This window comes from Cololabis saira, chromosome 6 (assembly GCF_033807715.1).
Source record: "Cololabis saira isolate AMF1-May2022 chromosome 6, fColSai1.1, whole genome shotgun sequence".
Lineage (NCBI taxonomy): Eukaryota > Metazoa > Chordata > Actinopteri > Beloniformes > Belonidae > Cololabis > Cololabis saira.
The window spans coordinates 8,069,932-8,358,289 of NC_084592.1; the positions used below are offsets into that span (position 1 = coordinate 8,069,932).

The following is a 288,358-nucleotide window of genomic DNA, read 5'->3' on the forward strand; positions in this document are numbered from 1 at the left end:
TGTAAAGAACATCTTCGAGAGTGCTTGCATGGTATGTATGTGACGCCCAATCTGAGGTCTAAATGGTCTGAAGAATATGAGTCATCATCCATGTACCTGAGCATTGCCACAAAATCAATTTCCATAGAGAAGACACGTCAACTCAATGATGTGGTCGGGAATCAGCCTCGAGCTGAATTCAAGTGCAAAGTTGAGGTTGAAAATGAAGGAAAACAAAATAATTTAAATGACAAGGTTCCATCCACCCATTAACTACACCCACTTCTTCCTAATCATGGTCACGGAGGTCTGCTGGAGTCTTCGCAGCTGTGTTCAGGTGACGTAAATAACGAAAATAAGGCTAGACGCTGGATACGGTTGCGTTATGGGGCTGTGAAGGTACCATCTTTCTTTCAATAATCATTTTTCTTTAACTCTGAATGGCCCTTTTTTTTTTTTTTAAATTGCCAACAAATCCAAATTATAGTTGACAAGTCTGTACTAAAATCACATCTTTCTAAAATTCTTAAGTATGGCCAACACTTCAAACCTACTTTCAACCAAAGAACGTTTACAAGACTATACTACATTTGCAATGTCATATTAGTATGTATTGCACAACTGCTCCAGCGGATGTTGTTAGTAAATTAGTTTTCCACTATATTAATTCTACATCATAAACAGAAGCAGATCAAATCAGCTCCTTGAAGTGAGGAATTATGTAAAGTAGACATGTCAGATGCATACGAGAAACGATCCCAGGTGTTATCCAGGTACGTCTTGCATACCATCTACTGCATTCTGGCACCGCGAGTCTGCACTAATAAACTCCAGTTGGAGCAGGCTGGGCTTTTGATCCAAACATAATGATGATTTGAAATGCAGAGTATATTCTGGTTTTGTCAATGGTGACATTTGTTTTATGAGGTTCATATGAAGTTCCAGATTAAAACACGCCACAGCCGAGGGTCAGATTATTCACATTTACTGACGAATACAATCCAAACGAACGCCTGCACGCAGAACTTTTCCCAAACTGAAAACACATTTTCTTTAAAATGTAAGAAACGGTAGGTTTGCCTCCTGTGAACGTATTTTTATGATCAAACAAACAAACATGTCTCGCTCCCCTTCTTTATGAAAACAACAACTTAAGAGGTCGTTCTGCCCGTCTAACAAATCAATTGGAACAACTAAAACTCTAAGGGGGCGAGTCTTCCTGCTGAAGTCTCGGCGGTGGCGGCCGGTCTGGTCAGCAGCTCCGATGTCATGTCCCTGACGGTCTTGAGCGGGAGGCTGCTGAGCACCCCCGGGTGCAGGGCCCTCAGCTCCATGAGGGCGTCGGCGATCCTCTTCCTGCCCATGTTCGGGTGGCGCCGCATCAGCTCATCGGTCAGGGTGTTGATGCTGCCCATGGTGCCGAAGTGCTGGGGGACGCAGGTTTCCTTGGCCGTGGGCGAGATGCAGACCACCTTCCTGGTCCTGGAGCTCAGCGGCGAAGTCAGTGGCTGAACAGAACAGGAAAGAAATCCACATCAAAGTATAAAAACTGTGCAGCTTTCTATCCTTCAGGCGTCTAAATGTTTTACCAAATAAAAAAAACTCCAACATAAAAACCCTGTCGGTGTATTTGGACGTTCTCACCTTTTTCTCGGCCTGTGGCGCATCGCCGTCCTGGGGGGACCTGGACTGACTACCGAGGACCTCCTCGTGTGAACGTCGGCATTGGTGGCCGGTCGTCCCCGCCGCTGCTCCCTCTTCAGACTTGAGGTCAGTCTCTTTCCCCGTGGGAACCCTAGAGAACGCAGCCAGAGAGACGGGCAGCTGCAAATGCTGGGATTCATGTGCCAAATCACTGTTCGTTATGAGAGCAGAAGGGCCTGCAGCAACCGCTGCACAGAAACATCTGAGCAGACATTATGAAGTTAATAGCTAAAGCCCGGAGGTGCATGTAACGGGTTAACCTCTGCGACGGCGGCTCACCTCGGGTCAGTATCGGAAGCAGAGACGGTGACCTCAGGAGGATGGAACTCCTCAAACAAGGGCAAGGCCTCACCCTGACAGAGAAAGTCTGAGTTAAAGCCTCTACTGCCCTCTGCTGGCAACACCGGCATGGTGCAGGGCAGAGCTTTAAAGGATTATTAGTCTTTTTTAATTAATCCCGAAAAGGGAAATTATATAAATATAGAAAAACACAAAATCAGAAAAAAGTTGGAACAATATGGAGAATGAGCAAATGGATACATAAAACACACACAATGAAATATGCTTTGACTTATTTCTTAGCAGACAGTTTTAACCAAAGATCAATTTTCGTCTCGTCAATTTTGTTTTATGTATCAATATACTTTGCATTTCAGGTCTGCAAAACATTCTAAAACAATTGGTAAATTAGAACCTGTTTAGCATTTAGCACCCGTAGTGAGGCGGAAGAAAGATCTTATTTCAGACGTGTGACGATAAATTATGTGCACTTAGAGAAGGCTTCTTCAATTTATCTGGATTCTGCAAGGTGCTTTTTGATTTGTTTTAAACACTACAAGTTCTGTTATATAAAAAGTCAGTGTACAGAAGTGCTTTCAGATGGTGCTCCAACAACCATCTCAACATCATACAAGCCAAAGAGCTAGTGGTGGACTTCCGGAGGAACAGAAGCTCACCTGTCCTCGTTTGTATCCAAGGAGAGGAGGTGGAGGGGGTGGGGGTTGTAGATGTACCTTGGGGTACATATTAACATCAAACTGGACGTGAAACACTGACGTTTCTATGTGAAGAGACTCAGATGTGCACCAAACTGCTGAGAGCGCACCCCTCTCACTCTCCTCGCTGAGCTGTGGCACTTAAGCAGCCCAGACTCCTCCTACCCAGGAGCAAGGCTGAGCAACTCCAGCATGCATGGTTGAACTTCTGCAGATGGTCCAGAACGAGACCGATGCGCCTTAACTGGGGGGAGCTGATGTCGCACCGTGACTTGCTGAACTCCACTGACTTGCCTCAGCTGAGCAAGTCATGTTCAAGTCACCAATACTTGCCTACAGAGAGACTTCTGGGTCTGCAGCCAGTTATTTAAACTCTGGTCGTCAGGTTTGTGCTCCTGCCAGACAGAGGACGCCCGGAGACATTTACCACTACAACCCCATACTGTTGCACAGCTCTAGACATGTTTACAGAAACTCTTATCGCTCTTTCATCTTTTTCCATTGCTCTTTCTTCCTGTATTGCTCCAAATTTTTCTGAGTTCAGTAACGTAGTCTGTTAAATCTGAGCAGTGGGTGTGCACAAGCTTACCTGGGTCACATGACTGGAGAGCACCGACTGGTTGGCCTCGTTGCTGCATGATCCTGCATTTAGATGAAATTCATGATGAATGAAAGTCCAGGTCAGCGGCTACGATGGACACTGAGGACGTACCGTAAGTCGAGTCGCGGTCCTGTTTGGCCTCAGCATCTGCTTCACGGTGCAGCTCCTCTACGGCGTCGTACCACGACTCACTGCTGCAGGCCTCTCCACACGCCGCTGCTGGTATGATTTCATCAACGACTTCTGATGTGGGAACAATTAGAGATGGCTTTTGCTCACTCATCTGCTTCTCTTGCTTCTGGCTGTGGTGAAACCCCCCACCACAGGGAGCAACCTGAGAAAGAAAAGGTCTTTGTTGAGGTATAAACGCAGACCCGGAGTAAAAAAGCTGCAACCAGGTGACACCAAGCCGTTTCTTCTTCTGGTGTCTGAGGCTGTAGACGGACCTGGCTGCTGGAGCTGCTTGCATCATCTCGACTTCCACTGACTTCAGCCGCTTCACGTTCCAGCGGCTCCTGGGAAGTCCTTCGGATTAGAGAGAGATCAACATTACGGCCTGCGGAGTCCAAGAACTCGTCTATTTGAAGAGGTTGTCTTGTCTTGTCTCTTCTCTTCTGCAGAGCTACAAATCCCAACAAAAGACATTCAGTCCTGAAAACAACTCTTTCATGTTTTAAATTATTAAAACATGAAAAAAAATTTATATAAATAATATTGCTCCTATTAATTTCAACAGGCTGCAGTGTGTAATTAATTTCAGTCTAAAACATTAGATCAAACATTATTTAATATATAGCATATTCGACGACGACAACCCCCCCAAAAAAAAATCTTTTTTTTTTTTTTTTTTTAAATAGCCAATCAGTCGAATTTTAGTCTAAATTTGAGAGCTTCAGTTGACCAAGAATTTCTTGGGTCGATTACAGCCCTATGAAAGACATTTGAAAAGTTTGTTTGCAGGGTGTGAGGGGTCTACAGAAATGTTCCTTGCTCAATTCCTGACCCTGGACCGGTACAGGTTCTGGATCCACTTCAGATCCCGGGAAGTTGTGGATCCCATAAACCAGGAAGAGTCCACAGTGGACACTGTTATTGAGGATGGTGATGACGATGAGTGGTGGGGGTGTTTCCTCCTCAAGTCCACTGTAATTTCAGACGAAAGCCCTGGATCCGTCCAATGACCGTAATGTCATCTGCATAGAGCAGTCGTGGCTGTGCGACAGAAGAGCAGGAGAGGACACATCCCTGGAGGATGCCAGTACTTGTCTTCGGTACAACTTTCTGATGCACAGATCTCGCAGGTTTCCACCACAACACTTCAGCCAGGCTGAGCTCTGGACTTTGATGTCCTTAACCTCGATTCTTTAAAGTTTTTCGTCAATCTGATGCAGATTTGCTGCCACACGACTCAGTTTTGAACGAGCTGAAGGACTCATATCGTCCTCTTCAATACGTCCTGTGGATGCAGAACATCCCAAACTCTCACAACGCCCCAGATGTGCTTTACAGTTGGTATGAGTTCTTTCTACTAACTCCACTTTGGTCTCCTTTGACCACAGGACATCGTTCCAGAAGTCTTGAAAAGGAGATGTTTTTTCTCTGGTCAACCCTTCCTTACAAACTTGTTTAGTCTTCTAATTGTGATATAATTAATTTTACCTTTTTACATCCTTATTTAGGTCTGTAAGGACAGAGATGTAGCACGCGTTTTGTTTTTTTTAAATGTCCCTGAGCAGTGCCGGCATTTCCACTTCCACACACGAGTGGCCTTCTTGAATGTTTTCCACTTGTGAGTAACCTCTCACACTTGCTGAACACCATTTCATAACCATTTCCAGACAGATGTGCAGCAACAACTGCTTCTTTCCAACAACTGCTTGTGTCTTTCCCTCTTGGCATTTTCTTAACACACTTTAATTCAAACCATTTAGTTTTATAAAAGGATACACAACTTCCGATGATCAGTTCAAGAGCTAGTGATTAGAATATCTGGTTGCAAGGGAGTACTTAGTATTGCCCACATTATTTTTTTCCTCCCCCTTTTAGCTTCAGATTTGTGTCATGCTATTACTGGCATAGTTGAAGTTCAATTAGACTAATATCATGATCTGACTTTGATGACAGTTTTTATAACAAGAACAAAGGACTGACTGTATGCCAGACATGTGGATGTGGGTGTTGACATACCAAGAAGAAACATCTCCGAGCAGATCAGCGATGGCCTGAGCAGAGACAACAGACGATTAAATGTTATTTTGGACGGATGAACGGTATCAACCGTTAGTTGGGGTGGTTGGCTGCATCTCACCTTTGCAGGGATGTAAAGCGCACCTGCGGTCATCTTCTCAGAGTCAACAGACAGAGGCCTCAGCTGCTCCGGAGGAACCCCCATCAGGATCAGACGCCTCAACTCATTATAGTCAGACTCTAGTTCCTTCAAAAGGCCAACCATGTTTGCAGGGGGGTGCTGTGGCCTGCAGGCAGAGTGCAGATACTTGTAATCAACCGTCCCTCTGCACAAAAGAAAGTCACCCATACTGTCTCGGTGGACGTTAAACCTGCAGAAACGTACAAGGCGTTGAGCTGGTTTGCGTGGAACAGCCTCCAGATGTGCTGCCTGCACATGCTGTACTGCAGGGTGAGCAGACGCAGCTCTGCCCGCTGCGCTCGGCGCATGCCGTCACAGTCCGCCGTCTTACAAGCCAAACTGGAAAAGAAAAAGAGGGACTTAACACGGGAGGACGTTTTAGGGCAGAAACATCAAACACGTCACTGGGGTCAATAGAAAACTGAAAATACTGAGGTGTGAGTGATAAAAGTCAGATTAACCTTCTCAGATTAATGTCTGTGGATTTGTTTGGGATATAAAAAAAAAAAAAAGTCATAGCTATTTTAACTTTTTCTTTTACATTTCATTCTTCACTTGAGATCCCATGTTGGCTCTCTGGCCATGTTGTGGACCTGTGGGCTTCACCGAGTGTTGGCCTGCAGGCCATTGGTTCATTTAGCAGCTGAGTGAAGCAGCACCCCCAAACCTGAGAGGGTCCTCGGTGGGAACATGCTGGACCGCCCACTGCTGCTTCAGGTGGGAGGGTTCAAAGAGCTAGTGGGGGTGGGATCAAGTTGGTGCACTGGGGAAGCAGCAATGCTGCACCCACAGGTAGTATAAGAAGAACTGGACAACTGTGCCCGTAGGTTTAACTGGAGAATCCTTTTCATCTTAATGCAGCTTAAAAAAAAAAAAAAGACTATTTCAATAAAAGTCGTTCAGAGACCGTTTAAGTCTGTTAACAGTTGGCACAAAGATCTACTTTTATTTTATGCAAATACACTTAAAACTGTCTTTGAACAAGTCGACGCATGAAGACGACGGATCGGCATGTAAATTTATCTGGAAAACATTTTACGAGCTTTTCCTTCTTTCCACATCAATGATGTGCTTCCTCGGTCCACCGACATCCAACTACAGTCCAACCCGCTGCCTGTGTGGCATCTTTAAAATAAGGGAAACATTAAGGATAGTTCTAAAAAAAACAAAACAACAAACAAACAACAAGCAGGTTGAACTGGTTCAGATGTTCTGTATTTTGAGATGGTGGAAGAGTTCAGCCGGTTCTCGGTGACCCTTGCTGGTCCAACACGTCGCCCGAGTGCAGCACTACAACATTTCTGACGCCAGTGAAAACTGACCCGACATCTTACCTTTCCGGTCTCTCCGCCAGTGTCAGCTTGACCTTGAAGTCCTGAAATGCCAAAGAGAAGGTTGCCGTCTCATTGGAGCAGTAATTAACGGCAGGTGATCTGGTTTTATGTCTCACCTCAGCGAGGCTGTAACTGTCCCCCTCGTGGATGTGACCGGTGGGACGCCCAGCCGTTTCAGCCACTTCGGTTTGGGTATGAACTGACGGCTTGGTGATGGGAGACGGGTAAACCCGACGATCCTCTGTCATGATAAATCACAACCTACTGGATTATCAAAGTGAAGATGATTTTTGTTTTCACGTGAACGCACCTTAACAACACTATAAATAAATCTGACTGTTGCCTCGTTTCATCACTAAAATCAAAAGATGTGCTAGATTACTGCATCCGGGGGGCGCTGGCGAGCAGGTCGTGGGGTGGGTGCACTTTGCAGAAAATATGATTTAACTTCTTTTTTTGGCGCCCTACACCAACAATAAGATACAGGAAACACATCTAAAGCACCACCTAAAGTTTTCAGCAGGTTTGTACTGTTTCCCTGTAAATGGCGAGCAGTGGTGGACAGTAACGGAGTAAATTTACTTGAGTACTGTACTTAAGTACATATCCAGAGGATTTGTACTTTACTTGAGTATTAGATTTCTTTGGTACTTATTACTCTTACTTGAATACATTTCCAAGACAAATATTTTTACTTTTACTCGAGTACATTTCTAGGAAGGCTGAAAAGTACTCGTTACTTTCAGGTCTGCTCTTTTTTCTTCTTCCCTAAAATCCTATTGGACACAAGCTGTTTTTGTTAAAGGAGGAGACCTATCACAGTGCACGCTCTCCACTGGGATGTACGTAAAGCGGAAATACGTCAAGCCTCCTCAAAACGTTACCGCCAAAGTAGCCTGCGTTTGTCAAGACAGAGCCGCAACAAGTCAAGACAGAGCCGCAACAACGGCTACGCCTGCGTCAGGAGAAGAAAGACAATCCACTGAGTCGTCTGAGTCTGATAATGAGCCGGACTCGGAGCAGGGACTTTCACAAAATCCTTGGCCGTATCTTAACTCAATGTTTGAGTTCGACCGAGTAAAAAACGAGGGCACAGAAAAACCACAGACAAAATTAAAAAATGTAATTAAATTAAAATTAAATTAAAATTAAAAAATATAGTAATTTACTGATGTGGAAAATAAGAAATTTACTCTTACTCTTACTTAAAGTAAATTTAAAAACATTTACTTTTGGATACTTAAGTACCTTTAAAAGCAAGTACTTTTCTACTCTTACTCGAGTAATATTTTGACTGAGCTACTTTTACTTGTAACAGAGTAAATTTTGACCAGTAGTATTTGTACTCTTACTCAAGTACTGGGGTCGAGTACTCTGTCCACCTCTGATGGCGAGTAACCAGCATAAGTACGGTACACGAGGAAGGAAGCTGCTAGTAAGACAGGCACTGATGCACCGAGCAACATGTCCGAGCCGGATGAGCAGACTTGACATGGACATGAAAACGGAGATACTTTCCTCACTCAAAATGGAAATAGCTGGTCTTTTCCAAACAGAGTTGAAGAGTGCGCTGGCTCCTGAGTTTGGTGTGATTAAGTCGGAGTGGTACTATTTTACTTTTCTTCTCTGTCATGGATCTGCCCTACATTATGCAGTTGGGTCTGGTGGGGTGTACAAAGCATCTTGTTGCCAGTTGTTGGATTGAGGGATAAGCACTGCTCCCGTACCACTTCTTCCTTATGGGATACATTCAGTGTTGGTTTTCTTGGAGTTGACCCTTTGTGATGTGTACATTTGTAATGTTTTCTTTGCTGAATAGTGTATTTGGAGATCAATTTTGATAAAATTCAGGGAGGTGGATGTAACAGAGTTGGAAAATGCACTTTAATAATTTTTGTCTTCAAATTGTATTAGGGGATTGTATTTATCATTTATTCATTTTGTTGAATATTTGTGAATTTTATCTTGGTTGTTTTATTTTATTGTTATTTTTATTTGCGTCTCCTGAGGAAACTACCTTTTTGGCTGTCACCTCTTTCTGTACCTCCTGGGGTTCCACAGGTCATTACATCAGTTACTCACAGTGCTGTGTTGCATTGATGAGGGTCCAGAAGACTGCTAAATGTGTTTTTATGTCTTCTGCAGAAGCAATAAAATGCAGGAAAACAACCCCGACTCATCATTATTCACACCTGACCCAAACCGGTTACACAAACACCACCACGGCGTTGTGCGCCAACATGGAAAAAGTTAAAATGATAGTGTCAGATATGGGACGAGGCCTCTCCGCCTGTTCAGACGATATAACATCACTATAGAACACTGTGCAAAAGCTTGAGAGAAATGTGGAGAGCCTACAGGAAAAGTGTTTGGACATGGAGGACAGAATGAGGAGGTCAAATATTCACATCCTGAATGTGGCTGAAGAAACTGGCTTAAGCTCCCCGGCCTCTGTCTCGAAGTTAACCAAAGAGACCTTGAAAATGGATAAAGAAGTACTGATTGACAGATCTCATCGGACTCTCCACAAGAGGTCAGGCCGCAAAACCCGAGCCATAATCACAAAGCTGCATTACTGCCAGGACTGCGTTGAGATCCTCCGCCGGGCCAGAGAAGCCGGTCCCCTGCAGTACAACGGAGCCATTATCTTCATTATCTTGCCGTCCCACGCGCCTCGTCTGTTTAGGGTTTTTTCGGTGGCTACCACCGGGCCTGAAAAAAATTCTAGGGGAAACACTGATAGCAGTATTTGGTGTCGTACTGCAGGACTTCTGCCCCATTCATCATGGCAAAAACATGATAGCCTTTGCCAGGTTACTGGCTAGAAGGCTCATATTGCTCCTACAACTTTCAGTCAATGGATCAGAGATCTTCTGCACCATCTGACTTTAGAAAAGATCCGATGTGTTACAAAAGGCTGTGCCCTCAACTTCTATTCTATATGGCAACCAGTTCTAGATCAGGTTGAAAAGATACATGCCTCAGACATTTCCAATGTATAGATGTAACCCCTCCTTCTCTTTCCTTTCCCTTTTTCTTCTTATTTTTGTTTGTTTTGTTAACTTCATTTGTTAACACATTTACTGCTGAACCTGTGATGTAATGTGGACGTGTGGTGGTGCAATGGGGTGGGATTGTGTTGAAATGTATGTCAAATTGTATTTTGTACAATTAAAAAAATAAAAATAGTTTGAACAAGATTACCGCAACTCTCTGTCCCATATGTCAGGGACCCGTCCATCTGTGCTCCGTCCATCGGTGACCTGTCCATCGGTGACCTGTCCATCGGTGACCTGTCCATCGGTGACCTGTCCATCGGTGCTCCGTACGTCGGTGACCCGTACGTCGGTGACCCATATGTCGGTGACCCATGTGACCTGGACATTTCAGATCTAAGGGCAAAACAAAACCAAAACAATAAAACCGTGGCTCATTTCAGGTGTAAATCCATCGTCTGACGTACGTTTGCTGGCAGGATGCCACGCCTGCCAGGGAATATCCATATCTGTCTGTAAATAAATGAGAATAAATGTAAATGATGAGTGGCCTTTTTTTTTTTTTAACGAATGATCTGTATTTAGGACGGCTGCAGTGGCACCACAGACTTACATCTCAGAGAAACGTGATCCTGAGACACCTCCAAGGCGGGATGTCTTTGCAGGAAGTTGTAGAAACTTCCACCTTCTGAAAAAGAAGAATCAGGAGCAACTTAAACGGATGAAAACCGGCCACATCGACCCAAAACCACACACCTGTGCCCAGTTCTGCACAACGCTGAGGAAAATCCTCTTGCAAAAGTGCCTGGTGCCCTTCTCAGTCGCAGCCATTTCCATCGGTACAAAACGTACCGAACCAAGGGCTTTATGTGCCAACTCAAAAGGCGCTTTTTCACTAGTACCTACTCAGCCCGACTCGACTCTCCTTGGTTTGCTGCTTTCCCACTAGGGGGTTCAACCGTGCCAAGTAGATACTTTTCTGTAACTATTCTGTCGAGGTTCTAAGCGGTTGACTCGGCTGTATCTGACATCATCACACTACAGACCACCGATTGGTCGGGGGGTTGGAGTCAGACGTCTGAGTCACGATGTGACATTAGCGAAAGAGCGACTCTGACGGCGGATTCTTGTTAATTTTATTCGACAGGCAATGGCAGCATAAAAGTCTGTTTTGTGATCCAACTCTGAGGTGCAGATGTTCATAAACCTGGTGCTGAGGAGAGAATTAAAAAAGGGATCTAGACGGGCGATAAGGAAGGACAAGATCCACCAGAAGCTCTGTCACTTCATAGCTGCTCACGGCTCCCAGCTGACTATTTAGCAACGCCGGGACAAGCTAAAAAAATAAAAAAGCGCTGCCGCTTGAAGCTTCTCTCACTCTCATTTTTTAACTTGATATCGAACACAAGTCACAGACCCAGCAGCACATCTATCATCTCCTCCAGGTTCTACATCTTTAGTGTTGTTGTCTTCTTCGTTTAGATCACACAATCAAATATGTCACAGCAGCTTCGCTCCAACCCTCCTACTTCTGCTCCAGGTGATGAATTGTTATGGAAAAGAAACCAGGCCAAGTTGAGTCGAGCCGAGCTTAGATGAGTAGAGCTGAGTAGGTACTAGTGGAAAAGTGCCATTAGATAAACTTACTGTCTTTTAAATTTAAAGAAAAAGAAATGAGTGAAGTGTGCATGGGGAAGCCCGTACCCATGATGATGTCCCTGTCCTCCTGACACAAGCACAGGTACCACTGCAGCAGCCTGTAGTCCGTTAAAGCCATTTCATGAACAGCTTCCACCAACTCAAACACGGACCTGTAACAAAGCAAGGATCGTTTGTTTCTCCTCAAACGTCATTCAAACATGGATGCATGTAGGAGCCATTTCATAGTTTAATTGTTGTGTATGTGTTTAGTTTAGGTTCTATTTATTTGTTTTACCACTTGAGGAGTTCTCACTCTGATGCTGTCAGTCACACAGGTAATCAGCAGCTCATTGGTAGTAGTGTTGTCCCGATCGATCGGCCGCCCGATCACGGCATTTTCAAAACATCGGTATCGGCCAAAAAAGTATCGGGACATACCTACTTATTAATGTTTTTAATATATATTAAATCGTTTTATATATCGTTGCAGTGAAGTGACGAAGTAAGCGAAACTAAGGCCACGTTTACACATAGCCGGGTATTTACAAAAACGGATATTTCCCCCTCTACGTTTTGAAAAATATCCTCGTTTACACGAACCCGGATAAATCCGCTGTAAGGTGCTATGAGCAGCCAAACCTACAGGGGGCAGTGTAACGAGAAGAAAAGTCATGCTAGCCAATTGGAATCCTGGAAAAAAACGTCAACAAATGACGTGTGAAGCCTGAATAATATGGTTCCGCGTTAAATCGACGGCGTAGCCTACGTACGGTGCGCGTCGCTGCATACCCTACACCGTAGGCTCTGTGTTGGTGTAACGCGGAACCATAAATCAGCCTTGACTGCCAGTTACTTCCAAGACGGAACGAGAGTCTTTCGTTTGGAGAGACAGAGAAGTGGAGTTACTTTTAAGTTTGATTTTAGAATATAAAACAGGTAAAATACAAGAAAATATTGACGGTGGCCAAACAAATTGTGAACACAGGTTGCACACATGACGCTGGTGACGTTTCTGTTGCATAATGTGACGTTCTGAAGCCTAAATATCCGTTTACAAGCAAACGTGAAAACTGAGTTTTTTAAAATCTCCACTTTGGCCGGAGTTTTCAGAAATGATCGTTTTTGGTGACTGAGCTTCGTTTTCGTGTAAACGAACAGCCAAAACGCATGAAAACGCCACTGTTTTTGCTCCGTGTGAACAGGGCCTAACATGGTTTACATGTTTGAATTGTGAAATTGTTCATGTTCATTAAGCTGCTGCTATTCATTTCATGCCATTCAGAATGTTGCACTAAGGTTAAGCCAAAAAGTATTTTAATTTTCTTGTGTTTGTGAGTTTGACTGGATGTCATTCAACTACCTCTTTTGAAGTTAAATTTATTTATTTTTGTTATTGCACTATTCTGCACTTTTTGTTTTAGTTTACAAGTTCATGTTTTTACATTTTGTGGCACCAGAGCTGATAAGCTTTGTTGAAATATATGTCCATGTTGTTCTCCAATGGACAATAAAAGACATTTAGTTTTAGTCCTCTTTTTTTTTCTTTTTTTTTTTTTAATTCATTGCCAAAATGTATCTGATCAGGAAAAAGTATCGGAAATGTATCGGGAGCCAAAAAAAGTGATCGGATTGGGAGAACTCGGGATCGGCAGATACTCAAACTCAAGTGATCAGGAATCATCAGTATGATCAGTATGTTAGAGTTCAGTACATGTTATTGATTGGACGCTGCTTTTTTTTGGACACTGCAGCTGAACGGACTGTCACAGCATCACTGCAGTTTCATGACGGAGTGAAGACAGATTACAGATTAAACTCATGTTTCACTCTCAGGTTTCATATTTGATTTATTTTCTGTTTCAACATTAAAACAAATCTAAAACTGTTAATTTTCAATCTGATGAACAAAAGAACCAGAAACAACTTTCTTCATTTATTACTGCGCATGTGCAATCCCCCTATTTGTCCAATTCTTGTTTTACCGCGGTTGAATTGGTTTGATATTGGATATTATGAATCAACACCCATAAAACTTGTGATACATACCACTGATTTTGGTCATATTGCTTGTGATGTGTTCATGGTCATCTAGACTATATATCACAAGAGAGTAATTATTATAAAATCATATTATGGGCTGATTTAATGAGGTTTAATGAAAACAATCAGTGGTATGTATCACAAGAACATGCGTCAATGCATGAGCGTCAGTTTGATTTCAGAAGTGCTGGGGACATTTACCATAAACCTGAGTAAGGTTTGAAAAGTGCTGGGTACGAGCTAGGCCCATTACTTCCGAATTGAGATTTCATGATAAATAATAGGCATTGCATTAGATGATGCGTATTGACGCGATATTGTCCCCATATTAAAAGCCATCTGCGCGGTCTTATTTAGGTCGTCGGAAACATCATATACATATTGCAAGCCTTTTATTATTTTAATATTGCTGATCATGGCTTACAGTTTAAGAAAACTCAAATATCCTATCTCAAAATATTAGAATATTCTGGGAATCTTAATCTTAAACTGTAAGCCATAATCAGCAATATTAAAATAATAAAAGGCTTGCAATATTTCAGTTGATTTGTAATGAATCCAGAATGTATGACATTTTTGGACTGCAGAAAAATAAAGGACTTTATCACAATATTCTAATTTTCTGAGACAGTCCTGTAAACTTGTTTATGTCGTTGTGCTGAACCACTTGCGAATATCCATCGTTACTTTGTGTTAACGGAGCAGCAGAGAGCAGCGTCTTGCTGGTGAAACTGCGCGCTGGAAGCAGATGAGTGACGGACACTGGCTGATTTATGGTTCCGCGTTGCACCAACGCAAAGCGTACGGCGTAGGATACGCAGGGATGCGCGGAACCATAAATCAGGCGCATTTGTCAGTTTTTTCAGACTTTTCGTCTTTTCAACTGAGCATGAAGACACATAAAATGAGGGTGCAATGCATGCTTATGCACCCTCGTAGAACCGGGCCTGCAGAACGCAACTTTTAATTCCCAATTCCCAACTCCTACCTGGAGGTGAAGCCCGAGCCCCGAGTCCTCCCCGCAGCGCTGTCTGGCACACACATGTACAGATCTGGGCACAGACGCAGCAGGTCCTGTTGTCCCGCCACTAAGATTTTGCTGGCCTTAATGTTTCCTGTGTTTTATTTTGTTCATTATTGATACATTTAGTGTTGATGTGTGTGTGTGTGTGTGTGACGTGTGTATGGGGCGTTAATGAAAATACGGGACAAATCGCGTCTTACTTAATTTTTTTTTTTTTTTTTTTTTTTAAGTGGTGGGGACAAATCTGCTCGTCAGACAAAGTGGTGGGGACGCGTCCCCACCGTCCCCGGCGTAAATGACGCGCCTGCGTCAATGACATTCCTGCAGGTGACTAATTAAGTGTTTGTTTTGAGTAGTCACCACCATGCAGATGGAGGTGCAGCTCACCTTTCCAGGAAGTTCTTCCTTCTGTCATCTGTTGAAGCAAAGACACTGGTTAGTTAGTTATTATCATTAATTCTGAACACGTGTGGGCCGGTGTGGGGCTACTTTGGTCTCTGGTCCGGGGCGGGTACACCGGGGCCGCGGCGGGCTCCACCCGCGGGAAGCTGAACACGGGCGTGAAGGGCGGCGGAACCCGCACGGTGCGGTCCGCGGCCAGGGCCGGCCACGGCACCCCGGCCTCGGCCAAGGGGAAGCCGGGGCCACCGGGGTAGAAGGAGGCCATGAGGCGGGCCCGCGGGGAGAGGAGAAGTCCTGCTGGGAAACACGGAGAAGCGTCGTCCGGGTGCAGGACGCAGGACATGACGGGAGGGCTGTGCGCATGCGCACGCTCTGCGCGGACTCCCGCCTTTTTATCGAAAATTTTAAGAAATAAAATGAAATGAAATAAATAAGTACGGAAGCGTATTGCATTCACTTGAGAAAAAAAACCTAGTTAAATATCTCAGAATTCCGAGAAAAGTTTTAATGAAAAAAAATAATTCTGCTCTGTTTTTCTGAATTAACAAGATAATTATGTCAGAATTCTGAGAAAAGTTGCTTTCGGTTTGAAACATTGGGAGATACTCTTGTCTTTAAGTTATATAGATGGTATTGTTATTAGTTTGTCGACTTTGCGCAGGCACCTCAGGACTTTGCGGTTGTTCAGACGGAAAGCAATTTTTTTTTCATTAAAATTATCTCGTTAATTCAGGAAAACAGAGCAGATTTTTTTTGTCTCAAGTGAATGCAATACGCTTCTGTAAATAAGGAACAGGGGTGCCTCCAAAAATGTTTCATAGGGGTGGACGGAAGGGGCCACTTAAATTCTTGGGGTGGAGTGGACACCAAAACTAAAAGCCATCATTACAGAATTTTATTATACTGTATGTATATATATATATATATATATATATATATATATATATATATATATATATATATATATATATATATATATATATATATATATGCATTTTTAATATATAATATAGATCATATATATTTATTTATTTTGTTAATATATTTATTTGTTTTTTATATATACATATTTTTTTTTTATATTCATTTATTTATTGTTATTATTAGGTTCAGAAATACTTAAAGAAACGCAGACTGATATGCATTTGGCCCAAATTATTTGGGATGAAACGCATAACTGACAATAGAATCTATGTTTTTTTTTTTTATTGAGGCAAGTGGGGTGGCCAGTGGGGTGGCCAGTGGGGTGGCCAGCAAATTTGTAGGGGGGCATGGCCAACCCTGGCCACCCCCTGGTGGCACTACTGATAAGGAATCTGACCAGTCTACACACAGCCAGTCAGAAAATACACAAATAGACATAACATTGTGTTTAGTTAAAGCAAGAAGATATATATTTTTTTTAATGATAGATAAAACTTTATTTGAATATGTTGATCATTTTATTCTCCGGAAACAAATCCAAGAGAAATTAATGCAGTTTTGGCTTCCTTTGCTACGCTGTGCTGTTATAACTTAATTTCAGCTACAAGAATGAAACTGATCGCAGATAGGAGACAGGCCGACTCTTATCAGCGGCACAGAGAAGTTAAGGCTGTGGGCCCCTCAGGGGTGTGGGCCTCTGAGCTGGCCCTTAACCCTAAGTGCAAATGGCCTGGCAAAATGGTGTGTTTGTTGTCTCAGATGTAAGTCGCTTTGGATAAAAGCATCTGCTAAATGACAGTAGTAGTAGAATTATTCAACCTGTTGAAAACTGAGCAAGCAGCTCTGAGTCAAACAATGACACAGTTAGGAGACAGGCCGACTCTTATCAGCAGCAGCTCCACAGAGAAATTCAGGCTCACGTGCAAACGGTGAGCCTGAACGCAGAATTATTGAACCAGATGAAAGCTGAGCAAGCAGCTCTGAGTCAAACAATGACTCAGGAAATGACTTGTTTCACACAAACTTCCACCAGAACAGAGAGAGTTTTTCAGGCAGAGGTGGAGCATCTAAAAACACAGCTCAAGAGGCAAATCTCCCGAACCGATGAGCTCACGTCTGAACTTCAGAGCAGAGATGAGTTCAGTCCTCCCAAAAGAAAAAGAGCCAGACGTCAGGAGCCGAACCAGGAACAAGTGTTGGTCCCAGCGTTCTTCCCTGAGCCTGAACCCATCAGGAAGATTCAGCTGTCTGCAGAACCGGTCCCACAAGCAAACCATGAACCCCGACCCATGGATGTGACTCAGATGTCTGAAGACCTCAACCCAGAAGACAGTAACTTTGAACCTGAACCCATGAACACAGCTGAAGTCTCCAAAGACACCGTCCCACAGATGAGGGCCAAGTCTCCTTCAGTCTGGAAAAAGGCGCGTCATTTTCTGGGCTTGAGGAAACGGGACACATGAGAGACAAAGAAGAGCACATCCAAGGAAAGCACCGTAGGTCATCTTCTTTCCCACTAACGTCACAGAAAATAACATTTTAATGTAAATTCTGGATTCAAAATGGATCAATTTTCAGTACCTACATCATCTTTATCAAGACTGCTGGGATTTGGGGTCCAACTTAGGTTGTCCTGGGTGAGAGGTGGCACGTCCTGGACAAGTCACCAGCCCGTCACAGTTACAGAAGGATAACAGGGGGAAAACCTCCAAAAACCACTTAAATCTCCAAACTGAACTAAACTGAATCCCATCAGATCAGGTGATGGACTGGTGCCGTCAGATTGGATCCAACTCTCCCCCGATGGAGACTGGAGCTCCAACCACCATCACTCTTGAAAGGATGAAGTGGGTATTTAGATAAAATCAGTTAAACTGCATTAAATCAAATTAAAGTATTGGATTGTACTGAATGTTAAATAAAATGTCAGTATAAATGTCATTATTGTGTCCTGAAATGTTCTGTAACATGAGTTTACAACCATTAATGAAATTTAAACAGGTAAAATGTTTACTTTTGTTTTTGTTTGAACTGTCTATAATTTGGAGAAAAAAATACAATTATTTTGTCTTTTAAAGCACATTTCTGATTATTCAGGTGTCTTCGGCAGCTGAGGACCTCACACACCACACACCGGGTAGTAGCGAATTTGGTCATATTATTTAAATTGTGTTTTGTGATTTATAAGCACAGTTTTTAATGATCAGTTACGTGTTTCACATGAGCAGAGATCAGGTAAATACGGCAGTCAAATCAGCAAAAATGTCAGCTTGTTAGATAAGACATATTAATTCCGAATCAAATAAGTTTGTGTGCACAGCTATGTGCATGCATGTGAATGAATGTAGGTTTGTTCACATTAGTAAGATAAATGCCTTGATGATGAATGAAATCAATATATTCTCATTCAACAGATACCTTGCAACTGGGGATTAGTTTCACATCATAGCATGCAGCTACCGTGTGGGACTTTCCACAGTGTGCAGTATTGTGGCAGAAATATCTGGCAGAGCAATATGGGATTGCCTGGTGGAAGACTACATGCCTGGTCCATCCGCTGAAGATTGGAGGGCCATTTCAGCTGACTTCTTCCACCGCTGGACCTTTCCAAACTGTCTGGGGTCGATAGACAGAAAGCATGTAGTGATCCAGGCTCCAAATAACTCTGGGTCACTCTTCCACAGCTACAAGGGGACATTCTCTATTGTCCTCTTGGCAGTTGTGGATGCTAAATACTGCTTCCGCGTGATTGATGGTGGTGGTTATGGGAGGGCCAGCGATGGAGGGACCCTGGCCAACTCCACCTTTGGTCAGGCACTGATCGATGGAACGCTTCAAATCCCTGAAGACGCCCTGCTTTCAGAAGCAACACTTGGGAACACTTGGGACCACAACCCCATGTGTTTAAGCTTTTCCCCTCCACAGGGACCTTATGAGGCCTTTTCCAGGAGCCACACTCTGTCCTTGGAAAAGGGTTTTCAACTACAGGCTGTCTCGAGCAAGGATGATTGTGGAGAATACCTTTGGTATTCTGTCCTCTCAGTGGCGCATGTACCAGCAGGTCATTAATGTGAGCCCTGCCAATGTAGAGGCATGGGTTAGGGCTACCTGTATGCTTCATAATTTCATCAGGAGAAACCGCAGGACCAGGAGGGAGCCAGTGTCAGAGGGGGAGGTCTCAGTGCTGCAGGGCTTGAGAAGAGCAGGGAGCAACAATACTGCGCGGGAGGCCATCCGTGTGAGGGAGATCTACCTTTCCTACTTTTCAGCTGAGGGTGCAGTAGCGTGGAAACCGAGGAAATGATCTTCCACCAAAGGTTCTTTTGAGAACCAACCACATTAAACTAAGCAGCATATTTTCCTTTGTGTTTCCTTTAATTTGTTTTGTTCCTCATGGTCTGGTTCAGAAATAATATTGTTCACACCATATATAGTTTAGCATTGTTAATATTAACAAAGACAGAATCTAATTACAAGTATCAAAATGTATAATCCCAAATATTGATCTGCTGATTGTAGTAACTAAAGTTTATATGCAGTGCAGTCACATTTTCAATGCACTCTGCTGTACTAGTTAATATAGTGTTTAACATGAATACAAGATTATTACCACAGCTTTGTAGGGAACATTTTGTCTTCTACATGCTTATACTGTCTCATTAATTAATTTACTCACTCTTCCATTACTCAGGTGCCGTATTGACTAAACTAAATTACATTTGCTGTTACCATATTCATGAAAAAAGGAAGCATTCAATGTTGAACAAGGAACTATTTATTTAAACATTTTATAAAATTGATGAACTTGTTTAAAAAAAAGAAACGTGGGAGAACAATTTTCTTAAACAACAAAAAGTTAGCCCTGCTGATCTTCTGCCTGTTGGCAGGTTGCCTCAAATATCATGCGGTCCAGTTAAAATGTTATTTTGTTCTTATTTTGACTCCCACCCCATGAAGGACACCTTCAGAGCGCTGGAGAGCTCTTTCAGCGACAGGCTCCTTCACCCTAAATGTGTGAAGGAGCGCTACAGAACTTCTGTAGCGCTCCTTCACACATTTCTGTAACAGAAGGTCCTTCCTCCCTGCAGCTGTGAGACTACACAACCAGCACTGCTCACAGTAGACCACATACAACCTGACAATAAATATACAAACCGGAAAATAATGTGCAATATCATTCTCTGCAACGTGCAATTATGTAAATATTATCTGCAAATATCCATCTGTTATTCTTTTTATATACTAGTATTTCTTATTACTATTTTTCTTCTTCTTCTTCTTCTTCTTCTTCTTCTTCTTCTTCTTCTTCTTCTTCTTCTTCTTCTTCTTCTTCTTCTTCTTCTTCTTCTTCTTCTTCTTCTTCTTCTTCTTCTTCTTCTTCTATATACTGTTTATAGTGTCTTTATTATTATTGTGTGATATTGATGCCTCTTGTGTTTTGCACTATCCCCTTTGCTGCTGTAATCTGGAAATTTCCCCTCTGTGGGACTATTAAAGGATTTCTTATTCTTATTCGTATTCTTATTCTCTCATCAAATAAGGCCTTGAAGGAGAAGGCCTTCAAAAAAAGAGCTTATCATCCCTTCCATCTGTCTTGTCTAGCAGTCAGGTGAAAGGGCTACTGGAGAGACTGAACCAGAACAAAGCTGCAGGTCTAGATGGGTCAGCCCCAGAGTCCTGAAAGCCTGTCAGATTACTAAAAAAAAAAAAAAAATTGACTTGAAAAGGACGTGAAATGATTAGAACTTAATCTGCTGGTAAAGACATCGGCGTTTATGTGCGCTGACATCGCGGATTTCAGCTGGTTGCAGTTTGAAGCTTCCACCACTAGATGTCGCCACAACCTCAAGTGATAAACTACAGTAAGTTCTAGTTTTTAAGTCTCGTCATTAAGATGAATTTCACTGATCTCTGACACGTCAAACTGGTGCTTCGCCTTTGATTTCAAAACACGTAGTGCAAACAGTCTCTCCTTACTTGCAGCACAAATGCAAAGCAACACCAGCTCATTACCAGAAAACATCCATTAGTGTTGCTGAGCAGCGCTAATGAGGCACTTTACCGTCACCGTCGAGTCTTTTCAGTCAGATGCTAATTAGCTCAGAAAGCTCTGAAAAGGTTCATTATGGTATAAATTATACCATAAATTATACCAAAGTATTATACCGTATAATACTTTGTTTGCATTCAATTCATACTGGACTCTGAGAAACAGCGAACACTATTATTAAAACTTTCTCACTTCGTGTAGAGTCAGTTATGTAGTATTGAATAGTCAAATGTATGTAAGCAGTGACGTGCACAGACATTTTGGGGGGCAGGTGCTCAGTGCAAAATAAGGGCACACACGCAGCGTGTGGAACTGCTGGCTGCCTTATAGCAGTTATATATTTGGAAGAAAAAAAAAAAAAACATAGCATATGGCATGGCATATTTATTTCAATATCTTTATAACATTGTAATAAAACAAATAACTCTGGACGCTGACATTTCTGACACTCTGCTATCTGTATGTCCCTCATCTTCCATGCTGGTAGATGGCCTATTGCAGGACAGCAGAGACAATAGAATATGTTTATTTGAGTAAGACTGCTTGGTGACAGGAGTCAATGCAATACAACGCTAAGACTCACCACACCAGGCTGTAACTGCCATGGCCTAACTTCAATTTCCTACTACAGAGCTGTGTTCTGCAGACACATTTTAATAGGGTATTTATTTATCATTGTCAAAGTTTTAATAATAGCCTATTAATGTAAATACAAGATTACTGCAAGCGTTGTAACGTAGAAATAACTTATGGTTGGTACAAAATAGTATATTTTGGTAATACAGCTTCATGCCTGATTTAGTTCCACCAAACCACTTTGTGTTGACAAAATAAATCAGGGACAGCTTTTAAGATATCTCAATAAAATTAGCTAGCTCTCTGTAGATCAGAGACGATCAAGATGGAAGAAAGAATGATCTTGGCTGTGAGTCTAGGGAATTGTGGGATGCGAAACTGCAGGGGCATCAATAAAAAGGGACAAAAGTGGAGAGAAATCTCCCAGAATTTGGACATACCTGGTGTGTTTAAAAGTGGTAGAAATATGATATTCTTTTGCTCTTTTAACAATAAAATGTTAATTTAAAAAAAGCAACTTGCAACAACGCGATGCACGCAAGGGCGCCCTGCTCTGCTCTGACTCTGCGCCGAGTCTGCGCCCACCCCGGCGGTGTGCGTGGCGCAACCGCGTTCTAGGTGAGAGCCGCTTTGCCCCGTCTTGCGCTCTTTGCCGCTGCGCAAACTCGGCGGCGTGCGCCCTGTTGCGCACCACCGAGCCCGGCGCAGAGCCCGGCGCAAAGCCCTGCGCCCTTGCGCCCTTACGCGGGAGCAGCACATACACAATGAATGGGAAAGCCGGCTGTGCGCCCTCTATGTGAAAACCGCTTTACGTTGAGGAGGGCACCTGCTTGGTCCACAGGGCAACGGGCAAGTGCTCTAGCACCACCTGGTGTCTATCTGTGCACGCCACTGTATGTAAGTGTAAGTATGACCATTAATCATAATAACCTAAAAACTGTGGTCGCACTTTTTTTTTGGCACATGACAAAAGTGTCCACTAGAGGGCGTCGATGTTCGCTGGTGGACACGACCGTCCTCTTACTCTGAAATATGTAATGACATGTGGGTGGGGAGTGAAAACCCAGTTATGCAACGAAGTTGGAGGCCAAACCATGGTCCTTAACATTATGCAAACACAGCATGTTGGATTCATACGGAGAAAGATTACCAGTGTCCTCTTCCCAGTAGCCAGCCATATTTCTCAACAGCCAGAGCAGAGCGGCTGACTCTGAAACTGCAGCACAGTCATCTGTATTATTCGGTTTCCAAGGTTTCAAGGACACGTGACATATTGCACCATGTTATTACTTATTCACTGCAAAGTGAGACAAAATTGTGAAGCAGAAAAACTAACTACGTCCTAACTGCCTCCATATTAGCGGAGCAGGAAAGTAGCAGCCAGCTCCTGACTGCATGCACTTGATTAACTGATTGTGATCATTGATGAATCTATAAAACCAGGTATTTAGTAAGTTTTTTTGGCCTGGAGATTCCAGGGGCGAGTTAGCTCAGAGCCAAGGAGGAAAGAGATCAGCAATTATCATAGAGAAGCAACTGTTGCTGCCCATCAAATGACATGCAAACCCATGTTGGTCATTTGGTTCATCTTACTGTAGCTGGGGCACATGGGTAAACAGGCAGCAGGCACTCGCCAAAATGCCCCTCCAACAGCGCGGTTAACCCTAGTCCATCAGTCCACCCTGAGAGAAATCATTCACAAGACATTTAAGACAGTAGCCAATGTTCCCAGAAGTGGACATCACAGCAAGTTTAACCCAAGGTCTCAACCAGCAATGATTAGAGAAGCTGTCAAAAGCCTACAAGCCTCAAGTATTTTTTCGCAGCTGCAGGGACAAATGTGAGGCCATCTGTCTGACATTCAAATTGGGTTTGCTGTAATGGGACAGGGATCCCAAATACCCCAGCGGATCTGTGAGGGGGGGGCAGTCAGAGAGCTGCGAATGATGCAAATGATAGCGAGCCTCAATAACCGGAGGCAGCGTTATGAGGAAAAACGAGCTCAAAAGTTCCTCCTCCATGCTCCAAATGAGAGAGGCTGATGGCCTCAAACAGAAAAATGATCATTTCAACTTATTGCTGTTGAAAAGAAGCAGCTGAATTATTGGATGTTGTTAGTTTTTAGTTAAAGGACGGTTATATGTCGCTACTCTTCAGAGGTTTTACTCATCTTAAGATATGCAGCTGGTTCATGGTTAGGGGATGCTTCTTTATCAGAAGAATGCATGTGCTTTGTGTGTGTCCTTCCATACTGGGCGCTGGCGGTTCGGTGTTGAAACAATATTATAATCGAGCTGTCTTGTCCTGCATGTGGATCAATAATTTACTCGTTAGCAGCTGGTGGTCATGTGGTGTCTTACAGGCTGATGGATGATGGTTTGAAGTATCATGTTGATTGAATTTGTTTTATACGTGTGCAGACTTAAATCTCCAACATAAACAGATTCTGCTCGTAACTCACCGATCGGCTTCTAAGGGACGGGAGCTAGACACAGAGGAGGTCTGCGGCGATGGAGAGTTTCCAGGGTGACGAGCTGTTTCTACAGCCTCAGCATCATTACCCTGGACTCGGTCCGAGCAGTTTCTAGTTGGGGGAAGGGGTGGGACAGTAGGTGTTTTTATTTAGCGGTCAGACAGAAATGAATAAAAAGCTAACTGTTGGATTTCCAAGACAACATTGAAAGGCTTCCATGAGGTCTGAAATGTGGTTGGCCTTGTATCTTTAAAACCAGACCCTGACAGGGCCGGCCCCAGGATTTTGGTGACCCTAAACAACATTTTAAGTGTAAAGTGTAAAACATTCCAAGTGCAAATGCCAGATCACACAGTGAACAGACGGATGGTCGAGTGAATTATGAACAAATCTCTCACTTAATTTGGACATTTTTATTAAAATATTTGAGTTAACCTTCATAAGGAAATTTTTATGTGTCAAACTGAACTGAACCCCAGTTGGGACCCTTTTATGATCATGTGATAATCTTGAAGGCTTCAAACTAGTCAAATAGATTTCCTTTTCTTTTTTCTCTTGAAGACGTCTCACTTTCCATCCTGAAGACTCGGTTCAAAGCGATGGCGAAACATTATGACGTTCACTTGAAGCCAGCGCAGAAGTAAGAAACGCTGTTGTTCCTCCACTGACCACTGGGGGTTGGCTCCAAAAGCGAGTCGATCTCCATTGACCCCTGTTAAAACCTTACAACAATAATAAATGTATCTTACAGCCCGGTTGGAATAAAATCACAGCCAGCTTTCCCTCCTACTGATACTGATCCAGAATTTCCTGATTTACTTAGGTACAATGAGTGCAGTATGATGTGAAGTCTGGGATATTGTGCTCTTTCTGAGATCTAAGAAATGGAACATTGTTTTATTTATGTACGTGCATGTTAGGATGGCCGTGTAACGGCTGGACTGAAGACAATAGGAGGCTTGAGGCAGAGGTCGGTGTTTATTTCACCAAAAAAACACATTCTCTCAAAAATGGCTGCAGACCCACAGCAGCACGTGGTCCTGGCAGCAACCGGGATTGATGGAAACTGGCAGCCTTATATACCCTGCCACTGACAATGACCACAACAAAAGGGAGAACTCACCCTCACCATACATTTAAATATGTACCCCAAAACACAAATACATGAAAATATATTTACAACTAAACCTCAAATACTCTAACTAAGGTTAATGATAAACTACACAAATCAATTAGCAATCAAAACAAAAGCTGAAGAGTCAATCAAAGAATCTAACACCCCTCCACTAATTGTTGACTTAGTTTCTCCTGAGCCTTTAAATTGGTGCTCAGCCCTTGCAGACACTTTTAGCCTGAACACCCTGCAGAGGAGAAACAGAGGTGAGTAAACCAATCACATAACAAGCACATGTGAACTATCCAAACCAAATGTTTGTCTCTTTGTTTTATAGGCTGGCTTTCAATTCCTCCCAGCAACAAAATCTACAAAAACACAACAAAATCAACAAACAACTTCAATAAAAATATTAAATGTTTTGTGTCTTAATTTACTGATGACCACCATAAATACTATAAAACACAATAGCAACAAGTAATGAAGAGGGCCTTCATTACAGTGCATTATGTACATGTAGTGTAAGTTATATAAGCAGATAGGCATCTGTTAATGTGTGTATATGTACTATGCAAATGTGTACATTCAAGTGTTTGTGTATTCATTCATCCATCCCATAATACGTCACCTTTAACTGAGACGTGCCAGGATCCTCTTGTAGCTAAACATTTTTTTATTTTCAGGCTCAAATTTACATCTCTAATGATTTAACCATAAAAACACCCCCCACACGCCCCAGCTGAAATCGCAGGCAACACCATTCACTCCGTGATCGCTGGCTTTCAAGCCCAGCACCCAGAGGCCTGCTGTGCATTTTCGGGGGACTTTAAACATGTGACACTGGACTCAACTCTGCCTGCTTTCCATCAGTGTGTCCTGCACAACAAGAAAAAACTATTGATCTCATGTATGCCAACGTGAGTGAAGCATATACAGCCATTCCACTTCCTCCAGTGGGTGAGATCAGATCACAATCTGGTTCTTACAACCAAAATACACGCCAAAAGTGCGCAGGCAACCATCCACCACACGCTCCTCCAGGCAGGGGAGTCCGGAGGCAGAAGAGGCCATCAGAGACTGCTTCGAGTCAACAGAGTGGAGCGTTCTGCAGGACTCTTTTGGGGGTGACAATGATGGGGTCACCCACTGTACTACGGACTATCTGAACTTTTGGACATTGTTGCGCCCACAAAGATTGTGAGCTGCTTCCCCAACAATAAACCTTGGATTACCAGCAGTGTTAAACATGTATTTAACATGAAAAAGAGGGCAATCAAAGCGGGGGACCAAGCAAAGCTGAGGCGTGTGCAGGTTGAGTTGAAGACCAGCCTGAAGGGGGCAAAGGAGGGTTACAGACTGAAAGTGGAAAAGCTGCAGGAGAACAACATGAGGGAAGTCTGGGATGGCATGAAAACCATCACAGGCTGCACGAAGAGCAGCAGAACTGTAGAGGGTGTGTGGTGAGAGCAAACCAGCTTAACCTATTTTACAATAGGTTTGATTGCCCTGCTTCAGGTGCTAATGGCTGCTCATCACCTTCTCCTGCACTTCCCCCACCAGCTCTGGCTACCTACAAACTGCTAGCCTCAACCCCCACACCCTCACTACCCACAGCTATACCCTGCAGATGGGGATGCATGTCCACTTGGTGTCTTGGATCAGTGACTACCTGACGGAGAGACCACAGTACGTCAGGCCTAAGGACTGCCTGTCCGAGACCCTGGTCTGCAGCACTGGCGTTCCACAGGGGACTGTGCTCTCACCCGCCCTTTTCACCCTGTACGCCTCTGACTTCCAGTACAACACGGAGTCTTGTCATATCCAGAAGTTCTCTGATGATTCTGCGATTGTGGCGTGTATCAGAGTATATACGCCTATTGGATAGCTTTGTACAGTGGTGCAGGCTAAACCATCTGCAGCTGAATGCCACCAAGACCAAGGAGTTGGTGGTGGACTACAGGAGGCCTCAGCTTGCACTGCCACCAGTCACCGGCTGTTGTGGAGGTAGTCAACACCTACCGGTACAAGTACCTGGGTGTAGTCCTGGACAATAAACTGGACTGGTCAGCCAACATCAACCCACTCTACAAAAAGGGTCAGAGCCGGCTCTACTTCCTCAGGAGGCTGCTGACCATCCTGGAGAATAAACACCGTCCACTGCACAGTCCTTTCAATAAACGGAGAAGCATATTTAGTGGCAGACTCCTGTCACTGTCTTGCTCATCAAACAGGCTGAAGAACTATTTTGTTCCTAGGGCCATTAAGCTCTACAACGCCTCACAGGAGGGGGGGGGGTTGGACGTCTCTGCATAAGTTTTCCTAATCCTGCCCCATCACCCACCCACAGACTCATTTTTGTAATTTATTTGTCATTTATTTATTTATCTCTTGTACTTTGCACTATTCACCCAAGCGACGCTGTCTCTACTCCCCCTGAACATTATCTATCTATCTATCTATCTATCTATCTATCTATCTATCTATCTATCTATCTATCTATCTATCTATCTACCACCAATACCCAGCGACCATTAAATTGTCCCCCCCAGTGACGTTGACCCCATTCCTTTACAAAAAACACAAAACAAACCAACGTTCGTGTGTCAATGCCTCATTAATCTAAATGCCAGTGAAAGACGCCTGGTGCTTCCACCACCACGTGGCGTGAAATCAGTAGCCAGACTCCTTTTCCTCTGTTGTTCCCCGATGGTGGAACGACCTACCAAACTCTGTCCGATCTGCAGGGTCTGTACCTACTTTTAAGAGAAAGATAAAGACCTAGCTCTTTAAGGAGCACTTCGGCATCTAGTAAGATATATGCACTTACGTCAAGATGGTGTCTTCTTAGACGTAGCTTTCTTATTTAAAAAAAAGATATTCTAGCACTGGCGTGGCAGCACCTGTGTCCAACTGGACTCTCAGCAGTCTGACTAGCACTTATCCAGCTGGACCCTCCTATGTGATTTTTGTGCTTGTGTTGTTCTTTCATTTGTAAGTCGCTTTGGATAAAAGCGTCTGCTAAATGACAGTAGTAGTAGTAGTAGTATGTAGACGAAGAGTTAAACCACGTGATTAAAAAATGGGGCATGGCTCTTCCTTCGTTGGAGGACAGGCTGGACTCTCTTCATCTTCTGCGCTTGGTCCAGTCTCCGGGGACAACATCCTGAGAGAAAACTCACCTAATCTGCTTCCCTTATTCCTCCTCCGACTCCCTTCTTTGTAACTTCCCACGGTTCGACCTCGACCTTGGGCGCGAGGCAGCTGTGCTCGCATTGTGGGTGTGTGTGTGTGTGTCCTGTAAATGGGATGAAAGACAATACATGATAATATTCCAACAACAGTCTTCTGTACGAGTGTGACTATGATCCCTGTCAGAGTAGCAGGTCTTACTTCTGTGGAAACTATGTCTGAACTACAGTCTTGTGCCAGTAACTGATCAGCCTGCAGAGCCTGTTATGCTGGTATCCAAGTCCTGTTGGAGACCTGCAGGAACTTTTCGTTCTGATGGCTCTGAGTTGTTAGCATCTCACTAATTTCTCTAATGTAAACTGATTTGACTTTAATCTCCCTGTAACATGATGAAGGACACCTCTTTGTCATGTTACAGGCGATTCACACACGTCCTTGCTAAAAGAAGAAGACATTTCAACATGCAGATCCTAAAAGAAAGGGACACTCATGCATATTTCAAAGCTTTTCATAGTTTTTTGATATTCTTTTAATTCACTCATCCTTCAGGCTTTTATCTGTGAGAGACCTGCGTTCAAAGAGGAGCGCTTCTCCATTTCACTTCCATCCAGACACGTCCATCATCATCTCTGAGGGCGAGGAGGCATGGAGCAGAAATAAAGCTCTGCTCTCTCCATCACTGCTGTACACCCGGGCTTTCATGCTCTTCAGCTCGAGAAGACTGTGACTCACCAGCTGGCAAAGTGCTGCTGGCCGTCACCGCGGTCTGCGGCTGAGGCTTCGCGGCTTTATCGCTTATTAGATATCACCACGCTGCAGCTTTTAGTTCAAGAGCAACTTAACCCGACAGGGCTTTTACATACCCGATGCTGCAGGATGGGTGGCTGCAGGACGCATGGTGAGATCACAGCCTGAGATCCTGGGAAAGAAACATCACAAGATGGCTGTGAAACCCCACACAAGTCACAAGTTCTCAGGTGGTGTTCACACACGTCCGACCTGATGCATCAGCTCCTTTGTGCTGCTGAATCCTGCCCCCCCAACCCCTCAAGCTACATGTCTAAAAAAGTGTCAGGTCAGAAAACTCAGAGCAATATGCCTTAAACAAAGAAAACACAAACCAACAACAACAAACAGGAAGAAACAAGAATAAAATCATTATTAGGGCCCAAGCACTTACAGTGCGAAAGCCCTATTGTATCTGTAGGAATTCTTTTTCTTTCTTTCTTTCTTCTGACGAAAGGAGGGCCTTTTTGCCCCCCTAAACGTGACCCAAAAGTCACCAAATTTTGCACGCAAGCCAGGCCTGGTGAAAAATTTGATATTTAATGGTTTGCATTAATGGGCGTGGCGAAATGGCTCAACAGCGCCCCCTAGAAAACTTTTTGCCTCAAGCCCCATAATACGGTTTGACGTACATGCACGAAAATTGGTACACACCTGTATCATGTTGCAACTTAAAGAAAAGTCTCTTGGCGCCATGGCCGAAACCGAACAGGAAGTCGGCCATTCTGAATTAATCGTGTAAATTTGGCGCAATTTATTCCATTCCTTCGGCAGCTAATACGGTCCGAACCGTAACGTGCACCAAGGTATGTTATACATCAAAATTTGCGTCTCCATCTTGCGACAACGCAAATGACTTTTCTCAGTCAAAAGCGTTACCGTGGCGATGCTAGACGCCAAAAAGGGCTCCCCCCCTTCATCTTATCGGTCCATGCAGCAAAAACTTCTGATTGGTCCATATGTGATAGTTCCTACTTCACATACAGAGTCATGGGTGGTGTCATCGGACTCGGTTTTGAGTCCTTGAGCATAATTGGTGAAAATTAGCCCTGCCCCTTCATCTGATTGGCAGATATCTGATAGTTCCTACTTTCTGCCATAACTTTTGAACGGGTTGTGATAAAGACATGTGGGTGGTGTCATCGGACTTGGTATTGAGTACTTGACCTTCATTGGCCTGAATTAGCCCCGCCCCTTCTTCTGATTGGTCGATATCTGATAGTTCCTACCTTCTGCCATAACTTTTGAATGGTTTGATATAGAGAGTCGTGGCTGGTGTCATCCGCTAAATGTCCAGGCCTGAAGAATCACAAGGGTGCGAGGGCCCGTTCATCGCTGCTTGCAGCTTTAATTTTTGACTTGTTGTCACACACATCAGGAAACAAAGACATGTCAGGGTCGGAGGTGTTACTTGGAAGAAAGTTTTAGTCAATAAGTCGCCCAGAAACAGGAAGTTCTACCTTCACAAACAGACCTGCAGCAGAGAGAAGCATCATTTCATCCAGCAGAGACAGAATGAACCACGACTGCAGCTCTTCATCACTTTACTGCTTCACTTTGAAGGTAAAGATCAACTCTGACTCGTGTTTTAGGGTTTAATTTGATTTAAAAAGACCGTAAAAACCACTCTGAAGTTGTCGTGTACCGTTGAACATTGCTGTTTCACTAAATGTGTCTTTAAAATAAAACTCACCTCTGTTACAATCAGACCACTTAAAAACAACGTTACATAACTCTGAATGTTTCACCAGAGATGATTTGTGTTGAAGTCTCTTCTCTGTGCTGACAAACCTAAATATGTAGGTTAAATATGTTTCTAGCGTCAGGTTGATGTGTGAAGTGTAAAACTTTTCTCAGAGTTTTTTTCTCTGCAGCAGGAATCAGTGATGGACGAATAGTTCTCAATCACAGAGCTGGAGATGACGTTGTTTTACCGTCTAACGTTGATTCTTCGTCCGACCCATGTTCTGACGCTCACTGGTTTTACAGCAACATTCAAAATGCAAACACAGTAAATGAGATTAATAATGGAAATACTGTGAAGACGTCACCTGGAGCTGACAGGATGAGTTTGAGCAGTAACTGCTCTCTGATCATCAACAACATCACTGCTGAAGATGCTGGTCGTTACATCTGTAGGATTAGATTTACTGATGGTCACTATGACACATATGTGTATCTGAATATATTAACAGGTGAGTGTTTTGACTTAATAACATCCAGACTGTCAGTTTGAATCGTCCTCATGAACTCTGAGTGAAACGCTGTTAAAAGCTTGTGTGGATTTGTCAGCGACATGAACGTCTGGTCTGTTTGGGATCCTCCTCAACACGATGGATCCTCTCAGAGGAACTGGACCACAAACACCTGACGTTTATTTACACGTGCAGAAGAGATGACAGAAACCTTTACCTTTGTTTAGTAAAACATCATCTCACCAATATCATTCAATATCATAATTGATGGTAATTGATGGTATCATCATTGATGTTAGTTCACATTTGTGATGTTTACATGAGACAATCAGTTAAACCAAGATAGTAAATGAAAGACATTCTCACATTTTATCACATTTAATCAGCTTGTTTGACATTTTTTTATTGTGTAACAGCAGTTATTTGTTTTTCTTCCAGTTTCCCTATCTCCTACCAGATGTTGATCCAAGAAGGGATGGAGATGTGACATTACACTGTTCTCTGATGAGACGGTTTTTTGGTCCCTGTGAGCAGAACAGCATCATGTGGGTGGATGAGACAGGAACTGTGCTGCTTGGTGAAGGGGATGGCTTTGTGTCTGGAGGACAGAACAACTGTGTTTCTGATCTGATGGTGAAACATCAGAGAGGCTCCAAGAGAAGATTCACCTGCCAGGTTGTTGAAGGAGACAGAGTGAAGATAGATGCTGAATACACGCTGGACTTTACAGGAAAGACACCCTGAAATCATGAAGACAAGGAAATAAAGGAGAGAAGTATAAAACATCATCTAAACTGTTTATTATCACAATAAACCTCATCCATGCATAATTAATTCAGAGGATTGTTCATATTTCCTTTGCAATCATTTAGTTGAATCCTTTGATTCCAGATTCCTCTCTGATCGACACCAGCGTGATCATCAGATCAGCAGTCGGGGGGGTGATGGTGGTTCTGGCTGCTGTTGTCGTTATTTTCATCATATGCAGGAGGAAAACCAAAGAAACAGAAGATAAGCAGAATGAATCAAGTATGAATCTCATCAGAAAACAGCACATGTGCAGAACTGAACCAGCTTATATCTGAAGTCTCTGTCTCAGATTCCACTTCTGGAAACTCCAGGAACCTCCAATAACTGCAGAGGTCAAATCCTCTGTTGTGATGAAACACAACTCTGAGGTATTCATCGTCCAGTATGGAAGAGTATCAGGGCCATGCAGGAGAAACAATAATTGAGAGGGGAAGATTTTTTTTTATTGTGCACTTCCAGAAAAAAGTCCAAATGTCGAGATTAATGTTGAAATACAATTTCAAGAATAAAGTGGAAATGTCTCTTCTGGCCCATCAAATCCAGTTAGGAGAGCGACTGACAGCTCTGTAGCAACAGCCGTAACTAACTAACTAACTAACTAACTTACATCCTTGGAAAGTCTATAGGCCTACGAGGCATTTTGGAAAGACAGTCACATGCGCTGTTTTCTATAGTCTCAGAAGGTTGACTTTATCCTCGAAATTTTGACTTTTTGCTCAACATTTCAACATTATTCTTGACATTTTGACTTTTTTTCTCAACATCCCGACTTTTTTCTCGAAATTGTACATCCACATTAATCTCAACATTTCAACTTTTTTCTTGACATTTCCACTTTTTTCTCGAAGTGAATGAAAATGAAAAAAGAATCTTCCTCCTCTAAAATATTATTAAAATTTTTCTCCTGCTTGGCCCTAATACTCTTCCGTACTCCAGAGATTTGTTCCTGGTGTCTTTATATACAACTACATTTATTCTTCTTTGAAGAATAAGACATTTAAAAAATGCTCAAGTTGAATCTGAATGTTCACATAAAAGTGTTTGTGTTTTGGATCAGCTGGATATTTCTTTGTTGAGACGTCCTGATAATACCTTTAATGCAGAGCAGAGGTTTATTAGTAGAAACATTATGTACTGAATTAACCTGATGGACATGTAATGATGTTGACTAACTCTTGAAATGTGACCTTTGTTTCAGATGTTCAGCAGCTGATGCTCCACAATGTGAGAATCAGAGGGCCGTTTCTTCCCTTGTTGTCAAACATGGAACTGCAGCAACGTTGATGTTCAGAGGTCGATTCCTCTCTGGAACAGTGAAATCAAGTTGTGCTTTAAAACAAATGTTCGTGTAACAGAGCTTGAGAAAAAATTCTGCATTTGTGTTTGTCTCCAGAATGATCCAGAGACCAATGTTAGCTATGCTGCTGTTGGTGGTTTCAATCCAAATACTTCCACTCAGATGTGGTTTTGCTTCTTCTTAATGTTTCCATCTTAAATGTGGGAGGATTATTATAGGATTACGGAGAGTAATGCAGAGTTTAGCTGAGAATCTGTGAGCAGATACTTTTACCTCCAGGTGAAGACAGATAGATGGAGGACAGCAAGTCCTTCTATTCTAACGGGTCACTGCACAGTACAAAGAATCAGAGTCTTCAAAAACCTGTGGGTGACGTCACCGAGAGCTTGTCCAGTTCTTATAACATTTATGATCTGATCTCCTTCTCGTCTCTTGTGGCTGAAAACAACTTACATTCATCGTGACGGCGAATGAAACTTGTGGTTTCAAACAGCAACACAGATCTTAAAGACACTTCCTGAGTATTTCTTGTTTTTTTTCTTCCAGGGTGAGTCAGAGAACAACGTGACCTACGCCTCTATTGATCACTCTGGAAAGACTTTTGCTAAGAAAAAGGTGAGTAAATATAGAAGAACAGGTGATTACATTGGCTGATAAGCAGGATTTCTGATGAATCGTGACGTTTCTGGTTTGTTCATTTCAGGTCAAGGAGGAAGAAGATGTGGTGACTTATTCTGCTGTGAGGATCAAAACCAACTAACAGTGACCCCAGCAGTCTCTGCAGCTTGTCTCCAAACCCAAATAGAGGATAAAATACCTGGAGGACGTCCGGTTGTCCAGCTGCTGACAGGAAGTGGACAGTTGGACTCATGTTCAGTCGCATTAGACGTAGTTGTTCAGCAGGAACACTTGTTGATCACTTTTCTTCTTTCTCTGCTCTACCCTTCATTTCTACTCTGATGGTAGAATCTGGTCTTTTATATCTGGAACTGTTGATTGCATTTTAGGTTGAGTTTTTTAATAAGTCTTAATTTTGTCTCACTGTCTTATCAACAGTTATTTCTGTTTTACAAGCTTCATTTATTCAGTATCAATAAACTGGACTAAACAAGTGTCTCACTCTAATATTTATTTGGACTAGCTTTAGTTGTCATGTGACCGTGTCCTTGTTTCAGTCAGATCAATCATGTATCTAAACATTCATTTCCATCCAGAGCTGCATTTATATTTCCACCAAATGTTGTGTTGATGATGGGGGAGTGGGACTGATGTGAAAAAGTCTTCTTCAGCCCGTCCTGAAGATCCTCACTGGGTGAAGGTCTCGATTTAGATTTGATCAAAGCAGCAGCGCAAGTGCTGACAGGAACCAGTAGGAGACCATCTCTCTTGTGTTGGCCTCCCTTCATGGGTTCTCCAGAACATCTACAATCAAAGTCAAAACTTGATTGTTATTTGCGTATAAAGTCCTAAACCAGGAGTGTCCAAACCTGGTCCTTGATAGCTACTGTCCTGCATGTGGACACCGAGGACGGGGCTGGTGTTGCGCCACAAAGGGAGTGCTGGTTCAGTTATTAGAAAGTTATTAATAATTTTCTTACCATAGTTATTAATAACTAATAAAGACGATGACTTATCAAAATGAATCAATTAAAATGGGGCAACACCTGACTTATCAGGAAATAATAACTAAACAGCAAAATGGGTCTGAAAGTAGCTGTTATTCCCTCCGTGCCAGCCTGTTGCCCGGGGGGGCGTTACAGAATAACAGTGAAGGAAGGAGTCTGAGCACAGACCTTTGCAACCAGCAGCTGTGACAAATATGGATAAAATAAACACAAACAACTTATCTCATTCAAATTAAGCACAATTTATTTACTAAATTAAACTACACATAAACAACAACTAACTAAACACAAACACAAACTTCTTTCAAACTAAATTAACTAAACTAAATTGGTGTATTTTAACAGAACTTTAAAAATAACAGATATCAGTACTGGTCACAGATGTACACTTTTTATCCAGTGTGAATACTTTCATGTCGCCTTAGATTACTGGATGTGGTAAAACCTGCTCCAGACTGCTCACATCTGTAAGGCTTGTCTCCAGAGTGAATAAGCTGGTGTTGCTTTAGGACACCTTGTCGTGCAAAAGCCGCTCCACACTGATCACATCTGTAAGGCTTGTCTCCAGAGTGAATAAGCTGGTGTCGCTTTAGGACACCTTGTCGTGCAAAAGCCGCTCCACACTGATCACATCTGTACGGTTTATCACCAGAGTGAGTTTTCTTATGGATCTTCAGGTTTGCTGAAGTAGTGAAGACTTCCTTGCAATCATCACACCAGTGTCTTTTGGGTCTTCCTTTATGATTCTGTAACAGAGAGGATGACTTACATTATCTTGGCTACATTATCAAAAGCCTTTTCAGTCTCAATCAAGTGCTGCCTCTCAGGTTGTTTCCTGTGAGACAAATAAGTTTATCTTCTGAAGACTAATTTTAAACATATTTTGTTACAACTAGTTCTTAACAGTACGACTCCTTCAGATGAGACTTCTTATACATCTACGTAATAAGTGTAAAATTTGAGAGCTGCTGAAATACACACTCAAAACCCATTCATGAACTATTTATATTAAACATAATATTGAACATGAACTATTGTGTTTAATATATATATATATATATATATATATATATATATATATATATATATATATAAAGTGTTTGTCCCCCTTCCTGATTTCTTAATTTTTTGCATGTTTGTCACACATGAATGTTTAAGGTTCTCAAACAAATTTAAATATTAGACAAAAGATAACACTAGTAAACGCAAAATGCAGTTTTTAAATGGAGATTTTTATTATTAAGGGAAAAAAATCCAAACCTACATGGCCCTGTGTGAAAAAGTGATTGCCCTCCCCTTTTAAAACATAAATTAAGTGTGGTTTATCACATCTTTGGAAAGCTGAGTTCAATTTCTCCAGCCACATTACTGCCACACCTGTTCTCAATCAAGAAATCACTTAAATAGGACCTGCCTGACAAAGTGAAGTAGACCAAATATCCTCAAAAGCTAGACATCATGCTGCGATCCAAAGACATTCAGGAACAAATGAGAAACAAAGTAATTGAGATCTATCAGTCTGGAAAAGGTTCCAAAGCCATTTCTAAAGCTTTGGGACTCCAGCGAACCACAGTGAGAGCCATTATCCACAAATGGAGAAAACATGGAAGAGTGGTGAACCTTCCCAGGAGGAACCGACCAAAATTAGCAGCAACGACTCATCCAAGAGTCACAAAAGACCCCAGAACAACATCCAAAGACCTGCAGGCCTCACTTGCCTTAAGGTCGGTGTTCATGACTCCACCATAAGAAAGAGACGGGGCAGAAATGGCTGCAGTGTTCCAAGACCAAAACCACTGCTGAGTAAAAAGAACATCAAGGCTCGTCTCAGTTTTACCATAAAACATCTTGATGATCCCCAAGACTTTTGGGAAAATACTTTGTGGACTGAAAAGACAAAAGTTGAACTTTTTGGAAAGTGTAAGTCCCCATTACATCTGGCATAAAAGTAACATGGCATTTCAGAAAAGGAACATCATAGCAACAGTAAAACATGGTGGTGGTAGTGTGATGGTCTGGGTCTGTTCTGCTGCTTCAGGACCTGGAAGACTTGCTGTGGTAAATGGAAACAGGAATTCTGCTGTCTACCAAAACATTCTGAAGGAGAATGTCGGGCCATCTGTTGGTGACCTCAAGCTGAAGCCACTTGGGTTCTGCAGCAGGACAATGATCCAAAACACACCAACTAGTCCATCTCTGAATGGCTTCAGAAAACTAAATAATAAAGACTTTGGAGTGGCCTAGTCAAAGTCCAGACCGGAATCCCAGTGGGATGCTGTGGCATGAACTTAAAAAGGAGGTTCATGCTCAAAAACCCTCCAATGTGGCTGAATTACAACAATTCTGCAAAGATGATTGGACCAAAATTCCTCCACAGCTGGAAAAGACTTATCGCCAGTTATGGCAAACGCTTGATTGCAGTTGTTGCTGGTAAGGGTGGCCCAACCAGTTATTAGGTTTAGGGGGCAATCACTTTTTCACACAAGGCCATGTAGGTTTGGATTTTCCTTTCCCCTTAATAATAAAAACCTTCATTTAAAAACTGCATTTTATGTTTACCTGTGTTATCTTTGTCTAATATTTAAATTTGTTGATGATCTGAAACATTTAAGTGCGAAAAACATGCAAAAATATTGTACATACATATGTACAAATATACACACACACACACACACACACACACACACACACACACACACACACACACACACACACACACACACACACACACACACACACACACACACACACACACACACACACACACACACACACACAAAACTAGTTAAATGCATTAACTAAGTTTCTTTGCCCAGACACAAAAACTATCTCTTTCGGGGATGGCTTTGTCAGTAGGGGCTGCAACGATTCGTCAACGTTGTCGTCAAAAATCGATAATCAAAATTGTCGATAATGAATTCCATTGTAATGAATTCCATTGTCGACAATTGTCGCCAGACGTGTTTTTCCAATGGAGTGAGGTGTCTCACTTCAATACAATCTCTGCCAAGAGTCGTGCACGCACGATAGCGTCTCAGCAGCTGCAGGTAATACAACTTCAAAAGTTTGGGAGCATTTTAACCTTGATACGGCGAATAAAAAGATGACTTGCAAGGTTTGCAAAGCCGACCGTGCTTTTCACGGGAGCACATCATCATGTCGCAACTTAAAGAAAAGTCTCTTGGCGCCATGGCCGAAACCCAACAGGAAGTCGGCCATTTTGAACATTTTGAATTTATGGTGTAATTTTGGCGCAATTTATGCCATTCCTTCGGCAGTTAATACGGCCCGAACCGTAACGTGCACCCAGGTGTGTTATACATCAAAATGTGCATCTCCATCCTGCGACAACGCGCATTACTTTTCTCAGTCAAAAGCGTTACCGTGGCGACGCTAGACGCCAAAAAGCGCGCCCCCCCTTCATCTGATTGGTCCATATTTGATAGTTCCCCAAAAGTCTCCAAATTTTGCATGAAAGCCAGGCCTGGCGAAAAATTTGATATTTCATGGTTTGCATTAATGGGCGTGGCGTAACGGCTCAACAGCCCCCCCTATAAAACGTTTCTCTGCCATAACTTTTGAACGGGTTGTGATAAAGACATGTGGGTGGTGTCATGGGACTCGGTATTGAGTACTTGACCTTCCTTGGCATGAATTAGCACCGCCCCTTCTTCTGATTGGTCGATATTTCATAGTTCCTATTTTCTGGCATAACTTTTGAATGGTTTTACATAAAGAGTCGTGGGTGCTGTCATCGGACTCGGTATTGAGTACTTAACCTTCATTGGCATGAATTAGCCCCACCCCTTCTTCTGATTGGTCGATATTTCATAGTTCCTATTTTCTGCCAATAACTTTTGAATGGTTTGAATGGTCGTGGGTGGTGTCATTTCTGATATGCTAATGGGGGGCGGTGGCCATGAGTGCGAGGGCCCGTTCATCGCTGCTTGCAGCTTTAATTTGCTTTTGAATCTTCCGAAATCCGCTGAGAAAAACACGTCCTAAAAAGCCAAATATGAACCATCATCAACGCGTAAACAGAAGAAGACGAGGTTACAGGCGTTTAAAGGGAAGCAGTGACGTCTTGATGATGATTGGATAAAAGACATCCAGCTCATTCAGATCAAACATGACTCTGCGTTGTACAAAGCAGGTAGACATGAGAGTCTGGAGAAAAAGTGATGCAGCGTTGCAGGTGGAGGACCCTGGGAGACGGTGGCCTACAGCACAAGAGCGGGTCTGATGATTAATGAGGAGAATCTGACATCAAGGAGTGTCAAAGATGACAGTCCAGATCTTCTGCAGAGTTGACCTTGCAACCGTTGAAGTTGGACTCTGATTGATGAAGAAAAAGGTTTTTTATTTTATTTGTGAAAGTCCATTTGTTGGAGAATTAGAGCCAGATGTTTCTTTTAAGCGGCTGTTTATCCAAAGTACAAGTCAAAGTGTACTTTGTCAATTCACTAAGTAACACGCATTTCACAGTAGATTGAAATTGCATGTTACCAGACGCCAAATGTAAAACACACATGCGCGAGAGCACACACCAACCACACTCATCAGCTAAATACAATGAAAATACAGACATAGCTTCTTTTTGGTAGCTGGCGAAGTAGGTGAGGTGAAATACGGTGCAGTAAGGCGGAAGTGCAATATGCACGCATGCTGTGGTAGCGTTTTCCAGATGGTAGGAAGGAGAAGGTGGTGTCCTTGATGCTCTCATGGAACAGTGTGTATAGGTGTACTTTACGGCTGGTTGGGGTGGTCCGATGATCTTTTCTGCAGCCCTCACCAGCGTCTGGGGAGGTCAGCTCTCCTCATCCTGCACAGGAAGTACCTTCTGGCAGATTTTCACCGTAGTTCACAGTAAAGGGATTCATGAAGAATATGACCATTTTTATTAAAAGCAGCCTTTTTAAAATGGAAAGAAAGATTATTATTACAATTGTTTTATTTTTTATGAACTCATGTCACCTCTCATCTTTATTTTATCTGTCAAAGATCCAATTTTACATGCATGCAGGTTTGAAATGTGGTTTTTTCTCACAACTCTGAAAATGATAAAGCTCCTTCTGTCACTCAGGACACGGTGGACGATCCTTCATCCAAAGAGAGAGAGGTCTCCCAGTCCAGGGATGCTGATGCTGCATCTGGATGCACTTAGTACGAGGTTTCATCTTTACACAGCGATGTTTTGTGGCATTTGCTCTGTGTTTTAGAGCTTGCCAATGGTTTCCCACAGTAATCTGTTGCCATGTGATTTTATTACGCTCTGATGAAAGACGGTTACCAGAGATGACAGCTGACCGACTTGTGCTCTCCCCGTTTGTGCATTACTCCCCGTCCTCTCTTTACCGGTGCCACATCACCCCTGTGCCAACTAATTTTGGTCTGAAAGTTAAAAAAAAAAAAGTAACTTTGATTCACACCGTCTGCAAATGCAAGTCAAAAGTAAACGTGATGTTTTAAGAGATATTTTTGAAGAAAAGCCCCGACCTTGTGTTCTGGAGCATATCTGAATCATTTATGACCCAGAGAACAAGACTCCACTGAGCTTACGTGCAGAGTAAAGTCATGAACGTTGTGTTTAAGCTCCATCCTCACCGAACAGGAAGGCCGCTGGTAGACGCTCCAACATTCATGACCTACTCTATGTGCGAGCCTCATTCTGCAGCTCATGACTAATTCATATCAGCTTGAAAACGGAGTCAGAAATGCCTCCATGTGGAAGATTTTGTAGCTTGTTGTTGGTTTTATCGCATTGAAGCAACATGAACCTGAAAGTAATCCGCATCTCATACTATGTTTGTTAGTTTTACTTTATGAAGCCAGTCAAGTTATGATAACGCTCACTTCAGCTGATAGCCCCTCCCTCTTCTTCTCCCAGTAAATTGCCAAACAAAGTTGCTCAACATTTGCCTCAGGTTAAGAGTAATCATTTACCCGAAAGTGTACCAGAAGCAGTCAGGAGAGGCATGTGACTCAGAAATGAGCCGGGGCCCAGCCGCCAGTCAGCTGACTGGCTGCAAGCAGGAGCAGGAGGGTGAGGAGGAGGAGGGGAGAGAACATGATGAAACACAGCAGGACTGCAGGCAGTGAAGCATTCAGGACTGTTTATTGTACCCAGTTCAGGTTATCATAAAATCAGCAGTGTAAGAAACACATTGTGAGGAACTGAAGCCTGTACAAATGCAGACCACGTTAGCGTCCAGGCTGGAGGTCTTCTTCACGCACAGGCACACAAACACACAAACACACACACACACACACACACACACACACACCCTCACACACTCGTACACACACTCCAACCTGGAGCAGACCCTCGGAGAGAGCCGGCCTGCAGTGGTCGCATCACGAGGACATGAGAGCGTTTTCAAAAAAGGAACGTGAACCACACAGCATATACATTAAATTTAAAACAAAACGCAGCCTTATAGCAAAAATATATACTTTTATACGAGTCTGTTTGCCCCCATTCAGAAGTATAATGAACACAGGAGAAAACAAAAAGATGCAGAGAACAACATCTTTGTCCATAAGACAGTAAAGCGATATGTCTGATGATTACAGCATGCAGAGAGGCGGAGGTCTGCGGCCGACGGCTCGTGATTGACGGGTTTCCACGGCGAACCCGCTTCACCTCTTGGCTTGTGTTTGCATGCAGCACATCCCGATGCTCCTGCCATACTGGTGCGTCAGGGACGAGCACACTGTCTAGGACACGTCAAGCACCAAGACCCAATACAAAACTAAACAAAATAAAACAAAAAGTGACCGTTTCTCAAACGCGACGACTCGTCGGGCTTCTGGAGCAGCAGCCGCCGCCGCCGTGTTCGGAGGAGCTGGAGCGCCTCGACGACGCTCGCGGGGAGCGCACAAATCTCTCACTCGGGATTAAAACGACATTCTCACAAGGAAGGAGCCTGAAATACAGCAACGGCCCTCAAACCCGAGGGTTCCAGGAAAAAAAACTAACAAAACAAAAATAAGAAAACCGCTGGCATGTGTAATAAAAAACAAACAAAACATGTCGTCCTATCTACAGAAACGAACTCATCTGTGTGTTGCTAGTAAGTTGCATGTTTTTGTGAATCCGCTTTGATGCAAATTAAAGCCCTTTCACGGATCTTGTGGGTCAGATGTGGCGGCGTGAACATGGGGAGACCCGAGAAGGCAACTCTAGACAGAATAGTGCCGCGTTTCAAATATCTCACTCGACTTTAAAGGTGTTTCTGAACTGATTGTTTCTGAGAAAAAGGAGATTGTCACAAAATCGGACACGTCACAACTCTTGCAGTCTTGTACATTTGAGGGCGGCGGTGGGGGGGGGGGTCTTTCAGTCTGTTTCTGTCGGTCTCCACAGCAGCGGCAGGACCGCCTCCTTGCTTGGGGAACCTCTGGAGATGCAGAGTCCAGCCCATCGTCTCGTGTTCCCCGACCCCGTCCTCGCAGTGCAGCCACCGCCGCCGCGGGTTTCGTCCCTCCTTCGGCGGGTTTTCTGGGGGGATTTCCGGGGAGCGGCAGAGGAAACCGTGAAGGAGCGGAGGTCGGCTCCTCTGCCGGGAAGCCCGGCGATTCCAGCTCTGGACTTTACGAGTGGGCATCGGGAGAGACTTTGGGATTGATTGCATGTTAAGTGTGTGTTGTGCATCCAGGACATTGGCGGCGCGTTTAGTAGCCGTAGCCGTCGGGGAAGGGCAGGCCCGCCGCGCCCTGCTCCACGGCGTCCAGCAGGTAGGGGCCGCCGTCGTCGTAGTGGGTGAGGGGCACCGTGTCGTCGTCCAGGCCGGGCAGGCCGTCCGGGTCGGCCTTCAGGTTGGGCCGCTGGTTGTCGGGGAACGCCATGGAAAACAGGGCTTCGGGGTCGCACACAAACTTGTACACGTACCTCTCACCTGCCACCTGGGAAACGGGGAAGATTGTTTCAGATCAGAGGTTGAATTTAAAGGTCATGCGACTTCTTCAGCCCATCAGTGTAGTTTATGGGGGGGGGGCAGGATATGGCGAAGGTGCCCTTACCTTTTGCATGATGCCCTTCTCGTAGTAGTAGCGCAGCGAGCGGCTCAGCTTGTCGTAGTTCATGGCCGGTCGGTTCTTCTGGATGCCCCAACGACGGGCCACCTGACGACGCACAAGACAAACAAATCTTTAGTCTCAAACGGTCAAACGCCTACTCGGGGATACCAATGGCACTTTTCCACTAGAACCTACTCAGCCCGACTTGGCTCGCTTCCACTCGGTTTGGTTCTTTCCCACTAGGGGTCTAACGTGCCGAGTAGATACTTTTTCTGTATGTATTCTGCCGAGGTTCTAAGCGGTTGAGTCGGGCTGAATCTGACGTCATCATCACACTACAGGCCACCGATTGGTCCGGGGGCTGGACTCAGACGTCTGAGTCAGGATGTGACATCAGAGAAAGAGCGACTCGCAGCTTCTTGTTCATTTTATTCGACAGGCAATGGCAGCACAAAAGTCTGTTTAATGATCCAACTCTGAGGTGCAGATGTTCATAAACCTGGTGGCTGAGGAGAGAATTAAAAAGGAATCTAGACGGGCGATAAAGGACGACCAGATCTACCAGGAGCTCCCAGCTGACTTTTCAGCAGCGCCGAGACGAACTAAGAAAATTAAAAAGCATTGCTGCTTGAAGCTTCTCTCACTGTCATTTTTTATGGAAAAGAAACCAGGCCGAGTGGAGCAGAGATGAGTAGAGCCGAGTAGGTACTAGTGGAAAAATGCCACAAGGTACGACGAGCAAACCGACCTCCTCGGGCTCGATGAGTTTGAACTCCATCCCGCGGCCGGTCCAGGCGATGAAGTGGCCGTTGGCGGGGTCGTCCAGCAGCGTGACCAGGAACTGCCAGAGCTGCAGCGAGCCCCGGCGCTGGTACGGAGGCCCGTCGCGGTACACAGAGGGTTCCTGTTTGATTTTACCTGTGTGGGACAGAGCGACAGCAGCGTGAGGAGACATTCCCGCCAGCGGGGGGGGGGGGAAGAAAAGGACGAGCGCTCGGCCGTTTCAGCTCACCTTCTAATCGTTCAGGAACCACGCAGGTGTCGTCGAAATACAGCTGAGGGTCTCGGTCGAAGGAGAAGCCTGGAGTCAGACAGAAGCAGAGAAATCCAGCATTAACTGGGTCCACGTGGATTCAATTCAGCACGCATGAATCCATCAACACTCAAGATCATAGGGACGATTCAAACTTCTGATGCACAAAAAATAAAACCCAGCACCTCTGAACTTACTTTCATGGTTATTTTGGTAGAAGCTCCCCGCTCTCCCGAACGATGACTGACAGTTAGGCACTTCTGCAACAAAGAAGACGGGTGGATAAAATTAGACCAGAAGCTTTCTCAGTGTCATATCAGATGTGTTATGCACGAAAATCCGCTGCACAGCTGATGGATACGTTTGGAGCGGTGCCACCGCGAGCAAAAATAAACGGCTTTGATACCGGATCTGCGGGTCCCGCGGGCTGCTGAGCAATAAAGCCTCAAACATCACTAATTATCGGGACATTCAAATTAAAAATGCTCAGATAAAGCTCCGACTTGGGTTGAGTTTCTCTCCGACCACCTACAGCTCCAGCAGCTGGCTGGAAAAGGGGGCGGCCCTCGGATCAGAGGACGCAGCACACAACTTCCATCCGATGTCCTCCAAGCCTTTAAATAGGATTAGCGCCCTGGCTGCTGCGTTAAATCTCAATGACAATCAAGAAGCGCCAGTCCTCTCCTCCCCGAGGGGGTCGGTGCCCACTCGACTTCCGTTTGCAGCTTCTCTCTCGCCCCGACAATCTTTCTGCTTCCTGTCCGGACAGAAATCTTAAACCGAGTGTTTCCTGAACGTTCTCCATTGTTTTGTTTGTTTTTTTCCACCTCCTTAAACTTTAAACCAAAACTGTCTGCAGACAGTTGGGAGGAAGCCAGTTTTCCACGAGGGACTCGACGTGCACATCTTTCCCTCAAACCGGAGAGGCGAGGCTGCGGTGACGTGGGTATTTAAAGGCTATAAGAGCCTTAGAGGATTTGTTATTATGTCACTACGCAACCATCCGCTCACATATACGTGCACAAAAACAGTCAGAGTGGGTGTGTTTGTTGTTTCCGTATATTCACACATACACACAAGACTGCGTGCATCCAAAAAAAAAAAAAAAACAAGAGTCAGAATCTGGAGAAAGAGCGATGTTAATGCATCAGAGCCGGGCAACAGCTGGACGCGTGGGCGTCCGGGTCAAACAACGCACCAACAGTCACTCTGGTTTGTTTCATTTATTCTATGCGAACAAACGGCGTCTCTGTTTGTCAAGGCTTTTTTTTTTTTTTTTTTTTTAAAGAAGGAGGAGGACGGCCGCCATTTGGTCCCTCATGTGTTCTGTTAACACGAGTAACGCAAGTGTTTCCACGCTGCAGGTCACCAGCTCCTCTGAGGACGGCGACCCAGATCTATTCCAGGTAGGAGAAGCTTCTGTGCACCTGGCTATCAAGACTCATTTACGTCTTCTTCTTTTTCTTTTTTGTTAACCCCTCCCTCGGAGGTTTACTTTGAGCCAGGGAGCCCTACTTTTAAGAGCATGACTGTGGAGGGATGATGCAGATCGTGTGAAAACAGACATCTGCGTCTCGTGTCAAAACTCACGGGCGTGTGTTAGCGCAGAGAACAAACACGGCCTGCACATTCCTCACCCTGCGCCTGCTCAACCGCTCCCACAAGACCCCGCTGTAAACACTAACGCACTCACCGGAGTCGAAACAGAAGTCGCGAGGCTCCTGCTTGATGGCCAGGGGGTGGAAGGCGGCCTGCCGCGGGGGGCCCGGCGGGGGGCAGAGGGGCCCCATGGCGGGGACGCCCTGCTCGCTGTACCGCGGGTCGATGAGCTCCTGTTTGAAGCCCTGGGGAGGCGCGGCCACCAGCGGCTCCGACATCTGCCTCTGGTACGGGGGCCGGCCATCGCGGGGCAGGCTGCTGGGGGGCTGCGGCAGGAACTGGGGGCGGCCTTGACTCTCAGAGGGGGGGAACGGTAGACACGGCTCCGACATCTGTCTCTGGAACCTAGAAACGGAGGAAGATGTCTAGTTAGGGCTGGGCGATATGGACCAAAAGTCATATCTCGATTTTTTCTAGCTGAATGGCGATACTCGATATATATATCGATATTTTTTCTGTGCCTTAATTGGAGTTTCCCCCAAAGCATTATAGCATAGCATCTCTGTTAGCTTAATTTTTTTCTGAGGCAAACCCTTAAAAAAAAAAAAGTCAGTTTTAATACAAAGCTTCGTGCCAAATGTCACACAGGTTCCTTTATTAACAGAGGTCTGCACAATGTCAAAATGTATAAAACAAATGAAATAAAAATAAACTGCCTGCATATATAGAATAAAAATGCTTCTTGAATAAAATAAAACAAATATCCCTTTCCTACATAACAATTAAATTAAAATACACTGTGCAATTAATACAATGTAGACAGTAACAGGCAGACTTTTCCACTGAGGTTGACAGTTGTGCAAATAACAAAACATTTGTGCAAATCTCAAATAAAACATTCAAGTCAATTGGTCACAAAATAAGCTATATCAAAATCATAATTTTTTTTTCTTTTTAAATCGATATTGTCTCGTACCATATCGCGTTTGAAAATATATCGATATATATTAAAATCTCGATATATCGCCCAGCCCTATGTCTCGTTTACAAGAAGAAAGACAAGGTGAAAGGGGAAGAGGCTCCGCTGCGGTTGCTCACCTGTGCTCAGGTGAGAAGCCGTTCGCATCCTGGCTGAGGGGGGCGCCGGGCACGGCGAAGGGGGGGCTGTGGACCGGGACTCCCCGCTGTTTGGGAGGCTGCTGAACTGAACGTGGGCCTGCGCTGGCTACATGGGGCGGCGGGGGGGACGCCTGCCCGTTGAGCGTGTGCGTTGCTGCTGTGCTGGCGGGGCCGCAGGGGGAGACCGGCGTGGAGGGGGGGGTTAATGGCTTGAACCCGGGGGCGGGCTTCCTGTCACAGGCACTGTGGAGAACAGGAGAGGTCAGTGATGGACAACAATCTAAAGTCATGCTGCTCCAGGCGCGAGCACATACCTGTAGCTGTAAAGGCACTTCTCCCCGTAGGACATGGGACTCCTGTCCTGGCGACAGGGGGACAGCTCTTTGGGGGGGGTCAGCTCTCGTTTGATCTTGGTCGGCGGCGGGCCATGAAACATCACTATACAGGGGAGACAGGATCACAGCGCATCAGTTGAAGTCCAGATATCAGCTAATTGAAGCCATAAACAGAAGCGCAACATTTGGCTCTGATGGATAAATGGATGCATGGACAACGTCAGCACCCCCCCACCCCCTCCTGACTGACAGATCCACTTAGCAGCTATTCATCATCATCATCTGCCTTCACGAGGACCGGCTCTGCTCTGAAAACAACCACGGCTGCTGCGTCTTAGCGCCATGCACTGAACTCACAGAAGCTATCAGACCTCTCATCTGATTCCCATTAGGGGCCGGCCGATCCCAATACCCATGAATCAGTGCGGCTGTAATCTAATGGCAATGAGTGATTTTCTCCTCCTGCGCTGTAACCATTAGACAAGCTCTTGTATCAGCTGCAGCTTCCGGGGCGCCACATAATAGCTGAGTAGAAACTAGATCCCCGAGCCCAATAAATCAGCCGGTGCGCTGATGGAGCCGAGCGAAGCTAACAGCGCGCACGTGAGTGAGTGACGGGGGAGATTAACAACCGCTTCTTCCTCTGGTGGATTAGCAAACTTGGAAATTGGGGCGTACGTAGGCAGTGTGACGCGCGCGCTCCACCACGTGACACCCTGCCGGTCGAGGCTTTTGCCGGAGTGGCGGCGTGTGGCACGAACCCTCGACCCTCTGCAGAAACACGCTGCAGGCTGGAGGTCAGTCTGCAGCGCTTTCAGAGACAGAACCACACCCTGTCTCCATCTCCCACGCATTGGACCAAAACATACACTGTGAAGGATGGGGGGGTGTGGGTTGTTAAAAAAAAAAAAAAAACGGGCACGGTTCAAAAACAAGCAAATGTGAGAGAGCCCCGTCCACTGGAATCTGGCCCACTCCGGCAGCAGCAGCCGGGCCCGAGTGCGGGAAAGTGTGAAATCAGATTAGGAGCTTGGCTCATGTGACGCCCCATGCCAATCGGCTGATTAAACTCAAAATGGAGGAGAGGAGAGAGGAGGAGGAGGAGAGCAGAGTACTCAGGCACCGGGAGTCAAGGAGGAGAAAATAGATAAATAACTTGCTCGCGAGCGTCAGAGACGACAAGAAATCAGGTACTCACAGCTGTCCGACTGGAAATCCGGGACAAACTGCTCGTCATCAGGCACCTGGGCTGTGGAGAGAAGGGGGAAATGTAAACACACCACTTACAGCTCAAACTCTTCTGTGATGGTAAAACAGCACGTAAACACATAAAGGAACATGTTCAGCACTTGGTGAAGTAAAGGACTTTGCTCTCCGTGCTGTCACCACATGCTAAAAAAAACTGCAATATTTCACATTCTCGTCAAGTTAATCTTTAATTTCAAGTTTCAAGAGTTCACAACCCAGTTCAGAAATGGGACCAGGCTTCAGTTCTTCCTTTTTAAAAAGGATTCGTCACATCCATAAAATTCAAAACTCACCTTCTGCGATCCAGATCTCTTGTAGCTGACTGAGGTCTTGGAAGAGTTCTGGAAATAAAAGCAACAAAACAACAGATGTTAGTTGTAAAGCCGCCCAGCTGTGAGCGGTGGATGTGGCTCAGCATCACTGGTGGTACCTTCTGTGTCCTGGGCGAGCTCTGTGTCCACAAACTTCCTCTTCCTATCGCTCAGAGGCCTGCTGTGAGATGGTTCCTCCACGTGCGACTTGTGCTGCTGCGGATGAAAACACGAAGACACGTCAGACCACCAGCGCCGCTGCTCACATGACATATACGGCGAGCACGAGGACGTCCATCCATAACGTGAAGATCTGACGATGTGTCCACTTACGCTGGGTGGGACCATAAATGGGACTTGCTGGTCATAGAATCCATCCATGATATCCGGCTGGTCGTCAGGGGTGGGGGTGCTTTAGTGTTTGGGGTGGGGGGGAAGGGGAGGCGTTCGCTTTAAAGCGACAGCTCGTAGGTCGCTTTCCGGGTCACTAGGGGGACAACAAAAACATGAGGTGTCAGAAAACTGCTCAGATTGGTCACTTCACATCAGAGAGGCTGTAGTGAGATGCTCGTCCCCCCCTGGGTGCGCTCGGCCTTGTTACGCAGGAATGTGTGCATGCCACTGCATCGTGTTCTGATGCTACAACAAGGCCACCAGCCCCTCTCAGCTCCTCATTTAACCAACAAACAAGCGCTTTAAAGCGAGCTGAGTTGACCCGTAAACATGCAGTCATTAAGGAACACATGTAATGCAGTTATATAAGTCACACTCTCTGGCCATCTGGGAGAACTACTTTTCCCCACTATAAGCAGCTTGTGGATCTCGAGTAAAGGGCTTGGAAAGATGCTTCTCACTCGGCAGAATCCGTGGCATGCCCTGCACCGCAAAGCCGTCCAAAAGGGGGCCGGTCAAAGAGCCGATTAGTGTCTCCAAGAGGCTTGAAGCTATTGTTGGGTGACAATGCTGGTGTTACAGTTGGCAGGAGCAGAACTGCTCGCTCCCGCCCCTCCTCTCTAAACCAGTGAGCTCCTTTTAAAACAATGATACGAGGCTCTAACGCTCTCTCCTCTCACAACAGAGTGATATGACTCACTCCTGTATCTGCTCTTAATGGATGATGAATAAAAGGATAGCTGCTGGGCAATAATTACAGGCGCCGAGCACACTTGTAACACCAGAGCTCCCTGTACTTCATACACAACTACAACCTGCACCAGGGTGTGAGTTTAACACTTTTGCCTGATTTTTAACTCACATATACCATGGCAACAAATGTAAAAATGTTGTAAATATGAAGTAAATATTAATGAATTGCACCTTTGCGTTTAATTGTCATTGCTGACTTACTATTTGCTTTCACTTTAGACATAAAAGTTTATTAAAGAAAACAAAAAAGAAAGAATCGTAATTAAAAAGGCACAGGTTAGGGAAAAACAAATACTTGGCGCAGAGCCCAAACGCACCAAACACATTAAACCGAAGCTCTGAGACCTTCACGGTCGACATAAAACTCATAAGAGTGTTGTGAACATCAAGTATCTCCAGTTAAAGTTGCTGGTTGGGGCTGGGGGGTGAAGTTCACCCGACACCCTCCTCTGGCTGCCCTTCCCCCCACCGCTGCTGCCCTCCCTTGTTTTTCTCAATGAAGTGAAACTCGATCCGTGTGGAAACACGGAGAGAAGAAAAAAAAATGGTCCCGGCCATTCATAAAAAAAGAAAAAAAAAATCACAAACAGTCGTTTGATAAAGCAAAGCCAACATCAAGGCAGATAAAGAAGGAGCCAAAAATAACACACGCAGGAGTAAAGATACCTCCTAATTCATGCACGTACAAGTTTATATAAAATGGCTTTCAAAGTAATTATCTTTAATTAAGATGGCGTTGTCTAAAAAAAAAAGGAAGAAAAAAACAAAACAAACAAACACGTAACCACATAAAAGGACTTCATAAAGCAGATAAACGCCAAAATAAACACTGTATCTTACCTTGTTCGTATCCTCCGTGTCGGAAGAATGTGGTAGAAATGTCCAGATTTAAAAAAAGAAGAAATATTACAGCGTGTCGAGAGCCGCTCGTGGTAAACAGAAGCGTCTCCTTCGACTTCCAAAAGTTGACTGAGCTGTTCGTTAATGGCCCGTCGCTTTTCCCCTGGGCGCCAGCGCTGGCGGAGCCGCGCTCCCATTGGCTGATCCAGCCTGTCCGTCAAGTAAGCAGCCAATAGCGGCTCCGGGGCTCATGTCATATGCATGAGGTGAGAACGGGCCAATCACGGCGCAGCAGCAGGCTTTATTTTTATGAATGGCTGGATTTCATTCACATTTTTTTAGGACGTGTTTGTTAAAGGGCCAGCAGCAGTGGAAATGAGGATCAAGCTCGACGTCAGTGTTATTCTGCGCTATGATGATAGGTCATTAAACTGTCAGAAAATTATGGATATTCACTTGAACTCGTTGACATCCTGCATTTTATTGAGCATTCAAAGCTAAATGTAACAACAAAGTAGATTTGTTTTTCAAGTGAATGACGCAAATGACTGAGGATTAATTTGGATAATATATATGAAAATGTATTGAGGGAAAGTCTGTTGCCATGTGTTTCTTCTAAATATATATTGTACAAGTGGTGTTCTTTAATTTCAATACAAAATACTTTCTGCATGTAATTAATAAAACACAATCTAACTGATTTAATCAAATAACTCCTCTGCAGTGCAACTCATTGCTGCTCCAATAGCATAAACATGGTGGCCCAGAAGGTAGTAATTAACTTTGTTTACTGGTGCACCTTTTATATACTGGTGTACTATCCCCTATTCATTGTAAAAGCACTTGTGTAACTTGTAATTTTATTTAATTGGGGTTTGATGATTTTCTGTGGCAACCCCTAAAAAGCTGAAGAAAACAAGCTTGTCTTTTTTTTTATATATATAATTCGTGAAACTTGGTGTTAATATTAACTTTTCCAAAACAATGGCCATAACCACACCCCTTGTTCCACCACCATCAAAATTATTTATTTTGCAATGCTCAAGCATACCAAATACATTTTTTTTTTCATGTTGGCTGGATATTTCCCCTTCGAAAAACATTCACCATTTCTGTTTAAGGCACTCTGGAGCCGGCACAGGCCAACATTCATGTCGCACCAAGGAAAAAAGCTTTTTAACTTAAAAAAAGAAGCTTTATAGATAAAAAAAAATATGACCTCAGACTATGATGAAACCCAAGGGGCAACAATATGTTTACAGAGCATTGCAAAGGGAAGAAAAACTGCAGTTCATTGAATGACCACTAAGGACTTCAAATCCATGTTTAAATGCAGTCACAGCAGAAATTAGCCTATTTCAAGCCTGGTACAAATAAAGGCTTTAGTTTAGATTTAACATCCACCTAATGACGGCGTTCATGGGTAACATTCATCGCTTTAGCTTCTTAACGTTCACTGTGTGTTCTGAGACTTTGACATTTGAGCTCTGAATTAAAAGCCAAGAGACCACGATCACTCTTATTTTAAAGATATAGCTTCTTGTGGTATTCATTGGCCTTCAAATAATTGGCTGTTGACCAGCCTTTGCCTTTGGATGGCTAACCACTGTTGGCAAGGACTAACAGAAGAACATTCAGTGTCTTGGCTCCTGCAGCACCTGGACCAGCAAACCCCCCAGACCATTCCTGGACCGTTCCAGGTTGACTAAAGTGGGCACACTTAGACCTGTCCCAGATGTGACAAGAGGGCTTGTCTGGCCTATAGGTAGCTGATCGCCCTCCTCTGCTGCGCCAGTCCTCGCCTCAGCTCAGGCAGCACTCATTTTGGATGTCTTTTGGTCAGGAAACCTAAAATAAGGTGTTGTTCTTTCCCCTTTTCTAATCTCTGCATTTGGGTGGAATCCCAAAAAAGGATTTCCAACTGCAGTGAAATCCTACTGATGACGTCACAGTGGGTTTGCTCGTCCATCTCAGTCAGTCTACGGTGCATCCTGGACCAGGTTAAACCCTCTTCTTCAGCCACCCTTAGTCTTTAGGGCAAATATATGTCCATGAAACCTTTCCAAGTTTCCAGTATCGATGTGATATTTTTAGGTTTGCTTGTAAAGGAGTGGCTGCTGAACCCAAGGGGTCGTGAAAATATAACCTTTGTCACTATCACTTCCGTCACTAAATTAGAATCCCTGTGTATTAACTCTGGCTGCCGACGTCATCCCGTGTTGTATGTGAACTCCAGCAGCTGGTATGAAATCTTTAATCCCTGACAAATCCCTGCAGCCACGATGCAGAGATTACGAGGCTGCTGCACAGGCAATAATAGCGAGAGGAGACCAATGCACATGTGGTCGTCATGTAGACCTTCCACGATCGCCGCAAACGTGCGGGGTAAAGGGGCAAACGGGTTGTCTTTCCTGGCGAGCTGAGAATATCCCCCTCGCAAACTCAATTATGTGTGTGAGGAGCGTTAAATAGCAGCGGGGCCATCTCAGTGAGACTATTTGAAGAGCAACAGCCTGCAGGTCCAGCATTTGCTTCTGCGGATGTGGTGGGTGGTCACTTGGAGGCGTTTGGAGCGCGAGCACATTGAGTTACTGTTCTTACTCCTTCCTGAAATAAATGCACATATGCAAAGGGTGGCACAGTGCCCGTGTGCATGCATCTTTCTCTCTGGGCGACACTGATAGTAGGTGTTGTGAAGACGGGGGAAGAGTTAAGGCCCTGACTTACTGTTCCCTCCAGGAGCTCCACTGTGGGTCAGTGTGACAGTGACATAACGGCCCCCGTCAGCAGCCTTGGAGCCATGTGGGTTAATCCTGATCTTTCATGAGAAAGGTGGTGACACCACAGACCTGCCAGGCTTTGACCCTTTGAGCTAAATGGCCGCTTGGACAATCAGCAGCAGTTTTTGAAATTCACAGCTAACATTTGACCAGTGGAGGAAGCAGCAGCCATGTGGAGCTTTGGATCATAACACAGAATGAGCTGGCACAGCTGGGTCTGAATTGTACAGTAAATGTCCTGTTTAGTATTTCTGGAGCGCAGCAGCGGAGTCTCAGTGTTTAATAGAGAGGGGAAACGTTCACTCTCGGGACTCGTGGTTGCCAAGGGGAAGCTTGTGGAGCTCTACCCCGAACAAACCGCTACGATGAAGTCCATAAAAGCCTTGAAGCGTTCAACGCAGTGACCCTCTTGTCTGCCCAGCATAGGACCACAGATTTCCGGTTTATCACTTGAAAACACGTTTTATGTGTTTTCTTCTATAATTCCATTCATCCATCCATCAACGCCTGCCTAGTTTGAGTAATGCGCCCAGCAGCTCGCCTCTTCCCTGCCGCCTCCTTCAACTCTGCCTAGAGGCTTCATTCCTCCAGCGCTGATGGGTCTGCCTCGGGCCTGGTCCTGGTCGACACGCCCAACCCCCCAGAGAGAGAGGAATGAGGAAGCACCTCAGCCACCTGTCCATGTGGAAGGGCAGCCACTCGTCTCCAGGTTCTTCTTAGGGCGAGTGCAGCCAACCCTACGGAGGAAGGTCATTTCATCCCTTTCTCATCGGCAGTCCTGATCTTGTGGTCACTCCATAATTCCAGAGGTGTCAAAAGTATTCACATTCATTACTCAGGTAGAAGTACAGATACTAGAGTTTAAAAATACTCCTGTAGAAGTTGAAGTATCAACTCAAGTTTTTTACTCAAGTAAAAGTATAAAAGTACTGGTTTCAAAACTACTTAAAGTATAAAAGTAAAAGTAATGTAAGGGGGAAAAAAGCCATTAAGGACAAAAGCCATTGAAAATGAATGCATCTTAGTATAATGCAAATATATTAAAGAACCATATATGTGTACTATTGAGCATTAACATGTGTTTCAGAGAGCAGCAGATATGATGACTAGTTGCCTATAAGTATTGTAATGGTGCAAAAAGTCAAACTTCAGAGGCATGTTATCATTTATCCTAACCTTTATTGGAATGTACATCCAAGTTTAGTTGCAGGAATCTGAGGGAACGGATGTAAGAACAAAACTGGACAAGAACATCTGAAACAACCACAACCAAATTCACTCTATCCAGATGGAGCAATTTAACTGGATAGTTTTTTTTAAAGGCCGAAATGAAATAGAGTAACGAGGCTGTTTTTAAAATGTAAGGAGTAAAAAGTACAGATAATTGCGTGAAAATGTAAGGAGTAAAAGTAAAAAGTCGTCTGAAAAATAATTACTCCAGTGAAGTATAGATAACCAAAATTTCTACTTAAGTAAGGTCACAAAGTATTTGTACTTCGTTACTTGAGACCTCTGCATAATTCATGCCCAAATGTGAGAGCAGGAACAAAGATCTGATCGTCATCTCCTCTCCTACAAACTTCCCCAGAGAGGAAGGTGAACAGGACCACGAGACACAAGCCTGACACTATTATTATTGTTATTTGACAATCTCTCTCACATACGTATTTATTTTTTAATATAAACTTTACTGTTAACGTGGTCAAATAACTGAATAAAGTATTTCAGATCGTATTTTTCTAACTTCCTTTAACTGCTGTCTCCCCTAAAATCCCAACAAAGGTTAACAATACCCGAGGGAAAATCTGGTAGGGAAAATTATGGAGATAACGTTTGATGTGGTTTTTCATGTTTTCAAGTGACGTGGGTAGAAACAAGGCACAAGACCTATATACGTATGTTGAATATGCAGTTCTTGAATATGAACAAGTCTCTTTCCAGGCTGAGGTGCAAAAACAACCATCCAAGTTGCGTTTTCTACGTCTGAAAAAAGAGAAAAAGAGATCTCCTCGCCACTGACGTGAAGATAGCCACAAAATCTTTCCTCTCTTTATTCCCACCTGGCACGTTGCTTGAAGCGGTTCATCGGTTTTTCCATTTTCCACACTGCGAGACTTCACAGCAACTGTAAGCAAACTTCTAAGCACAGATTCAGCGGAGTTTCCCTTTAAACGACGAGGCTGAACCGCCATTGATGTGACTGGAAGCTCCAGAAGAACAAGAGAGTCGGCCGACTGGAGGAGATTATCTACTTAAGTGTCTTTTTATGAGGTCAGAGGGGGAAAAAAAAGAAAAATCATGACATCTGGACAAAAATTGCTTTTACGATGCAAACGTTATCCACAGAAGTCAGGCAGCTACACATATCTGGTCTTCCTTTGAACCTGCTCTTTTATCATCATTACAGCCTTAATGATGAAGCACAAGTGGATAAAAGTACGATAAGAGGCGGTCCTGGAAATCTGTCCCAGCCTGCAAATGTCTGTCAGAATGCACATTTCAGAAAGAGTCAAATTGAGAACGTAAGCCTCCGGGCGCAGGATGCTCTCACTGAGGGACAAGATGTGACTTGCCTTCTATTAATAGCAGTTTGGGAGATAATTCCTGCCTTGTTATCTTTGTAGCTGCAGTCAAGAAGAGAAGCCTTGCCAAAGGCAGACTCTTGTGAGGCTGGGAGTTGTATAACCATCCTTTCTTTTATCATCTCCCTTTTGTCTCTGTCCCAGCCTTAATTCAATGCCTCCTCCGTCGCTTTTTTAGTCTCTCTGCTTCTGCAGGAAGCTACCGAGCCAGAGACCGGGGCCAAAGGGCAGCGCTGTGAAACCACCGACAACGATGAGAGGCTAATAAAACACTTTCTTTGCTCAGATCTAATTAGTTTAGTACGCACATTCAGTAGTTGTTTGTTTGCTTTTGGCCTCTAAATCCAATAATGTGCTTGGGCATGCTAACGAGCTCACTGTGATGATGCAAATGTGGATTATCAGGTTGTGAGGTTAAACATGTTCACTTTCAGCTCAGAAAACAACAAAACAGTGATAAGCTCTGCTGAGGACGCACGTTTCTGTCAGGCTGTCATTTTAATTTATAATTCACTCCGGACCATAAATGTCAGGACGTGGTAAAGATGAGGATGATCAAAGTCTGAGTCTCCATCCATCATCATCATCATCATTATAATCCTCATTATCATCATCATGAGTAGCTGGACAATAACTTGCTTTTCAGACATTTCTTTACAGTGCTGATAAAAGCAGCTGATTTCAGGAGGTAAAAATAAACTCTAAGCTCAACTCTCTTTATGTCATTGTTACAACTTTGTCCCATTCACTTCTGAGACTCAACCAATCCAGCAGGACTTGAAAGTGGCACCAGATGAAGGAGAAAAGGCCTGATACTCTCAACCTATGTGGGTTTTTTAAACATAATCTGAACATACAGAATCTTAGTCCTGGGCAAACACTTTCAAAGATAAGAACACAACACATGAGTATTGTCACCGCGCTATTAAGAAAAGGTGTGGGCAATAAGTACCCCATCCTGCAGCAGCTAGATCCACCTTCAGCGGCAGTAACTTGAAGCACCATTGTGCACAACTCGGTTTCAACCACTGAAAGATCCTGGTACCAGATGAGCATGCGGTTGACTCAAAGACTCGGACGTGCTCAAGTCCTGGGGATGTGGAACGGTTCAATTCAGATTCATTGATACATCGTTTTTCTCCGGGTGCTTTTGACAGACCTAGAGCACGACCCTCAAGCAATCATCAAAAGAAGTCTTCAACCCTCCACCAGGGAGCTTTAAACTGAACTGTAGATGCTTCTGCGGAAATACCACAATTTTTTAGGATTTCTGCCAAACGTAGAGCTGCTATAGCTCCACTCAGTACTCTACTGGGCCTGGACAACATTACCTCTTTTCTTTTTCGTCAAAGCTGGGCTCGGCTAATGTTGCTATCCATCTCAGGTAGCGGCTGCCTAACAGTTAAACCACCACCATCAAAAAAACATCAAAATACAACAACCCCGGATCGAAAGAGGGGGTATTAATTCTCCAAAGGGGGGAACAAAAAATTTTAAAAGAAATGATGCTGGTGTCTGACATCAGAGACGTCAGGTATCTAAACTGCCGCTCAATAAATGAAAAACTAAAACAAAGCCAGAAGGTTTTGGAGGTTTTAATGACTTCAGACACAAAAGGAGATTCGTATCATCTATCTTAGCTAGTTTTACTTCTTTTTCTTGTTTTAATTTATGTTATGCTACTAGTTACAGTACTGTCTAGTCGGGTTTTATTCATATCATGTTAGTTGAAATATTTATTTAACCAATTTTTCCATTTTTTGTACCACGTTTTGGGTATTTTTCTACTTTTGGAGTTTCGTTTAGCTGATGGGTGAGGAGTTGTGTGTTTTAGGACTCCCCTGGATGTTTTTAACACTGATGCTGCATCCAGTAATATGAAAAGTGCTTCTGAAAGAAGTCTGGTTTAGTAGACGTGCTGTGCAGCCGTTTCTGTTGTTTGTTAGCTTATTTTATTTTTTCATTTAAAAAGAAATAAAGAAACATCAAAAAAGCCTCCAAAATGCCGCTTGTGCTTTAAAGTCCAGAAACACAAGATCAAGTTTGCTGCGCATGTAAAAGTCTGACTGTGCCAGAAAGTCCGCTTTAAAGTCCAGAACTTCGGCGACTTTGATTCATTACGTCATGTTGATTGATCTGCTGTCACCAGTTTCCCCCTCAGTCTGAATCTGTTTAGTTTAACTTCATCAGACACTCACATAGGCTGTCAGCGCTGTTTGTGTACAAAACAAGATTAAAAAGAGCTTTTATCTGTCCTCGCCGATCCTCTGATCAGATCACACATCAGTAATTGAACAGGCGCCAACAGCTGCGGTACCGTTTTGCTAGTTACCGCAACCGAGACGAGACAAAAGAACTGAACGCTAAGATTCTCAAACGTACTTGTATTTGGATTTGTCTTGCAGATGAGGGGAACCCAGAATATTTCCTGTATTTGGTTATAAGGTGGTAAAACAAACAAACAACAAACAAACAATCGAAGAATGACGTCATTTCACAGAGCTGACTCAGCAGCTGATCGTAATGCTGATTTGGCCTAAAAGCCACATCCATGAAAGGTAGCGTCAACATCTGAATGGGAGAATGAACCCTGAACTCGACACCGTGATCTCCGATGTCCCTTCAAACGTTAGTTCCCAGCAGGAGACGCCTCCTTTCAACCTTGTGTCGTGTTGGCGTCGACATCTCTGGGCTCGGAGCTATCTGTAACGGACGTCACAGAGAAATGCTGTTTCCTGGAAGAAAATCACTTTTCCAGAGTTTGCTTTAGTTTTTTTTGCTCTTTTGAAGGTGCACTGGACCGAAGAAGAAAAAACGTAATCAGCAACCTTAACAAAGTTCATTTACACGCTTAGCGTTGCAGCGTTAACGCACAAAACTACCAGGAGATTCAAGAGTTTAAGATCGTTTTCCAGAAACATACATATATTCTGTTCAGAACACGTTACAAAGACGTGGCTGAGGAAGAGGAGGGTCCAGATGACGCAGGCTCCAACATGTAAGAATAAAACATTTAAAAATATGACAAGGACCCTGTACTCCTGCACTGGTTAAGGTGTGTTTGCGGTTAATACCCAACAAAATAATTTTGTTGTCCTAAAAGAAAAAAACAACTTATACATGTTTAAAGGAATACATTTTGTAAAGTGCAAACATGTGTTTATAACCTGTTGCAGACATGAACAGAAAAAAAATTTGATAAAATAATTGAAATTAAATTGTCAATTTAAAAAAAGGAATGGTATGATGGTTCATACCGTGTGCAAAGTTAAACCATCTTCAGATAAGATGTTATTGTAATATTATAAATAATACAGAAGCTGCCAGGTTACAAATAGTTCATCCAAACAAATGTTTTATTAAACCAAGTTAATGTAATAAACAGATGTGATGTGACTCAGGAGCTAAATGGATCTGTCTAAGGTAATTAAAATATACTACTATATTTGACATGAACGGGAAATGCTGAACGTCCCACTGCAACTTATTTAGACATTAAAAAGGGAGAAAGAAAAGTTGCTCAGAGAAGTCTGTCATAAGCAACAGTAACAGGAGCTAAAAGGACACTTAGAGACCTATTATCAAAAGTTGACGTCTTCTTTCATGGTCCCATTTTTGGCAAAAACCAGCAAGAGTAACTTTGGACTTCCATCCGGTAGAAACCGTCAGCCATGACCAAAGGCTGCTACTAGCTGAACTAGCTAAATTGTAGTGACTGAGTTTTGGAGGAAACGTTTCAGCCAGGGGCCTGGGTATTTGTTGGATTCACAAAAGTAAAGAATAGCAGAGTAAAAAACAAAAAAACAACCAAAAACCTCAGAAAACCTATAGATAACGTCATTCAGAGTTGTCCAATTCTTTTTGTACACTTGTTGCTTTGACCAGTAAACGTTTATAAAGTCATACCTTAATGTTAAAGTGAGTGTGCAGATCGAATCAGCACTAAAATATGAACTCAAGAGGGTCTTCACACACGAGCTGAACGATCCTGACAGAACTCAGCTGAAATTGAAAACGGTGAAACTTTGTGTTCGTTTATGTGATTGTTGGAGAAAAGACAACAACACAACTGCGTTGTCAGCTTCTTGGCTTTATTTGGTCGACCATTTTCCAACAAGATGCCAACCGTGAGACTGGCACGTTGTAGAGACAGACAGAGGCTGCAGAGGCAGCAAATATTGATCCCTAAGAGTTTATTCATTTCAATCAGGTCCTGGATAATTATGCCCTCCATTTACTGGTGGACCAGAGGCTTTTGACGACTTTAAAAACCTCAGATACGAGTCTCATTCCCATGTTTTGATGATCTCGCTTGCACAGAGCGTCAAGCTGTGATTTTCTGAGAAAGTAAGAAACAGCCGACGCAACTCTGCTCACAAGCCGGAACAGATGGAGACAGACGAGTGTGGTAAATGAAGGATGGTTTATTAGAAAATGTGACGAGGGATACAGGAGCAAGAAATCAAGAGAAGTACAGTCATCTGAATAAACCATATAAAGCATGACTTCGTGTTTGCCAAAAAAACCCAGAACAGAGCAAATGGGTGTGCAGGCCTCAACTGTTGAAAATGGCAGCGGGAGCATCGTGATCTGGGCTTATTTCACAGCCAGAAGAAACCAGGAGGTGCAGCCGTCGAGTCCAATCCTCCGTTGACCAAAGCCCCCCTGGGTCAAATGTGAGGTCAACCATCTGATGGATGAAACTGAAGTTTGACGATTCAAGAATAAAAATTCCTGCACAATAATATGTCAAATGGAAAACACTGACTTTCAGTTATTGCTGCTAAATGTGGCCCCACAAGCCAACGGACCACACCCACACACCGCTATCACACCGCTATCAGGCCGCTATCACGCCGCTATCAGGCCTCTATCAGGCCTCTATCAAGCCGCTTCCTAATGGCATTTTAGTTCTTGATATAAAATACGCCTGCTGTTGTAGACGGAGGGTTCACTTCCTTTTTCTCACGTGACAGTAAAACCTTGAGAAATCAACATATTTGTCACGACATGAGGCAGGTTAGCTTGATTTATTTGAACGCAGTAAAAGTAACAAATAAGCCAGGACGTCACCAGTGTGCAGAACTGCAAGCTCGGGTTGCCTGAGTTTGAGACGCTACCACAGGAAGAATGTTTTCTACGTGTACAGATTTGTTTTTAAGATTACCTGTGAATCAAAAACAAAAGCTTCTAAATAAAGAAGAAACAACAGCAGCAACTGTGAAGAACAGTTTTCCTCTCCTGTTTGTCCTTTATTTCTTAGATCTTTCCAAGTCAACGCAATCAAATGCTAAAACCTGAAATCTATAGCTTTGTTAGTCTCTCTAGTCTTTGTTAGGTGTACGCTGTGACCGTCGGTGTGTCCTGGTGTCTGGTATGTGTTCTGGATGGGTGCAGGAGTTATGCAGGAATCCTTTGTTGTACGCCAATCCTACGGCGCCCCGACGCAGTTTCTTGTTCATCTGCTGGTGACTGGAAATCCAGTCCAACAGAACCACAGTCATTGCTTGTATTAAAGAGGAGAAGAATGGTGGGGCACACTCTCCAGCTGCCAGGTAGCGGCCCTGCACACGGCTACACGTCATCCAGTAATACATCATACTACTCAGCTAAGATATTAGCTAATGTGAAGCTGCAGTTGGGTCGCTGTGCTCCAACAAAAACATCATGTTTCACAACAACAACTCTTCAGCCTGCAGGTTGGGTTTAGTTTGTAACCTCTGAAGCCGCGGCGGCGCTCCAGCCCATTATAGTTCACGTCATTGTAACGTGAGCACACGTTTGGTGCTTCTCAGTACTCCTTTAGACCTGACACTGTTTATTACTGGATGGACTCTGCGCTGCCGCCCCCCCGGGTTTTCTGAAGAACGGTTTTACGACATCTGTTCGGAACAAACCCGTTTCCGTTAATCTGCTCAATCCAGAGGTTGTGGTTTTCTCAATCGATTATCCCCAACGTTGAATTTTGTTGATAGCTGGACCCGATGCCGATCCTGCGTGATTCCTTAGTGGTCAAGTTGAAAACAGAGAACAATAGTTATTGGGAGAAGTTGTTTTCCCACACATGTTGTGCAGAGATACCGGGGCGATAACGGTGACTCGTGGCGGGCGTCTGCGGCCCGGCCAGCCTATGTGCCACGTTACATTACACTGAGAAGCTTTCATCCAAAGTGACTTACGACTGAGAAAAAACAACCAAGCCACAGTAACGTAGTTTAAAAGCTTAAGATACCAGGTGCTCTAGGAAAAAGAGGGTTTTCGAAGAGCTCCTAGACTTTAGAAACGTCGTAACTCTGCTTCGATACCAAGAATTGGCTAGGTTCTTCTGGCAGAGACTTATTTCCAGGGGCTATGCCCAGCTTACGAAGAAGAAACTGCCTTTGCGTGCCATTGGACAGGCATACTGTCAACTAGAGAACTGGTGACATGACCAGACTAGTATCAACAGAAACAGACCCAAAACAGCGTGCTGTGGAGCAGGAACACCAGGGGATGGCGACTCTCGAGCTGAGCTGTTTTGGGTTGGTTTCCGTGCCGGTGGGTCGGGCTGTGAATGGGAGGCCTACCAAGGCTGACAGCAGGACATGCATCGTCTTGTTTGTCCAATGAGAAAACAAGGAGACAAAGACTGCTCCTTATAGTGTGCACGTTAATATGCACGTGGATAACAGACGCTACAACAGACGCTTCCCGACAAACCTAGCTGCTCCGGCTGTCTTTGCTCGGTCTGAAACAGAAATTTGACACAGCTTCATGTTGAATCTCTGCAGGTAGAAAGCACGCTTTGTTGTTCCCACCGCACACGTCATGTGTCACTTGCATCCATCCAGAGCACCCTGATGCAGAGGAAGTCACTTTATTTCTGTCCAAAATCAACATGCATTTCATGCTTTAACTAGAAGGAACTTGTGTATTTTTGAATCCCCGTTCTGCCATTGGATGTATCAACCAAGCACAAAACACAGTCTGACAAATTTACTAGTTCCTCCCCTTTGAATGTTTGGTGATAATGACTGCACCCAAGTGCGGTACTTCAGATGACAGATATTACTCCTAAATTAGGAGTGCACGCTTGAAACAAGGCAGGAGTCATGGTGATGCTTCTCTGCATTTGGGGGCCTATCTCTGAGGGTAACACACACAGATATCAGCTCTCTTGTCAGCTTATCAAAAACACACGTTACATCACGGCGCTGAACAGCTTCTGCTGCCGAACGAGGGTCAGGAGGAACCGAAACGACCCCCGCAGGTCATCAGGTGCTGATAAAACGGCAGCAGATGAAGCAGATTTCAGATATCCTCCTGAAACAAATCTTCATCCTATCTGTGTAATTCCATCATGCAAAGCCCAGCGTTCGTACAGAGTGAGTCCGTTTATTGTTAAGGCAATCGATTGCTACAAAGGACAGGAAAAGACATGACTTGTGACATGGATTGGAAAATCATTGAGACCGGCTCTGAACAGGTGTCGGCATCGCACGCCCTTTGATCCGGTGTTGAAACTCGTCCTCCTCATAATCTAACTGGTCTCTGCTGACTTTTCTGTAACATGCTACCAAAAAAAAAAGAAAGAGAAATAGAAAACAACCACAACAAATAAATATATCAGATAAATGAGTTTGATTCTGATTCACACTCTGTTTTGTTCACTCTTCTTTTGTTTCAGCAGGCATGCGGTGATTAGGTAACGTTTGATAAAATATTATAAACAAAATATGTACACTTGGTAATATAGTTGTCTAAAACCATTCTCTCAATAAGTGTGGAGTTACTGTAAACATGCACTCATTTACCACCGAGTTGTCTTGGCCCCAGGCTCCAAACCTGCACGAGGGATCCGTGATATTGACCCGGGACGTTCCAGCCTCACATTTAAACTTAAACAACAGAGATGGATTATAACGACAGGTGAGCTCCATCCCAGTGACCTGAATGAAGCCGATACATGCTTCACATAGTCTGTTTTTGTGGTGCCTGGATGCCAAGGTGACGACTCGGTGTGTTTTAAAGGGAATCAGGGTGTAAAGGTGCCGATGCCGCCAACGAACCCCAACTAGAGCTCAGTTTGCACCGCAAGACAGTTTTCCACAAACATCCGGCTCATATCACATGCCAACGATTTCCCTTCAGAGTATCTGTGTTTAGTTGTTGCTAATTTCAGCGCGGACCGGCTCTATTGCGACGATGAAGACACTCGTCGGAGGAAGATGCTAGGGGACGGGCCGAGACAGAAAGGATCCACTATTGTGACCCATAAAGGGAAAAGCGGAAGGAAGGAAGGAAGTGAAATGCAGAAATACATTAAGAAATGAGCTGAAGCTTTTATTTTTGGTTGCTAAATAACCAGCTTTGGGCCGTCCAGTCTCGTAAAACCGGGTTCTGCCATGTGTGGCAGTAGCGAGCAACACAATGACCTCAGTACAACCTGATGGCATGAATAAGTCGTGCGGTTTGTGGGCGTACTCATGCAGGTAGCAAGGGTGGATTGAAGTCTCAGGATGATGACAATGACACCACGGGAAATAAAGTTAAGTTATCACGGCGTCATTTCAACCGATCTGGACTATGTCCCGCCCACTCAACTGTTGCGCCGCTGATTTGACTTGTTTTAGAATTGCAACCGCAAAAAAAAAAAGAAAAAAAAGCTGAACATTAAAGGACAGCTCAGAAATGGAGATGATTTTATATATAATGGTGACAAAAGAAAAACGATTGCACTCCCCGTTTTGATTTCGTGGTTACAGATTCTGCGTTCTGATTCTCAGATTTTGGGTTTTGATTCACAACACATTCACCGTAGGACTGAGGAGGAGGGACTGTGTGTGTTCTCGTTTTCTGTGCGAGGGTAGACCAACTCACCTTACGCAGCTATACTGACCCCATTTCGCCTGAAGTGTGGAGCATGAAGCTCATTTTTGGCTTCACATGACACGTTGCTCCTTTAAAACAGAGACGGATATGTCCTGAGTCGGGCGCTGCACTGGCTCTGACCTCTTTAAGGCAGAGAAACTTTCTGAATTGAAGTCCTATCCTGTTTGATTTAAGATGATGCGTCATCTTTGGCAGCGTTTTGAAGGTCAGATGAGTTAACCAATGAGCGAACGAAGTGTTCTCCTCTTGTCGCCCAGACCTAAGCTTTACTTGTCACTTCTGGCTCCAAAAAGACGAAGACGACGACGGCTGAATGCTGAATTGGACGCTTCGGACTGCAGGTCACAACCGGTCGCTGATGCCGGAACGGCTTTAACTGTCTCTTCTGTAAAGTCTGGGTCTGTAACATTATGACCTAAAACACAATGAGCTCCAAAACATCAGTCAGAGTCTGGACGTCTGAGGATGTCTTAACCCGGTTGTCTGGTACTGGGATGCTACTGGGGTGTATGGATTGGGCTTGCCCCTACAGACATCCCGAGACCTTGTAGGACTGGTCTCTTGGCAGTTTAGACTCAGGATGAACGTCTCTTCCATGCGTTCTTGGAGAATGTCTTGAACATTTCTTGCAAGGGCCATTGACTGGCTAAACCTGCCACTGTACGGGAGTCTGCAGGAACATTTAGGTGTGTTTGTGGATGACAAAGGGAACTGCGTTGCCAATGCTAACGCTTTGCTCTCACTTGCATCCGTGCACTCATGTGATAGTTAGTCGACTCTGAACCTCTGAAATCTCTGATGGTGTTAGGGTTAGGGGGAGAGGAAAGTGGATTTCCGAGAGGACGTATGCGCCGTGGAGAGGAAGCGCCGCTGTGCGGTGATTTTACTCGGTCTTCTTGACCGGACTTCAGATCCTGCTTGAAGCGTTTGAGACGAGACCTAATGTTTCGAGATCACATGACAATCTCTATGTCGGAGGAGATTGGATGTCTAAGGATGTCTAAACTGAATCTCTCCTTGCATTTGGTTTAAATCTCCCCTGAATTGTTTCTCCAAAGCTTCTACGCTGTAACGGAATGTCGACGCATTAACCGGAGCCCGCCCATGGCGTTTTATGTTGAAAATAAGAAGGAAAAGTATATGGTCGAGCGCTAAAATGGACTTGATGTGCATCTTGTGGGAGGCTTCAAAACGGCGCTGCGGCACCGGAGTGTCCGGGATTCACCTGAGGTTTTACGGTCGTGGCGGATTGATGTTCATGATTCGATATGTAGCCTGCAAGATTATTCTGCCTCTGATTTCATGTCTTCAACAGCTAAGCCAAGCCGAGGGATGAAAGGAACTAGAAATATAAGGGAAATCGAGTTGGATATGATATAATTAGACAAAGTGGAAAACTGCCTTCAGAGAGCGACTGCAGCACCAGTGAAGGACACCGATCTGAACCTAATATTCTACATTATTAACAACCATATATTAAAAACACATTCATGTGTACAGTATATGAGAGCTACACCTACTTTCCAGAAATATACATATACTCTGTCTGCACATACTCAAGATTATAGTTTGTGGGGACTGTAATATGCATACATTCTTCATGAATACTGAACTGAGCTCCACTGCATCTATTCTTCTACTTTTCTGACCATCCCGTTTTATTTGGGATCATTAAACAGCTGATGATGCACCTTGCAAGAGGGTGGTGTTTTTTCTTTTCTTCCTCCCGTCTCTTCAGTAGCACATCTGACATAGTGAGTCAATGTTTGACACAGTAAATGAGGGTTGGGCTTCAGTGACGGAGTGATGGTTCCTCCCTGAAATAGACGGATAAATTTGGTTCCCCCGTCGTGGCCGAGGTAAATAAAGAACTTTGCTCTTGTACCCTCGAAGGGATGCGTTTCGATCCTTGAGTTCGCCGTGTTGTGCTGATCTCTCCACAGGAGCCGTTTCTGATCACATCTGGATGTTGGAGCTGAAACGCCGCAGAAGAGTCTCTTCAGGAAGCAAAGAGGAACAAATGGCCATCTAATCTTTACTCTCCATCTAGACTTCAGTCAGTTTAGAAAGCGAGAGCCGGACATACACTTCCTTTGCCTGAAGCCTGCCGCCGGATCATCTGCACAGTCTGGAAATGCAGTTCAAATTATGTCTTTATCTTTGCAGGCCAGAGACGCTACGGGGCTCAAATGCCTGCGTGTTTCCACCCATTCCAGGCCAGTGTTGTACCCTGATGCTATCAACCCGCAAACGCGCTCAGTTAATAATGCAACATGCCTCTCGTCTGCTGGCGTGTCGCGAGTCTGCGGAGACGCCCAGCAGCAAGTGCTCTTACAAGCGGCAGCCGTTTCATTATTCATACAGGTGTTTGAAGTCAAGAGGAGGATCTCCGTCCGTTTACTCACCAGCCCTCCAACCCGTACCGTGTTTCTGAGTGTAACGGCTCCCGCTACAATAGGTCCATCCTCACAACATCGCCACTCCCGAGGAGCACTTAGCTGGCAGTGCGGTACTGGTTTCAGGGGGTGGTCTCTGAGTTTCCCATGTCAGGGCTGGGGACGGGTGGGCGGCTTGAACTGAGGAAGTTTGGCGACTTGGGGATGACGGTTACCAAGCAACCGCAGCAGCCTCCTTTGGGATTGATTTGTCTGTAGGCATCAAAACTCCAGGAATGTGAATGAACTCCTCGCAGCGCACCGGCCGTCTGATGGAGCCGCTGGCAACGGCGGGAGGTTTGTCTGTGTGTGTGTCTGTGTGTGTGTGTGTTTGCGTGTGTGTGCGTGCGTGTAGTGGTACTAAATAAGTGTGTGTTCCTGTGTTTTGTGCGCTCGAGTCCTAGTCGCAGCTGCGGTTGCGTTTCTTGAAGAAGAAGAAGGGAGTCTTCTGAGGAGGGCCCAGTAAGATGGGGACCTGGTTCTTGTGAGTGATCCTCACCTGGAAAAAAAGAAAAGAAAATCACAGACGCGGAAATCACGACTTCTACGAGAATAAATGGGTCTGATCATCTGAGAGGTTTTACAAAGCTGACAGCCATCACTTCCTGGCTTTTCATGGCTAAATCATTTATTGAATCCCTGCAACTCACTGAAAACAGACAGCTTTCTCGAAGAAAGCGATCTGACTTCATTCAGAGAGATGAATAATGTTGTCGAGCTGAAATGGTTGGAGTTCAAGGTTGAGGATGTGCAGAGGAGGTGGCTGAATGAAAAGCATCAGGAAATGAGACGGGACACGACAAAAGCAGAGGAACATTCAGTTTAGTGAGGCTCACAGCCAATGTTATTATCCTGGAAGAATGAGAGCCTGCCCACCACCTCCCAGACGATGCTTAGAGGCCCCAAAAACTGCTTCCTTGGTAAGTCCAGCTACCTGGACCTTGACTACACACTACTTGATGGCTCCTAGTCTGAACAATCCACAAACCATTCGTGCATTTATTTTATTTTATTTGCTTGTCTAAACAGTAAAAATGTGAATACTTTAGTTCTTTCATTATTTGGCTGTTGGCTCTTTTAAAGGTGCCGTGGGTTATGCAGCCAAAGCTTCAGGATCCACATCGCCAACCTTTCCCTGATGACGATGTTAAGTAAGCTTAAATTATGAGCTTTGTTTATAAACACATGTTAAATGAGGTCAAAAAGCTTAAAAAGGTTAAACATGGGTAGTGCTGAGCAGGATCATCATCGTCATCATCATGCTTATCATCTTTTCTGTTCTTCTGTTTGGTCATACATGCCAAACCGCTGTTGCCTCCTGATTCATTGCCTCCCTCAGGTCCTCCTGCTCCATTCACCTCATCCTCTCAGGGCTATATTGGCACGCAACTGGTACAACATCAAATTGGAGGAGGTGATGCTGACGCTGGAGGACTGCTGGGACCCATTCTCCTTGAGTCTTGAGGTGAATACTGACGGGTTCCTCCTCTGAACCTTATTATCATATATAAATTCCCCAAAACGCTGCCAAATTGCAATCATCATCATATGCAGTAGTTAGCAGTGAGTAGCAAACTTACTGGTAGCAGTAAGTTTGAAACAAGCTAACCTAATTTCCATGGTCGCCTGGAACACGTTGAATACGTCTATACATGCCAATATGCGTTGGAGATAAGTTCCATATAAATTACACACAGGCTTATCGCCTTTACTCTGGGGTTGGAAGTACATTCTGGCAGAGGTGGGTAGTAACGAGTTACATTTACTCCGTTACATTTACTTGAGTAAGTTTTGGGAAATGTTGTACTTTTAGGAGTAGTTTTGAATCACTATACTTTTTACTTTTACTTGAGTAGATTTGTGAAGAAGAAACTGTTACTCTTACTCCGCTACATTAGGCTACGTTGAGCTGTTCCTTTTCTTTTATCCCTTTTATCCGCATACGCATCAATCTCATGACATCACTGAGTGATTCTTTGGGAAAAATGTTTGTTTTTGCATGTTTTGTCACATTTACACAGACTCAAACACACACAGAGTTTCTATGAGTTCATGTTTGTTCTAGTTCTGCCTGGTTAAAAAAGAAAAGTACAAAGGCTTGAAATTTTGTGCTACTTGTGCTTAATTTATTTTTTTATTCTGTTATTATTTTATTTATTAAAGTACTTGAATTTACTTTAAGATTATTTTAATTTAAGCTATTTTTTATTATTTTTAATTTATTTTATTATTTTATTGATTTAATTTGCCTGAAGATGATTATTTTGTACTTTTGTCTGTTTGTAGTAGTTTTTTCACCAAGTACTTTTTTACTTTTACTCAAGTAATTATTTGGATGACTACTTTTTACTTCTACTTGAGTCATATTATTCTGAAGTAACAGTACTTTTACTTGAGTACAATTTTTGGTTTATCTACCCACCTCTGCATTCTGGGTACATTAGACATTATCTTGATGTATTCTGACTCATGATCTTGCTTGAAACACGTGTATTATGAATGAAAAATGGCACTTGGTTCTAGAAAACAGTGTGAAGAGTCTCTGGTGGAGGAAATATGTTTGAGACTGTTGTGAGGAAAGATGCTGCAGAGGCGGCTGCGACTCTCACCGTGCAGGGGGGCTGCATCCAGGGCTCCCCGTCTATCTGCATGGGCAGCCGCCGGGAGGTCCTGGAAAGAGACAGCAGAGAGATAAAGGATGAGAAGTTGGGGGCGGGGAGCAGATGTTGGGCGAGGGGGCAGGAGGTTGCGAAGGTTAGATCTCACACACCTCTGAGCCACGAGAGGTCTGGTAACACAGTCCCAGGACTGGGTCAGACACTGCTGCCTTTGTTCCCATGAGACCAGTTCCCAGACAGGCCCCCCACTCTTTAAACTCACAGAACCACAGTGCACACACACACATGCTCACACACACAGAGCCAAAGTTGGTTTAAGACTTTCATGCTTGCCCCTGCGGCTGCAAAAACACAGTATGGGAGAATGACCGTGATGAATGCTCCTTTAATTCTGTTTGAGGAAAATATTAGGGGCAAGTTTCTTTACAAGTGAGAGGGCAGCTTGTAAATGTCACCTCTTTGCTTTGGTAACTGACACAGAGGAGCTTTAATGGTCTGAGTCCGACAAGAGCAGCAAACAGCTGAAGTAATGCTACTTTCTTTTAGAAAGATGAATAGCTTCCCTTTTTGCAGACCTTTAACAGAATCTCAAACACGGTTGTTATATCTGAGTCATTGTGTAGCTGTTTTGGTCAATATTTGGCTTTTGGACATTTCTAAGTAAGTTATGAGTTTTTTAGATACAGCCACAGGGATGAAGGCTTCATCATCTTCAATTTAAACTGCCTCAAACTGAACTATTGATCATTCCAGCCAACCAGTGCATGCATCATAATGTCGCTGCGTTTGTGTGGCATTTCCTGACTGATAACTACTTGACCTTCACAGCATCTTCTTTTTCGTTTATGTGTCTTTGTGATTTCCAAACAGCAAACAAAAATTATATTTTTCAGAATGTCACCCGACTCTGAGGCTGGAAATTATCACCGACCAAACATCTTATTGTGTTAATTTGTATAGTCACAGTTCAGTTTGCTCGATGTATCAGCATCTGTGGAGGATGGATTCAGTAAAAGATGAAATAAAAAATAACCCTGACATTTTTGACATTCCAATAACTGACAGCTTCACAGCGACATTTTATGTCAGACAAATTAGGTTACCATGGCAACGTGTTACATCTACATTGCATCTTCTTTTGCACCATTAACTAACAACAACAACAAAACAAAAAACACACCACCCAAGAGCTGTCACTGTCTTTCTCTTAACATAAAAATTAGTTGATTCACACCAGCAGTTAAAAGACGTACGGGACCGCAGGAAAACCCAGGCGAATTAAAACTTGGATGGTATATAGGACGAGCACGGTGCCACTATGATTCAGAATCAAATAAAGTTAATCACTTTTGTTTGGACAAATAAACTGTAACTGGAAACAATTAAAGCCTAAAAGTCCTCCAATGCCCACATTCATGCTGATGATGTCCAGGGAAACTCAGCGCTTTGGGAAATATCTGCCATGGAGGCGGTTAGATGATGAGGAGGATAACCCAGACATCATGAAGAACGTACAGCCCTTTTGAGATGATTGTGCAAGTTAAGATGGCTTTTTCATTACTGTTTTATAAAAAAAGTAAGCACAAATTATCAAATTAAATGATTTAATTTGGCCATACAACTTTATTAGCAGTTATATGATGCAAGTGGCTGGTAAATATGTCACTGGAAAATGGAAATTAATCATTTTCAACTCTTGGTATTGACCATGGTAATCTCTCACACGCCTCACTACTGCCTGAATTAAATTCTAGTCACAAATGTTGCCTACAAAGTGGCTTCTGGGTAAGGCATACAGTTATTCTGGAATACTGTGGTCCTTTCAAGAACATCACTTGGTACCACTAACCCTACGCACATGGCAGTCTCATCTCACAATGGCTCGGGATGGCTGTGACGTAAGTTCAAAATGGTTTGTTGGGCTGCCGCAAGTCTGGATTTATGGCCCAATTTCACGCATATGCTGTCCATGGTCCTGAAAGAACTACAAACTCTGAAGCTCAACAATATTTTTTTTTCATTTTTTTGTCAGAGGACAGTGATGTGAGCTGAATATAAGGCTACATAATTAATGATAGTCTTTAGCAAAGGATAAGAACTTAACTTGCGTCTCAGTTTTGCATATCTGGTCACTAGAACTGGTCATCTAGAACTGGGAACCAAATCCAAATGTTTCTCAGCCTGCAAGTCAGTTCAAAGCTCCAACATTTCCCTTAGTAAACCATACAGCCGAGTTAAATAATTTATTAGCAACAGGCAAGTTATTGTTTGGGTTCTGCAGGGATTTTCTAATGCAAAAAAACACTCGACAGGGATACATTTTTTATCCTGCATGTACAGGAGATGGATGCATTCTGTGCCCAACTGCAGCTTTCGGTTGGTTTAACCAGTGGAAAGATAAAGGAGGAGAGGGTGGTGTCACGAAACAGACGAAAGGAAGGGCAGAGGACTGAGATCAGAAGGTGACAGGTTGGAGGAGGAGGGTTTTGTTCAGAGGGGAAAAGATGGAGGAATCAGCTGACCTGATGGTGACACTGGCGCACTGAGCCAGCCGGCGTCCTGCACTCTTCAGCCCCGTGTAGATCTGCCCCATCTCTATTGCCCCTTCCAGGCCAACCACCTCCAACAGCTGGTCACTGAAGTCTGCATGGTGACACACATAGACAAATGCACAAGTTATCACTGTTTGGGACATAAATGTCTCCCTGTTAAGCCCACATCCATATGAATTAAGTCAGTGAAGAGTGAAAAACACTTCAGAGAGTCTGAATATTACTTGGAAAGACCAGGGGGTCATACATACGATCTGTAATAATACCCTGAATGGCAAGGTTGGGTACCTGATACTGCATTATAGACACTTCATAAATCTGACTGAACTTTCTAAGTGATAGGTACCAATTCTGCTCAGCTTGAAGGTGGGAACATCAAAATATATAACAGATCATAAAGATTGAACCGAACATGAGAGACCCACCATAACTGCAATTTATCCAAATACCATTTTTCTTTATTTTTTGTGCATTTTATACCCACCTGATTTTCCTTTTCTGGTACCTAAACCATCTGTGGGACGTAAACTTATTTGTAATGTGATTCTGCTCAAGGATAAAACACAATCCATGACAAAAAAGTGGATTGCATGCTAAGATCCCCCTAAAATCTACAGTTCTATATTTGGTAAGCGTGGTACAAAAACAACTGACCAGAGATCTGTACTATGAATGAAATTCAACATATCCAGGATAGCATTTGTTCATCTGGCCTGGTTAAACCCAGCACCTGAGATCGAGTCTGATGCCAGGTCATCTCTGTAAAGGAACGTTCACACCGCAAACCTTTATGCCCAAAGGTTAATGTTAAATGTTAGTCAGCAAATGTCCACTGACTTCCACTTGGAAAGGTCTAGAAATGATCCAGTTCGGTACCAGCTGCTTCAGCTTAACCACAGGGGAGTTGCAGAGCTGCCGGTGAACATTTGCAGCAGTTTCTTTGCTATGTCGTTTGCAGCTTGTTCAGAATGCTGCTGCTCGTCTGCTGACAAGAACGTGGAAGCGCGACCACATCACACCTGTCCTGTATTCCTTACACCCCAGTTGAATTTAGAATCCATTTTAAGCTCTAGTTTGTTTTTAGTGCAATAAACAGCCTTGCGCCCTCACGTCATGTTTTAAATTTACATTAACCCAGTAGAACCAGCGCTTGTCAGGTTCACGGATGAGGGTGAAAAGCCGGGTGATCGATCTTTTGCAGAAGCTGGTTTGAAATGGCTTGTCCACTGAGTCACGGACCAAAATCTGTTCAAATCCATTGCATTTGGCACATACGAGCACTTTAAAAAAAAGTGTTTTGTGATTATTTTTGATGTATTTTTGATTGTGAAGTACTTTGCTTAACCCTGTTTTTTTTTTTAAACCTGCTATGCAAATAAAGATTGATTGATTGAAGCATACGTAACCCCCTCGAGCCACCTGGGTACGACCTGAAACACCCTCCTGAACCTGTGAAGGTGAACTGGAAGTCAAGCTGCGCTGCTAAATCATTTGCCATACTGAATCGGCAGACAGGTGCTTCTGTTGTGTGGACTACAGAACACACTCAGCTGCTATTTGCTCTGAAAGAAGAAGCAGAATCTCATCCGTGAAGGCTGGTGGGTGGATTTGAGGCACAGTGGTGTAAGACTGCCTCGCCCTGAACTTCACTTCCTTTCTCTTTGTCTTTCTAAGACATGAGACATGTCATGACAAGCTCAGTCTGACTTCCACCTGCTGAAATAAAGACTCAGCAGAGCGGGTTGAAGTGCCCACTGTTGTTCTGAGGCTTTACACTGAGTTTCTCCTTTGTGTTTCCACTTTGTTTGGCAGGTGTGATGTCTGCCTGTCAACATGCGAAACCCTCTCAAAGGTCACAGATGATGTCATCTGACATTTCACTTTCAGTGCTTTTTAAGCTTATGAATTACCTCACAGTCCGAGTGACCCCCAACAACCTTTACGAATTCTTTCTGAAATTAATGATTAGCGGGGACTCTGATTGCTGCTTCTTCATCACAGCCAGCGTGATAATTTGCGAGGTGAGACAGCGAAACGTGTCGGCGGCATCTCGTCCACAGTAATCAACCGCGGCGGCAAGCAGACCTAGCATTACAGAAACCAAACCGGAGGATTTTAACTCTTATTTATTCACATTTGTTTCTTTAACTTGTCTTTATTTGCATTTCTTCTCCTTCAATGTCTGATTATTCATATCAGTCTGTTGGATCTGATGACTGGGGGATGTGGTGCGGTGCCAGACACAAAAACAGACTCTGAATTGAGTGACGTCTCAGTGCATGTAAACCAATTTTCCATGGCTGATCATGCACATTTAAGCGTTACTCTGAGAGCTGATTAACTTCATCCTGGCGACTGAACAGACACCTAAACGCATCCCAGTCATTTCTGTCTTTGTGTTAAACCTCAAACAGCTCAGCTAATAGCCATGGGTGCGAGTTCCCTGAGAGGTCACATCCATCATGCCCTGCATGCAGCCCAGACAAGCTGTGACCGGCAGCGCCGCCGGTTGTGACTGGATCCACGGCCTCCGTGTGCGTCTGTTACAGAGTAAACAGTGGTAACTCTTTCCCGACCTCATCAGAGCGCGCTCGGCCTGCTGGCTTTGTTTCAAAGCACAAACAGGAAGCAGTTCGTGTGTCTTTGCTTTGCTCCTGAGAGGATGTGCGCCACACACTCAGGACGAGGCTGAGTCATGTCACTTCTTCACGTGAGAAAGAACGCATGTACCGAAACGGAAACGGTATAAACACGAGGAGAATGTGCATCTTGACAGGTTGCATGACACATATGAAACCCTGGCTTTATCTTCTGTCAACTCATAAAGCTGTTTAGTGAAATCCCTGTGGACTGTGGCATGCCTCGCGGTAATGAGTGGAAGCTGTGTAAATGATGCTGCATGGAGCTGAGGCGGTGTTTTCATGCAGGTTTGTGTTACGGGGCTTCATGCAACCTCTCTGGGAGAAGGTTTTCTGCCGCTGAGTCACTGCTGCTCTTTAAATATTTCAGATGACAATCCAGAGTATGGAGAAAACATTTCAAATCACTCACTGACAATATCTTAAGTTCACTCTTCCATAACATGCATTAGTACTGAAATACGGTTTCAAATGTCGTTCATTCTCTGCATGCTGAGATATAAATGTGTAAGAATTCCAGCTTAATTGTAGTTTTGAAGTTGTTTTACATTTAAACAAATAACTGATTACTTTGGCGTTGGGTGGTGGCGTCTGGTTTCTCAGGGTTTTACTTTGATTTTCTAGTTGGCAGGACCTGTGAATGTGTTACAGCCCTTCGGAAGAGCTGGGTAGAGTCGTGACAAAAGTGGTCAAAAGTGGTCCAGTGGACTTGATGTGCTTGATTTATTCTAAACTTTAAACCTCAGTTTAAATACTGAAGACTCAGGGCTGAAATAATCTTTTGGGTCCTGGAAAAAAAATTCCCTTTGAGTTAAAGAAGTGGGTGCTTTTGAGTTTAAGTGGGCCTCATAATTCATATCAGTTTGTGACTGAGGTCGTGCACCGATTCCTCAGTTTTAACTAGTTCGTAATGTTGCAACAGCTTTACACCTGACTCTGCAGCAGGAAAACCTCCATGCACGTGAACACCAACTCTCTACAGGCCTGGATCAAGTCGAAAGCATCCAGCTTTCCTCTTTGAAGCAAATCAGAAAATGGAGTTACTGTAAGCTTAGCAAAGCAGCCTGATGCAGCCATATAGACTCCTGGTTGAAGGCTGCTGGCCAAGGTTACCTGGATGACAGCCAGCTGGACAGCTTTAAGCTCATCAGCTCCTACTTCTTGCAGCAGCCTGGTCCTCGTCCAGGTTGACTAACCACACCCAAACTAACACCAACAGGTAGCCAAGCTTGGTGGAAAATCAACTACCCAACACTGCTCAGTCCCCTACGCCGCTAAACCCAGATATACTTATAGGCAATGTTTTCATCTTGTAGGGGGGAGGATGGAGATTGTTGTTTTCAAAACTCTCAAATGATTTTCCTCCAGAGCAGTCTGGGAGGGCTGACTGACTGCGTGTAGCGATGGCTGGGCTGGACTGTCATAGATGCTCTGCAGGATGAAACAGGAGCTTGGCAGCGTCAGCAGGGGAAGCAGGTAAAGGTGCTGCCTGTGTGAACACGCAAACCCGAGCAACGGGAACATAATGAGAGAGTTTGTGCTGGGGAGCTCCCAAGGGAATGGTGGGAAATTAAAACAAATTAAACCAAAACACCCACCTGAACGATGCTAAAATGCTCTAAAAATAGTTGCTGAGCTGCTTAATGAGTCTCGATGAGCTCAGCATCAAGGTCGAAAAGGCGTCCGGCCATTATTTATTACCACCATAGTCAGTACAACCCGTACGATCAGGCCACCAAACTTCTTGAATATGACTAAATCCTTGTGTAAACCTCCTGAAAACTTTTGACACCCCAGAAAAAGTACCCAGGCCAAAGCCGGACTGTCTCGAAGTCGCGACTAAGTGTTCATCGTCCATCGTCATGGTGCGACTGCAAGCTGCTGCAACTCGCATCATTCTGTCTCTGCACAGCTTTCTGAGAAATAATCGTAATAGGATTGGACATCCATTAAGAAAAAGTGGACAGTTGGGAACTAGGGGATTGGGGGAGGGGATTTAGATACATAGTGGACACAAGCAGCAGATGGGATGTGAGGACTGACGCCGTCAGACATGTTTTAAATCTGTGAAAGTCTGAAGGTTTGAAAAAGAGACGAGGCAAAAACGGTGAGTGTGACATGACCTATTTTAGGATTTTAAAACCCCACTATTTATACATTCCTTTCCTGTTGTACTATGAAACATAAATCCCCCGCCCTCGCACACCCACATAGACACCTCTACTTCCTTCAAACGCCATACATGGACATGACGTCCCGGCCGTGTCCCTGTGTGAGAGCCTGATGGCAGAACTGCTCTGGTTCCCAACTCATCAGATCTCTGCGCTTTGGACTCTGAAGCAGCCACCGCTGTTACTTTCTCAGTGAGGTAGAGCTAAGAATAGATCAGAACAGCCTCTTACATAACGCTGCCACAGTGCATTCTGGGATGGGATGGCACTGCCAAGCAGCGAGCAGCGAGAATCGTTACTGCTGTGCTGCATTATTTCCTTTGCTGTGCAGGAAGCTGAAGTCACTGAGAATCCCTTCAGTCTCCTTAAACAACATTATGTTTTATACTGGGAAAATTCTTATCAAACTCAAACAACAAGACCCAAAAACTGCCAAACTTATAAACTATTAGAACATGGCACCACTTTAAGGGAGAAGCCTCCCCCAGCGATGCAGTGAACAAGCGTTCCTCAGGAGCTGCAAGAAGAACACAACAATGAGTCAAGTTGTGGACCGGTACTTCCAGAAAAAAAGAAGGAATTTTGGCTCTTAGACTGAGCAGCTGAACACCCATGCATCCACCCATGCATCCACCCATGCATCCACCCATGCATCCATCCTCTGCTGCTTATCTGGGACGGGGTCATGGGGAGAAAGATCTCCAGCCCCTCTGCTACTGCAAGAGTGAACCAAGGTGTTTGCAACTCCAGATGTCCAGACCACCTTAACTGGTTTCATTGATGTGGAGGAACAGCAGCTCCACTCTGAGCCCATCCCCGTCCACTCAGCTCCTCCACCTTATCCCTAAAGTTGAGCCCAGCCACCGCTGGAAGTAAGATAACTTCAGCTAACATTGGATTCTCACCTCCTCATCACGTTCACACCCACTATTCTCTTTGGTCACCACCCACAGCTAATGATCACAAGTGAATGTTGGAACATGTAAATTGACTAATTTGCCCTTTGGCTCAGCTGTAAATTTCCCCATGCTAGACCAGCAACCAAAAAACCCAGATAGACCAACCATACCCATTCAATTCTCAAATATTCTCTCTTGTGAGATGGGTAACTGACCCATCGCCATTTCCTCAGCTACATAACTTAATTGTACTGAGGTGGAGGCAGGTTTTACGTGACGACTAAGACAGGAGGTCCAAGAGCAACTAGCCAAAACAACTAAGACAGCTTCAGTGCTCCCAGCACCTTGGATCAACATGGATCAAGTTTTTACGGTAAAACACATCACATGCTTCTAAGATTTGTTCCCAAGATTGGTTGTGTTATCCAGAGGCAGTTTCTCCTGCATCAGTTGGCTCCACCCCCCTAGAAATCAAAGCCAACTTCAGAGGAACCAGACTAAATCTTTGTATTGAAGAAAGAAAATAAGTAGGATGGCTGGCCAGGCCAACCCCCGGGGGCCAGGTTACTTTAAATACTGAAAAAAACAAATAAAAGAAGCCAGAATGCTTTATTGTATTAAAAAGGTTAAATGGGTCACAGCAAGAAGGTCCCTGCTTTAAATCCTAGCAGGGGTCTTTCTGTGGAGTCTGGATGTTGAGCCTGTGCCTGCATGAGTTTTCTCCACAACCTCCGACTTCCTCCCGCAGCCCAGCAGTAGTACAGCCCAGCCCGTGTATGTCCGGCAGAGGTGTCAAAAGTATTCACATTCATTACTCAGGTAGAAGTATAGATACTAGAGTTTAAAAATACTCCTGTAGAAGTTGAAGTATCAACTCAAGTTTTTTACTCAAGTAAAAGTATAAAAGTACTGGTTTCAAAACTACTTAAAGTATAAAAGTAAAAGTAATGTAAGGGGGAAAAAAGCCATTAAGGACAAAAGCCATTGAAAATGAATGCATCTTAGTATAATGCAAATATATTAAAGAACCATATATGTGTACTATTGAGCATTAACATGTGTTTCAGAGAGCAGGAGATATGATGACTAGTTGTCTATAAGTATTGTAATGGTGCAAAAAGTCAAACTTCAGAGGCATGTTATCATTTATCCTAACCTTTATTGGAATGAACATCCAAGTTTAGTTGCAGGAATCTGAGGGAACGGATGTAAGAACAAAACTGGACAAGAACATCTGAAACAACCACAACCAAATTCACTCTATCCGGATGGAGCAATTTAACTGGATAGTTTTTTTTTTAAGGCCGAAATGAAATACAGTAACAAGGCTATTTTTAAATAATAATAATAATACATTTTATTTATATAGCGCTAAAAATGTAAGGAGTAAAAAGTACAGATAATTGCGTGAAAATACAAGGAGTAAAAGTAAAAAGTCGTCTGAAAAATAATTACTCCAGTGAAGTATGGATAACCAAAATTTCTACTTAAGTAAGGTAACGAAGTATTTGTACTTCGTTACTTGACGCCTCTGATGTCAGGTCACTTGCCTGTAGGAGTGTGTGTGTGGTTGTTGGACTAGTGACCTGCCTTTCACCTGTAGAGACCTGGGACAGACTTCAGCAGATCTCAAAACAGGAATAGACACGTACGCAGTACGCAGTACGCAGGTGACGCATGGATGGATGGACGGAAAAGGAACAAATATTTTTTTTTCCAGGAAAGACGCGCTTGATACAGTCATTGTACATTCAAGCAGAACTGAAACTGTAACACGCCGTGCAGGTTTTCTGATGTGCATGAGACTGATGAGGCTCGGCAAAACGTAATGGGGCTCCAGTTTAAACGCAGGGTCACAGGGGTCTGCTGGAGCTTATCCCAGCTCACTACGGGGGCAAGGCAGGGGTCCACCCCGGACAGGTCGCCAGTCCCTCCTATAATCTGTGTCAGAAATTGTGAAAGTATCCCTCCTCACGTGACAAGGATGCAGCACCCTAAATAGTAAAATCTGTAAATTCAACCATGTAATCCTTCATTTCGGGTCTAATGAAACTCTCTCCTTCTTATAATCAAGTTCTTGTGGTCCAATCAATCAGTCAAATATCTACATTATCATCTTGCTGATTCAAAGAACTGGCGTTTCTGATGTCTTCCTAAAAAAATCATTTTAACATAAAATGATTATGACGTGAAGACAAGCTTGCAGGATGTTACCTGCTTCAGTGAAAGTTTACCAAACATGACAACTGAGAAAATGATCCAAAACTTATGCTGCATATTTTTCATCATCTATAAAACTATAAAACCAGCCAGCCAAAAAAAAACAAAAAAACAACATAATTTTTAGACTCATCCTTTCAGCTTGCAGCTGAGTGATGAACTATTAATAATACGCCTTTAATTAGAAAGTGACAGATGAATTACAGTCTGAAGTAACTTCAGCTTTCATTGAGCATCAGTTTGAGGTGCTGGGCTATAATTATGAGCAGATATATTTGTGTATCCTTCCTCCACCTACTCGCCCTCCTACCTCGCTCATCCACCCGTCTGTTTATTGTCTCAGAGTCGGGCCAGATGGTCAAGAAGAAGAGCACCTCACCTTGCCAGACCCCAGCATAGGGAAAGATACAGGGGAGAGCACTTGGCCGCTTGACAAAGAACACTACGCTGCCTCCATCCAGGACCGAAATACACCCAACGCGCAGCACGCTGCTGAATCTTTGCCGGCTTTGTGAGAACCCAGATGGTGGAGGTTCACTATTTTACTTCTGTTCAGCAGAAAAAACATTTCCACGACGGAGAAATACTTTTTTTGTTGTTGAGGGGCTTTAAGAGAGCGAAAGCAAGCGATTGGCCTCATTCAGGAGTTGTCATTCATTAACTTTGAGCCAATGTAGCCTTTTTTCCCACAATCCACTGAGCAGCTTCACACAGAACTATTTCTAGCCACACAGACCGGCGGGGGTGATTTAAAGTAATTATAGACTGTTGTGTGAGAAGAAAACAATACACAGCCTCTGGATACGATTGGCTTAAAATAGCCTCCTTCATGGTGTGCGACAGCACGCCTGCTTGCTGAGGAAGGTGGGCGGAGATTTATGGGCCCGGGGGGGGGGGGCAAGGAGGGTAGAGCAAGCCAAGGTAAGGTGAGCGGGGGAGGACGGACGCAATGTCGGATGAAAAGGGAGAGAAAATGAATGAGTCACGGAGAGGTGACGGAGTGTACCAGAGCCGCCGTAGCAGGAGCACCAGCAGCACCGGTTAGGTGAAAAATGCAATCGAAAAATCCGTACCTGAGGACTGAAAGCACTAATGTGATTACTCAGAGGGCGTAATAAGTCACGGTGCTTTCCAACAACCTGTTGCACGCACATGACATGCTCCTAGTCATGTACAGGACTGTCTCAGAAAATTTGAATATTGTGATAAAGTTCTTTATTTTCTGTAATGCAATTAAAAAAACAAAAATATCATACATTCTGGATTCATTACAAATCAACTGAAATATTGCAAACCTTTTATTATTTTAATATTGCTGATTATGGCTTACAGTTTAAGATTAAGATTCCAAGAATATTCTATTTTTTTGAGATAGGATATTTGAGTTTTCTTAAGCTGTAAGCCATGATCAGCAATATTAAAATAATAAAATGCTTGCAATATTTCAGTTGATTTGTAATGAATCCAGAATGTATGACAATTTTGCATTACAGAAAATAAAGGACTTTATCACAATATTCTAATTTTCTGAGACAGTCCTGTATATGTGTAGGCTTTGCAGGGCTCTGAGCAGACATGATGCAACTCCAGTGATACCAGAATTACTTTTTATATATTTTACAGTCCCGTGATGGAAGTCGGACGTTTCTTTTCAACTATTAATTCAGTCACTTTCTGTCACATTGATTCTCTTTGACATAACTGTGTCTGGCTTGTTTAAAACGCAGTAAAAAAGATTAACTGCGGATGACTTAAAAGCCAGCGGAGGCTGTATCCTCACTGATCAGACCCAAGATAAGGCCGCCAGCGGGAAACGAGAAGGGGGGGGGGCTCGTTTGGCGAGACCCACCGCATCACGCGAGCTGGTGACCACACAGATCATCTCACATAATCTGGTGGAAATTCATAAACATATCAGCCATGAGAGCTCGTCATCATTAAAAATGCCTCCAATCAGTGGCTCATGTTTATTGTGATAACCATCACTTTTGTGGTTAAAGCCTTTTTGAAAGTGTGTTTTTCTATTAGGGACATTTTCAGTCATAAGTAGAATCAACACTTGCATGCGAGGGTTGGAGCAATATTGTCTACAACAGGCCAATGAATAAAAAGAACAAATAATTGATCAGTTCTTGGGGGTCTATTGTTTTTACCCATCGTAAAGGAGATTTCGAAAATGGCAATTGATGTTTGTAATGGTGATTTGGCTCTGTTCAAAATGATACTGATGGAGGAGGAGACTAGGAGGCAGAAGCTGGAAAAGCCCCACAGGATGTCCAGAGGACTGGAACTGGAACTGGAAGTACGAGGAAACGCATACATTGAGAGCAAAGAAATCAGGAAAAACACCAAGACTAGCTCGGACTAGCCCAAATCCAGAACTCATTACAGGTCAAAAGGTTTTCGAGGAACAAAGACAGGTGGAGGAGCTCCACTCTGTCGATAAATGAAAGAAAATAGTTTGAAAACTATATTCATGAAGACTCCAAGTTCCTTTTGTTCCTTTCATTTGCAATTGAGAATCAAAAATTAAAAAATGAAACAATTTGACTGGTTATTTGTTTTTGGTCCTGTGGCCCATTTTTCTATTTTGTATTTTTGGTCTGAGCCTAAAATAGAAAGTATCTAAAATAAGGCTCTTTTTTGTTTTTTGAGGTTTCTGATTCGAGTCACTCTGTCCATTTTTAATTGTGAATTTAAGACGGAAATGACGAATTCTACACAAATTATCAAGGAAAGACTGGAAGGGATGAGGAATTTTTCTCTTTCTGGATATAGGTGACGTGTTGGGACTGTGTTGAGAACTGATTTCATCAGTGGCTGTTAAAACTTTGTGGTTTATGATGTTAAGAACTACATAATAGAGTTGCGTTCAAAGATGCGACTTTAGACTACTGTTTTTTTTTTTTTTAAACCTTGTTCTGGAAGCAATGTCGGGTCAGCATCTGGGATAAGATAAGACGCACACGTCAGATGCGTTCTTGGAAGAAGTGGGCGCCGGCTGCTTTGGACCCGAAACAAAAAGGAGCATCCAGACTTAACAGTGACAGGTCCAGAGACCGGGTTCTGTGTCTGTGCTCTTGGGCTCATACGATGAGACTTTGGAGCAACATCTACGTCTTTTCACCAGCATGCAGCGTCGGACGTGGCCGAGGAAGCAGACGGTGCGGGTTCTGGTGGCCTCCCTCAAGTCCTGGCCTGTTCCCAACAGACAAAGTGTGGAGGGTTTTGAAGCCTGTGCTGCCGAATACCTTAGGAAGTGTTTGCAGAAAGAGCGGCACAAAAACAACAATTGAAGGAATGGATATTACCAACCGAAAATAACCATAAACAATCTTAGGTTCATACTTGTTTTTGTTTTTTTACAAGGAAATATAAGTGAAATTAAATGCAAGCGTCTCTGGATTTCTTTATTTCTTAACTTAGACTGTCTGTGTTTGTCTTCCTGTGTCGTTCAGGCAGAACAAAGACCAGGAGTTTCATCACTGAGGTCAGAAGCGCCCGCAGCTTCTTTCACTCTCGATATACGATGCTGGCTGATTGCATTATCTGCAGCAAATGGATTTAAAAGCTTTAGTTTATTGTGCCAGAGAAGGCAGCTGCCATAAACTGTTAGTGGTATGATAAACATGCAGGCACGCGGACACATAGGGATGGGAAGTGCATCCGAAGCGCAGGCAAACGCACAGTTTCTCTGTGAAACTGGAGCGCCGGTCTCTGACCGGCGTTTTCAAACACCATTAGCAGGAAAGTCATCCTTAATGAGGGTCAATTCTTGAGGGACGACTCTGCAAGCAAAGAGTCTAACGCAGGAGGCACTTTCGTGCTCAGTGGGAATAAAATATCATTAAAAAATAGGTTTTCATTGTTCTTTTTTTAAATAGAGGGAAACAAGCTTTATCCTGGTAATTTTTTTTCAAACTTGTTTTAAATCTATCTCACTTCATAATTTCTAGATCAGTGTTACGCAGTGCAGTTCAGTCAGAGTTGATAGTCTTTTTCTGGTAAGTGCGTTTAATGAGATCTAGAAAGGTGACGGTGGCTTGGGTCGTCCTCCGTAAGAGGCTTCTCCCATGGATTCGGGTCAGAACTATAAACCCAGCAGGAGATTTTCTAAGTCGATGGCAGCAGAAACTCTGACATCCACACCAAAACAAACCCCGTTTGTGTGTTTTGTGTTCCAAATGCCGACATATACCTAGGTACAAATACCTACAAGCGAGGCGTGACTGATCCTGCAGAGGCGGAGCATTGAGACTGAACTATGAGACGAAGAGAAGGCAAAAGAGACGCGGCGGCCCATGTGGACGAGTCTTCAAAAGGCTGTCTGGGTGCAGTTTTGTTGAGTTTGACGACCCACATGGAACAAATATCAGAAAATATAGTCAAAAGTGAGGTACTAACAAATGCAGCAGGGTGGGTTTTCATCGCTAACCTGGGGTTAGATGGATTATTGATGGAGAGTCTTTGACTCAGATAAAACATAGTAAAAGTAAAATCAAAATGACAAAAGTTGAATGTAAATAATTGCTATACATCCAATAAAATAGAATGAAATAAAAATGTGAAAGAGATTAACTTCCAGTGAGCTGTCCTTCGTGTAACATTGCACCGTTTTGGTGATTGATGGGGAGCTTTTCCATTATTTCTTCCACTATTTGATCCAAATGGTTTCTAAACAAGAGCAGGACACACTCCTGGTATAATGATAAAAATCATTAAGCCTCTGAGTGAACAATTATAAAATGTTCCTGTCTCTGTGGCGGGCTGCCGATCTGTGGTCCCAATGACAGCTGGGAAAGGCCCCGCCCCCCCCACGGTCCAGAATATGACTGAGGTCGGTGCAGATGAACGAATTAATGTTCCCAGATTTTTGCTTAAAGTCCAGATGCGAGCAGTATTTATAAACCCCTTGGTCTTCCTCGCGCTGAGATCGCCATGGAAACAAGATTCTGTTCAGTCAGCAGAGATGTAGGATGAAGGATTGTGGGAACTGAACCAACACAGACTGGCCAGCATTCAGCTGTCCAATGACACATTAAAAAAAATGTTCTCTCAGTTTCAACCAGAACGCAGGCGAACACAATACTTTAATGAAAAAAGAAAGCAGTTTAGTTCAGGAAAAATCGTATTTTGACTGATTTTAAAGACGATTCTGGACCATTTTGACACCTTAGAAGACTATTACAGTTACCTTTTCCTTATCTGAGGTGACTGAAAAGCAGCATGAATCCAAAAAAGAACAAAAGAAACAGAAAAAGATAAGCCCTTGGTTACTGGAGCCCCCTGTACGGGGCTCATGTGATTGGAGACCAGAGGCCTGAGAACAGGCTGGTGAGTAAAGGCATTTATTTAGGAACTAAAGCTAAAGATTAGAATTTTTTCCGGTGGAAAATGTGTATTTCCATAGTTAAAAAGTTTTTTTTTTGTCGTTTCTTATCATCCCAGAGGAGCCAATCTTCACTTGTGTTGTTGTCAAACATCTTGTGTTAAATCCTGAATCCTCTTTAGAAATGCTTCAGAACAGACAACCATTACATCTGCGTTACTTTTGGCACGTACAGCTCAGTTACAGTGTTGGTGACAGGCAGCTACGAGAGCGAGTGTTACGTCTTGAGCTGATGTGGTAAATGTGTTTTATGTGGCCCAGATGTCAGTAGCTGGCATTAACATGGGTCACAGCAACTGCAGCACGGGCCAGATGTGGCCTAAAAGTCCACAGGAAATGCCAATTCAGCCTGTCCGGTTGACACCACGTCTGGTTGAGCTAAAGTGTCCGACTTATCCTGCGGAAAAGCATTCATGGCAAAGGAATCAGTGGATTTGGGTCATGTTTGTGTTAGAGGTTCTGTACCATCCGGGGACGATACATCGTCACCTTCTCACCTTGCATGCAGAACTTGAGCTCTTTAACATCTGTGACGGTGCTGGCTGGCATCTTGTCTGCAACCTTCTTGCTCATGCGGTTATAGTTCCTCCTCTTCTTCGTCTCTCCCCACAGGTTGGAGCCGCCGTGCATGCTGGGAATGTTGAGCACAGCGATGCCCTCCAAGGAGGTGTTGCTGAGGTCCAGGATGATCCCGTCACACTGAGGAGAAAGACCAGCAGTTTTGTTCTGAACTCTGGGTCTCAGGCTGTAAACATGAAGCTCTTTTATTGGGATCAGTTTTGCAGGATTTATATTTAATTTATTTAGAGAACAAGCTCCAGCGTTAAACACAGATTTGCTTCAACGACAAGATTAATTTGGTCGTGATGCATTTCTTGGGCAGCGGCCAAAATAAACAGCCAAAAAACTCTTAACATCTACATGCACTGTGTGAAATTAACAGATATAAATACATTTCATTCGCCACTCAGGGGCCTGACTGATTTATTTAATGCTCCAAATCTGGGATCAACAAATAATTCAAACACTCTGAACGCTGTCAACAACACGCGGCCATGACTCAGCACGCGGCCGTGACTCAGCGTGTTCAGCTGAATCGAAGCGGCTGCACAAGTGGTGCCCAGCAAAGTATTAAAAAGCATCTTGTGTGTGTCTGCGTGTGAAGAAGACACATTTAAGTGGGTACAAGAAGCACTCTCAGTTGTTAGTGATGTTATGAGAGAGATTTGAAAGCCATAAACGCCTGTGAAATGATGTCATCACAGAATGAGATTACAACAAATGCAAATTCCAGTTCCACAGCAAATGTCCACAGATTAATCAACTAAATAATCTGGAGTGGACCAAAAATATCCATGTTACCTCAAGTCCTTTAGTAAAGAACAATTCAAGGTGCTTTACTTTTACGCTACTGATTTTCTGCACTGATGTCCTTTTTACGACAACAAGTTTAGACTCTGTGGCTTCCTGTGTTTGGCTCCTTCTCCTCAAACCTGACTCTTATCAATAAACGTGGATCGTCTTGAATCACAGCCTCAATCCAAAAGGGAAACATCAATGGAAGGTGATGCTTTTCTAAAACAGGTTTACTGTCAGAGTAAAGTTTCTTAGCTCTCACTGTTTGGCAGCTTGTGTTTTAGGCTCCTGAGAGCCTGAGAGCATTAATCTGGTGTGCTAAATAACTTGCGTCTGTGATAAATGGAGGTGAAAGCACAGATCACCTCTCTTCTGTCTCCTCTCACCTGGGTCTGGACGACGAGAGCAACTCACCTCGACTTCTATGCATTCGTTCAGTTTCTTGCAGGTGGCGGATATGGTCTCAGTGGTGCCAAACTCAAAGTACCAGAGTTTATTCTTCATTCTGCGAGAGAGAAAAGAAACAGAAGATGTAAGAAAAGAAAAGAAAAAAAAAATAACCAGCTCCGACTCAGCTTACATGAACAGTTTTATACACAGGGTGTAAAACTGAGTGCAGGACGGCAGTCATGTGACCTGGGAGGTCGTGGCTGCAGGGACAAGCGGGTTCAGTGGCAGCGACATTCCACAGCAGGTCAACCCAGCAAACCATCAGACTTCTGCTTCTGGCCCTCATTCCCAATAATAATGATGACAGTAAATGTTATAGTGATCCCCATCATTCAGAGCACAGTTTGCTTCTGACTCGCAGACAAATAACGTCAGACGAGACCCGACGGACGCCGTCTTGGTTGTGTTTGGATGTCCCTCTCTAACGGACAGGGGCTGTAAACACCACAGTCCAAGAGAGGTTTCTGGTTTCTGACTCACCTCAAAGGTGAGGGTTTCACCCGTCTTTTAAAGTGAACCTTGTTCAGTACTTTTTGATGGGTCTACATATTCAGAACAATAAACTGTTCACCAGAACCATCTTTACAGTGTATACAGTATCGGCAGAACAAGATGTGCTGAATGCAGGGGTGTCAAGTAACGAAGTACAAATACTTTGTTACCTTACTTAAGTAGAAATTTTGGTTATCTATACTTCACTGGAGTAATTATTTTTCAGACGGCTTTTTACTTTTACTCCTTACATTTTCACGCAATTATCTGTACTTTTTACTCCTTACATTTTAAAAACAGCCTGGTTACTCTATTTCATTTCGGACAAAAACTATCCAGTTAAATTGTTCCATCCGGATAGAGTGAATTTGGTTGTGGTTGTTTCAGATGTTCTTGTCCAGTTTTGTTCTTACATCCGTTGCCTCAGATTCCTGCAACTAAACTTGGATTTAACTTGGATAAATGATAACATGCCTCTGAAGTTTGACTTTTTGCACCATTACAATACTTATAGGCAACTAGTCATCATATCTCCTGCTCTCTGAAACACATGTTAATGCTCAATAGTACACATATATGGTTTTTTAATATATTTGCATTATACTAAGATGCATTCATTTTCAATGGCTTTTGTCCTTAATGGCTTTTTCCCCCCTTACATTACTTTTACTTTTATACTTTAAGTAGTTTTGAAACCAGTACTTTTATACTTTTACTTGAGTAAAAAACTTGAGTTGATACTTCAACTTCTACAGGAGTATTTTGAAACTTTAGTATCTATACTTCTACCTGAGTAATGAATGTGAATACTTTTGACACCTCTGGCTGCATGAAACCAATTTTTTTTTAAAAGAAGCAATATGTAAGATTGTAGGTTAAACTATCCCCCAAATAACCCAGGAAGTTATCTTACAAAAATGATGACTATGTATTTGGCTGCTGAAATATTTACTGAGTTAGCGTGCTAAATAACGAGCTTCAATCTGTTTAGTCTCGTAATACCAGTTCCAGCCATGTGTGGCGGTAGCAAGCAACATAGCGGGCACACAGCATAGGTGAACAGAGACAGCAAGGTTGAAGGTCTCGGGAAGAGAACTTTGACACCCCCAACTGCCAACCATCTCGTTTCCGGATTGAGTCTCCTGCAGAACTAAGATCCGTTTCAGTTCCTCGACTGACCGCTAGAGGCTGGCCCCCAAAAGTGAGGCAATCTCTATTGACCTCCATGTTAAAATGTCCAGCTTTAGAGCAGAAATAAACATATTTAAAGCCTGGTTCAAAAACAGTTCTGGTCTATATTGTTTGATTTCACAACCATGACAACCATGGGGGGGGTGGATCTTTTTGAACCACACCCAGAGAATTTTTATAAAGCAATACATTTCTTTCTAATATGGTTGATTGAGAGTTGGCACAGCCAATGGCGAGTTGGTATCACTTCCTCATCCATTCATCATGCTACCGCGGTTAGCGAGGCAACAACCTGTTTGAATTAACTCAGTGCCAGCTAAACCCGACTGTCATTTTGGTTTCAACATTTTAAATGGTATATCCTGCTGGAAACGTCCTACGGCACCTCAGCAATATTTCAACTGGGTTCAGCTGAAGGAGCTGGGAACCAATGCTAACTTTGATTGACAAGCAGTGGCCGTGTTCCCATCACCTCGAGCAACATGACTGCACCCTGTCCGAAGCGATGGCAAGAAAAGAAGAGTCTAACTGAGAAATCTGATTGCCTTCTCGCGTTGAGGTTTAGATTTCTTGGCTACAGATTCTCTGTTTTGGTTCTCAGATTTTGGGTTTTGAGTCGCATTACAAAGACGCAATGTAATAATTGATAAGGAGGAGCTGTGCACGTTTTCGTTTCTCACACCAAGGAATACCAACTCACTTTGCACAGCTATATCGCCCCCATTGGGACTGGAGTGTGGAGTATGAATTTGATTTTTGGTTTCACATCACACATTGCGCCTCTAAAGGGGCTCTGTTAAATTAAACAAGGTTAAAGTCTACTACAGACTGGAGTTGCTTTTGGAGGCTCTGGAAGCCACTCTAGGGTTGGCCGTGTAGTATTGGAGTTAGTGGCCCTCCAATGACTTGAAAAGGTTGTCAGAATGATCCACAGCCCCGTCACATGTCCCTAGGCGGGACACTGAACCCCATGCAGCCCCCACTGCCCCACTTACTCATAGTGATGGTCCCAAACTCAGATAAACAGGAAAGGTATTGTGAGAAAGGGCCTCCGACGTTAGTAAAACCTATAACCTACCAATATTCTGAACATGACCCACAATGAGGATCAACGTACAAAGTATTCTGATTTAAAATAATCTGGTTTATGGGGCTGTTTACACCAGACAGCCTACAAACTTTCCACAGCAGTGGACACCCATCCATCTGTCCATCAGCAATAGCAACTTGCTCCTAATCAGGGTCGTAGAGGAACCTCTCTCAACCCGATTTGGACAAAAAGCAGGAGTACACCCTAGATAGGTCACCAGTCCATTGCAGGGCCACATACTGTGAGAGGAAGCTGGGGTAACCAGAGAAAAGCCATGCAGACACGGGGACAATGTACCACCTCCACACAGAGAGGAACAACCAGGTGACACGTTCATTTTTTACTAGAACTTATTCAGAAGACTTGTACGGACTTCTGGCACATTGAGGAGCACAAAAAGGAGAAAGGGAGGGAACAATGCGCCTTCATGGGATCAAAGCGAATGCACAGCCGAAGAGTGGAGGTGGAGTTAAGAGGGGATCTCCAGTACTTGTGACAAATATGTCAGGATTTTATGATTTTATAATGTGTTTTTAAGCTCTGAGTAAGTTTTGATTTCAGTGTGGCTTTTCCAGACCAAATACAAGTTGCTGACAGATCAACCTAAGCAGGTGACCTCGAGGATTTTCATCAAAGATGCTGTTTGTAAGCTAAACAGGAAAAAAAAGATTTTTTTTCCCATTTTGTTTGTTTTCTCTTTGAAGAATATGGCGACAAATTGCTGTAGCTGCGACTACGGTTTATTGGCATGTGAATGCACTGCTGTCACTATCAATAAAGCTGTTGACACAACAGCTGTGCACAATGTGGGCGTACCAGCACCAAAGTTAGGTGCGACCTAGTGTTAACAAGAAGCGACGCCATTCAAAGAAGCGATCAAAGACTTTCAAAGGTGTTGCATAATAAAGTCACAGTGGAGAAATAGCGTCACAAACTGAAACACAAGCTTATAAACCATTGGTGTGGTTTATTTTATCCAAAATGTAAGTGAAATGTCTTCTTTCAACACTCTTGTTCACATGTTTTTTCCTGCTGCTAATTGGTTTTCTGTCTGTTTCACCTTAATGCCTCCCCAGAAACCTTGGCTGCTGTCAAATCAGGGGATTATGAGTGTATTTGAGATCACAATTAGGAGCAGTTGTGATGCTCCACCAGCCGAGCTGCCTAACCTCGTTAAGCCCCTTCCACTTGAGACGGCCTGTAAAAAATGCAATTAACTCATGTCTTTTTCCTCCGTCTCTTATGAACATAGGGTGCAACAGGGAGGTTTCGCTAAGCCTTTCCGCCATTATTCCCATGTTTCGGCACAAAAAAAAAAAAAATAATGCAGCCCTGAAACAATCTAAAAGATACAGTGTTGAGAAAGGATGCTTTAATCTCCCCTTTAATAGTCCCCTGTCTGGAGGCCTTGGACTGTGGTCCACAGCAGAGTTTAAAGCCCCAACACCAGATTCCCATAAAGGGGAAGTACTTAAAAATCTCAGCTCTGCAGATTACAGTTGCTTCTGAGGAAAATATATTTCTTTCAAAAACCTGGTGGAGATCACAGAACTGCACAGCAGTGATGCTGCGAATGCTGTGAAAGTGGAACTATGTTGTGAAAACACAGCTGAAGGACCTCACCCCTGCACCGGGGCTCGCTCTGTGGTGCCCCTCCCCCTCGGAACAGATAAGCATCCCCGCTGTGAGCGCTGACCCGATGACCCCAACAGCTCCTTTAACCCCATCCTCTCCTCGTGCTATGAAATGGGGACATTAGTCAGTAACATTAATCACAACAACCAGTTAACCATTAGTTAGAGGTCAGAGGTTTCTCTGGTCCCCAGGGCATCTATCTGGGTGTCTGAAATGCCTCCCAACTCACATCAGAGACCCAGATCAGAGTAGATTCATCAAGCCACCCAGCTTTACATCGTCATCGCTGCATTTGTGTTGCGTGATTTACAAATACATTTTGCCTGAAACAACTTCCTTTAGTGTTTGTGTCCGTCAGGTCACCTCTGACATATTCATCCCTTTGGAAAAGTTCGGTTGCATTTTGGTCAGGAACAAAATGCTCTCTCATTGGCTGTAGCTCAAACAGGGGTTCCCCTGATAGCGCCAGATGTGACGCATCGGAAAAAGACAAGAGACCTACAACTGTTCACACAAAAGCTATACAGGACTGTCTCAGAAAATTAGAATATTGTGATAAAGTTCTTTATTTCTGTAATGCAATTAAAAAAACAAAAATGTCATACATTCTGGATTCATTAAAAATCAACTGAAATATTGCAAGCCTTTTATTATTTTAATATTGCTGATTATGGTTTACAGTTTAAGATTAAGATTCCCAAAATATTCAAATATTTTTAGATAGGATATTTGAGTTTTCTTAAACCATGATCAGCAATATTAAAATAATAAAAGGCTTGCAATATTTCAGTTGATTTGTAATGAATCCAGAATGTATGACATTTTTGCATTACAGAAAATAAAGGACTTTATCACAATATTCTAATTTTCTGAGACAGTCCTGTATATGTAAAAAACATCCTGGCTCAAGCGCAAAACCGCACAGAACCCTCAAGCTCCCAGAGCTTCGGTGGACGACCCGAGCTTGAACAAGGGCTTGAGGGTTCTGTGCGGTTTTGGCAGTTCCTAGGACTGCGCTCATCTGGACCAAGATCTCTGATGTTGTTTCTGGGATCTGCTGGAGCCCCCCCCCCCCAGTTTGGAGGACGCAGCTTCACCTTCTCCATCTCTTCATCCAGCCATGGGTATTTCTCCAATATATCTTGTGTTGCCTCTTGACACAACGGTGACTCCCAAAGAACCAGATTGTATTTCTGCCCCGCGAGAGGAAACTAAAGATTTTGACCTGAAGAATCCAATGACATGTTTGTGTCTTTTCTGGGGCTGAAATGATGAAGCATTTTGAATTTGAAAAAGCTATTTTCCTGACTCCCACCAAGGTTTTCACCATGGCAACCTGGCAAGTCGTTTGATTTAATGTTAATATGAAACACTGATTAGTCTCAAGGTAACAGTGTCACTACACAAAGTGTCTTTTCATGTGACCCTGAAAAGTCATTTTTACATTCTTTGTCACGACCAAATGTTAATTGGTTCTTTAGGGAAAAACATAACCTTTATCTTTGCACGGACTATACCCAAACAAGACTACTTTTCTGTTCATCCATTAGGGTCATGACGGTGCTGATATCTGATCCCCGCTAATCAACTTGATCAATGACCCACAGTGTTGACGATTTGTTCTTTTAAAGACTGACAAAGCAACTTAAAAAAGAGCTCATGGTGACTAAATGTATCAACAAAAATGAGTTTTGCCCTATTCTGAACATTTAAAAGGTAATACTGTCATTCTCAATTCTCTTAATATGAGCACAATTACTATCACTGAAATCTCTCTGTTGTTAGTTTTCTGTAGAGAGGAAGGCCTTAAGTCGGATTATGTATCAGAGTTTTTAGTCTTAATATCTTCATGGTCATTCAAAGGCAAGACCTGTTTCTAGAAATCGCTCCGTCTTGGTTGAATTATGATTGGTTCAGTTTGTTCAACAGCAGCACGAATGGCTGTGAACGGGAGGGGCACTGGACCATTTCATGAAACAGAATATTATTGAAAGCGTATTTACTGTAGTCTCTGTACGTGCCATGTAGTTTGAAAACCTTGTGCCCTGCTTGGACACACTTTTTCACAAATTCCTAAGGTCTTAAATAAAACGTCATGACGTTTTCTCTCCAGATTTCCACAACCCAGTTCAGAGGAACAGTCAATACAGCAGTAAATGATGTGAACTCGGGTGTTGAGGACAAGATAGGGAGGTTGGATAAATCTTTTCAGAGATGGGTCTGTGATGTCACAGAACCCTGCAAGTCTCAAATGGCACAACATTATTATTTCTACTGCTGTATTAGAGTTTTATGATTTGTCATACATGCACTTTATTGCACCCTTTATCTTTAGGCAGTTTAACTACATACACTCACTGGTTCATCCCTCGTGTATCTGGATTGCTGAGATTCTCGTTTCACTGAGTCGCGTGTGCCTTCTTCCATTTTGCAATAAAGACGCAACTTCTGAGCTTTGTTTTTTATTTTGCCCCAGGATGTTAAAACGCCGACTGACCCAACCATTTCACCAGAAACCATAATGAGAGTTGTCAGCCAATACCAAAATATATTTAGTAGTATGTGTCATTTGTGCTATTCACTGACATTTTCCGTCTGGATTTGAACGGCCCGAGGATAAAACCAGAGAGGAGCAGACCTTCATAATCCTCTCATCATGACCTTGGGGGGACATTCCTGCAAAAGTGGGTCGTTTTCCATGAAACCGCTCATATAGCTGGCTCTGTGAGTGCACGCTAATAGAGCACGATGCAGAGAGATGGTGAACCTGTGTCTGCGTCTACCCACCCCTGCCCCCTCCAAGTATTATTCTTGAGTTAGTCATCTGGTTGGTTCCAAAAACGATGCCGCGTTCAGGTCCCTCGGTCACGCTAAACGTCAGCGCGAGTCTGAGTGAAATGCTGCAGCATGTACGAGGTTAAACGCACCAAGAGAAGAAGAAACCTTCCAAGATCACTTCCTTAAACAGCTCAAAGATCAAATGACAACATGAACAGACGTTACATCCAGTCAAGCTAGATCGCCATCCTCCTACCATTCTGCGGGGAAAAATTGTAGACTTTATAAGAACTGAACAAACCGTTAGGGACATCCCCAAAAGGTTTTGGGACAATGGGAAAATGAGCGTAACAAACATTACCACCCAACCTGACACACTAGCTAATTAGCCGGAGACTATGCAAGGCTTGAATCAAGCCTACTGGAGTTTTTTTTTCTTCTGTGCTGGAAGTTCTTTTACCGTTGATCCTGAAGACTTCGTCATTTCAAATGTAGCATCACTTCAGCTGCGTCTTGACTGAATCTGTCCATGCATCCTCATTTCTGATGTAGATGCTGAAATGACCTTTGAAACGAGTACTGTCGGAGCTGAAACAAAGGCCTTCGCCCCTGGACCACCTGAAACTAACCGAGAGCCGGTGGCTTCAGTCTGGTACAATTAACAGCACAACCAGCAGTATTACATTACAGCTCAGGTGCTAAGTGCTAAGTAGCTACAATGATGACTTTAATATGTCAAATGTGCACTGGCGACATGTCCGGACTGCACCCTGCCTCCTGCCCGACTGACAGTCGGGGTAACCTCCACCCCACACCTGACACCCACCTTGCAGGTAGAGAGAGAAGCTATAAAAATGTTGTGAAATGAATGCTGGGCAGCATTTTAGCATTTCAAGAAAAAACAAACAGCTGATTTTAGATTTGATTGCAAAAGCAAGCTGATAAAGTAAGTACTAATGAAAAGAAAAAAACACCTGGATGTTACATCTTGCTATGTATCAATGTTCTCCGGTTCTTGGGTTCCCCATAGTGGCAACAGGTCGGTGACCGGAGTGTTCTTATAAGAATAGCATCTCAGTGAGGCAGAATTTCTCAGAGGTGAAGATGGGCAGAGGTTTATAAATGAGGTCAAGATGTCTGTAGAGGTGATGATACAATCTTCCGCAATGTAAAATTGTAAGGCCTTTGAATATCGGATCATCTGGAGCAGGGCTATTCAATTGGCGGCCCGCGGGCCACATGCGGCCCACCAGGAGCTTTTATGTGGCCCCTGGTCATATTTCAAAAAAGGGGGTGTTCGTTGAAAAAAAAAAAAAAAAAATTTTTTTTTTTTTTTTTAAATAATGTTTTTATAACTGGCTACTATGGACTAAAATGGTTGTGCTCAATGCTTAATATAATATTCAAATAAGGAAATCTTGGTGGAAACTGGTGCTTTGTCATTATGGCGTGTTTTATTAAAAGTAGGTCAATATCAATTTCATTAAGTTTGCTCAATGCATGGTTTCAAAATAAACTTGCATTCAAAATAATATTTCTTTATCTGAATATTATATTTAACATTCACAATTACTAAATCTGGAGACAATTAATACATAATTCATATGTAAACTAGATATATTCAAATGTATAATACAAATGTATTATATTTACATAAGTCTTCGTCTTTGAGTGCAAAATACATTTTGAAAACCCCCACATTTTCAAATTGTGCGGCCCTCTCCATACAGTCCTTTTGCAGATGTGGCCCCCGGCCGAATCTAGTTGAATACCCCTGATCTAGAGAGCATATCTAGAGAAATCTCTTGGGTTTATGACATTCGCAGATCCGTGCATTCAGTTTTCATTCTGTTATCCACCGCCTCCCAGCTTTTTATAAACTGGGGATGTGATAAGTTTGATTTGTTTCGGTAAGACTTCCCATCGTAGTGGCTTACAGAACAGCAGCAGGGTGCTCACGACATGAAGGTGACACCTTCAGTTGCCGTCTGCTCAATGGAAAGCGACGCTTTCTTGAAGTAATTAAACTCGCTCGCGGAAAGTCGGCATGTTTTCCAGGGTGAGATGTCATTAGCTCCGGGTCTCCTGGAGGTCTGCCACCATTAGAAGCTGGTGAGGCATCAGATCCACAGGGATGGGTGTCAGGAATCTCACCCATCTGTCTCAACAGGCCCGGGATGGGGCGGAGGAGGTGTATCTATATGCAGACAATGTGGGACTGTGAGTGGCAGGAGGACAATAAAGCTAAGTGCTAAATGAAGCTGAGCGCCTCTTTCACAGGTCAAAGGTGATTCGTCATCTGCCCCTTTCTGCACACTGAATCCTTTCAGATGTAATTGCTGTGAAAACGGAGGGATATGTTCTCTGCCAAAACATCAGTCAGACCACAATAAAACAGTTGCAGTTGTCCGTCAGCTGTCTCTCTGTTCAGGGAGGGAAACTCACAGAACAATCTCCCAGTGTTGTCTTAATGTAAACACTGTACTGCAGGCCGCTGGCTTTATTTACGCCACGCTGCATATGTACACGCTCTCTGTTTTGTTAGCATTCGAGTTCAGAGCTACAGCGTTCTCACCGATGGAGCACAGGGGGACGTAAACAGCTGGAGATGAGAAACTGAGTTTAACCTCTGGGCTTATATGAGCCAGACGTGTCAAACGCTCTGTGTAACTGCTTCAGATGTTTTCACAGCGACCCGTCTCTGATGGATCAAAGCAAAGGCCCTCAGAACTGATTTATATTTCTTTTATCACCCTCTTGCTGCAGCTGGTGAATCTGGAAACAGATTCTGGACCTCAGACGGAAGCTTCTGCATTTATTATTGAAATTCAGATGGTAAACAACCCATTTTTCTTGCGTTATTATTTTCCTCTGTGGGAACGTAATTACCTGTGGAGAGAAGCAGTGAGAGGTATGCTGTTACCATATTTGAGCGCAGAGTAAATGTACACATTTTGAGCAAAGCTACTTAATCTGAGGGGCTGGAAAAAAAACGTGAAAAAGGAGCTCCTTAGAGCCAGCACACCAAACTAACCCATCCTTGTTAAAACACCACCAAGGGTTTTAGACCGCGTTAACCTAAACACTGTCCAAAACAAAGTCCCCCACTCTAATATTTCAACTTTAGCTCCGATCAGGGCACGTGTCTGCTCTGGCATCGTCCCGATAAACAATGCCACAACATTTATGTCCATCCTGAGTTGCAAGATCTTGTATTGCAGATGGGAGAGTCGGACCGGTGCGTGAAGTCTTCTCCGGTTGGAGGCCTGTGGAGGCCAGTCCACGTGTGAAGTCTCATGCTCCCTGAACCACTCTTTCACTATTTGTGCCTGATGAATCCTGGTATTGCCAACTTGGACTACGCCTGCGCCCTCAGGGAAGAAAACATCTGCCTGTGGAGTAACCTGGTCATCCAGTACCTTCAGTACCTTCAGCTGACATTGTAACGCTGCTGAAACTGGACCTCACCAACTGCAGCAACCCCAAGATCATAACCCCAAAAGGCTACACAGCTGTTTAGTCCCTTGAGTTCCCTCCATGTTGTGCATGTGGAAATGCTCTTACTTTCACTATTAAACATTCAGCAGTTTTTTTGAAGTGATCACAATCATGCAAGATATTTTTCAGAACAAATGTCTTCCTCTAGGATGATGGTTCCCCACTATCCCTCCAACTTTAACAATGCGTCTGACAGGTCCTTAACCCAACTTTAGTGGTTTCAGGAATCTGCTTAGATGTTTTCTGTGCTTGATAACAATAATTTGACCCTCAACATCTTTTCCACGACCACAGGATGTGTCCTCCAACATGGTTGATTAAGAAATGAGAAGCTACTCACTGCATCATCCATCCATCAATTTTATATACCCGATTAATCCTTTGCAGGGTGATGGGGGGGGGGGGGGTCTATCACAGGCTCACCGCATCAGTTAGGGTTAAATAACTTGTTGCCACCTGAAAAGTCATAATCCAGGCAGTAATCAACCAATCAGAGCCTTTTAAATATTTTCCTGGTTAAATCTGATTTCAATTTTACTTACTTTTATGAGGATCATCTAAATATGAAACCAGCCCCCCTCAGGGCTACATGGGCAAGGTGTATCTATGTGAGTTGGGGCTGATAAATGCTGCACAACAGGATATATCTCTATGGTTTACAAACAGAGTAAATACATAGTAGATGTAAATAGAAAGAAGGAATGCAACGAGTGTGCCAGTGATACTTGTTGTGGTCTGCGTCGACGTAACGTTTATATTTCTGTCTCTATATCTCTGCAGCAGGAGTTGGTGTTAGGTCCCAGGTTTGTTACTACAGGACGCAGGTAGATAAATCATGCATTAGCCTCATCCCAAGTGCTCCTGGTATTTCCACGGTAAACTACAATTTCTGACAAAATTTAGTCAGACAGCGGGGATGTCGACGAGGAGCAAAAAAGGAGAGAGAAGAGGACATTTAAACCATTTCTTCCGTCGATTATCATTGAAAAAGCCATTTGGTAGATTAAATAATAAGAAGCCCCCCCCGCCCATATCTGCAGACAGAGATGTTAGAGCAAAGGAGGAGGGACTGCAGAGCAACAGAGGCTGTAATCCTGAACACGTTACTGCAAAGAAGTGCCTCTGTACACCTTTACCTGAGGCCCCTGGTAAGGTGGTACATCGTCAGCTTAATTGTTGCCAGGCAACAAACCTTTGGAGCCCCTATCTCTCTCACAGCTACAGTCCATCTTTATTAAGCTGCTTAGCTGCTCATGTTTTATCTTTGATCTATTTTTCTTCAATAATTAAAGCTAGGGTCTACGATCTTGAGTTTAAAAAAAAAAAAGACACCTACTCCCCACACAAACTCCCTCCCCCCTGTGCTCTGCCTTACATGAAGCTCCCGCTTCCAAAACCCTCTGGTACGGGAGCCAGCAGGACCAAAAACAAGCGCTGCTTCGGCAAATACTCTCTCTAAATATGTCGTGTTGCCGTACTTTGGGAGGTGGGGAGTAGGGCGAGGACTGTCCAATCACTGACATTCAAGCAGATTGACCAATAGGTGCCGTTCGGGCCGAATGGCACCTATTGGTTGACTTCTTTGCAGGATTACAGCAGATAGAAGAAATATTTTCTTTTGGTTCTTTTTGCTAATCATATTTCATACGTAACACTATTGGGCCATAACAACCTTATAAATGATTTTGATAAAAATGTACAATATGTAAAATCGTAGACCCTAGCTTTAATGTCCCAATAATATAAACTCATTCAATTCAGTTAAGGCAGATTAAAAAAAAAAAGATAAAGAAAAGTATTTAAAACTTTGTAGTAATATACGGCTTGTGTTTGTCTGATGCAAAACATTCTTGAAGGTCGGCTGCACCTTCTTACGCTGAGGACAAGTACGATGCATTACTGCCGAGACATTTCTCTTCACCATCCGTGTGAACTGCCGTGAGCCTCTGATGACCTCGCTGACTTGTTATTCTCAGACTCCGGCAGCTTCCTTCATTATACCAGTAATAATTATACTGCTGTGCACTTGTTCTCGTGGCCCTGCCATCTACATGTACCTTTGCTGCTATTAGAATGACGCAAACCTTCATTTACGTCAGATCTGCCTCCATGGGTCCTTATTTAGCTCTTCTGATGTACTTTTGAGACACTTCCAAACCAGAACTAACCGTTTAATCACTAGTTCAGAACTTTAACTTAAATCCAGGGAAGAAAAGATGGTTAAGTTAAGGAACAGATTACTTTTGAAACATCCTCAAATGTGCAAAAATTAGTTTAAAGAAGCCATCTTCATTCTTAAGTCAAAGCTCTCACAAAAGACAAAAAACAAGACCAATGCTGCCAATATATTGATCATGCTGTGCAGGCTGGGTTTTCCCTGGTATTGATCGCTGACAGCTGTGACTCAGCGTGAAATTGGGATTCTAGATTTGAATGCCAGGTCGTCACTTGGCTGTCAGCTTGCTTATTTGCTAATGGCTTTCCTTTAGGGGTGGAATAATGTTTTGCCAAATCTCATCGGTTATCCAGTACCAGTGTCAGCCACTCCTGGAGGACATTTTCAAAATATCTCATCCACCAACCTGCTGTTGAACTTCTCCGGGTGCTTTTCCCGCATCAGATGAAAGCGGTGGGCGATGGAGGCATCCTGCACAGGAGGACAGAGGAGACAACACTGACGTCAGCCCGGTGTAGGACAAAGGCTACAGCAATGAAAACACTTGTTACACCTCATCAGTGCTAAGCAACGCCTTTACTTTCTTAAGACACGCCACAACACGAAGTTGTGTCGCGTTTTAAGGGCTTCCAGTGTTCAGGAGCACCTAAGACAGCGTCGGCCCACAACCACCCCGTCATGACTTCACAGGTCCAGTTAGGACAGGGGAATACAAATGTGTGAGAAAACCATTGAGATCTAATAGAAACCTTTCATAAGGAGAAAGTATAATTTGCATGTTTCTCCGACATTGCACAAAATCATAATCCCTTCTAGGAATCTGGAAGGATGAGGGTTCGGCACTCGAGACCTGCTCTGGGAACCGAAGACGTTTCTAAGGAAAACTGTCAGAATCAGAATTATTTCTGGGGATAAACCTCAGAACCAAGGTTTGTTTCTGAGGATAAAGGTCAGAACCAGAGTAGTTTCTGGGTATGAAAGTCAGACATCAGAACCAGAATCGTTTCTGAGGATGAACATCAGAACCAGAGAATTTTAAAACAAAAAACTATGATGACAGTTTTGTTCAGTTTCACACCACAGAACAAAACAGAACCACAGGAAGAAAGGGACAGAATAAGAAGTGAAATACTTCATCCCTTCTTCAGCACCAGAACGTCTAATGAGTGTTCTGAGTAGAAAAGTTGGTAAAACTTCACGGTCCCTACTGAGGTTTGGATTAGATTCAGGACATATGTTTTTAGAGAACATGAAAGATCATGTGTTCATACTATCTGCAATGAAAATAAATTTAAATATCGCAGACATTTCTTTTTAAATTTGCACCTTCCCAATATCAATTATAACAGACATCTTAGAAAACTGCGTCCCGAGGACACTCGGGACGCAGTTTTCAGAGAAAACACTTGGTTGGTATTGTAGGAGGGAGAACTGTTTCTGTGCTGTAAATGTGCCCGGAGGCTCAGGAACACATGATCTTGACCAGGAAACTGCCCATAAAAAGCCTTTTTCTTATGTTGTTTGCTTGATCTTTTTTTAACTTGTTGCTGTGACATTTGTAACTCTAGAAATATGAAGCAGAATAAACCGCCTGCAGTAACCTAGCCTTGAGGACAAAGATGAGGACAGAGCTCTAACTCGCAGCAGTGAATAAAAGGTCACAAGTTGATCTGAGCGGGGTTGAGATCAGACCCCCCCTTCCCCCGGTGTGTGTTTGACCCCTGACCTCCGGGGCAAAGGTGAACGTAAGCCTGATCAGTCACAAGAACAGTGCAGACAAACACCGGCAGCCGTTACCACGGTGACCACAGTCCTCTGAATCTGAAACCATGAAGAAATCATTCTCCTGCGACTCATTTATTCCACGAACGCTTGACAGTCACAGGATTCACGTTTGAGCAGTGATTATCAGCGTACAGAACACGCTTCTATCTGCCAGTGAAGCACCGAAACACAGAGGCTACAGCAGCACTTAACGTGCAGTGAAATGCTTTATGCACACACACACGCACTCGCACTCACACTCACACACGCACATGTGCTCTGAGTGGATGTGATCAGTTACAGCCTTGATTTGACCTCGGGGTGAGCTTGACCAGAGCTGCCTCTGCTGTCCTCCAGCCCGAGGACGTAGTCTGCGTTTCACAGATAAATAGCCGCTGCGCATACCAAATACGTTCAAGATCGACTAAATGTCAGAAGAAGTCATATGGTTAGTGTAGATTTAACTCCTGCGTGCAGCTCGTGTGAAGGAGACGGTATACAGCAGCAGTGCGCGGCGGGTGGAGGGCGTTCCGTATGATGGAGGAGTCGGGAGTCAAAGATATCTTCTTTTAATCCGTAATAACATCTGGTAAACAAAAACAAGCGCAGATGATTCTGTGAGGCATCCAGGGTTTCAAACTTAGTTATGTTTAGTGAGTTAAGGAGTTGACTGATATTTAGTTATATTTAGTGACTTTTCAGAGCTCTCTTGCAACTTTTTAGAAAAAAAAAGGCAACTTTTTTTTTCAAATCTAGCGACTTTTTCAGATCTTACTGGAGACTTGTAGTGTAAACGCACGTGTTTTTTTTTTTTTTTTACGCTGGTGCATCCGCAGGCCCCTCTAACGAAATATGCAAAGTTGCTGAGTGAGAAGAGTTGCAGGGACATCATCAATATGATTGTAAAGACAAGCATAAATTCATTAAGAACAGATTATTAATGTCTCATCATAATTCATGTAATTATTCAATTCAATACTATTCAATGTCACTACAGGATAAAGGAAGAGGGATAGAACTGTGACATAAAAAAAACAAGAAACCAACAAAGACAAAGTTCATTTGAAGTTTTAAGCATTTACCTTCCATTTTACCTCTCTCACCACTTTATTCCTTTCTCTTGCAGCATCCATTACAATCATATACAAATGCGCAAATTAGGTGATGATGTCATTTATCGATTTACTTGCTGAGGAGTTGGCAACACTGGAGGGATCATAAAGCCGCAACTTTTAATAGTCTTGGATTAGAATTACAACACACACACACACACATATATATATATATATATATATATATATATATATATATATATATATATATATATATATATATATATATATATATATATATATATATATATATAGATAAGTATGCACTCCGTGTTGAAGCCAAACCGGAAATAAGGAACACTGCTGTTCCTCGGCTGACCACTTGGCAGATGATGTGACAGGCTGTGGATTGGCCCGCATCGGTCCAAGGGCAAAGCTTTGCTGAAAGCGGGCAGCTTGTGCTTTTAAATGCAGCCGTCATGTCTAATTTGGACACTGGAGGGATACTTGGAATAAGGAAGTATCCTGTTGCAAATGTTCACCAGCAGCTCTGCAGCTTTACAGCATGTGGATTGGCTGAAGGTGCCTGGAGATAAGGCGGCTCATTTCAGGATCCCTTCAGCAAAGCATGCTGGGATGTGTAGTCAATCCACGTGTGACATCGCAGGGCTTACCCGACTGCAACAGGTCAGACCCAGCCAAGCAACCGCACTTTTTCTCATGTCGTTTCGGGAGCAACAGTTCACAACAAGTTTGACAAAAACGAACTTAAAGTGATATGAATTAGACTTCCTCCACATACATATGTATACTGTAGTTTGCACAGTCTGGTAAGTCGACCTTTATTCACAATAACTCTGAATATTGTTCAGTTGTAACTAATATAGAAAAATACTTTCACATTTTAAATCATTCGTCTTCCATGAATCCAGAAATAAAAAGTGGAGGTGGTTAGCGTCGTACTATGTCTTGTTCTCGGATTGGTTCATCGTTGCCAGCGATACTGGACACCTCAAGTTAGTGTGAAGTTGGAATAACATTTGATTATAACTGGATTATGATACAGATTTGAAAACTGGGTTTATGCTAAAAATCTGACATTGGTTTGACGTCTAATTATAGTAAGAGTAGATGTTGGATGTTGGTTGCTTCCAGCGCTATATAATTAGTTATCTAACGTTGTCTGGTTGTGCAACTCGTAACCAACCAAGGACTGACTTTAAAGGGGAACCTATTATGGCATCTAATACCTATTTTAAACAGGCCTTGAATGTCTTAAAAACAAGCTTTTTAGAGAGCCATGTCTTTATCATCCCAGTCTCTAACCTCATTATCTATGCGGATTCTGAGTGGGCGGAGCTATGATAATGAGGCTCTGTGCTGATTGGCTGCCTGAATGACGCGATACACCGCTATGAAAAAATGGCAGAAGCTCCGGCCGGCGGAGTTAGTTGTGGGCGTGGTTTCACGCATCGGAGGCCAACCTATGTAAATCGCGCCCGTCGTTACGTAACGACAGGAGCAGAATCTGAACGGCTCGTAGATCCACATCACACCGGACGGCTCATCCGGGCGGCTGTACAGACACTGCAGAATTTGGTTGCTTTCCTCCTTCTCTGAGTTGGCAGGCTGAGGGGAGACCACTTTATAGATGTTAAAGCAAGAAAAAACGTGTTTTTCATAATAGGTCCCCTTTAATGTGTCAGCTGGACGGTCCGACCATCAATCAAGCTGAGCGGCTTCGTGGCTACCAAAGTCACACTGAAACTGCACTATTTTTGAGTGCACTGTACCACATAAAACTAGTTTGAGGTCAGTAAGCACATTGAAATTCATACATAAGACGCACCTACTTATGGGGCGCACTGCCGGTTTTTGAGACAATTTAAAGATCTTAAATGTGTCTTATAGTGTATATATATATATATATATATATATATATATATATATATATATATATATATATATATATATATATATATATATATATATATATATATATATATATATATATATATATATATACACACACACACACACACACACACACACACACACACACACACACACACACACACACACACACACACACACACAGACACACACATACACACACACACACACACACACACACACACACACACTGTCCTTCTTTTAGCAAGAAGGACAATGAGAGTCGGACAGGTGCGATGACACACATCCTTCACTCATCACTCTCAGAACCATGAAACCGTCCTCCCGGAGCACCGTGGTCCGAAGCCAAAGGCTAAAGCAAAGTCCCAAGACCTCAGAGCATCAGCAGATATCAGATCTTAAAATAGAGATGCATCTGCTGCTTTAAATGGCTCCGAACTTGATACTGGAGGCTGCAGAGAGATACATCGCAACCAACTTTAGCCACAGACCTGCAACTGAACACCTCACTATTATAATTCTCATGGCAGGGTTACTCATCAGCCCAGAAATGCGTGTAAAAACATGCATTTGGAGAGGGAGGCTTGTTTACAATCTGGTGCAGGAGCGAAACATGGAGTTGTGCTTTTTTCCTTCCATCTCTGAGTTTGGTACACTGAGCAGCACAGCACATGCGGATCAGAGCCAGTGCATGACACATAGTTGTTGGAAGGCTTTCCAAAACATGACATACTGTTTTATGTAACCAAATCTTGTCTCATACTGCTGCTGGCTGCGAAGAAGAAGACAAAGAAGAAGAATTAAAAAAAGCCAGCAACAACATGTGACCTTTGCCTATAGTTGAGAAGAATGTTTTGATTTTTTTATTTGAAGCTTTGCATGTGGTCTGTGGGGGCAAGAGGAGGTGCAAATGGATTAAAATGGGGGAGGGAAAGTATGGAGGCAATAAAAAAAAAAACAAAAAAAAAAAACACTGGGCTGGAAAATGTCACCTCAGCGGGACCCTCCGCACCCGGCAAAGGAGGAGATTGTCAGTTCAGCCCTTTTCCTGTTAAACTGCCCTGTGGTAAGGTTTAGTCAGTTTAATGTCAGTCAAAAATGTCTGAGAGGGCTTCAAATCTGTCCTGTGATGTAAAACTACATCACTGGAAAACTTTAGTTCCTGCAAAGAGTTCAAATCACCAACCAGACTTGAAACCTCACTTTGAAGCAAGCATTTCTTACAGTTTAGGAACCGTTTCATGCAGCAGCGCTCCTGATACCAGAGCTGGTTAGAGTCTAAAACAGCAGCCTGAGGTGATTTTTGTGTGGTTTTATATATATATATATATATATATAAATATAATATATTTATATTCTGCCTTTATCTGCCAGCCTGTGGCGTGAAAGTTGTTCTCTCGTTGATCTTTGTGAGATCTTTCTGTAACTTTCATTTACAAGCATTCAACAATGCTGATGAGTCATCCTGCACTTTTGGGCACATTAGGCAATAACTTTGTATAAAATAAAACACTTCCATGTGTTTATTTACTCCCATTTTCATGCCCTTTGCATTTGGGTCCTACTCTTGGGTCCTATCCTCAGAATAAAAATAGTTTTTTACCTGCAGCCTCTTCCTACATTACAACACGTCACTGAGTCTGCTGCATCTGATGGCTACTTTAAGAATTTAATTATTTTCACGTTCCTTTCTAATTTTTTACTTGCAATTCTATTCCCTTATGTTTCTTGGCTATTACAAACTAACGGTCATCAAATAAAGGTATGCAGTCAGGATTAGTAAGAAAGTAAACGGTAAGGGTTTCGTGGTTAGAGAACAGAGTTAGGGCTAGAAGCTACATCAGCTACTTTGCCACTATCAAGTGAAAGCCAAATGTACTGAGACTGGCCAGGCCAGTTACGTTCCCTCCTCATTTCTGGTCCTTAATAGATCAAATCAGGCCTGGTCCGCCATTTCTGGCCACACTTTTCTGAGGAGCCAATTAGGATTGATGGGGCAGTCGGCGGTATCGTGGTAGAAGTTCATCAATTCCGGGATTCGTTCAAAAGCTTTATTTAAAGAACCGTTCAGCACTTGATCTGAGCTCATTCAGAATCACCGAACTGGAGCAGGACTGAGCGGTACATGATACAGCTCACGAGTCCTGCCAGTGCTGTTGCTTTGACAAACAAACCAGATTCCTCTTAAAACTCTCAATCTTTTATACATTTTTACGCTGAATATTGCATGATGACTGTTGGTTTTATATGATTTTTTTAATTCTTTATAACTGGTCTACAGTTTGTCATTGCTCTTAGACTTGTTGAGTCAGATTCTGGCCGTTTTCAGCTGCTGATCGTCTCCCGGGTCTCAGCTTCACCATTGGCTGTTAGGATGTTCATACACGTGTTGTTTTATCACCGTTGCTGACAATGATCCTGAAACAGCTGCACCAGAGAAACTCTTCGCTTCTTTGCATCCCTCCCAATAGCACCACCACAACGCACCGTTCTGGGCAGATCAGAGGGGCAGCAGTGGACGGTGGGAGCAGGAATGATATTATGCATGACAAATGAGGTGTTAGCCTCGCCTCACCTGGCAGTAGTGGAAATGGGTTTTGTTACAAGGGTTGCAATTCCTGTCATGTGTTGTTGATATTTCGTCACCCAAAATGCACCGCATACCTATACACTACCTTATCAAAAACCTATCATGCATTTTCAGTTGAGCCTGAATCAAATGCTGAACCAGAATCAGGTTTCTTTCAGTAACCATCTATCCAGTCCAAATGATGCTAATCAAACATCTATAGGTATTATATCACGTTATTCTCTCCGGAAACACATTTAAGATCTGAAATCATCTGTTTAGGCTTCGTAAGGACTTGCGTGATGTGAATGAGTGTGTTTGTGAGTCCGGTCCTGCTGTCTTTAAGACCAGCCAGGTGTCACTCAGCACGGTCATTCATTACTGCGGTAACCTGGCCTGAACCTGGCACGCGCTGACTTCCTGTCACCGATACTTCCCCTGACCTTCAGTCCGTGCCAGGACCACTCCATCTACAGTAACACAAACACACATGCATCTTTCTATGTGCACACTCTGCCCTGCTTGTGTAAGTGATGTCTAAAGAAAAAAAAATAAAATACCAGACTTGCTTCGTTAAGAAGTTGAATCTTTGTGCCGTTATGATGTGAGATGAAGGTCAGTGCGCCTTACAGCTTTACTGAGGTATAAAACCTTTAAAAGACTCATGTCTAACACACGTGATTAAAATACATGTAACATACCCTGAAGCAGATCAGCAGCCTCCTAAATGTGTCTGCAGTACGATGAATCAAACAACACAATATGTTTAATTAACTTGTTTTTTAAATTGAAAAATTCCCACTTAGGGTTTCTGAAAAATGTTGAGGAGTAGGTTGAAGTTTTCCAGCGGCGCAATCTTTGACTTTTGGGGTAAAATTAACCTCTTGCAGGGATGCAAAGTCAAGAGGCCGCCATTCTCTTTATAAAAAGACACTCGTCTAAAACCTCCGACGACTTCTTGGCTTTGCTTTTAGAAAGAAGGATAAAAAGGCTGAAATTGCATTTTCAATTTTGGACATTTTGACCAGCTGGGCACAAGTCGACACTTCAGCGAGGCCTGAGCCGGAGCTTCATCTGCTGGCTGGCGAACAGATCAAAAAGAGTTGCAAAGACATGCAAAGCAGTTACGGGGTATTTCAAAAGGACCAGGAAGAAATGGAAAGATACAAGGAGACACAAGGCAGTTACAAAAGAATGGAAAAGAACAAACCAACCCAAAACAAAGCAGTGTCTTTGATCCCGGTCTAGGCTCTGGCTGCAAAAGGGGCTCATTTGCATATCAGTGATCAGGAGCTTGTTGCCCCAAAATCAACGTCTTTGGTCTTAATAGATCTATTTATGAATTCAAGGAGTTTTCAACTGTATAAAAACCACTTCTTCCAGAGATGTCGATTATTCAGCCTTTTGTTTCCAATGTCATGAAGGAACTTTAAATCACAACGTTTGAGCTAACGCAGAGGAAGATTCTCCAGGGAAACTTGGGTGAACAAACATCTTTGCGTGACGTCACTAAAAGTTTCACAAGGACAAAGACTTCTGACCTCATACGACCCAGGAAAGCTGCATCAAACCCCCTTTTTCTCCCTCCCGTTGGCCTGAAGAAGCAGCAGACTTATAAGTCCATCAGAGGAGGCACGCGACAGTCTACACCCCACTGGACGATGGAGGAGTCAAGGAATGTTGTAGGAACTAGCCATGAATACTGGGAATCGTGTAACATTGCACACCCAGCAAGCAGCCATGTGCACCGGGATGCATGCACATACATGAGCATTTACACCTGACGTGTGCTGCAGCAGGGTCAACTTCCTCACTGAAACATGAGGCGGCGTCTTTCACAGCTGCTGACATGGTGTGATTTCCTTCTCTTAAATTCCTCCCTTGAGATTCTTTCCAGGCTGCAGGGTCAAGCGAAGGAACACGGACCTGCCTGAGTGTGCACCCGGTTCCTCTGCTGGCTCTGTGTCTGAATAACGTTGATATTGAGCCCTCTTTTGAAGCTGAATGAGGAGGCGTTTGCTTCACAGGCAGCCATCCCCACGTGCTTAAGTCAAACCGTCAGCCCGGGTGACCAGATCACTACTCAGTTCCCCTTTGAACAGTGACGTAATGCTGCTCAACGGGACAGTGACTGAATCCTATGAACACAAACCTCACAGATGTTTAAAGCTTCTTACCAAACATAAATACCTGCTTGAATAACACTGAGGCTGAAAAACCTAGATATACAGGACTGTCTCAGAAAATTTGAATATTGTGATAAAGTTCTTTATTTTCTGTAATGCAATTAAAAAAACAAAAATGTCATACATTCTGGATTCATTACAAATCAACTGAAATATTGCAAGCCTTTTATTATTTTAATATTGCTGATTACGATTTACAGTTTAAGATTAAGATTCCCAGAATATTCTAATTTTTTGAGATAGGATATTTGAGTTTTCTTAAGCTGTAAGTCATGATCAGCAATATTAAAATAATACAAGGCTTGCAATATTTCAGTTGATTTGTAATGAATCCAGACTGTATGACATTTTTGCATTACAGAAAATAAAGGACTTTATCACAATATTCAAATTTTCTGAGACAGTCCTGTATATCTTCGTTATCAGAGTAAATCAGAGTGAACCCTGACTTACAGCTCAGCTGAGCCAACCAACAGGTGAAGACAAAAATATCAAGCCTTAAACCTTGTTAACATTCTTACAAGGTGTTTTATGTGTTACAAGATATGTCATGAGCAAAATTAGCCATCACCACCATTGATCTATGAACCTGCAGAGCATCTACACTCTCACAGGCATTCAAGCTGTAGCATACCGTAGCATCTGCACCATAGCTGGCACAGTCTCCAGATATGAAACTTGGCATTTCAGAGGACTCTGACTACTTATCAGCTGCAACCCACGCACGATCTGCTCTGTTTTGGTTGTCAAGTTTGAGGTGCATGAAGAAATTAAACAAAAGGAAGCTCTGCACCACAGGCTACAGTGCTGCATGAAAAAGCTGGTGTTTGGTTGTTTAATACATATGTGCAAGTGAAAAGCACAACAATTGATGGACTCTACTAGGGCTGGGTATCGATTCAAATGTCAAGAATCGATTCGATTCCGATTCTTAATATTTAGAATCGATTATCATGATTCGATTCGATCCGATTCAATATTGATTTGGCTTAGTGTTATTTAAAATGTTTTTTGAGCTGTTGCCTGAATTATATGACTGTAAAATAACTAGTGAAATAATAATTTCACAATAATTATTGTGAAATAAATTACTCACACAGACCTTTCAATATCCATTTAAAGTGCAAAAAAGAAAGAAATTGCAACAGTTCATGCAGTAAACAAATCATTTTAGCTTATCTAATTTATTCTGTCACCACGCACATCTATTGCCATGAAGCACCTGGCATTTTTCAGAAGTGTCATGACAAACTGTATGTCCGACTGCTGGGATTAAAGTTCACCTGGCGAAAATGATGAAATTAAAAAAAAAAAAAAAAAAAAAAAAAAAAAAATCATTAGACATAAGAATCGATTTTTAAGAATTAATATGAGAATCGATTTAGAATCGGAAAATCTATTTTTTCAACACAGGCCTAGACTCTACCAGCTCTGTATGGAAGTGACACATCAGTCAAACGTTACATAGTATGTAAAAGACTTGACGATCATGTTCATTTACAAGGTCAGGGCTTTACAGCTGCTCTATGAGGAGCACGTCATGATAAGCTGGGGCCATATACGAGGGGAGGACCTCGGAAACAAGGAGGAGAAGCTACTTAATGTGTATCATGCTTCGTCTGTGAAGATGACAGATGTGAAATGTTCAGTTTATGGCTGCCACGTCACCCAGTCAGATACTGCAACGTGGTTTCCTCAGCCTTGAGGAACTCCTCGTCTCGCTATCATTAAACCCCACACAGGTCCAGCGAACAGGTGTCAACCTCGTTACTTCAGACCAGGCCCGTGTTTAAATGTACCTCCAGAGGCGGGTTATTGCCAGCTCCATACCCGACCCCATGTCAGTTAATGTGAAAAAGACTAGTGAAATGCTAACTTTGCAATCTAAAAGAGACTGAGGAGAGATGGGATAGATCCACGTTACCCGGAGTATGGATAAGTGGATATAGATAATGGATGGATGGATGGATGGATGGATGGATGATGGATGGATGGGTAATTAAACGGTCAGAAAGGTAGAGGTGTAAAATCCACCCAAAGTGTCTCTATGGTTTAGCGATCTGACACATTTCATACAGTTGGAGAAGATCAAATATACTCTCGGGGGGTCCAAGGACACATTTTTTTCTGTCTGGGATCCGGTGTTACTGTACATCAGCAAACTTAGAACTGTGTCCACTTAGATATAGCATGGCAGCCACCTGTATGTGTGTGTATATGTGCTTATGTGCATGTTGACTTGCTATATTCATAATTGGTCTGTTTTATTTGTTTTTGTTTTTTATTTTTCATTCAATTTTACAATTCTGTTGGTTAGGTGTCCAACCTGTTCAGGGGATGGGAGGGCAGGGGTGTTAAAATATAAAAATGAGCATATCCATGTGCTGTGCTATTAATGCTCAATAAATAAAATTATCACAAAAAAAAAGGTAGAGGTGTAGCAGAAAGAGAGCAGGACAGCTGAAATCGGCAGAGATCGCCATCACCACTGAAGTGTTATTTGTGCGGCCTGGAAATAATTAAGCTGATGATGTTACATGCAGCATCAGGTGAAAACACGTAAAAACATAGATTCAAATTCACTGCCAGCAGTTTAACATCTGGAGTGCAGAGATGCTCCTTCACTGTAACTGCTATAAACAACCAATCCAATCCCACCTCCTGCTGGTAGTCTTGCACCTGTTTAATGGAAGAACCGGATATTAAGAGATTTGGGCGGAAACAGATCTACCGTTACTGACTAAGGAGGATGACGTAGAGTCATGCGCAATATAAAGTCTTTTTTTATGGCAAAAATGTAGAAAGGTACAATTATGAACAACACAAATGAGTTTTTTAGGGGATGGAGAGATGAAGGAGAGATGGTTGTTGAAGTGTTCATCTTCGGCCTTGCCAGCCTCCCTTCACCATAGCAACCAATCCCTGAGTGGGCAAGGTTTGTGTTGGGGTGGCAGGAAACGCAGACCTTGTATGGTTGGTAGACCTGATTTAAGGTCTTAGTACTGGCGACATCACTGCTGTGAGTCAGAGTCAGGTTTACTCAGGTGTCGTGTGCTCTCTGCCATCTGTCACCGAGGCTCCCGGAGGTTCGGCGATCTGTCGAGAGCTGTCGGAGCTGGAGAGCAGCCTCACACGCACAACCTTTACGTTCAAATTAAAACACTTTATTCATCCGTTCCCCTCCAAAAGATCAAAACGAGCGACGTGCTGGCCCTTTACCCTCCTTTTCGTCACCACCTCTAATCTCTTTATTCCTCCTGGACATGTTTGAGAAAGAGAAACAAATAAAAAGCTCAATTTCTTTAAGGCTACAACTGCAATGGACTGTTTTTAGCAGCAGGATGTCGCAGAGGGAATATGCTCATGAAATCTACTTAAAATAACCCAGACTGGAAGCATGCGCTTGAGGTGCTTTGAAAGAAAAAGAACGTCACCAGGACGCGGTGGAGCAGGAAAGACTTTGATTATTGCTTCATCAGCTAGTTTTCCTTCCAGTTGAATCACAATGTCATGATAAGCGACCACGTCAGAAAACGCATCCTGTGCTCGTGTGAAATACTCATCTGCATCATCCCAAACCACTAGGGAGACTTCTGAAACTATAAATTGGGTTAAAAACGGTCTAACACGATATTAAAACCTAAAAAAAAGGACCATCATCTTCCAGGAATAAACATAATCAGATAAAAACCCATTTAGTGACTGTGATGGGAGATCACTTCAGTGTTTGTTCCAATCTAATCAGAGAAATTCAACAGTGTGTAATAATGAGTGGTACTCGCAGATGAATCACAACGAGGTATTTCGACTAAACTGGTATGTAGCCTCAAGAAAACCACAAATCAGTGAGACTAATAAAGAAAAGACTTCAGTATGCATGCAGATTTGAGCCTGGAGTGAACATCAGAGGTACTGTGGCCTAATGAATCCATACTTATCCTGTTCCAGGTTTGGAAAAGTGGGTTTCTCCAGTCACGTCTAAGTTCAGCAAGAAATGTGCATCTAAAAACTAGGACTGAATATAATAAGTGAATGAATGATCAGGTTTTTCCATCGGTTCATATTTTCCTTCTCTGATGGGATGCCCGTATTCCAAAATGACAACATCAGGAATTGAGTGTTGGAAACGATCAATACAGAAAATCCCATCAGAAAGATCTTCCAACACTGTCAGAGCTGCACAGTCACCACATACAGTTCTAACACTAGTTCATTTTAACCCAGCGGGCTAGCAGCAACATCCAAATAAACCATTTAAAGCCTCTGACAAAAGTCATTCAACTTAATATTGTAGTAATGGTAACTACTGATGAACTAAGCTCATTTTACCTTTGTACTTGTATTAAAAGGTTGACATTATAATAAGTCAACAAGTCACACTGATCTGTGTACAGTCTACAGACGCCAAAGGAGGATTTCACAGCCTCTGCGTCTAATGCTGGTTTATTTACTCATATATATACGCGGTGGTCCAGTTCTACAGACTCAGAGGCCATGAGCTCTTCTCCTTTTGTGTCCACTAGTAATCAATTGCTCTAAGAACAAGTGTAATGATGGTGTGAAGACAGTGTGAGGTTCACAGTGTCTCACAACGAGAGTATTAACATCATTAGAGTATTAAACATCAGCTCGGGTAGTCATTGGATTAGCTTCTCTGGTATCGTATACTCCTGGATTTGTATTGTTCATTACTTTTGTTGAATACAGTTTGAAAAAACAAAACAAAAAAAAACATGCAGATGTTTTTCGTCTAAGTCAAACCTTAATTATTTTCCAGCAGCTTCTTTTGGCTGTTTAAGGGAATGCATTTTGGTGTCTGAAAATGTTGCTCATGATTATTTGCAGATCTGATCCCACTGGATGAATGTGGACACATTTTAATGCTTTAAGGCTGTCCACTTTGGCAGGGTCTGAATGGGCCGATAGTGTTGCGTTTACCCTCCTGAGACCTGAGCCTTTTTCTTGTTATGCATTTTTCATTTGTCGTTGCTATTTGGGCTTCTTGGGACCTGATAAGTATAAAAACTAACTAATCATCGTTTGACATGATTTAACTGTCCACATATGTTTACATTATGCCCCTGTGTAGCATAACTAAGTATTACGGTATAGACAACCCTGTGACGGCGACGCATGTGGACGCCAGGTCTTGTTTGGACTGTGTGACCGTTCCAGTTAAGCTGATGCATCTGATCATGACGACTCAATGACAGCCTGGTGATGGATGTCATCGACATGCTAGCAGCACACACAGGCCTCAAATAAAAGGATGTTTTGTCCTGATTTCCACTCAAGTTTGAGAGGAGAGCTCATCCTGCTCTTTATTTGAGGAAAAAACACTTTAAGAATGTTCAAACTGGAACTAGAGAGTCAGTGTTACCTGCACGTTGTGTATGTGCACTCATGCGGATGTCAGCGGGGGCTCAGTTGTGTAGCATCACTGAGGTGCATCATCTCCCTGCAAAAACACACCCTCAAACATCTCCATGTGTGCATGTGCTCTCCTCACACTTGTGCTCATATACAGTCATAGTTTACTGCACCGTCGGAGTGAATCAACGCAATTCCTTGAGCTGTGTGAAGCAGCGGCGCAGCGCCGCAATGACTTCACCAGGACGTTGTTTGTCACCTCTGTATAAATGTCCCTGAGGCTCTCATAAAGCATTTCCATCTGGACAATACTGAAAGGTTGCTAGGCAACCGTCACCTGGCAGCACGTCTCTCCTTCAATTAAAAACACAGCCCAAGAGGAGGCAGAAACTCATAGATGAATCTACTAATTGCGTCTTCTCATAGATCAGTCTCATGTTTTTGGCGCAACTTAGTTGCAGAATAATGACAAAATAACTGTTTTGCAGAGTGTCTGATTCCACTATATTTGCAGTCTGATCTGGGGTATTACTCAGGGACCCCGATCCTTAATGTAGATGTCACTTCCTGCACTCTGGTGCATCTTAACAGGTTGTGAGACACCAACGTTCACGGGGCGGACTTGGCCTCGTCTTGGTCTTACAAAAACAGTGGAAAACAAATCTATGATCGTTTTATGTCATTGTAAATGTGCACTTGTTTGTTTAAACAAATCTGGCAAAAAAACATTTAAATAAAAAAGAAGAAAACCTTCCACTCTACATTTATATCATTTTAACATAAAACAAACAAGGCAAAGCTTCCAGCTAATTGTATTATTGTTTTGCTGAATGTAACATCAATTGAACGTGACATGGGGCTGACTAATGGTCTTCGCTGGACATTGGGAGATGGTAATCGATCTGACGTCACCTCCTCCCGTCTGAAGCGGTTCACTTGGGTTGGAAACTTTATGCCAGACATGGCTGATAAACCGGGTTGTAAACTACTATTATTGATGCAGTGAATTGTCGTAGATAACCAGGAAACCTGGAGCGACGTTCAAGGGTATGAATGTCCTGGTATCGGTCCCGTGGATGCTTTGGTGAAACAGTGCCGGAGGGACTAAGATGTTTACCTGGTAACAGTGTTGACAGAAGCTACCGGCTGTCCTTGAAGTCGCTAAATGATGCTGTCACCTAATTTGCATAATTTACAAATTGTATATAATTGTGATGGATGCTGAAGGTTAGAGAAATTTAAAGGTTAAACAAATAAAAGGAGTAAAAAAAAACCCTTAAATATGTTTGGGGCTAAAAATGAACTCTCTTTAGTTTAGTTTAGTTTATTTGCACATAAAAAAATATACAACCGCCAAAAGTTCAGACGAACAGTATGTAGAAAAAAAAGGAAACAAAAAAAAAAGAAATACAATGTAACAGAAAAAATGTGCGGGAGGAATAAAAAAAACCCCATAAGGGCTTGTCGAGTGGTCCTCCTATAATGAAACAAACAATATCTACATCTAAATTACTAGAAAAACAGGAATCTGATGAGGATGTGCAGAGAAGTACTGGAAATGAGTGGTTAAGCTTTGCTAAGCTGGGCTAGCAAAAAAGTTGTGATTTGTTTTTTGAAATAATTTGTGCTTGAGCATTCTCTTTCCTCTGTTATTCTGAGTGCAGCCCAGTGCGGCGCCATTGAGTAATTGTTATAAGTGAATTAATAATAATAATCATATTTAACAATCATGCATTTTATTCAATGACTGGTTCAGTCCAGGATGAGCCAAGGGGGGAATCATAGATGTGCGATTCATCTGCAGTCTGGATGCGGAGGACTGAACGTCTCCTGCTGTGACAGTGTTTTGGTGCGGGGGAGGAGCTCACGGCAGCACCGGCTGCTCACTGAGAGCCAGAACACAAGTTTCCAAAAGTCTCCAACGACACCCCATAAAAACTGGCTAAATCTGTCCCGAAGTTTTTTTGGAGCACGACTAGTTTAAAAATGCCTTAAGATGTGTTGTTTTAGGGAATAGAGGGATGTAAACTCACATTCAGGCAGGCTGCTTGGTTAATAGACACATTAGTGAGATTTGCCAGGTGGCAATGCCCAACAGAGCAGCTTATAAACATTTAAAGGTTGCTAGCAGGGTCTGAAACTCTGAAAGAGTTAAAAGAGTTTCTGATTTTTATCAGACGAGAAAAATAACAACGGTAAATCATTTGAAACTTTATGAGCTGGGTTTTCACTGCAGGAACTACTCAAAATATTTCAGTCCCTAAAATAAACATTTGAGGTTTGTTTCCATCTTTTTCTCACAGTAATGTCAGGTTAACCTCAAGTTGGGCAATTTGAATAGTTGTTGCTGCTTATTTGAGCTACGGTGGTAGAACAAGTTTAACAATGAAAAAAAAACAAGTCCTCAATGACGATGAAGCAAATTTTCCACCTTATCGCTCCATCTTTCCTCATTTATTCACTACAACAGCTCCATGGATTGAGCCTCTTTGGCCCATTGAAAGGCGCGTAAATAAGTGAGGGTGGATTCCTTGTCACATGCACCCATCCATTATTTGCATCCACTTCTTCTTATCCAGGGTAACAGGGCTCATTTCAGACTTTGGCCAATACAGCACTTTTGGTGTGCAGGACGAAACCCACACAGGTTGGGGAAGAACATGCAAACCCGGCACACCGAAAAACAACTCTGTGAGCCACTTTTGATTGCTGACCCACCAGCTGAGCATAACTGGATCAAGGGATTGTGTCAGTTAAACGTAGCGCTGCTCTTACCACTCCGATAGAGAAGTAGTTGTTGACGATGCTGTAGGGGACGGGGTCTCCCTTCTCCTCCTTGTCATCAGGGAGGATGTCGATGTTCCAGCGGTCCAGCACCACCTCTGCACTGTGTTCGATGTCCCGGAGGACTTTCAGCAAGCTGCCGCCCTCGTAACCTGCCGAGGATGTTGCAGCGGGTGAAAACACCAACACACACAGTCCCATTAAGGAAACAATGCATGAAAAGCTCGATATGATGAAGGCAGGGCCGGGCAGTTAAACGATAAAAAAAATAAAAAATCAGTAAACTTCAGAAGAGATCGTCTCCAACCAAGTTTCCGGCCTCGCTGAAGTCTCACACATGCAGCAGTCAGGGTACATTTTATAATCTTTTCTCCCTAATAAAGCATTTACTCAAAACTTAAATCAATAAACTGAACATTCGTCTTGGATTGCAGCCAGCAGGTTCCCATGTTATGATTAAATTCAGAGGACCCGGGCTCGGTTCAGGCCCGCCAGTCCTACGCTTGCACCGCCTCCCTCAGCGACCATCGGGGAGGAACATTTGGTACAAGGTGCCACGAGGGCGTGAGGCACTAATGAGTGACATCACACCGGGGGCATCGTGTGTGAACTACGAGCATGTTGGCAGACCTGCTGACACCGCTAATCTCAAGATTCTGAGGGAAGGTTTTGTCCTGGTTTGCTGACTGCTGCTTCGATGTCTGGAGTTTGTGATGTAAGAGTTGAAGCATGAAGAAGGTAAGATGTACTAAACCACAAATAAACTTTAGTCTGACACCAGCCATGATGGTCTCTGTCAACTCTGGGATGCAGGACCAAACCTCCGCCTCACATCCGCAGAACACGCGGTTTCGCTGTTCATCTAAGATAAGCGCTTGTCCAAAGAAACCCTTTCTGCAGAGCTGATATGAAACTTCAGGGACTAGGTTTCCTTGGAGACGGTCTTCTAGCATCACCTTTAATATGCTAGTCTCCTCAGATATCTCTGTGCTTTGCTTTCTCCGGTCCGTGCTCCGTGTGGCGTATAAACGTGCAGATGGATGACCGGATGGGGTGACCGCCTCACAAAGAGGGCGTTCCTGCATATTTGGAGTATCCACACAAGTAGCCTCCGTCATTTCAGACTTTTCTTCATTTGCCATGTCAGTAATCAACTGCCGATCTTGCACTTGGCAGTAAATGCTGCCCCTGCAGGGGACATTTTAATTTCGAATATGGTTTCAGAAAAGATTTTAGAGCACATTTACCAGGAAATGAAAGCCAGGAAGAGGAAAGTGGGAGCCCTTATGTGCCAAACTGCTAATATACAAAGCACTTGTGTTGTAAATCCTTTGCCAGTCAGAACTTTCTGCCAGTAATTAGACCTGCTGCTTATGATTGCTTGATGGTTACCGCCTGGAGTATCACCAGAGCACCTCGCCTGCCTTATGAATGATATTTCTTCAATATGCTGCAGTTCCAGAGGGCTTTAGGACTTCTGCTGGAAAGACTTCTGAGCAGAGTGAAGGAAGTGAACAGTTTTTTAGTCAAGGTCTGATGCTAATCAACATTTAATGCCCCCAACCCAAAACAGACTGGGTAAGTATCTGTAGCAGAGCAGATGTTTGCTCCTGGGATGTTTATTATCGGCTCCACTGTTTTTTGTTTTTCTGGCGAGACCACTCTTCTTGAACAAGGTTCATCGTGTCACCGGAGAACAGCGTCCATGTAAGTGTTGTCTTCACAGCTCATCCAACATGCGGCCGGCATACAGTTCACATGCACATATGGTGCCATGAAGGACAAACAGACACGCCTGGGTGGCTACTCACCTCCCCCCCAGCGCAGGCAGCGTGCCAGGTCATTCCCCGTGCCCAGAGGGAGGATGGCGACCGGAGGGTGTATGGCAAAGTTGGCCTTATCTGCAAAGGGGATACATGTAATTACAATATTGATATTCGTTGCTTGAAGCGTTGTTTCCTCCGGTCATGATACAGCTGCAGCCCTGCTGCAACCTGGGAAGTGAGCCATGAACAGTCTGACAATGAGACGGCAAAGTTTAATCAAATTCAGCTAATGAATGCAGTAAAACAGTCAGTGACAGTGAACTTGTGTGCGAACATATATAATATATAAAAAAAAAATATATATATATATATATATATATATATATATATATATATATATATATATATATATATATAATATAAAAATGTATTGGTTAAAAGCTGAGTTCTGGTTTCTAAACTGATTCAGTGAAAAAAAAAAAAAAAATTCTGGGTTTTAATACTGTGAAAACAATGAATAAAAAAAGGGTTCCGTCGTGGATCCGGAGTACCTATGCAGTCGAGGATCCAACCCACGGTGCCGTCGCCTCCACATGCAAGCACCCGGAAATCAGGGACGTCGTGGAAAAAGTTGAGCCTTGGAAGAGAGGAGATGCCAGAGATTTAATCAAACCCACATCACCTGCAGGAAACAGGTGCTCTGCAAAAGGTACTACCTGGAGGAAAAGACTTCCACTCAAGGTCCCTTAATTCTAATGACGACATGTATTGAGAAAGCTTTTTGTAATCCGTTGATTGCATTTCATCAGGGATTTTCTAAGCTCTGAATGATCTAATGAGCAGCGAGCTGAAAGGCTACTGGGGCGACAAACAGCGACGCTCGGACGGACGAGGGCCCTCCGCAGCTGCACGTCCTTCCCCTGAAGCCGCGGCCGCAGGGGTGGGCGCCGAGTGCGTGCCCTTCAAAAGGACCTTTAATGTGGACAAAGCTGAGGACAGAAGCTTTCATCTGTCTCAGTCATCACACAGCTGAATACGCTGCACGCCCGCTCCTCTTGCACCTGCCCTTTCACGGCGAGCAGCGCGTCAGCCATGTTTGGAAACGTGCGCTGCGTCAGTGGTGAACGGTTGTGCGGTTTTATGTGCAGACGGTTCTCCGCGCCAGGGAGGAGAAGAGCTCACTCAACAGCCACCAGATGCCTCTGTCTTCGCTGAATCGGTCTAAAGGAGAAGCAGCGACGACGACGTCCCCAACACCACAGCGTCTCCATCCACTGTGGAGCTAAATGTGAAGAGAACCGTTTTAGCAGAGGTGTCTTCAGTATTCACATTCACTACTCAGGTAGAAGTATAGATACTAGAGTTTAAAAATACTCCTGTAGAAGTTGAAGTATCAACTCATTTTTTTTACTCAAGTAAAAGTATAAAAGTACTGGTTTCAAAACTACTTAAAGTATAAAAGTAAAAGTAATGTAAGGGGGAAAAAAGCCATTAAGGACAAAAGCCATTGAAAATGAATGCATCTTAGTATAATGCAAATATATTAAAGAACCATATATGTGTACTATTGAGCATTACATGTGTTTCAGAGAGCAGGAGATATGATGACTAGTTGTCTATAAGTATTTTAATGGTGCAAAAAGTCAAACTTCAGAGGCATGTTATCATTTATCCTAACCTTTATTGGAATGTACATCCAAGTTTAGTTGCAGGAATCTGAGGGAACGGATGTAAGAACAAAACTGGACAAGAACATCTGAAACAACCACAACCAAATTCACTCTATCCGGATGGAGCAATTTAACTGGATAGTTTTTTTTAAAGGCCGAAATGAAATAGAGTAACGAGGCTGTTTTTAAAATGTAAGGAGTAAAAAGTACAGATAATTGTGTGAAAATGTAAGGAGTAAAAGTAAAAAGTCGTCTGAAAAATAATTACTCCAGTGAAGTATAGATAACCAAAATTTCTACTTAAGTAAGGTAACAAAGTATTTGTACTTCGTTACTTGACACCTCTGCGTTTTATCTGTACGTTTCCATGGTGAACACAAATAGTATAGCCCTCCGATGTTGTCCGAAGGTGTGGGGACTACAACCGGGGGTCACATGCTCCCATTTGGACAACAGTATAAAACAGTATGCCCAGCAGTGATTCTCATAAGATGATTGTATGAAAGTATTTTTTATTTTGAGACTAGATATTTTCAGAAGAAGCACCAGCAGAATGATGAGAGTTCTTTTATCAAGTCAAGAAGACGTCAGGAAGAGAGTATTTAGGAGCTGTAAGACAGAGGCGAGGTGTGCTGGAGGTGTGACAGAGGAGTTCACCGTGGAGGTGGGACTGCATCCAGGACCGGCTCTGAGCGCCTCTCTCGTTTGCTACGGCAATAGACGGGCGGACAAATGAAGGAATCTATGTGGACTAAGATGTTTGAAGGTCTGTAGAGAGAGAGAGTGGGGAGCAGGTGAAGGAGAATCTACAGGGGTGGGGGCGTGCCCTGGAGAGGAGAGGAATAAAGATTAGCCGCAGGATTACATGTGCGTGAACGAGGAGGCCAGACTGAGATGGTTTGGCCGTGTACAGAGAACGGGCCAGACTAGGGGGGCTTTCACTGGGGTGCCAGTCTGGAAGCAGGCCCGGGGGCAGAGTTCACTGGTGGATCTGGAACCAAGGGGTCCACCTAAACTACGGCCCAAAAGAGCTTTGCCCTCCTGTGGGCTTCAGCACCTCCAGACCAATGACATGAAACCAAAGCGAGGCTTTTACCGGCTTTGGAAAAACAAAACACTCAGAAGGAGGGATGGACGCGTGAGGAAGAAAATAAAATCAAACAGAGAACATGAAAGTGCTGGGCGGGCACGGACCAGAGCAGACCCACAGAAACGGAGGGGAGAGATAGACCTATAAATACGCCGAGACGTAATTAGAGAACACGAGTGATATCATCGAGGGTGAGACGGGCGGTCAGAGAGCAGAAGCAGAGCTGCTAACGTTTAGCATACAAGACACAAAACTGATCAAATATAATAAATAACAAAAAACAAACCAAGACAGATCCACCATAATAATAAAATGCTCTGATGCCAGCTGGAAAGCTGCCGCAGCTTTTCTATGTTATTTTAAATAATAACAAAAGCACCCAAGTGAGCAAAAAGATGCTTTATGCAGAAATGGTTTCATAATTTTTTATAATTTTTTAATTTTCAGCTCAGTTCTGTTTCAGTCATCTTGGCTAAAAGCTGCAGAGTTCGGCCTCTCAGGAAACGACGGGCTCTGCTCGGCAAAATGCAGTCAAAGTCACATTTAACAGTTTGAGATGTTCGTTAGGCAGCCGAGGCTCGGGGAGCTCTCAGACTGACTTCTGCCATGTGTGGAAAATGAACAAGGGCCCTTATTCATCGGCAGCGAGGCATCGTGCCAGCGCAGCAGGGGTGCCAGCGAAAAGACGGGAAAAAAAGGCACATTTTTAGCCAGACTACAACTCGCCATCGAATAAGCTCGTATGGTTGCCGATTGTGTCACGAAAGACAAAGCTGCTGCCACTGTGATACCTTTAAAGGTTTATAAGCTGCTCTGTTGGGCATTGCCACCTGGCAAATCTCACTAATGGGTCTATTAACCAAGCAGCCTGCCTGGATGTGAGTTTACATCCCTCTAGTCCCTAAAACAACAAATCTTAAGGCGTTTTTAAACAAGTCGTGCTCCAAAAAAAGCTTTCATGAGGCAAACAGCACTCCCTAATGGCCATGAAGCTAAACTGAACCAATATTCACTCATTATGGAGTTGTGTGTGTGTGTGTGTGTGTGTGTGTGTGTGTGTGTGTGTGTGTGTGTGTGTGTGTGTGTGTGTGTGTGTGTGTGTGTGTGTGTGTGTGTGTGTGTGTGTGTTACATCCATCGAACACTCCTGTGTCAGCGTAAGATTTTGATTAAGCCCCCTAATCCTGCCCGTTTGTGTGCAACATCTTAGGAGAGGCATACGCATGGACAAAGAGCCAAAGGGATGTCCGCCGACGGCCTGAAATAATGTTTGTAATGACTGCAGGAACAACAAGATAAATGTGCCCCCTGAACGAATCAGTGAGAACAAACTGGCGCTCACCTCCGAGCCTGTTGCTAGGGAGCCCATGGTAACGCTGTGGATGTTTCAGCTGGCGATGGGTCAACCCTCTGCGTGACAACAGGCCTTCCTTGAGCCCTGTGTGATTATTTATGTGCATGTTTGTATTCATTAACTCTGCCCTTGTGCAGGAATAACAGTTACATCATCACCTCGTTTACGACAGGCGCCTGCACCGACACCGCAGGCTCTTTAATAGATGCAGTTCAACACAGCGAATGAGCTTCTTTATTTACAATTACATAATTACCGCGAGTCTCAGTCACGGCTAAATGTCCTCAGACTCCAAATATTTTATAATGAAAGGAATAAAACTTGTGAAGGACACATAACCCAGCAAGCACAAAGAATACTGGAATTCACCCTTTTTAAAATGTTATGCTTATAAAATAATGACGGTATAAAATGTCTTGTTACTTGTTAAGTTTAAGAGCTGCTGAAGACCATATTTTGTTTTTTGTTTCTGATTCCTAAAACGTATGTAAAGAAAGTGTGCGTACTTTTTAATGCTATTATAATTTCCTTATGATTACTTACTGGATGGTATTCTATGTTGAGCTATTGTATCACATGCTGTCATCATATTGTAATTATTTATCTAACATATCATAGCTGAAATTAATTGATTTTATAACGTTTCTACTTTATATTATAGCACGCCATTTGTTTTAAAAGGTCATTATATGACATTTCGGGGGATGCTGTGAGCGTTCCCCCCTTATTTTCCACTCACTTTATGTTATCTCGTCATATTATCTTCTTCTCATCTCATCTCATTTTATTCCATCTCGCCTCATTTTCCCTATATCTTATTTCATCTCTTCTGACCTCACCTTGTCTTGTTGCATGATTTCCCCTCATTTCATCTCATCTAACTTTGTTTTCATTATCATCTCCCCTCATCTCATCTCATCCTTGTATTCTGTATCTTGTTTTTCACCTTGTTGCCAACTCATCTCTTTTCATCGTATTTCATTATAGCTCATTTCATCGCACCTAATGTCATCTAGTCTTGTCACATTTCCTCTTATCTCATCCTTATTTTCATCTCAGCTCATCTTATTTCATCAGAACATATTTCATCTCCGCTCATTGCATTTTTCTTTCCCCTCATCTCAACTCACTATAACATCATCTACTTTCATCTCATCTTGTCTCATTGCATTATTTCCCCTCATTGCATCACATGTCATCTTTATTTCGCCTCATGTCATCTTTCCCTTCCCTCTCTCCAAGTTCAACTCTTCCATTATTTATCTCAATTAATTTCATCCTCCTTGTCCCGTATCCTATCACATTCTAATTTTGATCTCATCTCACCTTAATTCATTACAACTAATCCAGTCTCAGCTTGTTTCATAGGATTCTTATCTCCCCTCGTCTCATCTCACCATCACGTCATCATCATCTTTCATCTCATCTGTCTCATTGCATTTCCGCTCATCTCACCTCATGTCACCCTTATTTTCTCCTCACAAATCTAGTCTCAGATTGTTTCATTGAATTCTTATTTCCCCTCCTCTCATCTCATCCTCATCTCATGTTGCCGCATGGCATTCTTATTTCTCATTTTATCTCATTCTTTCCTCTCTTCTATCTCAGTCATTCTATTTTAATCTCATTTCATTCTGAATTCCCCTTCATCTCTTTTTTATCTCATTTTAAATTCAAGCTCTTCTGTTTAAAAACAATAAATTATTTATAAAGTCATGTGTATGTACGTGACAAAGACCGATTTCTTCCCTAAGTCCTAACACGAGACGGTATAACAGAAACCTAAAATCCAGGAGGCTAAACCCCAGATTGTCCAGCACCACATCTAAGCAGCGTGGCCTTTGTGTTTGATGTTGTGCGTATCGTTGCAGCATTCCCCCCAAAGACCCGTGTGCGTCACTGGGTCGGTTCTCGTAAAGCAGGCTCTGGAGGGCAGCGGCTCTGCGTGTCGTGACTAGGAGCGAGCAGCGGAGAAGCCTCTGAGGTGAAGCATTTACAGCCCCGCGCTGTGTCAGGGCTTCTTCTTCGGCAGAATTCACATCAAAATTCGACCTGTGCTGGGCTCTGACGTCTGCACGAGCACGCGCGGGAGGGCAAATGCTCTCACGGGAGTGAAGCAGCGTTCCCCTTCACCGACCTCCGGCAGGTCAGTCTGACGTGACAGAATATGGAGTTCTCACAGCGCAGCACCTTCGCTGATCAATGAGTAACTGCATTTCTACCTCGCATTCGTCACCCGACACCTGACTCAGCGTCCAGCTCCTGAAAAAGTACACCTGCAGTCGACCTTGTCACAAGCAAAAAAAAAAAAAAAGGCCCAAACATTTCATGTCTCTGAGCAGGACGTGCAGCCGACTTACCCAACCATCGGTCCTCCTCGATCCAAACTGTACACCTGCCGGGGGTTCAGCAGGTACCTGAACTTCCTGAGCACCCTGGAACAAGAGCAAACCACGCTCACAGTTAAGCACCGAACAACTGCTCGGAGATGATCACCACTTTCACATCTTTGCAGACTTCTCATGTCCGAGCGACACTTCATCAGCTGCCCTCTAGTCTTCCCGGGCAACATTCAACACACCTCTGCCATCAGTGTATTACTGTCATGCACAAGTGTTTTATCCTGTATTTTTACATCACAACACACTGTTGCTGGGCAGAGCACCCGTCATTTCATCTTTGTCATTCTGTGCAACAACAATAAGTTCAACTCTACTTCCCTCAAGCCGCAAAATACAGTAATTATCACATCAGTGTTGGATGAGGGGGAGATTTCTGATTGTGAGTGAGCGTTCAAGTGAAACGAATGCTGAATTAATAACGGCAGCGTCGCTGCCCGTCACACGGTGCTGGACGGGTTTAATGAAATCTGGCCCGCAGCCATCGGCCAGACTGTGCAGCATCAATTGCGATGCGTATCAGACGGCGTGGTAAACGTCTGGTAGATCATATGATGTTAATGGAAAACCGCACGTCTGCAAAGACATGACATCAACTTTCTGCTCTTCTGATGCACTCTTTCAAAAACACAGTCTCCCATGTGGAACCCAGGGAAGTGTGGCAGGGTTTCAAGGACCGAATGATTCAATGATCTAGCATGGGTGAGATTAAAATGACTCAATTTGCATCTAATGCACTTGGCGTCCCTGGCTGCAGGCGCGTCAGCATCCTTCATGAGACTGATTTATATAAACTGATAACAGACGCCTCGGCCGTCTGTGGAAGAGATGAAGTTCATCTAAACGTGTCTGCAGGCTGTCGGTAGATGTTAAAAAAAAAAAAAGACTAACAGGTTATAAAGAAAGAAAGAAAAGTGACAGGATCTGGTTTCCTGATCAAACTTTTTTATCATCATCATCCTCATCAATGTGCGTTTATTAATAGAGAATAAATGTCTGTCTGGTAATACAGTAAGAAAGTTTGCGTTGCCATGGCAGTTAGTCGGAAGGAGGTGGTGCGGCGGGGTGTGATTGGTTGCATTCATGAGGTACGCGGGGAGCGATGCAACAATAAAGGCCTTAATTTTCAGCTCTTGGTTATGAAAAGACGACATTCAGAGGGTCAGCGGGGAGGAAGAGGACCGATGGCGCCTCTGTGGCAGAAATCTGTTCCCTCTCATCTTCTCATAAAGGCATTAAAGACCTTTAACAAAGCCCTCAGATGGTATCCAAACACACCCGTAACTGTGTGTATAAAATCTAATCATGTCTCACGCACCAAAGAACTTTCCTTTTCTTTGGAGAATACACAAATAAAATCGAAAGGAGACAACAAATGAGTTCTGGCGTAACTACATGAGCTATTCAACTCCAAATTCACTTTTAAAGGGGAAATATTTGAGGAATAAAGGAGCATAAAAATGATCCAGATTGAACTTTATATCAGAAAGAAAAGTAGAATAATGTGAAATTTAAAGAAGGACAGTTAAAGTCCGGCAACTGAAAAGTCTGGTCCTTTAAAGGTGCGGTGTGTCGGATAGATGAATAGCAGTTCGGCCTCACGCCGCCTCCTCAGGTCGACCACGCCTCCTTTTGAGCGCACACAGACATGATATTTGAGGCGTCTGTTATCAGTTTATATGAATCAGTTTGAGCATCATGTATAAAATGATGCTCAAATGGTTTAGAAAAGAAAAACTAAAGAGTGTTTTCATTTATTTTCTTGACAAGAGAAAGTTTGTAAAAATCTCAGACAATTGTGGCGCCCGTTTGTTTGAGGCATCGGTTCGGCTGTCAGGACATAGCGGCCGGCTGTGATGCTTCGTTGACAGAGCCGTGTCAGAGCTACGTCGCCCGCTGACTCAATACGATGTTGGCATGTCACACCTCTGGCTACTTGGTAGCACCGCTGGCGGTCGTGGCTCAGCAGTGACATTATGTAACTGTTTGCCTGATAAGCTGAGGGCAGTCTTTTTCTGATTGTCCTAAAGTTAACGTTTAACATGCTAGCTGAGTCCTGACCACAGGCTGACCTCGGAATGAACTCGCTGGGATGTCAACTCCTGTGAAAACGACGAGGGACGACAAACAAAATAGCCTAGAAACTGTCCTCCCAGACTGATGTCTGTCCTCCTTGGCGTTGTGTCACCACACACACCTGCTTGCTCCGGACCAGCAAACTGCCAGAACCTCTCCTTTTCCTGTGGCCGATCCTCAAAGGCAGGTCGTTGGCAGGACCCTGCTTCTGTTTAACGTCTTAACTCTCAGGAAGTTGTGCAGCTGCACTAAACTCTTCTTCTTCCTCACTATAATTCATGGTGGTTGTTAACGCTCCAGGGCAAGCGTCATGAAAATCAGCTTATAAAATCGGTTATAAACACGTAAATTCTAACGACCACATTCCTCCAGATATGCTTTTGCAAAAACAGATAAAATGAATACCAGACGGAAAATGGAAATGGAAAAAGTTTTATTCATTTCTGACCAACTGGACTGAGCTCAGATAGTCATTATTTTCTGTTAGTAAACGTGTTTAACTAAACTAGCTCATCTTCTACGGACCACCACTGAATACTAGGCTTGTGTTGATAAAATCGATTTCCCAATTCTAAATCGATTCTCATATTAATTCCTAAAAATCGATTCATATGTCTAAAGATCGATTTTTTTTTATTTTTTTTTTGGGGGGGGGGGGTTATTTTCTTTTATTTATTTATGTATTTTTTTTTTCATCATTACATTACAACTTTTGGTTATTTTTTTGTTTATCCCCAAAAAAGTAATGTTTTTTTGGACACGAGAATAACTGGTGCCATGTTTTTACCTTTAAATATGTTTAAAGGTATGAAAACATTAAAGTGTTAGGTTATAATTCCATAAATTGTCTATATTTCATTACTTTATATACTGTCTTGGGGTTACACTTGCAAAAAATGCTAAAAACCAAATTCAAAAATTAAAGAACAAAATAGACCGAAAATGGAACAAATAAAAACGGAATGTGGGAAAAATTAAAACCGATTTCATCCGTCTCTGTTTCCTCCCTGGATCTGTTTGATAATTCTGCCCCACATGATGTTTCTGAAAGCAGTTCTATCAGCATTCTGGGAGCTGATTGGTCCTTACAGCATCATTAGCTGCAATACTTGCTGTTGAATCTCAATATAATACTAGTATTCATATTTTGCATAACTACAGTCATATAATTCATGCAACAACTCAAAAAAAGTTTTAATAACACTAACCCAAATCAATATCGGAATCGAATCGGATCGAATCAAATCTTGATAATCGATTCTGAATCTTAAGAATCGGAATCAAATCGATTCTTGACATTTGAATCGATCCCCAGCCCTACTGAATATACAGATCTGATGATGAAAACAAACTCTTGGAACAGTAAAATCAGCAAGTTTCGTCCCTGATGTGAAGTCTAACTTTGACTGACGACCCCAGAACATTTGACTGTATTAAATCTCAGAGGACAGAAGGCCTGAAGGTGATGCAGACTTACCGCTCCCCCTGCCTCCCTCCACTCTTGGGGTTGACCAGGACCAGGAGCGGGTGGGTTCCTGGAAGAGGGGTGATCTGCAAACAGAGAGGGGACACGGCTGCTCAGCCGGCTCTGTGCCTTTGATTCAACCCACCCGCCGTGCGTCTCACCGTCATACCTGCAGCGCTTGTCCGTCACAGGGGGAGAATTTAAAAGTCTGATTGATGTCGTCGGGGCTGGTGCTGGGGGGGGACTCTCCCTCCCCACGCTTCACCACAGAATGACGGTCCTGTGAAAGAGACCATGGATGAGCGTGATGTTCATCATGTTTCAAAACAACCCCAAAGGAAGTAACGCGCCTCTGCAGCTGCTTGAGCCAGGTACGGACAGAGGTGGACAGAGTACTCGACCCCAGTACTTGAGTAAGAGTACAAATACTACTGGTCAAAATTTACTCCGTTACAAGTAAGAGTAGCTCAGTCAAAATATTACTCGAGTAAGAGTAGAAAAGTACTTGCTTTTAAAGGTACTTAAGTATCCAAAAGTAAATGCTTTTAAATTTACTTTAAGTAAAAGTAAGAGTAAGAGTAAATTTCTTATTTTCCACATCAGTAAATGACTATATTTTTTCTAAATTAATTTAAGGATCTTTTAACTCTTGTTTCTGAGAATTCGATGTTGAGTTGTTGAAAGCAGAGAGGTAGTTCTGCTTCGGCAGACACAATAAACATTTGAAAATAAATGTCTGTGGTTTTTCTGTGCCCTCGTTTTTTACTCGGTCGAACTCAAACATTGAGTTAAGATACGGCCAAGGATTTTGTGAAAGTCCCTGCTCCGAGTCCGGCTCATTATCAGACTCAGACGACTCAGCGGATTGTCTTTCTTCTCCTGACGCAGGCGTAGCCATTGTTGCGGCTCTGTCTTCACTTGTTGCAGCTCTGTCTTGACAAACGCAGGCTACTTTGGCGGTATCGTTTTGAGGAGGCTTGACGTATTTCCGCTTTACGTACATCCCAGTGGAGAGCGTGCACTGTGATAGGTCTCCTCCTTTGACAAAAACAGCTTGTGTCAGTGCGTCAGTGGCAGTGGACAGATTCCTGAGCAAGATTTGTAATGCTGGCCACATGTGGAGTGATGGCGTCGACATCTGTACAGGGGCTTGTGTGGAATCGGAGGAGAACCGTGACATGACCGGCTTCACTGAACCGGATTTCCCTGCCAGCCCAGAAGTGACTATTACCCGACAGCCGAAGACGGACGAGATGCCACCTGACAGTTAAGACTGGAGTCGCTTTGAAAACATCTGGTCTAGCACCACGTCTCAACGTGTCCCAGGTCTCATGGGAAAAAAAACACTTTCTGTACCTATGAAGTGTTTTAGAACATGTCGCATTTTTCTAATCATTTTTAAAAGCAGCTCTCATTATGAACCAACACGTCACGTTTCTGTTTACCATTCATACACACGTATACTGGAACGTTTGTCCGCAGAAACCAGGAGGACACACGTATAAAGTAATGACGCTTGTGCGTTAACACACACCTGTAGGTTCCAGGAATATAGAGTTGATCACTCCTACTGATGATCAGCTAATCAGGAGTATTTGATCCGCAGCACCTGACTGGTGTTGAATTATTATGTCCTGATATATAAAACCTGCTGTACTTAAGTTTTAGTGCGGTATTTGCTTTTTTGTTTGAACTTTTCTGCCAGTACTGTCATTTATCTGAGGATGGATTCATCTCATTTTAAGAGCTAACAACTAAATAATATCTTTATTTATTATTAAGTCCTTATATGTAAAACCTGAAATTAAAGGAGAGTACAGGACTGTCTCAGAAAATTTGAATATTGTGATAAAGTTTTTTATTTTCTGTAATGCAATTAAAAAAACAAAAATGTCATACATTCTGGATTCATTACAAATCAACTGAAATATTGCAAGCCTTTTATTATTTTAATATTGCTGATTATTATATTATTATGCCCAGAATATTCACATTTTTTGATATAGGATATTTCAGTTTTCTAAACCTGTAAGCCATGATCAGCAATATTAAAATAATAAAAGGCTTGCAATATTTCAGTTGATTTGTAATGAATCCAGAATGTATGACATTTCTGCATTATAGAAAATAAAGGACTTTATCACAATATTCTAATTTTCTGAGACAGTCCTGTATATTTTCTTAATAAAAGGTGGCATTGATATTGATTATATTGATTTTTTTCTGCTTCCCTGGAGTTAAACTCACAACTGAAGCGGTTCTGACCCGTTTTACTTTTGCATGGTGCTTGTAGTTGAGAGAGTCTCACCAGGACGGCGGGGCAGATGTACGAGGGCAGCAGAGTGTGGTCCCTCAGGGCTCCTCCATCACACTCGGGCTTCGCATTAGATGCACACTTGTTGTGGAGCTGCAGAGGAGAGAAGAGGCGCACACATAAGAACTGTGGGCGTCCTCCATCTGGGAGACTGTTACCAGCATGAACGCTTCTGGGGTCACTCAGGCCGACACGGAGCTTTGATTGTTTGAAGACATGTGCAATATCAGTCAAAAGAAATGTCCCTGTTGTATTTCTGTGCAGGAGATTTATGCGGCTTCGTCGCTGCGTTTCAGTATCAAATGCGAGTCAACGGTGACATCTAGCGGTCGAAAGACGCAACTACATAAACACGTAATGAGGTGGTTTGTATAGTCTCTCGATGGAAGCAGCAACGGAAGTGAAACACTAATAAACGCCTAGGTTAATTTTGTCAAAATTACTATAAGCAAAATTAATTTAGATAATAATGTGGTCTACACTGATAGGGCTGCTTTCCAGTGGAGTGTAGGCAGTACTCGAGTTGTAAAAAAAAAATCAGGGGGGATGGTGGATTTTATCATATGGGGACAGATAATTTGTGCTGATTACAAATAATATAATATATTACAAATAATAGCACTGACCAAAACACCTGCAGAAATACTGCAGGAATGACATAGCAGCAGTTAAATGCAGCCTTCTGTAAGCTTTAAATATCCACTGCGCTTACATCAAATTCATCAAAACCAGAAAAATAAAAACAGTTTTCTGAACTTATCAATATGACTCTGTCCTTCACATGATAAGTAAAATGGATCACTGCAAAAACTCAAAATCTTAACAAGAATATTTGTCTTATTTCTAGTTAAAATGTTTTATTTTAGTAAAAAAAATCTAATTACACTTAAAACAAGACTCATCACTGGAAAAAACAATTTTCACCTGTTTCAAGTAGATTTTCACTTGAAATAAATAAAAAAATTTGCCAGTGGAACAAATTTTTTTTGCTTGTAATAAGAAGATAAATCTTGTCCCACTGGCAGATTTTCCTATTTATTTCAAGTGAAAATTTACCTGAAACAGGTGGAAATTGTCAAATAAGTTATTTTTCTGGTGTGATTTTTCTGGTGATGACTCTAAATGTTGAAATAGCAGTAAAACCACATTCATTGATGAAATGACATAAGGGATGGAAAAGGGGGGATGGCAGTTTTACAGGGGGGATGATTTTGACCGTTTTTATTTCAGGGGGGATGCCATCCCCCCTCATCCCCCCTCAACTCCAGTACTGAGTGTAGGGGAAAGTAAGTCGGTCTATCAGAAGGTTTTTTCGGAGGGATCCGCACCACCGTTATGTACCTACAGTGTCTCTGAGCAGGTTATTGAACCCTACATTGCCCCAGCCACTGAGAGAACCAGTCCCAAGCCCAGATGAAATTTAGAAAAAAATATATATAGATAAAATACCTATTCCAAATCATCTACTGGTGTCTCCCTTCAAAGGGAAAAGCTGTAGAAAACATGCTTTGCTATTCCTTTTCCTTTTTCAGAATTTTTTTTTGTAAATGACCACAGAATCTCACAGCAGTAATACAGACACACAACTCTCCTGTGCAGCTCCTCGCCCCTCCGGGACCTTCGGGACCTTCGGGACCTTCGGGGACCTGCAGAGGCGTGTTCACATGTGCCCAGAAGACGCTGCGACTCACCGTGATCTGACACCAGACACAGTGCAGGCCCGTCAGGCCCTGGTAGCACTTGATGCTTCGGTGACAGCGGTCGCACTTGGTGGGAGAGTTTCCCTCGATCCAGACGTGCTGCATAGCCTGGAGGACGACACACGGGCACGTTTCAGATTTATTCAGTCCTGATGGTTTGGCTTCAGGCACTGACTAAAACGGCATCTGAATGTAAAACATCCCTGCTGATGACAACGTTTAACAGTGTTTATTAAAAGACAAGCAGCAGATTAAAATGAGCAAAACCTGACGAGCAAATGAGACTTTCGTTTGCCTTTAAAAGAAATACACAACCTCCTTGACCCACATGCTGTTGCCTGACGTTGTGCAGCTACTACCACTTCTGTTTTGATAATTATCTCATTTCATTCATACTGCTGCGTTTCCCCTTAAAGGACACTTTGTCCTGAAGTCTTCATGACTTGTAAGGTGATTTGCTCAAAACGCCACAGAGGCAGAGTACAAACACTTGCGTTTCAAATTGTTTATAACAGCAGGTTTAAGAGGGCGGGGTCTAATGTTTGACATAACTCTGCTCTGCGGGGCATGGCTCCTCTGAAACTAGGAGGACATCTTTGCACCAACCACTTCAAAGTTGAAGAAAATGAAGAATGAAGCAACAAATCTACTCTGTGGGTGTGTGAGGTCAGAGTAACCTGCAAACATGACTCCCTGGATGACGTACGCAGGCCAGCTGACAGTCTTGCCGGGGCCCCGGACAAAATAATCTAAGATGGGCCCCCCTGCGCCCGGATCTCTCCTTCTCCCTCTTCCTCTCCTCTCCCTCTGCTCTTCAGGTTTTTATACGAGCTAATGGACGTTAACATTAGAGATAGCCAGTTAGGTTAAGTTACAAGGTTGGTAAACGTTGGCTGTGCTGTTTCTTACCTTGCTCTACGCTGACTCTATTAATTCCAGCTTCACCGTCACCACCTTTTTAAAATATTTGTGTAGAGAATCTCTGAGACCTCTATTTTCTTCTTCTCTTCTTCTCTTTTCTCTTCTTTTCTGAGCACCGGACTTGTGCTGACCGGACATTTTGACCATTCTAATGGTTGAATTAAATGATAACGTCAAATTTTGATCAGCGGCCAAACCATTTTTGTGTTGGGTGTTCTCGACCACAAGGACAATTAGGAAGAAAACAAATAACAAGCTTTTATGTAACTCAAATACTACGGTACATATTTTTTCCACAAATAGGCATATTTTGAAACATTTTGAAAAATATTTCCATAATTTAATGAGAATATTTTTTATTTTTTTTTTCCAGTTCTGGGCCCCCCCCTACCCTGGGCCCGGGACAACAGACCCGTTTGTCCCCCCCTATCGGCGGGCGTGGACGTACGTGAGGATAAAACACCCAGTGAAAAAAGTGCCAGAGAAAACTTCTCAGCGTACTTTTGTACGTTTCCATGTATAATCTTTCCCCTGCAGTTTGTGAAAACTAAAGAAAGTAACAGGATTTACTATATTCAATGATACACAGTTAATTACACATAATGAAACTATTAATAAACTTTACTCTTCAAATTACCATTCAGATTAAAATGTAATCTATCCATTGATTATATATACCTGCCTCCTATTCAGGGTCAAAAGAGGGGGGTGCACCCCAGGGTGCCCCTGCATTTCCGGTAGACCGCTGTGACCTTGAATGGGAAGACGTTTTTACAGGTAAAACATATATTTTAAGTGTTATATGTTTCTGAATGCAAATGTTCAGCAGCTACTTTTTCCCACAGAGGATGCTGTTGCTTAAACGCCTCGGTTGGGGTCCAGCTGCACTGTCCTTTTACTTCATGGCCACATTGTGGAAAATATTTTGGATATTTTCTTTGCAACAACGTCAAACAAAGAGTGAGCTGCAGTCTTGTGCGATGACATAACTTTTTCTTCTTGTAGAGACCAACGTGATAATATGTACAAGTAGATGACCACGTTTGAAGTTTTAGAGTCTATTAAATGTTAACTATTTAAAGCCACTCTATGTAGCACAACCACTTCTGACCACAGAAGTGGGCGTATACGTCTGCTGCGTTGACAATGCTAAAGAATGCAACCAGGCTGGAACGTCTTGTAATATCCCTTTGTCCCACTAGAGGTCACTAGAAGTGTGTGGTGTCTCACCCCCCCAATGCCACAATGCCAAATCAAAATAAAAGCTTCTCATTGATGAGAGAGAGCCTGACGGTAACTTGTATCATCACCCACAAAACATTCACAGCTCTGGATCATCATGTGACCTGAGTCACAGACCACTCTGACCTCTCACGGCATCCCATGATGCTCTGCTTTGTTGGAGAGGCGCACGAACCAGTGGGGATATGCTGGACAGAGTGTGTCAGTGTTCCCGTCTCTGCCCCGCCCTCGTAATCAGAATGAGCCCTTTCATGGGATGCATTTGTACTTACATTGGTGTGTCTGCGTGACTTGGCGTAGGTGCTGATGCAGGCAGCGATGTCTTTGGAAACACAGCGTTCGTGCACTGTGTACTTGCATACTGGAGGAAAATAACAGAGAGCAGAAGTCACTCATACCTAGTATTCATGTTTGACTGATCTTAAAAAAACAAGCTAAAACGCAGATGGCAGGTGATTTATTAAAAAGCGGATGCAAATTTTAGAGATCAGTTCAGACAATAAATAAGTGCATGCATTCAACAGCCCTGCAAGCGCTGCCTTGGAAACCTCAATCAAAATGGAATTACACGTAATGACATTTCTTCCCTTTTTTTAATTGAAAACAACACCGACTCAGACGCACTCAAGCACAACGAGGCCACCTTAATGTGAGTTTGCTGCGAAGAACAAAGAGGAGCAGATGAAGACGAAGGAGCAGACGGAGGGAGAACGACAGAGATGGACAGAGGAGGAACTCTGGAGAGGACAATGCACGCCAGGAGACGCAAACAGACCGTGACAGGCAGACAGAGTGGTGACTCACAGGAGCAGCAGAGGCCCTGCTTGCGAACGCCGAGCAGCATGGTGTGGCAGTAGTTGCAGTAGGCTGGTTTGTTGAAGTGCTTCAGACGCCAAACATGCTGCCCATCCTCCTGCACATTCTGCCAGATTATAGCAAAAGGTGGATTCAGTTTGGAAAACAAGCACTCTGCAAAAATGTTTCTGCGAACTGAACCTTGTCAACACTTTTTGATGTAATTTAAGCACCTGGACGGAGCAGGTAAACCGTTTAGTCAGTGATTTACAGCAACTACTGCAGCTTGTAAAGCGTAGCATTTCTCTGACAAACAACAGACAGCAGGGAGTCAGACACATCTCATAAAGGAGACGTATCATCACCTTTCTTTTCAAACGCAGATGTCATCACCTGCTGTCTGAATAAAACATCCATCACCTATGGAGCTAGAACAGTCTCATAATTCACAAATGCACACACCGATCCACAACTGTCTTACGCACGTGTGAATTGTTCTGTGCATTTGTGAATTTTGTCCTGTGCATTTGTGGATCGGCATGTGCATTTGTGAATTATGAGACTGTTCTAGCTCCATAGTCACCTGCTTGGGTATAAAAACACCACCTGGATCCGGTGGAGCAGCGCTCCTCTCAACCATCTCATTACAGCTGTTCATAACAGCTGGTTGTGAGGGGCAGAGTCAGACATCAGTCACAAAGTGCTTCACAATAAAATGGACACACGAAATAACCATAGATGCAATAAAATACCAATGTCAGACATAAAATAGTTAAGAAAGTAAAAAGTTGAAGAAGGATCTATTCAAAGCACGTTGTTGTCTTGGTAGAATGTTTGAAGGGATGAAAATGTCCTGTCTCCATTACATCGAAGCGCCACACAAGAACCATTGACTGCACAAATAACACCGCTGACCACAAGGTGGCGGTAATGCGCAATTTTTGCTGTTCGCAAACAGCCAACAGCTTAAAAAAAGAATGCAACTAAAGAAGAAAGAGAAGAAGAAACAAGTATACAGCGGATGCTACTTGCATTTCTGTTTGCTTTTCTTAACATAAACCGCAGTCGTAGCAATTGAGATTATAAGAAACCCCCCCCCCATTTTTTAAATCATTATATATATATATTGTTTTTCCTTGTACATGCATTTATTGTTTTTACATGCATTTGTTGTTTTTACATTTCCTAGCCTTAATTTTGGCCCGATCCTGCTTCTTCCTGTTTATTGACCAATAGTAGAGGAGTTGCACCAAGAAGGCCAGCCCTCCTTATTTGCATAATGAGGGAGAAATGCAGAACGTGAAGTAAAAAGAGGAGATGAGGGATTGTAAAAACAAGGAATGCATGTATAAGAAAAAGGAAAAAAAATACTGTATATTTATGCTTTTATTTTTAATTATGTCAGTTTTGGTCCTCCATAGAAAGTGACTCCAAACACACAAATAAATGTGCTCAAGCACAGAAAACATGTTTTGTTTAGTTTTACGTTTTTTTCCCCATACGTATCCCATTTAAGTGCTCACTGAGTTTGTCTCACACGTTTCAAGATGTGGATTTAATCTGAGGATTTGGATCCCTTTAAACACGTGGACTACATGTTTGTCCTGTTTTGTAATGATCACTTGAACTGTTCAAATATTGTTTTAAAAAAAACATCAGTGTTCTGATCACATGAAGATATGTAGTCCTGTTTAAAAGGAGCGAATTTGGCAGAAATTTAGATTTTTCTCTAAATGAGAAAAAAGACAAATGCTGAAAAATGAATCAATAAATTTAGAAAAAGCAGCTAGAAAACAAAGCATTTTTCTATCATATGAGTTGGAGAGTGAGGGTATATACCGTATCCATGCCCAGCAGGACCAGCAGAGGGATGGTGGTGAGGCCTCCTCTGATCCACTCCTCCAGCGTGACGGTCCCGTCTCGATCGTAATCAATCTCTTCCATCATTTCCTTCAGTATCTGATGAGACGCAGAAAGAAAGTCCTCACAGCCACGTTCAGACGCAGGACGGTCAGATACCGGGCGGTCAGACGCCGGATGGTTCAAATCTGACAGCCTGCAGCACTTTTATTAGTCTTCGATGGGCCGATGCCGCTGGATCTAAATGTTTAAAATTCTTCTACCTTTTAGAATATACACAAATTACCAAATACATTCAATTTGCAAATCATTTTACGGACAGCATTCATTCTGGCAAAGCATTTCCACGATTGAAGTCTGTGGGAGTGAGGAAGCTTTGTGGAAATACAAACATGTTTCTGGAAATCACTCCAACGGACGTGATATGAAATGGAAACGCTTGAGGGAGACGGTTTTGTTGAGCTGCGTCCAGAACAATCTGATGGAGTTAGAAGTGAGTTAAAGATGGAGGGAGCATCCCAGCGTAGGCCAGGTTACCCTAAAGACCAGAACCTGAACCATCCTCGAGTCTTACTCACTGCAAGGGTCAACAAGAGTAGTAAGTAAAAACTAAAATACATCCAGGCTGTTGTTCCTCTTCCGTCAGCAGAGACTGTGCTGCTTGGGGGTCATTTAAGGTTCCAGCTGGCATTCAGAGACGTAAACAAAGATAAAGCCTCGGGCTTATGTTTCTCTTCCTATCTAAAAGTGTTTGCTCACCGGTCGCAGCTCTGTGGAGTCCCACTCCAGGTACTCTGCCACGTGAACCATCTGATTAATGATGCGATCCAGCTCCTGAAACACCAGACAGGGAGATGAACACCATCACCTGCAGGATTCAGACTCTCGGCGCGTCGTAGCTCACGTCCCAATCACCACATCTACATTAGAAATGTCTAACTTTCTGTGTTGATGTGATCACGTGTTTCACACTGAACTGAGCGGCTCCATCGTCTGTGATCTTACGCAAGCACACGTTTCTAATCCTGAACTAAACTTCCCACAGGGGGTCCAAAGGAAGAGTCCACTCACCGAGCTGTCCAGAACCCCGTTACCGTCCGTGTCGTACAGCCGGAACATGACTGCGGGGAGACGAGAGAAGAGAGATCCCATTAGAGCAGGTGGACCGTGCTGCCTCGCCGCTGGTTAGGGAAGATTAGCCTCGTCATTACACACCAACATATCCTTAGACGCTAAAGAAGTCAGCTGGGCTTAAGAGTGTTACTGACTCCCCGTGTGAGGGGGGAGGAGGGAACCGCCTGTCTTAGCTGATGCTCCTGAAGCTCAAGAATAAAAATAAAAACCCACAGCAGCACCCAGCTGGTCGCCCCCCCTCGCCACTCACACTCCAGCTTGTCCTCCGGCATCCCCCTCTCCAGCAGCGAAAGGTAGCAGACGATGTCCTTGAGAAAGACCACCTGGGGCGACGGCAGAGGGGAGTTGTTCTGGGGAGACGGGCTCCTCCGAAGGGACGAGCGCTTCTCGGTGTGGCTCCTCTCTGCCGGCACAAGACACAAGTGTTCGGAGGTTCACAAGTGTCCAGGCAGTAGGGATGGGCGGTATGGACTAAAAAATGTATCACGATAATTTCTGGCATTTATCCCGATAACGATAAAAATGACGATAGAAAAAATACCAATTCAACTCCACCTTTGTAACTATAAATCTATCCCCACATTCAGTCTCTGGAGCCCCCAAAACACTGCTCTAAAAGATAATAAATACTACTAAACTACACCAATTACATTTAATTAATAAAAACCACGCCTTCTGCCATGTTTGTTACACAAACACATCATCAACGGGAATTTATCCTTCTTTCTTTCTTTCTTTCTTTCTTTCTTTCTTTCTTTCTTTCTTTCTTTCTTTCTTTCTTTCTTTCTTTCTTTCTTTCTTTCTTTCTTTCTTTCTTTCTTTCTTTCTTTCTTTCTTTCAGGCTCATTTCTTTCTTTCTTTCTTTCTTTCTTTCTTTCTTTCTTTCTTTCTTTCTTTCTTTCTTTCTTTCTTTCTTTCTTTCTTTCTTTCTTTCTTTCAGGCTCATTTCTCTCTTTCTTTCTTTCTTTCTTTCTTTCTTTCTTTCTTTCTTTCTTTCTTTCTTTCTTTCTTTCTTTCTTTCTTTCTTTCAGGCTCATTTCTTTCTTTCTTTCTTTCTTTCTTTCTTTCTTTCTTTCTTTCTTTCTTTCTTTCAGGCTCATTTCTTTCTTTCTTTCTTTCTTTCTGGCTCATTTCCTTCCTTCCTTCCTTCCTTCCTTCCTTCCTTCCTTCCTTCCTTCCTTCCTTCCTTCCTTCCTTCCTTCCTTCCTTCCTTCCTTCCTTCCTTCCTTCCTTCCTTCCTTCCTTCCTTCCTTCCTTCCTTCCTTCCTTCCTTCTTTCACGCATTATGATTGCCGATTTAACACAGAACCATAAATCAGTTTTACACAAAAACGTCATCAACGGGAATTTATCTTTTTTACCGCGAGATGACAAATTCTTACCGTGGGGAATTTTTTTGACGGTATATCGTGAACGGTAAAATATCACCCATTCCTACCAGGCAGCCTCTTCTGCAGGGACCTGCCTGTGGTCTCCCCTCTGAACTCACCTGGAGAGAGCTTGGGCGACACTGGGGTCTTGGTGGGCCCGGCGTTTGGGGTCAAGGCGTTGCTACAGCCCTCCGAGGCTTTGACCTGGGTGCAGGGCGACCGGTGGGGCCCCCCAGGTGTGTGGGCTCCCGCCCCCGAGCGCTGCGAGGAGGAGCGAGACGAACACGGGGAGGTGGTGGCGCCTGATCCCGCCGCGCTCCTCGCACCGGAGTGCTCGGGGGTGTGGCGGCTCATGGCGGACAGGATGCTTTTCCCGTTCATCCCTGAAAGAGTCGGGCGGGAAGTTAAGAGCGTTAGTGGAAAACTCCAGGATGGCTTTACGACAGTGGTCCTCAGGTCTCCATGTCATGCATGTTTTAGATGTTTCTCTGCCTCAGCACACCCTGATACAAATGACTGTCATTAACAGACTTGTGCAGACCTGGGGCCGGATTCACCAATATGTTCTTAAGAACGATCTTAAGAAATGTCTTAAGATCTAAAATTAAGAAGTTCATAAGAAAGTTCTTAAGTGCAATTCCTCAATATTTTCTTAAGAACCGTCTTAAGAACTGTCATTTCTTACAAATTTCTTATTTTTCCTACTTAAGAACTTCTTAAAATATGTCATTGCACTTGCCAACAAACAACATATATACAGGTATATAAAATCTGTATAACCCTCTTTTATAATAATTAACTACCACGCTAACTAACATGCTAACAAACAGTTAACAGGCTCTTTGTGTAATTAATTACAAAGTATATCCTCAAACTATGACCTACTAGTCTAAACTTGTTTAAATGTGTTGAAAAAGGTGATATTAGAGGCTTACCTTTTCACAGAAGAAATTTTAAGACAGGTCAAGGTTGTCTTAAAGTTAAGAAAAAATTTGAGAACTTTTATTTCAAGAATACCATTTATTCTTAAGTTTTTTCTTAAGAACTTAAGAAAAAAGTTGAGGAAAATACTTAAGAACTTTTTTTGGAGAATATGACTTCTTCTCTTTTTTATTCTTAAGACTGAACTTAAGAATAAGACTGAAAGACTGAAAAAAATGACACTTAAGAAGATTTTTTTTCTTAAAGGGAACCCTGGTTATTAAGACTTGTAGTCCCTAATTAGCCACAATTGTTCTCTTATACTAAAATATGTTGTTAGAAACACATAAAATAATCTAATTGCTTTAAAAATCTACAATGTTTATCACATATTTTGACCTGCGGGAGGCGCCATGTTCTACCTGCGCAATGTATTCTGGGGGCGATGACGTACAACGGTGGCTCTGGGCGGATAAGCCGCGTTAGTTTAACTGGGACAGGTATCTAAAACATAGTTGAGCAGCATCTCCCGGCCGTGGAGGCTGACGAGGGAGCCCATAAGATGTCTCGGTTCAGGCAAACTGGATCAAAGTTCTGTGATGCACGGGAGATCTGCAAAAATGATCAATGTCGTGAGCATCTTACCAGTGCAGTAGGCTCCTGCGTAGACGGCGTAGCCTACGGCGTAGACGGCGTAGGCTACGGCGTAGACGGCGTAGCCGGGGCTTAGAGCCTGCAGCGCTCCGCCACCCGCTCTCCGCTCTCCGCTCTGCGCTCTCCGCTCTGGCCGAGATGGAGACGCCGGTGAGCATAGCCCACCCCTGCCCCCCCTGCCCCCCCTAAAACCGGCTTCGGGTGCTGGGTCCACCGTTTGATGACGGACCAGAGGCTGAGGGGACTGGCCCGGGACTTTGACAAAACGGGAGGCGCAGACTTCGCTTCATATAGGCAAGAACATCTTTATTTAACTTAATGACGCTAGATCTGGCTGGGGTTTTTATTGTAGCATCGGCTATCTGCTAGTTGAAACGTGTGGTCTGTTAGTCTCTGAGTTTTATGGTGTTTTTGTAGTTCATGCTGTATGGTGCTGTACTTTTTTTTTTTTTTTTTTTTTACTTTTTTGTAGGTGCGCCGTCACCTTAATGTTCAGCTGTGTTTTGATCTGTGTTTCTGGTGCGCCGTCACCTGTTTAGCTGTGTTTTCATCTGTTTCTGGGTGTCAGAACAGTGTTCGGGGGTTAGCAGGAGCCACCGTGTGACGTCAGTACCCAGAATGTAAGCAACAATGGCGACCTACATGTAAAATTATATTTTCAAATTTTATAAAAACGAAGACATCAAAAAGGTTTTTTATATCACATTGTTATAATTGATACCAACATCTATCTTTTAAGACCTACATGTCTTAATAGCCAGGGTTCCTTTTAAGAATGTTTTGTGAATCCGGCCCCTGGATGACAAGCTGATGACGACCATTAATTAGAATCAGGTGTGATGATGCAAGGAAACATCTAAAACATGCAGGGGGGGGTCCCGAGGACCAGGGTTGAAGACCCCTGCTTTACGAGAACAAACTGCAGAGACACAAGAAGCAGGTACAAAACTACAACACGTGGAAGCATCGCCGACCCACAGGACTCACATCGACACAACAACACACAAGCAGCAAGAAAGCAGAAGCTTAAAGCAGGAGGACTGTCGTCCCATCAAGGCAACATCACCCCGGCGATGAGAGCCTGTTGTGGTACCTGTAATGGGGGCACAGGCCACTTCGGTCTGAATAGAGATGCCTGCATCGATGGAGCGGGCTTCTGCGCTCAGCCATCGATTCCAAGAAGCAAAAGACAGCAGCAGACGTGAACGTCAGCAAACACAGAAGGATCTTTCTGTTCTAGATAGATCTAGATGCTCTTTTAAAGACCCACCCCCTCACTGAAATGGCATGGTTTAGTCGGAAAAGGGGTCAAAGTGGGTATGTAAAAAAGTAAAGAACCATTTTTTGGACATTTATAACATTCTTACAAGAATGTATAATAAATAGCATCTACAACTGCAAGGAAATAACTGGAATAAAATAGTGTATTTCCAGTTAAATCGACTTTTATAGCTGCTTTCACCTTATACTGTATGTGAAAGCGTTTATAACAAACTAAAAGCTTTGCATTTGTAGAAACGTCTTCACTTTCGTTAAATTTTCATATAATATCTTTTGTAGACATGAACGCATCTGTAAAAGTGAATCAGGCCCGGTTCTACGAGGGTGCATCAGCATGCATTGCACCCTCAGTTTATGTGTTTGCATGCTCAGTTGAAAAGACGAAAAGAAAACTGACAAATGTATGCGCGTTAAGCCTGATTTATGGTTCCTCGTTAAATCGACGGCGTAGGGTACACGGCGACGCGCACCGTACGTTTGAGTCCCCGCATATCCTACGCCACAAGCTCTGCGTTGGTGCAACGCGGAACCATAAATCAGCCAGTGTCCATCACTGATCTGCGTCCAGCGCGCATTACCTGCTCTCTGCTGCACCGTTAACACAAAGTAACGATGGATATTCGGAAGTGGTTCAAGCACAACCACGCCAGCAAGTTTATATTTATGGTTATATTTATTTTTCACTGTTTTATTTTCTGTTGCTAGATTGTCTGATGGGCGAGGTAGCCAAGACTAAATGTAGCATTTTCTTTGTTCTGCAGCAATATTGCTGCAAAAATGCACTGGAAAGACACTTTAAATATTATTGTTTTGCTATTGTTTTATTTTCAGGGTAAGAAACATATGTTGCTAGATTGTCTGATGGGTGAGGTAGCCCAGACTAAATGTAGCATTTTCTTTGTTCTGCAGCAATATTGCTGCAATAAAGCATTTGAAATACACTTTGAATATTCTTGTTTTGCTAGTATCATTCCGTTTGAAATGATGGGAAAATGCATAATGTAGTGTTGAATAACGTGCACCCCCTCTGATCTGAGATGCACCGTAGTCATCATTTTCTAGAACCGGCCCTGAAGTGAATGAAACAGTGAGGCTTCACTCTGCATCGCTGGAAGGAGCTAAAGGATTGACTGGACCCTGCTGCGATGCTCCAGGCGGCCAGCAGGGGGCAGCAGAGGCTCTGTCAGCCGTCTGCAGGCGGGAACCGCGACATGCACGAAAACATCAGCAGACTCAACGCTCCAGCTGAACTAACTAATCAACACGCATTTAAACCACCTTTACAGATAAACACAGTTCATGACTTCAGGCTTCCTGAGGTGGACTTTTGTCCTACAAGAATCAGCCACAACACTAAAAACTGCCTTCTGTAAACGGTGCAATTGTTGAATTCACATCAGTACATTTTTAATCTCATCACGAGCACGTTCCATGACGCAGATGCCATTTTCTTTTCTCTTTTTCTGTCCTCTCCGTATTTATGACATTATTATTGTCAGTAACTTTGTGTTTCTTTGCCCTCCCTGGCTCTGATTCTGCTGGGGGTCTCAAAAGGACCTCTTCCTCTCTGCCATGCACGCTCAGGATGGCAGATTAAACCGAAGGTAGGACCCATTTGCATTTATTAAAACTGGATGTTAACTGGACAGAATTACTGGACAGTTTCAAAACATGCTCCTTTATTCCTTCAACCCCTCGTGTACCACTTGAAAATGGCCTGTGGGAACCACAGAACATGCCCCCCAGTGAGTCCCAGTGGAGCTCTGCTAGTCCTCATTTACTCTGGCAGCAGCCCTTTTGCATCTCATGATGGTAGGAACACTTGAACTTATGTTTTTTGTACAGATTTGATCAAAATGAATGTAGATAATATCGATTAGCATCATATGGTAAGTCAGCTGAGCGAAAATGGCAAATTGTGACTGAGGAGTGTTTGCCAGCAACTTTGTGAGCGTGGTGTGGACGGATGCAACTAAAGCAAACCCACCCAGTAAGCTGGTTCCTGGCCGAGGCTGCTCCGGGGAGCCACCGCCCGTCTTGCTCTTGAAGGAGGTGAAGAGATGCTGGCACAGCTCCTCTGGGATGTCGTTCTCCAGGTAAGTGGCCATGAAGAGCTGGAAGCCCTCATAGTCGATGGGCTGCGTGGGAAACAAGGGAACAGCCATTTAAAGAGGTTCACTCATGAATGACCCTTACATAAAAAATGGATTGACAACACAAAAAAGGAACATGAAAACGTTTTCAGTTCAGACAGATATTTCCAGACATGATCTGCGGCTTTGACTTGAGATGACAGATTAATGAAACTCAGCCTGTCCAAACATGCCTCTTGTGAAATGGGTCTGGTACCTCTCCCATTCACAGCCATTTCCACCGGTACAGAACGTACCGAACCAATTGCAACCAAGGGCTTGCTAATGATGCCCTAGATTAACAATCGACAACAGTCAGCCGCCAGAGTTCCTGCTCCACTGCAAGCCATTTTGGATGTCTTTTATCTTTGATACTAGTCAGCTCGTCTGTATGTCGCATGCTTCGTGTCCTCGCTCAGTTGCATCCCTATCCAATGGCATCCAGGAGCAGTTCCTTCTGGCTCTGTCGGTGCTGCGCCCTGGAAATCAAAGGTGAATCCGGAGAAACTGGACGCGTTATTTGTCTCGAAGAGGAAAAGAACTGGGCTGGCTGGCCAGGCAAACATGAAGCTGGAAGCTGCACCAGATGAAACCTCAAGTAGTGGAGACTGTTAAACACATATTACCAATGTTTATGAGTACAGACATGTTTCCTCAAAGCGAGAACCAACACCCAAGGCCCAAGCTGCCGCCCTCCCACCGGCCATGTGGCAGGTGCACCACAGCACCGAACCAACAACCTCATGAACTGGGACCTTCCTCCCCCCTGACAGGGTGAAGGCTGCAGCGGGTAGGACAGGGTTATGTCATGTTAGGGGACAGAGAGTGCATGCAGTCCGCCGACATAGACACTACACAGCATGCAGAGCCCGCCGGGCCGAGGCTTACTTGGTTCAGAACGTCTTGCTTCTGTTTAACAGTGAGCAGGAGAAGGAAGGAGGAAGAGGATAGAGTGAAGGAGAAGTGGGTAGAAGAAGAGAAGGGGTTAGCTATTTTGTGTGTGTGTGTGTGTGTGTGTGTGTGTGTGTGTGTGTGTGTGTGTGTGTGTGTGTGTGTGTGTGTGTGTGTGTGTGTGTGTGTGTGTGTGTGTGTGTGTGGACACCTTGTGTTGCCGTGCACCACCAGACAGGACACAGGTGAACCATAGTGCAAAGTTAACAAGATATGTTGCTCCCCGATCGACTCCCCGTGACTTGTGAGCATAGTTCATAGACGGATGGTAGCGAGACTAATGTGCAAAGCAAACGTTCACTAGCGGTACGTCTAGACATGTGGGCGAGACGAAGGTGGCACAAATGCCAAATCAAGAAATCACAAAGAAAGAACGCAAGACGGGGGATATCAAAGGTTGGAAGGAGAAGTGGAGAAGATGCAGAAGTTGAAGGCAAAGTTTATATGCACAGTTTATGCCTCGATCGCAGGCTGCGTTCCTGTATAAATGCACGAAGAGGAAATCAGTTTACAGACCAAAACCAATCAGCGGCCTTCTGGATTCATTATCCGGGTGTATTAGTCCAACTTGAGAAGCCTGGTTTAGTTCGATTACAGTTGGATGTTTTCGTTTCACGGGATGAGATGGAGAGGAGAAGGAGAGACAACAGCAGTGTCTAAGTGCTTTAGTTTAAACAAAAGGCAGTGTACGGGCACGGATCCAGAGTAAACACAAGTAAACCTGAACATGATGGCGCGGTGAACAGACGGACCAGCAGGGAGGAGCGGAAAGACGAGACAATGTTCCCTGGCAGGGGTTCGGGAGACGCAGGTGCAAACTAAAGCTTAGGAAAGACTGTCAAAATAAAACAGGAATTAGACAAACCCGGGAGACCCGGGAAAAGCACGAGAACCCTAAACCATGGCATTTCATGCATTTTAAAATGATGAATTCAGGCAGACTAATGCAATAATTTGTTATTTTTTAAACTTGTGTAAACACGCTGACTGGAACAAAGGAACAGCTAAGATGCTGCTTAAAGCACTCAAGATCCCTGGCCTCTTAGCATTTTTTTAAAGTCAAATTTCTGGAATGGTCTCATGTCGGCGGCAGCTCCTCAGCTTGTGCATCTCTGCATCCTTTCCTCTTCAAGAGGATGTGTTTTTGACACGTCCTTCAGAAAGATGCCTGAGGGAAGAGGCTTGCAGGGGAGAGTATGTGTCTTGGCTGGCTCACGAATACCCCTGGAACCCCTGGTGGAAGCAGAAAAGGACATTGGGAAGAAAGGGGTCTGGGACGCTGTGTTCAGACTGTTCCCCCACACAAACCAGGAGCAGATAAGCAGAAATTTCCCTCTCCTTAATTGGGGCGCTGTGCTGCTTGAGTGATTTCTATAACCTCTGGCACTTTCGAAAATCTGTCATGATGAGTGTCTGTTAGCTCCTCGGGCTGATCCCGGGGACAAAGTGAGCGATGCAGTTCTAAACAGGGAGTATCCAGGAGGCCTTCAGGCGGTTTATCTTTCCTTTTATTGCCAGATATGAAAACAGAGAGGTGCTAGACTTCAGGGAGAGCCACGGTCAACACAACAAATACAACATCCCCACACGGAGCCAAAAAGTACACCCAGCCACAAGAGAAAAACACACACAGCCCTAAAACTAAATGTCCTGACTCCACACATGAATCACAGAAAAGGGGGCAAACAGTAAGTTAACAATGAAGCATAGATCAGGTTTAAGCTTCCCGCCTGCGTTTCTCACCGGGGCTCTTATCCGTTCACGCTTGTCATCACATCCCTCGCTAGTTTCCCCACCAGGTTTTTCTTTGTTCGCTGCCAAATTGCTGCCACTTGTCTTCTTAAAGCCCTGCTTCTCTCATCGCAGCGTTTTTGATTCATGTTATTTGAACGTCCTGCTGAGAGCAGCCCCATTTTTCCTTCACCCGGCTGCTTGCAGTCTTATAAAAGTGCATGTTTTTGGGCCCTCGTTTCTGCGAGCCAAGCCGTGACAAAACTACAGCAGATATTGGCTTCAGATGAGAACTACTAACATGTGTCTGCAGCTGCGGTAAAGGACAGCGGCTGCAGAGGAACGAGCTGTGATGAGGATCCTCCTCCAGCGCGCTGCTGTTGACCTAACCCCACGAGCTGCCAGGGCCTGCCAGGCATTATTCATATCCCTCGCTTCTCCTTATTTGGCCAAAGAACCACGAGGCTGTAATTTGCTGTGTATCATGTAGCACGGCGGGTTCAGAAAAATGTGCACATGTGCGCTCACACGCTTTCCACAGACAACACCGATGAGTCACCATGAATACTTATTTTTAGTTTATGCTCATATTGATGCCTTAAAGTTTTAGTGCACCCAGATGCTTCCCTGGACATCTCAGTCCCTCGAGGGAACGTGTTTACCTCGCAGTCTGACTGACGCGTACGCTCGCATGTGTTGCTGCCAGTTGGCGCCGTTCCCCCCCAAGGGCAGCAGGGACACATTTACACGCTTCATTTAATCTTTTTTTTTTCACTTTCACAGGGCTCTACTTTTGTTTGGCGTTAAAGGGTAAGATTAAGGACCTCAAGATCCTAGAACGATCCGTCCCTGGACTTGCACTGCTACACTTACTCTACGTCACCTTGATGAATGCACATATCAGCGACAGAAATGTTCCTGTTCACATGTTGTGACCTGCACGTTTGCCTCCAGGGGCAATAAGCATGTAAAATGAAACTATCTTGCAAACACACTCGTACAAAGAAATACATTTTGACGGAGCATCTCTGCCAGGGTTAAGCAGTGTTGTCTGCAATCAGAGTTTAATATAGAAATATATAATATAATAAACTAGAATGATGTTAAAAGTGCTCCAACTGTTCTCCCGTGACTTTGTTTTTATTTGTCTATTCTAAGTTCTTTTTCTGTCCAGACATATTTATTATGCATTTTATTAGCATTATTAGGTTCATTCTTTCATCTCAATCTCTTTGTAAAGCACTTTGAGTTGCCTTTGAGTATGAAATTTGCTGTACAAAATAAATGCCTTGTCTCGCTATTACACACATGTAAAATATAAACAATATGGAGTGTAGCATAATGCATTCTGGGCTTTTTTGGCATATTGTATCACATGGGTGTCGAAGGTTCGCTGTGGGTACGACACACAGAATTTGGGCGCTTGTATTTTTTCTCGCCCTTGCCTTTCGCTGTGTCCAGTTTCTGTTGAAGTCGTGACGGCAGACAGGTGTACGCCTTCATCCTGATGAAGCTTGTGATTCGTTGTGTCCAGTATAGCAGACGTTAATGCATTTCCACTCGTGTCACATATCTTCCCACTATATTGTTCACAAATACAGTGATACATATCACAATGTCTGCCTTCATGAATTCTTTATGGTAAGTTATTCCGAGTTTGAGAAGAATCGCTAAGACGCTAAGAATCAGAGGCTAAGGTCAGCATCATGAAGTAAAAGTGGAGTCCGCTATCCCAACATTGACGGAAATTCAACGTCTTTGTTGCAGTTTATGAGTTTTTGACATGTCTGGAGAAGAAGTTTGATTCCCAAAGTCTGTTATATTTATCATACAGAAAACTGATTCAATTCAATTCAATTCAATTCAATTCAATTCAATTCAATTCAATTCAATTCAATTCAATTCAATTCAATTCAATTCAATTTTATTTATATAGCATCTATTACAACAGAAATTGTCTCTGGGCGCTTTCCAGAGACCCAGAGCATGATCACATGCAACGCTCCTGCTGCAGGCGATCACTGCACCCCAGGAGGAATATAGCTCCTTGTGAGATGTTTGTATCTCTTTTTACAATAGTTGCTTCCCCAAAAGTTAAATGTTTAACTCGCAACATGCAAATGAATGTATTGGAGTTCTTGAGACATTTATCTAGCCCCTTGGGCTGAGTGTATTTATCCACTTCCACCGACTATGCAGCACTCGCAGGGGTTTCAGACGGAGAAGAGAAATACTTATAAAGCTGAACTGATGAGGTCAATTCCCTAAATGCTGATTTATCCGTTTAACAGATGAGCGAGGCATTAAATGCACTGCCATGTCTGTGGACAAGAAACAAGGCATTTGATTAGACAAAAAAAAGTGTGAAATGAGAATATAGTAATGATAAATGTCATAGTGATTAACCACAGTCTTCAAGGGAATAAGTCAATACTGTTTGTGCAGATTTTTTACACGTTTTAACCTTAAAACTAACACTTAAAGAGCATCATTAATCTTCACATAACGCAACCCTCTACCTCTTTTTTTCATCTAAATTTATTGAATGTGTCTGTGTAATCAGATTTTTTTCTCCCTGCTTCAGTTGTAAGCTAAAAATAACGTGGACGAGCAGAGAGTGACAGAAACTCAGGCCTCAATCTTATTTCGACTACAGTTAAGTGAGCGGATTCCACTTCAGCTGGCAGAGATGAGTCACTGGAAGTACACACACATGCACACACGCAAGCATACACACACACACACATGCAAGCATACACACACACACACATGCAAGCACACACACGCACAGATTCATGATGGATGGCGGAGGAACAGGAACAGAGTGGTTGTCGCGGCGCCAGGTGACGTTGGGGTCTCAGAAAGCCCTCTTGGGCACTAAGTCTGGCTCTTGTGGCGCCAAACGTGGAGCCGAGCTGTTAGTCATGTCATCACAAACACAGGAGAGGAAGTGATAATGTAACAAAGATGGAGATAAAGCAAAAAATGTAACTTGCAAGGAAAAAAGAGGAAAAATTATCATCTTAATTGTCACAATCATCAGATGAATATTTGAAAGATTTTAGATGGTTTTCACTCCGAAACAATACAAATAAAATCACTGTCAATGCAAGCGTTATAATATAGTCCAGCAACAGGAGTGAAACCTCAGAGGTTTAATTTAAAGAAAGGATATTTACACATGTTTTAGTTTTTGAGAATCTAATGAAAAATTAGTGACATGAAACATTTTTCCAACTGCCACCTTGCCTGTATCTGTACGTTTGTGGACTCTCTGAAATATTATCACAGTTCTGCTCCGACTCAACGTCCACATCTAGTGACGGTCACTCTCCCTGGATGTGTTCTTGTATTAAATCATAAGACAGCGTTTTAAGTCCCAGATCAAAGACTGGCCCACCGAGTCCTTCATGAGTCTAATGACAGCGATGCTCCTGACTGGTTGTCCACACTAATTTCATCATGAAATGAGGATGAGATTACTAAAGACTTGTGATCATATCAAACTTGTTTGGAGAAGACTACCTCCAAATGCAACCTTTAATTTAACAAAGATCATCAGAGGAAGCTCAAGATGCTCAAGACTCGACATCATAAAACTGTAAATTAGTTACACTTTTTTACAGTGTAATAGAGTAGCCTGACAGATCAGACCCATATCCAGAAAGATGTAGGGTCTGGAAATGATCCATAGTTCCTCCCTATCGTAAGGGGCGGACAAGAGCAACGGACAAGGTGACGCATTCAGAGCGGAAACGAGTCAACGGGAGGGTTAGTGGTGTGGAAGAGTAGATTCAACGTTTGCTGCAGCCTGTCAGCTAAACAGCAGATACATCTATCTGACAAAGGAATGATTTAGGTCGCTTCTACTGAGCAATTTCAAAGAAAAAGTCTTTAACAGTCGATGCCACAGCCGATAAAAACGACCGCTAATCATCAACTGCGACCATCTACCAGATTACAAGTCATGGCTCTGATGTCATCACGTTAACCCCGCCCACAGACCCCTCTACAAGCATAGACTGATTTGATTGGCTCGCCATTACTTTTGGTCATAGCTAATGATCCAGTTAGATGTAGTTTTAAGATGTTTTAAAACTTTTAATGCAAGAAGATAGTTCTTTTAACAGTCCAATCTTAGCTCTTTTATGAAAATGAAGCTTATGTGAAAAAAGGGATGTAAAGCGCAGGTTCCGTATTATTCTTTTAGAAGTTATGTTGACTATAACAGGGTTTCCGCGGGGTTTTAAAAAGTATTAAATTGTGATAAATGAAAATTGCCAAATTTAAGGCCATTAAAAGTGTTAAATTCACTGTCAGAGGTATTCTTTTTTTTTAAATTGGTATTATTTTTTACCTTTTACATTTTAAGCATTTTATTGTCATTCACAAAGTGAAATAAATGTGAAACATCTGGTCAACATCAATGAGTCTATAAATCTGTTCTGTATAGTGCTCTATAGGTCAAAATCTGTATTAATGTTAAAATGTCCGTGATTAACACTTAATGTTGTGACAGTTTTTTTTTTTAAATCTGAAGGTAGTGAAAAAGGTATTAAATTGGTATTAAATTTAACATAAGGATTGCTGTATAAACCCTGTATAACTATAACTAACTCAGAATTCGTTCCTAAAAGCGAGACTTTTAAAAGTTTACAAATCTACATACGCATCTGGACGACTCGCTGAATGACTTCTTATATAACTGAAGTGGCCCAAGAGAGCAGTCAGATCAGACAATCGGTACAGAAACCTCAAAACTAACAACAGTGCACCTGTTTTTATTGTCTCCCATCAGGTGTACACCAGTATGCTAGTAGTGACACGAAATTAGTTTCCTAGTTTTCTTTCTAGCAGCAGCAGTAGTATCGAGTCCGTCATTACAGAGAAATCTATTAAAAAAGCTGATTTATCAGTGAAAACCCTGTGCTGCACTCGGGGTTGCACTAACCTCCACCCAGTGAAACATTCCCTCACATTTTTACGTTACATCACATCTGAGGTGAAGTTTTGTGGTGCCTGCCCAGGTCATGGTAGGTCACCTGGAGCTGGCTAACCACAGGAGAACTGCCTTGCAGGTCTGCACGAGTCTGTTGATGATCAGCTCCCTTGTATGGGGTGTGTTGGAGTGGGGAAACATCTAAAACATGCAGGAAACACTTCAATATGCAGGAGATAACAGCTTCGTTGCGGTTGCTTCATAGAAACGTCATACAGACAAGTCAAGTCATGGCCGAATGTCAAGAAGATAAAAAATGAGACTCTTAAATTATATTAATTTGCAGTGGTTAGCAATAGTTTGTTGACTTTTAGGCATAAAAGAGTTAAAACATTTAACAAAAGCTTATTATTTGGGTTCTAATTACAATTTTATCGGGGTTAAACACACTTTGCTATCAATGGAAAAACAAGACATCTAAAGGCGCCGTGTAATCCCGGTGAAAGGAACCGAGAGGGTCAGTGTGAGACAGGAAGTCCATCTACCCACTCGGACAGCCTCCCTTCACCAACTTATCACCTGCTCTCATTCTCATCGTCACAACCGCTGGAGACTCTTGACTGTGAGAGGACGGCTGCCGAAGCTCAACACTGAAGCATCAACATTTACAAAGAAGCAGTTGGGAGCAACCACTTCCAAAACGCACAAGTTTGTTCTTAAAACCATCTGCAAGGTTGCTGCAGCTCACTGGAACCAGGTCCTGAAATTAAAGTCTCGTCCAAGTCTGAAAACATCCCTGCCATGAATGTGATGGAGAACATGGCCATTTCTCTATTTGTGAAGCATTTTTCATACAACTTCTTCAACACAAAGAGCTTTAAATTCTGCCACCGAAACACCCCAGAGAAGAAAAAACGCCGTGCATAGATGCACATCAGACACACAAACCAACACGCACCATAACTACTCGCTGAAGTGAAGGAAACACCACCTTTAGTTGAAGAGGAAACTGAAGGTTGTCCATTAAAACAAAAGAAATAAAAAAAACTATTGAGAGAATGATGATGAAATAAAAGTCAAAAGGTAAAAAAATAAAAATGTATATTTTTTTCCTGCCCTCGGGTCTTCAAGGTCGTCCCACAAGTGTCCCACTGCTGAAGGAATCTGCCGCCAGGGGACCTGAGGGTCTGAGGATGAGGGTCCACTGATGTCTTGCCGCTCCGATAGACGAGGACGACACCACACTGACAGTTTCATAAGCTAGGAAAAGTATTTTAAAATGACTCCTGAAGTCATCAGGGTAGCCAGCGCAAAGACGTAAACTGCATTACTCAGCGAGACTATACGGACTTGAAGTGAATTAATCAATTTTAAAACTTTGTTCGCTCCCATTTAACCAAAAAAGCTTCGACCTTTTTGTTATGAATAATGCCTCAGACTGAAAGACGCTAATTTCATGAAATGTTAAGTTTGATGGTGACTTTCTTCTTCTTCAGCTTGATTATGGGGCGTTGAAGCTGATGAATCAGTCTGAGAGCTCTGCTCTCTCTCGTTCTACAAAACTAAAAGGAGGAAAATGAAATAAAATGTTTAGTGTCACCAGCTTTGCCGCAACCGATGCTGCAGCATTAACCAGGCCAGCCTCGTGAAATGTTAACCGGTGTATTTTCTCCAAAATAACGTATTGTTCGGGCAGATTACGGGGATTTAAAGTTGATGTATTAGTTTAAGAGCTCTGCTCCCTTCCAGTTTACAAAATACGCACAATTATGTAAAAAATATATTAATTTTCTTCAATTTTTCATGAGCTATGCTTACTAAGTGAAACGCTCACTTTGTCTGGTTATTTTCTTCAGAGAGAATATAAGGATTTAAAGGTAAGTAATCAATTCGAGAACTATTTTCTCTCCCATTTTACATAAAAACTGTTAATGTCTCCAGTTTTGTAACAATAACTGACACAGCATGCTAACCTCAACAGACATATTAAAATGTTTTGAAGTTAATTAATACATTTAGGAGCCATGATCTCCCATTTTTATGATTAAAAAAAGATTAATTGTAATACTTTGGCACATCTGAGCTGCTTTGACATTAGTCAGCTTAATCAGCTGAAATACTGATACTGAGTTAGTATTTACTGTATGTTGAATGCACCGAGAAGATTATGAGTTAAATTACTGCATTAAACTCTCACTTTAAATGTTTGATTTCACACATACAATACACATTTTTAAAGGTGCGTTCACACCTTTACTGTAAATGTGAATGCTGTGTCAGAGAAGGGAACTCTGGTCTGCCTGAAAACGCAGGTCTTGATCTGTCTCAAGCGGATTTCAGGGGGAAACACTTCGCAGTAAGACCCTTTGGGAGGACGAGGTAGAAGAACTTTGGTCAGAAGAAAAATACATATCACAAGTGCTGTTAAACACTCACAAGAGCGCTGCATTAGCCAACGGACGAGCAAGTTTTCTCCTTCGTTGTTTGTCTTGCCGTCACCTTCAGTACTTCTTGTTACGGCGCCATCACAGGCCAGGAGGGCGGTCCCTTATTCAAAGGGTTTGGTTTGTTTCACAAACAGTAAGTGAAAGCAAACTCGGACCAGCTGAATGTCCCAAACGGTCGTCTACCGGACGGTTCGGTGTGAAAACGACCCAAGTAAGTCAGCGATGGGACAGAGTAAGGCCATAGTGAAGTTAATAATATTCAAATGTGCAAATCAATATAGATCCATTTTTTCTGTTTGTTTTGTATGTTTGCATCTGTTGACAGCAACATGGAGGTAGAGAGAACAAAAAAAGGATGAGAAACGAGGAGGAAAAGTGGACATAAAATGGTTATAATGCTGAAGCAGAGTCCGTTTCACCCACATTCATCCCACATAATTAAGCAGCGTATTGACATTAAAATAGCATGAATAGGTTCAAGTTTTGTTGTTTTGTTTGGGTCACAGAAGATAAGAGTCGAATGCTTGAAGGGACGAGGAGGAGAAAGGGATGAACTTCCAGGATGAAGTTAAAGAGACGGGAAAGACAGATGACACATCCCAAAGATCAAACTGAAAGAGCTGTTGCCACAGTAACGCAGAACATCTTGCTTTTACTTTTTGCACATGCAGAGTTTAATGTAATATTTAAATTTTTTATCAATGTTGGTGACTTATGCGGATCCATGGGGAGGTGGGGGGACTGTAGCTCCAGCAGAGATGTATGTGAGGCGTCACCCCTGCCGGCCCTGTCAAACCTCGGAGACGGAGAATTTAGAGATGAAAAGCCCGCACCGACTGCAGCAGCCGCTCCAGTCTGCAGTCCAGCTGGGAGCTGGTCCGCTGACGTCAGGCGGCAAAGTCAATGCTGAGGGCGTGTCCCCAACCACAGCCTTCATCTAAAAATGGGATGGATGACTAAGCATTCGGATGATTGATATCACCCTGAATCATAGGAACCGAGCAGCTACCATACGAGGTGGCAGCGCGTGCACGTGTGAGAAAAGTGCGACGGTGGGTGAAAGAGCAGGGAAATGTGGTGCAGACACACCTGCTCCGGGTTGTATTTGGAAAGGACGCCGTCACCGTGAAACTCCTGCAGCACATCCTTCAGCGTCTTTGTGGAGTCTGAGGAGGAAAGGGAGAGGAAACCCCATCATGACCACGATGATATTCAGATCGCTCTTCACAGCAGAGAATTGTTAATCATCTTAATCGAAGTGATAGAACTGAATAAACATATGCATCTCAATAATGAATCCCCTGGTGAATAATCATCGGGCGCAGGAACGTCAGCCGGTGAGTCACCCCTGCTAGTCAAAGGGGACGTTGTGTTTTTCTCACTTTTAGATGCTAATCTCATATTCAGAAAGACACACACACACTCTTTCTCTCTCTCTCTCACACACACACACACACACACACACACACACACACACACACACACACACACACACACACACACACACACACACACACACACACACACACACACACACACACACACACACACACACACACACACACACACACGGCCTCTGCCCAGTACATTACCCATAATGACCTCTTCCCATGATCATGTGTCAAACAATTACAGAGGACAAACTTGTGTTGGGGCCAGATCCCCACACGGCCAGCATTACTGCAGCGCACACACTCCAGACAATCATGTTACAGCTCTCCTAATCAGCTATGGAAGGCACTTCATTATCTTTAGTGCGCTGCAGCTTTCTACCGCGCCGTACTTTTCCTGTTTCTGTCCCGCATCCGGACGTTTGGGGTCACGCCAGGACACAGGGGCCGAGGCTCCGTCCTCAGCGAGCTCACCAACGCGACGGCGGATTGTCCGGTTGTGCGGAGCACAGAAAACTGATGCCAAGGCCAGAGAACATGCAAGAAAACGTATCGTCATATGGATTCATCTCTTAATTGATCTATTTTTTATTTGAATGATCCATTTGTGTTTTGCAGAAATGACAGCTCCTTCTTTACAGCTTGATTGTTTTCTTTCTCAGCCATTCTTCTGCGGTTTTGTTGGTGTGTTTGGGGTCATCGTCCTGTTGCTTGACCCAGTTTCATCCAAGTTATAGCTTTAGCTGTCAGACAAGTGGCCTCGACTTTGCCTCTAAAACCCTTGCTGGGACCCCTAAATGTGACATTGAGCTTGATAACCAGACAACTCTACTTTTGTCTCATCTATTCAGAAGCGACTTTGAAAGCCTAAAATATGCTTTAAATAAATATGCTCTAAAATTTTGAGAAAGTGAATGGTCATTATTCCTTGCAAACAAGCCATTATCTACACCTGCTTCTTCCTGTTCAGGGTCACAGGGCTCTGCTGAAGCCCATCCCAGTCGTCTTCAGATGGAGGGCATGGTGCAGCGTGGACGGGTCACAGGTCAATCACAAGGCCACACACAAACAAACAACCGTACATGCCCACAGTTACCCCTAGTGTCAATGTAGGATCATCATTTTACCTAACGTACATGCGTCTGGACTCTGAGGGGGGAAAATAACTGCAGGAAACCCATCCAAGTGCAGGGAGAACATGCAAACTCCACAGAAAGACTCCAGCTGAATCTCAAATCAGTGGCAGTGCTGCCCCGATGGCATCGCCCGGTCTAACCTTGGGGTGAACTTGGCGGGCAGCAACCATTTTGAACGTTTTCCACTTGTTAATGATCTTTTCGCACAATAAAATAATGGACTAAAAATTCAGATTTTTAGTCCATTATTTGTATCTGTTAATCAAACGAACGTCATTAGCAAAACCTGGCTGTTTATTAAAGTCACTGAATGTAGTAATCTGACGTTTCACCACATGGGAGCATACAGATCTGAAAAAAAAACAAAAAAACAATGGAAAATACTCGGTTAATGAGTGGCATATCTTTTAATACAACTTTGTACCACTAGAGGCGCAATTTGTTGTGTTTAATGTCAGGTGCTGATGCATACATATCGTGATATGCTCCCCCTTGTGCTCAGAAGTGGTATTACAACATACAGTGGCTTTAAGAAAGCAGTAAGGGCACACTGAGTTTTTCAAATCTTTTTTTTCCATCATATGTGAAACCAGAGATTTAAAAAAAGAACGTTCTTTCTTTTTCATATCCATCACACATCCATCATGCTCTGAAAACCTTTTACTATTTTAGTTCCTTGGCTGTGGAAGATAGTTGGTTTATGAAATGCAACAATGAATGTGGTGGTTGCTTAAGTAATGAATTGTTTTAAACTTGTGTCATGAACTTATTTTAATCCCATCTTGATGTGTTTTTGTGTGAAATTGCTGAAATTGGAAATTTAGCTTGAAAAATATAGCATAAAAATCTGGTTTGTTCTTCCTTTTTTTTCAATGTATTCATTGACAAGAAATCTGTTGACATTTTATGAAACAAAAGCTTGGGCTCGATTAACTTCTGCTGAATGACAAATCGATTAACTAAATGCTTTCCGCTTCCCTGGTCACATTGGGGCTCCATCTGAAGATGATTCTCATAATTAATCCTCCTGATGACTTTCCTCCATTAACTGATTAGTGACTGATTAACATCTGTGAAATATTGCTTTGGAAAAAAAAGCAAGGAAATACCATCGCTGCTTCCAAAAATTTGATTTAATATTGTTCATTTTTCCTGGCTAAGAAGTTTACCATCATAAAAACATACAAAGGAAACCATTACTTTATCATATTTCAGAAGGAAATATTATATTTAAATATACTTAACTGATAAATAAAGCTGTAGTAATCGATAAATCAACTGCCTGCTGAGTCTTTAAATCATAGCTTATTGATGATACAAACCCTTCAGCCTGACGCTCCCTATAGTCTCACTAAAGGCCTGTTTTCTTCATTAGGTCCTTCATTGATTGGCTTGTGACACATGGGCCAACTGGTCCTTACGCTCCTTTGATCATCAGTACAAATAAGACCTTCCTTTGCCTGCAGAGGCTCCTGGTATGAGCATTTGTCTTGTTTCTGTCTCATAGAGCAGCAGGGTTCATAAACCTGTCGGACATGTGCAGCATCTGAGCAGCTCAGATTCTTCTGTTCTCCACCGCCACATGAGATGTGTTACGGTCGTTGATGGCTGCTGCCGGCCACGTTTGTGGACTTCAGACACCCTAATTGTTTCTAAAAACACAAAAGGACAAAACTGCCTATTTATGGAAGGAGCAGAATGCAACCCCAGCGTAAGAAAATAGATCAAATCAGCTGTTACATCACTACTCTGGGCAGAATTTTGTGCTTTGGATCGGAGTGAATTGCAGAGTTTTGCATGAGAGACTGAACGACTGGATGAGCGCAATTCAACCCCAGGCACAGTATGTTTACATGCACTAACAGAAAATCGAATTGTTGCCTTAATCCGACCTATATCAAACTTAAGAAAGCCATGTGTACACCTTATTCGGGCTGTAGTCGAACCGAACTGAAGCTCTTGAGATTGAGCTGTTAGTGCCAGATAATGCTTCTTATTTCAAGTTATTCCGGTATGTATACCAACCCACGCTTAGCCGAGCTAGTAACTTCCCCGGGACTCCCCCTTCCGGAAGTGACGACACCACAAAAGTAAGAATATCAACATAGTAGGAGAAGGAGAAAATGAACAACAAATAACTAACCGGATGAACGCCAACTCAAAAGTGCGTGTGGCGCCACCTAGTGTCTCGGAGTCGAACGCACCTCACTCAATAATCGGTTGTGTTCTCGCACACGTATACTTGGTTTTACAACTAAACTAAAGATTACAGTTTAATCCTTAGCTAGATTGTTGCTAAAACTTGATTTAGATGTGCACGTAACCACACTGGTCTACCCACAAGCTTTGAAGACCGGATACGGCCAGAGAGACAGCAGCCGGTTTCATAACAGAGCAGTGGACCTGAAAACATCTTTTAAGACCTGTTTTACAGCACTTTGTTTTTAAAGTTTAAAACCTGAAGAAACATGGGAAGCATGAATGAACTTAACTTCTCGTCAACCACTCTGCTAATCACTTGGCAAACCCTCTTCAACCTCTTTTCAGCTGTTTATCCATCAATCTATCTCGCCTCCTTCTCCCTCAGCGGTTTAACCCCACAGCTGTCACGTCTCCTGTCGTTCCGGAAACGACCGTAATTTACCCCTCTGTATCTCTCTGTCGTCCAGCTTTAGTATTTTCCCATAAATCTCCTGTTCACAGCGTTTCAGTGTCCACAGCGGTAGGCATATCAGATTCTGATCACGTAGTTAGTAAGTGGTTGGCAGGTTGGTTATTTTAGATTTATTGTGGGATGTAAGGGACAGTCCAGCTTGGTTGGGGTGGTGGTTGCTGCAATGTCCGTTATTTCCTAATCTAAACCTTGACAAGTTGGATTTATCCATCCATCCATCCATCCATCCATCCATCCATCCATCCATCCATCCATCCATCCATCCATCCATCCATCCATCCATCCATCCATCCATCCATCCATCCATCCATCCATCCATCCATCCATCCATCCATCCATCCATCCATTCATCCATCCATCAATCAATCTTTCCATTGATCCCTTTAGTCTCCTCACTTATCCGTTCATCCCTCCTTTCCCTCATCTTCCCAACTCATCGCTATCATACTCATCAATTTTCATATTCCAGCTCCAGAAAAGATCTGATCCATATTCTCCTAATGACTACAGCCCTAACGTCTCACATCATGAAAGTCCTGGCCCTTTTCAGAAATGCCACATCATTCTGCTTTTATGGTTACCGGTCAAGTTTTCTAGGGAAAGGAAAGCTCTGCAGCCATAAAAAAATGTGACTCTCATTCATGACCAAAATAAAATCATGTCACCAGGTAGTAATTTCTCCTCCAGCATCCGATTAACACACACGAAACAATAGACCGTCTCAATAAAGATTTGCGTCATCTAATTTAATTCCTTAGTTGAATCTTGGGTAAATTTAACATTTTTGTTTATGCAGGGCTCGGAGGCCATCGTTCTCCAATATTGTGTAATTCCTCAATGGAGCAGCGTGCGTGACTCTGTGCAGCATCCACCGGCAGCACCGAGCGGACAGATGCTGCTTTGACTAACAAATGCGTCAGACAGCGAAGGAAGAGACGGCCGCGAGGCTCATCCAGCAGGCTAATGAGTGGCATTCTGCACAAAAGAAAACACACGGGTGAAGGATGTGGCACTGAGGTCCCGTTTCCGTCTCTGTTGTGGTTCAAAATTTCAAAAAGTGTTGTGTAATCAAACCTGATGGAGGTGGACGCAGGTGCGGCAGGATGAGTTTCAAATAAGAGGGGAAAAAACAAGCCTTTGACTTTGAGCTTGTTGTTGAAACACTGACGTGACTGCATGAATGAGCCAGGAATCCTTTTGTCATTAATACACAGAGTCACCAAACAGAAAAAACTTCACATCTCGGAGAACAAACCACGGTTGTTTTTGCTGATGTCAGCTGCCTCAAATCCTTCTGTCTCCCCAGGTTAGGCCTGTCGTTAGATAATTCATAATAGAAATTATTGAAATAATTTCATAACTGATTCCTGATTAATCCCACCAATATTTATTTTTTCAATCTTCTGTTTCCCATAAAAAGATTTTTTTCAAATTGCAATAATACAGGAGTAGACAATTGTAATTATTTTAAACAAATGATTGTTTTATTATTGTATGTCAAAAACACGTCTTGAAGGTATAGAAAGGACAAACTTTGGTCCAACAAACAACAACTAATGTTGATCTATGTAGTTCTGAAACAAAATAATTAAACATCCCCTGTTTTTAACAAAGATATTTACCGTCTGGTAATATTTAATATCCATTACCCCCAGCCCACCAAAAGAACCTGATTCTATCAGAGGACCAAAATCAGCGACAGAGGGACATGAAAGTGCAGGACAGAGGAGACGAGACAGTGATGAGTGCAGCTTGGTGACTGTGTGGTGTGTGTGGATGAGTGTGTATTGAATTGTGTTCAGATAAAAGGATGGACATTTGAACGTAGGACAGACAGACAAAGAAGAGGACAAGCTGTCCAATTTTATAATGTGTGTTTCCTATTGTTGTGTTGTGTGTGGTGCGTCTAAGCCTACGAGTATATTTAAATGGTAGTTACATATTGTTTACTTAAAAATAATATATATATATATATATATATATATATATATATATATATATATATATATATAGGGTCATATATATATATATATATCCTATAAAAATAAATAATTAGTTTTCTGTCATTGGTCAGCTTTGACTGACATAAGGTGTCTGTGTCTGTCTGCTCTGAAGGCAACATGGCAAAAGAAAAAAGAACGTGGTGTTAAACACAATTTACATTAGTGCTTTAGTGTTATTTCGCTCCGCTCCTTCAGTGAACCAGCTGTGTTGACTTAATTATTTCAGTCATGGTGTTCCCATTTTTAAAATATGTTCGCACATAGTTCAGTCATTTGGCCTTGGCCTTTCCATGTCAGAGGTAAGACTTTTTAATGGCAATTCTCCCATGAAGACCACGTCTATCTTAACTTCACCTAACAGTATATGGGCCCAGGTTGCACTGGTGATCATCGGTAAAAATGGTTCTTCACACGCCTGAGTTTGTGCAAGCATACCAAGAACGAATGGCATTGTTTTTAGAGCCAATAGTGGCCATGCCAGATATTGATCTGATTTAGATTTTTAAGTTTTGTAAAGTTTACTTAAAACAAAGTCTGCAAACACAAGCATGAGTTTGGGCTCCTGATGGTTTCAATATTTTAATGGTGCCTTTTGAATCTTAGTTGCATAAAGCCTTTTATACTCAACAGCATGAATAACACATTATTTACTTTTGCAAAATTAACTTACTGCAAATACTGCAAATGCATAAAGACACACACACACACACACACACACACACACACACACACACACACACACACACACACACACACACACACACACACACACACACACACACACACACACACACACACACACGCACACACACATGCATCAGGCTGACATACAATGAGTAAAACAAAAACAAAAGTGTACATTCACACTGGTAGGGACTCACACTCGCTGTACTGCTGCAGCTGGCCGAACTCCGCCGGACTCAAACACACCCAGCTGGCGTCTCCCATGCTGCTGGGGGCCCGAGGGGGGGCCGGGGGGCTGGGCCCTGGGAGTGAATGTGGCTTCAGGGGAGTTGAGGGTTATCCTTGAGTGGAGTTGTGCAAAAAGACAGAGGAGAAGAAGCTTCCTGATGTCATTTCTGCTTCTTTACAACGAGCACCTTGTGAACACACAGGAGGTGTGAGAAACTGTGGTCACATGAGCAAAGGAGGGCGAAGTGAGAGGTCACTAGTTTCACGTCCTGAATATTTAATATGTGGCTTTTAACGCCGGAATATAAAAAGAGATGGATACAAAAATAAGTGATGTGAGTCTGCCTCGTTTAGATCCCGTTGGTTTGTTGCAGAGAGGATTAAGTCCTGTCGTGAGGTGACGCCTGTGTGTAACTACTCCTCGTCACTCAGGGACGGAGCAAAGCATCTCAGCAGATCTGCATCAGAAAATACCTCCGTTGATCTGTAAGACAGAGAAAAAAAACATGGGGGGTGGGACGAAAAAGACACATCAGTCAAGCCGGCCACCAACATTTTGAGAAATGTGAATAAAGAATACACAAACATCATCATCTTAAAGTCATTTTACAGATCAAAGAGAAAAAAACGGGGCTGGTTTAAGAAGGGTGGGTAGAAATGATGAGGAGCTGAACACTGACCAGCACAGGGAAACACTAAATGATATATGTTCATCTAATATGTTTTAAGTGTTTTCTGCAGCCATCAATTTTTCTGCAAGACCAGCAGCCTGAGCAGACATCCACCAGACCTGTCTCTCCCCACCCACCTCCCTGAGCTCTAACGAAGTAGCGTTCCTCAGCTAAGTGGGAGATCTAATTCCTCAGGAGAATCCCAGTTCCAGCTGGAAGTTTTCCTCTGATGAGAAATGCCCTTAACACCTCCCCTAAAAGGAACATGGAAGGCTCCCTGACTAGATATCCAAATCACCTCGAGTCAGTCCTATCGATGTGGAGATGCCGAGGAGTAGCGATCACATTTTGGGATCTTCCCGGCTGACTGAGAGCCACAACATATCCCTAAAGGTGACCCAAGCCGGCAACTGAAAAACCTTCATTTTGGCACCTCGGTATTACTGACGTCGCTAGCCTCCGACCGTGGAGTGACTCGTACATTGACGGTTTCGCTTTGGGCTCACTGCCCTCTTCACCAGTCTCCCTGTCATTCTCACACTCAGTCCAGGGTAAACTGCCATTTTTTTTGCGAAGAAGGCATCGGTCTCAGCTGTGAAGTTGCAAACAGTCAACCCAAAAGCTAAACACTGACAACAAACCTCCCGAAAGGGTGCCACCAATGATCCCAATAGAGCCACATCATCTGCATAAACCAAGATTCAATCGTAAACCAGCTAAAGTGGAAATGCTCAACCTTCCACCTCCTGCTACTAGTCATTTCTGTCTCTAATCACTCTCTAATCGTACTACTACTGTACGACCATGTCTTTTTTTTTCGACATGCTACCAAGTGCTTTGAGCTCATCTCTGTCTTCACCACGATAGTCCACTCCATGGCCAAGCCACGTTTTCACTATTTACTTTGTGTGAAAATGACTTGAATTCCCGTGTATGACACCAGATAATGACATGCACAAAATCCCGTAGGTATAAGTGAAATACCTCCAACTCTCACAACCACATTGACCGAGGCTCAAAACAAACACAAACCACACATCTGTATCTCAATATTACTTTATTAATATTGTTTAACATGTCTTGATGGTCTTTTTGTTGTTTTTATGCCACATTTTGGTCACTTTGCATCTCTTTCTTGTCATTTTGTTAGTACTTTGTATTTTTACATATGACCCATCATCATCTAGTTGTTGTTCGTGTCCTCTTCAGTGTCCTCTTCTTGTAAAGTATATTGCATTTATGGGGCCTCCTTTGACACCTTAGAGGCTTTATATTTTTGTTCAGTATTCTTTGCACAGCTCAAATGACTTAGAGGCTTTTGTCTTCTCAACACAAAGAAATCCAAAAAGAAAAAAAAAAAACAGTCGTAAAAGATAAAGCCAGTCAGGTCTTTTTATAACATAATTTATATTTGACAAATGCAACTCAGCCACTCTTGACCCAACAAAGTAAGGCTTAATTGTTGCTCCTAATTTAGCCTCCTCCTGGCCCCGCCCCTCTTTCTTTCTTTCTTTTTTGCCTTTAATGTGACACTTCTGAAAGAGTCCCAGCTCTTCCACGACTGCAGGATTTGTCTTCTAACCTGACTGTTTAAGTAATGAAAAGCTCCTCTCTGCATCATCCATCCGTCCGGACGTGATCTAGACCCCCCCCCCCGCTCAGAGTGGCGGGGGTCTGCTGGAGCCTGTCCCAGCTGAGTTGGGATGAAAGGCAGCAGCACATCCTGACAGCTTGCCAGTCCATCACAGGGTCGCTGCGTCAGTTGGAGTTGGATAACTTGCCGCCAGCTGAAACATATTAATCACTTTGGCCCTTGTCCATCGGGAGGCTCTTACCTTTTATTCTTTATTAGATCCATGTGGTGACTGTCTGTAGACAGCGAAGGAAACGGGGCTGTATATGAAACACCTTCCATTTAGTTCCTGTTGGTTTGGTTATTCTGGGACTACCCCCTCCTGCGTCTTGGGTTTGATTTAGTTTACATGTCAATTACGGTCCTTGTTGTGTTTGTTTTTTAAGCAGCTGCCTGTCATATTTTCATATATTGGCGTTAACAGCTCATCACGACTATCACTTCAATAAAATGATCTACAAGCATCTAACTGTCAAACCACAAGGCTGATGTGATCTCATTAATTTCACCTTTGGTTTGTCCTGTAAAAAGGTGTGCAGATGCAACGCTTCAGAATTTATTTTCAGTAAACAAACGTCACGTTAACCTTCCAGCGTGTTCTTATTGCCATGAACCTGGCTTTAAAACTCAAAGCGTCCTAGCTCGCTCTCTCGTACCCTCTCCTTCGCCAGCTCCTCTCCTACTGTAACTGCTGGACGACGTGCACACGGGAACTAACAGGCTGCACATGCTTGGTGATGTACTCATGCACGGAGAACAAGGGGCCCGTTTGTGTGTGCACGCCGCGTCTGCATGACAGAAAGCGGCGAGGTGCGTGCCAATCAAGCATCCGGGGGGCCTCCCCTGAGCGGAGAGGGATTCTGTTTTGCTCTTGAGGTCGCCTGGCAACTGTGACGTCACCGGGGCTCACGACGACAGCAGAGAGGAAGAGGGAGAATGCTACGGTTGCTGTGAACAGATGTTACTACATGATATAGATCGCTCTGTGCATGTGTCCTGAATATGAATTAACAGTACAGATTTCTCTTTTTTTTTTTTTTTTTAAATCAAACCACAAAGCATCGGGTCAATTTCTTAAAGAAACAGCATTACTTTGATCCTCGTGTGTCGGTTATTTCATGTAGTGTACAGTCACATGTTAAAAAAGATCAACACTTTTGGAAATATGCTTTAATTTGACAAAAGCTGGTATAGTCGTATGAGCGGAGATCAGAGTCAGCAGACGTGCGGCTCCAGCAAGTAGGAGCAGTGAAAGAGAGACAAATCTCTTATTTCGAGAGGCGTAAAAGTTGATTGTTGTTCTGTTTCCACCCTGGAGGTCTGTGCTTGATGCTGAGTCTAGCAGTCAGCGACCAAGCATCCTGGCAGGCTTCAAAACTACACCCGCATCGTTGCACTTTGAAGAATGGAGTTTAAGGTCACCAACTCCTTTTTACTTTGACTTAGTTCACAATCCATTTTCAAGCAACAAATGACACAAAAATGTCCATCCAGATGCACATTTACACAGCGATTCAGGTAAAAAAACCAACCCTGAAACTCCAAATCAGTGAATCTTCATGGACACTGCACATGCAGTACTCCTTCAGATAATCTTCCCTGTACTGTTATCTGCAAAAAGGTTATAATATACAGTATAAACTCTGCCCTGCAAAGGACTGGGGAGCTGCCCAGGTGCTCCTGCCTTTCACAGCAGACCCCTTTGACCCTGCAATGGACGGACAGATGGATGGATATACTGACTCTGGTGCAAATAAGTAAATGTGGAAACTGTTGAGACCAGATGTCTTTTCTCTGAGTAAGGGGGTGGCAGCAACCCTCACAGCAGAGGACAGAAAAAATAAACTTGAGGCCCTGCAGTTTTTTGTTTTTTGTTTGCCAATGACACTCAGTGACACCGGCTCCAGAACTAAGCCAGCTTTATCCACACAGATGGAGTCAACAGAAGAAGATAAGGGAGGCCTGGGGCTATCCAAACCTCAAATGTGGACAGTTACAGAATAGAGAGGGCAAAAAAAAGAGAAAAGAAAAAGAAAATCAATGGAATTACTGAGGGACTGGTTTGAACGCGAGGGAGTGGGTGGTAACGACAGCAGGATGGAGAAAACGGTTCACCCCAGACTGTTGGTGTGTTAGATGACAGAAAGCAACACCTCCCACCAAAATGTGTATAAATGAAAACTGTGTCAGCAGGTTTCAGCTCTGAGCCGCGGGGACTCGTCTCTGCTTGCAGAGGAACTGAACAAATGGATAAAGAAAGCTGGTTTCTGCACTGGAACGCTCTGGAGACCCTGGAGCTGACTGTGCAAAGATGTTCATAATGGACAAGACTTAACGCTTTCTGTAAAACACAGTTGTTACAAAACTGCTTCTTCATGCAGTTTGCTGCATCGCCGACCGGAGCAGCACATCATCTCGGCCCACCGCACCCTTCGACAAAAACTCTGTGGAGATTGGTTTCATTTTATTAACTAAATATTCACGATGAAGAATTCCCATCCATGAAACCAAGAGTCATATTTGTAATTTTGTTGACTTATATCTCTTTGATTTCCAACCTCACAGACAAAATGCACTCAAACTAAAGTTTACATCTTTAGGCTTATATCTATACATGTTTACTTATAATCACTTGTATTTGTCAGATATATTACTTTTCTGTCAGTAGTTGATCAGGTTGGTGCACGCAGCTGATGATTAGTTAGAAAATCTGAATCAGCAGGTCAGACCGTTGAGGAAATACCAGAACATGACCTGGAGCAGTGCAGTACACCAAGTCTGACCTGCGGTGTAGCTGATGACACAACGGCTCACCAGACCAACACGTTCAGCATTTAAAGATGACTAAAACCTTGAACATGAATAATACTCAAAGCAGACCATCAACACATCTGAGAAATGGTTACTTTGTATGACATGTATTTATTTTGTTTTCATTTCGGTCATAAGGCCCTGTGCAGATATATAAATAATAATGAAAGCATGACAAACTATACAAAACGGACAACAGCTACGAATTTTAGAAAATTAAACCTTGAATGAACAAAAACGTTTCCAAAAATTCATTGAAACAAAATGCTCATCAATGAGTCTTATATTTAGTTTGTATATTATTTTTAAAACTTTTTTTTTAATAGGAAAACTGAACTACACATTGTTGATGAATTCTCACAGTTCTTCCACAAATCTACTCTATAAATGTCTTTTCTTTGTGTTTGTCCTTCATTTGGTTTTGTTCTCAACAATTGTGTTTCCCTGAAGTTAGTCTGACTTTGTTTTAAACTCAATACATTATTTAAAAACGGTTTTAGTTTTGTACAATGACGGAACAGTACAATATACAGAGCCACTTTTGGTTTAAAATATATTTCGTTTTCTGTAATATGTTTTTTTTTTCTTTGTCTTATGTTTTTCTAAATAAGGTTCTTATGGAAGAAAATTAAATAAAAATATAAAACATTTTCAACTATGCTGTTCCTCGACAACTTAACTTGAAATTTGAAGATGAAATAACTACATTGTCACATGAAAACACCTGAAAACAAGATTCTGTAACAAAACAGTGATTTCAAGGCTCATTAATGATAAAAATTACTTAATTCTAGACACAATTATACACTTAACTACTGTAAGTTTCTGTGACTTTTTTTTCCCTTTTTGAGTACATTTTTGACTCATAATTTTAGAACTTTAACTATTCGTCTACTGAAGTATACACCACTTCTCTGATGTCATTGGCGTTGCAGCGTGTGATCAAACAGACCAAAACTAGGTCGATGTTATTTATTAAACTTACATTTTTCATGATTTTGCTGCAACTCGAGCCAAAACAGGGGAACGTGGGACACATCCTCGATTACAATAGGTGGAGCAAGGACTCATCTGGGGATTTGAACCTTTCCAGATGCAAATTTTGGATTGGAAAGAAAGACACAGCTTATATTTGAATTCTTCTCAGGAAAACAGCTTATTAGGAAGCAGTCTGTCATTCGGTCTGATGTCCGAAAGCGTGTTGCAGACAGCAGCACTACCAACTTCTGATGCAGTCGATGACTACTAGGATGAGGAGGAGGGATAAAGCAGAACCGACCAGAAGACTGATCAGGGTCCAGCCTTCTGAACAAGATCTTGAGGCTGCGTGGAAGCTGCAGATGACACGTGGAGCTGCTGTGACTGACACTCCGGCGTGGACGGCTGAGCAGGATACTGAGTTCTGGCCAGGACTTCTGTACAGGAAGAGTTTGTGCAGATATCTGCTGCAGGAAACCAGAGGACTGCTCAACCATACGATTACACTGATACCAGCTGCAGTTTTTGTGTGTCAAACATCAGTCACACACAGCACAGGGATAATCTTCATGATCCAAGCATTTCTAAATATAGACACGAGCCTATAACTGGGTTGTAGCATACTGAACAGTTCTGAACCAATGCTGAGATATTCATCTGCACTTCATGACCGCAGCACCGTGGAACTTCTGATGTTCCACTGGAAGCAATATCACGTTTACTGGCTTTTTTTTTGTTGAACATTTGTACATTTACATTAAAATTGTCCAGTTATTCCTTAAATCAGTGCCTGTATGAGACCTCAGCAGCACATCAAACTTTAGCAAAGGCCTTCGCACCGCAGCCGTGCCCAGGAAAATTAAATTAAGCTACTTTTTTTTTTCAAAGTTTATCCATGTGATGCACGCTTCAGGAATTTCTCACTCATGACACAAAGCATTACTGACGCTTTAGTCCTGGTTCAGAAGCCCTGAGCTGCAATAAACGCAACAAAAATCAATATTTTCAGAAAAGGTCACAAAACAAAAAAACGTGATGAATCAGAAAACCAAATAAATCACTCAACACAAAAAAATATATAGTATAGAACTATGAAGAGATATCATTTCAGAAATTGCAGAAGTAAAACAGATGTAGAGAAGTCAGAAAATACACAATTTCTAAAGCCACTTTCAGATATATATGGTAGTATAACACACTGAAGATGACGTCGTCATTCCGCCTCCACTCTCCAGCTGGGCATTCACACTGATCCCACTAAGGTGCAATTTTACCTTCTCAGTTTGTGTTTTGGGGTCCGTGGTGAGCGACACGTTGCTCATGTCTTAGGTTACAAGCTGATTTACAATCACAAAAATGCCTTGGCTGCCCAGACGGAGGTCATTTATTAATGTTATTGAATAAACAGCAATTTAAAAAAAAGTTCAGACTTGGTTGTTCCCATGGGCGTCGGTTTCCCTGTTGTTACTGGTATTTAGGCTGGGGGGAGGGAAATGTCGGCTCGTTTCTGAATGCTTTTTTAATAAGTATATATGTACATTCGGTATATATTAATTCCCATATTATATTCATATACAGTTTAATTGTATGTAGCCCTTTTTAGGTAGAAACCTAAGATCCGATTGTTAATAACCTTTTTAGTTCGGCTTATCTTTGATCCCAGCATTTGCATTTTTTAGCTGGCTCACCCAAAGTAAGTCCGGTGTGGTTGCACTTGTATTGTGGTTTCCTCAGGGTGAAAACAGTCGGAAATAGCATTCCAAGAAAAGATTATTAGACAAAACGTCATTCTGGTAACAGAGAAGCAGCTGACTCTCCCAAACCACCAGTCACAGTACTTTAAAATAGAAAACAAATTTGCTAAATTTACACCATGTTGCACAGCCCACTGATTTTATTCAGTGCTTCTAAGTTAGTGTAAATTAGCTCTAGATTGCATTCATGTTGTCGTCCTCCATTACTGCTAGATGAAGTTATGGCGAGCCCCAATTCAACAGGACCATTAAAGGTTCACTGCTGAGAAACATCTTCAGTTTTTTGTTTGATCTCTGGCAGCTTAACTGGACATGCACTATTACTCGTGACGTCACATAATCTCCACATACACTGAAGGTATCAGCAGTACATGTGCAACTTGTGTGCAGTGGCGCAAAAAGTGGGTATGCTAAATCAATTATTTGATGGTACAGTGATTAAATCATTTAAACAACTTCAGGAACAATTTGGACTTGTATCAAATGATTTATACAGATATTTCCAAATAAGACACTATCTGACAAGCCACACGGAGAGAGAGACAGTTAGTAAAAGTCCAAATAAAATTGAACAATATTTTATTTCTATAATAGAGAAGGGTATCCCAAATAAAAAGCATGTATCTCAGATATATAAAAGAATCTCAACGGATACACAAAACACACTGAATATTAAGGAAAAATGGGAATTGGAACTAAATATTATAATCGAAGATAGTCTGTGGGAAGAATTATGTATGGACAGTCACAAGGGATTAAATAGTCAATTATGGAAAGAGTTTGATTGGAAATTAAAAATGAGATATTTTAACACTCCCCTGAATATTTCTTTGTTTGTCAAGACACCTTTGATTGAAATGTGTTGGAGGAATTGTGGAGGAATTGGGGATTACACACATATCTTTTGGGATTGTCCAATAATTCAGGCGTTTTGGAAAAATGTCGAAGCAGAAATAAAAAATATTGTCAAGGTAAATGTTCCTCTGGATCCTATTGTGTATTTGTTGGGAGCTGTAGCAAAGGAAACGTATAACGCAGAACAGCGATATATACTGCGGATTTTGTTACTGATTGCCAAGAAAATGATTACTGTGAATTGGAAGGACAGTAAATCACCGACAGTAACACAGTGGAAGCAGAGACTGAAGCAGGTTTACATCATGGAACAGATGACCGCAAGGCTACAAATGAAAATGGACACTTTTGACCAAAGATGGGGAGATGTTGTGTTGTATTTGGATACTGATAGAAATGGATTGTAGTAAAAGAAGGGGAATTGTCTTAATAAGTAATCTTGCTGTCTGTATTAATGTCGACTTAATATGCACTTTTTGATTGTCTGTGTAGGGGGAAATGTTCTGTTATTTGTGAAAAAGGAAAAAAATAAAAAGTTATAAAAAAAAAATAAAAAGTGGGTATGCATCGGGCTATCACGCTACAGGGGGCCAAAGCGATGGGGAACACGCGCTGGAGCCCTTTTTTTTTCATTTTGAATCGTGTTGTTACATCTACTGACAGACGGGGAGTAAAGATGGAGAGGCAGAAAAGAAAGCTATCGGGGGAGGAAGAAAACGACAGGTTACGGTTGTCTTGCAGCTGCGTCCTGACGACAGATCATGACAAGAGAAACTAAAAAAACTTGTTTGTAGTGACGCTCCTGTCGCTGCTTCTATTTAGTAAAGTGTAATAAAACCCTCACAAGTAAAAACCCCAAACTTTATCAGTACACCTGTTCAACGTGCATAAACGTGAACATGTATGGCGCCATATTTTAATCTGCTCCGTCTACCCGCAGTCACAAGCACAGCTAATAACGTTATATAAGCCCATGAATAAATAAGATTTATACAAGTAAACATCGAAGAAAAGGGGGAAAAAAGGGTGGTGGTGGTTTGGGGGGCTGCAATATGTCTGCACCCCCCTCAGAAAGCAAGTAACAACCAGCATCAACACCAGGAGGACAATTTTGAGAACAATGAGAGAGTCGGGGTACGCAGCGCGGGAATCCTCCGGCTGACTGCATGCATTATTTTTTTTTCCAGATAAATGAATCTTTCAGAAAAGAATGAATAAAACATTTTTTTTAAAAGACGATATGGAGCAGAAGAACAACATGGACACTTGAAGTCTTTCCAGGAGATCCAGATGTCATGTGATCCATGGGAAACGTCGACCCCAAAGGTCTTCTCACTAAAACCGTGTGCAGGCGAGCCGGGCCAGAATCAGTTCAGGCACATTTAGAAACATAAAATAAACGTCGTTAGAGTCTTGATACTGATGGAAATGATGAAACGATAAAGAAGGAGTAATGCTCTGTTTAATGCCGGAAACATTTAAACAAACTCTGGAAATAAATGTGAGACACATTCTTTAGGACATACAACATGATGAAGGCCTTACAGCTTCAGTTTAATTTAGTTCTGAGTTTAAATTGAGTTTCCATTTACTTTGTTTATTAAAGCCACGTGGGACCGTTATAGTGCTACGTGTTAACCACTAACACGTCCGTTTATTCACTCCAAACTGGCTGAAAGTCTGATGAATGCTTTCCATGAAGAGCTGCTTTAAAGATTTTGCCCCTTGAAAGTTGGATGGAAACTCTATTTTCATGACTGGTACGTGACAATGTGAAAGGCTTCAAAACCGCGTTTACACCACAACGATGTGAAGTCGGTTATAAAAATACAAAAAATAAGTCAAACATCCGAAAAATGTAATGGAAACTGTCTAAATTATTTTAGCTGATGCCACACGCTGATAACAGGGTTATCAATGGTTCTGGTTCCGTTCACGTCGATTTCTAGCAGTCCAGAACCTACCGAACCTATAAAAACACACAACAACATACATGGACGTCCCAGAAACACTTTGAAAGTTTTTAGCCCAAAACCCCAAAACAGGCTCTTCCTACTCTACTACATGCCATTTTGGATGACTTGGTTTTTGCTCTACCTGTACATCACGTGCCTCCTTTCTTTGATTCCTTTGATTCCAGAGGTGATTTCTTCTGCAGCTGTTGGTACTGTCTCCTGGAAATCAAAGTCAAATCCACAAGGACTACTACTATACTATAAATAATTAGGATGGCTGGCCAGGCGAGCCACAATCGCCCTCATATATAACTCTAAACAAAACATAAAGGACATAAGGTGCCCCTTGGTGGGATTTCCTGAAGCCATCAAGACATTTCTGCAAACTTCACTTTGGTCAAAATATATAAAAGATAAAGTACAGCAGCTTCAAACATGTATTTATACCTTTGCTCATAATAAGATAAGAGACTTTCTGGGTGGTGGGACAATGTGTGGGGGGTGATGATGGCGGCGAAAGCTCTGGGGAAAGCTGTTTTTCAATCTGCTGGTTCTTGTTTTAAATGTCCAGAATCTTTTCGCTGATGGAAGGGGGACAAACCGTGTACAAATGTAAGGATCTCTGGTGATGCTGCTGGTGAGCATAGACAGGGTCCAGGCTTAGAAGCTGAGCACCCACAATCCACTGCGCCGTCTTTACAGTGCGGGCCAAGTCCCTTCCGTTTCCAGCGGTGCAACTGGAAAACCAGACCGTGCTGCAGTAGCACATTACGGTCTCCATCGTGCTCCTGCAGACGTCGATGAGAAGCTGGGAGGGGAGCTTGGCCTTTACAGAAAGGAAAGTCTCTGCTGAGCCCTCTTCACCAAACGGGGGCTTAAAGTTGTGTCCTCTCCAAAAGCCACAAAAGTCCTTATCAAGGCCGACTGGTCTGATTTGATTTAATCTTCTTTTCTTTCTCTCGTGTTGACGATGAAGAGTTTGGTGAAACTAATCGATTCTGACTCAAGTTTGAAACTGTTCACAGAGCCAACAATAAACAGGGTGGCTGCAGCAGACACGGAACAGCCGAGCCCGGGGTATTTTAGTCCCACAACTGCTGTGTAACATTTTACATAATTGACAGTTGGGGACAAAAGGGAACTGACCAAAGATAAAGTCCAGGAGTGGTTAAGAGGATAAAACATTGACTGAAGTTAAAGAGTATGGGGATATGAGTAAGGTTAAGGCCCACGGTCCTTCATCTCTACCCTTAAAAGGACTTCTGCTGATCCCTTGTAAAGACCAGGCGGGACACACTCACGCACTTCAGAAATCCTAAACTCTTCATGTCCCGGATACTCTCACCTCTCAGCGCCCGCTATCACAATTCCCCATTCATTACTTTTTTGCAATCTCGTCTGCGTGACGAAGGTCGTCAGACGTCGGCTGAGCTTCGGATGTTTGACGACGGCAGGTGTTGCACTGCAGAGGCTGCAGGAGTTAACCAGACAGAGAGTGTGACCCTGGAGCGTAGTGGATTGATCTGCTGCAGGCGAAGCTCACACAGGGCTTTCTGTCTTCCAACCCACCCTCGAATAAATACCACAAGTATTTATGTACAGTCCCGGTGTCATGGCAACTGGGTGATTGTGTGTAAACCACAGAGGGGAACGAAGAAGGCCGAGCTGCACACAACAACTGACGGCAGGTTTCAGTGTCGTGGTGTTCGGTGTTGTGTTTGTGAAACAGCGAGAAGTGAAATAGTCCTGCTTTGAGTTTGATCTACAGGCTGAACAGAAAACGCAAGACACTCTTACACGAGAAAGGAAACTGTTGACGACTGAAAACACAACAGACCAAGATGCTCGTGTCAGAGTTCAGCTGGAAGACAAACAGCAGAAAAGTCAGAGAGGAATGCAACTGCAAGTCCCGTCTCGGTGTGGTGGTTTTGTTGAACTTTCACGTCAAGGTGCATACACTCCAAAAACAGCCACTATAAAAATAAATCTAATACTCCATGAATCTAGTAAAAGACGTCCTATTTTAAGCAACAAAAACACATTTTACCAGCGAGCTAAGACAAAGTTTCTTGGCTAGAATTCTTAAAACCATCGAATAGTGCTGAAAGTCTTTAAATTTTCTTGAAACAGGGCTATTTTACTTTTTTAGACGTTATTTTTTGCAGGGCATTCAACCAAAACCTGGTGGCGATGTCATAAATGTTACTCATTCAACTGAACTTTTCCACTTAACAGCATTTCTCTGATATCTGAGACCTCAGGAGAAAAACCTGCGAAAGGGGGCGTTCTTTCGAAGGCAGAACCTGGTGAGAAATAACGGGACGACTCATTTGACCCGGGTGGTAAATTGTATCTTTAACCAGCCGCCCGCCCACGGATCAGCACCTGAGCTCGTCCTCTGAGCACGGTGACGCGTTGGCGTTCTGGATGGGAGTGAAAACTAAACCGATGATCTCGAAGCTCTGGCTAAAAACAGTAGCTCCTAAAAGTGGAGTTTAGATTTTGACGGCTAAATTGTGTTGAAACGGCACTGAGTGAGTGAGTGAGCCGACTTCATTCTGTTATCTACAAAGACAATTTACGAAGACAATTGTTGCATAAAGAAAGCAAAGAAAAAGACGAAGAAGCAATGTCCAATTGTGTCTGATTTGCTGAAGTTTTGTGACTGAAATATGATGAGGATTTCTCTAAACAAACTAACTGAATGATTTTCACATGACCAGTGTTTGATTTACATTTTGAAAAGTCACATAATGCTTTGATATTCATAAAAAACAAGAAATACACTGCAAAAACATATTTAAAAACAAAAAAAAGCCTTGAAAATGAGTCTCTCCTTTTGTCTAGGGACTCGATAATCTTTTTCTGATGATGTTTTGTCTTAAAATTAGATCATACAACTAGATTTGTGAACATTAAGCCTATATCTAGAGGGGCTGTTTTTGCAGTGTAATTCCTAAACCTCTTCACTGTGAAGGTCTAAAGAGACGCCGTACAGACGGAGCAGCTGGTTCCAACACAGACGGGCAAAAATAAGTCACTTTCCAGGGGGATGAAGTCGGTTGCAGCCTCAGCAACGGGTTGACGCCAGTTTCCAATCTGGTTGAAGGAGTCACTTTCTCGTTCCCATTAGTGCTGCGTACTGATGGTCAGATTGACAGGTGAGGGTGTACCCCTTTTAGTCAGACTGTGCTTCAACAGCCGCATGGAAAAGTAAAGAAGAAGAAACCTTTAGTCGTTGTTTCCCCTCCTATTCTGACAGAGCTGTGGAGAGGATGTGATTCATGCCAACAGAAAGGCCTCAGTATGCCTTAAATAAACTGTGCGCTGAACTCACAAACAGCCTCCAAAGCCTGCTGCCCAACCACAGAAACGGACCAGCATCCACTCTCTCAAACGGACGGAAAGATACGAGCAGGTTTGCAGATGCCGCAGTGAGAGAGAGTGCAGCTGAGCGGCGGCGTGGTGAAGCCACAAGACCACCGTTTCATCTGACCTCGTTCGTCTTGACCTTGACAGTCCTCATGTTTCAGCCCGGCTCTGCCAGGGACGATGGTTTAGGGGCATTCACCCACATGGATGCGATTTTTCTGCTTAGTGCTTTTCAACACGTGATAAAAACATAAAAAGTTACCCGAGAAAAGAATGACTAGTGTCCTGGCCGTCCGCAATCACAACTCTGTACAAGCCGAGCCCAAAAACAACAAACCACACCCACTGTCAGTAAATCTAAGGGAAATATCTCCTCATTCAGGGCCCTAAACCTCCACGTAGATGGTTGGGGGGGGGGGGCGATGTCACAGTTTGCAGCATCTGCAGCGGAGGACAGAGGTGATCCTGGCAGCGTATACGACATAGAGATATTCATTCATGCTGGCCAAAATAACCAGTATCAGAAGGTACATCTTGAAACTTTCACTGTCAGCAGTCTGCCGAAGCTCCACCACCTGTAGCTATTTCTAAAAACTGAAGATCATGGGTTGCATGATTTTAAATTACGTTATCCAGAATTAGTACTGTAATAGGATTAAATGAGATTGTTTTGATCGTGGCAGTTGATACCGACTATCTGCACCAGCACTCTGGGACTCAAGATATGTATCAACATTAGTTTTATAGTTTCTGACCTTCAGTAAGAAAGATGTCCTTTGTGACGAAAATAACCAGTCAATTGTCTACAATAATTCCCTTTAAAAATACTCTTACAAATGAACCATGTCTTTAATCTGATTCCGTCGCATCTGATGCTGCAACCGTCACATTTGACTTATTGGACTTTCAGTCCTTTGTTGACTTAATTTCCTGCTTAAAATCAAAACAGATGATCTTGACTCTGAGTAAATAAATAAATTGTGCAGTTTAAGTGGCCTCAGTCATACATTGAGGAAAATAATAACAGGAAAAGTGCTAATTGTTGTTCAGAAATGAATATCATATGATGTGAAACTACTGCACGGCACACCATTTTGATGTCTTTTGTTGATACTCGTCTGCTTGTGGCTCTGCCGACGTCATTGCTTATATATTTATCCCGTGGCATCCAGAATACAGTTTTTTTCCGTGTCCGTTGAAAATAAAAGTCAAATCCAGAGGAACCAGACTCTTTTTTGGTGTCTCGGGTTATCTGCTACCCCGTTCTGAGGTCTGCAATGATGCCCTTCCTTTGCAAAACACATACAGTATGTTGTGAAACTTAAGACACCGAGCAATGACGCATTCAAGTTGTCCTTTTATTCCTGTAAACTTCCTTAAAGGGAGCTTATGTTGCACTGAAATATCTGCATATTTTTCTGCATTAATGCTGCAATCGTAGACATGACAAGGATGGTTGTCAAGGTCACCGGTGCTGCTTCAAACCGGTCATAGCCTTTTCTGATAACAGTCTGACTAATCCTACCACTGTCATTTAGCAGACGCTTTTATCCAAAGCGACTTACATCTGAGAGAACAACACAAGCACAAAATCACATAGGAGGGTACAGCAGGATAAGTGCTGGTCAGACTGCTGAGAGTCCAGTTGGACACAGATGCTGCCATGCCAGTGCTAGAATTTTTTTTATTTTTTTTCCTGCCCAACACAACAGTCCCTTTATACAAGAAAGCTATGTCTAAAAAGACACCATCATGCGATCATCTTGTCATAAGTGCATGCAGCTTACTCAGTGCTGAGTCCTGCAAAGAGATTGACAAATATTATCACTAATTCTTTTCACCTTTGGTCTGGAACAATATCACCAATTCCTTGCAACAAAAACAACAACAACAACACTTGAATGACTGATTTGCTCACACTAGTAGAGATCTTCAGCACAGCTTTGCTCCTCACACACCCAGCCGCATCATTGGGATCACCTGCTGCCATCACCTGTCCTAAATAACAGAATGCTTTCCTCTCTTTGCAAGCTTGAAATTGCCTAATCTTTCTTTGGCTGGTGTCAGAGATTTGAGGTGCAAAACTGTATTTATGTTCACGATGGGACGGCGTTGAAGAAAAGCATGATTAACTGGGGGAAAAAGAAAAGCCATATCATTGGTCACTTGTAAACAAACTTCTGAATAGCTCATAGTGTTTATAAATTGTGTTCCATAATGGTGATTTTATCCCCCATCTAGAAATAATTAAATCATATAAATAAATAAATAAATAAAATAAAAATATCATCTGAATATCTATATTGCCAGGGCCATTTGTAGCATTTTGAGGGTTTATGCTGGATTATGCTATGCTATGCTAGGGAGACCCCCCTATTGGGGGATAGACTCAATGAGACATTTTTTTTGTTTTTGTTTTGGAAGAAAAAGAAAAAAACAGAAATATCAGTAAACTTGCAAATTTGCAAGAAAAAAAGCAATATTTTCTGACCTTCTAAACTTGAAAATTTGCAAGTGAAAACCCAGACTTGGTGACTTCATAAATTTCTAAATTTGTAAACAAAAAAAGAAACTACCGGGTATGACTTCATTCTTACACATTTTGAAACTTGCTAAAATTAACTGGCAAAATTACAACTTTCTTTCTTTCTTTCTTTCTTTCTTTCTTTCTTTCTTTCTTTCTTTCTTTCTTTCTTTCTTTCTTTCTTTCTTTCTTTCTTTCTTTCTTTTCTAAGCCCCCTTAATCAGGGTTACACAGGTCTGCTGGAGCCTGTCCCCGCTTTATTTATTTATTCATTTGTCTGTTTATATCTATTTTTGCTTCATAAACTCAGAAATAAGAAACCCAGCAGTATTTGCAGCTTCATAAATTTGTACATTTGCAAGAAAACCTTTTCTTCTCACAGCAAGTGGGTTAGCCATGGAATTTAACTGCTTCAGGGTGAAGTACTTGGCTACAAAGAAGAAGTGGTCACTTCATGTCGCTCAAAACGCTCTCTACAGTATATACGAGCTGTCCTTGTAGCCTGGGGGCCCCTCTGTGCACTGACACAAATATTGTGCTTGATCTACTTAAAAAAAAGAAGTCAACTTTTTGCATGAGATTATTATGTAGATCAAGAAAGTCTTTGTATAAACTACTTAATTTTGTGTAAATAATACATTTTACAAGTACAGTCAACTTAATTGTGTTAAGTTTACTTTATTTATCAAAATTAAGTTGACTTTAAAAAGAAAAGAAAAGAAAAAAAGGGGAAAAAGAAAAAAAGAAGAAAAAAGAGAAAAAAAGGGAAAAAAAGAAAAAAAGGGGAAAAGAAAAAAAGGACTATACAAAGACTAGTCTTTCTTGATCTAGATAAGAATTTCATGCGAAAAAGTAGATCAAGCAAGATATCTTTTTTACTGTGGTGTTCCACTTAAACAAATAAAACATGTTTCATCTAAACGGTCAATCTGCCCAATAGATTTCAATTGTTAAAGGAAAGATAAATACAACAACATCATTGCTTGTTGTGTGTAAATGAAAAGATTGCCTGGGATTACATAAATACTGCTTGTTAAGGAAAAAAATGCACAATGTCTTGTTTTTTGAACAAATGCAGATTAAGTTCAAAACTAGATGTAGGTCATGTAAAGCAACAAACTTCATTTTTAATCGTTAATATCACAGATTTAAATATGTTATATTTACATGCGCTTAGATTAATTTTTTTCAGTGTCCATGTGCATTTGCGTGGTCTGCATTTACAGCAAACGGCACAAAAGCAGGTGTTTCTGGGGCACCGCCTCTCCGACAATCAGTTTCATCCTCAATTAAGGTCGCCACGGAAATGAAAGAGATCCATTTGAGTGCGAGGGCTGTAATCACGCAGACAGACGGGCGGCTGCACGTCCTCCTGCTGCAGAGGAGTTCCAGTCAGGCCCGGGCTGACCAGCGTCCTCTCACCCGCGGCCGGGACTCGGGACGTGAGCAGCATTTCACTGAGGGGGATGATCGTCTCCATCACACTCGCTCTCCTCTCCCCGCCTGATCTGTTCAACCTCTCTGCCCTCTTTACCGCAGACAAGGCTGTCGAGCCCTAAATGTACATCACCGACCCAAACCGGATGCTGTCGAGGAACAAAAACACATTTGGCAACTGCTTGATGAGGCTTAATTAGGCGTGCAGTCTGCAGATTAACGGGACCGAGGCAGCTGAAAGAGGCAGGCTGGGATTCAACGGGAGTGACTTGAAGATGTGCAACATCCTCAAAGCCAGCGGCGATTAGTTGGAGGTTTAAATGCAACAACATTACAACTTTCTATAAGATGCAAGAATACAAATGACAAATAAACTGGCCATTTTGCACAGTCAGAACCGGTCATGTGCAACACTTGCAGAGAATATTGAAACTGATCATACCCTTGAACTGCGCAGGACAAATTACACCCTGCATTAGATCATATTTAATGATGTTTATCATAACCCCTCCAGATAAGGGTGACCTGACCCTGGAAAGCATGATCAGCTGATCAGAGAAAAGGATCCATCCCATGTCGTGCTGGCCTCATGATCTGAGTCTGAGGAATGTTGTTTTTAGTCCATCCGATCACAAATCACGTCACATCCACGCTGCTCCACGACAACATCACCACAACACGAATCCCCCGTCAGACAGACAGAGGGGCATCTCTGCCATTTAAGAGTAAAACTTGAAGAGGCACGAATAAAACCCAACAAGCCATTAAATACAGGGGTAAGATTGACTGACTGGATCAGACACGACGGAGAGGAGACGCAATAAAAACAGCGGGCTCTTCGGGGTGGAAGCAACGGAATGAGACAGAAACAGAGGGAAGAAAGTCCGTCCTTACCTGTGAGCTTTGCTGCAAACCTCTACAGTCCATCCAACATCCCTGTCCGGGGCTGTGAAGCAGCGGCGCACACAGACCGCGCATCAGCCTGCGGTGCGCTCCGGCGTGCATGCGGCCGCACTGGACTGTTCCTGGTCCCAGAGTCTCCCCTGCAAACACTCAGCTACGTGCAGCACAGAAACATCCCATCCACAGGGAATGAATTAATAAAACTGCCCTTTCCTGCCCATGCCGCCCTCGCTCTCTCACTCTCTCTCTCTCTGCCTTTCTCTCTCGGTGTTGGACTCTCATGTGCGCATGGTTCACGCTCACTGCTGTGTTTGTGTGTGTGTGTTTCTGCTTCCTCGTGTGCGTCTTCCTCTTTTGCTGGGTTCCCTATTTCTGACTCGCCGATGAACATGCCTTTTTCCCCACCATACAGTTAGTCTTCTCTTTTTTCTGTTCTGGTGGAGCCGATAACAGACCCGACAACGTGTGGATTTCAACTTTTAATTAATGCGCCATAAAGTTTAAATTACAGAAGATAATGGATTTTACAGAATGGCTTTTATTATTATTATTATTACGGATATTTTTGCCTAAAGATATAAATGATTTAATTTGTAAAATTCCTCTGTAGGTTAGATACATTTAATAGACTCTTGAGATTTAGCGGCAGACTGTATAAGAAGAAACGGACAACCCCACCTGACGTCACCAGTTTTTCTGAGGAGCACTTTGGAAGCCTCTTCTGTGGAATGCATGGGTGGCAACTTGGAAACAAGAAGGAGCTGGACCTAGAAGCCATATCTGCTAAAATGTGTCTTCATTTTCATTGACCAAATGAAAATGTCTCAAAGATCCTTATTATAATTTTTTTAAGTTGTTTCCTTTGTTTAGATGCTACTGCTGGGTGACATCACACGGGGAATCTGTCAGGGTTTGACACTTCCCCCCAGTTTTTGAGTTTCAGTTCTGTCCCTCCTGTTTCCAATCTGCCCTGATTGTCCGCACCTGGGTCTCGTTATCCCCTGTGTTTATCTGGTCTTGTCATTCACCTTCTCCCTGTCGGTCCGTACTGTTTCTACCTTCATGTTTCCTGCCAAGTTTTTGCTCCAGTTTTTTGAATCCCTGTTTTGTGTTTTTATCCTGCTAAGCAGCGCTTTGGTATTTGGTTTCTTTAAAATAAACCCTGCTTTTTGCAACTCCTGCCTCCTGCTCTCCTGTGTTTGGGTCCTAAACAAACACCAACCGTGACAGAATGGACCCACCACAATGGACCCAGCGGGAGAGAGTTCCGCCTTCTGGGACACCTCATACCGGGAGGCGGAACTCACTATTCCTGGTTGGCGGCACCCGGATGAGGTGGAATCCCCGAATGAGCTGGAATCCCCCTTCCGGGGAACACGCCTGGCTCGGGGTGGCCCCAGGAGCATTCAGGCTCTGGAGCGACGCCGACGACGGCGTCGACGCCAGCCCCAGCTAGCCGCTGTTCCGGCGGTGGTCTTGGGCGCGTCGTCGGTGGTGGTCCCGGACGCATCAGCCCCTGCTCCGGTGATGGTCCCAGCCAGCACCACGGACCCGGGTTCCCCCTCAGCCGGCTCCTCGTATCCAAAGCTCCCCGCCAAGTCAAGGCTCCCCGCCAAGTCAAGGCTCCCCCACAGTCTCTGTTCCTGAGGCGATCCTGGATGCACCTCAGCCGGCGCCACGGATTCCATCTGCCCAGTCCCGAGAACGGCCTTCTGGCCGGTGTGCCTGGTCCCGAGTCCGGTTCCGGGGTTGGCCCCCTGAACTGTCTTGCTGATCGGCCCGGTCTCCCGGACGACCCCCTGAACTGACTCTCCAGTTGGCCCGGCCCCGTGGGAGGCCTCCGGAACTGTCTCACCGGTCTGCCCGGCCTCGAGGACGACCCCTGGAAATCTCTCGCCGGTCTGCCCGGTCCCGAGGACGGCCCCCGGAACCTTGGCCGTGTGTTGGCCTGGGCCCTCCTCCGGGCCCCCTCCACCCAGCCTGGGTTGGGACTGTTGGGACATCTGGAATCTGCCCCTTGAGGGCGGGGTACTGTCAGGGTTTCGACACTTCCCCCCCAGTTTTTGAGTTTCAGTTCTGTCCCTCCTGTTTCCAATCTGCCCTGATTGTGTCTGCACCTGTGTCTCGTTATCCCCTGTGTATATCTGGTCTTGTCATTCCCCTTCTCCCTGTCGGTCCGTACTGTTTCTACCTCCATGTTTCTTTGGTTTTTGGTTTCTTAAACCCTAAAATAAACCCTGCTTTTTGCAACTCCTGCCTCCTGCTCTCCTGCGTTTGGGTCCTCAACAAACACCAACCGTGACAGAATCAGATCCAGAAGATGCAGGTTAGAGGCTGATGCCATTAACGCAGAGCTCTAGGTTCACATCAATAAAAAAAAAAAGTTAAATAGAGAAAGGGGCCGATGGCCGGCCATGCAGGGATCTGCTCTGGGGCTGGGAGGAGAAGAAGTGACCATCTTTGGATACACTTTCCTACATAGACGTGGAAAAGAAAACCGAATGTGTCATCGAAAAGAAAAAGAAAGACGGGGAGAAATGCGGAAAAATAAATATGTTGTAAACTCAAATTAGAGCGTCTTCTGTATCTGGAATTAATGTGTTCTTGAGTCTATAAGGTAACAATAATATAACATAACCTTGTTTGAATTGTAAAATGGGTTTGGCTAAATACAATCCTTGACTAAAACTAAACATCAATGTCTACAGTTTTTTTCAACTAAAACGAGACTAAAATGTCATCAGTTTTCGTCGACTAAAACTAAAGAGAGACTAAAATGGTCATGGACAATTATGACTAAAATAAAACTAAAATGCTTAAACTTTTAGGTGACTGAAACTTGACACGACTAAAAGGAGTATGAATGTGACTAAAAACTAAAATGATAGCTTGACCCTTAAGACTAGACTAAAACTAAAATTGAAACAGGCTGCCAAAAACAACACTAGACATAAGGATCAATAGAGAATGACTGGATTTCAGAGCCAGCTCCCAGGGGTCATTTAAAGAACTGTAAGTTGTTTTACTTCCTTGGTGAATTCAACCTGGGAAATGGGATGTTGCTCCGTGGATTTATGCAATAATAAATTGATTCAATACAGTGACTGTGTGGCTGTCAGCAGGCAAATCTCCTATTTGAAAAATGTTAGTAAAAGTTGCCCATATCGATTCATCCATCCATCCATCCATCCATCCATCCATCCATCCATCCATCCATCCATCTTCTTCTGCTTCATCCTAGGGTGAGGGTAACGTAGACCAGTTGGTACAGTAAATCAAGAGCTTCGGCTTTTGGATCTGCTCCTCCTTCACCACTATGGATCATTCCAGAGTCTTTATCAGTGGCGCATTGACCCACCTATTGATCTCCCGGTATTTGAACTTCTCCACTTGGGGCAGTGTTTGATTCTGGACCTGGACAAGGCACTCTACCCCGACTGAGGACCATGGTCTTGGATTTAGAGGTGCTGATTCTCATCACAGTAGCTCCACGCTTGCTCTGAACTGCTCCAGTGAAGCCAACAGAACAACATCATCTGCAAAAAAACATTTTAAATCAGGATGTCAATAATAACCTTATAACAACAAGTCAGTAGCACCATAGCGCTCCCAAAACACCAAACGTGATGCCAAAAATATGAATACAACATAAATCAACTCATATATGTAATTTCACTTTAGGAATAGTATAAATAGACTAACTAAGGAAGAAATGAGGTCATTTTAACTTTGTATCTGAACAAAAAGAGTATGATAAGAACTGTTTGTTCAGTTATATTACATTTTATTTATATAGCATCTCTTGTAATACAAACAGTCTCTCAGGACGCTTTCCAGAGACCAAGAACATGAACCTCAAGCAAATATTAAAAGAAACAATGACAAGTAAAAGCTTCCCTACCCAGAGAAAAACCTCTAAGCCAAACAGGAGAAAGGAAACTCCCCTTTAAGAGGGAAGAAACCTTGAGCAGGACCTGGATCATAAGGGGGGACCCTCCCGCTGGAGGCCACCCGGGTAGAGCAGGAAAAGGGAGATAGGAAAGAGGGGATGAAGAACAGAGAGAGGAGAGGCACACGTGTATTGTCAATGATATAGAAAACAAAAGGATAATTGGAGAACTAAGAGGTCTGTGTGACTATGACGGCTAGTTGGTGGACATAAATGTGTGTGTGTGTGTGTGTGTGTGTGTGTGTGTGTGTGTGTGTGTGTGTGTGTGTGTGTGTGTGTGTGTGTGTGTGTGTGTGTGTGTGTGTGTGTGTGTGTGTGTAAATGAAAGCCTGAGAGAACAAACTTTGGTCCAACAAGCAACAGCTGATGTCCATGTAAGTCATTTTAACGGAGAATAAAGTCCAATTAAACATCCACTGTTTTTAAACAGGTTTTAATAAACATAAAATCTCTGGGTTTTATTGTTTAATTTCACATCCATGAACACTCTGATGAAGATTCATTGTTTTGTACCACATCAGGTACAGAAATGTACAGAAATAAATGTATTTATAATATGAGGAATAACCTTTTGATTGACAGCCAGCTCAGCCAATGGCAAGCCGTCGTCACTGGTTATACAGTTTATGCTAACCAGGCATCGGCTAAACACGGCAACATTTTTTGATTTTGCCACAGATGCAACATGCTGGTAGTCACAGCTAACCTTGATTGGCACATGGTGGGCGCGTTCCTGCCAGCTTCCAGAGCAACATGCCAGTGAGCTGTATGTTTAGTTTTTTGTTTCTTCGGGGGGTCAGGGAGTCAGGGGGAAAAACAAAGCTTTAAAACCGATTCAGAAAACCAATGTGTCATGTGACCAATGATTGGTTTGTATTTTACAGTCCATGACAGCTGCATCCATTCTCATTGCTCAAAACTATAGATTGGGTCAAGGGTAATATTTCATATAATCTCGAAGAAAATCTGAAGAAAACATTGGCGAGAAACACAACCTGCATCAACGATTTGTTACCATTTTAACTTTGACAGTCCTGATATAGAGGTACGTGTATATTCACCAAAATCCAAGACATGCAACGTTATTCTCCTCTGATCCGTGGTGTCACCTGAACCCTGCACTTCTGAATAGTTCAAGAAATGACTTGTCTTCACATTTATGGTGCCTCAATCTGAGTGAAAGACGTGACGCATCCAGATATGTGCTCACTTTTTGGAAACTAAAGGATCAAGAAGACGCGAGGAGGGAGGATTTTGAACACGTTAACACCAAACACAGTTGCAACACATTTTCTTGAGTGGCTAAAATGCCATCGCCATGGCAGCAGGATGTGACGGCTCATGAGAACGCTCCAACTGAAAACAGAAACAGAAGCGAGCTCCGTCCTTCTCTCTTAGGTTTCTGTGTGTTTTTTCTTCTTTCACCATTACATGATCTTCCTGTGTGTCTTTCTCACACCCACTCACGCTACATCCTGCGCTGAATGTCACTCAACTCTGAAGGTGTCACCGCAAACATGTCGGCCTGCTGCTGCGCCGGTCTGACGAGTGACGCCAGCAGCATCCGTCCATCCATCCCGCTGCTTCCTCACATCTCCCCTGAACGACTTTCTTTCCTTCTTTGTCTTTCACACTGACACACAAGTGGTGTTTTGCCTCATTTCACACAATCCGGCATGGCTTCCTGCCGCTGTGGATGTGAGCTAAAAAAAGGCCGGTCCCCAGAGAAACGAGAGGAGCGTGCATTATTTCTCCTCTTGCCTTCCTGCCCTCCTCCGCCCCTTCTTCTGCTTCCACCTTCCTACAGCTTCATAGTTAAGGTTTTTGTCGTTCTTCTGCACGAGGGCTGCACAGGCAGGGGTTTCCGCCGTGGAGCCACGACCCAAAGATGAGGACAATCCCAAACATGGGAACTCTGAGGGAGAACAGGGAAAAAAAGAGGCAGGAGAAAATAAAACAAACGGGCATGAATTCAGCTTAAAAAGGAAAGTGGTTCAGAATGGTTCAGCTATGTAGCTCAAAGGAATGCGGTTTAGTTGGGGGAGAGAAAAAAAAAGAAAAACAGCATTCGCTTCCTACAGAATGCCTGACGTCCACTGATAACTTTATCGCTCTGGACGGTGGATTTGGGACGGCCTGCAGAGTCTCATCTGTGATGACGTAACAGCACAGGCATAGAGCATGTGGTGTGGGTAAAGTCACAATTTCCTAACCGAAATTTGAATATCTCAAGCACCAGCATTGATAAAGAGAAGGGGCTTTAACGACAGCGGCGAAAAAATGGCCCTCAGTTAAAGCCGAGTCAGAAGGACGGGATAAAAGTAACACAAAATTGGTTATTTTGAAGCAGAGCTCTAAGTCTCTGACTGAGAATAATTCAAACGTATCTTTTGAATTTTGCATAAAGCTCGTGTTTGGCAAATTAAAGTCAGCGCGGATTCATTTCATTCAAAATTCCTTAATGCACAAATCTGATATTTGATACAACCATTTTATGTGGGTCTGCGATCTGCAGAAATAAACAGTGATTCTTAAATCTATTTTCAATTTTATGTGTTTCCCAACTCTATGATTCCAAGAATTGGTATTGTCTCATCAACTTCAAGTCCAACAGTCCCACAACACTGTATTAAAGACGCTGCATCAGTTTGTAATCCTTCATTCCTTCTCCTAAAATACATTTTAATGTTGAGGATGACAAGAACTGTCTTGATTAGTTCAACAACACTGTCTCACGGAAGTTTATGAAACTGAATAAATGTAATTTACCACTTTGTGTCCTGCGGGACGCCGCCGTCAGGTACGTTTTCTCGGACGTGGACATCCACAGTCTCATACGTTGAGTTAAAGCTGTCACATCAATTTAAAATGCAAACAGGTTTGTTTCTGGGCGCATGAAAGGACGGAGACCTTTGTCAAGTTAATTTTCTGGTCAGATTCCTTACATCTTACTCTCACTTGAATTAAACTTTCTGTTTTCAGTCTTTTGTTGTTTGGTTAAGTTTTGGCATTAATAAGAGTTTGGTTTGGTTTTGGTATTAATAACTTTTTGGTTAGGGTTAGGAAAACATAAAACATATAAATAATCCCCGTGACAACGTTTACTGAACACTGAAATCTCTTTCTCTATTATTTCTTTTTAGAAAGAAGAAATTGAAAATCAGACGAAGGACAACATGAAAAAGCTCTTGTAGAACCACCGTCAGAAGAAATGAACTAATCGTTATCGTAGCTATCAGTCCTTCATGTGGTGGCAGTATTTTCGTCCCACTCTTCTCTCTAAAGTTGCTTCAGTTCATCAGGTTTGCAGATGTTTACGCAAAGTTCTCTAATTGTCCTGACACAGCATTTCAGTCCAGCTGTGGACTTGGACCGGGCCACGGCTGGTGGCGCACCAAATTTGTTTTCCTCTCCTGTCGCTCTGTCGTGGGCTTGCTGGTGTGTGTCGGTTCATCTCCTTTTACACGATCTGGTTTCAGTACCGAGGACCTCGTGGCTAATTCAATGACTGCGTAGCACCCAGGCTGCAAAACACACCTGAACCATCGCCGTCCTGCCACCGCGCTGGACACTGTCCAGCGTCCCCTCGTGACGTGTCCAGCGTCCCCTCGTCTTCCACAGGTCATGTTTCTCAGGGTGCATTTCGCCAGCCTAAGCCGACTGTTCTTTTAAATAAGAAGAGACTTTGTGTTCTGACAATAAAATTACATTTTTGACCGGATCACTTGATTCTGACAGAATTTCGTTCAACTATCTTGATGGATTTGTCACATTTCTGCACCACAAGCAAATGTCTTTTCTGTTTTGTTTGCAGGAAGACAAAATATCTTATTTTTCCTGAAACCAATGAAACTTTGTTAAAAAGCAAAAGGTCTGATCAGTAAGCCAGAAAAGCAAACGACTGGATTTCTGAGAGTTTGAATCGTCATTTCAACCACAACAATATGACTAAATGCTTACTGTATCTACATGTATCTGCACCCCAAACATCATACTAATCCACTCAGTGTTACAGGTAAATATGTTGTGGGGGAAACATGTGAAAGGTTTTCAGGTACAGTTCTGATGTAATTATGTTTATTCCAGCTGGTGGGACTGTATACTGGACCTTTTTATTGTTTTAGTTTTGGCAGAATCTAATCATGAGAGGAAAGGAAAGTAAGCTTGAGCTAACGGATTTTTCCGCATATCAAACCTGAAGTGTGTCAGCATGTTGTGTGGGCTGGGACTCAGGTGGCGTTTTACTGAACTCTGATGAGACGAGAAGACCTCAGGCTGCTTTCATCTGTAGTGGAAACAGGCTTTATGATCGATATGCGAGTGCAATTTAAAGGGAGAGGAGGGGGTAGTTCTTGAGTCGGACAGTTTCATGCAAACACAAGCGACAAAACAGAAATAAGAGGTGGAGGAAGTTCTATGTTTCACCTCAGCAGTTTGTTTTAGGCTTCATGTTTAAAGGGGCAGAAATGACCTCCCTCTGGATTCTTACAGTTTGAGCTGCAGACAGTTGGAAACAGAGACTTGTAGAAATCGTCGACTGCTCGCCGCCCATGCAGCCAGCACCTTGTGCATGTACAGATTCACTATGACGACTGCAAAAGCTCCTCCCCTGCACAGGTTTGGCTCGTCTGCATCTTTGACTCGTCGTCCAAAGGGTGTCATTCACCCCTCCGTCTGCCCAGCCCACTCATCCCAGCTCCATGCACCTGCATCTACACCTCCTCCACAGCGTGAGAATCAAAGAAAAGTCAGTCAGGGACGTTCTCCAGAACCATCGGTAACATCTCTATAATAGAGCACGCTCACGCCTGAGAAGTGGCTGACGACTCAGTTACTGAAAAGTGTTTTCTTTTCCCGCTGCCTTTGAAATCAAGCATTCGTTCTCCCATCAGCCACTTCTGAGGAAGCCCACACAATGACGATTATGAGCCTCAGACACGGCCAGTTCAACGAGAGAGCACCCAGTGCTCAGGATTTCTTTTTACACATGAGAGTATGGGCAGTCTTCAAGGTTTCACCCTTGCAGCGAGGACGATGTAACACAACTACTTGAATAAAAAAGCCTAAAAATTAATATTTTTAACAAACACTTAGTTCATGTTTGGTCAGCACCGTCTCTCAGGAGGTGGTGAGACTGTAAACATTAGAGCACATTTACTCATACTTTCCACCTGCAACAGAGTGTTTCAGCGTAACATTTCATGTTGATGTTTTCCACCGAACAGTGGCACTTTTGTACCTGAGAGGTTTGTGGACAAAAGGATCTTTGCATCTGGCTTCTTCACATGTGTATAAGTGGGAGTTTTATCCCAGGCTCTTTGTCTGAGTCGAGTTAGAGAGCGCATCTAAAACACTCCACCTGGTCAGGTGTAACAACAAACAAGCAACGTCTGTGTTGCTAGTGAATAGAGAAGCTTTAGAGCAAAGTGCAATACAGTATCATTCAAAAACAGGAAATAAACAACTGCCAGAAAACAAATTAAAAGAAAAAAAGTCTCCCATGTTCTGAAATCCCTACCTGCATGTAGGGAGGCCTCGTTTCAGCTCTGGCAACCCTCTTATTGGATACTGTTTGAACGTTTGAAGTGTTACTACTAAAACATCAGTAATATTAATTAGCATCATAGGTAAGCAAAAGCGAAGTCATCCAATCTTTTAATGACTGAACTAAGATGGACCTGTTCAAGTCCAGTCCTGCCCCTCCCACCATTTCCAACATGGCACCATGCAGCACTCTTCAGAAAACCTACTGACACATACGGTCAAAGCCTAACAAGACACAGGTGGCAACAATCAGGAAAGAGAGGACCAACAGAGAGGTCCAACATGAAACCTCACGGAGGGGAAAACCCCTTTAACATATAACAGGAATTAAACTAAACCCACGAGAGAAAAATCACGAGTAAAGCCAGAACATCCAGAAAATACGACGATACTGTGCAAACTAAAAATGTGCATAAAATCAGCTGGATGGAAACACAAGCAGCTCTGTGTCCAGCTCCGTTTCCAGCCCTGCTTTGTGTTTTTTCCCTCTGCAGGCTGATCTGCTGTAATATATGCAGCCAATCCAGACACATCTCAGAAATCCAGTATCGGGTTTATATTTGGACTATGTAGAAGCCTGGGCTTCTTCTCGTGGTTAGAAGCATTAGGGCGAGTGGACAGAGCAACCACTCGGAGCTGCTGCTGAGTCCACACAATGCTATCTAGTTTATCCTTGGATTCAGGGAAAGCCAGAGTTGTAATAATTCAGTCTTTCTTTTGTCCATGTAACTGACAGGCTTCCGGTGCAAACTGATGAAGGTGCCTTTGTGATGCTGCCAGAATAAAATCCTTCACTGCTGTTTGATGGAGACACTTATGGCCTAAAGGGGCGTAACAGAATCATTGAAAACAATACACTGATCAGCTTCTCCAGTTATTGGACCATCAGTCTGCTAGCTCAGTTCCTGTCAGTTATTGACATGTCTTGTTGAAGTATTGTTTTCTATCAAGTGTGGACATGAGCTTCACCTAAAGTCACAGATGTGCAGAGGTGGACAGAGTACTCGACCCCAGTACTTGAGTAAGAGTACAAATACTACTCAAAATTTACTCCGTTACAAGTAAAAGTAGCTCAGTCAAAATATTACTCGAGTAAGAGTAGAAAAGTACTTGCTTTTAAAGGTACTTAAGTATCCAAAAGTAAATGCTTTTAAATTTACTTTAAGTAAAAGTAAGAGTAAGAGTAAGAGTACATTTCTTATTTTCCACATCAGTAAATGACTATATTTTTTCTAAATTAATTTAAGGATCTTTTAACTCTTGTTTCTGAGAATTGGATGTTGAGTTGTTGAAAGCAGAGAGCTAGTTCTGCTTCGGCAGACACAATAAACATTTGAAAATAAATGTCTGTGGTTTTTCTGTGCCCTCGTTTTTTACTCGGTCGAACTCAAACATTGAGTTAAGATACGGCCAAGAATTTTGTGAAAGTCCCTGCTCCGAGTCCGGCTCATTATCAGACTCAGACGACTCAGTGGATTGTCTTTCTTCTCCTGACGCAGGCGTAGCCATTGTTTGCGGCTCTGTCTTGACTTGTTGCGGCTCTGTCTTGACAAACGCAGGCTACTTTGGCAGTATCGTTTTGAGGAGGCTTGACGTATTTCCGCTTTACGTACATCCCAGTGGAGAGCGTGCACTGTGATAGGTCTCCTCCTTTGACAAAAACAGCTTGTGTCCAATAGGATTTTAGGGAAGAAGAAAAAAGAGCAGACCTGAAAGTAACGAGTACTTTTCAGCCTTCCTAGAAATTTACTCGAGTAAAAGTAAAAATATTTGTCTTGGAAATGTATTCAAGTAAGAGTAATAAGTACCAAAGAAATCTAATACTCAAGTAAAGTACAAATCCTCTGGATATGTACTTAAGTACAGTACTCAAGTAAATTTACTCCGTTACTGTCCACCACTGCAGATGTGACTACAGATGTTTCTGATATCCCTGCAGTTGACACCAGTAGAGGAACAGCAAAGAGACACTTCACCAGGTCAGAGAAGAGCTACACCAACAGCTGATTGGAACTGACTGAATTCAATAAAGTATAATAAAGTTAAAGTTGGCTATTGCCAGTTACACGTCGCTCGGACGTGAAAATATGATTTGTTTTTGTGCTCAGATCAAGTGTAGTGCGATCTCTGGGGTAAGTTGGTAGTACCGTTAACCATTCTGCAGAAACTTTTGGCTTTGGCTCAGCTCAACAGACGATGGCGATCCGATGATCTGAAATGGGGCGTGTTGGAGCAGGGCAACATCTAAACCAGGGGTGGGTAAGTCGCATCCTCGAGGGGCCAGTGTCTCGCATGTTTTAGATGTTTCTTTGCTTCCTGATTCAAATAAGTGGATCATCATCAGCTCATCAACAAGGTCTGCACAAGTCTGTTAAAAGTCATTTGTATCAGGATGTGGTGATGCAGGAACACATCTAAAACATGCAGGGCACGAGCCCCGGCGACCATGGTTGTAGAGATTCAGACACCCCCCCGCAGACTTGAACCACAGACACCGTTTACAGAAAGCCTTAAAAACAGAGGGCAACAGGACGTTTCAGCTTATAGACACACACACTTCTCACTCATGTTTGGGAGATTCCTGCAGGTAATTATGACACTTTTAACATTTCAGGGTGGGTTGGGGTTAGGGATGAGTAGCTATAACAACCGGAAAGTTGTTTGCATGCAGTAGTGGTTTCCTAAAGCCCAAGAATAAAACACAAATCTTATTTTTAAACAACATTTCTGTCTCTTTTCCTGATGATAAAAAGATAATAATTTTTATTTTCTGTAATGCATTAAACAACAACCTTCACACCAGTTATAGATCTGTATAATACAGAAGAGAAATCCAGAAATCTTCAGTACTGAAAACAAAAGATATTGTTGTTCATCCGTGTGGTTTCTTTAAATGTGAGGTTGAAGTAATTCGTTACCTCCCGTGCTTGCTATGGCTTCATCTGCAGCACATACACTCTCTGAAGTCCTCCCAGATGGCCGCCTCGTGTGGGAGGATGCCGAAGCTGTGGGGATGAAGAGGCGATGGTGAAGGACGCTGATATCAAGGATCACTTTGATCCTACAAGGTAAATCCCTCCATGATGTCACCGAGCCACTGCTCACATCTGAACTGTTAATGAGAAAACACAGCCGTGTTTCTGGGGCACAGTGGGCTCAATGTGGCAGCATGGAGCATTTAAGAAATACGCCTATACTGTATATAAAAGCCAAAATATTACTATTATTATTATTATTATTATTATATAATGTTCCAGCATAATTCAGTCAAAGAAGGTCACAAAATGAAAAGCAAACGTGGTTGATATTCTAATCAATACTTTTACATAAACAACAGTTGAGACCATGAATAGACAGTGTAATCATTCGATCAGTCAGGCCTTTCCATCAGGTGACGTCCTGTAGGTCTGTACTCACACATGCGCCTTTATCAACAGTGATTCATATCTGAACCTTTTCAGGGCTGTGAGGACACAAACTTTCCATTGTAGTTTTCTGATTTTCAGATCCAAACGGTGCTACATTAGCATGTGAGTCACATACACAAGCTTTGGAATCTGCAAGAGAGAAAAAAACAGAAACAGGCAGATACACAAACAGGAACCATTGCAGGTCTCTAAAACTAAACAAGGCTACTGTGATTATCTGTCCCTGAAACTCACAACTTCAGGAAACTTTCACTCAGGGCATAATTTTGAGCGGTTGACGGTATCAGAATTGATATGGTTTAGTGTGAACACATGCACAGAGCTTTGTCATCACTGACCTGCATGGGTGTAGTTCCTAATTTATCCCCCGTTGTGGGTGCGTACACGCATAGCTCTTTGCCTCCTTGTGATATTCTCTCAGGTGCTTACTGGAGATGAAAACAATCCTAGATTTATAATTTATAAATTATGCTGGTGTAAATTCTCAACTTGTGGGAATTCTCAAAGGTTTGGATCAAAGGCAAATGTACTTACATGTAAATGTACGGAGAGGGAATTTCCAGCTTATAAGATGTTACAGTCATATAAAATCATGGGTCGTTTTTTGCATTTAAACCCTTAACGCCTGGCCTACTCTCAGTCACCCTGAGAGTTGGCGACTACTCCAGGAGGTTTAAGCTGTTTACCAAGTCAATCAGGGTTCAGGGACACTAATGAGGATGATAATGTAGACGTTTTGTAAAAAGAGGTCATCTCTGTCTCTGTCATCTCTGTGGGGAAAATGGGGGGGCTCCAACCCAGAGTCAAGAATCAATTTTCTCCTCCTTGATGTTTTTCACATGTAGCTGGACAAGTCTTTCCCATCCTCTGGAGCTAAATGCCATCAGTGTGTGCTGGGGAGTATTTCCATTCAGGATGCTTGGTATCCTCTCTCAGTCAACTCTCCTGCTTCAATACACTCTCCCAAGTCTGACATTTTCTGTTGTTGTTGATAAAAATGGGAAAAAAGACGTGCCGACAGGTATCTGGTGTTTCTTTTTCTACATGTTGACGTCACCTGGGATCATAACATTTCTCAGCACATTTTTTTGACCACAGTATTGTAGCTGATTAGTCAGCTGAAAGCACATCAATGGTTCTGGATCTGTGAATCCCACAGGATCTTTTTATTACTTTACTGGAACATTAGACCCACCATGAAAAAAATGCTGCTGAATTTTTGAGTAACTTTATGATTTTTTTGGGAGGTTATAAAGAAGAGCAGAACATTAATCCAATCTGCATCTGGAAATGTTTTTCAGATGATAAAACACAGTAGATTTAAAGTGAGTATCAAAGCTGAAATCTGATTTAAAGAAATCACTTTTTTGCTTCATTTATTGGGTTTAGTTCCAGTGACAACAGTTTTACTTTGAGTTTCTTCCTAATGTTCCTCTGCATAAGTGTGGAACAACTTATGTAAAATAAGGAAAAATATCCATATTTCCATAGGTTATAAAATTTGTTATGAAACTGCTAGAGCATAAATTGAACCTTGATGAACACCACAGTTCATTTGATGACTTTTGGATGTACAAAGTACATTAATCCACAATGACAAGGAATTTTCTGTCCGTGAAATGTGATCCAAAATTAATTAAAAAGAGTCCCAAAGAGGCTGGCCAGGCTAGGGAGTGTTTCTAAAAGGAAAAACTGGTCTACTGTGTCGATCGCGCCACTTAAATCAAACAGTAAGTAAAACAGATCATTTCTTCACACCATTGAGCCTGAGGGCACTTATAGACTTTACAACTTCTTTTTCTGTACTGTGGTTGCATCTAGACAGTAGTTCTTCAAAGACCTTGTGAATATTTATTACAGTAACTATAAAAGATAGCATGTACTTACAAACGAATGAACAGCAGCACCCCTCAACTCTGTGAAGCATTTAAGCTTCTTAAAGCACTTTCCTTTGATTTTAGGCTCTTTGATTTGTCTTCATTATTCATCTTTAATACAATGATGCCTCAGTTTCACATATAAATTATTCTGGATTACTCTCCCCCATGTTCGTGGTAGGGAAATCCATGTTAGTACAAGGATGGAAACTTTGCTTCCTTGAAATGCTCTTTCTACCTCACCCAGAGAAAAGCTGCAAGTTGGAGTTTTGCCCACTTATAAGAGGTTATGCAGACTCCCTTAGAAATGAATAGGTCAGCCTACTCACATATGTGGAAACGAGGTGTTACAGGCAGGTACTAGATTTGTTCTGAAGAAAATAATATTTTAGATACTGACCAAAAGAGATATAAAAATTCAGGGATTATTACATGCCTTTAAGTCTTCTGGGTTTGTAAAAGTGAATGTTGACACGGCTGAGCAGAAGACATTAATGCTTTGTGAAGGCACACAGTGGGGAGGGAATTTTCCATCTTTATGAGGTAACCGTGAATGCACATCTGGACCGTGGAGGTGGAATGAAGCTTGGATGTTCAGTGTGCTTTTTTACAGCAATCTCTGTGTGGAAGTGGCTATTGTATTTGTAGCTTTTAGTTCCTCCAAAACTGGCCAAACAGGTTTGAAAAATATGCATTCAATGCATTCATTTTTATTTTGGCCAAGCAACAGTAAAGACTTGATACCTCTCTGACGTTCCATCAACGGGTAACTGTAGCAACTCGTAATGTAATAACGAAAATTGCAGTTATTTGACTGACCACCTGGGGCAAGTCAATCTCCACTGACCTGCATGTTAAAATGTCCAACATTGCAGCAGCAATAAACATATTTACAGGCTTGCTTAACAAACAGTTTTGGTTTCAATTGTTAGATTTCATGCACAACAACCGTACAGGAGGTTGTTTGTTTGTTTTTTTGTTTGTTCCACATCAGGTACATTTATTTAGGGCAACAAATAAGGCTGTCAATAAAAACCTACAGAGGATGGTCAAGTCGTAGCCAAGAGCATTTTGTTGTGCTGTTAATTGTACTAACAGTCAACTCTTGGAAAAGAGATTTTAATCTCAATGAGTCTTTACCTGGTTAAATAAGGAAACTAACTGCAATTGGAAGTGGGTGGGCCTGAAAGGGTACGAGGACAAAGCTTAGCTAAGTTGAAAGCAGCCTGTGCCAACCATGTGTCAGTTGAATGCAGGAGTCATTTCTGATCTGAAAACATTTTAAACGGATGTTGTGCTGCGTATGCTAGCTGAAGGAACAAGAAGCTATGATTGATCATTTCAGGACCCTTCAAAGTGGAAGTCTGCTGGAACCCGACTGTGATGGTCTAATGATGCATCCGGTCCACCGCTGTGGCGATGTCAGGTGCGTCTGGTCAGGAGGAGTGGATGGATGGATGGATGGATGGATGGATGGATGGATGGATGGATGGATGGATGGATGGATGGATGGATGGATGGATGGATGGATGGATGGATGGATGGATGGATGGATGGATGGATGGATGGATGGATGGATGGATGGATGGATGGATGTCAAGCGTTTCAAAAGCACTCTTTAGAATCTATGGGTAATATCACAGGAGGTTTGTCCAGTTCTTCCTATGCAGTCAAACTTAGCTGCAAGATCTAATGTGAATGAAAAACTAATTCTTCATTCTTTTTCTGAACATTCCCACAAAAGACATGTCTTATGATCCTGCAACAGAGCATGGCCACTGTGGTAATTAAACGCAAGTTGTATATTTGTGTGCATGGAAGTAAATATTTTTCCACAGATCTGGAGCCTTATCCTGCTGACCTCAGCTACGCCAGCTGCTTCTAAATTATTTAAAGATTCACTCTGTTATTAAATCTTCAATTCAAAAGAAAAAAATTCATAAATTGGATTTGAAATATTCAAATGCTTTAAACATTCAGAGATGCTCCTAGTTAAATGTGCAGTAGATAGAGTAATAAGAGCTAAGACTGAACTGAAATGCACCTGACTGCTGTGAACTAATTTGACTGTAATATTGATATCTCATCATAAATGCATTTATTCAGATGTTGCTGCTGGGAGCCACATGCAAATTAATCAAGTTTTTTATGCCTTACTAACGGAGATGATTCAGGACTTAACCGACTAAACATTTGTCACCTGAAGTTCAGGATGATCACATATAAGAAACACTTTAAAAGGAAGGTTCTTCCTTAATTAAAAATACATAATTTTCCCTGTTTCTTGTCATCCTGCAGACGGCAGGCTGTAGAGATGCTAGCCCTTTGCTGAATATAATTGCAACTGCTTGTTTTTCCAGAAACTGAGGCCTGGCTCCTTGGGAAAATCCCCGGCCCCTTCTGCAGGCTGAAACAGTGTCACAACAGTCAACAGTATCACTGCAGAGCGAAACACATGAGGCTCGTGCTCACGGCAGCGTGACTGGATGTAAGCATGATGTCCTTCTCATCTGGGCTGTTGAGATGGCTTGGCAGTCCCAGTGTTTTATTCAACACTGGTGCACTCTTCTCTTCTTATAAAAACTGTATTGCAATCATAGCTCACAAAAATAAAATAAACAGTCATAGAACACTAAGTTAAAGTGAGACAGATCGTTCCCAAACACACACACACACACACACACACACACACACACACACACACACACACACACACACACACACACACACACACACCCCAGATCACTTTACTGTAAGTGTCTCATGGGTCCAACTGTGATCTCAGATAAGTTGTGTTTTTCCACTAAATATTTCAGAAAATCATCCTAAATGTCTTCATACAGACTGATCAGTGTGATACAGGGACTTATGAGTGAGGCCTGCTGAGTGTGGCTGTAATCATATGTCTACCTCACATGGTGGTCTGTGTCATGCTGAGTACGATAACGCAGAATATAAAGACGACTGTTACAAGCCACACCCAAACAACAACACTTCCTCTCAGCCTAAACAGAAGCTGCACTCCTATTGTGACAGTTAAAGACCAGGAAGGGTTTTAATACACATGAGAGGACAGTGAAATACAAGTCATGAAAGGAAGATACAACATAACCAATACAGGACAAAAAAAGAGATATATGTGTTTCATGTGGGGGTGCTTGGATGACATCACTGTTGGGGTGGTGAAGAAAGCTGGATTTTTTCTTCATTGCTTTCAAGTCGGATAAAAATTAGTTTGCTGCAATGTCTGTAAAACTGACTGATGGTCTACATTTATCAGCTCCAACTGGCATAAAGCGTACTTTGTTTGCTCCTTTGCTATGTCTGAGCTACACACAGGGAGTAAACAAAAGGAAACTCTGTGGCGTGAGCTACGGTACTGCAGAAAAGGGACAAAAAAAAGGAAAAGGAACTCTGCCTCCTAGAGGTTGGTGGCGTAAATACAGAGCAACGCAAACAATAACGCAGAAGTATACACGCCAGAGACATACCTGTCAAGTCTCCGGGAAACTACCGTATTTTACCCCTCTTTCCCTCCCTCCTCCCATATTAGTATTTTCCCGTAAATTTCCCATTTTATAATAAATATATTTATATTTATTAAAAAAAATATATATTTTTAAACTGCAAACTGAATTGTCACTAACCTCGTGAGAACTGCTGCTTGCTGTAGTTCTCGCGAGGTTAGTGGCAACAACGGGAACAAACTCGGAACAACAAATCAGACAGATGGATGGATGTAACCAGAGAGAAGGCATTTCTTTTGTTTTGATATTTTTATTAGGGGGTAAGGCACAGTTGAGCAGGAATAAACAAAAAAAAGATATACAGTCTACCTCCTTTTTTTTTTTTTTTGGAATTAAGAACAGAACAAAAAATCCACACAAAACAATGACAAATACACGAAAATTATTATATTCTTATATACAAGTAATATTTAAGTATTTAAGCTAAACAGTATGAATTAAAAAAATAGATGAATAAAAAGGGGGAAAAAAAAAAAAAAAAAAAAAAAAAAACCCAAAAACAAAAGAAAAGTAAATAAAAAGATAAATAAAAAGGAGGAAGAAAGAAAGGAAAGAGAGAAGAGAGGGAGGGGGGGGATCCGTCAATCAGGAGGCAGGGACTGGAGAGAGTGGAAGAATGTGAGAAAGGGAAGCCACTTATTATAAAATTTGTTGCAACTACCCTTCAGTGAATATTTAATCTTTTCCAGCTTCAGAAAAAACATGGTGTCGTTGAGCCACTGGGTACTAGAAGGAGCCTTAGTCGACTTCCAGTGGAGAAGAAGGTGGCGTCTTGCCAGTAAGGAAGTAAAAGCCAAAATGTCTTTTTGGTTTGAAGTAAACCGGCCATGGTCCTCTGGGAGCCCGAATATGGCAACATGGGGGGAGACTTTTATATTCACCGAGAGTATTTTTGACATGGTGTCAAAATAATTCGACCAAAAGCGAGAAAGTAGTGGGCAAGAGTAAAACATATGGGTTAAATTGCAGGACGAGGCATGACATTTGTCGCATTCGTCAGTGACACTGGGATAGATCTGTGAGAGTCGAGCTTTAGAAAAGTGGACTCTAAACAGTACTTTAAACTGTATAAGTGTAAGACGAGCGCAGGATGAACTTGTGTAAATTTTTTTAAGAGCAGCGTCCCACCAGTCATCCTCCAAATTTAGATCCAGTTCATCTTCCCAGGCAGCCCTAACTTTAATAACTGGAGAGAGATCGAAAGACAGAAGGTCATCGTAAACCTTAGAGATCAGTGATTTTTGAAGTGGATCATGGTTTAAAAGCACCTCCCACTGTAGAGTCGGCGGAGAGGATGGAAAAACTGGAAACAAAGCTTTAGCGCAGTGTCTAATCTGAAAGTATCGAAAGAGATGAGAAGGCGGGAGATTAAATTCACCTGAGAGATCTGCAAAGCTGCGAAAGATACCATCCTTGTAAAGATCTCCAAAACTTTTCAGGCCCTTATTATGCCATATGAGAAAGGTTGAATCTGTAAGCGGAGGTCGAAATAAATGATTGTTCAGTAATGGAGCTAAAGTAGATGCTGACTTAAATTTGAAGTGTTTCCTAAATTGATACCAAATTTTAAGTGTGGAGTGAACCACTTGATTATTTGTAAAGACAGAGAGGTTGGATGGAATAGATGAGGTAAGTAGAGCAGGTAAAGAGGATGAAATGCATGACTGTGCCTCCAATTTACACCATGGCATATTCAGAGAAGGCATTTCTGCCAGAAAAGCGAAGACTTCGTATAAATATCTCTAAAAATGGGAAACTGAATTTACTTTCCTAAAGAGGAGCAGGATGGGGCTCAGTTACCGGTTCTGAAAGATGTGTAACTGCGTTTTTAGTAGCTCTCACGGGGGAAGAACGATGTCAGTCAGCAGCACCAGGGCGGCGCCAGAGAGCCACATGAGTGGAAATGACAAATTAAAAGAAAATGTAAATGTTTCACTTGAAGACAATCAGTGTAGCCTATATAAATTGACAATATCTAAATTAAATAAGTGTGCTTTAATTCCCCTTTGTGTTTTTATTTAGGTTCTATTATAGGAATTACATACATAGGAATGTCCACAGCATTTAAGTGTCAACAAAGGTCCGCCTATCAGGCTATGAGCATATAATTGTAGTTTGTAAGTATAGTTAGTAAGTACAGGTAGTCTGAATTAAAATGTAATAATGGACCTCGGTTGGGCTGGTGGGACAGTGGCGGAAAATTTCCCGTATTTTTAAATCCAAAACTTGACAGGCCAGAGACGGCATAACATAGCCTACATTCATAGTACGCAGAAGTATAAACCGGGCTTTGGTGTAGGGGTGGAAGAAGGATTTTAAGAGATAAAAGTCTCGTGATCTCTGCATGAGTGGCTTCGGTACAGTTCGGGTTCTGTGTCCTGTCCAGAGACACATGGCAGAGGCACGTCACAGGGGAACAATCTGGAGACCTTCCAGTTTGAGGGCAAACCAACTCCAGCCACTACATGGCTACTACGAACACCCCTAGCTCTAGTAATAACAATACTACTACTTACAGTAGAAGAATAAGCAGAAGATAAGACGAAGGCCACATCTGAAACTGTGAATGACAAAATGACAAAATATCCTGATGTGTTTCTTGTTTTCAGCTTCTAACTAAACACTGCAAATGTTTTTCTTAGGTGGTTCTCTGTACTTGCTTCGCCCATTTTTAAGAAGATCTGGATCTTTTGAGCATGAGAACAGGCTTATACGTTCACTGCAGCATTTAGAACACCCAGTTGCCACACAACGAAGCATTTCTTTGCTAATATAGAAGCTAAGCAGCTTGTTCACATTGAAAGCACTTGGATCAGCCGAAAGGAAACCAAACACCAACTATCTTACTTCCACATCATAGGCTCAGCCAGTAGCTAGCTGTTTTCACTTCCTCATCCATAATCGTCATGCTACTGCGCTTAGCGAGGCAACCAGCTATTTAAACAAGTCATTTTTGACCGTCGAGTCAAAATTTAAGTCGTATATCCCGCTGTAAATGTCTGCCGATCTCTGCAGATATATCGGCTGGGTTTGGCTGAAGGAACTGGGAGCAAAGCTAACTTTGATTGACATATGGTGGGCATCATTCCGTTGGCTTCCAAAGCAACAAGACTGCGCCCCACACAAAGAAAAACAATCTTGAAAGCCGGTCGTCAACAACCAATAGGTCACATGACTGAATGATTTGTCCATTGTTTTATACAGTCTATGGCGGAAACTCACCTCATGATGTCGTATCTTAAATAGAAGCACTTCTCAGGATATCATATTAGTGCAACACAGAGATTAATTTGAATTCATAATATTATCTAACTTAATTAGCATTCGAATTCAATAGGACCAGCTACATATGTGGATGATATAAGATAAATTCATAGTGAATATTTATGCATAGTTCCAAGTATAAGCATGCTCGGTATGAGCTCCAGAAATCTATCAGGGCTGCCATGATGACTTATATCCAGAGACTTGAGAGCTGATACAGGGAGAACAACACAAGAGGAAAGTGGCAGGGAATTAGGTCAATGACCAAGTACAGAACGGATGCTAACTGGACCGTGGCCCAAGACGTCATCCAGTCAGGCAACCTTAACTGCTTCTACCCCAGCACAACAGAGACATCCTTTTAAAAGCCCCCTCTCATCCAGAAGAGACTGCACTGCAGGTGACACACACACACAGGTCCTCAGAGCTCGGAGGCAGGTGAGCCCCCACAAGGTGGTACCTGACCATGTGTCACCAAGAGTTCTGAAGGCCTGTGCAGAGCAGCTGGTGGAGGTGTACACAGATATCTTCAACATCTCCCTCCCACAGGAAACTGTACCTCGCACCTTGGACCAGCACCTTGGACCAGCACCTTGGACCAGTACCTTGGACCAGCACCTTGGACCAGCACCTTGGACCAGTACCTTGGACCAGTACCTTGGACCAGTACCTTGGACCAGTACCTTGGACCAGTACCTTGGACCAGTACCTTGGACCAGTACCTTGGACCAGTACCTTGGACAGTGGACCCCTTGCCTTCCTCAGCTTGCCTACCGCCCCAACAGATCAATGGACATGATGGCTTTGGCAACTTACTTCACCCTCCAACAACTGGACAGTAAAACACCTGTGCATGGCTTCTGTGCTTCCATGGAGAGGCCAACAATCTTGTTTTCAACATAGACAAAACAAAGGAACTGATTGTGGATTACAGGAGGAGAGTATTTATCTGACTCTGGGTCACTCCTATGTACCTGTTTTTAACTTCTACAAATGGCAATAAACTCTATTCTATTCTATTCATTTCTATTTTATTCTTCTCACTGATCCTTTAATTTTCAGGATGCGGCACACCAGCTGGGGAACTCTCATATATTGAAGATATTCATTAAGATTTCAAATACAACATACAACAGATTGTTTACTGGAACTATCATTTTAAAAACACCAAAGTGTAATTTTTCCACGTGTCTCTTAATTGACCCTGACTGGGTTTTTTTTTTTCAGATTAAGACTGATGTTTTTTCTCTGTAAACTGCGTCAACCTTTCACATGACCCACACCAGAAGCTGCGCGTGCACTCTGGCAGATGCTTTTGAAAGTGTGTGACTCTGAGACATGACGTCAGATTTCAACGACGGGGGGGTTGATATCGGAGACAAAGTCTTTCTCATTCAACACCTCAGGCCTTTTACTTTTACTCCCACATCACCCATCCTCCTCCAACAGTTTAATGGTAAATAATACAGTGCCTTTTAACATTTATCTAGCAAAAGTGTTTTTTACCCTTATTCACTCTTTCAATCAAGCACCCACAAAATGCTTCTTTATATATTAAATATAGATTTTACAGTAATTTAGTTATTTGTCTCTTTAATCAGACACATATAAGCACATCAGGAACAATGTGACATTCATTGTTTTGCTCAAGGACATGTTGACATGTGGAGGAGCTGGCGATCAAACGAGCGACCTTTCAATGGGAAAACCTCTTGACTTGAGGTAGTAGTATGTAAGTAGCAGTAATATGCTCCAACACTTTAAATGTTTTCTCTCTTTGGGGGTTTTCAGTGGGTAACAGTAACAAGGCCTCCAGATGTTGTTTGAAAAGTGCAGTGTCATTCCTAATGAAATGCTACAAAACTGTAGAGCTCAGTCAGCAGGGATGGATGCAGTCATTTATTCTGTCTATTTTCTCTCACAGGCAGCTGGGGTAGGTGGCACAAATGGGGCATTTTAATTAAAAACTGCTGAGACACAGCAATCCTGGAAGAAGACTTGGCAGCCGCTGACAACTCTTCCCATTCCTACGGCGTGTAGGAAGCAGCACGCTATGATGTGCCTAATTCAGTGAATTCAAAAAGAACAACAATTGCAGGAACCCAATTAGTGCCTTTCCAGGGAGCCGAAAGATTCTCAAGGCTTGTTCATTGATCCCTCCGTGCGTCTGCACTAACTTCATCTTGTTGGACTGAGGACAGCAGTGTCCTACTGCTTCACTCTCATTTATATATTTTATTTTGTTTCATTTTGACCTCACAAGAAAATCACATCTAGACTTGAAAATATTAGCTTACAGTAACTTTAAACAGTAGTTAAAAGGCAGCTTTTAGATTGGACTCGCCCAATTGTAACTTGTTCGTTCCCATCTTTGTCTCTCATCATAGGTTTTCCGTTTAACCTTTATCACCTAAATCTTTGCCTTTCGTTGCACTTCGGTGTACTCCTGCCTACTTTCTTCATCTCTCTCATTATTCCACGTCTTATTCCATGCCTTTTCCCGTATATTCTCTCCCAAACCTCCTCATTCCACCACCAAGTGTCCTTATTTTCCCTCTTTTCTCCACTTGACACAGCAAGAACTTCTTCCCAGAGCCAGCCACCTCCAGCCCTCTATCTTCAGCTTCCACCACTTCATCTTCTGCTTTGTTTTTTTCTTCCTATTTTGATCCACCTGAGACATCATGGATCCAACCACCCCATGCTGCTGCCTATGCTCTCCCCTGCCACCACCTTGCAGAGTCTCCTGCAGATTACTTTTTATGCATCGATGACCCTTCCGGAGACATCCCTCCGTCGTTTATTTGGGTTTGTGACCAGTATTATGAGAAGACTGGCTGGTAGAGGTTGGATTATTTGTTTTATGAAATATTCACAACAACTGGCCCAAAAGCAAAAATGCTTTATTTGCCAGTTAGTCTACTTTCCAGCCCTCACCTGTGGTCGTGATCTGTGTGTAGTTTTTATTTTATGTATTTTATTTAACCTTTATTTAACCAGGTAAGTCAATTGAGAACCGTTTCTCATTTACAATGACGACCTGGGCAATTAGTGACTGAAAGAATGAGGTCATGAATGCAAGCTGCTGAGATGAACTGTCCTTGGGGACAGAGTGAAAAGCTCCCTCATCTAGGAGAAGCTCACAGTAGAGGAACTGCACATCCACACAACCGAGAAATTGTTTGTCTGTAAATATCCATCTTTTTGGAACGCTGTTTTTTTTGTTTTTTGTTCTTGCTATTATTACAGTATAATGTATTTTCTTGGTGAGAACTTTGAATAAGCCCATTTAGGGCTTCCTTTCTCACCTGAACATATTTTCATGCTTTTATGTTCATTTCAACTTTTGTACCGTTTTTATGTTATGCAAATAAACAAATCAAATCACATAAAAAAAAGACACATGATTGTGGGTTTGTGGTCTGGATGCCTGCGGTACACCTTCCAAGAAGCAAATTTACGAATCCTACAACGGCAGCGTCAAGACACCAGCAAGATACACCCTCCTCTGTTTTGTCATCGGTCCAGGACTGAACGTCACCTCTGCCACTGCAGTTCATGTTTGTTGAGTGGGGTTTTAAATAAACATCCCCTCTGTCTGTAACTAAAAATGTCCAGCTTTCCTATATTCATTCAATACACATTGTTTTAACATGCCTGTTTTCAGTATCAGACCTTTAGACAGAACTTAAAAAACTAATTATTGCTGAATTATGACAGTCAGCTGTCTTTGCAGATGTGTTAGTGTGTGTGCAGACATGTACTTCAGGCTCTGACTTCATATTTAAATATCTACCCTCACCTATGGTCTTGAGCTGTGTGTAGTTCCCGAAAGCACAACATCACAGGTACAAGTGGCAGTTTCCTCCGCAGGGTCTTCCTGAGAGACAGGGTGAGCAGCTCGGTCATCCAGGAGGGGCTCAAGAGTAGAGACGCTGCTCCTCTGCATCGAGAGGACCCACGTGAGGTGGCTGGGTGTCTGGTGAGGATGCTTCCTCCTGGGTGAAATCTTCTAAGCATGTTCCACTGGGGGGAGGCCCTGGAGGACCCAGGACACGCTGGAGGGACTATGTATCTCAGCTGGCTTGGCAAGGCTTTGGGTTCCTCCAGATGAGCTGGAGGAAGTGGTTGTGGAGAGGGAAGTCTGGGCTTCCCTGCTTAAGCAGAAGAAGGCCCCGGATAAGCTGGGCAAAGTCGCCAGAGAGAAGGAAGTCTGGGCTTCCCTGCTTAGGCTACTCCCCCCTGTGACCCAAAGTGGATGGATGGATGGATGGATGGATGGATGGATGGATGGATGGATGGCTGGATGGATGGATGGATGGATGGATGGATGGATGGATGGATGGATGGATGGATGGATGGATGGATGGATGGATGGATGGATCGATATGGGCAACATTTACTAACATTTTTACAATGTAAAAATGTTTACAATATATTTCAAAGCCTAAAGTCATACTTTGTAATATCCAGATCTTAACACTGCATATTCTCCAGTTCGACTTAGAACCTCTTCAAACTGGTTACACAGCACTTTACATGCCTCTTTCTAAAAACAGTACATTGCTCAGATTGTGTCAAAACATATATATATATAAAATGAAATTGCTGTGGCCAAAGGGGATCTCCTGGTCAGTGGGACCTCCTTTGCTGCTGCTCCAGGATACAAATCGAAGAAGAAATGCTTTGATGGCAAGCAAAGTCATAAAACATGCAACGCTAACTGTTCGTCAGGACGGTATCGTACCATGATGGCACAAAGTGCAACATGAGCTGATTTTCAACCAACGGAACCAAGAACTTAAACACTACAGGCTTTTTTTCGAGACGGTGAAAGGTAATTCAGCTGCGATAACACTAAGGTCTCGGGTTCATGGTAGATCGGGCAATTATAGGACTTCTGAAGTTTGTTGGTTCTCTTTGAAGCTAGTCACAGCAGTCTACAAAGTCTACAAAGACAGTTAAACCAGGAATAAACACAAAATATGTTCAAGAGACATGCTTCAGGAAGATATTTATTTATTTTTTTTTTTGTGGCTAAGAACTAACAATCAGTAATTTCTTTATTTATGTTCCTCTTCTCTTCTTGCCCCCTGTAGAAACATCTTTTTTTTTCATTAAAAACTTGTTCAAGTTGCATCTCTCTCTGGGGTTTTATCTGTGTGTGTAAAAATCATAGATTAACATTTTATCGCCCTGATTTCACAGCTTCACAGCTTGATTCATTTTTGTGGTGTACGTTTGAGTTTAGTTTGGATTATTTGAATTATTGATTCATAATATAATTTGGATTAATCACATTATGTGTATGTGATTATGTGAGTTTGAGTTTGAGTTTAAATCTCAAATCTCAAATTTTTTTCTCTTATGTGCATGTTTGCAGGCCGGAGCTTCGGGAGCTGCGTGCTGGCCTGGAACACAGAACAAAGCTTACTAGAACACAGAACAAGGAACAAAGCCCAGCCAGCAGGTCCATGTGGACATCATTTGGATTAAAAGTGGTCTGCTTGGGTATACTGTAGGGCAGGCTTGGGCTTAAAATAGGCAGAAGATTTGTGGGTGTTGTTTCAGTATTGTGGGTTCGAATGGCACTTTTCCACTAGTGCCTACTCAGCCTGGTCGGGTTGCCTCCACTTGGTTTGGCCCTTTCCCACTAGGGGTCTACCCATGCTGAGTAGATACTTTTTATGTAATTACTCTGCCCAGGTTCTAAGCGGACTGAGTTGGGCTGCATCTGTCATCATCACACTATATGCCACCAATTGGTCGGGGGGTTGAGTCAGACGTCTGAGTCAGGATTTGGACATCTGCCAAAGAGCGACTCTGACGGCCATTTCTTGTTCATTTTATTTGACAGGCATTGGCAGCGCAAAAGTCTGTTTGGTGATCCAACTCTAAGGGCGCAGATGTTCATAAACCTGGTGGCTGAGGAGAAAATAAAAAATTGATCTAGACGGGGGCGATAAGGAACGACCAGATCTAGCAGGACCTCTGTCACTTCATAGCAGCGCCGAGACAAACTAAAATAAATAATTAAAAAGCATCGTCACTTGAAGCTTTTCTCACTCTCATTTTTTAACTTGATATCGAACACAAGCCACAGACCCAACAGCACATATATCATCTACTCCATGTTCTACATGTTTAGTGTTGTTGTCTTCGTTTAGATCATACAATCAAATGCGCCGCAGCAGCTTCGCTCCAACCCGCCTACTTCTGCTCCAGGTGCTGAATTGTTATCAAAAAGAAACCAGGCCAAATTGAGTCAAGCCGAGCTGAGATGAGTAGAGCTGAGTAGGTGCTAGTGGAAAAGTGCCACAAATGGGAAGTCTATGCGGCCCAACTATATTCGTTCAATTATGCACACAAGATGAGCGCCAGAGAGCTCAGTGGGTTGAGTGGGTGCACATGTAGGCGGCGCAGGTTTGAATCCCAGCCTGTTACTCTTTACTGTGCAGCTTCCCCCTCTCTTTCTACCCCTTTCCTGTCTAACCACTTTAAAAATAAAGGCCACTAGAGCTACATTTTTTTTAATGGATTCAAGACTTCTTGATGAACATCAGCTAAAATTGTATGGGTTCCATTTTGTTGGGCCACAACCCTGTGTTGAACATGGAAGACCAATTCACCTAATTCCAATTCTGAGGCCCAACTTTGAGGCCAGCCTCTATTTATCAACGTTGACCGCATGGTTTGAAACAAAGGAACCTCCAAAATGACTCAAAATTACTTGCATTTACGGCCCCTCGGTGAGAAGGAATAGCACCCTCAATGGGCATGGACCCCAAAATGCTGGAGGGGCCCTAGACGATTTATTGCAGCCCAGGCCCGGCTATAAAGAGCAGGCTCCCCCCTTTCTTGCTCTCTTCTCTGTCAAGCTTTGTCCACTCTCCTATGGAGTTCTCCGTGAGCTATGAAGAAGGCCACAGCTCCTATTTTAGCAGAGCTACTAGCTATGGGCCGGCCTTCTCCGTTATCATGCCTGAAAAAGAGTCTGGTTGCCTTGAAATGGCCACCATAGTCTGCAGCGCTACAACATGTGACCCACAAACATTCCAAGTCCCAGATGAGCCAAATGAGGGACCCTTGCATGCCCCGATGTGAACGCCTTTGGACCTACCTGGAGCTGAAGGAGCTGAAGGAGGCCCAGCTGCTGTGCCCATGCATTCCCCTCATCCACACTGAGATTAGAAGAGCAGGAGAGAGAGCCGCTCTTTATCAGGATCCCCTGCGGAGCTTAACCATCCAGCTGTTCACCAAGGAGCGCTGACTGGCCAGACCAAACCACCTTTTTCTTAACTGACAGAGATCCACGTAAGAGACTGTTTTGTGTCTGGGCAGAGAAACATAGTTAACACATTTACCTGTCAGGGTTTGACACTTCCCCCCAGTTTGTGACTTTCAGTTTCTGTCTTGCCCCGCCTGTGTCCCATCTGCCCTGATTGTGTATGCACCTGTGTCTCGTCATGTCGCGTTATCCCTTCAGTATATCTTGTCTTGTCATTCCTTGGTTCCCTGTCGGTCCGTACTGTTCTCTCCTCCATGTGCTCCAAGTTTTTGATCCCTGTTCCTTGTGTTTTTGATCCTGCTTTTTTGTTGTGAACTCCTGGCTCCTGCTCTCCTGCTTTTGGGTCCTCAACAACCATACCACAACATTACCTAATTTAGTTTTACGTTGTGAGCTTAGTTTAAGTTTGCTGGAACTTGATGACGTGATCTTCCACAACAGAAAACAAAGCCTTCCTCATTTCCCAGTTGAATGACCAGAGCACACATGTGAAGTTAGTTTCAGATTGGTGCCTCGCTGTGTGGGAAACATCAGAAGAGCTTGGTTTTCTGGAACTTTATCCCTCACTATCTTGTAACACTTGCATGAATACATTCTGATTCATTTGAATGAGAGAAGTTGTTTGTGTTTATTTTATACAGATTTGTAACATTTGCTAGTTACAAAAAGTGCCTGTGCTCGGACTCCTTCCTCCACTGTTACTCTATAGTGCCACCCCTGGCAACAGGCTGGAACACATAGAATAACAGCTACTTTGAGGCTGATTGTGCTGTTTAGTTATTATTTCCTTATAATTCAGGTAGTACCCCATTTTGATTTATTCATTTTGATAATTCATTTTGATAAGTCATCTTCATTATTAATTATTAATAAATACCGTAAGACAATTATTGATAACTCTCTAATAACTGAACCAGCACTCCCTTTGTTACACAACAATTTAATTATCTAAAATTAAACCAACTGGCCCCACCTCAAGTCCCATTCAGAGTCCATATGGACACGGGCAGGACCAATGTAGAACCTGGAAAACCAACCCATATGGGACCCATACATGGAGCCTACTTCAAACCCATAGTAAGCCCACAGTTCAAAACTGCCCGTGAATGAACAACAAAACCAAAACTAAAGAAAAAAAGAAACAATAGATTTCAACAAAACGTGACATAAAAACCCAACACGCTGCAGCATCAAAAAATGAGCATGGACATCAACTTTCACAGATAAAACGCACTCAAAGACTTATCAATACATACTTTTTGCTACACATGCTTTCTAAAAATTGGGTTATTTTTCTGTCTGTTTTACCAAAAATACCCCCCATCACCACCACCTCAAAAGGGCAGAGCATACCCATCTCACCGCACATACTGTACATAGTTATTTCTATCTGGCTACAAGACTGACGACAAGATCAAAACTTTAGATCTGCAGTCTGTTTTCCATTCAACAATCAGCATTGTCCTTTCAATTTCACGTGTTTTTTTTGTGGGAGGCCTACGTATTTAGCCTTTTCAACCGAGGCTTGTTATTATATTACGTTTTTTACTCGGCTTCGGTCGTTTCCATGGTACCAGAGATGGTGCTCCCCGTTTGCTCTGAAATAAAATATTAAAAGAAGTTGGAAGAAGTGTATTTATGTTGAGTATTTTTTTTATTGCTTGCGTCACTTAAAGGTCCTTAAAGCAATCGTTCAGATCCACTCTAAATCATGAACAGAGAAGCCTTTTAATGAAATAAGCTGCCTCTCTGCTCAGAAGAGGAAGAGATCTCTTCCTTGTCCTCGACGTGCAACAACCCGCGGATACAGCGTTGTTTGTCCTCTCTCAACACTTATCAACAGTGCTGAACATCATTATGTGACACATGAGGGAAAAGGTTGTTTCTGTTTATCTCAGTTGGGTTTTGCTGGGGATATTTCTGTTCTGTCTGCCTTCCGTTCTGTTATTTGTTATCTAGACTTTCCACAGTGACGCTTGTACAGTAAAGCCCACTAATCACGTTATGAGTGCAGCTTTTGGACGATGCACGACAACACAGTACATCAGTGTTCGCTCCCAGCAGATGGAACTCGTCCATGGCCAGCAGCGGAAATGAAAGACAATGATCCAAGATGATCACATAATGCTTAAGGGCCGAACTAATCAGATGACCATTCAGCTGGGAATTCACTAATTTGCTAATTGCTCATTTTCTCTCACGACACAGCTTGTGCGATTCAGACATGAGGGAGTTGTACTTTGAAGCTCAGGTCTGCCGCAGACTTGTTGCTTTTCCTCTTGTTTTGAAAGTTGTGTTTAATCTTGGCATGACGGCAGGTCTGGGGGCTTGCAGGTGCACCCACTTCCACGTCTCATCATGCTCAGTTCTGTGCAGTCAATTTGTTGTCCAGGATTTATACTTCAGGATCTCCATTGGACAGATAGAAGAACTGTTGCAACAGATAGCTCCAAGCCTAAAGAAGCTTAGGAGGAATTTCAAAATGTTTTTATTCCCTGCTTTAAAGTCCTGTCGCTTTATAAGCGGCTGTGTGCCTTTGGTTGGTTCATTCTTTCCAGCGTATCACCATTTTCAAGTTTCTTGATGTGAAGTTATGCAGATTGGTCTTCCTCTAATGGAGGAACAAAAACATCATATTGTCATCCAGTTAAATTACAATGTTGACGGGGAAAGCCGTAATCGACTTAATATAGGCTTTAAGAAAATGTTAATATGTGAATTAATCACAAAGAAATGGCAATATTACAACTAAATACATACGTGGGATAGTTCAAAAGTTTACCCCTTGATGCCTGATATGTGAAATATCATAATTTTTTTTCATTTTAAAATTAAAAGCAACAATTTTATTAGACAATTTTTTCAATAATTATATTTTTTTCGCATCTTTATGGATCATTTTATGTATTTACTAGTTATTTTGTTAAATTTTTATGTTTTTTTCACTGTATAGCTTTTTTATTATTATTATTTTTAGGTCGGTGCACAGGCGTCGGAAATGTATTTATTTATTCGATATGATTCATCAGGCATTAAGGGGTTAAATGTTCGAAGAAAATCTTGGAAAAACAGTAAGATTGGTGAGATTTTAAAAACAAACAACCAATGTAAAGCACACAAACAGACAATATTTCTGTTCACTGATGAAAAAGAGTTTAATGGATCAGAAAATGGTGCAGTAAATTGGCCCAGATGGTGTCTTTAGAGCCCCATCGCAAATAAAAAGTTCACCTCTGATAAATATGTGGTTTTCACATAGTCATTTGTTTAATTAAAAAGGATGCTAATGTTATCAAAAGCTCTTTTATAGATACAGATAATACTTAAAAGCTGCTTTCTTCGGAAAATTTAACCCCAAAATAAAAAGACGCAACTGAAAAAGACTTCAACATTTAGAAATGGAGATGGTTTCTTAGTGGAGAGAAAATTAAACCATAACCCAGAAAGATCATTGCATGCTGGTTTAATTCAATTCAATACAATTCAATTCAATTTATTTATATAGCGTCTATTACAACAGAAGTTGTCTCTAGGATCTTTCCAGAGACCCAGAACATGCAATTATTACATAAACATAACATAAACAATGGCAGGTAAAAACCTCCCCTAGTGGGAGAAAAACCTTAAGCCAAACAGTGGCAAAGAAAAACTCCCCTCTAGGAGGGAAGAAACCTTGAGCAGGACCAGGCATCTGTGTGGATGTTTGCATATAGCAGACATCCACACAGAAAGGTGGAAGCAGCAGTGGGATGATCAGAGGGGGGACTGTAGGGCAGCTTGCAGATCCTGAAGCTCTGGCCTGCAAACATACACAAAAGAGAAAAAAGGGGGGGGGGGGGGGGGGGGCAGACCAGTACAACAAACTACAAGATCGAGGGATAACAATGATGGCTATGAGATACTTATAATTAATAAAAAAAATGGAAGAGAAGAAGAGAAGAAGGGTGAGGGGCAGTGGATCATGTTGGTGCCCCCCTGCAGCATAGGCCTATAGCAGCATATGTACAACAAAGCTATGTTTGAGACTAACTATTATAGTTTTGTTCTATAGCTGCAGCTATGACTACTGATTCTAACACACTAGAGTTTACACTTACTAGAGGTTTACTAAACAAAAACACTGGAAGATACTGAACTCTTATCGGTTTTACGGCGTTTATGCCACAATATCGACCTGTCCAGGATGTAACCCCTGACTCTCACCTGTTATTAGCTGGGATAGGCTCCAGCAGACCCCCGTGACCCTGCAAAGGATAAAATGGGTATAAAAAATGGATGGATGGATGCCACAATATTTTTAAAACAGTGTGTCCGGGGTTATTGTAATACTAATTCCAGATATCCCAAAAGGACAGAATATTATCTTTTTATTCCATTTCCTTAGCTAAAGCTCCCAATTTAAGATCCAGAAGATCAACGAGGATGTCTACCACTGTTCTGAGGTAAATCCATGCTTCTAACTCCGTTAAACTTAATGTTATTAAATCGTAATCGTTATGAAGCAGTTTGCAAACTAATGCTAAAATAAGTTAACGTTAATGTCCACTCATATCGTGAGTTTTACTTCAAATTATGGAGCTACCAAGCACCAAGTACAAAGTCGTGACTTTGTACTTTGTAATTTAGTGCCAAGTAGGTAGCAGTATAGTCATAACTTCAGAGCTAATGGATCCAAATTTAGGCCTTTCTAATTCAATCTCATCCTGCAGTACATGAGCAGTGTTGATGTTGTTGATCTGTGATCGTGACGAATGCGAAGCTTCTAAACATCTCACTTCACTGCCTCTGATTCAACCAATCGTATCTATTTTTAGATTTTTTGCGTATCCCTCCATTGCATATTTAAATCCAATTTGAATTCCAATTTTTTGTATCCAAAATTGGTTTAAAACATCTGAGTAAGAGGTTTTAACACGGACAGCGACCTGTCATGGTTTCCCAGTGTAGTTTTTTAGTTTTACTCACTCCCCTGTTTTTCCAGATCCTGCCACCCTAATCAGCCAGAGATCCACTCATTCCCTTCACCTGTGCTTCCCCACCCAGCTCCACACCTGGTTTCCCTCATCAGCAGTTCCCCTCATATACCGGCCCATTTCCACCTTCTTGTTGGCCAGATTGTCGTGTGCTTTTGCTCCGCTTTCCAGCCTTCCTGATTCCTGTCCTGTTCCTGCCTGCCTGCCTGCCTGTAACCCTGCATGACTCCCGGTATGACTCCCGGTATGACTCCCAGTTTTTGATTTTTGCCTGCCCCCTTGGACTTGTTTGCCTGATCTGCCTGTCTGCCCGGTTTTGACCCCTGCCTGCCTTGGACCCGAATAAAGCCTCTTGGACTCTGATTCTGCCTGGTGTTGTGCATGTGGGTTCTCTGTCCTGTCTGAGCCGTGACACGACCACTATAAAACTGTGAACAACGTCTCAGTTAGCAACAGATGCTAAGGGGGGCGGGGCTTACAGATAGGTCAGTTAGATTGAGTTAACAGTGTGAACATAGCTTAGGTGTGTGTGTGTGTGTGTGTGTGTGTGTGTGTGTGTGTGTGTGTGTGTGTGTGTGTGTGTGTGTGTGTGTGTGTGTGTGTGTGTGTGTGTGTGTGTGGCACATTAAGGATCATTGTTTGGAAAAATGGCAAGTGGCTGATTTGAATGTCAAATTGCTGGGAAGACAAAGGTCTTTGTGACATTTCCGTTTCAGAGCAGTGACCTCTGTGTCACCCTATGGTCTGTCCGGATGTTCACTCTCTGTAAATGTCACAGATAAATTTCAGTTCTTAGCTGTTCACGGTGCTTCCTTTTACAAGTAAACACCTTCTGAAAGGGGCTCAAACGCGAGCTGAGCTTCATTTTTTTGTCTCGACATCAAACATTTCAAAGTCATTGTGGGATCGATTTCTGTGCGCTGGGAATCACATCGTCGACACCATCTCTGAGCACTCACTGACACATTTATACCCAGAAAGGAGGCTACTCTTGAACTTCAGAACAAATATTATGATTTTCTGAAGATATTCTAGATGTGATCTTGAAGCTGGCACACTCAAGATTTAGGTCGATTGCTGTTATTGTTTTGGTTGGCTCCGTGCCGGTTTCGTGTTTTGTTTGTGGTTTTTTGTTGCAGATTTCTAGTGCTTGACGTGTGTTTCCGTGTGTTCCTGCTTCCTGGATTGGCAGTGGATGTCGTCACCCCCCAAATGCCCCCCCCCCCCCAAAAAAAAAAAAAAAAAAAAATCACTGGGTTTGTATGTGTATATTTATGTATGTGTACGCATATGTATGCGTATATATATGTATATATATTAATTATAGTAATAATGCACTTATATATGCTTGTGGTTTCTACCGTCATGGTATCAATCATTAATATGTGTGCAGACAAGGGAAAAAAAAAGAAAAAAGAAAAAAAAAAAGCTGACACATGTTGCTCGTAGATATAAAGTGCAGCTGTAAAATCTTCCTTTCAAATTTGACAATGTCCCATAAGAGAGACCCAATGCATATACTGTAAATGTAAGTGGGTGGATCTTGAGTATTCGTAAGTGACAAATGGGAGTGAGAATGGGTAACACTTACAGGAAATCTTACATCTGAGCCCATTTATAAGCACGATCCCACTTACATGCAGGACATTCTGAGTACCCGGATGGTGGAAACATAACAATAACAAACACATCACATTTCCTCCTCAACGATCATTGTATGACCAGCGAGAGAAAGTAGATCTGATTTCTTGATGTAACCACCATAACTGTTTCTATTAAGACAATTACTGATAATATTGAGGTGGCTGTAGCCTGGAAATCCAGATGTACTGCCGGCAAATGTATATTTCCTTTGCAGGTGCGTCTGGTTACCATCTATAGGAGCTTCTTAAGAATCCCCAAAAGTCATGGGGAGCCAATCAAATCAGTCTATCCTTGTAGAGGGAGTCTGTGTGTGGGGTTAACGCGATGACGTCGGAGCTGCAAAGTTGTAATCTGGATGTAAACAGTGTAGATGGCCGCAGCACCAGATTAGCAGTGGTTTGAATATGCTTTGGCATTGACAAGTAAAGACCTGGAATTTTACTTTGAAAACTGAACAAAAGACGGCCTTCAAATTCTTCCTCAGCACGGTAGATATACTTGCTGTTTTACCAACAGGCTGTGCCTGCTGTATATAGAGTGTATGTGGTATAGAGGGTTAATGGGTCAGTGAAAGCCAATCTAAAGCTTTGAAGGAGCTGGACAAGCTTAAATAGATGCAATGTAAATGCAAGTCCATTTTCTCTGGCTTGTACTGTTTTCTCTTGACAACAGTTTCAGGGCAGGTGGAGATTATATTGCTCCATTAGGGAGAGTGCAGTTACAGTTATTGTGTTGTGCTGATTCACAGGTAAACACAGGAAATGTGCACTGAGTCACCCACTGTGGCTGGGGGACTGCAGATAAACCAGCTCCTGTAACCGAGTGATGTCGTGATGGGTGACTGATCGCTGAAGTCCCATATGACAGTTCACAAATGCCTGACATTAAATGTTCAGCATCCTCTGGGAGGTCAATTTTATTGCACTTGTACAACACTCATTAGAGCATTTTGCACACTGAGCCATGCACTTTCAGGGGAACACACTATTGCTTACTTTCAGATGATACAGTGATGTGTGCACACCGAGCGCAGGAGCTAAACCCCTCCACCTCCTCTGGTACTCAACGTGAACCTGCCGCATGCATGAAAAAGAGAGATGGCTCAGAGTCAACTAAAGCCTCCATGTCTGTTGTCTCAGATGAAATTCAAATTAGCCTCCCTGCGGTTCTGAGCATCTGTGTTAATCCCTCATTATAATTTTGTTCACGGAACCCAGATTTGAGTGCAGGAGAGCATCTGACCAGCTAAAACCCCCTCATTCATTTTGCCGTAGACATAATATAAACACAGCAGGCTACTCTTTGGTTGGGCTGACTCATTCACCCTGACAGAACTCATCATTGCACGCAGTAAATCCATTTAACATACATTAAAACAACAAGAGTGCTCAAACTACAACCAGAGACACGAGGACAGACGGCAGGGCCCGTCTGTTTTAAACCCGGCGCCTCAGCTGTGATCATGCCTGAACATCAATGATAGAAAAACCGACGTTGTCCCTTTGAACAGGTGAGACTAAAGTGGAGATATTTAGTTGCGATGCTCAGCACCTCATGGCAACTGTCAAGCACGACGTGATGATATGGGCTTTTTCTGCAGCCACAGCACCCTGAGCAGAGCCGGGTTGGGTTTTTCGGGTCGGATCGGGTGTCTATATGCGCAATTTTAACTCTCCAATTAGCAAAATACTGGATACCTTCCCCTGCCTCATCATCATTTGGCTTGCCTTGGCGCGGGGCCCCACGGCTGCTTGAGACCCGGTCGGATCGGTGATTTTTGTAACAAATTTATCAAACAAGCCTTTCAGAGAGGCATTAAACTCTTCCATTTTCTTTAGTTTTTTTTTCTTTTTTCATCCCCTGATGGAAATTTCCTGAATCTGTCTCGTTCTCTTGACATTGTGTGACAGTTTGTTCCAACTCCACCCGTCTGGATCAGAGCACCTTGTGTCTGCGCTTGGTCTGACGCAGTTGTATTGAACAACAGACATTGCACATATATGTATTGATATGCACAGACTAGTACACATGTAGGTCTGTAATGGAACGTGACTGTTGATATTTATAAGGGAAAAAACGCAAAAAAAAAAAAAGCGCGAGGCCCCTTGGGGCGCGAGGCAGGGTTCGCACACCCCTTGCGGCGGCCCTGACCCTGAGCACCTTAGTTGGTCATGAACTGATGAAGAATTGAGAAGCAGAGAAACTAGCTGAAAATGAAACGAATGAAGGTCCAATTAAGGTGCAAACAACTCTGACTATGTTCCTCGCAGTGACGTGCATGGGCGCTGAGTATGTTTCTTTAACGATGCAGACTTTCTCACATACACAGCCACTAGTCTCCTTTGTTGGCAAGGTTTACTTTACAGAATGGAGGAGATACTAATGACAGCCACGGGGTGAAATAAAACTGCCTTGACTAATGTTTGCTGAGTACTAAAGTAAATGTATTTGCGTAAAAGCATCATATAGTATATGGATATTACAGGAAAGGAAGCCTGAACAATGCAAGAGTAGGACGGGCGGTTTTTCTGTCTCTGAACGGTCTATTTTTGTGTGCGATTACTTGTGTTTAACAGCAGAAGGACGTCGGAAATGGTTGCAATAATACCACAGAGACACTGGTACCGCAAGAGCCCGTCAGGCATCAGTGGAGAGAGATCCCAGTACAGACAAGGGCCTTGACTTTTACCCGCCAAATGGAAAATCTCCGGCTCGTATCGAAGATATACTGTTTCTTTTCAGCTCCGACTGCAGGGCCAAGATCTGCCGTTTATCTGCCTTTTCTGGTGCCTCATCAGCTCAAGCGCTCCCACCGGGGTCCCAGAGAGTCTGACGCAACAGGGTTCTTCAAACAAACCACAGCGCGCCGTTCTGGAGCAACATTCAGTTTATATTTCCAAGAATAGACGCTGCAACCACCATGTAAAATAAATCTGGCGATGCTGGACGGAATCTCAGACCCCTCCGGTTACGTAAAAACACGAGGGAACCGGGGGGCAAGGACGAGAGGCTGAGGGAAGGAAAACATACCAGGTCATTCCAGATATGTTGTCTTTCCCGCACTATCCGAAGACCTCTCTTTGAGAGCCTCTGATTACATTTATGAGCTTTTCTTTTTTGGCTCTGTCTCTGTGATAATTTCACTTCAAAGTTCATTTCCAAAAATATCCCTGAGCTGATCTGAACGATGTGACTTGGGCAGATGAGGTCTACTGGCTCAAAACTTCATTTCCGGAGGATTGTCCCTCATCGGGATCCCATGGTCTTCCTTTTGGACGGGACCAGAGCCAGGACATTTAAACCCAGATTACCACCACGTCCTCTGTTTATACCACCGATGCCCCCCCTCTTTGTAAAACAGCCCAGAAATCTGTCGTTTTTATTTGTTTTCCCTTTTTTATCATCATCTAGTTTGATGCTGTAGTATTTTCATTTAGTTTGAGATAAAACTAATAATGGTACCCGTCATCCACTGTGTCTCAGGAGGGAGAGTTTAATTCTCGGCCTCCCAGTCTCATGGTTCATCTGCTGAAACGCCCTTGGCCAAGACACTGAACCCCACATTGTGTGCACTGGCCCTACCTAGACTAAGAGAGTGCTGTACGTGCATGTGGATGGGTGAATGTGGCTTAAGGCACTTTGTTTGGACCACAAGACGAGAAACATGCAGTCAATTTAACTCAGAGGCCTCGCCGTCTTTCCACTGCAGAGGAGGGGAAAGACTTTAATATTCATGGCTAAGAGGACTAACCAAGAGATTCACTTCCCGTAATAAATTCAGTTCACTAAGAGGACGCTGTCAACTTATACTCCGACCCTGATGGGCTCACAGAGAGATACAATTAGTTTTTTATTCTTGAACTTCCTCTCTGGAGATTAATGAAGTGTTGTCTTAAAAGCTTTGTGCAAAAAAAGACCAAGGACAAATGGAGACGCAAAAAAGAAAGTGGAAAACGTGGCGATCTGAGGACTTTGATTGCAGTGTACATCATGCCTGCGTCAGTGGCTCATCACCTGCCCCGCCCACTTCACTTATAGTACAGAAGCAATGAAAGCATAGCCTGCTCAGCTAAACAAGAACTTCCAGAATAACGTCCAGAAGACTCAGGAAAACCACCCACAGCCCCTCAGTCGGACCAGTAAAGGTCCTGGGAAATGGCATCACACAAGTCCTTGTGCTGCCACACCTGCCAGCAACATCTCCGAAGCCATCGATACAACTCAGAATATGGAAGAATTTGAATACGAATAAATAGATAAAATGTTTATTTAATATATTGTCATACATGTGAATAAATGTTTCTAAAATGAATGAACAAGTGCACACAGGGTTTGTTGCTCAGTTAAAGAAACACACCCTTTTTGAATTGTGGTTTCATACAAACCAAATACGATGGACACGTGATGTTCCTTTTTCTTTTGTTTCTTGTTTTTTTTTGTTTTGAACCAGTGATGAGTGTAACTGTCAGTGAGACTTGTGCACCTGTAGGCAGGTGTTCTGGTCCACTCGTGAACAAACGTGTCCAGCCGTCTCAGGTCTGAAGGGTTTCTTCTCCAGATGCAGGTTGCAGATGTTTCCACAGAGGACCCGTGACCTGCAACTGAGACCAAGCTTTGTGACTCACAGCCCATTTTCTCTCCAGAATTTCATGAGGGTCTTGATATGTTGATATGATGGATATGATATGATATGTACCTGCACAGATTCAAGACCCCCGGTACCAGACGCAGCAAAGCAGCTCCAGAACAGAACTGAGCCTCCTCCAAGCTTCACAGTAGATACGGGGGGGGGGGGGGGGGGCATTAATACATTTTATGTTTATGTTTTATGGAAAGCACTTTGTGTTACATTTTTTGTATGAAAGGTGCTTTACAAATAAAGTTTGATTTGATTTGATTTGACTTTGAGGCTTTGTGGCTCATCAATATGGATTTAGACAAATTCCAGTATGACATTTAAAAAAAAAATGTCTTCCAACAGTGGAGTTGTCCTCGGTCATCCACTGTCGTTCAAACCGTGGTGGAGGGTGGAGGGTGACACTCATGGACCTTGACCTTGGACTCCACCGGGAGTCTTTGGATGTTGTTCTTAGCTTCTTGGGTCACAAGAGTGACTCCAAGATCAAAGACACTTTCGATACTAGCTTCAGCTCAACCCCGTCACTAAGGTCTTTTTTCAGCAACTCATTTGTCCAGACCCGTTTCTTAGTTTGTTGTTTTTGTTGAACCACAATTGAAAAGCGATATGTGATTTTCATTAATCAGTGTTTAGTCGAATATTAATCAATTCTTTCAGTTGGAAGATATTTCAATGACTATTCAATGACTATTATGTATACAATGAGATTTTCTTTCTTTAAGGGACTTGTGCACATGTAAAAAATGGTATAATAAATGAAAAGCCCCAGTTCTTTTAAGACGCCTGCATTGCTCGGTACCATCTTCACAAAAGAGATAACAGACAAAAGGTGCTGTGATGATGCTGAAGCCTTTTGTGTGGATTTCTGAGCTTTTTCTCCGCATGTGTGAAAGAGGCAGAAGGTGGTTTGACTGTCCTCCTCTGGTCTCCTCATTAGCATGCAGCACCATCCTGCAGCTGCACGCAGAGCAGGAAGGAAGGAATGATGAAACCAGTTCTAAAAATAGCTGCCTCCCAGGATCCCCCTCGTACGGCACTTTAAACAGCGAGCCAGCGACAGGCTGCAGCAGCCAATCCCAGCGTGTTTGTGTGCGTTGGACACACTGCAGACCTCCCTCCCCCTCCTCTGTCATAAACCAGTGTTTAGTTTAGCAACTACGCAGCATCCAGCTCCTGTAAAGTTAAAAACATCTGTTTTGGTTTTTTTTGTTGTTTTTTTTTGTCTTTTACTCAAACACATAGAAAGCAACCTTTTACAGCTGTTATTCAAATAAAGCTATAACCACAATCCATCGAGGTTCGGCTAACATTCACGTATTGACAGGTTCCCAGATAGAAATCCATCTTGAATCCAGCAGGATGGCAGCCCGACGCTGGCGCCTGGAAATGCTAGTTTCTGTAATATTTGTGGAAAGATGATCGATTCAAATACATCCTCTCTATTCCTGATGTTCACCCACTCCCAGAAATATGTGTTAGAGTAGGTTGTTGCAGTTGCTTATGTGCAGTGCTAGGAAATGAAAGAAATTAAGTTGCTGATGTTTGATTAAGACTTGAGCAGACATAAACTTCTGAATAGGCAAAATGGCGTTTAACCATTGCAGGAAGTCTGTGAGAGATCCCATCGGGTTGTTCAGCAGTGGGAGTTCAGGAGATAAAAGGGCCCATCGTGCCTGTTAAAGAAGCACAGAGGAACGTTAGTTGTTTCTTGACCCCCTTAGAGGCGCAGAGATTTAGTCGCCCAGGCGGTGCCCAGTATTACTCTTGTTTGGTCTCAGTCACTCTCATTCTCTCTTCCGTTGATGTCAACTGTATGTGAGCTAAGCTAATCGAATCATGATTGATTTAGTTTGGCTCCATTCTCCTGCAGTGTTTTAATTCTTTCGTCGGACGTGGCAAGGATGTCAAGAAAGCTTACTCGATCTATCCACTTTCTACGCCTGCTTCATCCTGTAGGGTTTGTTAGGAGCTGTGTTTTAACTTAACATACAGTACGTATGTTGCACCACCTGCTTGAGTGTCTCTGGCTGCAGAGAAGCAACAGCGTGTGGTCTGTGCTCGAGAAGATGGCTGCCTTTATCACAAGGTCTGTTATTACCCAAAACAGTATCTTCTCTTTACACACTACAGGCCAATGCAGACTGTACACACACACTGCAATTCACGTCCTGCTGATCACAGACTTAATTAGGCGCCTTCATAAAAATAAGCTGCACTGAAACCAAATAAAAAAAATCTGGGTTAAAGCCAGCCAGCATGAATGGTATGTAAAGCAGGATCACTCATCAGGATTTTTGTCTCACTGGGTTCATCAAGAACTGTGACTAAAAAAGGAAAACTCCTTGTAAGAACAGGAGGGAGGTTTTTCCTTGATGCTGAGGAATCGGGGAGATGATGTCGACAACCTCAAACGTCCACCGAACAACTCCACATGACTGAAGGGGGTGTCATGTGCGCTGCAGCCTGGAAACAACAGCAGAAGTCTCGGGAGGTTTAAGCTGGAGGATCACGCCAGATGAGGCTTCAGCAGCCTGTTACAGAAGAAATAAAGGAGCTGCAGGTTTGAAAGTGGCAATGCCGATCAGCAATACCCCTGACTGAAGCAATCGATACGCTTGAGGAATGAACATGTGGTGCCGCTGCACGCAGCATCTACAGGGAAGCCAAGCAACAGAACATAAGACTTGGATAACCAGTGATTATTGGCCTAATCAATCAGCAGCTATATGCTGCATTCTTTGATTGTTTATTGAGAAGAAAAAAAGTATAAATATTGCTTACCCACCCCATGATTCAACCCTCACACTGCAAGAATGATTTGACTATTTTAGGAGTATTTTGCTAGAATTCCAGTGAAGGAACAGATATTTTTGCCCAAAATAAAACAGCTCTGACTAGATTTAGAGATATTATGCTTATTTCTATAGGGACTTTCTGTTTATTTTCTTTCTTACAGTGTAGCAGTAGTTATGTGGTCATTGTGGAGGATTTTTGACACACATTTCTTTAAAACATTGCTCTCCAGGTTGCCCGGTGGCCATTCCTCTTTTCATCAAAGCTTCACCCATCAGAGATATGTCTCATATCCTCCTACAATATTTTGGCTCTTCAAGAAGACCAGAGATGATGAGTTAATGGTCAACTCAGTGACTGCAGAGCAACCAGGTCCGTGGCTGCAACACTAGCCCATATCATCACCCTTCCACCACTGTGCTCGACAGTTGGTATGAGGCACTGCTGTTACTGAGCCACAAAACTCTGTGTCCAGTCTCGAGTATCCGGTGTTCGAGAGTCCAAGTGATTCAAGTAAGATATAAGAAAGTAAAGTGGACCACCCTGGGGAGTTTCGTCCTGGATAATGCCATTTTTCTAAAACTCAAAGCATCATTGAAATGAACTAATGGCATGTGGGAATAAGCATCTTGGAAGAAATGAATCATCTTATGGCAAATGATTGTGGCACATTACCTTAAATAAAATAAAATTCTGAGGCCTCGTCTCTTGTTTACGAGTCTGAATGCAGATAATGCACAAGTCTGAGTCAGTAAATATGTTAAATCAGTGTGCTGGACAAACATGGCATGTTAAGCTCAAAGGAAACGTTTTCAGATGCATCCATACTTACAACAGTGTAGAGAAGAGGTTTAGTTGGTAGGAAATTGAATTATTGAGGGAGTATATCTTATAATAAGATCAAATTTCAAGGGATCTTGCGGCTGCCTAGACTGCTTTCGAAGTATCTATGTCCGGTTGGAAAAAAAGCTTCCTTCATCTGTTTAATACATTTTATCATCAAGACAAAACAAGGCACATTTTCCATCCACCCATCCATGTTGTATCACGGGCAAGTCACATTTCATTTTGGTGAAATCAAAAGAAAATAATCCATTCATGCTTATATGAAGGATTGTGTCTGTAAATGTAAATTATTCTGACTGAAGAACACCAGCATTATTGTTCCTTGTACCTTTAAAACAAAAGTTCATGTTATCGTATGTACATCTCATAGATGGGAAGGGATCGATTTAACCGGCTGGCATTAAAAACCCCTTGTGATGTGTGACGTGCACGAGTTAGTTGGTCTATAAATAGAGCTGAGCCATGCTTCCACTCATAAAAGCTATTTATATAGCGGTCTATCATTAAAGATAAACACGAAGGCTGCGACAGGGCTGCTGTCCAGAGACATTTGCTGCGCAGCCGTCCTTCCCGGGTTCTGGGGCTGCATGAGGAACGTCTTCCCCTCCACAGAGATTCCCCTCTTTTGTGCATGTCTGTGCAATAAGGCAGCGCTCATGCCCTCAGATCCCAGAGATCATAGAGAAACAGAGGGAGATGGGTTTCCATGGCAATGCAGTTTCTTTTCCTTGCCTGAGCTTTGACGTCACATCAGGCTCCCTGGTAAACCTCCAGCACAAAAGTGTGTGTGCATGCATGGGAGCAGAAAAAGGGCGGACGGAGACAGCAAAGACCTATTTCATCCTGTGGAAAAGTCTGGCAAAGATTTATGAAGCATCATCGGTTGATTAACCTCGTATACATCAGTGTGTCTTGTATACTTTATATAAAACTGCTGCGACTACATCACTGCATCTCTCATCCATGGAGCTAATTATTCAAACTAAATAGGAGTAGAGTTTGTTTTTTTTATCTGTTGGAGACAAAAAAAAAATCCCTGTTGGCTGTTTTTTCTTAAATTGATGCCTCCCTCTAATGAAGCACATAAATCAGCATGTGGGGGATTTTTTTTTCTTTTTTTGGTTGTGGTTGTGTAAACTAAGCTTTACCCTCATTTAGTACGGTACACTGAAAGCAATTCTGCCATCTTGTGGTTTCCCACGACTCTGGTACATGTGGAGGTTTTTCATCAAGTTGTTTCTGCTTCCATCAAACACCTGTGAAGCTCTGAATGTTTTATAAAAGTTAGAATCACCAATTCTGAGGCCCTGATGTTCATGGATGCTCGCTTAAACTAAACTCGCTTGAGGATGACTTGGGACGTGGAGGATTTTCAAATCTCTCTCCAGCAGTCACTTCTCTGCGTGTCCAGATTATAAACCCTTTTTCACGGTGTCCATGGTGAGTAAGACTGTACAACATCTGTCCTTATTAAAGGTGGAGAAGGGGATGGTGGGAAATTGTTCAGGAATTAAAGGAATATTTGAAAAGTCTTTCAAAGTCTTCTCCGGTCCAGTGGTCAAAAGGACTTGAGATGAAAGAGGCCCCGTCTCCCCCAATTCTGAAGCAGCCACTAGATATTATCAGTTTCAAATATGAGATTTTATTAATTTCACAAGCACTGATAACATTTTTTTTTTTTTAACTGGATCAAAGGTGGCTGGTTGGGAAAGGAGGGAGATGTGAGCGAGACTCTCGGAGGTCATCCAACATCCTGGCCTTCTTCATCCATAAGTATGTTCTCATGCAGCCAGTCTTCTTCAATCAACACCTCCCCAACCCAGTCCAGCGCCTGCATACTGCAATTTGCAAACATCATGTACAAAAATACACACACGCACGCACACACGCACGCATGCACACACACACACACACACACACACACACAAACAATGCCAGATGTAACAGCAAGCATGCTTCTCTAACCTCCTTTAAGAGCAAAGCTCATGACAACAGAACCTATAGCCATTAGCTGTCTGCACGTTACCTGTATTACTGTAAGAGCCGAGTATTTGTTTGATGTTCCTCGCAGAATAATATTACATCATGCAAAGTCGGTACCAGACCGCTCATATCGTGACACTAACGTGTTGCTATAATTCTCCTTCTTCCTGCTGCAAACACAGAGTCCAGGCTCCTCCCAACCAGCTGATTTCACAGCTCTGTCTCCCCTCCCCAGATTCTTCACCTGTCTATGAATATTAAAATGTAAACACCAAATATCTGACGTCATGTGAGACTTCAACTTCAACTAGCAACATTTAATGATTGATCCAATAATCTTTTTGCTTTTGACAAGATTCATTCCTTTTTTTTTCTCTAAATCTCCTCGGTGCACAAATTTCTCTGTCCTTTTTGTATGCACGTACAGCACACGTTATTGAAAAACCTATCCGACAAAGCATGGTAAATCAAAGTAGAACAAAATGAGGAAATCATAGCCGATAACATAGAGAACAGTCATCTTTCCTGCATCGTTCAGGTCCAAATTAAGGTCCCAGCGGGTCTGCGTGAGTGCCAGGTGCGCGCCGGAGAGGTGCGAAGGCCGGAGCATGTGTGAGCTGAGTGGCAGGTGTGTGAGGGCGGCTGTGAACACACCAGGTGACTCACGGTGTCGCAGGCAGGACGCCACATCGCAGGGACATAGCCTCTCCTCTGTGGGTCGCCTGTATGATGGGATGGTGACAATAGGCCGAGAGCAAATTCATTTTGAAGGCCCGAAGCTGTGTCTCGAAACATTTTAATGTTTAACTATTCTATTTATTGCTAACTCTATTAAATAAAACCGTGGAACTTCATGGGAAATCCTCCAATAAAAGCTTCACACTGCTGATCAATTCCCTTTTAAATGTATTTTATGAGTAAAATCATGGATGGAAAGAAGAGTTGTTTTTCTGATCATTTACCAGCCACTCTTTGAACTCTGCGCAAATTCTTAAGGCTTTTTCTGTTTTGCTGCTGTTTTTCTCATTTTCACCTTGAGCCATGTCAGCGTTTGTGGTAGATTCTGAAACCTGGTGCTATTTTAAACCTCCTTTAGAGAATCTGACTTTGTTTCTGTCCGTCTCATCGGAGCTCACTCCCTCGTCTCCCATCAGTCCATTGTTACCATACAAGGTAACGCTTGCAGCCTAAAACGGTCGTCTTTTCCTGATTTAACCAAGTTGCTCCAAGCTGCAGAGACAAGTCGTGTCAACATGAGTTATAAATAGCCGCTAGATTAAATGGGAGGTTTGGGAGAAGACATCTCCTGGCAAGACCTTATGAAGACTTGCATGGAAATCACAAGAGAGCATTAAAAGCAGTTTAAAAGATATCGGGTTGGTACTTTAACTGAAGACGTCCATACTGGTCGAAACTTTGACCCAGAAGTCTTGACCATTACAAAAAAAAAAGTAAACCCTCCAGAATATTGCACACACCCCTTGAGGACAATTATAAACACTCACAAAAAACACACAGGTCACAGAAAAAACTATTAAAACGTGATTTTGATACAAGAATTACCCAAAACAAATGGAGACTCTGGAGACACCATGAAACCTGAAACGGTGTTACAAAGTTTGATGGAAATTTGAATAAACCCATTTTTAGATTTGCATTGAGGGACTGTGGAGTGGTTCCTGGTGGGGTAAAGTGGACCAGTCAATTCAATCCTCAGTAGTTGGGTTCCCACAACAAGACGGTTCCCAGTTATTTTTGTGTGGAGCATCCATATTCCCTCCATATCTGCAGGGCTTTTCTCTAGGTGTTCAGACTTCCTCACACAGTCTGAAAACGCGTCAGAATAATTGACATCCTAGAATTAGTGTGTACAGTAGCTCAGCTGTAATAGGCTCCACCCCCTGCAACCCTAACTAGGTGTCCATGAAAGGCTGAGTATTTGAGGAGCAAATACTTTATCAACAAATGCATGAGGATATAGTTGTTCTCAAATCAGCGTTCCCTTCTAACGTGTCATATCAAGAAACAATTGAAGGAATCTGAAGTAATTTCAGTGTCTATATGGCAAGGGTGCAGCCCTATGGAAGCACATTTTAAGCTCCAATAAACACATTGGCACGCACAAATTACTAATTTGGATTTAATGCACTTAAACTGTGCTCAGCGAATATCATTTCACTCGTCGGGAAAGCATTTCAGCAACTGAGGGCAAATAAAACGTTCAGAGAGTTCAGAAGACCTACTGGCTGGAGCCAAAGTGCTCTGGAAGCTCTGGGCTGCTCATGCCAAGATCTTCCCATTTGCTCAAAGATCTTTCCACTCGCTCGCGTTCTGACTCTTTAATGACAGAGGAAGACCCTCGTATGATTGGCTATATTCTAATGACACCACAGCCCCCTGACAACATTTTTCTTAACGCTATCAAATCTTTATGCAGCTTTGGTATCGTTTCATCATTGGACACAGCGGGCTGTTGGTTTTTAAGTTTATACACAATAAATCAGAAACTAATCCAACACTGCATTACTTTATCTTTTAATACCAACACAGTGTTCAGGACATCAGTGTTTCAACCCAAAATCATACTCGTAATGGCATGATCTTAGAGGAACATGTGCTGACTTCAAGTCCACATGCTAAACAATACAAAACCCGGAACCTACAGTACTTGATGAAGGCCGGGGAAGATGAGAGTGCTGGTACAGGACCTGACTGCTTATTTATTGGTAGATTTTGCAAATTTCACTTGTTCCTGCAGGACTGTGAACATTTATGGTTGTTTTCTTTCTTTGTTGGCAGAACAGAAGTATGTGGACAGTTTTGCATCCTAGAAGCTTTTTGATGGCAATTTATGTGCTTCTAAAATGTAATTTTATATAAAACCTTCCCACAGTTGTGACTTCTCTGTGGAGCCTTTGTGGACAGGTGTAGGACTGATCTTCAAAACTCTACCACGAGATGGTGCTCAGTGGCCCAATGTGACGTGCAGCTCTCCCAGAAACCACCTCTAACCACTCTCACCCACTGGGAGCATCATGGCCTGCAAACAAAGAGGCTTTGAGCTGTGAGAACCCGCTGGCTGTGCTCCCTTTGTGCCGACCGGGGTCACGGTGTTGTTCCAGCGAGCCGGGTGTCAGCACTAACAGCAGCTGGCATGTTCCAGGCTCGAAGGGGGCAAATCCCCGAGCTCTGCTGAGTCATCAGCAGGTGCACTGCCTCAGTCGCACCCACCCACCCACCACCCACACCCACCAACCAGCATCATGTGATGTTTGGGCACTGCCTGCACTGGCACTCATACACCAGAGTGGGATGCATATCCTCTGTTCTCTCTCAGTCTGTGTGGAAGTCACTTTGGATCACCTATGATGGGTTTAAAGGGTTTCCTATGAATAACTGTGAACACAGGCCGGCCAAGCATGGGTCCACACATCAGGCTTATTTTGCAAGATACTCAACCCCAGAAACTCAAACATTTTTCTAACATGTTGAAGAATTACACATAGCAGTCATAGTGATGAAACAGCATTGTTTGTGTAAATAATATGATTTGCATTGTGTGAATCATGAGGCAGCTTTTTTGGTACCTTCCTACTAACCATGACCTCTTCAGCAGCATAAAGGCTTCAGAGCAGGTGGAATGGATGCTATTTTTTGGATTTGTACACAACATCGGCTCTACAGTAGACTTTACCTCGCGCTGTAACACAGTCATCCTGGGGTTCAGAAGATGTTCATTACCCTCTGATGAAAAATGATCAACTATTAGGTGTTTCTCAAATCCCTCTGAGTTGTCTCCAGTTGGCAAAAATTCACACTTCTGTTCGGCAGAGCTATCCTGGACCATCAACACTTCCAGCATGGTCAAGAAGGATCACCGGCACCCGCCTTCTTCCAAGGCACTGAAGAAACATCATGTCTCTTCAGCCAAGCTGGTAACTTTTTTTACTGCTGTGCCATCAAGAACAGCTGTATTGCAGTATCGTATATGAACTGCTCTGTCCCAGACTGTAAGGTTTTGAAGTAGGTGGTAAAGACTGTCCAACGCATCACAAGAGATTGTGCCTCTGGTTATTGAGGACATATAGGGATAATGTTGCCTCCGTCTAAGTTCAAAGCATCATCAAGAACTCATCTCACCCAGCCTGCAAACTGTTTGTCCTACTGCCCTCCTCAACGTGCTTCAGGAGCCTCCAGACAAGGACCAGCAAATTCAGAAACACTTCTCTCCCCTCAGCTGTCTCTCTATTGATTTCTGTCCTCCCCCTACACTGCCACGCACATTAATTGCCCCTCACACCTCAGTCTCTACTCTCAGGACAGATTCTAATACATTTTCTAACTTTTACCACAGGAATGTTAATCAGCATTTACAGTAAATACTTGCTCGCCATGCTTGGCCCGACGTAGCTTCTCCTAAACTATTTCTATAATACATTTCTATGGTTGTTAATATAAAGTTTATTGTTCATACCAAAAGTTTATTAGTTCCAACTTTTAATATAGAGACACTTTTTATAGCTTATTACTCTAAATGTTGTGTATACTATATCCTTCTGAACATATCAAGCTGTATCTACCCATCTGTAAAAAAAAGAAGAAAAAAGGAGCGTTGTCCTAATAATGTAGATACATACAACAGCAGATACTATATTAACTGCACTTGTTGCTTTTCAGAAAATAAAGTTGAATTTATTCAAATCAGGGAGTCAATAACAGTCTTATAACAATAATCCGGTGGCCCATTATATTGAAAACTTTTCAGATTCTGTTTTAAGAGACTGTGTGACTGGTCCAGTAAAGGGTACCTCAAGGGTGGAGAAAATGAATAATTTCTACATTTCTATGTCCAAAAAGCTTTAATTAAAGGGTTTTCTCCTCTTATAACCATTAAGGTTTGGTCCACATGTCAATTCATTTACATTCAACTTTATTTATATAGCATCTATTACAATACAAGTTGTTTCTACAATCTTTCCAGAGAGCAGAACACGACCTCCGAGCAAATATTACATAAACAATGGCAGGTAAAAACTCCCCTAGTGGGAGAAAAACCGTAAAGCAAACAGTGGTAAGAAAAACTCCCCTTTAGGAGGGAAGAAACCTAGGAGGTTTCTTTGGGGAAGACTTGGCACATAAGGGGGGACCCTCCTGCCAGAGGCCAGCTGGGCAGAGCAGGAAAAGAGATATCAGAATGAGAGAATGAAGAACAGAGAGAGGAGAGACACGGACACAGTGGTTAGCTGGTGTACTACAGAGATGACTATATTAACAGATTTAGACAGCAGAAACTGAGGTGGTCAGACGGGGGGATTGCAGGTCAGCATGCAGATCCTGAAGCTCTGGCCTTCAAACATGCACAAGAGAGAAAAAGAGGGGGCAGACCAGCAAAACAAACTACAAGAACCATGGAGAACCATTATGGTGATGAGATACGTATAATTAATAACTGAGAAAGGAAAGAGAAGGAGGGGTGATGGACACCACTCAGAGGATCATGTTGGGGTCCCCCTGCAGCATAGCTCTATATAGCAGCAAATCTAGGATGATGCTATGTTTAATACAAGCTGCTCTAGTCTGGTCCTGTAGTTGCAGCTATGACTACTGGCCCTAACACACAAGAGTTTACACTAACTAGAGGCTTTACTAAACAGAAACATATTAAGTTCAGTTTAAAAGGTGGGGGTGGTGTCAGCCTCCTTAACCCAGATTGGAAGTTGGTTCTGTAGTAACGGTTCCTGATAGCAAAAGGCCCGTCCTCCAAATCTACATTTGGATACTCTAGGAACTACAAGTAAACCTGCCCTCTGAGAACGGAGAGGTCTATTAGGAATATAAGGTACTATTAGGTCTTGCAAATATCGTGGTGCTAGGTCGCATCACTCACGTTTCTTATGATCCAGTATGACCTGTTGCTGTCATTGTAGCCCAGCTGTGATAATCTGGCTACTCGCCCTGGGTCAGGACATACTGACAGCCCTGGTAGTTGGATTTCTCATACAGGATCCATGACCCACGTCTTTGTACTGCATGACAATCAATGACTTAAAAAAGAGCACGCTTATGGACAGAACCTTCTCTACAGGGTCTATGTCTGGGTTTCACACAAACTCCTGTTTATTCCCCCTTTTACATACACAATATGAAATTCCCTGTCAGGGGCGTCATGGTCATTTTATTTGCCTTAACATTTACATCTGCACAGCGTCTGATGAATTGCTTTAAAACTGCTTGACTTCCTACAGTGTTTACTCACCCCTGCAGTAGATGACTTTTAGATCCATCAACGCCTGATTCCAAAAATGATTTATTGATCCAATAAAACTGTATCCAGCTGGTACTGACACTGATGTGATTGAATTGGCTTGTGGCCTCATAGTGCTGTGGTATGAGTTTAATTGGGTCTGGCTTGGAAGGGGCGGGTGAACTCGTGATACCATCCTCAATGTATTGCGACAAAGCACTCTATTCACTTCTCGAAAACACCTCTTATTAGTGAGGATAACAGGGGGGGAAAGACTTTAGCTGCTGAGCTGAAAGACTGGAATATGTAGCAATGGAAGTTGGTGTTGTAGTCTGATGAATTCATGTCATCAGACCTCAAGAGTTCCAATTTGCCCGGTTCCAGGGTGATGGGGGAATTAGGAGAAAAAAAGCAGTGGATGAAGTGATGCATCCATCATGTATAGTGCCTGAGGGGTTACTTCAGTTGGTCAGGTCTATGTTTAAGATATGTCATATGCCCTAAAAAACAGGTCACCTTACTACAACAATATATTGAATGGCCAGGCTTTTCTTACCTGATGATGCAAGCATATTCCCAATAATGCTAGGACTCATGGGGCTTAAATTGTCTAAAAATCATTCAGCGCCTCTGATGCATTGTTTTCATACATGGACTGACCACCATTTAGGTCCAGACCTGGCTTTAAAAATCTTGGAAACGTGTTGAAGAAGACTTTACACAGAGGTCCAACTCTCCCATCATCAATGCAAGATCTTGGGAGAAAAAAGAAAAAAAAAAGATGGTGCAACTGTGGCCAGAGATGTGTTTTGATAATTCATCAGCTCATGATGATGCTATAGTAAATGTGTGTCAAACAATGCAGACGCAACAGTCATGGCAGCTCAAGAAAAGGTCTTGAACACGAGATCAGTATAGACCGGGTCTACAACACCAGACAAGACAAAAAGTGAAAGTGTTGCCAAGATGTTCTCAAGACATCGTGGATGTAAAGAACAGGTACATGTAGATAAGGCATCAATGGAATGTCACAACCAAGTAGCTGGAATAGTGTACACTAACATATGTACTGAGTTTGAGGTGTCCTGAGGTCAAGATAGGAGATACCTCTAGGAGTAGTGGAGTATAAATGAGCAAAGATCCTGTGGGATTTCCAAATCCAGACTGGTAAATTGGTGATGCTTAACCAACCAGACTTTTTGGTGGTAAACATGTCCCAAAAACCTAGCCAATGAATCTCAATATGAAGGAACAGCAACTCTACACTTAACTTCTGACTCTATCTCTTGGGGAGAACCAGCCACCTTATGGAGGAATTACATGTCAGCTGCTTAGATCTGTAATATTATTTGTTTGGTTGCCACCCAGATTTTGTGACCAGCATCTCCAAATCTGAGCCACTGAGAATCCAGCAGACTGGTTCAGGATCCGAATTATTCCAGATGCCGAACCAATTCCATCAGTCATGGACAAGACCCAAGATATTCAGATTCCTTCCCTCATTCCCAACCTGAAGAAGACATCCCTACCTTTTCTGACTGAGATGCTGAGTCTCATCACTGGTGCTTCACACTCAACAATGAACTGGTCCAGAGAGAGCTGAAGATCACGGCTTGATGATGCTTGCACAACCATATCATCTGCAAAAACCTGTGATGGAATCCTAGGACGGCCAAACTGGACCTCTTTTGATCCTAGAAATTCGGTTCAAATAAGTTATGAAGCAAACTGGTGACAAACGGCCAACCTATCAGAGTCCAACTCCCACCCACAGTGAATTTGCCTTTGTCCCAGCAATACAGAACATACTTTCACTCCATTTGTAAGGACTGAATGGCCTGTATTAACAGATCCATTACCCCGTCTCTGGAAGAACCCTTCTCCAAGTCCACAAAGCCCCTTCTAAGATCCTACAAAGGGTCAAGAGCTGGTCTAGTTTTCTGCAGCCGAAACAGAACCTGCATTTCTCCTCCTGGGTCTGAACTTTGACAATTGATCAGACTCGCTTCTCCAACACCCCTACATAGGCTTCATCAGGGGGGCTGAGGAGGGCAATCCCCTGTGACTGGAATACTTCTTAAAAAGGGAAACCCAACCCAATCTGCCAGTTCAGAACCACTGCCGCTGATGGCCGAAAGAGTTTTTTAAGTGCCGCGGCAACCTCCGCCAATCAGTTGACTCCACAACTCAGCCTTCCCTAGGAAAGAAAAGTTTCTCTGTAACATTTCACTGTATTTATTTATTGATATGATTAAAGTAATACCACGCATTGCATTCGCCAAAAATTCATTTTTGCCTCAAACATTATTGTCAAAAAATGAATCATCATTGTGATAAATTGTAATTAAGATTTATAAGAGAGGGGGGGCACGGTGGCGCAGCTGGTAGTTCAGCCGTCTCACAGCTAGAAGGTCCTGGGTTCAATTTCCCCGGGGACGCTGTGGGTGCTGAGTGCGTGTTAAGTTCCCCCATGACTTCAGTGCCCACACCCTGGGTGGAGTTGGCGAAAGGGTCTTTCTGTGTGGAGTATGCATGTTATCCTAGTGTTCCCTTGCAAAAACATGCAACAGTCCTGGGCTATACATGCCCCCTCTGGCCAGCCAGGGCGCCAGATGGGGTGGGGAGGATCTGGCCGGAATAACGTGAAGGTGAAGCCAGAGAAGCCCCACCCTGTCTGGTGAAAAGAAGCGGCCTACTCACTCCTCAAGTTAAGGTGGAGACTTGAGCAGTGTAGGGCTGAGCAATGCCCAGGACTGACTTAGGCATGAGCACTGGGTGATAAAAATGGGAAAAAATCAGGGATAAAAAAAAAAGAATTTTAAGAGAGTCACTAATAAACTACCAGATAAACACATAATTGATCTGAAATCAGTTGTGGTCAGGTTTTCATTGCTAACATGAATTACTGCTTGTTTTTCTCTTTCACCTCTCTTATATTTCATGAAAAAATAGACTATTTGAATTAAACTTCACACAGACACATAAACATTTGAGTCAGGGACTTTTATTGAACGGCATCATGAGAAGCTCTAACTGGCTGACGGTAAAATCTCCACGATGATCTTGATGGAGCCCACAGTTGCTTTCAGGGCTCCCCACTCGGAGTGGTGGCGGTACTCGCCTTTCTCCAGCAGGTACTGGCGACCACTGAAGTTGGGGTGTTCGAAGAACACCCAGCACCCTTCAAGAACCTTGCAGGACTGGACTTCACGCCGGAGCCATTTTTCCTGTACTGACTTCATGTTTTCGGACAGTTCCAGGGACTCCCCGTCAAAGTTCGGTCGGTTGAACATCTTCAGTTTCCACGGCCCTTTGGCCTGACAGAAAAACAGTAAAAGATGTGACCAGTTTGACATATGGTATTTGGGTTTTTTTTTAATCATTTTTGATAAATACTCACATTTTTGATGATCCTGCAGGACCTGATGCAGTCATTGAAACCTATCCAGTGGCTATAGTCATTGTACTCCCCTGGACCGATGACATACTGGTAGCCGGTATAGTTGTTGCGCTCGTACAGAACCCACCACCCCCCTTCTACCTTGACAGAGTTGCATTTGTGGATGAAGCCATGCAGGTCAGGAGAGTCCCCTTTGCAGTCATAAGACTTTCCCTGAAAGTCTTTGTCCTCGTAAAACACAATCTGGAGAAGAGACACAAAGATAGACTCAAACAGTTATTTAATATTCAGTTTAAAAAAATACATCCCTGAAAGAGGAATTAGTTCCATCCATTAGTCTCACCTTCTCCATCTGTGCTTAAAATGTGACACCCACCTACCAGCGCAGTACTCTTTATAAATGGTAGGAACAATACTAGCAAATGCATGGTTAGCAGTGCATGTAACAGTTATTGCAATTCAAATATTCGTCCCCAGTCGGCCTTTTGTTCTTACTCATTGAATTGCCTTACAACACACAATGGTTGTTTAGCAGTGCCAAGAATCTGGACCTGCTCAATCCAAACACATCTGAGCTGTGGTAGATTTGTTCTTTTTAGTTCTGGAATATTACTTTTTCATCAACAGAACTGCACACAAGGGAAATTCCCATTTCATCCAAGCAACATTACTAAAAAGAAGTAATGAAAATGAAATAAAGTTAGAGAAATACAGAAACTGTATTGCCTGTGATGTTGTTAGCGTTACGCAACAGTCTCTGTCCCCCACATTTCAGCCAACTCCCACTCTGTCATACCATTGGTGCAGTGATTTATAGGGATCCATGTTTAGCACGCAACTGTAAAATAGCTGTTTGAAAAGAGGCTTATCCTCAGAAACGCTGCTTTTGGGAAATAAGTGATAGCAATAAATAACTAGAAAATTTCTGGAAATTTTGATATGGGCATGCCCTACCGCCCATTCGTCCCCTCTTGCTGCTTTGGTTTGGGGCTGTAGTGGTTGTGTTTAGGGTGGTTCTATGTCAGTTTGAGGTGTTTTTACGCTTGTATTTCATTAATTCCTGTGCTCCCAATAGTTATTAATGGGGCGCGCTTTTTGGCATCTAGCGTTGCCACGGTAACGCTTTTGACTGAGAATAGTAATGCCCATCGAGGCAAGATGGAGACGCATCTAACGATGTATGCCATGCATGGGTGCACGTTCCGGTTCAGGCTACGTTAACGGATAGGTTTTTTTTTTCACCATGGTACAAAACCCCATCCGAATGAATGGGGCCATTTGGCATGGATTTTGACATAAAATTTCCTTAAATCCCAGCTTCATGAAATTTGAGTATGTTGAAGTCCACAGCGTGCCGAGTCAGGGGACATTTGTACGATGTCTCTACGATAACCTGTTGCCTAGCAACAAGCGTCCAAATTCGAACAGAAATTAAAAAAAAAATGAAAGGTCAATATCGCGAAAACTGTAGTAATTAGCATAATAAGGTTGTACGGTCGGTTAGGGACAATCGGGCTGAGTGTTTGAAAGTTTGAACGATGTCTCTACGATAAAGTTCGGCCGAGCAATAAGCGTCTGAATTTTCGCCTTTTTTTTTGCTTTTTGGCAACTAGCGTTGCCACGGTAACCCCTATTACGGAGAAAAGTAATGCCCATCGAGGCATGATGGAGACGCATCCAACGATGTATGCCATGCATGGGTGCACGTTCCGGTTCGGGCCGCATTAACGGACGAAAAAAAGTGCGGAATAATAAGAAAAGGGAAACCTTTTCTAGATACTAATATATCGCCTTCATTTTCATGTTTTTCCTCGTTTTTCCGACCGTGTTTTAGTTTTTGGGGATTTTTTTTTTCCACATCCGAGCGGGGTCATGCTGTACACCCGCTGGTGCGCAGTGGGACTTTTGCGACTTTAGCTTGTTAGCAAAATGCTAGCAACATTGCCCTTTGGGCCATTCTGGACGATTGCAATACTGTCATGCCATTACTTGGCATGCCCATAATTATGGATAAAGTATTGATCATAGTGGGCGAATGCAACCCCAGATGGATGGCATATAACTCATTGGACAATGATTCAGTGAACAAAAAAATAAGCCCCCCCCCCCCCCCCCCCCCCAAAAAAAAAAGAAAAAAAGTTATCTGGACAATACTAAGTACTCCCTCGTGTTGTTCATAGATTTAAAGAGAGTAAGTTGCAGCAAGGTGCAACTTCAGCTCCAACTTTGATACATTGGCGACATATGAGGTCACAGTGGAGATGTATGACCACAATGTGCAACAGCATGTTTGGTGAATACCAATGATTTCATATCAACATAAAGACTTTGCTCAAATGTCAAGCATGGTGGTGGAGGGAGGATGTTTGTGAACTGTATTGCAAAGGAGGCTTGGGCATTTGGAAGTCATTGAGTCAAACACAATCTCCACTGATATTCTAGAGGCAAATGTGCTTTGAAGAAGACCGATCGGGTGCGGTTTGTTTAGAAAGGTTGCTCGGGGTAAAGCCTCTTTACTACTACTACTACTACTACTACTACTACTACTACTACTACTACTACTACTACTACTACTACTACTACTACTACTACTACTACTACTACTACTACTACTACTACTACTACTACTACTACTACTACTACTACTGTCATTTAGCATTTATCCAAAGCGACTTACATCTGAGACACACACCATGGAGCAATTATGGTTAAGGCCTTGCTCAGGGGCCCGAGGTAGTTCATCTTGGTTGCCATACCGGGACTTGAACCTGGGTCTTCCAGACCCAAGCCCACCTCTGTAGCTACTAGACTACCACCCCCCTCTTTAGAACTCAAAAGAGAACTCTACACAAAACTACATCTGAACCAGACTTACAAAAATAAACAAAAAGTTTAATGGATGGATGGCACCAAGAAGGAGTTGTTTGGCTTTATTCCTCAGTGAAAACCAAACACTGCACTTCAGCAGAAACACATTCTATCCACTGTGAAGCACAGCAGCGGAGAGGCGATGACTCTGGATTATTTTGCCGGGTACCTTACATTCACTGTTTATAAGGTTATTCTAGAAAATAATGTTTCTAAATTGCTGTCCAAAAGCAATAAAATAATGATCCAAGTATACCAGCAAAATTGCTACAGAATGGGTAAAAAAGGGAGGAATCAAGGTTTTGGAAGGACCTCAAGTCCAGCCCTTTACAGCTGGTTGTAATCAATTAGACATCTAGGTACGTATACGGTTCATAGAAGATTCTTTGTGACTTTAATTTCACTTAATATTCCCACTTTGTAGCAAGTTAATGCTATATAATCTATTTAGCTCTTTACATATTTAGCCTCTTTGTAGCATTATGATGGCTAAATAGGCCTGGTATTAATACTTTATCACTTTATTATGAAATTAGCAGTTGTAGCTCCTGCGGTTGGTCAACTATCAATTGTGGCTGGCGGTAAACTTTGGTCTTCGTTCCTTTTTCTCTGCAGTACTGAATAGGTTTTATATTTGAATGGCTGTATAACTTGTACAGTCGTTAATGCAGAAGTTCTGAGTGGTATTTCTCTGAATATGTCTGAGTACTGTTGGGGTGTCAGACAGCAATACTTCTTGTCACATATATCTGGCTTGTGGATGAGTATTCACTTTGGCATGAAGAGGCCTTGGCAGACTTTTTACAATTACAGTGAAAGCTTAAAAATGTCGGGGACATCTTCCCAAATGCAGATCTTTGAATGACTTTGCTTTGTTGATTGAAACCTCTTAACTTTGGTATTTTAACTGGTACGCATTATTGTTGTGCTTCAGTAATACGTTGAAATGAGAGCACCTGGCCAGTTAGGACATTTGACATCACTTCTCGTCTCCTGCAAAGAGCTTCCAGAGAAGGTTTCACCACCGGCCACAGAGGTGCAACAAGCAGAAAGGAAACGGACAGCGTGGATATGTATAAGAAGTTTTATTCATTTGTTGCACTGAGGACATTGGGGAGAAGGGTGGGTATGCAGAGGGATGAAGCAGGTGGGAGGCAGAAGGCCGTCGGGAACTCCATAGAGCGGCGTTGATTCCGCAGATTTCAAAACTGTGTTCTGTGACGTTCAAGAGCATTTGGTGGTCTCTCGCACGAGGCTGAGAACCGCTGCTCTAAAACTCTGTGATCATGCGGAAAGACCCGGCCGCAGGGGAGCTGGCGCCCCAGTCGGTGTAGTTGGGGTACTCGCCACGTTCCAGGAAGTACTGGTGCCCGTGGTAGTTGGGCTGCTCGTAGAGGACCCACGCGCCGTCCATCACCACGCAGGAGCGGAACTCCCTGAACTTGAAGGCCTCGTAAATCGATGGGCAGTCCTCACCGCACTCTGCTGCCTGACCTCCGAAATCTTGCTTGTCGTAGAACCGGACCTTCCAAGACTTTCCATACACCTGGAAAAGAGAAGAAAAATGCATCAGATATCTTTTGACATATCTTCGTGCCCCCATTTACTTTTGCTTGACGTCTACAAACTCATTTCTTGGCTGTTTTCCGAGCTTCCTTCAAAAATCGATGTGCATGTGCATGGGCATGAAGCACACAGCTGCCAAATACTGAGCTTTTTATCTCTCCTTTTTGTCTGCTGGTCTTTGACTGATTATCGTTTGGTTGGTGCACTCTGTGGTATTTTGCTGGAGCTGGGCTCTCTGCTTCACAAAATGCTTGTATAACTTTCTTTTTTTTCAAATGTCATTCAAGACTTAAACTGTAAATAAAAGTAGTGACAGATAACATTAACATCATGAGTCAAACAATAAATGCCACTTGCTGCCTGCGGCTCTAACTTACATTTTTGATAAAGCGACATGACTTGATGCTGTCGCTGAATCCCATCCAGTGCTGATGGTCCGGGTACTCCCCAGGGCTCAGGACGTACTGGTAGCCCGTGAAGTTGGGACGCTCGTACAGCACCCAGCAGCCGTTCTCCACCTTAACGGAATTGCATCGGCTCAAGTAGGAGCTCAGATCCGGACTGTCGGTGCTGCACTCGTGGCTCCTGCCTTGGAAGTTCTTATCCTCGAAAAACACAATCTGGAAGGGAGGAAGCAAAAACAAGCCACTGTGATGAGCTGGGATGAGCACAGCCGCAGCATGCTGTTGTGCCTTGCAGGGAAGTAGACAAAAGTCAGTTAACGTGCTGATGTACAACAGCTTGAAAACACTGTTTGCTCCTTACCTTCCCCATTGTTAATGATGTTGCTTGCCTCCCATCCAGCTGCAGCTGAGTTGCGGTTTATATCGAAAGGCAGAATGTGCAGACGAGGGGGAGCTTTTGTTATCTAAATTAGCTTGATTTGCATATCAGCAAAATGGTTTGGTCAAGTTTGATTTTCTTTTGTCCACATGAGATAGTGTCTGATCAAAGAAGCTCCAAATATAATATATAAAACTTATGAAAAGGTGATCTAAAGGGAAGTGTGCTGAGATCTGACTGCTGAAGGACTTTTACTTTTGTGAGCATTCTCCTTTCAGAAAACTGTATTTTTTTAGGATGAAAAACCAGTAAATGTTGAGCAATATTTTGTACCTCAGGTACTAGTTCTTTTCAGCAAAACACTGATGCATTTTCTTGCGAGCGCTGAGTGGATTTCCCATAATATTTGTTATGTTTAATCCTTTTGCATATCATGTGAGACATCTTCATATCTCAAAACTGAATTTTTAAAACCTTCAGATATTAAACAATATTTTACAACAGCATGTTAGAAGAGCGTCGTCTGATAACGATCATTTAAACGCAGCAAAAACTGAAATTTTTTATATCATGGAAGCAGCTTATAAAAAGGCCTGTGCACATGCAGAAGAGCAACAATTTGTGTTATTAACTGCACCAGAAACAACAGCTCTGTTGTTTTTTGTTTCCTCCTTTATGTTGGTCGTCCATTATAACAATATTAATGTTTGGTTTGGCCTTGGAAAAATAATGACTTGGGTGTAACCTTGTAAGGAACGTCTGTTTTTGCCACGTTAAACTGACCATATACGTTTATGTTGCCGTTTCGGGTTGAGCTGTGGTTACCAGGGCTTAAAATGAAAGGATGACACAGAAATACTGTTTTTGTGTCAAAATATGAGTTTAAATTTATTTTGAAGTAACATTTGCTTTTAAGAGGTGTCATCTCAGACCTGTGCCCTTCCTAACGGTCCTGTCAGCAAAAAACCAGCCAACGTCACTTTAGACTCCTGTCCCGGTTGTGGACTGTGTGTGGCTTCACGGCACTACGCCACGCACCAACAACCGTGACACTAGCTCATGGAGCTTGTGTGGACAGCATAGCTCGGGTGACTAAGACTCAAGAAAATAGCGACGGCAGAGAGAGAGACAGAGCGGCCGAGCGGGAGATCAAACAACAGTGTCCTATGTCCTGCGGGCGACCTAACCTTCACGCCTGCAGGAGGACCCTCTGAGCTGAAAAACGCCCTTTTCTGCTACTTTTTTTTCAACTTGGAACAAAGTCTGTATCCAAGGAAAAACTACCAGCCCGCCTACTGCAGACTCCATATTTACTAGAAAATGTTTAAGTGAACTTTCCAACTTGAATCGGGAGAGCTGCTCCTTCAAGTTTGTTTTTTTGTTGTTGTTTTTTACTGACATTGTAACTGCAGAATAAATGTCAAGCTCGGCGCACGGTGGCACAGCTGGTAGTGCAGCCGTCTCACAGCCAGTCCTGGGTTCAATTCTCGCAGGGGAAGCTGTGGGTGCTGAGCTCGTGTTACAGTAAGTTCCCCCTTGACTTCAGCTCCCACACCCTGGGTGGGGTTGGCGAAAGGGCCTTTCTGTGTGGAGTTTGCATGTTCTCCCCTTATTCCTTTGGGTAGCTAATGTGAGCTACCCTCACAAAAACATGCACACAGTCCTGGGCTCTACACTGCCCCCTCTGGCCAGCCAGATGGGGTGGGGAGGATCCGGCCGTAATAACGTGATCCTTCCACGCGCTACGTCCGGCCGGAGAATCCCCACCCTGTCTGGTGAAAAGATGCAGCCTGCTCACTCCTCAGGTTAATGAGGAGACCTGAGCTCAGTGCAGGAACTCCCGGGGTTGGTAGAGGGAGCAATGCCCAGGACTGACTTAGGTAGGAGCACATATATATATATATATATATATATATATATATATATATATATATATATATATATATATATATATATATATATATATATATATATATATATATATATACTAACGACAGCATATATATATATACAGTATATACAGTATATATATATATATATATATATATACTGTATATACTGTATATATATATATGCTGTCGTTAGTATATATATATATATATATATATATATATATATATATATATATATATATATATATATATATATATATATATATATATATATAAATGTCAAGCTCATGTCTGTAACATTAAGCTACCGAAACTGTTTGATTTCCTCAACCTAAGAATTCATTTATTCATTCAATGAAGTCAAAGAGAAAAACATTTTTAAGGTTTGCATCCACAACATCGAAGTCACTAGTGGCCTTTAATGATTGCTTCCAAGGTGCTGTCTCTTTATTACAACAAGTTGCCCCTCTAGTTTGGCAAAAATGAGGCTGTAGTTATTTTACTTGATACCCCAGCCACAAGTCTCCGACTTGTTCACACCTGGCACTAAAATGCGCAGCTAAATCTGAGCCAAGTGATCAGATCTGACCTTCGTACTATACGTGCAGACAAAGAAGCTGGACTCAAATATATTTAAAAAATCCACCGGAAACTTTATTCAACAAAGGATATGTTTAATGCAAACCAGGGTGTATGCACTGCAAGAAAACACAAAGACAAAGAGCTTTATTGTGGTCAACTGCAGGCAAAATGAAATGATCTATCAGCCAGGTCAATGATGTTGGTTTATTAGGCAGTCCCTGAATCCATTCTAGGACACTTTTCAGTTCAGACTTTGAAGAGAACGTGGACACAAGCGACCCAGATTACATGCAAATGTGTCCGGTGTGAAGTGTAATCTTGCATTATTGGTCACCTGAGCTCGTATTTTAATGTCTGAACACAGTTTAAGTGTCTTAAATTATAAAACCACTGAGCCAAAGGTCCAAATGTTTTGTCCCCTTGTGCATTTACGATATGATAAACTGAAGCAAAAGCTTTAGGGTTTTCTAGGACATCTACGCTAAACAACCAGTTTGAAACTAGATAACTGTCTGCTAAGTATACAGATGGGTTCTGTTTACATCATCTAGCACTTTCTAGATCTTAATTTTTACTGAAAGTTGAATTAATACATTCAAAATGCCTCAGGTCTATTCTTAAAAATGTTCTAGTCTGAACTAGTAAAGCATCCAAACAAAGCACATTCAGCGTCACCAGCCTGTCCGAGTGCGATCAAAGGTGGATTTTCCTTCCTCCAAGTCTGAGAAATGCAAAACCCTGCAGCCCAGTTCTTCTCCCTCCTTTCCCGCCTGGTGACTTCCCTTCTTTTTGTTCTGAACCGTGATGGCACAAATGAAATTAACAGCGATCGCAGAGCTGCTTATTCATCAGCTTCCAGGTAATTTGAATAACAAAACCCCGTAACAGCGCGTATAAAGTATAAAAGCCGCCTGGCAGCCACAGGTTGTTGGACAGATTCCCAAAAACACAGAACATCAAACATGGGCAAGGTGGGTAGAGAGCAGTGCCAGAAAACAATCACTAGTCAGTGTAGATGTAAACATGTGGAGAGAAATAAAGGAGAGGGGCTGAGCGTGGATAAACTAATTCATACAGTTATTTTCTGCTGCTTTTTTTTCCAGATCATCTTCTACGAGGAAAGGAACTTCCAGGGTCGCTCCTATGAGTGCAGCAGCGACTGCCCTGACATGTCCTCCTACCTGAGCAGGTGCAACTCCTGCAGGGTGGAGAGCGGCTGCTTCATGGTCTACGAGCGTCCAAACTACATGGGGAACCAGCACTTTCTGAGGAGGGGCGAGTACTCTGACTGCATGGCTTTTGGCATGAGTGACTCCATCAGATCCTGCCGTTTAATTCCTCCGGTACGCTAACACCAACCTTTACGATCAAAAAGATTTTAGGGCTGAGTGAAACTCTCTCTTTGATATTGCCGCTAGCTGAGCTCTCTTGTGTTCCCGCCAACAGCACCGGGGCTCCTACAGGATGAAGCTCTTCGAGAGGGAGAACTTCCAGGGCCAGAGTCACGAGGTGATGGACGATTGCGACAACATCATGGAGCGCTACCGCATGAATGACTGCCAGTCCTGCCACGTGATGGACGGCCACTGGCTCATGTATGAGCAGCCCCACTACAGAGGCAGGATGGTGTACCTGAGTCCTGGAGAGTACAAGAGCATGAGGGATATGGGATACAGCGGCATGAGGATCAGCTCAGTCAGGCGTATCACTGATTCCTGTTGAAGCAGAGCAAAACATCATGCTATTGAATAAAATAAAAGACAAGTCAAACACAGCTTTATTGTTTTATGTCTTATTCAGCAGAATGTGTTTTCAGTGTCGGTGAGGGCTGGAGGTGGCATATTAGAGTCCACGTTCATAGATCAGTAGTATACAGAGGGATGGCTACATATGCATGAAAACATGGCAAAACAGTTTTTTAAATAAGCTTTTTATCACAACCTTGTGGGCATCTTTGCTGAAACCTACTGATTATCTCCATATACAATCCGTTTGTTGGTGTGTTTCCATCAAAGAAAAAGAAAACCTACACTGGTCGCTGAAATACCTGGAAAAAAACTGACAAGACATAATATAAACATAATATAAATGCACTGAAAACTGACTAATGATTCCTTTAAACTGTAATTTAACAGATTTAGAAACAGACCAATAAAACTGCTCAGCTAATTAGTTGGAACCCTAAACTCAGTTTTTTTTTAAGTCAACCACTTAACCACTTACCATCCAGTGATGAGTGTAACTGTCAGTGAGACTTGTGCACCTGTAGGCCGATGTTCTGGTCCAGTCGTGAACAAACGTCTCCAGCCGTCTCAGGTCTGAAGGGTTTGTTCTCCAGATGCAGGTTGCAGATGTTTCCACAGATGTTCAACAGGATTCAGATCAGGACTCACAGAAGGACACTTCAAAACCACCTGATGTTTAGTTCTTAGTCATTCTTGGATGGTTCTGGTTGTGTGTTTTGGGTCATAATCCTGCTGGAGGACCCATGACCTGCCACTGAGAACAAGCTTTGTGCCTCTGGGCAGCACATTTGTCTCCAGGATACCTTGAAAGTCTTGAGATTTCCTTGTACCTGCTTAGATTCAAGACCCCCGGTACCAGACGCAGCAAAGCAGCTCCAGAACAGAACTGAGCCTCCTCCAAGCTTCACAGTAGATAGTCTTCTTTTCATTGAATGATGCATTTCTGTGCCTGATGTAACTAGCCTTCTGTCCAAAGGACATTCACCCAGAAGCTTTGTGGTTCATCAATATTCATTTTTACCATTTTTTTAAGATGCTCCTTCAACAGTGGCGTCCTCCTCCTCGGTCGTCCACTTTGCGTCAAACACACACTGATGGACCTTGAGCTTAAAGTTGTGGGCTCTTTGGTTTCCTTGTGCAGCCACGTCCAGGGAGGTTGTCTTCCATCCTGTAGACCCTAAACTTCTTAATGGCTTTTGAAACTGTTGTCACAGGAACATCCAGCTCTTCAAGCTGGTCTTGGAGCCTTCACCTTTAACATGCTGGTCTAGGAGCTTCTTTCTGGTCTCACCAGACAGCAGAGTGATGACTGGAGATTAAACACACTTTGGCTTAACTTATTTTCCATCTTTTCTAGGATTACTAAGTAATTTGCCCTGGATAGTTTCATTAGTGTTTAAGGGGTTTTTGGGGGGGTAATTTTTGAAAGATTTTCATTCATTTCAGTCAATTTTTAGTAAATTGTCATTTATTATTACTTTAATCAGTTTCAAGCTATGTCGGTGACCATTGTGTGTTTTTTTTTCTCTTAACCGGAAGGGAACCAATACATTTGTCCAAGTGAGAAAAACACATTAAGGATGCAGAGTATTTGAAATGACACATTACGCTATCTCTCCTGAATTAAACTCAGTAACACTTTCTATGCAAGTCATGCTATTGCAAGCACAATTTAGAAATATTACAATAAAGAGTGAAAGAGTATGCGCTGTTGTTTTTTGTATCAGAAGAAAAAAGAAGAAGAATAATTAAAGCTGCAAGCAGCAATGAACGGGCCCTCGCACTCACGGCCACCGCCCCCCATAAGCATATCAGAAATGACACCACCCACGACTTCCTATGTCAAACCATTCAAAAGTTATAGCAGAAAAAAGGGACTAATTCAGGCCAATGAAGGTCAAGGACTCCATACAGAATCTGATGACCCCACCCACCATTCCAAAGTTATAGCAGAAAATCGGGACAACCAATCAGAAGAAGGGACGGGGCTAATTAAGGCCAACGAAGCTTAAGAACTCATTACAGAGTCCCATGACACCACCTACGACTTCCTATGTCAAACCATTCAAAAGTTATAGCAGAAAAAAGGGACAACCAATCAGAAGAAGGGGCGGGGCTAATTCAGGCCAATGAAGGTCAAGGACTCCATAAAGAATCTGATGACCCCACCCACGACTCTCTATGTCAAACCATTCAAAAGTTATAGCAGAAAATCGGGACAACCAATCAGAAGGGGCGGGGCTAATTAAGGCCAACGAAGCTTAAGAACTCAGTACAATGTCCCATGACACCACCCACGACTTCCTATGTCAAACCATTCAAAAGTTATAGCAGAAAAAAGGGACAACCAATCAGAAGAAGAGGCGGGGCTAATTCTGGCCAATGAAGGTCAAGGACTCCATAAAGAATCTGATGACACCACCCACGACTCTCTATGTCAAACCATTCCAATGTTATAGCAGAAAATCAGGACAACCAATCAGAAGAAGGGGCGGGGCTAATTAAGGCCAACAAAGCTTAAGGACTCATTACAGAGTCCCATGACACCACCCACAACTTCCTATGTCAAACCATTCAAAAGTTATGGCAGATAAAAGTATTCTAGGGGGCGCTGTTGAGCAGTTAGGCCACGCCCATTAATGCAAACCATGAAATATCAAATTTATCGCCAAGTCTGGCTTGCATGCAAAATTTGGTGACTTTTGGAGAACTATCAAATATGGACCAATCACATGAAGGGGGGGCGCGCCTTTTGGCATCTAGCGTCGCCACGGTAACACTTTTGAAAGAGAAAAGTAATGGGTGGTGTCGCAGGATGTAGATGCACATTTTGCTGTATAACACACCTGGGTGCACGTTACGGTTCGGGCTGAATTAACTGCCGAAGGAATGGCATAAATTTCGCCAAAATGACACAATTTATTCAAAATGGCCGACATCCTGTTCGGTTTTGGCCATGGCTCCAAGAGACTTTTCTTTAAGTGGTGCCATGATACAGGTATGTAGCGATTTTCGTGCATGTACGTCAAACCGTATTGTGGGGCTTGAGGCACAAAGTTTTCCGGGGGGCGCTGTTGAGCCATTTTGCCACGCCCATTAATGCAAACCATTAAATATCAAATTTATCGCCAGGCCTGGCTTGCATGCCAAATTTGGTGCCTTTTGGGGAACTATCAAATATGGACCAATCAGATGAAGGGGGGGTGCGCTTGTTGGCGTCTAGCGTCGCCACGGTAACACTTTTGAAAGAGAAAAGTAATGCGTGTAGTCGCAGGATGGAGACGCTCATTTTGATGTATAACACATCTGGGTTCACGATACGGTTCGGGCTGAATTAACTCTCGAAGGAATGGCATATATTGCTCCAAAATTACGCAATTAATTCAGAATGTTCAAAATGGCCGACTTCCTGTTAGGTTTCAACCATGGCGCCAAGAGACTTTTCTTTTAGTTGCGACATGATACAGGTGTGTACCGATTTTCGTTCATGTACGTCAAACCGTATTATGGGGCTTGAGGCACAAAGTTTTTTCTGTCGAACCAATCAGATGAAGGGTGGCAGCGCTTTTTGGCGTCTAGCGCCGCCACGGTAACGCTTTTGAAAGAGAAAAGTAATGCGTGTTGTCGCAGGATGGAGACGCACATTTTGATGTATAACACACTTGGGAGCACGTTACGGTTCGGGCTGAATTAACTTTCGAAGGAATGGCATAAATTTCGCCAAAATGACACGACTAATTCAAAATGGCCGACTTCCTGTTCGGTTTAGGGCATGACGCCAAGAGACTTTTCTTTCAGTTGTGCCATGATACAGGTGTGTACCGATTTTCGTGCATGTACGTCAAACCGTATCGTGGGGCTTGAGGCACAAAGTTTTCAAGGGGGCGCTGTTGAGCCATTTTGCCACGCCTATTAATGTAAACCATTAAATATCAAATTTTTCGCCAGGCCTGACTTGCATGCAAAATTTGGTGACTTTTTGGGCACGTTTAGGGGGGCAAAAAGGCCCTCCTTTCGTCAGAAGAAAAAAGAAAGAAAGAAAGAAAGAAAGAAAAAAAATTCCTACAGATACAATAGGGCCTTCGCACTGAAGGTGCTCGGGCCCTAATAAGAAGAAGAGGAAGGAGGACCTCTCCGTGGAATATTCTCTTGCAACACACTGCAAATAATCTCAACACGTTAACTTCTTCACTCTGTGGTTGCAAATCTATGAGTGAAAATAATATTGTATCCTCTCTGAACCACAGTTTGCCTTTGCCTTAGACCCTGACATTTTCAACTTTGAAGACCCCTGTGCCACCACCAAGAAAGAAAAATAAACTGTTGGTAGAAAACTTTATGCATAATATTCAATAATCACATTTTCAAGTAGTCAGCTGACCTCATATTTTGGGTTCTTAAATATGAAGAATCTAGATGTAACTGAAGCAACCCCAGACTGTAATACTCCCACCACAGGTACATGATGGCTATATGATTTAATCCGCCCCTCTACTATCCTGATGCACCCATCACTCTGAATCAGGGTCATGGTACATCCATTATGAACGCATTTGTTCTTGGAATTTAAATTTAAATTGAAATCTAGTTCCACAAACATGCATCTTAGATTATTTGATGGTTCTAAATTGACTGTAGGTGTGAGTGTGCCTGGTTGTTTGTGTATCTATGTGGCCCTGCAATGGACTGGTGACCTGTCCAGGGTGTAACTCCTGCCTCTCTCCTGAAATTAGCTGGGAGAGGCTCCAGCAGACCCCTGTGACCCTGCAAGGATAAAGCGGGAATAAAAAATGGATGGATGGATAGTTCCTATTTGGAAATGACGTTGGAACTCAAATAGTCAGAAAAACCTCACGTATGTATGTATATATATTATGCACAGGTACGTGTGTGTATGTATTTTAAATTAATGCACAAATATACCTACTGTATACTAGTGTTCTAACCATGAACTGTGATAAAGTACACAACACACAATAGATATAATATAATCTATATATAATACCTAAACAGATGAGAAATACAGGATGATTATGTACTCTCAAATAGATGACTAGATGACTTCTTTAAAAAGAACAGAAATTTGTTTTTCTTTTCCTCCCACAGCTAATACAGTATGTAAATGCACAAGTTGACTGCATGTATACAACTTTATATTTGTATACTTACATATGTATGAGCAGATAAAGACACTTGTATGCATATTATGTACTGTATATGTCATTTTTATGTATTTGATATGTATCAGAACCTCCCCCCCCAGCTTTGACACAAACACTTAAATATATTTTTATTCAAACGTAACACATTACACACTCATTCATGCAGTATATACTACAACACATCACACAGTTACCAAACTGCACCTGTCACTGTCTTGTCTTTTCTTTCCTGCTCTTTCATGTCCCACCGTTGGTGAGCTAAGTCCCTCCATAATGCTGTTAGTCCATTGCTGCAGATTCCAATATTTATGCTTCCTTGCAAACTGAAGGTTTTCTCAGATTAACCTCACTGATTTTCTGAAAGATATAAAACTGAATAACCCTGATTTTTGTTTTTTCAAATTTTTCTTATTTTAAATAATAAACACAGTTGTGCATGCTGTTATTTAAATTTTCTATCACCATCTAGACTTGATTGCATACAGTAATATATTAAAGGAGCTTGAGGCAAGAATAAGAAATGAGACTCATTGGCGCCACGACGACCGTTGGGGGTACTGCAGCCAACAGCGAAGCCGGCACGGGAGAACGCGCGTGCAGCGTCATTTGACGTCACATCCGCAGGACAGCGCGGGAAATTCGGGCCCGGAATTGCAGCACATTTTGCAGCACACAGCCTGTTCAAGGCAACGGAGAGATACGCTAGAGGGCTCATTCTTTTTGGTTTGGAACGCTTCATCTGACATTATTACTAGAAAACTTAAAACGTATATGCATTTTTTTCATAAATCCTGCCTCAAGCCTTTTTAAATGAGTGAAAGGTAGCAGGTCTGCATGTCCTTTACTAAATTTAATTTTAGTCTTTCAAACCATTGTTACTGTAGCTTCATGACATTGAACTTGTTCAGCGAGTGCTTTAAAGTGTTGAATAAAGCTTGTTGTACCAAACATTTTGGTTCCTTTTCCTCTATGGCTGGTTTGTACAAATTGCCGTCTTTGGGAACTTACAATTAAAAACCTACAAACCAATAACATCCTTCCTAAAGTGACTAAAGTCGCTTGTATTGTATCTGTATGTTAAATTTTTATTAGTGCTGTCAATGTTAATGCGTTAATAACGTCTTGAATATGTTTAACACCACAATTGTTTTAGATAGTAGATTTTTTTTATTTTACTGCCGAGAACATGTCAAACAGCAGACGTTTAGCTATGCAGATATCTCGGCAGGGAGCTGGTATTTAAGATCACTTTGATTGACATACGATGAGGGTGTTCCCGTCAATTTAACGAGCAACCTGGCTGTGCCCCATACGAAGAAATAGAGGCTCCAAAATCACTCTTGAGACAGGGTCACGTGACCTAATGCTTCATTGGATGTTGTCCTTGAAGCTGACGGGAACAGGCAGTTACTTCAGCTGAAAATGTATATAAAAATGATATGAAATTATATAACTTTTCTTAAAGATTATTTATAAAATCCAGCTGATCAATCAATCCAAACATAAAAGCATAAACATATAAACCAAAGCATTTCTTGTTAAACCACCTCTAAATATGTTTATTAAAAACAAGGGATTGTTAATTGGACATTATTTTGTGTAAGAGTTGTTCACCATCAGAACATCAAAGTTTGTCTTCTCTTAACTTTCAGGTTATTCTTTTGACGTAAAACAACAACCATTTGTTTAACTGCCTCCTCTTGCATTATTGCAATGTGAAAAATATATTTTCTAAGGTAAACAGAATATAAAAAATATATATTTGTGTGTATAATCATGAAAATCTTTGGATCAATTGCGATCAAATCTTTAATCATTTGACAGCCCTAATATTTATAATATACATGCTGAGCTGCTGAGCTGCTGAGCCATCTTAACAGACAATAAAGAGTAAAATACCAAGCATCAGTATCTTCTGCTCTATTAGGAACCATGACCCTTTTTATTAATGTTGTATGTAAACTTTGTGGCTCATAGAGTCAGTAACAGGATAAAGATAAATTTAACGTGTGGAGATGATGAGTTGGTGAGTATTATGAGAACATTGCAGTGCTTCCACCTCACTGACAGCGGCACAAAGCTGCTACGTTTGCTTCTGTCACCCACCTGTAACCCCATAGGACAGCCACTGTCCCTGGCACTGCACCAGATGCATACACTCTGGAATAATAACCACTTACAGAGCGATTTAACAAACATTATAGCCCTGTAGGCTACGCTGCTGAGTAAGATATTCAAAACAATGGCTCCATAGATCATTTAGTCATCATGATGGGTATAAAAGTGACAGAGTTTCCCTGGTTGAACTATCAGTGGTATCAGGGATAGGATTAAGCACCAAAATGGGCAGAGTAAGAGATCTATTTTTTTTGTTTTTTTTGTAATTAAATAGGATAAATCTTTGTTCTGGTCATTTGGAATTCTGTTTTCTTTTCAGATCATCTTCTACGAGGACAAGAACTTCCAGGGTCGCTCCTATGAGACCAGCAGCGACTGCCCAGAGCTCACCTCCTACCTGAGCCGCTGCAACTCCTGCAGGGTGGAGAGCGGCTGCTTCATGGTCTATGAGCGTCCCAACTTCATGGGCCAACAGATGCTGGCAAGGAGAGGAGAGTATCCTGACAACCAACGGCTGATGGGAATGAGCATGAGCGACTGCATCCGCTCCTGCCGTATGATCCCCATGGTAATGAGACCTCATTGGGATTCAGGATGAGCTGCTTTCAAACTAAATGGAGCATTTGTTGAGAGCAGAAAACTCAAACTCGTTATTATAAGATTATGTTAATTTTAGAATTATAGAAGCCATTATTTATTACATTTTTTAATTCTACGCTGGTGTTTTTTGATATGTGAAGTGACTTTCTGTTCAATTATAGCACAGGGGCCAGTTCAGGATGAGGATCTACGAGAGGGAGAACTTCGGAGGTCAGATGAATGAGCTGATGGACGACTGCGACAACGTCCAGGATCGTTTCCGCATGTCCGAGTGCCAGTCCGCTCACGTGATGGACGGCCACTGGCTGACCTACGAGCAGCCTCAGTACAGAGGCAGGATGACATACCTGAGGCCCGGCGAGTACAAGAGCATGAGAGATATGGGAATGGGTCCCAATGACACGAGGATCGGCTCCATCCGTCGTATCATGGAATCTTGCTAGGCAAGGACTCAAAAAAATGTAATAATCAGACTTCATCAATGATCTCTCTGAGGACAATACCTTGGCTGCAAATGTATGAGATGAACTGCATTGATTATCACTTTTGACCTGCTCCTGTATGTCAAAGGAACATTTGATCTGTAGTGAATTTCAACCCCTGTATCCAACAGACTTCTATTTCCTCTCGCTATGAAATGTGTCATGTCATACATGCGACAATAAAAATAAACTATAAAAATACGAAAACTGCATCTGTCAAACTGGAAGAGTTTCTCCAAGTTTCTTATATTCATTCATTCATTCATTCATTCATTCATTCATTCATTCATTCATTCATTCATTCATCCATTCATCCATTCATCCATTCATTCATTCATCCATCCATTCATTCATTCATTTTCAGGGACAACTACAATTTACGGCATTGTGCATTTTGCAGATGCTGGCCACCCAATAAGCAAGGAAAAAACAAGAGCATTGATTTTATTACAAAACACGGTGGAGGTGGTATCATGGTTTGTACTGTAGTTGTATTGCATCTGGGTCAGAAAGGCCATCCATGACATTTACCAAGTCAAACCTAAGCATTAAGTTTGTGATACCTAAGGGTACCCAAAGAACGAGCAAAGCCACAGCAAACAGCAATTCAGAAAAGAAATAGAAAGAGTTTGGGTTAATACGAGGGAAAACTAAGAGCTTCAGAAGCTTTGGCCCAGAGGGGAACACCCTCGGGTCTCCAGATGATGACTGTCACCTCCAGACCTTCATTATAGAGCAGACAAAAACTGGTCGTCACTCTTTTTGTGACAGATAGATTTAGATAAAATAACACTACTAACACAAACTCACACAGTAGGAGCACTGGGTGATAAAAATGGGGAAAAAATCGGGGATAAAAATATTAGAAAAAAAAAAGTGTCTGAGGGCTGCCCTCGTTAAATACATGAAAAAGGCAGAAGGTGATGATACTAGAGAGGTATCCATGAGGTCTTAGATTGGGCTCAAAAAATAATAATAGCAACTTCTTCAAAGTCTACAAGCTTTCTTTTATGAGCTTAAACTGATGGACTCAGACGCTCCTCCATAAGACTTTATAACAACAGTTTGACTCTCACTGCTCTGGATGGACTTTTTCTTTTTCTGCTCTCCATCCACTCTGTTGCTGTGTGTTTATATATATTTGTATTTTTTATCTTTATTTATTTATTTTCATTGTTGTCTATTCCGTTGTTTGCTGCTGTGATACTGGAGTTTCCCCGTTGGGGGATCAATAAAGTATACATTTATCTTTAAAGTCACTGATGTCAAATTGTTTTTTTTTTATGCATTAAACTTTGAAAAACTTTAATTTCTAGGTGTGGTCAGTTTTTTTAAGGTCAAGACTGTTATGTTTGAGGTGACCGAGCCATAAGTAGCCTACTAAAAGTAAAGTCTAATCTAATAATGTTCCATAAGGTCTGATATTTACAGTAAATAAAAGTGATCCTGCTTTATGGCTGTTGACCAGATGGGAGTCGATCCTTCTGTCTTTATTTGAAAATGAATTAAATCCATATTAAGTCCTTATGTACCTTATGTACGTACCTATGTAAAGTGTGTTTATGTAAACAGTGTCGTCTTGCGCCCTCGTTGCGACAGATGGAGGTCAAAGTCAGCTTTTCTGTTTCTGTGATTTGGCAGTACTAATACAAATCAGGATACTGAAAATGTTTTCCAACCACAATCTGACCACATTTCATGAAGTCAAAGTTCGTTACAGGATCTTTTGTTCTGTTTATTACTAAAGTGTAAAAGTGTGGATGCTAACACTGCTAACACAATCATTACCAGCAACGTCCAGCACAAAAACAGGGATATTGTGGACTTTTCTTTTTCCAACCACATTCGTGAGGTCAAAGATTGTTAAAGCACCTGTTTTCTAATTTATTTCTAAAGGTTTACACATTTTTCTGTGTAGTTCAGCAAGACAGCTTAAGCAAATTGATAGGAAAAAAGAAACATTCATATTTTTTTTTTATTACTGCAGGATGAAGTACCAAAAGTATTTGTAATTTCCCCGGTTTCCATTGGAAGTACTGTAGCTAATGTAAAATGTAAAAATGTAATGTAAAAAAAAAAAATAAATAAATAAATAAATAAATTAAAAAAAAAAAAAAAAAAAAAAAAAAAAAAAAAAAAAAGGAAGTACTGTAGCTAACCAGTCCATATATAATATATTATAGATTATGTATCAGTCCCTCATACAACCTTAAATAAATATTGACCATAGATATAGGTTTACATCTCTACTGTAACGGTTCAGTTATCTGTCAATCATGCAAAAGAACAGACATGAGGACTGTATCTCCTCTTTTATCAAACATTAGGTCATCTCTCTTCTATTAAAATGAAAACATCCCTCAAAATATTAGAAAATAAAATAAGAGGGTTTTTTTAATGTACACAACTGAAATCCACTTCCAGTCCTGCTTTTTTTTTTTAAATGTCCTCATTTATATGCTCCCAATCTGTTATGTGTTGTGACAGACTGTGTTGTGTTTAGAATAATATAACACATTATATTTGTATTTGTTATTAGTAATAATAATTAGTATAATACTGTGTGTATATATATATATATATATATATATATATATATATATATATATATATATATATATATATATATATATATATATATATATATATATATATATATATATATATATATATATATATATCCTTATATTCTATATAATTTTTATCCATAATATGCGAAGGTTTTGCATCCACCGAGGAAGACATATTGCCGGTTACATTTGGAAGCTTCTCTCTATTTTCTTTATGTTTGATAACAATGCTGCACGCACACAGCCTGTGCTTTTCCACCGGGGAGCTATAGAGGTGAATAATAACCCTTTAGTGTCCCGACTGCTCAGTAGGCTTCTATGGCATGTTGCTGGGTCAGGACTTTGCACAATAGAAACCCAATGTACCTTTTTTGCATCAGAGCGAGTATAAAAGTTACGCGTCCCGCTGACAGTATTACACAGCAGCCACAGCTAAGTGCTGAACAGCAACCAGAACCATGATGGGCAAGGTAGGTGGCTGATGGGAAATAGCCATCCACAAAATTAAATGTTGTGCTTAAACTTGATATAATGAGGCCTCTCCCATCAGATCATCTTCTACGAGGACAGGAACTTCCAGGGTCGCCACTATGAGACCAGCAGCGACTGCGCTGAGCTCACCTCCCACCTGAGCAGGTGTCACTCCTGCAGGGTGGAGAGCGGCTGCGTCATGGTCTACGACCGTCCCAACTACATGGGAAACCAGTTCTTCATGAGGAAGGGCGAGTACTCCGACTACATGAGCATGATGGGAATGTCCGATTGTATCAGGTCCTGCCGCATGATCCCCATGGTAGGTGCACTAAAAAAGACAGCTTTCACTTCTAAAATTTACAGCCGAAACTAACTTTTTTTCTTCTTTCTCCACAACAGCACAGAGGCCAGTTCAGGATGAAGATCTTCGAGAGGGAGAACTTCCAGGGACAGAGTCATGAGCTGATGGACGACTGCGACAACATCATGGACCGTTACCGCATGAACGACTGCATGTCCTCCCAAGTGATGGACGGCCACTGGCTGATGTACGAGCAGCCCCACTTCAGAGGCAAGATGATGTACCTGAGGCCCGGAGAGTACAGGAGCTTCAGGGACATGGGAATGAGCGGCACAAGGTTCATGAGCATGAAGCGCATCATGGATTCCTACCATTAGAATCCCGATGTAAAAAAGAATAAAAACACAAACGGGAACGGGAGATGACATGGACACTAGAACATCATAATTCCAAATAAAGATTATAATGTTTACAACGTGATGCAAGACTATTGTTATCTCTGTTAAAGAAGTGCTTGGCAATCATCTTGCTGTCCAAGAAGATCAATAAAGCCCAGACATATAGATTTTTCAGGAAAACTTTCTCATATTCTCACACTCTTTTTAATATTTGCTTTTATTATCTGTTGTGACCACCCTGAGGAGCAATAATTGCAATTAAAAGTTTGAAGCAACTGCTGATCAGTCTTGAACACCTTGTCGGAGGAGTCTTAGACCCCTCATTCATCTCTGTAGGCTGTAGTGGGTATCTGCACTTCCCTTCTTCATTTCAATCCAGATGCCAAATTCAGTTGACTAAACCTCTGACACGCCACTTACTTGAACTGTTTCCATTAAGTTGTTACTCATGGCTGTATTAAAGAAAATAATGGTCCCTGTCCGGAAACTGAACTTAAGAAGGAAAAAACAGACACAAATTGTGGATGAACTCGTGGATATTAGTCTTTTATGTAAAATCCAACTGAAACCTTTTATCCTCTAAAACAGACGCAGCTGATCTGTCATTTGATCCGATATATGAATAGGGTGTTCAAAATGTCAAACCTAAAAGGCAGAGCCGCGAAAGACTTTCCACCTAAAACCCATTAATGTTTTTTTTCAGAGGGAAGAACCACTTCGGACAGGTATGAATATTAAATCCCACAGTGTAAATGGGCAGTTCTGTGTTATACCTTTACTCTCATTTCAACAATCCCATTACGACAAATGATTCCCTCATGGCGCTTTTCGACTAGTACCTACTCAGCGCTTTTCGACTCGCCACGCCCCGGTTTTGCGCTTTTCCACTAGGGGTCGAGGCGGGTGGAGGCGTGCCGAGTAGATATTATTCTGCCAAGGTTCTAAGCATGCTGAGTCGGCCTGCAGCTGATGTCATCACACTACAGGCCACCGATTGGTCGGGGGGTGGGGCAGTCAGACGTTTGAGTCAGGAGGCGGAAATTAGCGAAAGAGCGACTCGCAGCTTCTTCATTTTATTCGACAGGCAATGGGAGCTCGAAAGTCTATTTCGTGATCCAATTCTGATGTGCAGATGTTCATAAACCTGGTGGCTGAGGAGAGAATTAAAAAGGGATCTAGACGGGGCGATAAGGAAACACTGGTGGTTCTAGGATTTTTCTGAAACAGGGGCCATTATGGGTAAAAATGTAACCTTCGGGGGCCAACAGTATTAAGCCCCTTTCACATAGAGGGCGCAAAGCGGCGACGGCCGCCAGCTTTCCCATTCATTGTGTTGGGGTACCGCGGCACAAGAGCGGACCGCTCTGCCACCGAGCTCAGCGGAGTGCGAAAGGGCACCTGCCGCGGCATTTGCGCCGTGCCTGCCTGCCCGAATTGAACATTTTTTAATTTCACTGTGCCCCGCTGTGACGAAATCTCGGCGCGTCCAATAGGAGAGAAGGTGGTGGAGTCGTCCTGCTGAGGTTTGGACCAACTCTCCCCAACAGGCTGTCAAACTGTTCCCTGTTCAGCCTGAAGTAGACCTGGAAGCTCATCATGGAGCTGTAGCTCCCGAACGAGCCTGTATTCCCCCAAATCCTGTCTTGCTATGAAGATTTCATGGACCCATACCCTCCTTTCTGCTGCTGCTTGTCTCCTCCTCCTCCTCCTCAGAAGAACTAAAGCCAGGGCTTTTCTTTGAAGCAGGGACAGATACATTTTTCAAACCGAGTTGTAGGCTGTCTTGTTATTCCATGCAGTAATAAGGTTCATACAACGACGTATTTGGAGTCTGGCTTTATTAGCAACCGGTAGTACAACCCTGGATGGCTAGTGCCCATCCCACAATGCCCCGCACTCACAACACAGTGCTGACGTCACTCCCCCTTCTTAAAGGAACTGAACACTATTATATCATAATACCACATCTCCCTTTCTGTGAGAACAAAGGGTGGACTACCTTTGTCTCTGCAGGTCTTAAGGGGTTGATTCTGCCCTTTTGCTGGAAGACCTGTCCCTGATCTGTCCCTGTCTCAAACATGCAAAACAACAATCAAAACCTTACACTGTGAACTATTACTTTAGCAGGTTGTGAATTTCAGAACTTAAACTCTCGGGTTCCAGATAAATGTAAACAATAAAGCAGAACAATTTCACAATCACATTTCAACCCCCTTTTTTTTCTCTCTCCTTTTTTTTTCTTTTTCTCATGAAACCAATGCGTCATATGCCCAGTCTCTGTGGCCTTCTAACCTCTCTCCCACACCTGATTCACACAGTCCTTGTGGTGGGGGCCTCTCCACTGGGTGATGTCGTTGGTGGAGCTGGCTCAGGTGTAGGCAAATCTTCTCCGACCGGTAGCTCATCAGCATCAACCACCCAACTGTTGGTCTGCAGTGGCACCAAGTGATGTCGGTTCCTCCTCAGTGTGCCCTGAGGCCCCCGAATGATGTAAGAGTGAGGGGTGTCGTGTGTAGATAGCACTGTGCCCTGGACTCATGCATCAGTGATCCACACATCCCCTCCAGGTATGAGTGGCTCCAGGTTTCTCGTGCCGTGTCTCTTGTCAAATGATTCAGCGTCCTTCCTCTCTCTCTCTTTGGCCCCCAGGGCGTTGTAGTCTGGCAAAACTGGATCCAGCAGGGTTGGGAGGGCAGGGATTGTAGTGCGGAGTTGCTCTTGATGAAGCATTGTGACAGCACGTGGTCGACTGGAATGTCCGCTTACAACCCCCTGCAGGGACAACGACGCCTTGCAGGTTGCCCCAGCCTCATACCCCCGCTTTACCCATTGTCAATCAAGTTCCAGCTTCCTACCCCCTGCAGGGAAGACGACTCATACCCCTGCACCCCTGCTTGAGCAAGTTCCAGCTTCCTGAGGACCCCTGCAGGGACGAGGACTTGCAGGCGGCTCCAGTCTCATTCAGTGATCGAGACACATTGTCACGCAAGTTCCGGCGTCTTGAATCCCTGCCGAGATGGCACCGTGGAAGTGGCTTTGACTTCCAGCTCCTGCAGAGACGAGGACTTGATACCATATATGGACTTCCTGACTCCTCAGGGGGTAGTCCCAAACTGGAAGATCACAGGCTTCTTGTATAAAAACCCTGTTGTAAAATCTCTCGGGGTCAGCACACCGACCAAGACACTGCATCTGTGTAGGTGTGCTCACCGCCGGCTGAATAAAAACTCACTACTCACAAGCGGACTTCTGAACTGGTTTTGATAAATTCCTCAACACTCTGTAGGCCAGCAAAGCAAGATATGGGTCTGATGCCTTAGTTAGCAGATTTTTCACAGTTTGAACAGCACGCTCCGCTTCCCCATTGCTCTGGGGAAACTTGGGGCTGCTGGTGATGTGCACAAAGCCATGCTCCATGCTGCAAAGGCTTTAAAGTTGCTGCCTGAGAACTGTGGTCCATTGTCACTTTTCAACACTTCAAAGATTCCATGATGAGAAAACATGGATTTCAGGTGCAACACCACATCATAGATCACATTCTTTTTAGGCACAAAAAATGCATCAAAGCCCGCTTTAACACCCTCGTACATCTTTTTCGCCTCGGCCGTTAGCCCCATTAGCACATCTTCGGCTTCATCGCCTAAACAATACACTAGCGTGTTTGTTTGATTGTCTTCCGACGTTGCGTGTAGGTTGCTTGCAACCCGAAAGCGGTCGAATCTCCTGATCCAACGCTCCTATTCTTGAGGTTTTGTAAAATTAAATGACTCTGGAGGCTGTATTGTGAACGTAGCGGTTGGTGTTGCCATGGCTGCCGGCCCGTCTCCCATTCCCTCCACGAAACCGATAAACTGTACTCCTTTTTTTTTTCTTTCTTCTTAACTTGACTACCTTACAAGTCGCCCACTTCTGACGCCATGTCTTGTTATTCCATGCAGTAATAAGGTTCATACAACGACGTATTTGGAGTCTGGCTTTATTAGCAACCGGTAGTACAACACCACAGTGCTGACGTCACTCCCCCTTCTTAAAGGAACTGAACACTATTATATCATAATACCACAGGCTACTGTACGTCCAAGCGGGTGGGAAAAGGGAGCCAGACCGGAAAGACGTTTTTCGGTCGCCTTGCTCTGCGCCGACTCTGTGCCGACTCTGCGCCCACCCGGCAGTGTGCGCGGTGCAAACCGTGCTCTATGTGAAAGCATCTTCAAGCGGTGAAATTGAAATATGTTCAATTCGGGCAGGCAGGTGCAGCACAAGCCCCGCGGCAGGTGCCATGGCATGCGCCCTCTTGCGAGCCGCCGAGCTCGGTGGCAGAGCGGTCCGCTCTTGCGCCGCGGTAGCACATACACAATGAATGGGAAAGCCGGCGGTGGTCCGCGCTTTGCGCTCTCTATGTGAAAGGGGCTCCTTTTAATTTAACATCATCCTCTTTCTTTGGAAGCAGAATGAAAACGCAATCCTTACGTTACGTTCAGCCCGCCACAAATATTTTAAAAGGAAGTGAACCCTCCCTCCAAATCAAACTGTCCAATAACGTCTAGCATAATCTGTTCGTCCCACCTATAGTGCACCAAGCTATTTCTTCTTCTATTCAGTTGTGTTGACGCAACAGGTGCCACCAACAGTTTGGGGGTGGAACTGCAGCAATGATCATCAAATTCTCAGCTTACCCGTTGATTGACAGAACAGGGGCACTTCAGGGGTCTATCAGATTACAGGCGGGGCCACGGCCCCCATGCCCCCCCCCCCAGATCCGCCGCTGTAAGGAACGACCAGATCTACTCGGTCACTTCTCAGCTGCTCGCGGCTCCAGCTGACTTTTCAGCAGCGCCGAGACAAACAAACAAAAAAAAAGCATCAGCGCTTGAAGCTTCTTTCACTCTCATTTTTAACTTGATATCGAACACAAGTCACAGACCCAGCAGCACATAGACATCATCTCCTCAATGTTCTACATCTTTGGTGTTGTTGTCTTCTCCATTTAGATCACACAATCAAATACGTCACAGCAGCTTCGCTCCAATCCCGCCCACTTCTCATCTGGGAGTATAAAAACAAATGAGGGCAAGGCGAGTGGAGGCGAGACGAGGCGTGGCGAGTTGAGTCGCGGTGAGTAGGTACTAGTATAAAAGCTCCATTAGTTTTGTAACATAGGCACAATATACAGTATGTTATGGAAATAAAAAAAAAAGGCCTGTTTTTGAATTAGAACAAGATTTCCTTTGGGATCAGGACAACAGGCGGGTTGAAAAAAAAACGGCCCCTTCAACTGGGACTCTGACCTGCACCCTTGACGTGGAAGTTGCATCCGTGCATGCAAGACTCAGAAGAAGGCATGTGGTCTAACAGATAAAAACATTGCAAGGGTGACTGCCACAGAGCGATGAAATTTGTTTCTCAAATCTACACATTTTCAAAAGTAAAACTGTGTGTAACTTCTTAACTACGGTACGCTTATTCAGTTTCTATTTTACTGTATTTTTTTTATTTTTCATATTTGCCCTGAACATGTATCTGACTTTGAGCTGCTGTAAACCTCGAATTTCCCCTCTGGGGATCAATAAAGGACTATCTTATCTTATCTTATCTTAACTGTGGATTATAGGTTTGCCAAACATTTATTATTGTTGGCGAGCGTCCAGGGATATGACTTTCCGTGCCTTCTGGTGTATTTGGCAGGGCTGGATATGAACCTTTTTGCCCACCTGCCACCACAGCAGGTATATTTAAAAACCAGTCAGATAACCACATGTACTAAAATAATCCAAGCATAACTGTTGAATAACAAAGTGAGGGGTTCATTTAATTAAATAAAAGCTATAAAATCTTACCAATGCACACGTATTTTAATGAAAGCGTTTCAATCGTTAACGTTCTCTCTGGTCCATAGCAGACACACGGTAAACTGATTTAAGATCTAAATAAACGATCTTCCAGTGACGCACTTTTTTTTTTTTATTACGTTGTCTGCATATATATTAATGGTTAATACCATGTTGGTAAGAACCTAAAGCATGCATATATATATATATATATATATATATATATATACATATATACACTTTTTTATGTGAAGGGGAGGGGGGGTTGACATCCGCTGCTAGTCCAAGACACGAAAAACACAGGTAAATGCACAACAAGCACACGAGACCTGGAAATCATCAAGAGAAAAAACAAACAGACACGGGAGCAGGGAGAGACACAAGCAGCAATTATCCCAGGTCCCGGGACCCCATCAAAGCTAGGCTAAAGTGACTATCTGTCCCCCAGAACTGCGGAGTGAGTATGTAGGTGATTAAGCAGATGTGTATGTCTGTGTAGCTGTGTGTGTGTAACAGCCAAAACGATGCTCCACCTGAACTGTAATTATAGTGGAGAAGAGAGGGCGCAACCCCGCCACCCGAGAGACCAGAAGCCGACAAGGAAGAACCCGGGGAACAAGGCCACCAGTCGCCCCACAGAGGGCCAAAAGAGGGCGGGAGGAAACCCCCCGCCAGCAAGACCTGCCCCCTCCCTGCGGCGACCGAGGGAAGCCCAGGAGGAGGCAGCCAGGGAACCCAAGGCGATGGACCGGGACCCAGGCGAACACCAACCACCCGGCATGGGCTGATCATGCGACCAGGAGGCCCACACCCTCCAGGCCAACGACCCCCATTAAATATCAAATTTTTCGCCAGGCCTGGCTTGCGTGCAAAATTTGGTGACTTTTGGGGCACGTTTAGGGGGACAAAAAGGCCCTCATTTCGTCAGAAGAAGGAAAATAATTCCAACAGATAGAATAGGGCATTCGCGCCCTAATAATAATGTTCTTGGTGTCTCTAATTGACATCTTTGTGATGGAGATTTCTTTTCTCCACAAATACCTGACACAGTAGATGTGTTGGAGGTTGACAGCATTGCCAAGTGATATTAAGAAAAATATCACATGGCCATAAATATATATTTCTAAGCGTTCAGTGATTTTCTTGCAGTTGTACTTATTAAATTAATCAAATTATAACGTGGACAATTGTCTTTGCAGTTTTTATTGATCTCCAACAATTTTACAGTAATTATGAATCTAAATGTATAAACAGAAATATTAAAACCATTAAAAAAAAGCAACAACAAAAAAAAACCCACCATGTTCTGTAAGGAAAATTCTACCCAGAGGTTGGTTGTGCAATTGAAACTCAATAGGCTTCTATGGAAGGTTGCTGGGTCAGGAGTTCCCACAATAGAGGGGCACCGAGTCTTTGTCCCTGGCCAGGTATAAAAGTAAGGTGTTCAGACCAGCAGAGTATCAGTTCAAAGGCTGTTCTCACCACACCTGAAAAACCACCTCAACCATGGGCAAGGTAAGAACCAGTCACAATTATCACATCAACATACATTTTTTGACAGAGATACGATCGCTACTATGATTGTAGTATTTGTGTTTACAATCCTTTGATGATGAACATGTGTTTTTCTAGATCATCTTCTACGAGGACAGGAACTTCCAGGGTCGCTCCTATGAGTGCATGAGCGACTGCTCCGACATGTCCTCCTACCTGAGCAGGTGCAACTCCTGCAGGGTGGAGAGTGGCTGCTTCATGGTCTACGACCGTCCCAGCTTCATGGGAAACCAGTACTTCATGAGGAGGGGCGAGTACTCCGATTACATGAGCATGCTTGGGATGAGCGGCGGCATCAGGTCTTGCCGCAATATCCCCATGGTAAGTCTAAACCACATTTATAATATTCGCTCCACTGTGAGTAAAAATAAGGAAATACATAATTTTTTGGTTCCTTCTCTACAACAGCACAGAGGCCAGTTCAGGATGAAGATCTTCGAGAGGGAGAACTTCCAGGGACAGAGTCATGAGCTGATGGACGACTGCGACAACATCATGGAGCGTTACCGCATGAACGACTGCATGTCCTCCCAAGTGATGGACGGCCACTGGCTTTTGCATGAGCAGCCCAACTTCAGAGGCAGGATGATGTACCTGAGGCCCGGAGAGCACAGGAGCTTCAGGGAGATGGGAATGGGAAACATGAGGTTCATGAGCATGAAGCGCATCATGGACATGTGTTAAATGTACATTTTGGCATCGATAAATGATATAACTTTCTAAATAATGGTCTTTTGTTATTCCCCTTTATTTCCTTGACCTTTTTAGAAAAGCTCTTTTATACTCAAGACAAACACATTTAACAGAAGGTTTAATAAAATATATGTAAAATTGAAAGTCATGTAGATCATGTACACCAGTCATTTCGGCTTTGAATATGTTTTTCCATCTATTCTATCTCTATTCTATATATTTAAAGGCTCTCAGGTTGTTCTCTCCAACACCACGTGGGGAGTCACCATTCCTTAACCTTCTTTGGCCTGATCAAGGAGTGACAGAGGTGCCTGTATTTAAGTAATTTGGATTCCCTACATTTTTGAGAAATAGTACAAAAGTAAATATCTGAAAAATGTCCTCTTGGCCAAATATCTCCCAAGTTGTTTTTACATCTTCTCAGCTGTTTGGTAGAAGATGTTACTGAACTTATCAGTGTCTTTTAGGACCCATTCACACCTTCCTGAGTTATATGATCACAAGTGGTTAGAACTCAGTATGTTTGTTTACACCCAGCATTAAAATGTGTACCAAAATGCATCTTCTGTGACAAGATCTGATCTGCCCACTCCACAGGCAAATAAAGACATGTCATGTTATTATTTGTAACTGCAAAACACACTTACAAAAAGCTAGGTACTGTATAACTCAGCTAAGTATAACTAAGTATAACTCAAATGTATGTCTATAGCACATTTAAGACAACCTCAGTTGAGCAAAGAGCTGCACAGGCCCTAATCAACAAAATATCCATCCATTTTCTATACAGTTTAATCCTGTACAGGTTCACAGGGGTCTGCAGGAGCCTATTCCAGCTCATTACAGGTGAGAGGCAGGTGTACACCCTGGACATGTCGCCAGGGCCACATATACAGACAGACAACCATGCATACTCACACCTACGGGCAATTTAGAATCATGTATTAACCCAGTATGCATGACTGTGGACTGAGTACCCGGAGGAAACCCACGCAAGCAAAGGGAAAACATGCAAACTCCACACAGGCCTGGGAGTTAAACCAGGAACCTTCTTGCTTTGAGGCAAAAGTGCTAACCAATAAGCCCCTGCTCAATCCCAAAGTAGTGTGAGTTGCAATAATCCAGTTGACAGATAACAAAGGCATGAATGGCTCTCTCCAGGGGCCTCATTTATAAAAGAGTGCGTAGGATTCATACTAAAAGTGTACGTGCGCTCAAAAGCCGAAAATGGCGTGCGCACAAAAAAAATCCTGATTTATAAAACACGCACACTTGCACGCAATGTTCGCTTTATAAATCACAGTCCAGCTGGAAGGTTGCGCACGTGAATTCGCCTCATATCCCGCCCTCTACACGCCCACTTCATACCATGAATGGTGAATGCAAAGTACTTGATGACTGTATTTGCATATAAATAGGCCTGCTGAGCATGCGCAGCGCCTGCCTGCAGCCTGTTTCTGCTGTGCGTCAGGATGAATGAGTCATGTGTCGAGCCACGTCACCGTGCCACTAAATTTCACGGAGACTGAAATCGAGGTATTGTGGATGAGGTGGAGGCCAGGAAAACAACATTATTTGGTGGTCACGGTAGTGGCATCACTAACAAAAATAAAGCAAGTGAGTGGCAGCACGTCGTTGCAGCTGTAAACGCTGTGAGTGCCACGGACAGATCTGTGGCAGAAATAAAAAAGAAGTGGTGTGATTTGAAGGTGCAGGCCAAGAGAAGAGTGGCCTGGTGTCGTACGACAGGTGTCGTGCCAAAAAGTGATTGCCTGCCAGAATCTGATTTCTGGCTGCAGGAGCGCGCACAGCAGCCCGTTGAGCGATAGCGCTAAAACGTCAGATTTTCAGATTATGAAGCTCAAGAATGAGATCAAATCATATTTAGGTAGAAACAACATTTCATTAACTGTATTTGGCCTTCAATCAATTTTTGGCAGGTAAAAAGACCCATTTTCAGGGGAGAAATCACTTTTTGGCACGACACCGGTACGGCGTGTCCTGCACCGCGGCTGCAGCACCAGCAGCACCAGAGCGTCCCAAGCGCATGGCGCAGCTGGAAGTGGCCATGTCCTGACTGACGCTGTGCTTCACACACAGAGGGACACGATCAGCGCTATTATATTATAAGTCTGATATGCGATGACATTAAAAGTATGACATGAATCTGGCTTCATTTCACCACCTCACCGTCTGTGTCGCCAGTTCCCCATATCTTCAAAATGTTAGTGCACTAGGATCAAGGTTTGCGTAAAGATACGCACATTTTCCCGTTAGTTTTTCTTTTTTAAATCCCAACCTTTGCGTAGAAGGTGGCGTGCACATCTTTCAAGCCCTGTTTTGTGCGCATGCAAGCTTTATAAATGAGGCCCCAGGGGCCTCATTTATAAAAGAGTGCGTAGGATTGATATACCTGATGTACCTTAATCTCAATTTTTTTTCCCAGAGACCCTCACAGAAGCAAAGATTTGAAACATGTAAACAACAAAAACACGGGGCGAACCACAATAAAATAACTTTTCATAAGTTTCAACACAAAATATGACAAGTTAATCATTTGCTTGCATATTTTACCAACTCCGGCGCAGCGTTACCATGCTCAGACGGGAACAGGAAGTTAAGCTTCGTCAGTAACGGAAGTAACAGAGGAAGAACGGTGCTCTTCACAATAAAAGCATAAAAATAAAACGTAAAACGACAGAAGTGCTTAATTCTCATCTGCTGCCATTTACACGCACCACCAGCTGAAAAATAGCAGATCTACAAATTTATAGCGCAGCACTCTGCCCTGAGTGCAGCGATATGAGCTTGTAGATCTGCTATTTTTTAACACCTACTTTAAATATTGTAAAGTAGCTGTTGAAAAATAGCAAATCTTTGCTTCTGTGAGGGTCTCTGTAAAAAAAAATTTAGATTAAGGGTGAAGGCCAAATGTAGATCAGTGTTTCCCCTACCATTGTATATGCCTGGCGGGGCCGCCAGGCCAACGAGACCCCCCGGCAGGCCTAAAAAAAAAAAAAATCAATGATCATTTACGTTTAGGAGCGCCTCTGCTGTTCTGCAACGCGAGTCAACCTGCTTCGTTGCCTAGTAACGATGCGAGTACTGCTGCTGAGAGCGCGGGCATATTATTATACATTATGGGATGTATAGAGTTTGTAGCTAGCCAACTATGTCGCCGGCCAAAAAAAGAAAAAATATCGCGGGCGACAGACAACATGATATAAAGAAATCTTTCTGCCAGGTACGTGTGTTTGTGTTTGACGCTGCAGGGAAGCATGAAGGAAAAAACAGCCCGACGACACACCATGCGTCCGCGGGGTCCTAGCGCCAGGCACACATGTGAGCGTCAAGGCTGATTCTGCGTTACACCAATGCAGAACCTAGGGCGTAGGGTACGCGGCGACACATTGCGCGTCGCTCTACGCAGTAGGTTCTGCTTGTTGTTTAGCTTACATTTTTGTTCTGATTGAGCTTCTTTTTTTGGTAAGCAATAATGATGAAAATAACACAGACAATAGATTGTCTTTCCACTAAAACCACTAAAGAGTCATTTTTTCCCCATTCAAATGCATGTAACTCTGTTATAACAAAACAAGGAAAAAAAATATTCTACAATGTTTAAATTATTTATAACTGATATAATCTCAATTGTGAATAGGGATGTTTTGTTGCATATGCCGTCAGCACAAGCAACCCATTAAAAGAGGACCATCCCAGAGGATTTTCATAGAGATCCCCTCTGAAATATATAGAAAAGATGTGCTCAATGCTCATATGGGTCAGACCAGCACACTGCAGCCTTTCAGGCCCTGCAACTTTGGTTAAAGGTTAGATTAAGCCTAATGATTTCATTGATGTGATATAATTCAGCAAAATAGGCCTACAATGATTTTTAATGTAAAACGTTGTTATATTGCTGCATGTCACATGTCACATGTCCAATATGCTGTCTCATGCGCCTCGTCTGTTTAGGGTTTTTTCGGTGGGTACCACTGGGCCTGAAAAAAATTCTAGGGGAAACACTGCAGATAATACTGGGGTCCTTGAGATGCCAGTTTGAGATCTAAATATGTTGTTATATCGTTATTGAATGCACTGTATTTTTAATTTGTTGCATTGATTGACTGAATGTGCCTATATTTTCAACACTGTGCCTAGTTTTATGTTTTACACTATGCAATACGTTTTACACTGTACAATATGTTTTTATACAGAACTTTGTATTTTTTTCTTTATCCTTTTGAAGAAAAGAAAAAAAGTCTTTGACATATCACCTGTGTTGGCGTATTTGTTACAAGGTGGTGGTGGTGTGTGGTCCAACTTTCCAATTGCGGGGTAAAGGGGAGGTAATTATCAGACGTTTTGCCAATTGTTCAAATCTTTATAATTATAATCTACAATTAAAGCTGCAAGCAGCGATGAACGGGCCCTCGCACTCACGGCCACCGCCCCCCATAAGCATATCAGAAATGACACCACCCATGACTCTCTATGTCAAACCATTCAAAAGTTATAGCAGAAAATCGGGACAACCAATCAGAAGAAGGGGCGGGGCTAATTAAGGCCAAATAAGCTCAAGGACTCATTACAGAGTCCCATGACACCACCCACAACTCTCTATGTGAAACCATTCAAAAGTTATAGCAGAAAATAGGGACAACCAATCAGAAGAAGGTTCGGGGTTAATTCAGGCCAACGAAGGTCAAGGACTCAATACAGCGTCCAATGACACCACCCACAAATCTCTATGTCAAACCATTCAAAAGTTATGGCAGAGAAAAGGGACAACCAATCAGAAGAAGCGGCGGGGCTAATTTTCACCAATTATGGTCAAGGACTCAATACAGAGTCCCATGACACCCCCCACGACTATTAAAACCTTTCCAAAGTTATGGCAGAGAAAAGTATTCTAGGGGGCGCTGTTGAGCCATTTTGCCACGCCCATTATTGCAAACCATGAAATATCAAATGTATCGCCAGGCCTGGCTTGGGTGCAAAATTTGGTGACTTTTGGGGAACTATCAAATATGGACCAATCAGATGAAGGGGGGCGTGCTTTTTGGCGTCTAGCGTCGCTACGGTAACACTTTTGAAAGAGAAAAGTAATGCGCGTAGTCGCAGGATGGAGACGCACATTTTGATGTATAACACATCTGGGTTCACGATACGGTTCGGGCCGTATTAATTATCGAAGGAATGGCATATATTGCTCCAAAATTACGCGATTAATTAGGAATGTTCAAAATGGCCAACTTCCTGTTCGGTTTCGGCCATGGCGCCAATAGACTTTTCTTTAAGTTGCGACATGATACAGGTGTGTACCGATTTTCGTTCATGTACGTCAAACCGTATTATGGGGCTTGAGGCGCAAAGTTTTTTCTGTCTGAACCAATCAGATGAAGGGTGGGCGGGCTTTTTGGCGTCTAGCGTCGCCACGGTAACGCTTTTGAAAGAGAAAAGTAATGCGTGGTGTCGGAGGATGGAGACGCACATTTTTATGTATAACACACCTGGGGGCACGTTACGGTTCGGGCCGTATTAACTGCCGAAGGAATGGCATAAATTTCGCCAAAATGACAAGACTAATTCAAAATGGCCGACATCCTGTTCGGTTTCGGGCATGACGCCAAGAGACTTTTCTTTAAGTTGCGCCATGATACAGGTGTGTACCGATTTTCGTGCATGTACGTCAAATCGTATCGTGGGGCTTGAGGCACAAAGTTTTCAAGGGGGCGCTGTTGAGCCATTTTGCCACGCCCATTAATGCAAACCATGAAATATCAAATTTTTTGCCAGGCCTGACTTGCATGCAAAATTTGACTTTTTGGGCACGTTTAGGGGGGCAAAAAGGCCCTCCTTTCCTCAGAAGAAAAAAGAAAGAAAGAAAGAAAGAAAGAAAGAAAGAAAGAAAGAAAGAAAGAAAGAAAGAAAGAAAGAAAGAAAGAAAGAAAGAAAGAAAGAAAGAAAGAAAGAAAGAAAGAAGGAAGGAAGGAAGGAAGGAAGGAAGGAAGGAAGGAAGGAAGGAAGGAAGAAAGAAAGAAAGAAAGAAAGAAAGAAAGAAAGAAAGAAAGAAAGAAAGAAAGAAAGAAAGAAAGAAAGAAAGAAAGAAAGAAAGAAAGAAAGAAAGAAAGAAAGAAAGAAAAAATTCCTACAGATACAATAGGGCCTTCGCACTGAAGGTGCTCAGGCCCTAATTACCAGGTAATATTATGGAAACAACACACGCTTTCTTTTACAATCCAGTTTCACTTTAATTCATGTGTAAATATCGGGTAATTATTTCTGTACTTAATGAGGAAGTACCAGGTAATATTATGGAAACAACACACACTTTCTTTTACAGTCCAATTTCACTTTAATTACTGAGTAAAAGCCAGGTAAAATGTCTGTACTTATTGGGTAAATACTTAGGAAATAGAATTACTGGGCAAGTAACTACAAGGTAAGTACCTGCCAATTGCCAGGTAAAACATGGCAACTATCAGGTTAATTACAAGGTCAATAGAGTCATTTACACCCCTCGGGGGTACATGCACCAATCCATTGATAATACATAAATCAATAATGAATCGGTAAATACCCGGTAGTTATCCATGGAATGTATAGTAAATACAAGGTAACTACATGGTCATTGAAGTGTAATTAGCTGGTAACTACCTCAAATATAGGTTATAATTTCCTGGTAGTTTGCAGAAAAATACTTAGTAATTACCTGGTACTTACTTAGAAATAATTCATGTAATTTCAGAGTAATTACATGGCAAATTGACTAGTAGTTCCCAATATTAACCTAGTAAATACCTGTAATTTCCCTCATAGTTCCCATCTAATGTCTTTGTAATTACCTAGTAATGTTTAGTTTAAACAACCAGGTATTTACCATGTTATTACATGGTAAATACACATAATTACATGGTACAAGAAAATACGGAATAATTACCCAGTACTTACTGGGTAAATTACCCAGTAGTTACCATGTAATTACCTTGTAAATACAAGGTACGACTAGGTAATTACAGTGTAATTACCATGGTATTACCTGGTTATTACTGTACTGTAAAAGAAAGGGTTACCTTCTTTTCCTTGTTAAATAAAGCTTAATAAAAATTAAATGAAAAGACTGGAACCGGCTAAAAACTGTACCTTTATTGCCCACACATGTTTCTATTTGTGATAATAAAATATCTTCTGTCAAAGGCAGCAGTGGTATCCAAGAGTACAAGAAAAGCAGAGTGCCCAAGATCAGCAGGTCATTAAAAACTCTTAGTAACGCTGTTTCTGTGCTATCAAACTATTTAAAACCAGACCAAGGTGTGACTGTAATTGGTTATAAACTTCTTTAGTAAATTATTTGGCAAAAAAGAGAGCTTAGAAATTAAGAAAGAACAGAAGTGTCAAGATTAGCCTTTTTTGAGGAGGGGCTGCACGACAGCATGTTTGAAGGCAGCTGGAACACAGCCTGACCTCAAAGATTAATTGCTCAGGTCAACAACATATGGCCCTATGTTATTAAAAACATCCTTAAAGACCTGAGAGGGGACACTGTCAAGAGGACAGTTAGAAGGGCTCAAGGGATTAACAATGACAGTTAGCGAAGACAGAGACACCTGCTCAAAACTCTTAAAGCCCAAAGAACAAGTAGGAAAAGATGCAGGCTCCAACAAAGAAGAAGAGGGAGGAAACACGATCAAAGTAATCTTGTTTATAAAAAATGCAAGCGATCTATCACAAGCATTGGTGGGATTTATAAGAGAGTTAAGAACTATTAAAATAAACTGAAAATAGGTGAGTCTTCAACCTAGACTTAAATTAACTGAGTGTTTCGGCTGATGTGAGGCTTTCTGGGAGTTTGCTCCAGACACTTCCTGTTCTCTAAGTATGTTTTAAACCAGTTTAGTAGAGTTGCTGGTTCTTTTATCGATTCTCATCCAGTTAAATATATAGTATACATATAGTACAAATGACCTTGGTTGCATTAACAGTTTAAGTTTGGCAATGATCATCAGCATAGGCGCTGAAAGATTTGGCATAAAAGAACAGCAGCCAACCAGAGGTCTAGGGGAGCCAAACAGGCGGCAGGTGAAGATCAGCCAGCTACGGCAGGAGCTTAGACCGCTTGGTCGGCAGTTCAAGCAGGCAAAGGAGGAGGAGAAGGCAGGCAGGCTGGCAGAGCTCCGTAACATCCTGAGGAAAAAACTCACCACCCTCCGTCGAGTTGAGTGGCATAGGAGGAGGGGCAGGGAGAGAGCCAGGAGATGTGCAGCTTTCATCTCCAATCCCTTTGGTTTCACCAAGAAGACCCTTGGTCAGAAAACAAGCGGCCACCTTGCCTGCACTGAAGACGAGGTTAACAAGTACCTCAGTGCCACCTACAGTGACAGTGCAAGAGAGGAAGACCTGGGGCCATGCAGGACATTGGTAGCCCCGCCAGAACCCACCTCAGCATTTAACACCAAGGAGCCAACTTTGGAGCCAAGAAGTTCAGGAGGTTGTCAAGGCAGCTAGATCCAATTCAGTGCCAGGCCCCAGTGAAGTGCCATATGTTGTCTACAAGAGATGCCCTGGACTCTTGAAGCGACTATGGAGGATCCTCAAAGTCATCTGGAGAAGAGGGAAGGTGGCCCAGCAGTGGAGGCATGCAGAGGGTGTCTGGATTCCGAAGGAGGAGAGCTCAACTACAATCGAGCAGTTCCATCTCACTCCTCAGCGTCGAGGGCAAGATATTCTTTAGTATTGTTGCCTGGCGCATGGCGGAGTTCCTCCTGAGGAACAGGTACATCGACACCTCTGTGCAGAAAGGGGGAGTCCCAAAGGTTCCAGGATGCATCGAGCATACAGGAGTCATCACCCAGCTGATCCAGGAGGCACGTGAGGGCAAAGGAGATCTGGCAGTCATTTGGCTCGACCTTGCCAACGCCTACGGGTCCATTCCACACAAGCTGGTGGAAACCTTGCTTGACCGACACCACGTTCCAGGAAAGATCAAAGAAGTCATACTGGACTACTACAGCTGCTTCAGTTTGAGAGTCACTTCTGGAACATTAACATCCACATTCCATCGGCTTGAGAAGGGCATTATCACAGGATGCACCATTTCTGTGATATGGTTTGCCTTGGCCATGAACATGTTGGTGAAGTCAGCAGAGGTGGAGTGCAGAGGCCCACTAACCAACTCAGGTATGCGGCAGCCCCCTATCAGAGCATTTATGGATGATCTGACAGTGACCACAACATCAGTCCCGGGCTGTAGATGGATCCTTCAAGGCCTTGAGCGCCTCATTAGCTGGGCCCAAATTAACTTCAAGCCAGCCAAGTCCAGGTCCCTGGTGGTGAGGAAGGGGAAGGTTACAGACCGGTTTCACTTCTCAATAGGGGCCACCCAGATTCCATCTGTGGGAGAGAAGCCTGTTAAGAGTCTGGGCAAGATCTACGACTGCACCCTGAAGGACACCGCAGCACTCCAAGCAACATCTAAGGAGTTGGGAACCTGGCTGAAAGCAGTGGATAAGTCAGGGTTACCAGGAAAGTTTGAAGACTGGATCTACCAGCATGGCATTTTACCACGACTCCTCTGGCCACTGCTGGTCTACAACGTGCCGATGAACACCGTTGAGTGCTTCGAGAGGAAGGTCAGCTCCTTTCTACGGAAGTGGTTGGGCCTTCCACGAAGGATAATACAATATGTTTTGCAAGTGCAAATATTTTTTTCACACGCACAAAATATTTTTACAAGTACAAATATTTTTTCACACGCTCAAAATATGTTTTGCAAGTACAAATATTTTTTGCAAGTAAAAATATTTTTTGCACACGCACAAAATATTTCTACAAGTACAAATATTTTTTGCACACGCACAAAATATTTCTACAAGTACAAAGTTTTTTTACAGATACAAAATACTTATGGCATTCATTTGAGCCCATAGTACTGGATTTACAAATCATCTGAAACATGATTTATTATTTGAAAAAAATGTATTGCAATGTATCGCAATATATTACCATATCGATATTTTTGACCACCCCTAGTTCATCGTTGCAACTGGCTCTAGTATTTTCTTTTTTTGTGAAATATAACCAAACTTTGGAGCGTTTCTGCCTCGATGCCATGTTGGAAACATTCTGAGCCAAAATATGAAGCGTGTACATAACGTCATCACGCAAATGCTTCAGACGTTGCCAAAACCTATAAACGGGATCCGGGTTACCCGGGGTTCCACGGAATCAAACTACTGGTTCTACTACTGATAACCGGTTCATGATTCCCTACTGATCATACATGCCCAAGTCAAATTGTAGTGATAAAATGTCATATTTGGACAAAACAAGAAAATGATGACTTAAGTTGCCATTGTAGCAATAACCAGAAAGTAGGTCTAAGTTTAACAAGAGCGTTCCTCGTGGTAAAAGCTTTGTGCTGTCAGATTAGAAAGATAAAAAGTTTCTTACTTACTTCCTACAGCTACATGTCATTCAATTGATTGTCACTATTCTGCTGGCTTTGGACTCCTGCCATTTTATGTTCATACGAAGCACTTTGCTGATACATGTCTTGATTTAAGTGTGTTTTATTTACCTAATAAAATATTATATTTCAATATATCTGCTGATGCAAAAAAAAAGATGCCAATAAATCGATGAATTACTGAGATGTGCACCCTCACGTGATTAAAATTATCCCATGACTTCTGTGTTTGCTGGAACAGGATAGGTAATTGAAGGTGGAATTTTAACTTTACAAATCATGTCACATCTCCATTACACTTTGCACCAAAGAAAACTGAATCTCGGAATTTGCGATAAAGGTAGTGCTGCAAAACTGCTCTTCAACACAACAGAAGAGAAAATCTCAACGTTGAAGGTGATGGACAAAAACATCTTTAGTCTTTGAAAATTATTGAGATTGCCGCAACCACTGTTGAGAAAATAGTCAGATGATGAAGGCAGCAGATAATCAATCAAATGATTATTCAGAGATAAAGCCGTCATGTAATTCTCAATGATTAAGTAGTGTTATAGCACAACTACCTGGTATTAGTGAGCCCAAAACAGCTGAAAAACTATATTTCGATTACTTTAAATTGACTTGCTATATCACATTCAAAAAACTGGATTATTGACAATTACAGCTGTTTCCATTACAGGATTTCTTTATCGATATGTGGGTTGTCATAGCCAACGACATATCCACATGCCAGGCATCGTTGAAGTATGAGAGAATGAAACACTTTGCCATAATCGTGTGGCTCCAGCCAGAGAGATGAGATGTTTTTCACATCTACAAGACCATCTTAGATGTCAGTCAGATACTGCTAACTTTTCCTGTTGTAACCTCGGCCTTGACATTTGAATTCCTCCATATTGTGTTGTTGGTCATGTTCCTCTCATCTGATTTGCGTGAAGATGTGATACCTTGCATGCAATGGAAGTAAACCAGACTGAATCCTAGTCAGTCATGTCTTTATTTTTCCAGTTTTGCTTTGTTCGGTGTTAAGGACATTTTCCCACAATATTTTTGCAGACCACGTAGGGAGACTCTTATAGGTTCTTATGGGATGACAGGGTTATGACCCCTTTGATCGTGGAGGAGAGGGGCCGGCGATGTCCTGAAGGACCTGGGAAACTAATTTGGTGAGACTGAAATGTAAAATTATTGATAAATATATTGATAACAGTCTTAAAATTATATAAAGTTTGAATTGACTAATAATTAGTGCTTTATATAGTGAATAGCTCAAAATAAGACATGCAAACTGATTATGGCCATTTCTGTCAGGCCTGTACTGAATTGTATTCAAACTAGAACATGGAATTGTAGCACTATGTGACCAGTTAACTTGTGATTTAATTCCCGTTTTCTTTAGGGAGGGAAAAGCAGACGGTTACCAAAGACTAAAGATACGGTACTAGTAATCAGATAAACAAATTAAAAATGTTATTCCCTCTAAGGGATAGGGTGGTAGGGTCCCAACAGACAAATGAAGATCATTTTGTGTATGTTGTGTGTATGTGTATGTTTATAGATAATGTTCAGACAACTTTTGTTTGCCGCCACCTTTGTATCATCAGTTTGTACGCGTCAACTACCGAGTCCTTTATCTGATGACGTACATACATGCTTAAAATTGTGATATACAGTGTGTGCCTCTTCAAGCAACCAAATAAGCAAGTTTTGTTTACGTAGATGTGAATTACATAGTAGCATATCAGACTTGTGTGGTCACACAAAAGGATATTCACAGCTGTAAATGGTCCACTTACCAATCAGAGCGCTATACAGTGTGTTTTGAAATGTGTAAAAGAGACTATTGTTCATCACTGTGTATTGTACCTTCAAAAACTGCCCTTTGTATTGACTTCCCTATGGAAAAATCCATTCTAAAGTCTTCTAGGGGATCCAGTCACATGGAAATGGCACAAATGCCCCTCAGCACTGTATAGGCCTCTATACCATGTTGCTGGGTCAGTGGTTTACACAATGGGAGCCACAGATTCTTTGGGTTTGGTCAGGTATAAAAGTAACAGTTAAAACAGGACCACCATCAGTGCAGCACAACCTCGTACTCTAAAGAACGAACACCACTACCATCACCATGGGAAAGGTAAGCACACTCTCCTCATCACATTTAAAGCATTAGTTATATGGATGTTAGTTTGTATCCTATTAATGTTACTTTTGGTACTTTCCAGATCATCTTCTACGAGGACAGGAACTTCCAGGGTCGCTCCTATGAGACCAGCAGCGACTGCTCTGACATGTCCTCCTACCTGAGCAGGTGTCACTCCTGCAGGGTGGAGAGTGGCTGCTTCATGGTCTACGACCGTCCCAACTTCATGGGAAACCAGTACTTCATGAGGAGGGGCGAGTACTCAGACTACATGAGCATGATGGGAATGAGGGACTGCATCAGGTCCTGCCGTAATATCCCCATGGTAGGATACAATCTATACTCTTTTTTTATAAAACACTTTTAAACTGTAATTAGGTGAGAAACAACCTTTGAACATGATGTTGCTAATGTTTCCTACAGCATAGAGGCCAGTTCAGGATGAAGATCTTCGAGAGAGAGAACTTCCAGGGCATGAGTCATGAGCTGATGGAAGACTGCGACAACATCATGGACCGTTACCGCATGTCCGACTGCATGTCCTGCCACGTGATGGACGGCCACTGGCTGATGTACGAGCAGCCCCAATTCAGAGGCAAGATGATGTACCTGAGGCCCGGAGAGTACAGGAGCTTCAGGGAGATGGGAATGAGCGGCACAAGGTTCATGAGCATGAAGCGCATCATGGACATGTAAAACCCAATGTGTACATTACATCAAAGTCACCAAACTGAATAAAACTTTTTTTGACAAATGTTGCTGCCACTTGAGTCGGTTTCATATAGATGAGTTGCTGATTATCTATGGTGAACAGCACAGACAATACTTGATGAGAAAAAGTGCTTCCAAAAAGGGGAATGAAGAATAATTTTGGCACATTTGGTACAATTTTAAATCTTTTCCTTCAACAGCTGCTTTTGAAAAGATTAAAAAAGACATTCCTATAAAAATAATCACTGACTTTGAAAATACAAATATAGTTGGACCACCACTGATTTTACTTTAGAAACAAAAAGTATGGGACCCAAAGTAACTAAAAGCAGAATGTCACTGTAAAAGAAAATGAAGAAAGCATTCCTTCCCAGTCTGGCCTCACAGACTGCTGTCCTCGCTCACAGTTTCTGAGAAAGTGATCTAAAACCTGCTGACAGACTAATAAACGCTACAGAAACACGCCTTAGCCTATAATCAAACAGAGAATAAAGCTCTTATGGGTTTTATAGAGCAGTGAGTTTTTAGATGTCGACAAATCAAACTGAAGAGATTCAGAAGGAATATTCAGGATTCCAACTGAAAGGCCCAATGATTCTGGTGACCCTTTGACCCCCCTAGGGCCATTGTCGGTAAAAAAAAAAAGAAAAAAGCATGCTACCGACACTTTGTTTTCATTGTTTAGAGTATGAACTGATGTGGCTTTTGTTGTCTGTGATGTTTGCAGGGTTTTTCTCTGGCAACACCATCAATTCACACAAAATGTTAGAGTTTAATTGGCTACCAAGTTCACAATTAAGTTATTGAATACCCTGTTCAATATTTGCATTTAAGCTTGATCAACTCTGTTCAAAAGGATATAGTTTATTTTATTTTAGAAGGCACTGTGGCTTACAGGCAATTATATAGTCCAGTGGTCCCCAACCTTTTCTGAACCGCGGACCGGTTTAATGTCTGACAATATTTTCACGGCCCAATCTAAAGGTGTAGTTGATAAAAACTAAATAAAATGACAAGATCAGCATTAAAAACTGTCGTATTTTCTCTTCTATAGTAATAATAATAATGAATAATAATAATAATAATTTTCAAAAAAATTAAATAAAATAATGGAAATTGTAAATTACCTTTAATATGAGGATTTCTATAAATGTGTTTTTTATGTTTTTATGTCTCATTAACCTTATTTAAAGCCAGGGTTTTATTTTATTTATTAAGGAGACCGATATTTAGTGCTTTTATTTTGAAGGCGTCTCGTCGATACCTTGTAAACATCCGGCGCTTCGGACTTTAATGGTAAAAGTTTAACGGCAGTAGAAAGTGTATCTGCAAGACTAAACTAGTGTCGGGAATGCTAAAGTGGTGGCCAACTGACACAAAAAGCACCTTCTGATAAGGATTGGTTTTCTTTGCAAATGTTATGCCATATATATGTACATATTGAGTTTGGTTGTCATGGTTACTCATGTATTGTGGTTAGCGGTAGGCCTGATTTATGGTTCCGCGTTAAAAGACCGCGTAGCCTACGGCGTAGGTTGCGCGGCGACGCACACCAGTCGCCGTAGGCTCTGCGTAGGTGTAACGCGGAACCATAAATCAGCCTGTAGCTGTTATTACCGAGCGAGCGAGCAGCTGCGTCGGTCTGTATTTAAGTTAAATGAAACTTATATGAATGTAGAAAGACTAACTCTATTTTATTGTATTGTATTTTTTTAGTGTATTTATTGTACATCCAAGGAATAAATCCATCGTGAAACATCAGTTTGAGAGTCAACCATCATCAGTCGCGGCTACAGAAATTATTTTTTTTCTCTGTGCGGCCCGGTACCAGATGACCCACGGCCCTGTACCGGGCCGGGGCCCGGGGGTTGGGGACCACTGATATAGTCCATTCTGCATTCAACAATTATGTAGTAAAAGTGGTAATAGGTCTAGATTTCTAGTGTCTGATATGTGCATTTCTGATACTTCTAAATAGAAAAGTCAATAGAAGTTAAAGCTGCAAGCAGCGATGAACGGGCCCTCGCACCCTTGTGCATGTTCAGGCGTGCTGCAGTGGAAGTGCTTGTATGACTTGCATGTAGATGTCTTCAGGCCTGGACATTTAGCGGATGACACCACCCACGACTCTCTATGTCAAACCATTAAAAAAGCTATCAGATATCGACCAATCAGATGAAGGGGCGGGGCTGATTTGCAGTTTATTACAATTATATTCAAGGACTCAAAACCGAGTCCGATGACACCACCCACGAGTCTTTATGTCAATCCATTCAAAAGTTATGGCAGAAAGTAGGAACTATCAGATATCGACCAATCAGATGAAGGGGCGAGCCTAATTCATGCCAATGAAGGTCAAGTACTCAAAAACCGAGTCCGATGACACCACCCACGAGTCTTTATGTCAAACCATTCAAAAGTTATAGCAGGAAAATAGGGACAATCAAATATTGACCAATCAGAAGAGGGGGCGGGGCTAATTTGCACCAATTATGTTCAAGGACTCAAAAGCGAGTCCGATGACACCACCCACGACTCTTTATCAAACCATCAAAAGTTATGGCAGAAAGTAGGAACTATCAAAAACGGAATAATCAGATGAAGGGGGGGCGGGCTTTTTGGTGTCTATCGTCGCCACGGTAACGCTTTTGAATGAGAAAAGTAATGCGCGTCGTTGCAGGATGGAGACGGACATTTTGATGTATAACACACCTGGGTGAACGTTACAGTTCAGGCCGTATTAACTGCCAAAGGAATGGCATAAATTGCGCCAAAATTACACGATTAATCTAAAATGGCCGACTTCCTGTTCGGTTTCGGCCATGGCGCCAAGAGACTTTTCTTTAAATTGCGACATGATACAGGTGTGTACCGATTTTCGTGCATGTACGTCAAACCATATTGTGGGGCTTGAGGCACAAAGTTTTCTAGGGGGCGCTGTTTAACCATTAGGCCACGCCCATTAATGCAAATCATTAAATATCAAATGTATCACCAGGCCTGACTTGCGTGCAAAATTTGGGGACTTTTGGGGAACTATCAAATATGGAGCAATCAGATGAAGGGGGGGGGGTGCTTTTTGGTAATGCTTTTGAATGAGAAAAGTAATGCGCGCCGTCGCAGGATGGAGACGCACATTTCATGTATAACACACCTGGGTGCACATTACAGTATTAACGTATTAACTGCCGAAGGAATGGCATAAATTGTGCCAAAATTACGCGATTAAATCAAAATGTTCAAAATGGCCAACTTTTTGTTCGGTTTCGGCCATGGCGCCAAGAGACTTTTCTTTAAGTTGCGACATGATATAGGTGTGTAGCGATTTTCATGGATGTACGTCAACCCGTATTGTGGGGCTTAAGGCACAAAGTTTTTTCTGTATGGACCAATCAGATGAAGGGGGGGCACGCTTTTTGGCATCTAGCGTCGCCACGGTAATGCTTTTGACTGAGAAAAGTAATGCGCAGGATGCAGGATGTCGCAGGATGGAGACGCACATTTTGATGTATAATACACCTGGGTGCACGTTATGGTTAGGGCCTGATGAAGCATTGTGACAGCTTGGCCCCCCTGCAGGGGCAGGTTGCCCCAGTCCTACCTCCTGCAGGGCTTTGAACTGGACTCAACACCTTTTAAGTAGCTTCAACTTCCTATCATACCTTGGAAGTTGCCTCAAACAGACTTGGAACACTAGAGCACCCCATGGGGTGATTTTCGTCTGTGGCCTATTGTCTCACACAAGTTCCTGCGTCTTGCATCCCTGCTGAGACAGGCACCAGGGGAGTGGATTCGACTTCCAGCCGCTACAGAGACAAAACCATATATGGATTTCCTGATCCCTCAGGGGTGGTCCCAAAGCGTAAGGGTCACACCTCCAACTGGCTCTCACTGGGCTGGTTAATTCCTCTCATTGTTGATTGAACTTTTGTATAAAAACCCTGTAGCCAAATCAATCTGGGTCGGCATATCAACCAGACTTTGGTCTGTGTAGATCTGCCCACCGCCGGCTTGCTGAATAAAACTCACTAAACCACAAAGCGGACTTCTGAACTGGTTTGATAAATTCCTCAACAATTTGGTGCCGTTGACCCGGATGACAATAGACTTTCGATGGGAACTCCTTTTTCCAGACCAACGACACAACAGTGACTTCTATCTAAATTATTCAGAGGTAAGGGGTCCATTTACAAAATCCCAAATTATTGTTGCTGGGCTGTTGTCGAAAGTCTGTGAACTGGAGTGCCAGAGAAAGTTGACGTCATCCTGAAATGATAGGTAAGTCCGCTGTGTGGTTGTGAGGGTTATTTTTTATTATTTTGTGTTATTGGGAAGGTTATTGTAGAGATGTTTTTAGGAATGCTGGCAATTTCATAACACTTGAATTTGATTGTGTTCTGAGAATGCTCTGCTTCTCCTGCCTTAGAATTTGACTCGCTCTTCTAAAAAGGTTTAATATCTCGGGTAACATTAAAGAGAGAAATGGCCATGGTTGGTCTGAGTACCAAAAGTATAGTCGAGTGGGACTTATGGAATAGTCCGGTGGGACTTATAGCATATGCAAGACTTGGGGTCCGTAAGTGTTGGAACACTGTTATATTTGTGAGAAATAGACATATACTGTATGTAGAGGAACTGTTTTTATTTTATAAGTGGGGATGACGCGCTCTCCCAAATGAGGTATATTTCATTTCTGCAAGAATCGACTCGCTCTTCTTGCATCAACAAGAATGATTTGTATGCTCTGAAGTAGACTAAGAATTAGCAAGTAATTTGTGGGTAAAAGTGAGTGTAATTGAAAGTTTTTTTGGAGGGATCTTACAGTAAGAAAATGGAAAGTTTTTGGGAAGTTTTTCAGTTCTTTAAATACATGTATGGTAATCACGGTACCGATAGTTTTATTTGTTAGTTTTGTTTGTTACTTAGTTAATATTAAATATTGTTAAAATAACTAAAAGCACTTCAAACTCCCTCAGATCTTTGGAGGGATGAAAGTAGACGCCGTAATGCAGAATCCCAAATAGCTTCGCTTACTGATCAAAATAAAAAGCTGATGGCTCTACTAGAAGGATTCAAAAACACAACGCAGACAAAAATGAAATTAGAGAACCAGTTAAATGATAAAATCAAAACCTTTATCCGGAGAAACTGATTAAAGAATCAAGTGACGATGACACTTCTGATGACAACTAGATTTTACAAAAATCCAAGATCTGTTGCTTACAAAATTTGGAGCCAAATAATAGTAAGAGATTTTAAATAAATAAACAAAAATGGCTAGAGAAAACAGCTGTTAAACTAACTTTGCCACATGATTTGAAAAGTAAACTACTTGATGCTTGAAGAATTCTCTTTAATCCCACAGCTGTTGCCAAAATCACACCAGAGCAAGCTCAGACCTTTTTACAATATTTATTGCCTTAACAGTTCAAAGGGAAGTAGTTGATAATCCCAGGGAACCTTATGCTAAAATAGGGTTGACAGCAAAAGAGAATTGTGGTCTGTCACAAAATCAGATTGATAGATTTCCTCCAGGGTACATGCAAAATATATATTTGCTAATTGCCCTCAACAAAGGGTAGGGCTGGATAACGCAAAAAAAAGAATCTGAAATGTATGAAAATACTAATGTTTGTCAAAAGTGTTTCCTACACAGGTTGAGCGCTGAGAGGAGGCGCAGAGGAACCAGCCAATGATCATTCACACCAATCCACATGTCACATGTCTCAAACAAAGAAAATGGGAACGGCTCCCATTGTGGTGAGCCAAATCAGAGCATCCCAATTTACATAATCTTATCCTGCTTATGGTAACTTCATCATGTAAGTGCATGGAAATCTGTCTCTGAGCGAACTCATTACCTTACTTAAGTAGAAATTTTGTTTATGTATACTTCACTGGAGTAATAATTTTTCAGACAGTTTTTACTTTTGCTCCTTACATTTTCACGCAGTTATCTGTGCTTTTTACTCCTTACATTTTAAAAACAGCCTTACTCTATTTCATTTCGGCCTTTAAAAAAACTATCCAGTTAAATTGTGCCATCCGGATAGAGTGAATTTGGTTGTGGTTGGATGAGAAGTATAAACATAATTGGTTTGTACGTGTCTGCTCTCTGAAACACATGTCAATGCTCAATAGTGCACATATATGGTTCTTTAATATATTTGCATTATACTAAGAGGCATTCATTTTCAATGGCTTTTAGCCTTAATGGTTTTTCCCCCCTTATATTACTTTTACTTTTATACTTTAAGTAGTTTTGAAACCAGTACTTTATACTTTCACTTGAGAAAAAAATTTGAGTTGATACTTCAACTTCTACAGGAGTATTTTTGAACTCTAATATCTATACTTCTACCTGAGTAATGAATGTGAATACTTTTGACACCTCTGTCTTTAACACTCGTCCTGACCTTTCCTGTTTTCTTCACTGACGGCTCTGCTTATAAAAATGGAATACCATACGCAGGTTATACAATTTGTGATAATTCTTAATTGTTGAAAGCGCCGCCTTGCCCTCCTCCAGCTCCACCCAAGTAGATGAAACTATATACACTGATCAAA

The 288,358-nt window shown here is 42.8% G+C and overlaps 9 protein-coding genes and 1 long non-coding RNA gene across 12 annotated transcripts; 6 read left to right on the forward strand and 4 right to left on the reverse strand.

Annotated features, from left to right (window-relative positions):
• The first annotated feature begins 32,363 nt into the window (after nucleotides 1-32,363).
• Nucleotides 32,364-34,111, forward strand: LOC133446613 (uncharacterized). Its single transcript, XR_009782850.1, has 3 exons — nucleotides 32,364-32,420; nucleotides 33,400-33,425; nucleotides 34,045-34,111. It is a non-coding gene; the product is annotated as an uncharacterized LOC133446613 (long non-coding RNA).
• A 7,108-nt stretch (nucleotides 34,112-41,219) lies between these two features.
• LOC133445750 (ETS translocation variant 5-like) lies at nucleotides 41,220-50,908 on the reverse strand. Its single transcript, XM_061723162.1, has 13 exons — nucleotides 50,774-50,908; nucleotides 49,121-49,274; nucleotides 48,907-49,003; nucleotides 48,770-48,817; nucleotides 48,427-48,477; nucleotides 47,208-47,331; nucleotides 46,873-47,136; nucleotides 45,869-46,179; nucleotides 44,373-44,435; nucleotides 44,155-44,223; nucleotides 43,891-44,060; nucleotides 43,146-43,247; nucleotides 41,220-43,028 (listed from the first exon to the last, which is right to left on the reverse strand). The coding sequence occupies exons 2-13, from the start codon at nucleotides 49,166-49,168 to the stop codon at nucleotides 42,798-42,800; spliced, it is 1,578 nt and encodes a 525-aa protein (XP_061579146.1). The 5' UTR covers nucleotides 49,169-49,274; nucleotides 50,774-50,908; the 3' UTR covers nucleotides 41,220-42,797.
• Nucleotides 50,909-60,546: 9,638 nt separating this feature from the next.
• LOC133445751 (diacylglycerol kinase beta) lies at nucleotides 60,547-183,863 on the reverse strand. Of its 3 annotated transcripts, XM_061723163.1 has the most exons (27): nucleotides 183,446-183,863; nucleotides 164,531-165,045; nucleotides 157,535-157,611; nucleotides 147,266-147,286; nucleotides 146,233-146,383; nucleotides 144,058-144,120; nucleotides 141,509-141,772; nucleotides 140,270-140,422; nucleotides 139,957-140,006; nucleotides 139,645-139,719; nucleotides 138,865-138,984; nucleotides 137,035-137,152; nucleotides 136,503-136,591; nucleotides 134,059-134,175; nucleotides 132,362-132,460; nucleotides 130,223-130,333; nucleotides 130,066-130,139; nucleotides 126,474-126,548; nucleotides 120,552-120,637; nucleotides 120,046-120,135; nucleotides 118,226-118,386; nucleotides 101,002-101,066; nucleotides 87,700-87,790; nucleotides 86,427-86,628; nucleotides 72,582-72,702; nucleotides 70,051-70,111; nucleotides 60,547-67,940 (listed from the first exon to the last, which is right to left on the reverse strand). In XM_061723163.1, exons 2-27 carry the CDS (start codon nucleotides 164,595-164,597, stop codon nucleotides 67,842-67,844), a joined length of 2,700 nt encoding a protein of 899 aa, XP_061579147.1. In that variant the 5' UTR covers nucleotides 164,598-165,045; nucleotides 183,446-183,863; the 3' UTR covers nucleotides 60,547-67,841. The 3 variants fall into 3 exon arrangements, with proteins under 3 accessions (XP_061579147.1, XP_061579148.1, XP_061579149.1); XM_061723164.1 differs by lacking the exon at nucleotides 147,266-147,286; XM_061723165.1 differs by lacking the exon at nucleotides 144,058-144,120.
• Nucleotides 183,864-238,441: 54,578 nt separating this feature from the next.
• LOC133446292 (gamma-crystallin S-1-like) lies at nucleotides 238,442-239,205 on the reverse strand. The gene is made up of 3 exons (XM_061724302.1): nucleotides 239,197-239,205; nucleotides 238,854-239,126; nucleotides 238,442-238,770 (listed from the first exon to the last, which is right to left on the reverse strand). The coding sequence occupies exons 1-3, from the start codon at nucleotides 239,203-239,205 to the stop codon at nucleotides 238,483-238,485; spliced, it is 570 nt and encodes a 189-aa protein (XP_061580286.1). The 3' UTR covers nucleotides 238,442-238,482.
• A 3,586-nt stretch (nucleotides 239,206-242,791) lies between these two features.
• On the reverse strand, nucleotides 242,792-244,077 carry LOC133446351 (gamma-crystallin M2-like). The gene is made up of 3 exons (XM_061724366.1): nucleotides 244,053-244,077; nucleotides 243,665-243,907; nucleotides 242,792-243,267 (listed from the first exon to the last, which is right to left on the reverse strand). Exons 1-3 carry the CDS (start codon nucleotides 244,059-244,061, stop codon nucleotides 242,992-242,994), a joined length of 528 nt encoding a protein of 175 aa, XP_061580350.1. The 5' UTR covers nucleotides 244,062-244,077; the 3' UTR covers nucleotides 242,792-242,991.
• A 3,401-nt stretch (nucleotides 244,078-247,478) lies between these two features.
• On the forward strand, nucleotides 247,479-248,318 carry LOC133445754 (gamma-crystallin M3-like). Its single transcript, XM_061723167.1, has 3 exons — nucleotides 247,479-247,515; nucleotides 247,648-247,887; nucleotides 247,991-248,318. The coding sequence occupies exons 1-3, from the start codon at nucleotides 247,507-247,509 to the stop codon at nucleotides 248,264-248,266; spliced, it is 525 nt and encodes a 174-aa protein (XP_061579151.1). The 5' UTR covers nucleotides 247,479-247,506; the 3' UTR covers nucleotides 248,267-248,318.
• Nucleotides 248,319-255,648: 7,330 nt separating this feature from the next.
• LOC133445753 (gamma-crystallin M3-like) lies at nucleotides 255,649-256,858 on the forward strand. Its single transcript, XM_061723166.1, has 3 exons — nucleotides 255,649-255,802; nucleotides 255,889-256,137; nucleotides 256,331-256,858. Exons 1-3 carry the CDS (start codon nucleotides 255,794-255,796, stop codon nucleotides 256,610-256,612), a joined length of 540 nt encoding a protein of 179 aa, XP_061579150.1. The 5' UTR covers nucleotides 255,649-255,793; the 3' UTR covers nucleotides 256,613-256,858.
• A 2,706-nt stretch (nucleotides 256,859-259,564) lies between these two features.
• On the forward strand, nucleotides 259,565-260,476 carry LOC133445755 (gamma-crystallin M2-like). Its single transcript, XM_061723169.1, has 3 exons — nucleotides 259,565-259,691; nucleotides 259,772-260,014; nucleotides 260,095-260,476. The coding sequence occupies exons 1-3, from the start codon at nucleotides 259,680-259,682 to the stop codon at nucleotides 260,371-260,373; spliced, it is 534 nt and encodes a 177-aa protein (XP_061579153.1). The 5' UTR covers nucleotides 259,565-259,679; the 3' UTR covers nucleotides 260,374-260,476.
• Nucleotides 260,477-267,679: 7,203 nt separating this feature from the next.
• Nucleotides 267,680-268,613, forward strand: LOC133445756 (gamma-crystallin M3-like). Its single transcript, XM_061723170.1, has 3 exons — nucleotides 267,680-267,737; nucleotides 267,855-268,097; nucleotides 268,185-268,613. The coding sequence occupies exons 1-3, from the start codon at nucleotides 267,729-267,731 to the stop codon at nucleotides 268,458-268,460; spliced, it is 528 nt and encodes a 175-aa protein (XP_061579154.1). The 5' UTR covers nucleotides 267,680-267,728; the 3' UTR covers nucleotides 268,461-268,613.
• Nucleotides 268,614-280,922: 12,309 nt separating this feature from the next.
• Nucleotides 280,923-281,834, forward strand: LOC133445757 (gamma-crystallin M3-like). Its single transcript, XM_061723171.1, has 3 exons — nucleotides 280,923-281,074; nucleotides 281,163-281,405; nucleotides 281,504-281,834. The coding sequence occupies exons 1-3, from the start codon at nucleotides 281,066-281,068 to the stop codon at nucleotides 281,774-281,776; spliced, it is 525 nt and encodes a 174-aa protein (XP_061579155.1). The 5' UTR covers nucleotides 280,923-281,065; the 3' UTR covers nucleotides 281,777-281,834.
• The last annotated feature ends 6,524 nt before the right edge of the window (nucleotides 281,835-288,358 follow it).

What these genes read in the sequence shown, in the direction of transcription:
- LOC133445750 (XM_061723162.1), bottom strand. Translation starts at nt 49,168, where the DNA reads ATGGATGGATTCTATGACCAGCAAGTCCCATTTATGGTCCCACCCAGC. An exon ending in GGCTTCTCACCTGAGCACAG is followed by an intron (nt 46,180 to 46,872) that starts GTGAGCAACCGC and finishes CTCCGTTTCTAG; the next exon opens with GTTCCAGAGACAGATGTCGG. An exon ending in AGAAGGGCATCATGCAAAAG is followed by an intron (nt 43,029 to 43,145) that starts GTAAGGGCACCT and finishes CCCGTTTCCCAG; the next exon opens with GTGGCAGGTGAGAGGTACGT.
- LOC133445751 (XM_061723163.1), bottom strand. Translation starts at nt 164,597, where the DNA reads ATGGGAGACGCCAGCTGGGTGTGTTTGAGTCCGGCGGAGTTCGGCCAG. An exon ending in ACGAATGCATAGAAGTCGAG is followed by an intron (nt 86,629 to 87,699) that starts GTGAGTTGCTCT and finishes CTTTCTCCTCAG; the next exon opens with TGTGACGGGATCATCCTGGA. An exon ending in GGATGCAGCCCCCCTGCACG is followed by an intron (nt 67,941 to 70,050) that starts GTGAGAGTCGCA and finishes CTTTTTTTCCAG; the next exon opens with GTGAGGATCACTCACAAGAA.
- LOC133446292 (XM_061724302.1), bottom strand. An exon ending in CCTGCAGGATCATCAAAAAT is followed by an intron (nt 238,771 to 238,853) that starts GTGAGTATTTAT and finishes TTTTTCTGTCAG; the next exon opens with GCCAAAGGGCCGTGGAAACT.
- LOC133446351 (XM_061724366.1), bottom strand. An exon ending in CATGTCGCTTTATCAAAAAT is followed by an intron (nt 243,268 to 243,664) that starts GTAAGTTAGAGC and finishes TCTCTTTTCCAG; the next exon opens with GTGTATGGAAAGTCTTGGAA.
- LOC133445754 (XM_061723167.1), top strand. An exon ending in CCTGCCGTTTAATTCCTCCG is followed by an intron (nt 247,888 to 247,990) that starts GTACGCTAACAC and finishes TCCCGCCAACAG; the next exon opens with CACCGGGGCTCCTACAGGAT.
- LOC133445753 (XM_061723166.1), top strand. An exon ending in CCTGCCGTATGATCCCCATG is followed by an intron (nt 256,138 to 256,330) that starts GTAATGAGACCT and finishes GTTCAATTATAG; the next exon opens with CACAGGGGCCAGTTCAGGAT.
- LOC133445755 (XM_061723169.1), top strand. An exon ending in CCTGCCGCATGATCCCCATG is followed by an intron (nt 260,015 to 260,094) that starts GTAGGTGCACTA and finishes TCTCCACAACAG; the next exon opens with CACAGAGGCCAGTTCAGGAT.
- LOC133445756 (XM_061723170.1), top strand. An exon ending in CTTGCCGCAATATCCCCATG is followed by an intron (nt 268,098 to 268,184) that starts GTAAGTCTAAAC and finishes TCTCTACAACAG; the next exon opens with CACAGAGGCCAGTTCAGGAT.
- LOC133445757 (XM_061723171.1), top strand. An exon ending in CCTGCCGTAATATCCCCATG is followed by an intron (nt 281,406 to 281,503) that starts GTAGGATACAAT and finishes TGTTTCCTACAG; the next exon opens with CATAGAGGCCAGTTCAGGAT.